The following is a 222,983-nucleotide window of genomic DNA, read 5'->3' as shown; positions in this document are numbered from 1 at the left end:
CAAAATTACCTGGCCGATATTCCAAGGTATCTGACAGTTTCATTAAATTCTAGTGAACATTATAATCTATGATTTTGGTTTTTTAGTGTAGTTTTTATAAATTGCTTCATTTTCTGCACTGATTTTTTTTTTATTGCTACATTATAAGTCACATTTTGTTACAGAGAAATAAGCAGCTGCCACTCTATTTTTTTTCCCTCTTCCTGGGGTTTTGTTTTAAAAGCATATTTAGTATCCAACCTTTCCAACAAGTCAAATATATAATTCTCCATTGGAAAACTAAATGTGATGGGTACAAATCATTTCAACCAGTGTCTCCAGCAGCCTGACAACTGGCATTGATGGTGGAAGTTCTTAAATAGCTTTTCCCTTGTTTGTATGAGCTTTCATTTATGGCAATAGTTTTGTCACCATAAAAAGGACCTCATTGGGGCCACCTATTGTGAGCCTATGCTATTTTGGAGGGCATGTCAGTAGAACAAAGTTCCACTCCCACTCTGATTAGACTCCTTCTGAAAGCGGCTAAAATGCAAATATAAAAAGGGATATTTTTTTATAAGCTTTGTATTGCTTATTTTCTAAAGCATTTGCCATTTTCCACAATGTAATGAAAATAAAAATTGGCTATGGAAACCACTGAGACCCTAAGGGCTTTCAAATTGCTAAGCTATTTAAAACTGTGTAAGAACAATTTAAGTATTTCTCTTTTTAAAAATCCTTACTAATACTCCAAATCATTCATTTTTATCTTAAAATTTATGAGTTCTTGGTAGAAATGTAAGAAGTTATTCTTATGGCTTCATGTTCTTCTACCAGTTCTTATATCTATTGTAATCATGACAATAATTCATATGCTTAAAAATAAATAACAAAGATGTTACAATTTATTAAGTAGTTGTACTCTAAGTGTGCCAAACACTTTATATAGAAAGAACCTTGCTCACATTTACAAATTTGTTCATTATTTCATGTACCCTAACTGGGATTTGAGTTCAGTTCTCCTGAGATGATTTTTAATTATAAATTTAATTATTGAATTTTATTCAATTATGAAAAAATATTACGACACATAAATTTCTTTCTACTGAATACTTAGGGTTTATCTGGTTGTTGTGTTATGTTTAGTGCTATAATTAAGATCTCAGTGAATATAGCACCTGAGGGCTCTTAGTTTTCAGGAGTATGTTCTATGGTCAAAGAGAACAAAATATAAGGAACTGCTATAGTTATTTTGAAAGGGTTGAACAAGTTTAAAAATAAAAGAGAAGGAATATAAAAATAAGAATTCAAAAAATGAAGAAATAAATGAAAAGGGGAAGAACATATGAGAAGAAAGGAGACCTATAATTCTTTGAGAAGAACTATACTGTAAGTGCCACCTGAATTACTGCTTCCCTCACGAACTCATCTTCTAAATCATAATGTCTATTTAGTGACCTTTTTCTTTTACTGAAATTTGAAGAAAATTTAGACCCAAATCATGTTAGATAGAAAAGAAATAATATGCATGTGATTTAGTACCTGTTATGGTTTGAAAATGAGGAGTTCCCCAAAAGCTTATATGTGAGATAATGAAAGCAGGTTTAGAGGAGAAATGAGTGGGAGAGTTATAACTGTATTAGTGAATTAATCCACTCAAATGGGTTATCTGGGTGGTAACTTTAGGAAGTTAGATTGTGGCTGGAGGAAGTAGTTCAAAAGGGATGTGTCTTTGTGGGTTTATGTTTTGTCCTGGTGAGTGAAGCCTCCACTCTGTTTCCTGATTGTTGTGAACCAAGTATTTTCCCTCTGCCATATCTTGATGGCCTTCATGTTCTGCCTCACCTCAGGCCCAGAGCTATGGGGTCAGCCAACAATGGAATGAACTCTGAAACCATGAGCCAAAATAGACTTTCCTCCTGTAACTTTTTTTTTTTTTTGGTTAGGTCTTTTGGTCACAACAATGAAAAGCTCACTGACACAGTACCCAAAATTTATTTTCAGTAATTTATACATCTTGGCTAGGGAGAATGGTATGAGTGCTTCAAATCACCAGAATCACATAGGAATAAAAGCAACAAAGCTAGTCATTCCCAGGTGGAAGTATAAGAACCAAGAATCAAAATATCTATGAATCAAAGCAGAGTCAGGATCAGGAATTTGGAGAAAGCAAAAACCATGTAAGAGAAGTAGAGAGGCAGGACAGCCCAGAATACCAAGCCCCAAGGCAATTTGAATATTGTCCTGCTTTTTGCACAAGTGCTACAAACTAAGTGGGATTTAAGCCATATTCTTCAAATCATGTCATTATAAAACACTCTTGCAAAAGTTCACTGACACAGTACCAAAAGCATGTTAGATAGATAAGACCAAAGAATAATCATAAAGAGTCGATGTGTTTGTGCACAGGTGTGTATGTGTCTGGAGAGAGAAATAGAAATGATAGAAAATATAAGACTGAAATATTTCTTTCTCTGATGTCAAATGGCACTATATTAGTGACTGTACTTGTTTGCCATTTTTGCTGCAGCACATTACCATGAAGACAGAGACTTGAAAAAAATACTAATTTATTATCTTATAGTTTGGGAGACCAGAAATCATTTATAGCACTCATTGCCTACTATCAAGGGAACAATAGGGCTGTTCCTGATGGAAGCCCTGAGGAAGTATTCATTGCCTCTCTTGGTCATACTATTCTGGTCTTTCTTCTGTAGTAAATTCTCCCTCTGACTGCAAATTAAAAAGAATATCTCTCTTCTTTTAAGGTTTCATGTGATGAGTTTGGGACTAATTGATCATACTGAAGATTCTACCTCAAAGTCCTTGACTTAAGTCATATATGAAAAGCACCTTCTGTCATGTAAGTTAACATATTCACAGGTGTCATGGATTAGGGCCATAGTGGAGGGCATATTATTCTGCCTAACTTACTGACCCCAAAAATCAAAAGGTAATAGGCCAGGTCATAAGTGCTCATCATGTGAAGGTAACATGAACCAGCTGTGATATCAAGTGCATTAAATATTTAAGAACTTCAACAGATATAGCAAATACTAAAAATTTGATATATTCCTAGAATGTAACTTAAATTCTAAGAATTCGATTTCTGACTCCATTTACCATTGGCTGTGTGATGTTATATAAGTATGTTATCTCTCTGTGCCTCTTTTTATCATCATTGTTGTTTTTTTTTCCCCCTGTACTGGGAATTGAACCCAGTAGGGGCTCAGGGACACTTAACCACTGAGTAATATGCATGTGATTTATTTAGTACCTGTTATGGTTTAAAAATGAGGCATTCCCCAAAAGCTTATATGTAAGATAGTGAAAGCAGGTTTAGAGGAGAAATGATTAGTAGATTAATCCACTCAAATGGGTTAGTTGGGTGGTAACTATAGGCAGTTAGATTGTGGCTGGAGGAAGTAGTTCACAAAGGATGTGTCTTTTGTGGGTTTATGTTTTGCCCTGGTGAGTGAAGCCTCTACTCTGTTTTCTGGTTGTTGTGAACCAAGCATTTTCCCTCTGCTGTATCCTGATGGCCTTGATGTTCTGCCTCACCTCAGCCTTTAAAAAAAAATATATTTTATTTAGAATCCCCAGCCTTTTAAAAAAAATTTTATTTAGAAAAGGGTCTCACTGAGTTGCTTAGGGCCTTGCTAATTTGGTGAAGCTGGCTTTGAATTTGTGATCCTCCTGGCTTAGCCTCCTTGAGCCACTGGGATTACAAGTGTGCACCCCGTGCCTCGCCTTTTATCTTCTTTAAGATATAAATAATAGCCATTTATTCAACATGTTCTAAAGAATAAAATCAAAGCCTTCAGAATAATGCATAAGTCTCATTGTTATTTTACAAGCTCTCATACAGCACATTAACTAAACATGTTAACTGTCTTAAAAAGGTGAGAGTTAAAGCTACCCATATCATTTTTTTCAAAATCATTTTGCATAACCCTTAATAGTTTTATACCTATTTAATAAAATGATATAATAATAAATATAGCATATTTCTTTAAGATACAGAAATATTTGGAACATAAAAATATTAATCATGCCAGTAAAAGCTCTCAGTATATAAACACACAAGTGACTATTAAGCCACCTGTACATGTGACACTACCCTTGACTAATGCATGTTTTAGGCAAACTTTCCTAAGCGAGAAAAATTCTCTTTAAGTAGGAAAATGATGGTTCTCATTTAATTGTTCAGTTATTCAAGAAACTGGTATTTTTAGGGCATATACTCTGTATTGGCACTGTTCAAAAATTGATAAAATTGTCCCTCTCAGTGAAGGCAGATTATTCTGTCAGAGACTAATCCTTAAGGAAACTATTGCTATACTAAAAGTACTATCATGGAGGAGATCCAAGATAGCAGAATAGAGGAGGTCCCGGTTCTGGCTGCTCTGTGGCATGAAACTAAGAAAGCAGACAGGCAGCTTCTCCACAAGGTCTCACCTAGATGAAATACAACATCTCAGAGAGCGTAAGAGGACCACTATATAGCAGATTTTCACAGAAATCACTAGCACTGCAACACCCCCACAGAAATCAGTGCCTCTGGGCTTGAGTAAGTCTCTGGACTCTGGACCCAAAGCTCACAGGTCTAATTCACCCATGGCTCACAAGTGGCTTAGCAGGACTACCTATTCGCACCTCTGCAGAACTCCAGACTGTGCTCTGCTCCCTCGCAGGTCACTCGGCCGCTATATATCCACAGCACAAGGCCATCGCCCAGGTCCTCCCAACTCACAAGACACGCCGGTGCTGGAAACAGATCAACTGCATCTTGGAAAAACCTTCCTCACTATTTTTGGTTGGTGTGGCTATCAGATCAGATCACCATTTGAGCAGGTACCTGATTTCCAATTCCCGCCCCCCCAGCGGTGGTAACTTGGCACCGTGACCATCCAACACAAAAACAGCTCTCAGTTGGACAGAAGTGCAGAGTGAACAGAGCGCTGCCCACCTAGAGTGAGCCTGGGGGTGAAAGGTCCTGCAGTTGGGACCTGATAAGTAAGAGAGGGGAGAGGACTAAAGTCTGGAGCATAACAGAGAGACAAGGATCTGGTAAATCTCCAAACAAGAGAGGGAGACAATACTGGGGACTCAAGTCAGATGAGTGGTCCTAAAAAAAAGACCTGTGAGGTGAAATTTTATGGCTGGGACTGGTGGGCGGCACTTCTCACTTCCAGACACTCTACACCAGGTCCAGTCTTCATACCCTGGTTACCTACACCATCCTGAGGCCAGAGACACCAGGTTAAAACAGACAACCCCACTTACTGGATGAGAAGAGAAAGAAACAGATCTCTAAGAGTATTTTCTTCTTCTTCTTCTTCCTCTTCTATCCCTCCATCTTCCGGCCCTCAACTATGTAAAACCAAGAACTTTGCATGAAATAGGACTCTGAGGACTGAGTCACCTGAGTAATATAATATAGAGGAATTACATAAGCCCCCCCCCCCTTTTTTCTCTTTTTCTCTTTTTTCTTTCTTTCTTTCCATTTTTTCTCTTTCTTTATCCTTCACCCTCCAAATTTTACTATTTTTACATCCTGTATATTTCTAAATAGATATCTGTGTTTGTTTTATGTACTCTACTGTCTTCCCACATCATTGTCTACCCTAAATTACTTCCTGTCTATTCCCCTGCTACTAATCCACTTCATTAGATTTCTCCTTCACATTTCCTAAGATAGATTAACTCTATACCCTCACATCTTTTCCCATCATTATATTTTAAATAATAATTGAATCCAACATTTCTGGACAATGAGACTAAACTGTAAATGTCTTCATAACAGCAATTTGTTCACAGGTGATGTATTATTGATATTGGGATCTGTTAACATTATCTTTCTCCACAAAGGGGAGATATTGGAACCATATAAGAGCACTACAAATCTATAGGATAAAAACAATAACACACCAGATCCACAGAGCTGGAAAGAAAGACACATGACCAACATGAAAAGACAAGGGAAGAAAATACCACAAACAAATCAAGACAACACATCATTAGAAGCATTGGCAGCTACAGTAGAAAAAATTACAGAGATTTCAGGATATATATGGTTAAAATATTCGGGAATCTCAAAGAAGACATAATATTACAGAGGCAGAGAAAGATCACTTTGACAATGAGCTACATAAACAAATCCAAGAAGCAAAAGATCACTTCAACAGGGAGATAGAGGTCCAAAAAAAAAAAGAAAAAAACAGAAATCCTTGCAATAATAAACCAAATTAAAAACACAAATGAAAGCATAGAGTAGACCACTTAAAAGACAGGATGTCATACAATGAAGATAAAATAAATCATCTTGAAAAGTATATAGACCACACAGTGAAAATGATAATAAATCACGAGCAGAACACTCAAGAAATAAGGGATAGCATAAAAAGACAAAACTTAAGAGTTATTGGGACAGAGGAAGGCATAGAGGTCCAAACCAAAGAAATGAGCAATTTATACAATGAAATAATATCAGAAAACTTTCAAACATGAAGAATGAATTGGAAATCCAAATTCAAGAAGCCCACAGGACGCCGAATGTGCAAAATCACAACAGATCCACAACAAGGCACATTATAATGAAAATACTCAACATACAGAATAAGGAGAGAACTTTAAAAGCCACAAGAGAAAGGAATAGGTTACATGTAGGGGAAATCAAATTAGGATAATGGCAGATTTTTCAACACAGACCTTAAAACTAGAGGATCCTGGAACAACATATATCAAGCTCTGAAAGATAATAGGTGCCAACCAAGAATCTTGTATCCAGCAAAACTGATCTTTAGAATTGAAGATGAAATAAAAACCTTCCACAATAAACAAAAGTTAAAAGAATTTATAGATAGAAAACCGGCATTACAAAACATCATTGCCAAAATATTTCATGAAGAGGAAATGAAAAACAACAATGAAAATCAGCAGAGGGAGGTAGTACACTAAAGGAAAAACTAATCAAAGAGGAAAACCAATTCAAGTTAAATAATAAAAATAAACAAACGTGGCTGGAAATATAAACCAGGTCTCAATAGTAACCCAAAATGTTAATGGCTTAAACTCACCAATCAAAAGACATAGGCTAGCAGATTGTATTAAAAAAAAAGACTCAACAATATGCTGCCTACAGGAGACTCATCTTATAGGAAAAGACATACACAGACTGAAGGTGAAAGGTTGAGAAAAATCATACGACTCACATGGACTGTGGAAGCAAGCAGGGGTTTCCATATTCACATCAAATAAAATAGACTTTAAGCCAAAGTTAATCAAAAGGGATAAAGATGGACATTATGTACTGCTCAAGGGAACCATACACCAACAAGATATAACAATCATAAATATATATGCCCCAAACGATGACATAGCTATGTTCATCAAACAAACTCTTCTCAAGTTCAAGAGTAAAATTCATCACAACACAATAATCTTGGGTGACTTTAACACACCTCTCTCACCACTGGATAGCACTTCCAAACAAAAGTTGAACAAAGAAGCTATAGAACTCAATAACACAATCAATAACTTAGACTTAACTGACATATATAGAATATTTCAACCTGCATCAAGCAAATACACTTTATTCTCCGCAGCACATGGATCCTTCTCTAAAATAGACCACATATTGTGTCACAAAGCAACTCTTAGCAAATACAAAAAAGTAGAGATACTACCATGCATTTTATCAGATCATAATGGATTGAAATTGGAAATCAATGACAAAATAAAAAATAAAAATTTCTCCATCACCTGGAGACTAAACAATATGCTACTGAATGAACAATGGGTCCCAGAAGACACCAAGGAGGAAATTAAAAAATTCTTGGAGGTAAATGAGGACATAGACACAACTAATCAAAATCTCTGAGACAATATGAAATAAGGACTAAGAGGAAAAATCATTGCATGGAGTTCATTCCTTAAAAGAAGAAAAAGTCAACAAATAAATGACCTCACAGTATATCTCAAAGCCCTAGAAAAAGAACAAATCAGCAGCAAAATCAGTAGAAGGCAAAAAATAATAAAAAAATAGAGCTGAAATCAATGAAATCAAAACAAAAGAAACAATTGAAAATAATTGACAAAACAGAAAGTTGGTTCTTTGAAAAAATAATAAAATAGACAGACCCTTAGCCATGCTAAAGAAGAGAATGAGAGAGATAACTCAAATTACAAGCATACATGATGAAAAAGGTAATATTACAACAGACACTACAGAAATACAGAAGATAATTAGAAATTATTTTGAAATCTTATAATTCCAATAAATAGAATACATTGAAGGCATCGACAAATTTCTTAAGTTATATGATTTGCCCAGATTGAGTCAGGAAGATACACAATTTAAACAAACCAATATCAAGTGAGCAAATAGAAGAAGCCATCCAAAGTTTACTAACCAAGAAAAGCCCAGGACTGGATGGAGACACAGGTGAGTTCTACAAGAACTTTAAATAAGAACTAATACCAATACTTTTCAATTTATTTCAGGAAACAGAAAAAGAGGCAGTAATTCCAAACTCATTCTATGAGGCCAATATCACCATGATTCCAAAACCAGGCAAAGACACATCAAAGAAAGAAAACTTCAAACCAATATCTCTAATGAACATAGATGCAAAAATTCTCAATAAAATTCTGGCAAATCAAATACAAAAACTTATCCAAAAGATTGTGCACCATGATCAAGTGGGATTAATCCCAGGGATGCAAGTTTGGTTCAGCATACAGAAATCAATAAATGTAATTCATCACATCAATAGACTTAAAGATAAGAATTATATTATCATCTCAATAGATGCAGAAAAAGCATTTGACAAAATACAGCACCCCTTTATGTTCAAAACACTAGGAAAACTAGGAATAACAGGAACATATCTCAACATTGTAAAGGCTATCTACACTAAGCGTCAGGCCAACATCATTCTAAATGGAGAAAAATTGAAGGCTTTTCCTCTAAAAACTGGAACAAGACAGGGATGCCCACTTCTATTCAACATAGTTCTTGAAATACTGGCTAGAGCAATTAGATGAAAGAAACTAAAGAAATGTGTATAGGAAAAGAAGAACTTAAATTAGCACTATTTGCTGATGATATGATTCTATGCCTAAAAGACCCAAAAGACCCAAAAAATTCCACCAGAAAACTTCTAGAACTAGTAAATGAATTGAACAAAGTAGCAGGATATAAAATCAACAACCATAAATCAAAGGCATTTCTGTATATCAGTGTCAAAGCCTCTGAGAAGGAAATGAGGAATACTACCCCATTCACAATAACCTTAAAAAAATAAGATACTTGGGAATCAACTTAATGAAAGAGGTGAAAGATCTAAACAATGAAAACTACAGAACCCTAAAGAGAGAAATCAAAGAAGACCTTAGAAGATGGAAAGATCTACCTTGCTATTTGATAGGAAGAATTAATATTATTAAAATGACCATACTACCAAAAGCACTATACAGATTTAATGCAATTCCAATCAAAATTCCAATGGTATTCCTCATAGAAATAGAAAAAGCAATCAAGAACTTCATCTGGAAAAATAAGAGAACCAGAATAGCTAAAGCAATCCTTAGCAGGAAGAGTGAATCAGGTGGCATTGCTATACCAGACCTTAAACTATATTATAGAGCAATAGTAACAAAAACATCATGGTATGGGCACCAAAACAGACTGGTAGACCAATGGTACAGAGTAGAGGACACAGAGACTAACCTACAAAAATTACAATTATCTTATATTAGACAAAGGTGCCAAAAACCAAAAAGGTGCACTGGAGAAAAGATAGAGTCTTCAACAAATGGTGCTGGGAAAACTGAAAATTCCATATGCAATGAAATGAAATTAAATCCCTCTCACCATGCACAAAACTTAACTCAAAATGGATCAAGGACCCAGGAGTTAAACCAGAGACTCTGTGTCTAATAGAAGAAATAGAAACTTCTAACTTCATCATGTGGGATTAGGCTCAACTTCCTTAATAAAAATCCTATAGTGCAAAAATTAAAACCAAGAATTAATAAATGGGATGGAATTAAACTAAACAAATGCTCAGCAAAAGAAACAATCTGTTAGGTGAACAGAGAGGCTACATCCTGGGAGCAAAGTTTTACCCCTCACACATCAGATAGAGCACTAATCTCTAGAATATATAAAGAACTCAAACAGCTAAGCACAAAAAAACAAAACAAACGAACAAAAAAAAACACGAAATGACCCAATCAACAAATGGGCAAGGACCTGATCAGACACTTCTCAGAAGAGGATATGCTTATCATCTGTAGCAACCAGAGAAATGCAAATGAAAACTACTCTAAGATTTCATCTCACTCCAGTCAGAATGGTAGCTATGATGAAGACATACAACAATAAGTGTTGGCGAGGATGTGGGGAAAAAAGTACACTCATATATTACTGGTGGTACTGCAAATTGATACAACAAATATGGAAAGGAATATGGAGATTCCTTGGAAATCTGGGAATGAAACCACCATTTGACCCAGCTATCCCTCTCCTCAGACTATACCCAAAGGACTTAAAAACAGCATACTACAGGGACACAGCCACATCAATGTTTGTAGCAGCACAATTCACAGTAGCTAAATGGTGGAGCCAACCTAGATGCCCTTCAGTGGATGAATGGATAAAAAAAAATGTGGCATATATACACAATGAAATTTTACTCAGCATTAAAAAAAGAATAAAATCATGGCATTTGCAGGTAAATGAATGGCGTTGGAGAAGATAATGCTAAATGAAGTTAGACAATCCCCAAAAAAAGGAATGCCAAATGTTTTCTTTGATATAAGGAGGCTGACTCATAGTGGGTAGAGAGGGGGCGCATGGGAGGTTTAGATGAATTCTAGATAGGCAAGAGGGGTGGGAGGGAATAGAAGGGGGCAGGGGATTAGCAAGGGCAGTGGCATGTGATGGACATCATTATCCAAAGTACATGTAAGAAGACTTGAATTGGGTGTCAACATACTTTATATATAAACAGATATGAAAAATTGTGGTATTATATGTGTAACAAGAATTGTAATGCAAAAAACAAAAACAAAGTACATGTATAAAGGCATGAATTGGCATGAACCTACTCTATATACAAAGATATGAAAAACTGTACTCTATATGTATAATAAGAACTGTAATGCATTCTGCTGTCATGTATTTAAAAAATAAAATCAATAAACTAAAAAACAAAAAATAAAAATAAAAGTACTATCATGAAGGAAGGAATAATATTCCAGATCTTAAAGTAGTACACAAATTTTACTATCAGGATAGATATAAAAATTTTTTTAAAAAAAGCTGATGACTGAACAAAACTCATACAAGTTCATAAGGTAGATGAGGTGATAAAATGGTCTAGACAGAATGATGGCATAAGCAAAAATAAATGTCAATGGCCTATGACCAATGGGCTGTCTGTCAGTTCAGCCCGTGACCTGTTTTTGTAAATAACAATTTTTTGGAATACACATTCATTACATTTCATGTAGTGTATGGCTCTTTGCACACTGTGTGGTAGAGTAGCTGCAACAGAAACCATATGGTTCACAAGTCTACAGTATTTATTATATAACTCTTGATTGAAAATGTTTGCTAACCCTGGTGAAAACCAAATCCCAGAAATCCAGATTAGCTGGATGGAGAGATCAATATAAGGATAAAATAATTAAGAGAGTTTCACCTTATTAATTGCAAGAATAGTTCATGAGCGTTCTTGACATTTGACCATTTTGCTTATTTACTTTAAAGATGTAAAGGTCTTTGGTATAGGTAAATATATAGGGAGAGATAAATATAGATAGTTATATATTATGTATGCAAACACATGGATTAGCAATTATTGATAAGTTTACAATATTGAAATATGTGCATAAGGTAAAAGGATTATAGATAGAACATCTTTACATTTTTCTGCCAGCAAATCTGCAAACTTCCTACATTCTTATTTTTCTTATTTTCCCTACAATATCATTAGCATACTTCTTACTATCAAGGATGCATATCTTCATAAACTTGAGGATTCCAATGCTTCTAACATCCAGGCCCTTTACTTCATTAGTTTTCCTCATTCTTTTCTAGGTCTTCAACTCTTCCCACTCTTCAGGATACTTTACACTTCCTTATTTAAACATACGCAACTTAAAAAGAAAATCACTCTCCAACAATACCACATTTGCAATTAGCTTTGCCCTATATTTTGTTAATAGCCAAACTCCTGACACAACTGTTTACATTTGTGAGCTGTATTCCCTTGTTTCCTACTTACCCTACACTAGTGTATATTCTGTTCTACCTTCCCACTGGAATACTTCTCACCCAGGTCACCATTGGAGTCTATGTTGATTAATCAGGTAACGCTTCTAGTAGTCATTTTACTTGCTCTTTGGGCACCATTGTGCATTCCTGATTTCTCTTTTCTTAATCACTCTTAATCTGGGAGATAACACACTCATGCTTTTTCTTCATCTCTGGCTTTATCTTCTCAGCATTCCTTAAGGTTCAACTCTTCTACCCCTGGATATTGAAAAATTTCTTAATTAGGGTTTCCTTAGAAACAGACTAAGGAATTGATATAGATGAACAATGTTTGTTAGGGAGTGTTTGCAAGAATAGCATCTCCAATGGAGTAAGAAAGCAGAGTATGGGAATTAGAGAGAATACAAATGCAATGCAGTCAAGGCTTCAACCAACCCTATAGGCTCAGCAGCTGGGATGGATTTGAATGCACACACATAAACACACACATACAAACAATTACACACACATATTAATTTATCACTTGGAGTCATCTTATACAAATATGAGGGATTGACTAAAAATGTTTGTTAGTCCTTTCTACCTAGTAAGATAACAGACTGAGACTAGGACACCAAAGACCTTGTTCACAGATGGGGGTTTCCTTACCCAGAGATAGCAAAGCCCTCTTTAAATTGCTTCACAACTGATTAAATCAGGCCCACCCAGCCCTAGTATGAACACTTCTTCAGAGACTGCTTCACATGCTTCCTAAGACAGCTGGCACTAGCTGTCTTCACTTGGGTTCTCAGAAGTCTTAGCTGATCCTAAAGCAAGCAAAAGCTGGGCTATTCTTTCAGAATCGACCCACATGAAGGCAAGGTCTTCAGAATTTATTCTATTTCTGTGTCTTATCATTTTATGTGAGCTGCCCCATGTGAAGATGCATAAACTTAGGTAAGGAGATGGACCCTGCTGTAAACCAACAGCAGCCAACACCAACATTTGGGAGAATAGTGCTTTGCTTCTGAAAGAGCAATCTGTACTCTGTAGCACTACTGCTCACAGACACTTCCATTCCATGTCTTTTGTGAATCTCTGGAATTATTGTGATATATAGTTTACATATATAGCCCAATCTTATTTTCAGAACTTTTGACTAATTTATCTTAATCATTTGCATTACTTAAATAGCCTACAGGAATTAAAACTTAGCACTTATAAAAGTTAACACTTAGGATCTCTAAAGATCAGTTCCTCCTCCAGCCTTCCACCTGCACCCAAGCCATTTCTTCTGCAAAAACTTGAAAGCCTCCTCTGATACATTATGTTTTGCTGCCTTTCATATGTAATCTCTCAGTGGTCCTTTTCTTCCACTCTCAATAGACAATAAGTCTATTGGCATGTCTCCACTTCATTCTCACCTGCTATCAGTGTCACAGTAATCTATTTTAATTCTAGTAAAAGCCATTATCATCCATTGTTGAAAGTACTGCAATAACCTCTTGACTGGATTCTAGCTTCCCCTCCTTCCTTCTTCTAATCCATATAGCCATAGAAGCAACAAAAACACACTTAAGACCCTTCAGAAATTTAACATTTCTCTCCACATTTCTCTGGTTAAATTACACATCCTAAACAAAGGCCTCCCTATTTCAGACCCTGTCTGCCTCTCCAGTGCTTTCTCATGCCCTTCTGCACCTCACACTGAATTTATTTCAGTCGGTTAAATGTATGATTCTTCCTCCCATCTGATGACCTCACCCTGACTTCCACCCTTGCTCTCAATTCAGTTTGGATCTCTCCTTAAATGCCATTTTCTCAAAACAACCTTCCTAATCTGAGATCTTTCCCTTATAATCTCTTTTCACACATTTTACTTTTCCTTTACAGTATTTACCACAACTTATCATTCTTATCTATTTTACTTGCATAATTGAATGCATTCTCTCCTACAAAACTATAATCTCCATGATGACAAGGTCTGTGTACTGCCCCCTGATGCCTAATGTCTGGTACCTAGAGAGAATGTGATACTTATTAAATACAAGAATGAAAGTGAAAATCAACAACAACAAAAAATAGCTTTCAGTGAACAGAGAAAAAATGAAAACAGAATAAACACACTTAACCCTTAAAAGACAATATGCCCCCCACCTCACCTTATCATGTCAAGGACCTCCATAAAAGTAAGGATCACTAAAAATTCTGGAGAAGACACAAGTTATATTTAACAAGGTGACACTCTTATTAAAGGAAAATCAGGAACCTAAGCTGGTGAAATCATGACACTAATAAAAGGGAACTGCTCAGAGGAAACTCCCCAGCAGGAAGTGAAGGTATGCTGATGAGATAAAACTTCCAGTGACTCTAGGAATCAATTTTCTAATATGAAGATGGCAAAGATCTCCATTAGAGTTTTCTCGGCATGATACATTGTGAAGACCATTCATGATAAACAATAGTGAAATAATTTATAAAAATAGCTTAGTTCAGAACCATTCTTTGTAAAAGTCAATAGATGACTCCTAAATTAGAATAAGAACACCTAGGATCTGTGGGACTAAACAAGTGACTAGACAGAAGATGCTTAGATTCCAGGAAAAAATATAGCAGATATTTATACTCTCAAAATATAAAAATATGCACATCCTCAAAAACATTTTTCCTCACTTATCTTTTGTGTCCTTCTCTCACTGGCCACTGCTTATTAGTAATTTTATGACATAAATGCTATTAAATCATGCACTCATGACCTAAATGTGACACAAAGCAAATAATGCACATAAGGAATGCAAGTACATAACTGATCATCTTGTTTTCTAAATGCATTTGAACTTGACTTATTAAAATGTCCATTTCCGAATGTATGACAGCTTTGGGAAAACAAGGGGCAAACACCATCTCAGAAAAGCAGATTCTTTACAAATACATTGCTTGAAAGACTGCATTGTGGTAGGAATTGACGGAAAAATTCAGTATCACTTGATGAAATAAGCTGGTTAAACCCTACAAAGAAGTTATCACTACTAAAAGCTCTAAGTTTCTGGTGTGGGGGTGTCGCGAGCCACCATGGGCTGTGTGTGTGTGTGAGCTATGCATATTTGAGTGTATGAGGGAACTTAGCTGATCACTAAATTACTCAGAGCCTTGCTAAGTTGCTGTGGCTGGTCTAGAACTTGTGATCCTCCTGTCTTATACTTCTATATCTCTGGGATTACAGGCATGTTCTGCTCTGACTGGGCTGTGTGACTTATGTGTGCCTTTTTTTGATTGCTCTGCCTTTGATCCCACACAGCACCTGAGACAGGTGTGGCTTTCCAAGATGTCAGTCAATCTGCTGACCACAAGAAATCACCAAGCAAGACTCCACCCTCCAAAATGTAATCCCTTGCCTTATTTGGGTGGAATATTCTATGAATGACTTCTTCCCAATAAATAGGGGGGTTTCAGGTTTGCTTGCTCTCTTGCCTGCCTCTTGCTTCTTGCCTCTTGCCTCCCTTGCTCTCCATGCCCTCCAGCATTGATTCTTGAGGCTGCAGAGTCATCCTGACCCCGAAAAAGGTATTTTCGGTGTTTGTGTGTGTGTGTGTTTGTGTGTGTGTGTTTTATTGCCAGCTCAATATACCTGGAGTGACCCTGATCCCATCACATATTGTGACAGACTGGCACATGCCTGTAATCCCAGAGATATAGGAGTCTGAGACAGGAGGATCACAAGTTATGGGTCAGCCACAACAACTTAGCAAGGCTGTAATTAATTTAGTGAAAACTTCTCTCAAAATTAAAAATAATAATAATAATAAAAAGGGCTGGGGATGTAGCTCAGTGTTGATGCACCTGAGTTCAATCCTTAGTACCCCAAAACAAAACAAAATTCTAAGTTGGACTCACGAATGACATATAGACTATAGAAAATAATGAATAAAAATTTAATGCAAGAAGCATACATTTAGAAACAGATAAAATAATATATTTGATTCTGTAGAAATCTTTTCACTTTCATGATGCAGGAATCATTCCAATTTTGTGTACTGTACTAGGCATATCTTAGGACCTAAGGGTGAGCACAATTTTGTATACAAAGCAGTTTTACTCATCTAGTCCACCACTAAAGCACACATTCTCCTGAAATTCACACCTAACACAGAAAAACAAAATAGAATGGTTCTTAGAGAAAATAATGGTCTACACATTACTGACGGGAAAGCCAATTTTCAGATGGCATCAGAATGCTAGTCTCCAGAATTTGCTTATTACAAGCATTTCAAACTCCACCAATTTAAATGTCAAACAAATGTGTGAGTTACCCTATTGTTATTAATCATTTGTATAGTTTACAGATATTCAAAACAGGCAGATGGTAATGCATTGGAAAAAACAGATACCTCTAAGCAGGAATTATAACATGGGTGTAAATATGTATAGTATACTCAATGTTTAGTAAAACTGGAATCATCAGTAACTGAATATAAAAACTAATTTTGATCTCATAATAAGCATATGTTTTACATCTTATTAATTTTCTGTTCAGAGTAATATAACTTCAGTGTTTTAAAATGTTTTAAAATTGTATAAATAGGTAGTTTGAATTTTAGTGGGCACAATTATAAGATTTTAGAATAATACTAAAACACAAACAAAAAATAAAACCAAAATCCCTAACTCAGCATGTTAAATTTAGTGATCCGGTATCTATAATTATCAATTAGTTATCCAACTGAAAGGAAAATTACAAAAGTATTGATAACTTAGAAATCAAACCATCCTCAAAGTGTTTCAAAAGAGCATTTCTTAAACGTTAATTGATTATTACATTATTGGCCTGATCATTTGGACTTTCACTGGACAAAAACAATACTATGCTGTTCTGAAAATCCTAGGGAAAATTCTTCATTGTTACTATCCAAAGTGGACAATTAGTTTATGATAGGAGAGTGTTTGGTATAATTGTTCAAATTTTATTTGCTTAGTTTTTAAGCAAATAAAGGTCATTTCCCAAAGCAATACAGATTTTCTATAAATGTACTATGATTTTATAGCAATAATATATATATATATATATACATATATATATATATATATGTATATATATATATATATATACATAAATATATTTTTTATTCTTTACAAGCATTGAATTTGATTTAGCATTTCCTTTCCAGTACTGCATAACCTCACACTTCTATTTAACTAGACAAGATTCAAATGCCACACTGCCCTGTGGAACACCTCACATTTTGATAGGTAGACTGCACTTCCTCCAATTGCAAACCTGCCACAGTGGAACACTGTAACAGCTTGAAAGTATTCTACACTCTATTGTCAAATTCCATTTTCACTCAAGCAATTTTTCTTATAATCCACCATAAAGATGAACACATGCAATTTAAATAATGTGAGGTTTGATGAAAACACAGATGTAACATCTCTTTGGTAAGAGGAAGAGAACAATAAATTTATTCCCACCTGAAAAGAGTAGTTATGATGCTGTAGTTTTTTTTTTCTTTTATAGAATTCTTTCTAGTTCTAAAACACAGGTTTTAATTCACTGGATGTCTTGAAAATACCTACATTTTCCTCAATCAAATCTTAAATAAGCAAATAACTCATATTACCCTCCAACAATTCCAAACTCAAGTTTTGTAAATCAATAAACTATCTCCAGAAACAAAATTAGCCAAAATTAGGCAAGAGGAATTCAGAAAGCATATCCTATGCTAGATGTAACAGGTGACTTTGTTTATAGGGATCTCAGAAGAACAAAGAGAGATAGTGGTGTGGGTTTGTTTGTGGCTACTTCTCAACTTGCCCAGAAAATCAAATCAAGTACTAAAGCTTCCAGTTACAATGGAAAAGCTTCTGTTTATATTTCCTTAGAATAGTGCTTTATTTTTATTGTTATCAAAAAACCTACTAAGGAAGACTTGCAAGGAAACCTCTCTCTTCCCTATCCTTTTTGTTCCTTCCCCCACATTCTTTGATATGGCATCCCTATAAATTAGACATTATTCTTGTTTTTAAATAAGTAATCTAATACATTCCAGGGATGGAGGCTCCAAGTCCTCTGAATCCTAACCCCAAATCCCATTCATTTCACACACTCTGGAGGTGATGAAATAAATGCTAACACTTGTCAGTCTCAAGATAGAACAGCCTCAGTCTATTATTCCCACCTCTTAAAATTATGTCTGCTATTCTTACCTTTCATTTTAAAACAAAGTCTAACAAAAAGACAAGAAAATAAAGATAATTTCCTTTTAATGGCATTTGGTATGCAGATAATCATCATCTTTAAATAAAGGTAATTAGCCCATGGAGAGCACCCAGATCTGTCCTTAAAGATGCCAGGCTGACTCAAAAGCTGATGCTTTCTTAAACCACAGCCCCTGGGTACCTGTGGAATGTGTGCAGCAATTCTAATATCACCATAGAGTACCACACAGATCCCATTCTGACATACATGCAGTAATTTGCATTCCTTTGGGTCTCTCCCAAGAAGAAATGGGGGGGGGGAGATTTAATAGTATCTCGCTAGCTAATGTGTAGGCCACAATATACTTATGACCAGATAAGCAAAGACCCCATTTTATGCATTGTGTAGACTTCTCACTCCTAAAATCAATTTATACTGAATTGATAACGAGGTTCAAATGAATGTGCTGATAAAGGTGAACTGATGCACTGTAATGATACAACAGAGATACTGTGGTTTTCCGTTTCTGCATGTATTAAGAACGTTTTCATTCCCTGGGTGGAAGAATAAGATCTGTGAAATATCACCATTCAATGACAGAATATTATGGTGTGTGTCACTCAGCAAAGCATGGCACCCTCCTCTTCTTTATTGCCAAGTACATGAGCATATTTATGTAATGCTGATTTTCATCAGGAATGCTAGGGTCTTCTCTAGGTCAAATAGCAGCTCACAGAACTCTGTTTTTAAAAGAAGTGAGATATAATTTTGATAAAAGACAAAATTTCTTTTAAATTATAGTGCCAATGAAAATGTGAAAAGCTCCCTAAAAAGAGACACTGGGTTCTTTAAAATTTTTTTCCCAAACCAAATTAATAACCAGTTTTAACACTCAACCTGAGCATCTTATAAGATAGGAGAACTACATCCTGATGTTTTAAATAAGTTTTATTTCTATAATTTGTTTTTTCTTTCTCCTTTGGTTCTATGAGAATGTTCGTATCCTCCCTAAGCAATTCTTAAATATATAGGGTAACACAGTACATTTACAATATTGGTATTTGCTCTAAAGCAACATTATTTAGTTTCTGCTTATTTTAAAAAATTTATATAACCTTTAGTCTCTTTTATTGAATTCTTCTTTGCTAGGTATTGGAAATCCTCTGAGTTTTTTTCTTAGAAAAATTTAGTCTAGCTAACTTTTGTAACTCTGTCCTTTAAAAAAATACAAAATGGAATAAAGAAGTTGGGGCAACAGAGCCAGTATTTAGACAGAGGGAAACAGTGGGCTCTCATTGTTTTTTGGTGGCTGAAATAAATGCTAATCTCATTAAGCTTGATTCCATGTATTTCCTGTTTACTGACTTACAAAAGGCTGATTCTTTCCTCCTGGACAAGAAGCAAGTTATGCTTCTGTAAATAGAGAACAACAGTCACTTGTTTTAATATCAATATTTTTCTGGGTAGTTAAAAAGCTGGTAAAGTTGTGACTTTCATTTATGAACCTTGATTTAAAACTACAGTATTAGCATTTCCTAGAAATTTTACAACTATGTATCCTTCTAATGCAAAGTTCTGGAGAATCTAGTATCTTTAACATAATTATCAGTTTTGAAAACTGATATCTGAAAATATGTTCTATTAGGCAAAACATATAAGGCTAACAAATTTAGAATCAGAACACAAATTGGAAAAAATGTGACTGTCTGTATCTGTATCTGGAATTACTGCTGAGTACCTTATTTTTCACCCAACACTGACTAGGAATTTTATAAGGAGACTCAAACTAAAGAGACTAGATATTGTATTAGATATATATTTTGGCAGGGGTGTGTGAAAAGAGCCTTTTAGTAGCAATAACTAGAAAAATTGAGCACTGGCTACAGCTCTGTTACAATGTCAATGATTTAAGACAAGTTATAATCTCTCTCTTAAGGCATCAGTTTCCTTAACTGCCTAGAAAGCAAAATAAGGATCCCACCAGTGTTTTGTATTTCTGTAATATATTGAATATAAAAAAATCCAAGCTATGACAAAATTAATAAACTGTTTAGTTGAAACAAAGATTTGCCCCATTGACTGACTTGAAAAAATCTCTGGTCAGCATGGCAACCATCCTTAAAGAGAAAAGCAAAAACTTTTCCTGAAAAGTTTAATATAATGCAGATTCTTCAGCATCAGCATTATCTATTGATGACAATAGCCTTTTTGTCTCTAACAAGGTTTTTTGACAATATTTTATAATTTCAATCCATTACCTTCTGTAGGTAATCCAAGTAAAAACTGATTAGGGAAGGGATGGTCGGAAATAACATGGCTATGTAGATTAAATCAATTCAATTCAACCCATGCCTGGTCTAAATTGTGTTTTTTTTTTTTTGTTGTTGTTGTTGTTTTTTAGATGTCTACTATCATAGTCACTCAACTGAAATTTTTAAGTCCCTAAATGAATAACTATCAAGCATTTCATTTTCACCTGAAGTCACTGGTTAAAAGTAAAACAAGCCCCAAATATATGTACATATGAATGAATGTATTCAAATCTGAGGTTTTTATGATTATTATTTACATGTAAAACTAAAGAATTCCCTTACACATATAAGGGGAGTCAGGAAGTTTAAGAAATGATAGAAGGTACCATCAGTCTATTTTTTTAGGAAAATACAAAGGGAATTTGTTTGCCCATAAATTCCTTAGTATGATCCTATACAAAATTGGATAGTTTCTTCCAAAAGACGAAAGGAAAAAAAAAATGTATAGAAAGAAAGGCCTATAATAATAATCTTTTTTTATCAGAAGTTCTTAAATATCTGTTCTTGCTACTAAACATTGTTTTTGTAGTCCCGAATGTTATATGCAATGTATTGTGTGGCACAATATTTATTTTGAATTAAGTTCTCAAAAATTAAGAATTACCAATCTTAACTTTAACTTCAGAAACTTTAGCCCCAGTGTGAGAAGTCATTTGTCCTAGTCACACCACTAGTCTGTGACACTGAGAATCCCAATTCCTGAGGCTAACAGGCTAATGTGCACTCAAATGCTAATTCCTGAGGAACAGATTGCTTCTGAAACATGGAAAACTTGTGAACAAATGTATAGCTTTATTGTTGCAAAGGCAAGGTGAGCTTATAGAAATTCCAAGGACACCATTTCAATTTTATTGTGTGTTGCCATTAAAATTAGTGATAGAAGACTTGTACCACAACAATCCCCTATAGAAAGAGTTCTTCAAAGCAAAATGAAGATATCATATGTGCTTTAAATTCATTCTTAAAAACAGAAACAAAATTTAACTGTTGAACATTAATATTTATTTAAACATCTACTAGAATTTAGAAGAGGCAAGGAGTTTCATTTAGCATAGCAAACCTGGTCTGAAATACCACGTTTCTTTTAAAAAATATTACTATATTACCAAAATTAAATGCCCTAATGAAAGCACAAAAATACATTATGATCAGTAAATTCAGTATTGCACATAAAGATTGCATAACTCATTTCTTTTTACTAATTCTTTCCATTACATGTTTTCATGAAAATTCTTTTTAATCTAGAAAGTTTTGCTAAGATGTACTACTTATTAATTATGCTTTCAGATGTAAATTTGCAGGAGCATTGCACATTTTTTAATCACTTTCTGACTCACCTTCTTTCTGCAGAAGGGAGAAGAAAAAAATCCAGGCAAATGAAGAACAGCATTGAATGGTTTAGCATGCTCGATTGCTATTGGTGAATCATAGCAAAAAAAAAAAAAAAAAAAAAAAAAGGCAACAGCATCTATTATATTGTGTTATTTGCAAGATTTTAATAAAGACCAGACAAGTGAATTGCTGATTTCAGAAATTTGTTCTATTTGATGATAATCCATAGATGTCTACTGAACAAAAATCACTAAATTGTATGAATGCCTGAATTCTTAGGGTAGTAAAGAGGATTTTTCCTCTAAGGCAAGAATATAACTGCCAGGCATTACAAACTGATGGAATCATATAGCATAGTCCCAACAGTAATTTTAATCCTAAGAATTTATGATATCACCCAGTGCAACAATACCACTCTTAATTCTAAACTGAAATTTCAATACCTAGTGAGGTACATCATAGAAAGTAAAACAGCAGGTCCCTGTTTAGGAATGTGACTACACTTTAACTGTCTCCATCATAAACCAACATGTATACACACCTGTAATCCAGATACTCTAGAGACTGAGGCAGGGGGATGGCAAGTTCAAGGCCAGCCTGAGCAATTTAGTGAGACCCTGTCTCAAAATAAAAATTAAAAAAGATCTGAGGATGTAGCTTAATGCCTCTGGGTTCAATCCTAGTACTGGGAGTGGATGTTGGGGTTAGCAATGTGTGACAAAAGAGATGAAAGTTATATTTCAGTGCCTGCTGCCAAATATAGTACTCTTTGATCTCGGAGTACAAATCAGACAAAGTACTTTGAGCTAAAACCTTAGACAAACTATATCTGGGGGAGAGGGGAGTGAAAAAAAAAATAGCAGGGGCTAAAACAGTGAAAAAGGAAAAAAGTTATTAGCATATATGTCCCTTTAAAATTATAGTAATGATATTTTCATTACTATGTAGTAGCAATAGATTAAGTAAATAGGAGATGAAAAGAACTTATTGAATCATTGTGTCTAATGATAGTAAAGAAGGACAGATTTCACTAGACAGAGGACAAGGAAGAGAGAAAAACATAAAAAATAGATGATATATCAACATCTGCAGAAGGTTCAGTTAGCATGCTGTGTACAGATACAAAGAGAGGTATTAGCATCAGTGGTGAAGAAGATTGGATACTGACACAAAGTACCCGAATCAACCAGAATCATGTGCTGCATTTTCAAACATCAAACATATTTGCCTGGAGCCTCTCCAAATTAAAGCTACTCTGTTATATGCAATGTAGGAAATGTAATATGAGTTTCAATGAATTTTAAATTTTTTTCAATCTTGTATTTGTTCAACCAAAAACAATTTAAAGAGGACCACAGCTAACAGCTTCAGAGTAAGTGAGTTCAGCTCCTCACCAGGGAGTTCCCAAATTTGCCATAAAGATTAACAGTGTGCATCTAATAGTGTTCTTGTAATTTGAACATTGAAAAGTGAATCACCACTTCAGATATTCTTCAGGTCTTTGGTTTCCAGATTAAACATGTAATGTGACCTGTCATGCTGCCACATTCTCTGCATTTTCATTTTAAATAATCATAAATAAGAAAAGCTTGCTACTCTTTGGCATAACACAACTGTTCGATTCAGTTGAGCTTCCAAGTCTTAGAAATTGCACTCATTTCTTCTTTAGAGTCCTGGTTCACCACATAGGGTTTCAGCTAAAAGATTCTTTATTGTATTCAAATCTTGTTCCATAGGCATTGTTCTGGTTACTTAATTTATGAAGAGTCTTGGAAATTGAACTGGGTCCACAACAGAAAACACCAACTGTTTTCCTGGGAAGAAAGTGAAATAAAGGAAAAATCAGGTGCAAAATCAGGGCAAACAGGACAAGAAGTATGCTTTATAAGTATGGATTTAAGGTATTAATAAAGTTAACTTGTTATTTTGTGTGGGAGAAATAAGTTTCCAATGACTTTCAAATGTAAATATGTACCAGAAAAATATTTTATTCACCTCATTTTTTTTTTCATACCAGGATTCAGGAAAAATTTTTAAATATAACTATGAGCACCAATTTCCTCTTGATCAGACATAGATGGAATAGTGTGCTTCAATTTGTTTATCACCTGCCACTAGTAAGGCAGGCCAAAACAATATTAAGAGAAAAAATTGATAGGTGTCAATCATTAAACACATTCGACCATGACAATTCTTCTTTCATTAGACACTTTATATAGGTTTATGAAAATTTCTACGTGGATTTGAATGAGTAGTAATGAATAAGGTAAGAGTGAGAAAAGGCATTAAAAATTTGAAAGGATAATTTTAAGTGACAAATTCATATCCACATGGAAATAAAATACATTAATCTGAACACATTTTCCTTTTTTTTTATTTATGCAATGTAAGAACTGTGACAAATATCAAGCAGGTTTTTTTACTCTGTAACATAAACTTTAATTAGTTAAATAACACATATGACTAACAAATAGACTAAATAGATCCCAAGAAATGAATAGTATTGTAAATTGTTCTTCCAAAGCTTATTAATTTGCATTGGCTTATTCCTAGGATATTAAAATAATTAACATCTTATATAATATCATGGACAAATATAGTTATCCTTAGTATCTTAGAATAATTAGTGCTAGGAAAAAAGGGAAATTATGTAAATAAATACTAAAACTTTATACTGAACACTGAAGAAAATATTATATAAAAACTTTTTAACCTTAAAACAATCAAATAATTATGAAAATAGAATTTTTACTTTCAGTCACAATGGGTAAAAGAAGAATACATTTATCCTTTTGCAGGAAGAAACTAGAAAAAGGATGGGATATGCTCTGTGGTAGAGCACTTGGTTAGCACATAGGAGGCCCTAGGTTCAATCCCTAGTACTGCAACAAAAATAAATAAATAAATAGATTGATAGATAGATAGATATAAAACAAACAAAATAAACCTAGAAAATGAACAAACAGAATATGTAAAGCAAGTATTTTCAGGCATCAGACAATAGGTAGCACAGAACTATGTTTCCTGAGGGCCTAGAGGAGGAAAAATAGCTAAGTTTAGCAATCCCCTCTTCTTATTGCCTAGGGGCAATCTATAGGCTGCAGCACAGACAAGGGAAACTCAAGCAGTTTCACTGAGCCAAAGAATGAAGTTCATGGAGGTCAAAACAGCTAGAAACTCACTACATTAGACAAAGGGGAATGAAGGGAAGGGAGAGGAGCTAGGACAAGGAAACACAGTGGAATGAATCTAACATAATTTTCCTATGTACATATATGAATACATATATATGAATTCACCACCATTGTGTATATCCACAAGAGTGGTGTCCTATTGAGAATAAGATATATTTCTTGCTTGTATAATTATATCAAAATGGATTCTACCATATGTATAACTAAAAAGAACCAATAGAATTTAAAACAAAAACAAAAAAACAAAACAAAAACAAAAAAAAAAAAAAAAAAAAAAAAAAAAAAAACCAGCCAGAATCTGTGCAGCTGCATGTGGAAGGAAAGAAAGATCCATAGAAAGAAGGTCCAGAGTGCTGTGGAGGACTATATTCAAGTCTTAGGCTGAATAATATCTACTCATATTTGAAAGGAGACTATGAAAATTCAGTTACAGAACTACCAAGAATCAATAGGCAAAACAATTCTCAGAGTTTACACAGGATTGTGAATAATTTGTTTAACCACAAGCCAGAATGCAAAGACCTATAATGCATGGACAATGGCCTGTATTCTCATAAAGGTGTCACCTTATTTGCAAGGGGCACTAGGAATGCTGGTAAAATTAGGATTAGATGAAAGGTTACTCCAGACTTGTGCTAATGAATCTTAAAAGCAAGTCTCAAACTGAACCCAAGTAACATAACTGCATGCTAGAATAAGTCCAATACAACTGAAAGAACTAAATCAAAATCAGCCATCTGATATTTAAACCTCAAAATTGAGTTCAACTCCTTGTGAAACGAACAACCCAGGAATTCTAAAACAAACAAAAAAATTATGAACTAGAGTTAGAAGGGTTACAGACTTATTTATTTTCTCTCTCTCTCAAATCCAGTTTTTGAAGACTAATGGCAGTACCTCAGAATGTCACTATATTTGCAGATAGGACCTTTAAGGAATTAAGTTAAAATAAGACTGTAGGACTGTAGATGTAGCTGAGTAGTTGAATACTTGCCTGACATGTACAAAGCCCTCGGTTTAATCCCAAGGACCACCAGGAAAAGAAAGAGAGAGAAAGAGAGAGAGAGAGAGAGAGAGAGAGAGAGAGAGAGAGAGAGAGAGAAAGAGAGAGAGAGAGAGAGAGAGAGAGAGAGATATGTCTAACCTATCTTGTATCCTTATAAACAGAGAAAATTTAAACACATACCATGGTTATGCATGCATAGAGAAAAGGTCATATAAAGAGGCAGCTAAAGGACAGTCATCTGTAAGGCAAGGAGGGAGTCCTTGGAGGAAGCCAACTATGTTGACACCTTGACCTTGAACTTCCAGCCCTCAGAACTCTAAAGAAAATGTCTGTTGTTAATGCAACCAATTAATGGTATCTTATTATGGTAATGCTAGAAAACTATTGCAAGGAAGAAGATCATTCACTAGGAACAGGCCCAGAATAACAGAAATTACAGAATTATCAGAATTATCATGTTGAAACCATGATGATATGAGCATTTCACAAGTTCAGAGAGAAATGTCAACATGATTAGAAGAAAAATGAAAAATATTTTGGAGATCTAAATAGAAAATCTAGAAATAATATGTAATTTACAATAAATAAAGTGGATGGGTTAACAGAATAATAGGAGTTACAGAAGAAAAGATGAGTAAATTTTGAAATACAGCATTAGAATCTATCCAAATTGAATTGTACAGAGAACAAAGACAAAACAAAACAAAATAAAACAAACAAAAAAACCTGTTCTAACATAATGTATAGGGCACCTCAACAGGAGAGAAGACAAGGGAGAAGATAAAAAAGTATTTAAAGAAACAACTACCAATTCTATTCTCAAATTAGATGAAAACAAGCCTATAAATCCAATGATCTCATGGATCCTTAAGGAGAATAAGGACAAAGAAAAACATAATAAGTCAACTTTAATAAAATGCTAAAAATCAGTGGCAAAGAGAAAAGCTTCAGAGTATCAAAAAGGAAGAAAAAGACATACTACAAATTATAAACAGAAGATGAAAAATGAGACTGACTGTGGGTTTCTTGTCACAAACTGTGCACATCAAAAGGCAATGAAGTGACAACTTCAAAGTGCTGAAAGACAAAGCAAAATGCCAACCATTTTATATCGAGCAAATTATGTACTAAACAAAAATGTCTTTCAATTACAGCAATATCAAAATGTGTGATGAAATAATGGTAGTACACAAAGAGGCAAAATATTATTTCAAGAGGATTGAGATAGCTAATGATGTATACTATACACTTAGGTCAATGTTTCTCTAATTACTTCATTAGAATCCCCTTTAGGCCTTCATAGAACATAGCTTCTCATCCCCAAAGCTTCCCATGCAGATCTTGTCAGGGGGCTCAAGAATTTGTTTTTCTCAGTTGATGGTGGATCAAGGAATGTAGTTTGGGGACCAATGGCCTAAATAAGTTAAAAAGGAAGAAATATAGAGGTGTTGCTAATATGTCAATACTGGACAGAACAATGAAATCATAAAAAAATATTAAATTCATCTAAAGGAAGATAGAAAAAGCAAGAAATAAAAAACAAACAAATGAGACAGTATAAAGTAATGGGAAACTGCTAGATTTAAACCCAACCATAGTTTATTAAATTAAATGCAAATAATCTAAGTCCTACTTATTAAAATATACCAATGTAGACAAATCCAAAACTGATAGATCTGCAAAGATAGATAGATCCAGAATCATATATAATTATTATTATTATTTCCATGGTCCTCTCACAGTAATGTATAGAAGAAGTAGACAGGAAAATTTTTAACTATATTAAAAATGTGAGTACCACCATTTCAATCAACAATTGAAACTACCTGATATTTTACAATGTTCCAACCAACAAGATGAAATACAAATTCTTTTCAAGGGCACATGAAATGTTCACCAAAATGGACCACATTCCAGGAAATAAAATGGGTCTCAATAAATTTTAAGGGACTAAAATCATAATTATTATATATTTAGATGAACTCCCAATTGAACTAGAAATCAAAAATTAAATGATATATGGCAAATCTCTACACATTTGGAAATTAAAGAAAAATTTTTAAATACCTATGGATAAAATATAAAAGTCCCAATAAAAATGACAAATATTTAGAACTGGATGAAAATTAAAAAAACAATTTATGAGAAGTATCCAAAGTGGTGTTTAGAGGAAAATTTGAAGTAGTACAGGAAAATTTATAGTTGTAAATACTTGTATTAGAAATGAAAAGCCTGAAACCAATTATATAAATTTCTAGCTTTCCCACTCTTTGGCATATATACAAAATATTTAAAATTAGTATACTACAGTGACATAGCCACATCAATGTTTATAGCAGCACAATTCACAATGGCCAGCTATGGAACAAACCTAGGTGCCCTTCCACAGATGAGTGGATAAAGACAATGTGATATATATACACAACAGAGTACTACTTAGCCATAAAGAAAGATGACATTTGTTTGTAAATGAATGAAACTGGAGATTATCCTAAGTGAAAAAAGGCAGACCCCAAAAGTCAAAGATTGAATGTTTTCTCTGTTATGTAGAAGCTAATCCAAATAAGTTGGGTGAACTTTAAATAAAATAGAAGAAAGATCAGTGGACTAGATTAAGGGGATTCAAGGAGAGAGAGGAAGGATGGGATAAGAAAAGAATATCGGAATGAATCTGACCTAACTTTCCTATATGAATATACCACAGTGAATCTTACCATTGTGGATCTAATTTTTAAAAAACTATAAAAAGAAACAATTAAAGTGTTAATAACTAATTTAATTCAAAGTGATCAGAAGGAAAATGAGTATGAAAATCAATGATTTATGCTTAATAAAACCTAGTGTGGTTTTCATTAAAATGAGAGGACAATAATTTGGGGTTTTTTGTATATTCTCTGTTAAGCTGCATGATGACAATAAAGTCCACTTTGTTTTGGTTTGGTTTGTTTGATACTAGGGATTGAACCCAGAGGCTGTTTATCACTGTTCTGTATCCCCAACCCTTTTATAGTTTTTAATATTGAGACAAGGTCTCCCTAAATTGTTTCATCTGACTTTGAACTTGTGATCATCCTGCCTTAGCCTCCCAAGTCAGATTACAGGTATACACCACCACTCTGGCCCATTATTTCCTTTGCCAGGGCAATTACAAGGTTATATTTACAAGTTTTCATTTTTCTTTATGTCTCCTTTTAAATACTTGATAATAAAGTCATTATTTTTAAAGCACCCTGGATATCATGGGTTCGTTGTTTCTTACATTTTCTTCTTCAATTATCTATATCCATTTTTTCCCATGAGTTGAGGAGTTCTTTAATGTTACTTTCACTAATTTAAAGAAACCCTACAATTTTTTCAATATCTATAATTAATCTTTACAATCCATTTGCATTAAATTGCTATAATCCAACAATTATCTAGAAAAATATCTACAAAACTTTGATAAGATGGGTGAGGAGAGACTCAAATTCTAAGCCAAGAACAGTATTTGAGCATGGATATTGAGTTATTAGCTTTGTAAATTTTCAGTATATTTGTGTATATTTTCCTTTTATATCAATATTTGCTTTTCCATAAAGATGTATAAATGTGCAATCTCTTACAATGAGAGCTAATTCACTCTAGAGAGCTTATTGACTCCTCATATTACAAATATAAAAGTTTTGAGTGACTTGATCCAAGGACACAGGAGTAAATGTGAGAGAACTTCTAGGTATGCTTAAATTATATTGTTTTGAAGAAACCATGAGGCCACAAACGAAGACATAGTCTTAAACATTTTGCCCAAAGTTAATTCTTTCTCCCTTTGCTTAATCCAACAGTTTAAAATATGATATACATTTTATTATAAATAATAGAAGGCCAACTTGGAGTTAGATACATAATACTTTCACAGGTTATTCAATACTAAGGAGTTTACAAAGAAATACTCAGAATATCTCTTTATGCTTTCAAAAATGAGGTAGTAATATTTTACCACATTAAGCATCTTACTGTAACATATGAACATATGTAGCAAACATGGGAGTTTCTTTCAACATGGCACCTGGCTATCCCACATTCCAATAAGACTGCCAACATTATTTGGGGTAAGCCAAATGTGCCCTTCTATTAAAAAAAAAAAAAAAAACTGACGGCATCCATGTACATGTCTGAACTCTGACTCATTAAACATAGCTTCTGATAAATCATTACATTTTTGTGTCCCAGTTGCATTTGTAAACTAATGATGAAATCAATATGATTTTAAAAGCTCCTTCACTTTCCATGGTCATCTAATGCCATCACACAATTCATTTTCTGAATTAAAAAAAAAAAAGCCCAAACAGAAAGGAACCCCTCTCTTATACACATGGAAGGTAAATTGATCAAGCATTTTGTTTTGGATAGTGCAATATCTAAAATGAGCAGACTTTTGAACCAGAAATCCTATCTCAAATATCCTAACCAACCTTTCTCTCATGAGAAAGTCTGTACAAAGATAATCACTTTAGCACTTTCTGTAACAATGAAGAACTAGAGGTAACATAAATTTCCATCATTAGGAGAGTAATGTTATATTGTCCATATCCTAAACTACTGTGAGGTAATGTTACATGGAAGTTATCCATGATCAATATGTGTGTGCCACTAAAAAGTAAGCTTAAGAGTTATATACTGTGTATTTATTCAATTTTTATTAAAAATAAGGTTTACATTTTAAAGTATATGCACATATATACATTTAAAATATATATGTACATTTAAATAAATATTTATATATGTATATAAATGTATATAAACATGTGTATATGTGTACTATGTATTTCTACACTCATATGCTTCTTAAAGCTCTTGTAAGAATACATTGCAAAGAATGACTCTTTATTACCTCTGGGTCCATAAGTGTTTCGTTTAAATCTGTATTCTACATAGTACACTGGACAAATGCTTACTGGTTTAATAATCACTTCCTACAAATTAAAAGTAATTGCCCAACATACAGTATTTTTAAAATTTAATTTTTATGCCTCTTATCCCTGTTAGTATGTTCTTTCAGCAATTTACATATATGAGATATATGAAATATAATCTTCTATTTATACAGAGCCTTTTGTCCAATTAATGAAGTCTTAAGAGATTGATCCATTCTTTTCTAAGTATGCTATGCAAAAATCCTCGAAAAAATAACCACTTTCAGGTGCCTGCCCCAGAGCCCAAACACAAAGCGAAGAGCTGTACAAAATGTCAACAGTAGATGGTGCACATTTACTCTTAAACAAGCCCTGCTGTTTCAAGAAAAATAATAAACCACCGAATAAAAATAAAGATTGCTTCAAAACATGAAAGGCATAACAAATAAGAATTCTTAAAAATTAACAAAAGAAACCAATAATCCCAACCTAATTTCCTGTAAATTATCCTCTCCTATCTTGGGCTTCAGCTGTAGAAATGAATAAAAGAAAATGTTGAAGTTTTCAACAATATACTATGAAAACTATAAAAGAATGTTTGTCAGAGGTTCATTAAAGAGGAACATGTTTATGGTTCACAGTAAGTGTTAGATGAGTACAAGATTATCACACCTCAGTGGGGAGATCCCAGGAAAGGAACATAGCAAAAATGAGGCCAACATATATTTTTCTGTATTCACCTTTACAAGGAGCATGAATATTGCAAAGCATCTCTGCTTTGTAAATAATACTTTTCGCTTCATCCCCAAAATTACTTCATCAAGGAAAGAGAAGTGCTACAGAAATGATGTCAAACATAGATACAACCTGAACCACATGGTTGACTTTAATTCTTTTAAAATTATTCTTCTTAGGCTGTATTTCATAATTTCTAAAACAAAATCTCTGAGGGTGGAATCGGATCATCTTGAGTCAGTTGTCCTTTCAATAAATAATATTCATCCACGAATTCATAAATTAAGGGGGCCTCTTTAATACTTCCCAATAAATTGGTCCATGCATTTATATCCAACTATCCTTTTGATGTTTGTTAAAATATATTTTAAAATTATGAGTTGTGCCTGGTCTTATGGTACATGCCTATAATCTCAGCTACTAGGGAGGCTGAGGAAGTAAGACCACAAGTTCCAGATGAGCCTGGGCAATTTTGCAAGACTCCATTTCAAATAAAACTTCTAAAAGGGACAGGGATGTAGCTCAAGGATAGAATGGTTGCCAAGCACAAGTGCAGCCCTAAGTTCAATTCCTAACAGCAGTAAAGGAAAAGAGGAGAAGAAAGATTATTATGAACTATTTGGCTACATTTATAAATTGTTATGTGTAATTTTAATAATGAAATAATGATAATGGATAATGAAATTTTAATGACATTTTAGTCTACTATGTATAATGTATGATGGTTTCATAAGATTATATTAATCCCCATCACCTAGTGACATCAGAGCTGTCATGTCATAGCACAATGAGTTACTTATGTTTTTGCGGTGATGCTGGTATACACTTGATGTATTGCCAGTTGTATTAAAGTGTGGTATATATAATTATACACAGTATATAATACTTGATAATAACAACTATGTTATTGGCTTATGTATTTACTGTATTATACTTTTTATTGTTATTTTGGAGTGTCTACTAAGAAAAAAGTACTATAATACAGTATTCTGGGGGCTGGGGATGTGGCTCAAGAGGTAGCGTGCTCACCTGGCATGCACAGGGCGCTGGGTTCTATCCTCAGCACCACATAAAAATAAAGATGTTGTGTCCACCAAAAACTAAAAAATAAATATTAAAAAAATTCTCTCTCTCTCTTTAAAAAAAAACAGTATGCTGCATTACAACAGTGGCAGCCTCATAAATCTGTTTATTGTGACTCTTGATCACATCATTTTGTGTGTGATTTAATCTGACATTGTTCTGTTCATCATGGCTCTGGGGCAAATAGATTTATTGTAAATAGATAGATAGACAGATAGATAGAAATACATAGAGATGTATACTATATGAATATATACCAATAGGCCAGGTATGCTTTAGAGTACACCATCTTGATTTATGTACACACACTCTGATGTGATGTGTGTGATGTTTGCACAATGATGAAATTGCCTAATGATACACTTCTCAGAAGATGTCTATGTTAAACAATGAAACATACTAATAATTATAATGATTACTCAAAGCAAAGTCAGAAGAAAAAATTAACACTGGATGGATCTTATTTTCACATGAGATTTTAAAAGTGACACTTTCAATATCCATGCATTATTGTTGCAGGAGTAGTTCAGCAGTAAATATGTGATTAATCCAAATGTAAAAATATGTTGAATTTCAGTACATTTCTGTGAGTTAATAGAATAGAAATACAAGTTCAAAGGGTAAAATTATATAAAAATTTCCAATTGCTAATAAAGGACTTGATTGCATATCACTATAATAATGAGGTTGTTATCAGGTATTTATTATATTTATATTCTAGTAAATATGTTTAAAGGGATTACTTTAATTGTAAAATATCAATATCTGCATTTTGTTAGAAACTATATTATTTGAAACTATTTAAATTTATAATGCAACTGTTTAAATGTAAGCTTCAAAAGGTGTGAGTTGGCATACAATTTTCAAAATCCTTTCCCTTAATGCTAAGATGGTTGATAGAATTTTAGTTTCCAAGAAGAAAAATTAGGCATGAAAATATTTCTAGTTTAGAGTCTTCATATTACTAGGAAAGCTTTTTTTTAATCATTCACTCTTATTATAAAGTACAAAAATTTAATTTTTAAGAACATTCATTGTGAGATTTTTTGGTGAAAGCCAACATGATTTTTAAAAACTTTCCCCATGCTTATCAGATATATGCTGTGGGTATAAATACTCATTTTAATATGGGTCTACACATATTTAAAAGTATGTAGAAGAGTCTAGTTCAAAAAATTCCTTTATTGACTGTTTCTAAGTCAAAATGTAATTATTTGACATTACTGATATAGAGTTATCCCTGTCTTGCTTCCTCCTCTGATTCTAACAGAGTATTTAAATTTTTATAATTTGTAAATTTATTGCTGAGTCATTTTTAAATACTTCATGTAACGGTTTTGGAATATTTTGATGTAATCACTAGCCACATGTCAAATTTTTTTGCGATATAGCACTTACCCCCTGTTACATTTTGCTATTTCATCAAATATAAGTTTCCACCGAGGACGTCCAATAAAAAGTCTTGAATTCAGTGCTTGATATTTGTCTCCAATTATCTTCTGCCAAAAAAGAAGCACTATATTTTAAATGATCTTCAGATGTGAGTAAATGACTCTGTTTTCTTACCTCAGCTCTGCTGGTACTCTCTATCTTCCTACAAAATTGCTGTGATATGAAGAATATAAGTATCATATGGAAACCTATTAAGCACAATCATTTCATAGTATAATTTCCTTCAAAATCCATTATCTCCATGAATGCCATTTTTACATGTGATTTATTTTCCTAGACTTCAGTTAGTTGCTTCGTTTAAAAAAAAAAAAACACAGATAAAATAAAGAATGCATTTTAATTGCTCACTCACTCTCAAAAAGGCTCAGCATCTAAACTTCAGTGAATGTCTGCACATTCATTATGAGTAAATTACTAGCAATTGTCATCATGCATTTGGGGAAATATTCCTAGCCAAAATAGCCTAAGATAGCAGAGCTACAAATCTTGGCTCTATCAACAAATGATAGTAATGGGCTAGTTTCTGTAATTAAAGAAATATTGGATTTGAATAGATAGTGAAGAGTCAGAGTGAAGTGATAAGCCAGGAGAAAGTGTCTGAGTTCCAGGCAGACAAACTAAGCACAAAGTATAAATTTGCTTTGTATCTTAAATAATTATGCCATGAGGAAAAAATGATGCTGACTTGTTTCATATGTATGATAAAATGAAATACTTTTACATAACAAGTACAGTAGAAATCTAATTAGAATAGTTTTGAGGTAACTGACAAGCCTTCATATTTTTATTCAAAATATTGTAAAAATGTATGATAGAAAATACTGTAGGGCTGGGGATGTGGCTCAAGCGGTAGCGCGCTCGCCTGGTGTGCGAGCGGCCCGGGTTCGATCCTCAGCACCACATACAAACAAAGATGTTGTGTCCGCCAAGAACTAAAAAATAAATATTAAGAAATTCTCTCTCTCTCTCTCTCTCTCTCTCTCTCTCTCTCTCTCCCCCTCCCACTCTCTCTTTAAAAAAAGAAAGAAAGAAAGAAAGAAAATACTGTAATAAAAATCTGGGAGAGCATTTCCAAGACTTATCACCCCATGTAGCTGTTCAATGTCATCTCTAAATAATAGTTTCTTTATTTGAAAAACAGGGAAATATCTACTTCTCAAACCTCTTAGGATTACAGAAGATAATATATGGAAAATTCTTAGCATGGTGTCCACATTGTAAATAAGCAATGCATGATAGCTATTTTAGTCTATTAATAGTTTTCCTTGGAATGAACTATGTCTAATTTGTATGAGCTCATAATAAATCTCCACACAAACTTCCCTTCTACGAATACAAAAACAAAAACAAAACCTCAAGCCTATTCATTTTTTGCCCAGTCTCCAGAGATAGTGAATATGAAGCAATTTTAAAGTGGGAAGAGATGGAATCAACAGGTCTGCTCTAGCCTGCTGTGAGTAGGGTGAGTGAAAGGCAAAAGGGCTGATTTCAAGGACAGGCCATGAGTTTCCTGGATGTATTTCAAATGAGGCCTTTCTCTAGGAAACTTCTGCTCAAGCCACCTGCAAAAGTTTTCATCCAGCACAGTTCTTACAGTAAATCTTCAACTATCAAGAGGCTTGTTTAATTAACAATAACATCCAACCACATACCTGTATTCCATCTGTTTGACTGAGGTACAGCTGGATGTTGACATAGTCAGGTCTGTTCTCTTGCCAAAACTGAGACATAAAAATGAATAGACTTATTAAACTTCCTCCCATACACCCAGATTTTATTCTATTATAATATATGTGAGTCTATGACTTAACATATAACTTGGTTATCACTGCAAATATTTATAAGAATGATAGGTAGATATGTACGTAGAAGGATAGGAGACAGATTCTTACATTCACAAACCCTCCTGCCCTACTGGTAATAAATAGGTTTGATGAAGGTAGTGGAAAGAAATAATTTTTTAGCTTTTCAGATACAGAAACTACTATGTTAAGTATAATATTCATAATCCCCTAAATACTTTTAAATTATTTCTTATTTTATCCATGAATTTACTCCTTAAGAATATAATTTTCATTGAAGAAAAGACAATAGTGATATGGGATATACATGTTAGGAAAAGCAAAACAAAATTTTTTTAAAAGACATTTTTTTCCTTCTTTTTTTTTTTTTTACTATTTAGCACTGGATTTCCATTTATAAAATATATATGAAGCAAAAAAATATACCTGCAAAAACAAGTAGTCTGGAAAAAATGAGAACCAGCAATTTCCCATTTCCCTCTTCCCACAGGCTCTGGACCACCATTCTACTTTAAGTCACTATGAATTAAACTACTATATGTACCTCCTCGTAAAAATGGAATTGAAAAATATTTGCCCTTTTGTGTCTAGCTAACTTCACTTAGTCTTCAAGGTCCATCCATTCTATAGCATTGTGGCAGGGTTTCCTTCCATTTTAATGCTAAATAATATTCCATTGTATGTATTCCCCATTTTCTTTGTCCATTCATTAGTCAATGGACACTTGGGTTGTTTTCATCTTTTAGCTATTGTGAATAATGCTTTATGAACATTCATGTACAAGTATAAGTTGAATTCCCTGCTTTCTACTCTTCTCAGTATATTTACAGAATCCATCCATATCTATCTATCTCTCTCTTTCTCTCTCTCTCTTTACACAAAGTTCAAAAGCCTTCTATTATCTATCTTTCCCCAGAAAAGCACATACACCATCTTTCCAATCACCTCTCCTACATTCTTGTTCTTGCTTCAAGCACAGACCTCCTTTCTTCCTCCATCACATCAAGCATGCTATTGCATCAGTGCTCTTACCTATGCAGTTACACTCCTATGCCTCAAATTTGCTCCTCCTCGTGCTACACAAGATACATGACTAGCGTGCTTGTTCCCTCCACTCAGGTCTCTATGCAAGAGCATTTTGTTTTGTTAGGTGGGCATTCTCATTCTTGAACGCATAATATAAGTGAAGATGAAAAAACATGCCCTCTAACGATTTTATATATACACACACACACACACACACACACACACACACACTGGTTTAGCGCACAGTTTTTTTAGTTAAGACTATAAACCCCACAAGATCAGAAACTTGGTTTTATTTTCTTATCTGACATATCTCCAGCTCCTAAAATAGTTCCTGACTCATGGTAAGTGATTAATAAATATTTTTTGAATGATAGCATGACTGACTAAATGAATGACTACATGCATAGAGGCATGAGCAATAAAGTCCACTGCTATACTCATTATAAAACAGAAGTAAATACACAACATTAGGAAATTGTTAAATAAATGAGATAATTCCACGCCATGAAATTTTTTACTGCAGTAAAAGAATGAGGTGATTCTGTGTTTTATTAATATTAAAAAAAATTTAAGACATACCAAGAACCAATAAAAAATCCAAAAAAAAACCCAATTTGAATAAAAATATAAAGTATATGAGAGAACACTCATAAAATAACTGATTATATACATTGGGTAAGGAAAGTTTAGTGAAAGATTTTACTTTATCTGAATTGCTTGAAATATTTGCAGCAAAGACTTTTATGTATATCACTTGTATAATTTGAATAAACATAGAAGAAACAATAGGTAATTAAAAATGTTATAAGTAGAATAGTGAAGAATTCTTACTTTTACCTCTTTTAAAAAGTTAGTATTTGAAATTTTTGAGGTTCTGGATAGCATATCAATAAGTTTTCTAATGGTCTTTGTACTCAAGATGAAGATGAGGAATAAAAGCTTTTGGAAACAATAATTGAATATGCAAGAGCATGCAAGAGCCTGCTGATGTTCCTCCCCATCAGTCTCCCCAGTCTCCCTCACCACCCCCAGCCATATGCAAACACATCTGTTAAACATCTTATGTTAATAATGGAAATGAATGTTTCTGTTAAAGTATGTCACAGTTACCTACACATACTCACAAACACACATATCTAAGATGAAGTGTACCTAATTGTTAACACATTTTATCTCTGATTTTGTTTAGGTTTAAGAGAATTTTTGCTTATCCTATAGCAAATATTTCTTGCTTTTGTAATATGAAACAAAAGAACCATTTTTAATGAAAAATTGAAAAACCAAAAAAAAAAAATGCTATTGTTACCTTGTTATACAACATACAGAGTAAATCTGCAAACCAACAGAAGGACTGGATATCTCTGCACACCCAAATAAAATACAGTCTTCTAAGCTTGTATGGTTTCCAGTCATCCCTTTAAAATAATACAACATGGTAGTTATTAGGATTACAAAACAAATTACACAATCCTTGCATTCTTGAAAATCTGCTTTTCACTATAGCAAGCAACCAATAGAAAAATCAGTCATTTAAATTCCATTATCTGATATATCACCATTACTCTCAAATGAATGCAATTCACAATGTACTGACTCAAAGTCATGGCATATATCATTAATCTGAGTGTTTATGCCATTGAATATCATATGCATATCACCTGTTTCCATTTGAGGTCATAAACTGAACTCTTGGATCATAATAATATTTTCCCCCAACTCTTAGAAAAACAACTCCTCTATTTTCAGTGAATACTATCACTGAACAGGAGTCCAAAGTTCACTTGGTCTTGCCCTGGATTCCTGGCAAAATGAGCCTAAAGTATTCCAGAAATTTGGTTGTTTATCCCATTCTTAATAATCATTAAAGAAAGAGATTTCACAACCACATACTATGTAATGTGTTCCAGCAACTCTTTATTCCAAGTCTGGTTTCCTATTTATAACTGTGAAGTAGCTTGGAGGTTAAGAAAATGTTCTTCCTTTTTCATAACGTGAAGTATCCAAATAACTTGCAATGTGTTGTCAGAAACAAATGGTTTCTGGCTTGGAATATGGTTATTTTTGTATGATCCTCCAAAAAATACTGAAATTACATCTAGAAATAAAATACCATTCAAACACATTGCTCTGGCTTATTATTTTTCATTGCTTCATAAAACATACTTTTAATGCAAATTGTATTTACTTGAAAAGTGAATAGGATAGATTTGAGCGTGACTTCCTGCTGTCACATTGTGTTTTCAGGTTAATTAGTTAACTTTTGCTTATAATCCTAGAAGTAAAATACTGGAAGATTATTTCCTAGTTAGGCAGTCTCACCTTTGAAATTTCTTTTCTTCAGTCTGTTGTCAATTTGCTAGGTAACAAACCAATGAATGATGTGTTTATGTGTCATCTTCTCGTAAAAGTTTTTCCTGACCATAATTCTACACTAGGTTCTGTCCTTCATTTCTATATTCTATTAAACTTTTTTCATAATTCTAACATTTTCTGAAATAGTTCTCTTTATGGTTTTCTCATTGGTTTATTTTTCACTTGTTCAACTTAAATGTAAGCTTTTTAAGTGCAGAGACTCCACTTCCATTCATTGCTGTGTACCCAGTACCTGGTAAGATCAATTGGGCACATGGGTATTCAAAAATATTTGTTAATTGAATGAATGAGTAGTGCCACTTACCAGTGATGAAGAATGTAGTGAATAACTTTTAAAAGTAAAAGGACAGAGGAATGAATACCTGTGATATTGACTTATTTTTACAAGGAATATGCTGGGAGCTACAGATCACATGTTGAAAACCACTGAATTATCCTTTCCTTAATTAGTAGAATTCCTTTAAATATGAGTGGAAAAAATCTGTATGGAAGTATTTCATACTAAAAAAAGAAAATGCCTAAAATATTGGAAATTCTCAATTTAAATTGATAAAATGGATCAAAATGACATACAGCAAGGTGTTGAGTATTGATGCAAATGGAGTTACTCCAATGCCTCCAGCCACACAGAGGCTAACTTCATAGTTCAGAGATTCCTCAAATGGACTTCCAAACGGACCATCAATGTACAGCCTGTGGAAAAGGCAGACAAAGTTTGGAAAATGAAAATAATTTTCCACGACATGTATCAAACAAGCATGCTGAGTCCAATATCTAGGCATTTCAATGACTCAGTGTTTATTTCATTATTTCTAATAGATTCTCATAGCTTAAAGGAGTAAAAACGGTTGTGTATGAGCTATTGATATTAAAACATATTTGTTTTTAAGCATACTTTTTCTTAGGTAAAATTGTTTTAAGTGTAAAGAAATGTAAATATGATCATGCAGTATCAGACAAGTTAAAGTTCTGGTAATATTATATTACTATATTTGACTAAATTAAAATATCAATTTACAATGTCTAAGTTCAATAGTATTTCCATTAATGGAGGCCCATAGGAGACCTTAAAACATTTACTATACAAATAGAAAAATCACATGAGGAAAGTAAAGAATCTAACACTGCTTCTGAACAATCACAAAGGAACTATACTTAGTCTTCTTGTGTTTGTGTATTCAAATGTGTGTATATGTATGTTCATGTGTATGTCTGCAAGAGAAAACCCCGTCTTGTCTGCAAAAGAAATTGCTAATTATTCATTTAATACTCATATTGTAGTAACAGAACATTAATTTTATTCAGGGAAGTAAAATCCCCAGCCGTAACACTACATTTCTCAGATTCCATTCATCTGTTTTGGCTGCGTGGTTGTATTTGGGCTAATGTGGTACACAACGGAGGTGCATGTGCAACAAATGGGAAATCCTCTTTTAAGAAGCTGTCTTAGCCGGAGCTTTCATCTCTTTATTCCTCCATCTGTCTTCCTCCCTGGTGTCTGGGATGTTGACTTTATCATCTAAATAGTAATCTTTGATGAATGCAGAATCACCATATTTTCTGTGGACTACCCAGTTCCAGACATCTTCATATAAAACTAAGATAAACACTTATTTGTACAAGACATTGCTATTTTATATCCTTGTTTCCTTTATAAAAACAACTTTCCAGAAATTAGTAACTTTTCAAAAAAGTAAATTTATATGCATTATGATCCAGTTGTAAATATGATGGGATTTGTTGCTACATATTTGTATATGCACACAATATACAATAGAAAGATATAATTTGGCCATTATCACTCCCTAGCACTTCTCCTCTCACTCCCTTTCTCCCACCCCGGCTCCCTTTCTTCTACTGATCTCCCTTTGATATTTTAGGAGACCCACCTTCACCTTTCTTATCCTTTTTCCTCTCTAGCTTCTTCATATAAGAGAAAATAAATGACCCTTGACCTTCTGAATTTGACTTATTTGGCTAATATGATGGTAACATGAGAACACTATTTTTGATTCAGAAATAAAAATGACACCATATCTGCCCTGCAGAAGTTTTCAATCTTCATCTGAAAACCACATTAAGTAGGATGAAGGACAAAAAAAAAATTACTTTAATGTGTTGATCTTCTAAGAGATGAAAACTTTTTTTTTGTTGTTGTTTTACTACCTAACCAACAAAAAATGAGAGGAATCATAAGAAAGGAAGAAAAAAAGAGAAAGAGAGAGAGAGAGAGAGAGAGAGAGAGAGAGAGAGAGAGAGAGAGAGAGAGAAGAAGAAAGAAAGAAAGAAAGAAAGAAAGAAAGAAAGAAAGAAAGAAAGAAAGAAAGAAAGAAAATAAATCTCTATTCTACTTGTCGACTTTCCAACCAAAACACCTTCCCCAGTCCCCACATAGCTATTCTCTGATTCTCTGGTATTTTGAAATAACTTTGGACAAGGAGATGAGAACTTGGAGTTCTGTCCATTTAATAGGAGTGGGATCACAAACAAATTACTTGTCCTTGTACAATGATTTCCCTCATCATAAAAGGGTCAAGGAGAAGTAATCACAAACACACACACACACACACAAAAAAAACCTGCTAAGAAACACAAGGGTCACACAAATATCAAATGTTTTTCATTAATGATACTAATGAGTGTCTACTGTATACCATTGAACCATCTGAGAGACCCCATATGAATACAAGAAATAGACTAAGTTCAGAGTGAGACAAGAACTATCGTGTGGAATTTGGTTTCAGTGATCTTAGAGAATCAGCTGTTCTTTATTTCAAATGCTTTTTAAATTCTTTTTAACCAATACCTTAAAACAAAAATTGTTAAGCACTATTCAGGTACCATGAGATGTTTTGAACATGTATATATTATACAACGTTTAAATCAGGATAAACATATCCATATCCTCAAACATTTATAATTTCTTTATAATGTTTTTACTATAATAACTATAGTCACCCTACAATGACAACTATAGTCACCTTACAATGCAATAGTATATCAAAAGTTCTATCTACCTGTAACTGAGTACTCATTGATCAACATTTCCTCATTCTTCTCTCTTTGTTACCCTCTCCAACCACTGGTAACCACCATTCTACATTTTTGCATAAGGTAAGAACATTTTTATTTTCTTGTAGCAAGGATGAGCATGAAATTACTAGTAGTTGACTACTTGGCAACACCTACTTTTTTAAGGAAGTCAGAAAGAGAAACAAAAATAACTTAAAAACCATTTTTACATATTTATCTTGACTAATATGCAAAGTATGTTACTTTTAATTTATGAGCAGTGACTTTATCCTAGTCTTTAAAAGAACTTATTACTATTCTCATGTATGTAACAAGATTATAGAAATTAAAGGCAGCTATTCAGTCTTGCAGAAATATGAGATGAGATCAACTTGAGATTTTAAATTTTTATTTTAGCCAATTAAGGAGTGCGGTTGTGGCTCAGAGGTAAAGAGCTTGCCTAGCACATGTGAGGCCCTCGGTTTAATCCTCAGAACCACATAAAAATAAATAAATAAAATAAAGTTATTGTGTCCAACTACAACTAAAAATAAATATTAAAACAAAACCAATTAAAATATTCCTCAAAGGATTATGGGTCTATGAAAATTCTAAGGAGATATTTTCTTCCCAAGTCCACCAAAACATAAACATTTTATAATTTTTTATAATGTTTTGTCCTTGAAAGTAGATATTTTCTAAATTGGTTCAATTGTATCATTGACCAAGACTGAATTGATTGACCATTTATATCAGAACTTCTCTCAAGTTAGAAATTCATCAGCTATGATAAATATAGTTAATTGAACTATATTAAAAAGATAAAAGTCTAATCAGTAGTTCTTAAAATCCTGTATTTCAATGCTTGTTACAGACTCCTCCCAAACACCCTAATAACATAGTAAATTAAAATAGAATTTATTTAGATATCTGAGGAGTAAGGTAGTCATAATTTTAAGGGAATATCCTTATTTTTAAAATTAGATAATAATTATACCAGTATTTCCCAAAAGGAATTCCAAAGAACAGCAATGCAAGGAAAAGCATGTCATTGTCAAATCAATTTGGAAAATGTGTTAAACAGATATTTTTGAAATTGTTTACTTTAAAACATCTGTTATATAAAACTCCCAATTTGGGAGTTGATAGTAATATATCCACTTAAGAAAAAAAAAGGGGGGGGGGGGTAGGTGTTTCCTACCCTTTCTTGCAAATGGTGGTGTCCATGAAACATAGTTGGTTAGATTGAAAGAAATCTGGTGTCAGGTTTCTGGGAAACTTCTTCGGAGCAAGGCCAACTCTTCTGTGTACCTTTTATGCCTCTGTTCCTCCTGCTTCTTCTGCTTGGAAGGAGGACATACTGACAGAAGCTGAAGGAGTTATCTTGCAGTCATTAACTGTAGATACCTCAGATATAATCTGCTGATACTGTACCAACACCAGCCACCACTTATCTTCATACTTTTTGTTACATGAGAAAAATAAAACCCCAATATTTTCAAGCTATGTTTCTATTTTATGTAAACAAATGCAAATATACCTAATAAGCCTTAACTATGGAGACTAGCTCTATCGAACATTTAAAAATATTAGATACTCTTACTAATAATAAACTGTTCTAATTTATCTACATCAACTTAACATAAATATATAATTGTTAGGAAAATATTTGCTTCTCTTGTATTTTTTTCTGATAAGCTTTTATTTCAGAGTTCTTTAATTAAAAAAAAAAACTGAGACCTACCTCAGAAACAAAAAATAAGGTATAAACATTAAAGATATTCTTCATTGAACATTTAATTTATTTTATCCAGACCTGTACTGCTTATTCTGCATACTTCCTCTCTCCTAATCCACAGAATAATTTTACAGGAAAATAAAATCTTTCCAAGTGAGTATGTCTAAAGTCTGAGGTTTGTATATCTAATGCCATCCCAGATGAGATTGCTGGTAGAGGTGAGGTGGTACAAAGGGTGATACATATATTTGTTTCTGAAATCATGATTTAACTCTGATAGTTTTCCACTTGTCCAGAGCTTAAAATGGTTTTGAAGTTATAAATCACTTTTGATTATGGACACTATTTCTCTCCAGGGACATCAAAATGGGAATTTTGAAATTTTTCTTTTACTATTATTATTTTTAAGTGCTGGAGATTGAACCCCAGGCTTCACACATGCTAGGCAGGTCCTCTATCACTAAGATATATCCTCAGCTCAAGAATTAAAACTTTTGACAAAGGAAGAACTTCAGGACACTTTCTCTCTCATCTGACAATCTGTGGCTCAAAAACACAACAAAACTTTCAAACAAACTAAAAATTCCCTAAAATTAAAATCAACTGAGTCTGAAAGACGTATAATAGCTGATTATTCAGGTAGGGGCAGAACCAGAAAAGTAAATGACTCTCACAGAACTCATGGAGAATTGCACATGCTGAACTTATTCACTAGAAAGTTCACCTCTCCAGCTTGCTCATACTTCTCCACCACCTAATCCAGCTATGGCGTCAGTATGGCCCATCTGGAACCAACTCATCTGAGTCAGTAAAGAATTACTCTGTCACTCAGCAATAATGTATCCTTGTTGCTTGCCATTAACCTCACACTAAGCTCTGAAGCAGAATCTTGACAACCTCATCAGTGCTTCAGATTTTGTAGAATTGTTCAACTGATGTGATCTTCCTCTCTTTCCAGTTTTGATTTGTGAACAGCAGCACAAGGGCTGTAACTCACTAGCTTCTGAGACTAGCTTCTTTCTGACATCTTATTTCCCTAGTCTTGCAAGTATCAATTGCACTGGGAAACCACCTATTTACATTCCACACACTGAGTCAGAATACTACCATTTTGGGTTCTTTCGCGAGCTAGTTATTGGACTATCACCTACTACAAAAAAAAAAAAAAAAAAAACTAAATTTAGGGATAAGAAAAGACAGTAATCTTTTAATAAAGGATGAAACTTAAAAAAAAAAACTCTATTATGCAGACCTTTATGAGTAACTGTGCTTGTGGATACTAGCCAAATAACCCCATCTCACAAGGGCAGGTACACACTAAAAAGGGCTCCTTTCTGACATTCTGTTAATTATGCCTCCTGACATCCTAAGACACCAATCTGATTGTCCATTTTAGTATTATGAGAGCATGCATCTTTTATTACTTTCTATATGAATAAAATTGCCAGCTAGTGAATATACTGGCCCCCTGTGGTGCCTTGGGTTCCTCTGTGGTTCTGTGATAAATCTATGAAAATGTAGATCTAATTACATTTCCCCTTTGCTTAAAATCCTTTCAAGGTTCTCCCTAATCTTTGCAACAAAATCTGAATTTACTTTAAATTGCAGCCTAGGACCTTCACGAACTGGCCTCTGTCTACATTTCTCTTTACGATTTCACCCCTTGAGTGTGTGTGCGTGTATGTATATGTACATATGTGTATAAACACACATATGCTATCATCAGGCAGTTAGAGGCAATCCCTCAATGGCCCATGCACTTCCCTGATCTCACATGCTCTTAGTTTTGTCTTTTAAAAATACCCTCATGATTTGGTCAATTTAACTCAAGGAGAAAATAAAATTTAATATAAATTAGGTGGAGAATTTCTGTTCTCTTCTAATAGATTATAGTGCATTTCTCTATCAGTAGGTCTAAATTATAGTAGTAATTTACCAACTGAACTTCTCTGTTTTTCCCCACTGGACTCTAAGTGCTTCAAAGCCACATATTATGCCCTAATCACTTTTGTGTCCTGAATAACTGTGACTAATTCTGGAAAATGGTAACTTATCAACAAATATTTGATGAGTGAATGAATGGAAGGATGGGTGCATGAATGAATGGGGTAGCACACAGAAGTAAATATGATCTGGGGGCAAGCAGATCTGGGTTTAAGAACCAGCTGTACTTTGGGTAAGGTATTTACTTACTTGAATCTCAGCCCTCTAATCTGTAAAACTGGGAAAATAACTCTACCTAACTCATAGTAGGGTGATAACAATTAAGTGAAATAATGCACATATCACAATTCCTGGCATGTACTATATTCAGTATGTATCATTGTTATTTCTTTATTATTATAAATGAGAGTAACTTAGCTAAGTAAAAGTGCGTTAAAGTTATGTATACTGGGAATGGAATGATAATAAATTATATTTCATGTTTTTATGTCAAAATGAATCTTATTGTCATATATAACTTTTAAAAGCCATTTAAAAAACTAAGTAAAAAAGATGATTATTTAACACAAATTACTGAAGAGACCATGAGGGTTTATAGAAGTGGGATTTAAAATTTTGTTAGGGAAGGAAAAGGAAGATAATTTGGAGAACAAATGAAATCTGGAAAGGTCATCAGCATCTGTCCAGTTTAAGGATATTACCCAACATTACCAGTTGAAGGCATTTGGAAGCGGCCAATTGAAAATGAGATTGGGCTGGGACACTATTTTTATTGTCCAAACAATCAAAGCTGTTTTTTGGCAACAAACTGAATCAAAGAACAGCTTTGAATTTTATAATAAATAATATTCCTCTCAAAACAGTTCTGATATTAGGCAGTTCAGAGAACGTGATCATTATAAGAACAAAGTAGGAATATTTTATTCCTGTATTTTCACAGTGGTATTTTTTTACATTCTTTGATTAAACCTTCCAGAACTATTGGGTCATGTTTTAATGGCTTACTTGCCAAAAGTGTTGCATGTCATTTGTGGATAAAATTACAGACAATATCCTTAACCACTTTACAGATCCATGCTGCATTTATAAGAATATTTTATAACCATCCTCTTTTCTAAATAGATTATAAATCTAAATCCACTAAGAATAAGCAGCAAAACTTGTTACTTTCTCATCTCTTTCTCCCAATCTATAAATCATCAACATGCATTTTGTATTAAGTACACATTCTTTTTTTTTTCTTCTACACATCTGTCTCCTTCTGACATTCATGCTCTTGAGAATTTTCACAGAGCAATTCCTATCTACCATTACATCCTGATGAGAGAGAGATGTCCCAGGCTTTGGAAATAGGTCATTGAGAGCTCATGTAAGTAAAAACATGATAAATGCACACTATTATATTTTAGTACAATGTTTCTCATAACCACTGCAGGTAGTACTTTTTAAATGGTCTTCCCTTAAACTTTCTCTCTCTCACTGTCTGTCTGTCTGTCTCTGGCTCTCTCTGTCTCTCTCTCTCTCTCTGTCTCTCTCTCTCTCTCTCTCTCTCTCTCTCTCTCTCACACACACACACACACACACACATTTCAGGAACTTCACTTTTGCTTTTCTTTAGCATTTTTCAACTAATAAAAGGTACACTTTTCAATATTTCATTATTTGTTATATTTCTCTTGATAACAAGATTCTAAGGATTATAGAGGTACTATGTTGACTACTTAGAAATCCTACTCCGAATCCAAATTACCACAGCCTACATTCACTAGTGAGCTGTGAGTCTATATTGAGGTTTTACTCTAAAAAATTAACTCTCTGACATTACATAGCATGTGGCAAACAACTGCCTAAACTATATATTAGTTGATTCTATTCTTTATAATAGAATCTTTATCTAATGAATCAGTAAAACAACCAGAAAAGTGAGGGGGAAATCTCAATGTAAATAGGGATATTATGTCATGAATGAAAGAAACAAATTCTAATTGTCTGACTAAATTTTTGATTTTCCAGAAAGTTTTTTGTCACATTTAAAAAATTCATTGACTTTCAGTTATCTGCAATAATGAAAAAAAAAAACAGAGTATATTTTAGAGAGAACATAATTGAAACAATAAGAGCATTTAAACCCACAGATAATCACTAATCAGGTCTAGATATACACAAATCTCTGGCCATGCATACTTATCCCTTTGGCCCTTACCACAACTCTCTCCTCTTTTACTCAACATCCCTTACATGCCTGGACTCTTTGCTCCCTCACTCTTCCCTGGACAATTCAATACACCCTTGCCAAAGCACAGAGAGACAGAATTCTAATATTTTTTGTCTTACTTATACCTCCTAAAATTCTACTATCAAACTAGACACTGAGTGGAAAGATGAAAACACTTAATGTTCTATAATTTAAGTAAACTGTATTTAATCCAGAATCATTCATATAAATATCATGCAGATTCAGAAACTTTTAATTGATATGCTTTCAGAAAAATGAAGTTCATAAAAATGGTAAGTGGTTAGCAAAACAGTGCCTCATGTTAACCTCTAGGGATAATTTAAAAATATCCAATACTAGTTCTTCCCCACATATTAACCAGAGAAGTCTGACAAAATTATCCTGAGATAGAACTTCCTTCAAATCAATGGATAACCTATTTTCCCAAGGTGTATAGAAACATGCAAATCTAGTTTATTCAATGTATAAAACTTTAGTGAATAATAAATGGCACTAGCAACTAAAATGGAGAATTTGCTACATGCCAAGCTTGGTTCTAAGTATTTTATATTTATTCATTGATTCTTCATAACACCCCTGAGTGTTAGATGTTTTCTTCAACACCATTCCATATAGTTATAACTGAAACACAAAGGCAGTACGTTGCCCTGGGACCAGCCAGATGCTACTGCAATCTATCATAGAGTCTATGCTCTTCCTTGCCATGAGATAGTGTGTATGATATCAGTTGATGACTTTTGTTCTTTTAATTTACATGTGCCAAAACAAATATCTGTCCCCAAAAGATATGCACTGAAGAAGCATTGCTACACAGTTATCTGATACTAATTAAAGCATAATTATTTGCTACGGACTGAAAATATGTGTCTCCTTAAAATTCATAGTCTGAAGCCCTAATGTGATGGTATATGAAAATGAAACATTTGGAAGATAAATAGGACATTAGAATGGAATTAATGTGTAAGGATACCCTGAAGACAGCCATCTGCAAACCAAGAAGAGCACCCCCTCTAGCCACCTGATCTGTCAACACTTTGAGCTTACACTTCTAGCCTCCAGAACTGTGAGAAATAAATTCCTGTTGTTTAAGATACTCAATCTATGGTGACTTGTTATAGAAGTTCCACCTGACTAAGACTTTATCAGCAAAGTAATCTAAGACAAGAAGGATACATGCAGGCCAGTACAGTTAAGGAAACGAAGACAAACAGCACCAAATAGATTATCATCAGAGAAACCATTGTGACTTCCTCTTCAAGCAAAGATGACAGGCAGTGAGCCTAGGAGGGAGAAGAGTAGGCATTACCACATCATCAGCTTCTGCAAACAGGAGCCATATGTAAAAATACTGATAGTCACATGTGATCACTTCAGGCACATTCATACTTCCGTCAATCTATACCTGAAGAACAATATATGCAAGGATATTCATGCATGTGCATGTCCCTGTGTACTATAAGGGAATTAGAGGTTTACAGCAAAAGATTAAGCTTGGATTAGTGTTTGAAAAGATGCATAAGCAAGACAATTAAGATCCTATATTTATTTTTGTTACTAGAATTGTGTTATCAAAGCTAAATAGTTGAGGAAACTTTCCCTCAGAAAATAAAGTTGAGTCAAGGAATGAGTCATGCACTATAGTGATTAGTTTGAGAGGGGATTTATATCGCAAACTGATTCTTTAATTTGGTGACCTCCTTTAATATTTCATATATAAGTGTCATCATTCTTTAGTTTGTTGCATACTAGCTAGTAAAGAGAAGCAGAAACTCACAGAAGGTGTTCCAAGATTCCACAGGAAGGATCAAGATTCCAGCATCCATCAGCCTCTAGGAAAGAGGATGTGTAATAAAAGGCCTGGCACTTCCTTATCTTTCAGGAGGATGAAGTCATATTCCTTCAACCAATAAGTACACTTGTAGCATATGAGAGATGAAAAGATCTGTCCCAGATAAGAAGGGTCGGAAGATTTCATTTGCCCCAGTAATAAAGATGGTCAAGAGAAATATGTAGGAATTATTAAAATCACATCTAACATAATTATTTTGAAAAACAATTGTTACAATATGAATGAATTCTCACATTTAAAGGACAGAAAATAGGAAAACAGATGTGGGATCACCCCCAAAATGTCTGTCCCATTGACACAGTATCAAGCAAAAAGGAAGCAAGACCAGATACTGATGCAGAGAGCTTAATGCCTACACTTGGCAGAAATTTCCCTGTCACAGCTGGGTTGCCCTTGGAAGCAGCTGTTTCTTCTCTAAACCACCTATGAGGGTCTTAAGACACTGAAGTGCAGAAGATGCCCTTGTAGGTTAAGTGAGATTACCCAGGATTTTTCAAAATACTGCAAAAATTTACATTTTGTCTTTGCCTGCCCAAATGTCTCCCAGTGGCCATTCCCTTCTCCATGCCCAGCAAACTCTGGTTCTTACTTGGGATAATTTCTAGACTGAATGAAGGGCACAATCTCAGAGTCTTGACTTGATGGAGGCAGTAGTAAATCTCGAAATCTTTCTGTCAAAAGAAAAATAAATATCAAGCTATGAAGAAATAAAAGTATCAAAAATAATTTCAAAATAAGATTACTTTCTATTGTTTTATTAAGATATTTTGATTGTATGTCTTTTATTTGAATTTTACCCATCATTTTATATACTAAAGGTTATGTTAATTTCTCTTCAATAACTATATATATATATATATATATATATATATATATATATATATATATAGTGATTAGATTAGTGCAGTCTATAGTGCACTATATATGTATATACACATCCAGTGATTAGAATAATGCAGTCCCTGCAAATACAAAAATAGAAAGTATTCATTAGTATAGACTAATAAAGTCTTATAATTGAAAGGTTAGAGAAAACACATATAGTCAATAAACACACAAAGAGATGCACAATCTCATTACTACTAACCTTGGCAATGTGAATTAAAATCACACACCATTAGGTAGCTTTCACATTACATGGCATTCCATTGTCAGAAATTAGTCTCATAAGACCAAGGGTTAGAATGGGGATTAAATAAGCTTTCAAACATTAATAGTAGGAGTGCAAATTGTAAATGTTTGCAAAACAATTCAGCATTATCTTTTAAGTTTAACTTTTCCATACATTTTGGCCCAATAGTTACATTCCAAGGTATATATACTGTACAAACTTTCACATATGTCTTTGGCAACAAGTAAGAAGACATTTATAACAGCACTGTTCAAGACAACAAAAATGGAAATGACTCAATTGCCCATTGAAACAGGAATGGACAATTTGTGCTATACTCATACAAAGGAATACAACTTGAAGTGAAACTGAATGTTTACAAATAAAAACATAGTGAATCATACTAATATAATAGCAAGTGCGAAAAATATCAAATATCATTTTTAGTTTTTTTTTTTTCTTTTGCTTAAAACCTCATTATTGGATTGACATTGGGGACAAGGACTGAGCTTTCAGTAACAAATTGGCAACCCAGAGGACACAGGAGCAGTCATACTCTAGTTCTTTTGGACGCTAGTGATTCTCCAAGGATCCCCATTTCCATGCTGAGAATGCAAGGTGGCTGGAGAACTTGTTGAGAGCCGACTGCTAGAGATTTAGGTGGATAAGTTTCTTTGGAGCAAATGCGGGGTTGGGGGGAGCCCCAAGGCTCCTGTGAGTAAAGAAATGGATTGAGAAATGTCCCAGCAACTGCTTAAGCTCCTTTTGCATCAGGGAACTCCCTTCTTCTCTTCCTGAATGATTCACACTGCTACATCTAGGTCCACTTTGAGAAAAAGGAAACAAAACAGTAAAGTCATGACCCCCTTGGCCACTTGATAATTCCCTTGGTGTGTATGCTGAGACTCTTAATTCCATACACTGGTGCCTCTTCATGGGAACACTGGATCCCTCTTTGTGGAGACACCTGTGATGTGCCAGTGTAGGAATCATGGTTAAGAGGGAATCAAGAACCTAGGAATTTTTATTCCCTTCTGGTCTGTTTTTGGTTGTTGTCTGTCTTTTGGCCTTAGGTTTAGTAACTACTCTCATTGTTTATTTATTTCATATATATATGAAATAAATATATATGTATATATTGACTATAAATATGCCTACTGTAAGAAAAAGGTCTGAAAGGAGCCTCTAGGTATAATTGACAGTGGGGATCTCACTGAAACTTGATAGCATTGTGATAATGATAAGAAAGACAGGCCAGGCTCAAAAATATCCAACCTTTTGAATGCAAACCTGAAGAAAAAGGATTATTCAATCTCTCCTGTGATGAACTTTGTTGTGTGAATTAAATGCACAGATAACTTTCATATGAATTGTTTCAGAATATTAATTTAAGAAATGGTTTGAAACTACAAAAGAGATAGAAGAAAGTTTTATGTATGGTAATATATTTTAGTGTAGAAAATTAGAAGATTAAAGAAACATGGTAAAGTTTTAAGTCCAAGATTAAAAAGAGGACAAAACTAAGGATGGAAAAAGTTTTAGAATGTCAAAGTATGTTGTAGAAGGTTTGTGGAAGGTAAATCTCAAAAAGTTTGTGTATATGATTAAATTGGGTATAATTAGCACAGTCAGTTATTTGAGTTTTAATTTACTAATATGAAGCTAAGTCTGAAACACTGATTTGTTCTTATCAAGACAATTTTCTTTCATCAGGTTTTATTACTTAGGAAAAGCAAATCTTAAAGGAATTATGCTTTGTATTTGTTCTTAAAAATATTTTTTAGATGTAGATGAACACAATAACTTTATTTATTTTTTTATGTGGTGCCAGGGATTGAACCCAGTGCCTCATGCATACTAGGCAAGCACTCTATCACTGAGCCACAACCCCGGCTGCTGTTTTAAAATCTTTTAAATTATTACTTTGTAAGTGGTTAAATAAACAGCTGTTATTTTAGGTTATTACAATATAGTTTACACCCTAAATATATGTGGCTAGAGATATGTATACATTTGAGAACACTTGTCTAAGTGTTATGTAAAAGTTTATAAATGAAACTTAATGTAGGTTTATCAGCAAAGTAACCAATAAATGCTCACTTTTATCCATTGTATCTGACATACAAGGGGCACACTGCCATTTGAAGACCTGTCTTATATTTGCTTGCTTTGACTAAGTCTATTTCTGACCATTAACACTGTTTCCTAAATGTCTAAGAGATTTAAGTAGATTCTTTTGATTTTTGATAGTATATCTAACCCATGCAACTTGAGATTATTGTTACTATACACTATGAATTCTAAATATTACTTTAAAAGTTAAACTTAGTTAATACAACTGTAGAATTGTACTTCTAACCATTGCTGACTTCTTTGTATATTAGATATATTCATGTTCTTCAAGTAAACAAGCCTTTTAAAATGTAAAGCTTAGGAGAGTGCATTACCAAGTTGGTGTCCTCCAAACTAAATTGTCTGTAGCAATAGTGTCCTTCAGATTTATACAGAAATAATAGGTTTGGTTGGTATTTATGTCTCTTAATGTTTTGTAACTAGATAAATGTAACCTGTTGTCAAGAAGTTATATATAAATTTTTTTTGTGCTACTCTTTACACTGAGATGGGAGTTTAAATGTTTGGGGGAAGGAATTAAGGAGAGTCTGATTTGTAAATGTTGACAATGTAGAACATGCAAACAGTTTGCCACCTTTCTCCACCAAAAGGAAAAACTCTTAACCTTTGATTCATTTTTCACATACAATGTATTAAGTTAATTGATATTCAGATATACTCAGGAAAATACATCAGAATGTTGTAGAATGATATTTTAAAAAAATGGGCAAAGGTCAGCTTTAGAAATAGAACACTTTAAGATTTGTCAAGAGGCCAGCCTCACTTGATCTAAGGCTCTGCCTCTCACCCTTCTCCATGTTAGATGGCTCCGAAGCATCAAGCTTATTTAAAGTTGTTAATTTTTGTTGTTTTAAAGATCACTATGATCTAATAATCAGGGGATATAACTTAAAACATAAGTAATGGTTTGGGCAAATTGTAAAAATTTTTAATAATTTAACCTTTAATTAATTTATTTTTTTTTTTATGTAGTGCTAAAGACAGAACCCAGTGCCTCACCTGTAGCAAGCAAGTGCTCTACCACTGAGCTACAACCCCAACCCTGTAAAAGAGTTTTAAAAGAAAGTAAAATGTATGTACTGATTCCCCCCCAAAAATGGAAGGAGTAACTCTAAAATTATAGATATTGAAGGTTTAACCTGTTACTCCACTTTATGACTGGGGAAACTGGTCTGCTGTATGTTTAAAACCCAAAACTTTGGAGACCAAAGTCAAGGAAGTAAAAGGGCCAAGAAAAAAGTAGCCAATATTTTGGTCCTTGCCCTTTAAGGTCAGCCAGAACCCAGAGGATGACAGAACCCCTCTAAGGGCCTTGCAACTCTGGTACAGATCAGGGGAATGGAGAGGAAGAGAGAACAGGAAGCCAACAAGTACACATTCTGAAAAGAGGAGGGTCATTGGAAAGAGTATTATCCTGATGCTTCAAAAGGAGACCACATCTAATGAGCAAAATCCTGACCCATCCTGCAGATGGCAGGCTAAAGGAGGCAAGAATATTCTCACAGGTTCCCAAGAATGATCTCTGAGAAATCTCACTCAGATGACCCTAAGAGTAGATAAGAACAAAGTCAGTTTTGACCAACTTGATCTTAAACACCTGGCAGGAGAATATGACCAAAACACAGTCCGTGACCATGTTTATGGACCTATGAACTGTCCTGATGCTAAAACTCCTTAACTTTCCATGTCCCATCTGAAAACAAGAACTTCAGGTCACTTACTCCATTCCACTCTCTTTTAGCAGGAAAGAGCTTGGAGATGTCTTCACTTATTTTTCCATAGAATGGGAATGTAGAAATTGACAACGGGAAACATAACAGTGGTCCACTTTATGACTTTGCTGATCTGTCACTACACTTTACTTTTTAAGTGGACATGTTTCTTCTCTTTTCCTCCTCTTCACTAATCTCAGGGAAAATAGGATTATATTTTTCCCCCACTCTAGGCATTTATCTGTCCTTGAGCACACACCCACAAGAGGAATGTAGTAATTCAGATATGGGGATGGCACCAGAAATTCTAAGAAATGACTATCTCCCAAATTAACAAGTGAATTACAACTACAGAATGAGAACACCTGGACTGTAGCCTTTGACTTACCTCTTTAAAAGCCCCCTATTTTCCCTGATGGGCAGATCACAGTCTCTGGGATAAGTGTCCCCTGTGTTTCTCCTTTACTAACAAAGCTATAAAGGTTACTTCTTTTTCCTTTTTCTCAAAAGAAATCTGTTTTATTGAGTTAAAACTGACTAAGAAATGTATTTAGGTATGCTATATATGAAACAAAGCAAATGATTAAAGACAGAAATGATGCACACAATCCAGGATAGTTTTTACCTTTTTTAAGGGGTAGAGCAATAAAATAGAAGAGAAGCAAAAAGGTAGGTATAAATAATTGTTAATGTTTCATAGGTATTAATTTTATATGAATGAATGAATGAGGGCTAAATGAGTCAAATAATGACAGTAGACTATGAATCAAGTTTGAAGAAAGAAAATTAAGTGCATATGAAGCTCATAATGAAGGAGGTAACGGGGAATGAAGAGAGGAAAGGAAAAACAAAGAGTTAAGGAGGGAGGAAGAATCCTCCGTGCTACCTTGGAAACACATTGCATACTTAATCTTCATTGCATAGATTAGTCTCTATTCTAACACTGATCCCATATTTTAGGACCAGGTATTCATTACCTCTAGAGTCATCTTTATGGGAAGGTTTCCTGGATGCCTCCATTACTCTTTCTGCCTGTCAAATTTGGAATCAGTGCTCCTGTTCTGCACCCCTGGTCTATGCTTAGTCTTCTAATTTCATCATTGTATAAATTTGTCTACATACTGCTCTCTTCTACTAGATGAGCATCGTACCAGAAAAGTATTTGATATGTATTCAAATGCTATTTGTTGAATAAAAATTTGTTGAAGGAAAATTTCCAACATCCATTAACAGAGAAAAATATCAAGGTAAATCGTCATGACTCTTAGAAGAGACCAACTGGTTGTGTGTCAAACAGAAAAATCAAGGGAACCTGTACTTTAGCCTTTACAGTCAAACCAAGGTGGACTGCAAAGCCAAAGCTCCTACTTGCAATAAATTTATCTCTATCTAAAAGTGAGCAACTTCCACCAAATACTAAAAATGTACACATAATGACAATTGCTGTTTTCCAGTTACTGAGTAGTTGTATGTTAACTATTTGTCAGCATAGTGGTTACAAGGTATTATTGAGAAACAGAGCATACATTCTATCTTCATATTTGTTCAAACTTTAAATCAGAGTATTTATCTGGCTTCCACTCTGATTTTTGTTTATGCCACTCTGATTGTTGTACAATACATCTGGGGAAGAAACAACAATATCCAAGAAACAGAGATGGTTTTACTCTGAAGTCTAGAGATTCAGAACAGAATCATTTCTCCTTTACTTATACTTACTTTTTAATTTGGGTTCATATTTTTTAAATTAATTATTATGGACTGACATGTTGATACTTTAATCTATAAACTAATATTCATTTCAATGAGGTGACTCATAAATTCTGATGATACATGGCCCTTGCTTTTTTCAGTCCATTTCTCAATTTTTGAGGTACTCACTAAATGAGTTGCTTATATTTACATTTTTTCCTTATTTAGTCCTTTTCTAAAATAGTTTTTGAAGAGTGAAGTTAAACCCCAAGAGCAAATAAGAACTTCACATATCAAATAGGAAACTATTCAGTGAAATGGGTATATTGAATGATATTCTTGGGAGCTAAAAGTATAAATTAAGATTTACTGAATAGATTCCCAAACTTATTAAAAAGCAAACAAATATCAGAATTATTGATTCATATAATCATACCACAAAAAATCATTTCCCCAGCAATAAGTCTGTCTCTTTTTACATAATATCTGCGGATAATTGCTTGAAAACCTGGAGAAAAAAAATCTCTGGATATATTATATTATTAAGATTAAAAACATGCACAACAAACATACTTTTTATAGATAGTAAAAAACAGCTATCTTTAAAAAATCACTTATAATAGCAACACAAGCTGTGAGAAAATCTAAAACTAATATTAGTACACTTGAAATCTCTTTTAATCTGAATATCATAATGTGAAAAACATGAAATGAATGAGAACTAAAGCCCCTGAATAGCTATGATTGTCAAAAGAAACCTTCACATATGTATAAGTAGAAATTTTACATAGTACCTTGAAATTACATCCTTTCTCAATTTTTTATTTTTGTGATTATACTCACAAGTTTCTAAATGTGAAAATTTAGTTTTATCTCAGGAAGTCATATTGATTGCTCATTTTTTTACTTTGAGAGAATAAATATTAATGAAAAAAATTACTCTTTGATAATTTTTTTATGGTTCATATATTAATTCTCCTTTGGTCTCTCAGATTTCTGTCTATCAAATATTTAATTACATTTCATTCTTCATCTGATTCCAGGGAAAAGACCACAAAAAAATTGACTTTTTCTTTGTTAAAAAACAAAAATTGTAAAATGGTACTTCTTCTGTTGCAGTTAGATGTCAAACTAGATGATCTGTTTCTTCAGCAGGCCTGAATTACTTCTTAAGTATCCAGTGCTAGAGTTCAGTCCTTTCACAGGGCTTCTTGGAACAATTTTATTAAATCTACTGAAAAGAACCAGAGGCTTTTCTGCAATGTGATACTGTGATGGGCTGACTAATGATGTGATGATATTTGAACATGATTTTTTACCAGTAGAGGACATATCTTAATCAACACAAGCTTTTGTAGACCTTTACCCACTCCTCCTTTCATTCAAGTAACAAAAAGATTTTGAGGCTGCCTGCCAGACCACACTACACAGTTACATTAATTTGCATTCTCTGGACAATTAATTGTGAGATAACATACTTAACTGTTTAAAAACAAAGATGAGAAATATAAAATACTCTTCTAATCCAAACTTTTTGATACACACACACACACACACACACACACACACCATGACCCAGTTTCATCTCCCCTTTTATGGAAGAATACCAATCCCTAATTATTACCAATATAAAGAATAAGCCAAATGAAATAATGATTTATATAACAACAACAAAGTGTATGCAAACATATTCTTGCTGTGAGAACAAAATTAAAACTTAGCTTGAAACAAAAAAAAAATATTTTAAATGGAAAAAAGAAAATAATCATTTAAACAGGAAAAAGTCACGCTATTAGTACTATTCCAGCACTGTGTTTCACACATAGTAATCCCAGTGACTCTAGAGGTTGAGAAAGGAAGATCACAAGTTTGAGGCCAGCTTTGGCAATTTAGGAAGACACTGTCTCAAAATGAAAAATAAAAGGGCTGGGGGTGAAATTCGGTGATAGTGCACTCCTGAGTTCAATAGCCAGAACACTAAATAATTCAATAAATACATATTTTTGTATCTAAGGACTTGATCATAGCTACCTTGTTATATTCATCTGTAACAAACGAAAGCTTTTTGCTGGAGGGATGCCTTCAGACAGGTTACGGCAACCCTGCCATTAGATAGGTAACCGGTTATGCCTTCCCTGCAGATGATTCTCCTTCCCTAACTGCTTCTGAATTTTCTATAATATAAAAATAAATATTTCAACTTTTAAATATTACACTATCATGGATGAGGAAAGAAACTCAAATATCTTAAAGATTGACGGTATCCCTCAAACAACTGAAAAGAAGTTCCTTACATTTTACTTAATAGGTAAGAGTTTTCTCCTCTTCCTCTTAATACATCACTCTTGATTTGTCCATTTTAATTTTTTCAAAATGCACTGAAATGAAGTTCACAAGCAAGTCCATTAAACAGGCCCATTAAATACTTAACATTAGTTTTTAAAAAATGGCTAGTGTAATGTAGTATGTAGTAACAAAAGTTACGTTGCAAGGAAAGAAACATTACCCCCTCCTAGAAAATTAAATTTTAAAATCATTCTATCACAATATTTATATTATTTTACTTTCATTTTGCAAAAAAAGCTGAGGATTACTTTATAAAGCAGGGCATATTATAAGTGAGTGTAGATGATAAAGGGACAAATTTTTACTTATAGTTTGCAGTACTTAAAAGCAACTATTATAGAAAAGATGCTTGATAAGAGATCTTAAGTATTATCTCACATGTGTACACACACACACACACACACACACACACACAGAGCCAGGCTTTTATTTACACGAAGTATTGTATATGTTCATTAGTTTGATTTTGGCAATCATTTCACAATGCATATGTAAGCCAAACATCATGTTGTATACCATAAGTATATACAGCTTCTATTTGCCAATTCTCCTTAAAGAGAAAAACAGGAATTTTGGAGGGAAACATTTTTTTGGGAAAAACTTGTCAGAAATCCTGAGCTGTTGGCCTCTGACCTCTATTTCTAATTCCTTTTCTCCAGTGATACTACGTCAGATGAGTTCAGGGATCTTTTGACCTTGAGTTCCTCAAAGAACATATGTTTGGGGAAATGAGGAGAATGTGGCGAAAATCTCTGAAAAGGAGAGAGGCCATGAGTCTTTTCCTAGGACAGTATTCATCTCAGACTTTTATTTTCTAAAATTAAATAATAAGAAAAAATAAGCTAGGGGTATTGTGTTTGAAATAGAAAAGTACTCCCCAAAGTCCCCAAAGAGAAGGACTAGTTGCTGAGCTGTGGAAAGTACAGGCAGCCTGCAGCCTGCAGCCCTGTCTTGGTCTGCCTCAGGTGCAAACATAATCACTTTCAGCAAACAGCTCACAGCCAGTGACTGATCAAGCCAGGGATAATTTAGCTTCTACACAGGCAACTTGATGAGTAATAGTCGCTCTACAGCCACCACCAGTTTAGCTGGGCTTCACCAAGCCTTTATGGTGGTTCAACTTCTTCATCATTAACCTTCCTCAGATAGATGTTGATTCATTAAAAAAAAAAAAAAAACATTTCACATTCATACACTCCTCAGTGTCAGTTTCTATCTAATATACAAAAGATGGAATTATTAGACTTTCCCTTTGTCCTGAAAGCTTCTACCATGTTCTTGGATATAATTGTGTGAGACATATGTATGTGATTAAGTGGAACAAAGGTCAACAGTAAAAGATTTCCCTTTTACCAGTCTTTTCCAGATGTTTCAGAAATGGCACCTCTGTTGCATGTGCAGGTGCTCATTATTAAAATAAAATATTCTCAGACACAGGTAACCCAGGACAAGTAACACTATCTGATTATGGTCTGATGGTAGGCAAAACAGACAATTGTGCTGCAGGCCACGTGGTCAACTAGCTAGTTGTGGCATGTCCAGGGCTGCAAACCATAGGATATACAAAGCCATCAAGTTATGTTGATGTGTAAAATGCATAGAAAATAGAAGTTTAACAGCCTTCCCTGGAATATAAAGAGTAGCTGGAACACTCATGTACATTTATTATAAGGTGACATAAATAATTTCAATACCAATATGCTAAAAACAAAGTTTAATAAACCTCAACATTGTTTCTTTCTCTTGTTTCAAGAAAGTTACTAATGAAGGTATAACCCAAACAAATTGTATGTCAATATTTGCCTTCCTGGAAGATTTCCCACTCTTGGTTTCATTAGCATGATTTCAATGAACATATAAAAATACACAAACATGTTGATGTTGTGTCAACATGTACCTCAAAAGTGATACATATTTTATGAAAACTGTCCAAAAATGGCTGTTGAATACACAGAGAGAGATGTGACAGGTGACAAATGGCATGAACAAAACCAGTAACTAGGATACAATGAATACATGAGGATCCAAACAGCCTCACCCCTGTTTTAATGTCCAGATGATTAGCCATTTATCCAAAATGATAAAACAATTCTGATTTTATAGTATTTAAAAAAACACAATTAATACATTGGAAAAATGAGTAGGAGTGAGGAAAGAGAACGTTTCAAATGTCCGTAAACATTAACATGCCCCATATTTCTCTTCCCACTGATTGTCTATCTCAGCATTCTTAATTAGAAGGCAGCCTCCTCACTCTTTTTTCTCCTGTATTTCTGAACATCTTTTCTCTCAAATATTTGTCCTTTTAAAAATAATAAAACTTCCTTCTAATGAAAACTTCTTTTACTTTTCTATTTTGTCATTTTTCTACCCACCCCCTTAAGTACAAAATCAGTACCCCCCATCACAGACAATAAAGACATTCTTCACTTGGGAAGATGAGTTAGGCAGAAGACATTAAGTTTCCCATGTTCTGGTGAGTGAAACAGGAGCTAAAGGTCACAATTTAACAACATTTATACAAATATAAAAGAATGAAGGTTGACTGTGGCAGTTAAAGAAGAATGACAAAGACAAAAGGTAAAGTTAAGAATATCAGTAAAATGAAAAAGAGTGTGGGATTCTTTTTCATCTAAGAGTACAAAATGTCAACAGTGAATAAAGAGAAAACATTTTATAATAAGAGAGAGAAAAAGGAGATTAAATAAATGAGAGAGTTATGACTGTGGTTGAATATGCTTATTCCAATAGTGCATTCTGGAATTGACCAAATGGTGGAGTAGATTCATAATGACTCTTGAGTTCAGCCACAATTCTATTAGTTTTCTTTAAGCCCCTATTTTTACCAGCCAACTATAGCAACATTTTGTTTTCTAAGGAAATAATGTAGCCCTAGAGACAATGTTCAGTTTTCATAAGACTGGGTACTTCTCTAATACGCAGCTGACCTGCTAAGTGGCTTGAGTGATTTTGGGAAAGGCTAAGAGAAGAGTCTACACTTTAATTTTTTACATATATAAGGGTTTTTATCAAGAAGAATTTTAGTAGAGGGACTCAGAATCTATGAACTGGTTCAAGTTTGGGAATTGGACAAAGTACTACAATTCTGGAGGTGATTCAGGCCATGACTCTTCTGAATTCTAGAGGTTTACTTCATTTATATAAAGTCAGACTTTACTAGGTTGTTTATTTATCTGTCTTCAGGACACCATGACCAGTTACTCAACACCAAAGACATCCACATATCAAACAATTCTGATTACTCTTCCAGTAATGTTACCTGTTATGATAACCATGCCCACCTTGATTCTGTAAATCGGTATTATGTCTAGGACCCCATCTCTTGGTGACCTCATTATCTCTACTGATATCAAGGAACCCACTTCAGTGACAACCTCTTTCACAATCATTCTCAGGATGAAAAGAGTTACCATCTTCTTTCAAAGATTCTGGAGTATGTATCACCAATGTATTTTCCAAAGCCTTTGTGAAAGACATCTTTGTAGGAATTTTAGTAAATTGATGAACAGTCACACATAGTAAGTTTTCTCCAACATTCCCTTCTCTCTAAGGTGTTGGGTAACTTCATCTTCTTTCTATCTATCTATCTATCTATCTATCTATCTATCTATCATCTATCTATCTATCAGAAGTCCAAAATCTGTAGCATGTATATCAGTCAACAATGAATATAATAGGGATTAGAGGATAATTAGGGAAAAAAGTCATTAACCTATTTTATTTTACCAATATCTTGAATTTGTAATCTTATATCTTTCTTGAAATTTTACTTTTTAGTACTTATCTAAATGTAGTAATTTTTAAAAAGTAGATATAGCATATAGATGTGCCCAATACATGTAATTAACGTTCAGGGTGGTCATTCACACTCTCACACTATAGCTTTTAGAGCATTGTGAACTCCTCTATATCACACCAATGTAGGCACACACACATGTATACATGCACATACATAGTGCACATGTAACTTGAAAGAAATGGTACAAATTAAATTTTCAGCAAAAGTTTGGAAGTATTATTTAAGTATATATGCTTAAATGTGCACATCTAAAATAATTTTTTCAGAAATGTTTGTTGATTGTGTACTAAAAGTCAGACAATAACTTAGGTATTCAGTGAGTGAGGCCAAGTGAAGGAGAAATATTTTATCAAAAATTACAGATACTATAAATAAATAAGAGCTAAATTAATACTCTGATAGTCTAAAAGACAAGAACATCCAACTTTGCTGAACATGCAAATAATAAAAAGCAAAGGACGTATCCAGGTATATCTGTAATTCTAACGATTTAGGAAGCTGAGGCAGGAGGACTACAAGTTCTAGGCAGGAGGACTACAAGTGAGCAACTTGGTGAAACTGCCTCAAAATATAAAATAAAAAGGACAGGGGATTTGATTCAGTGTTAAAGCATTCCTGGTTCAATCTCCAGTTCCCTACCCCACAAAAAGCAAAAGAAGAACAAACAGGGAGCCCTTCTGATCCAAGATGCTGGATGATGTGAATATTTTTGCCTTTTCTCCTTTATCATTAAAGATCAATAATCTCTATTGGAAGAGAATTTAGAATGAAGATAAAATTGATAATTTGGAAAGTAAAAAACTTTATCAACTATATTTTATTATATTCATTTTTCATTTTTCCACTCATTTAACAAACTTTTATAGAATAGCCATTCTTTGTCACATACTATAAATAAAACAAATTATCAAGGCAGCTTTGCTTTTCAAAAAGAAATGCAAAACAACAAAAGAATTGCAATGCCATTACAGCTACTTGAAAACAGATTTAAAAATGCAATTACAAAATTACTTAAAGAGGGAAACAAGAGCATTACTCTTAGGAATTCAAAAATTAGTGGTTTGTCAAAATTTGATGTTTCATTTTCTTAGGAAAAGAAATATGTGCATTAATCTTAGAAAAACAAATTGCTACAAACAATGAGAATAAAGGGTGGACAGAATGCATTCATACCAACTGGAAAGATATAGAGCATAAATTTCCATTTTCAGAAAAGTTTGTTTAAATCAAATGAATGTCCCTTATTACCATGGTAACCAAGTATTGGATAACAATAGTTGCTGTTTAAAATATTGCTTTCAAAGCAACAAAAGCATTCAAATTAATACTACTTTAGATAAAATAAGAAATCTAGTTACAGAGCAAAAATGTTTTCTTATTAAAGATATGGTCATGTTTCTGTGGACTGAATTCAGACAGAAGCAATTTAAAAAGGAAAAATAATCAGTGGAATTTTTTTTTATAAAACTTTCCTGAATATTAAGGCTAATGTAAAAGTATAAAGAAAAATTAAGTCTTATTCTGTCTTGTTCTTTTCTTAAAGAAAAAATAAACAAGTCCATGTATGCAATTTTTAGAAGACAAGAACAGTGAGCATAATATATGTACAAATCAGAGGTAATAAATGAATAGGAATACTAACAGGATGTAGAAAAATAAGTAACAAAAATCCTGTATTTGGCATATATCCTCTATTATATTTTGTGAGATTTCCTAACCTGTACCAAATGTCTATTATCTCTACCATTTTTGTGGCATTAAATTAGCCACAACCTAGAAAATACTTCTCTGTACAGCAATAAAGAGTTCAGAAACAGGGAAACAAATCCCTCCATTAAGTATGTTATAGGTGAGAAAACTTAAAACCAGACAACTACCTGCTAGTCCCGAGCTCATATGGATAGTAAGAAGCAAAGCGATTAAGTAAACAAAAACAAAAACAAAACAAAACTCACAGTTCAGTGTTTATTCCACTGCCTCATTCTCTTGAAAGAAAACACTCCCTTTTCTCTGCCCACTCCCTTTACTTTCTTCTTGCCTAAGGATTACATAATAAGAAAAAAGCACAGCAGGGTCAAATGCAATATGCATGCCTCAACACCTGGTATTTTAAAAAACTGTAAGGTCTTAAGGTAGAAAATGCAATATTACACAAAGGAAAATTATTTAATGGATCCTTATATTTTCAAAGGAAGCAGAGTGATAAAAGTCTACTTATCTGGCACTCATTATTCTGCTCTCCACTTGTTAAACATACTATTTTAAAAATCAAAAGCAACTTTTGAAAAGAACTACAAACAGACTTCTTGGCCTTCAAACTACATCAATGAATCAATGTCTATAACCTGCTTTCTTATAAAATATAAATTCTGTTTTATTACCATGAAGGCTAAGCCATAACAAAAATTGACAGGGGCTGAAAAACAGAGGTTCAGGGAATGAAAGGAAACAGGCATTTTTGGATAAACACATTATTGCTACTAAGCTTTCCACAACACAATACGCCTTTTAAGGAAAATGCTGTATTTTCATTTGTCACAGCAAATGAATTTCTTTAACAATGTTGGCATTCAACCAAAGAAACACCTCAAAGTGATCAAGGCTCAGCTTGATTCTAATTCAGTTCCCACTTTCTGCACAAACTCTGAATACCATATTCAAAAAGAAATATGCAATTTTATCCAAAATCCAAAAAATACAGGATTTCTTTTCTGGTTTTATGAAGTTCTAACCTAAAACTCTGGACAAACACAATTAATGGTATGCATATATATATTAATGGCATATATGGTATATATTAATATATATATATATATTTATGTGTATATATATTAATATATTATGCTTTGAAACTTATTAAACCCAACCATGCTATTAGTCTTCTCTGTTCTTAAATAGAATACATCCTGGACAAAAATCGGGCCTATGAAATGTGTGAATCAAGAAAAAGCAACAAGCAAATACATGAATCCTCTTCCATTGTTAGGTTGTTTTACTGGACAAAATGAGGTTTTCCTTGACCTCTCTGACTTCCTTTTGCATATGCTTTCCCACTGCCAGGATCTCTTGTTCTTAACCAATCCCTGCCCAAGATTTTGCCAGTCAAACCCAAATCCCCATTCCTTGAAAAAAACTTCATAAAACTATTTCAAACAGTAATGATCTTTATTTTCATTGAATACTTACTGAGTTCTACGGTAATAGGGAGACATTACAGGATAATAAGGTTAAGTACTGAAGCAGAGATTCTTCAACTGCTATAGAATATAAAACAAAGTCCAATGTCTTTGGCTTAGTGTACAAAGATCTTTCCATTCTTTTAAGAAAAAGAAAAGTAGTATTGTTTCCTAACAAATATCATGCCTATATCATTTCTTTGCCTACAGGATCTATCGGTTCCTGCATGTTGTCTACCTTTTCCTTTAAAAAATTCTTAGTATGATAATTCTAACATCACTGCTATATTTAGCACTTTGTTTTCTTTCTTCAAACTGTGCTGTTACCATTTATAAGCCTTGTAATTTTTGCTGAAAGTCATTCACTGAGTGGATTATTAGGATAGTAAATATGCTGTATTAAGTTTCATTAAATTAATCACTTTCAATGATTTCCACAAAGACTCATGCAAGGCTATAATCAGTGTTTCATGATTCAAATCATAGATGCTTTAAGGTATGACAGGTTAATTTTCTTCTTGACCCAGATTCATCTACATAAATACAGAAGTAATTGCATCTGTACTTACTACCCTTCTCCTAACTATCACTGGCCAGATCACTATAAATTCAGTCTTTGCAAAGTTATGGAGCAATTTAGAAACAGGAAGAATTTAGAAACAGGTCCTTTACTGTAGGGCCTAGTTACTGTGGGGCCTATTTTTTTTTTTTTTTGGTACACTTTTTCTGCTTATTTTAATAATTGACTCAGGAGTTCTCAGCAATCTATCCATTCCCCACTCTTTCCCTTTCATTGTATCAAGCTAGCAGTAATTCCTTCCCATTGCAATCATTGTGTCCTATTCATTGGCTACCATAGATGACCCCTTCTCAGAATTCAGGAAATAAACTCTTCTGCTTCCTTAACATTAAGAGAAATATTTACTTTGCTTTCCATTCTGTAGCCCACCGATAGAGTGACAAATATAAACTAGAAATTTGATCTAAGTTCCAATTTAAAATGCTCTGGTGTTTCACCACCTTCATTAGGAGAAAGATTAAACTTAATAGCAATTCCTACAAGCTGCTCATGCCCTCCTGTCTGGATGCACCCTCAGACTGGTCTTACAACAGCATAACATTTTCCTGACATTCTATAACGGTTCACTCATCTGAACAATTCAAGTTATTTCTCTCCCTGGAATAATCTACCACCACATTGTGCAAATCATTGAGTTTGGCACAGAAAGTCTCCAAAGTATCCCTCTCCAAACTTCTGCATCCTCTCTTTGGGTGATTACATATCATGCATTTCTGTGTACCTGACCCCACTTCCACTAGCTTGTGAGTTTTTTTGTTTGTTTGTTTGTTTGTACCAGGGATTGAACTCAGGGACACTCAACCACTGAATCACATCTCCAGCCCTATTTTTTTGTATTTTATTTAGAAACAGGAACTCGCTGAGTTGCTAAGTACTTCACTATTGCTGAGGCTGGCTTTGAACTCATGATCCTCCTGACTCAGCCTCCAGAGTTGCTGGGATTATAGGCATATGCCACTGTGCCCAGCTAGTTTGTGAGTTTTCATGAAGCAGAGAATTTATTTGTCTCCTTCCCTCCCTTCTCACTCTCCTTCCCTTCCCCCTACCTTCCTTCCCCTCCTTTACCTTAACAAATATTTGCATTTACTATGAGCAACTTGTAAATTGAGTACAATAATGAGCAAAAAGAGATACAGAGCCCTAACATGATAGTGCTTAGAGTCTACAATGGTTCACTCACTACACAAATGATCACATTTTGACTATATGATTACCAGTGGAGAGAACTGTTCTGAAAGAAACATGATGGTAGCTTATACAAAACAACAACCACCTCAGTTGAGGTATACAGAAGCTTTCTCAGAGCAATTGCCTCCTGAACTGTGATGCAGAGACTAAGTGCACATGTAGGTGGCAGTGTGCAATGATGATGGTAGGTAAATATTTGAATCAGGACATATACAGCAGGGGAAGAAAGAAAAAGAAATTAGAAAGAATCAAAGGCTAGTGTTGTTGTGAGCATAAAATAAGTTAATTGGATTGGAATGAAAAGTAGACAGGGTCAGAGCATGGAGTCCCTTCTAGGTCATAGCAAAGATTTTTGTCTTTCTCCTAGAAGCAATAGGAAGCTATTAAAGGATTTTAAGCAAGAGAAGTGATTTAATTTGATTCATGCTCTGAGGTTTCTATGGCTACAGTGCAGAGAATGGATTGGAGGTGACAACTACACTGAATTTAATCAGGAGTGGACCAGTGCTGATTAAACTCCAACTCTCCACCTGCTCAACTGCTAAACTAGAGCAGTAAATGTTACTAGGGAAAAAAATACAATTATTCTGACTGGTCTCACTTTGAATTTAGGAACACATACCACAGAAAACCACTTTGCACAATTCAGAGAGACCATCATGCTTCACTCATCAATATACTGGTTCAAATGATGCACTGCCTCTTTTTTTTTACTGAAAATTCTACCATACTTTGCCCCTGTCCTTTTTCTCAGTGATAACCCTATTACTTCAGGAAGAAGCAGAAGGAAACAAAATAGAAGTTTCATTTATCTCTGTCCAAATCCACCCGCCAATACCCATCTTCTGTAACCATATTCTCCGCTTCCCTTGTGTTATAAAAAATGGGTGCTCATGCCACCCTGGCCTAAGTCAATTCTTCCTCTTGTACATTGGGATCTAAACTGTATGGAATCTCTTAGCAGGTTCTTGTGGACTTGCTCCTATAACTGTACTTTTTCCAGCAAGGTAAACTTTTCTCACTTTACTTCATTCTCATTACTCATATCATTCCCAGGGAAATATAAATAGGTTATAATTATTACAATGTAATTATCATAATATAATGAACTACCCATATCATATCTGCCTTGTCCTGAATGTCCCTTCAGCTACTGAGCTATTTCTTCATTTCATTTATATTATAAACTCCTTAGAATTTGTTCACTGGTGTTCAGGCCCATGTTCCAAACTCAGGTCTAAGAACAGATAAGTAATGGATATATTATTTAAAAAAAAAAAAAGTACTACTTTATGATTGTCTTAGTCCATTGGTATTGCCATAACCAAAAAAACTATGACTGGGTAATTTATTAACAATGAAAATCTATTTTTCATAGTTCTGGAACTTGGGAAGCCAAAGAGTAAGGTACCTTGGTATCTGGTAGGACTGCCTTCTGCTTCTGAGATGAAGCCTGTTGCTGCATTGTCATATGGCAGGAGGTAGGAGGGCCAAGAGGGGATGAATTCTATGATGTCACGTGATGTAAGAGCAGAAAGGAGTAAACCTACTCCCTCAAACACTTATATAAAGACCTCAATATCCTTAATGATAGGTCTGCCCTCATGTCTTAACCGCATTCTAAACACCCCCAGTTTTAACACTATCTCATTGGTGATGAAGTTTCAAAATGTGAATTTTAGGGGACAGTGTCAGCATTAGTGGTTGTTAATTTCTGTAGAATAAATACTTTCACTGTGAATAATGGGAAGCTACCAAACATAATTTCACTGAATATGCTATTATGAAGAGAAGTCACCTCTCAAGGTCATCTGAGCTATCCCTAGCACACCCCTGGATTTATCTACACTTTTCATCTACCCTTGCCTTTTTATTATTATCATCTCTTGAAAACCTATTTCAGTGAGGTTTTTGTTCCCAACATTTCAGTAAAGCCAGCACGCATATTCCAAATTCAATCTTCATTTTATTCCACTTCCCAACAGCATTTGACATAATTAATCTTTTGTTTGTTTGTTTGCTTGCTTGCTTATTTTTAAGCATTGCCTGTGGTGTCTAGGACTCAAATATTACTTACTCTTCTTGCCTGGTGGCCAGTCCTTCTTAATAACCTACACTGACCTTGTGTATTGAATTGAAATATTTCAGGACTTGGTGTTCTGTAATATCTTTTCTCTAACTGTGCACATTTCTTAAATTAGTTATTTTTGAAGGGACAGTGCCACCTCTCATGAGACATTTTGAGAGCTGAGGAACCAATTTTTTTTCCTCACAATGATGTTGAAAAGTTACTAATATTAAGAGGGTGAGGGTCAGAGACACTAGATATCCAGTAGTGTTATAGAGAATACCACTTCCTGTACACTTTTCAAGTAACTTCCTGGATACTCATGCAAATAAAAATTTCATTTATAATTTTAAAAAATGCAAAGATTTGCATGATTTTAATATACAAATTAAATCTCTAGGACTACAACTACCCTGTAAACTGAAAAAGTATAGGTCTATTGTGTTCACAATTAAACCAAAAGATGGAAAATCTCTTTGTATATGCTTTGAATTGAATTCTATGTCCCCAAAATTCATATGGTAAAGGTCTAACCTACAATGTCATTATGCTTGAAGACAGGGCCTTCACAAAAGTGATTAAGGTTAAATAAAGTTACAAATAAATACAAGGCCCTGATAAAATAAGATTTGTGTTCCTATACAAACAGACAGGAGAAAGTTAGCTCATTCTTCTCTAATATCTTACAGCATGTGCTTACAGAGCACAGTGACAAGTGGCTGTGTGTAAACCAGGAAGACAGACCTCACCAGAAACAGATCATAGTAGTATCCTATTACTGGATTTCCAGTCTCCCAACTGTGAGAAAATAAATTTGTGTAGCTTAAGCCACTTAATCTATGGTATTTGATCATGGAAGTATGAGCAAGACAGAAAAGGAACCAATTCCTTGGTATTTGAATTGTACTTGAAGCTTGCAGTAAGATTGTCTTATTCATGATCTTTCTTTGCATATAGGTTTACATCTACTTCCAGCTTCCAAACTATTAATATACCAATAATCCCCAAATAGAGACCTCTAGCCAAGACCTCTCTATAACTTCCAGAAGCATATATATTTCACATTGCAGATATTTCAGATATTGCAGATATTGAACATTTGAAACAACCCTGCATTGAACAAGTCTATTGACACCATTTCTCTAACAGTATGTGCTCATTTCACATCTCTGTCACAATTGGTAATTCTTAACTACTTCAAAGTCCTTCAGTATATTCTGTTATCAGTGATCTTTCATGTTACTATTATAAGTATTTAGGGGTACCACAAACTGAACCCTACAACACAAAACTTAATAAATGTGTGTATACTATCTGCTCCATTGACCAGGCACACTCGTGTCTCCTTTCCTCTTCTTGGGCCTCCCCATTTCCTGAGACACGACAATATTCAAATTCAGGGCAATTAAAAACATTATAATTACTGGGTGCTGTGGAGCACACTTGTAATCCCAGTAGCTTGGGAAGCCAAGGCGGGAGAATCACAAATTCAAAGCCTGTCTCAGCAATTTAGTGACACTGGGTCTCAAAAATAAACAAACAAACAAATAAAAACATATAATAATAATAAAATTTAAAGGGCTTGGGATGTTGCTCAGTGGTTAATCACCCCTGGATTCAATCTTTGGTACCAAAAAATAAAATAAAAAATCTTATAATTGCCTCTAAGTAGTCAAGTGATATGAAGAGTCACACATCTTATTTTAAATCCAAAAGCTAGAAATAATTGAGCTTAGCATGTCAAAGCAAAGACAAACCAAAAGCTAGGCCTCTCACACCAAATAGTAGTAAGTTTTGAACAAAAATAAGAAGTTCTTGAAAAAAATAAAATAAAAGTGCTACTTCAGTGAACATTTGTATAATAAAAATAATTTAAATAGTCCTACTGCTGAAAAGTTTTAGGGATCTTAATTAAAGATCAAACCAGCCACAACATTCCCTAAATCAAAGCCTAAATCAGAGCAATGTCCTAACTCTCTTCCATTCTATGATGACTCTGAGAGGTGAGGAAGCCACAGAAGAAGTTCAAAGGAAGGAGAGATTGGCTCATGAATATAAGGGAAGGCTCTATCTCCATACAAGTGCTGATAGAGAAGGTGCAGCAAGAAGCTAGAATAGGGCTCGGGTTGTGGCTCAGTGGTGGAGCACTTGCCTAGCATGTGTGAGGCCCTGGGTTCGATTCTCAGCAGCACATAAAAATAAATAAAGGTCCACCAACAACTAATGAAATATTTTTAAAAAAGAAGAAGAAGAAGAAGCTAGAATATAGCTAATGTAATTGATGAGGATGGCGACACTAAACCACAGACTTCCAATGCAGATGATGAAACAGCCTTACACCGGAAGAAGATGCCATCTAGGAGTTTCTTAGCTAGAGAGGGGAAGTCAATTGTCTGGTTTCAAAGCTTCAAAGGACAGACTCACAGTCTTGTGAGGAGCTGATGCAGCTAATGACCTAAAGTTAAAACCAATATTCATTTACTATTCCAAAAATTCCTAGGTCCTTTCAGAGTTATAGTGTCTACTCAACCTATGCCCAGTAAATTGAACAACAAAGCCTGAATGACAGCACATTTGTTTACAACATGGTTTATTGAATATTTTAGGCCCTCAGTTGGGACAAAATGCTCAGAAAAATAAGATTCCTTTCAAAATATTACAGCTCATCGACAATGCACCAAATCACACAAAATTTCTGATGGAGATACACAAGATCAAAGTTATTTGCATACTTGCTAATACAACATCCATTCTGCAACCCACATATCAAAAAGTGACTTCAATTTTCAAGTCTTAATATTTAAGAAACACATTTTTTAAGGCTATAGCTGCCAAGACAGTGATTTTTCTGATAGATCTGAGCAAAGTCAATTCAAACCTTCTGGGAAGGATTCATCATTCTAGATGCCACTAAAACACTTGTGAGTCATGCTAAAGGGCAAAAATATCAACATTATCAGAAGTTTGGAAGAAATTGATTCCAAGTTCCATAGATGACTTCAAGGGCTCAAGACTTCAATAGAGGAAGTAACTACAGATGTGGTAGAAACAGCAACTAGACCAGTTATAAGTGTAGCCTAAAGACACGACTAAATTGCTGTAATCTCAAGGTAAAACCTCCACAGTTGAGGAGTTGTTTCTTATGGATGATCAAAGAAAATGATTTTGTGAGATGGAAACTACTCCTGGTGAAAATTCTGGGAATATTGTTGAAACGTGAACAAAGGATTTAGAATATTACATAAGGATTTGAGAGAATGGACTCCAGTTTTGAAAGAAGTTCAACTATGGGGGAAATAATCCCATCAGATAGCATCAAATAATACAGAGAATTATTTTGAGAAAGAATCAATGGATGTTGTAGCCTTGTCTCACTTTAAGAAATTCCCTCAGCCATCCCTTTAGAAGCATCATTCTGACAATTCAGCAGAAAACAATATCAAAGCAAGACCCTCCACTATTACTTGCTGAACACTCAGATGATCACTATTATTCTTAGGAATAAAGAATATTTAATTAAGGTATGTACATATTTAGACACAATACCACTGTACACATAATACACTAAGTATATTGTAAACATAACTTTGTGTGCACTAGGAAACAAAAAAAAAATTCACAAGACCTATCTTATTTGCTTTATTGCAGTGGTCTGGAACCAAACATGCAATATCTTCAAGGTATGCTTGTATATGCAAATTCCTAAAAACGTCCCTTCTTGGAAATCCAAATATAATATGTACAAAATTGAACTTTCAGTGTCCACTTGTGATCCCCAACATATAGTAGTACTCTCTATATCAACAAGTGGCAGCACTATACATCTAATCAAGCTGAAAATCTTGGAGTCTTCCTTGATTCCTAACCTCTCTTACATTTAAACTCCAATGCATCAACAAAATCTGTCATCGACAATACCTGTAAAATCCACCCATATCTCACTTTCCTTACCGCTAATCACTATTATCTTAAGCTAACTTATCATTTTATCTTACTTGTACTTCAGCAAAAGCTTTCCTCATCTCATCTTCCTATTTCTACTTTTGCCTACTTGTACCCTCTCTGCACGGCATCCAGAGTTACCCGTTCAAAACATGAGTCATATCCTGGCTCAAGTCCTCAACTAGGTTGCCGTTACATTAGAAAAAATAAATAAATAAATAAAAGAAGTCCTGAAAAAGTCCAATAATATACTAAGTGTTTTATTGATTACTAGAAGTCTTCATTGACCAGAATACATGTCTACTCAAAAAGGAACCTTGTCTGCTTTGGTCAGTGCTATATTCCTAGAGGCTAAATAGAGTCTAGAATATAATAAGTATTAAATGTATATTTCATTTTAGTCAAAAATAGCAAATAGCTTAAATATTATCTTTCACAAGTGACTAACCAGTGCAATTCTCTAGGCATACAACAACAACAACATAAAGTACATTTCCAGTTACTCCTTTGTGGCTATAGCTATTGATAGTATATATTTATTATTGTCTTAGACTAATATTTACATAAAGTATGTAAAAGCTTGAAATTTCATATACACAAATATGATTTGTATTATTCAAAGAAGTTAGTCTGCTCTAATTTATTTTAGATATTCTTTTTAACATGGCTTTCAAATGGATACAACATTCAATAGAAACACTATTATATTTTTGCTTTTTTGCATCAACCCAAAGCTCTTCACTATTATATTTAGCACAAGGTAAATGATACAGTTGACTTAAAATATGTTGTAACCATAAGGTAATAGCATTTGTAATTATCATGGTCACATTTTTACTTATAAGAAATACATCAAAAGTCTTTTAAATTATTTTAAACATATAATACATATTATGCTTTAATCTCTTTATGAAAAATCAGCTGAATGATGTCTGAAATATTCCTGGTTTACAAAATTGTAGAAATAAGTAAAAAGAAACAGCTATTGTCTCTTTTTTCTACCTGTTTTTTAACTAAGGCTGCATCTAAGAATATCTGTACTGTTGAGTAATTAATATGATGAGATCAAGTCAAATCCACAATGCTCTGTACCCCATCAAAAATAAACAATATGAAAAATTTTATCCCAGATTCCAAGAAGATCTGTCATACAACAAGTCCTCTATTGCATGTTTATGTACAATTCTTTTCTATCCATTAATTATTGAATATGTCAATGGCAAAATTTTAAATTAGTGTGAAGGTATAATACCTTTGCAGTTGAATTCCATGATCTGTGGAATAAGCTGCTATTTAGACCATTAAAATAACCAAGGTTATAGCATACCTCAGAAAATTTCACAGTAATCACATATAACAAAACTAAGACATTTTTTTAACAGTTAAAATGATGACCAAGTCAATAGGCAATCTAGGACCATATGTTTGCAAATGGAGAACATGATTGATTCTAGAATACCAACAAAAATATTATTTCAATCAAAAGAGAAAACTATTTGGGTAATCTACTCCACTCTCTCATCATTTCAAGAAAAAACCCTCAATGTGCTTGTGGGATTCTAACCAGTGCAATTCTCTAGGCATATCAGCAACAATAACAACATAAAGTACATTTCCAGTTACTCCTTTGTGGCTATAGCCTTGATTGTGTGTGTGTGTGTGTGTGTGTGTGTGTGTGTATACACACTAAAATATATATATTTTCCAAACTTAATGGGTATCTTGCACTCTTAGGGGGCCTCACACTAGAGGCCTAGCGAAAATAAAAATCTAGACAACAAATGTGAAATTTACATGCAACCTTGCTCTGTGTTATGCAGCTCTTCATGATTTCTTGGGAACACTGCAGTATGTGTAGTAAATTTATTTTGGAATAAACATTTATGGGACACTCATAAATCTGCTCTTTATATCCTGTACACTGCACATGCAGAAGGTATATCACCATAGAAAAGTTACAATTAAATATCTCTAAGTAAAACAAACCCACTGATGTTCAAACACCTTAGCACCTTTGATATTTCCTATAACTACTGGTCTTAATACTGAATTCTAATCAATTTTATAATAAAAACCAGTGATCCTGATCTCAGAGTAGTGTTCTCAATTTTCCCTCAATAATTGCAATCTCATTTTTTTTTTAAGGCAGCCAAGTCTTTTTTTGAACGAAAATGTCAGTGGTAGAATTATTTAGGTGTTCTCTGCATGAATGCTTGACATTTTTTTCTAAGCCAACAAGTATTTCAAGTCAACAGTAAAGAAGGTCTACTAATTGAAAAGCATCTGAGTACAACTTTACTCTTTGAATAGAACAATCTTGTTTTCCTTTCAATGGTACAGTACATTAAAATGAAGGTTAAAATTAACATCATTATGTGTTCCTAATAGAGATAATTAAAATAAGTGGTTTTGTAATCATTTATTTTAATAAGCTACTGATAAAAAATAACTTTGAGAAGAAACTTAGAAACAATAGCTAGTAATAAACCATCATGAAGCTTATACTTACCCTTAAATTAAATTAGGTCTTCATTGTTCTTCCAGATGTAGAATTCTATCAATTAGCATTTATCACTGAACTTTATTTCTACTGTACTATAATTCTTACCAGTAAAAAAATTTCCCTCATTCTTTATTTCCCAAGTAGGATCAAAACAATTGTGATTTTATCAACTGATTCTGCTTATACATAACAATATAACATAAGAATGAATACTTCATACTCCAGCATGTTGTTCTACCTATGGACTACCTTGGTCTCTTTTGAATACTACTATATGAACGTTAGCTATTTTAAGCCTGATTTTATGATGTCTAAGACATTAGAGCTCAAAGATCTTGTTAACTTATTTAGGTTTTTATCCATTGAATTTTATGATCCATATTTTCTGATCCTTTAAACTGTTGAATTTCAAGTCATTTAAAGTGCTTTAAAGATAGAGGAATGTATACACACTGCTATTATTTTTTAGCTATATTATATAATCTGCTTATAGCAACTACACTTTTTCTCGTGCCAAAATATTTCTTAATACCCAACATATTATCCTTCCCTGATATTCAAAAGAAACTAGTTCTTTTTTTCCAATGCTTACTTCTTAACTTGTGCTCACAAATCTGCTTCTATTTTCCATCTCTACCCTTCTAGGACTTCCTTCTACTCTGCCTTCAGAATCGACATTTGTTTCTAATTCATCCAAATAGAAGCTTATTAATACCATTTTCATCAGTGTTCTAAAGTCCTCAAAGTCTCCCTAGAATATCAAGGGTTATTCTAATATCTGATGGAGGGAGGAATTAGTACTTTTCACCAGGGTGACCCCAAATGGCTTTTCCATAGTTTTTGCCAAAAGAAAATCTTTGATTTTATTAGGTTGACTATTTTTTGTTGTTGTTGTTTCATGTGAGAGACTTTGCCTTTTGTTTGACTGACTGAAGGCTGATGGAGTCATTATTTCCAATTTTGGTTTAGTCTATACCTTCACTGACTTTTGACAATGCTGTAAATTTCACTTTATTACAAACATATTTTTTATGTACCTGATTTCCAAGATTCAATTCAAATTCTGTCTTCTCTATGAAGTTTCTATTGTACCCTATATAACACCAAATCTATATTTTTCTGATTACAAATATTTTATAGGGTAATTCTTTGCCTAGTGCTTAGCTATAGAACTACTCTAATTTATATTGATATTCATGTTTACACTTTCAATCTTTCCTTCAAAAAACAACTTAAAGCTACCTTGTCAGTCACTGTAGTGGGTCAAAGGAATATATATATGTATATCTTTTATTTAATCAAAACTCTTAATACAAAGTGACCACTGTTTCAAAGATGTTGTGATGTTAATGTATATATAGATTCACTACACAAAAGGTCATGTTAAGGATCAAAACAGCATACTACAGGGACACAGCCACATCAATGTTTATAGTAGTACAATTCACAATAGCTAAACTGTGGAACCAATCTAGATGCCCTTCAATAGATGAATGGATTAAAAAAAAGTGGCATATAAATAAATAAATGGATTAAATAAAAGTGGCATTGTGTAATGGAATATTACTCAGCAATAAAAGAGAATAAAATCATGGCATTTGCAGGTAAATAGATAGAGTTAGAGAAGATAATGCTAAGTGAAGTTAGCCATTCACAAAAATCCAAATGCCAAGTGTTTTCTATGATATAAGAAGGCTGATTCTTAGTGGGATAGGGAATGGAATCATAGGAGGAATAGACGAACTCTAGATAGGCAGAGGGGTGGGAGGGGAAGGGGGGGACATGGGGTTATTAATGATGGTGGAATGTGTTGGACATTATTATCCAAAGTACAAGTATGAAGACACAAATTGGTGTGAATATACTATGTATACAACCAGAGATAAGAAAAATTGTGCTCTATATGAGTAATAAGAATTATAATGCATTCCACTGTCATATATAAAAAATTCGGAAGACTTGTTTTATCTCAGATCAGATGTTGACTATTTTGAGAGTCAATCCTAGCGTGAATTCTAAAATTATGTTTTCTAAAACACATTTCAGCATTCTCACTATTTCCAGTATATCTGACTAGTAGGCAGAAAACTGATTTGCTGATAGTTACTGATATCCAAGGTATTCTAATTAAAAAAAAGGAACTCACAAAAACAAAACTTACATGTCAAAACTGTAGAAGCAAAGAAAGAAATCAGAACAATAGATTGAAACACAAACACTTCTCCTTGCATATTAGTAATTATACAACTTAAACACATGCAAATTATTGCTATGACCCATTATTATCAAAGCACATATATTAACCCTGTATGTTTTACATACCTGTCCAGTCTCCTACTATTTTAAGATGAACCCCAAATGTTGCTTTGGTTTCAGTAGGACACTGAAAAAAATAAATTCTGGAATTAATTCTGATGAATAATTATATATTACCTGACTATGATTTAATCACAACATTCATTTTCATTTATCAGTAAATAATGAGAGAACAGACTTAAATCTATATTGACCCTCATTTCATAAAGAAAAAGCAATGCTAACTCATCAATAAGACACTCTATATTTCTCAAAAACTTATAAATATTTACGTAAAACAATAAAATACATACAATCTGAAATTGTTAGTACATTGTATTTAACTACAAATTGTGCTAAATCATCTTCCAATTAAAATATATAAAAGAAGCCAGGCTTCCTCATAAACCAAGAAATGAATACTAATGATTTCTGTGTATTCTTCTCCAAATATTATTACATACTTCACATTGTGACAAATTAGAGAGAAAAAAAATTCTAAATGTGACATGAACTTGCCATGTCCATTTAAGTATGTTCACATTTAAAATAGTTCTATTTCCTTCCTTCCTTTCATTCTCAAAAGGACTCTCGAGGATACCTGTGGAAGAAAATTAGTTGTGGAACTGGAGGAAAGAAAAAGTGTCTGTGATCCCATACTTAAAAAATCTAGAAAGTATGCAGGTATTCAAAATGAGAAAAAAAAATCAGACCACAATAAATAAGGCAGTAAAGAACCCCCTTTTTTCTAGATTCTTAGCCTTTTATCCATAATTCCAAACCTTAAAAGTTTGAATGATGAATGTATTCATAATCCATTTGGTGGTACTATCACACCTCTGACCTCAACTGATGGAAGACTGAAAATAGGAGACTTATATTTCTTTTTTTAAAATTTATATATGACAGTGTAATGCATTACAATTCTTATTACACACATAAAGCACAATTTTTCATATCTCTGTATACAATATATATTCATACCAATTTTTGTCTTCATACCTGTACTTAGGATAATAATGACCATCACATTCCACCATCATTAATAACCCCATGCCTCCTCCCTTCCTCTCCAACCCCTCTGCCCTATCAAGCATTTGTCTATTCCTCCCATGATTCCAGTCCCTATCCCACTAAGAATCAGCCTCCTTATATCAAAGAAAACACTTGGCATTTGGATTTTTGCAAATGGCTAACTTCACTTAACATTATCTTCTCTAACTCCATCCATTTACCTGCAAATGCCATGATTTTATTCTCTTTTATTGCTGAGTAATATTCCATTGTGTAAATATGCCACATTTTTTAATCCATTCATCTATTGAAGGGCATCTAGATTGGTTCCACAGTTTAGCTATTGTGAATTGTGTTACTATAAACATTGATGTAGCTATGTCCCTGTAGTATGCTGTTTTTAAGTACTTTGGGTGTAGACTGATTATCAAAATGACCATACATCCAAAGCACTATACAGATTTAATGCACTTCCAATCAAAATCCCAATGACATTTGTCATAGAAATAGAAAAAGCAGTCATGAAATTCATCTGGAAAAATAAGAGATCCAGAATAGCTAAAGCAATCCTTAGCAGGAAGAGTGAAGCAGGTGGCATCACTATACCAGAACTTAAATTACACTACAGAGCAATGGTAACTAAAACAGCAATGATATTGACACCAAACAGACTGGTAGACCAATGGTACAGAATACAGGACACAGAGACTAACCCACAAAATTACAATTATCTTATATTAGACAAAGGTGGCAAAAACATACATTGGAGAAAAGATAGCATCTTCAACACATGGTGCTGGGAAAGCTGAATCCATATTCAACAAAATGAAATTGAACCCCTATCTCTCACCATTCACAAAACTTAACTCAACATGGATCAAGAACCTAGGAATTAAACCAGAGACTCTGCGTCTAATAGAAGAAAAAGTAGGCCCTGATCTCCATCATGTTGGAGGAGGCTCATATTTCTATATAATAATTCACACAGAATTATTATCCTAAAGAATTACCAATTTGTTTACAAATGTTGACTCACTTATTGAAAGTTTTAAGTAACATATAGAACATGTATACCATTTAAAGACCATGAATAATTATGAATTATGAAAAAACATTTAACTTAAGGGTTTTGTATTAAGAGCTTATCTGCCTGTGGTGACTCAGTGTTATTTAAGTGGCATTTACCAGACCTGGTGCTATTTTACTTCCAAAATCTCACAATAACCTTGCAGAGCTACCTTATATTAAAGAAGTAATTGAGACTGAAAAGGAATTAAATTTACAAGATCATACAACTAGACAAGATGGAATTTAGACTAGATCTATTAGACTACATGGTTTTTAACTGTGGCAAGCCATTGTCTTCATTAAAGTAAAGATAGGGAATAGAAGTGAGGATTACATAAAAAATCAAAAGAGAAGAAAAAAGATACTTGTTAAATAATGGTAGAATGTATGTAAAACAATATAAATCAAGGATAAATGGGAGGTATTGAAACAAAGATGAAAGAAAATGGCAGTGTTCTGATAGGCCTCATGATTATATAAAGAAAATTCAAGACCTCAGAGCCAACTGTGTTGACCAATTGATGTGGGTCATTTAAGATTGCTCTATGAAAAGGAGATTAGAAGAAAATAATACTTTGTAGATAGGTCAACAACTCATTAAAGAGTAAAAGAAGTTTGTAAATCAATGAAAACATTCAATAAAAATGTAGATATTAACCATCTGCTCAGAAAAAATTATAAATTAACTAAAAGCATATGACCTATATTGAAGGAGGGGAATTAATATAGCATGGAATTTCCAAACTACTACTTTAAAAATCAGGTTTTCTGATAGGATTATTACTGGTAACAGTAGTAAGAGACACAAGACAATTAAAATGTTTTAAATGATATTTGAAACATCATTAATACTAATTTAATTATAATTTGCACTTATAATTATGATTCTGTATTTAATTTATATTCTCTGTATTAGTAGCTCTGATAGTAACCAGTTTAGTCATTAGTAAATTTCCAAATAAAATTATATCTATAAATACTATCTACCATTTTTATTTCATACTATTTAAAGCTGACCAAAACCTTCCAGTAATAAAATTTGTAGCTTGCAGAAAGCAAGAATCTCAATAGAGTTCTGAACTGTCAATCTGATTACCCAAATGTCATTTGATATTTCCTTCATTGGAAACTAGATCTTAAGTTATGTAATGTGCCAGGTGCAGTGGCATACAACTATAATCCCAGCAGCTCAGGAGGCTGAAGTAGGAGGTTTGCGAGTTCAAAGCCAGCCTCGGCAACTTAGTGAGGCCCTAAAAAACTTAGCAAGACCTTGTCTCTATATAAAATATAAATAAGGGCAGGAGACGTGGCTTAGTGGTTAACCTGAGTTCAATCCCTGGTAGCAAAAAATAACAAAAGAAAGAAAAGAATGTAATGTAAGCCAAGAAGATATCAGAATGGAGGACAAAAAAGATTTATCATTGTATGTGATTTGGTGTACAGCTGGCTTTAACTTAATCTCATAGTGAATTCTAAAAGAAAATATACATTTCACCAAATAGTCACATCTGTTCCATGCCTTCACTGCAGACATTGCAAAAGGTAATTGCATATAATGTTTAACATCCCCTCAGGTCTCATAGGAGACTGCAAATCTTCCTCTCCAATGTGTTGGATGAATCTATATACATAGCTTCAGAGACTGGTCTAATTTTTAATGCATAAAAATGGTAGACTAGCCTTTGAAGCTAGTCTAATTTTTAATACATAGAACAAAATGTTTTTCTCTCAACTTCTTAGGAATTATGTCTCTGTATGTCACTGATCCTTCTCTCAACTAACTAGAATTTAAGAGACAGATCTTAATACATTTTTACTTAGGGATATCAACACATATTTGAAAGGGCCTTCTACAGAAAAACATAAAGAATGAATTTAGCATGTATGGTATGAAAATAATGAATGAAGATCTTTCTTAAAATTTCATTTTATTACCTGTGCACAAACAATATTCAGATTCACTAATGTCTAAACCATAGTGTCCTGATTCTCAAAATCTTTCTCACTGATATTGTAATAGTATGGAAAACTTCTCCAAGAGAAGAAATAATAGAAATGTTGATATATATTTTTTCTCCTAGAACATTAAAAAAGAAATATATGCTCATGACAATTTTCAGTTAAAAATTATGGGAAAATGTGTGGTTAAGTTCACATTAAGATAAAATGGATGATATTTACAAGTTTCTCTTTATTAAAAAAATATTTGAAGAGAATAGATAACAAGCTACTAGAAATATTAACTGCTGGGAAGTAAAATTGAAGACAGAGAAAATGAGAGCTCACATAATTATTTCATATACTTCTATTTTTAATTATAGACCATTGTTGTCTATAATTTTAAAATATTTTAAAATTTTAAGTTACATGTAGACATTAATACATTACTGAGTTTGGAAACTTCAGTTTCCTAGATGCAGAATATGGAGTGTGTAGGCCCCAATAGATTCATCAAATACATAGCACCTAAGCTTAAAGACAGAAGAAATGAAGAATGCCAAAATTGATCTGTAATGATAAACCTATAGGAACATATATTTTTATACCTTAGTTAAAATAATCTTTCCTGTCCAATTATTTGTTCAATATGGCATTGAGTTTTTAATATGCAGAAATGACTAGTGACTTCATAATAGTCTCACAAAAATATAAAAAGATATTGCATAACTCATATTTGGGAATTAATATAAAAATGATATTGCTGCACAAAGATTCCTTCAACATGGAAAAGTAATTTAACAGCTGCAATGCTTTCATTTGTACATCAAGAGCCTTGAAATAATAACTAAAACTGATTCAAAATAACAACATCTAAATTTTCATGTAACCAAATTTGTTAAATCAGATAAAACAATCACATAATATGGCATTCTTTAATAATTTTTGTCAGGTCTTCAATTTAACTTTTTTTCCAAGCTTTAGTTTCATTTTTCTGCTATCTCCTAGACATATCTACCTGAAATTCACTTTAAATTTAATAGAATTGCTGTTAGCTCTCAAATTATCTTCTTCTTCTTAATCTCCTATACCTGGAAATGGATCCTACATCCTTTTCAGAACAGAGGCTCAAATATCATAAAAATTATTACTTATTTTTATTGCTACCAGCATTCAATCAATTCTCAATTCCTTTCATATAATATCCCCAAAGAAAATGTCCACAGCAATCATCTATTGATCAATCCTTTTTGCCCTCTTTAGAAAAACACACATGTTCTTTTCTTTCTTCTGGCCAATAGCCAAACACATCTTGTCACAGAAAATGGGAAGCTGAAGCACCAAACCTTGATTCTTGTGGCCTAACAAAAGGAAATTTCAAGTCAGGTATGAAAAGCTAAGCAAGAGAACCTTATTATAAATGAAAGTCAAGTAAGGTTCAAGCAAAAAGTACTCTTGAAAAAGAGTGGGTCATCTCTGAGCAGAGAACGACAATGAAAAAAGTGCTATCTTCAAATTTATTGCTGTTGTATGATTGCCTTGAGAAATGGGATCTACCTTCTGCACTCTGAAAATCAGGTGTTCATCTAACTCCTTCTTCACAACTGGCAGTAGAGGTTTTGATCCTAATAAGTCCTCTGAGGAATTGTCATGGTGACCATTCTATTCAGGGGAGTTTCATCTACAAGTCAATCCTATGTTAATGTGGGTACTGGAGTCACTGGCAAACAGAACTTACCTTAGTGTGCCTGTGTTTCTAAAGAAATGTATATTCTGAAATACATTGAGAAGCCTATATTCATAAAACCTAACTTTACCATGACCCCAACAGATCCTATCAGGAATTAATCCCACTGACCTTTCTTTCTTGACGTATTTTTTTTTTAAATGTCTTGGTTGTAGATAGACACAATATCTTTATTTTATTTATTTATTTTTATGTAGTGCTGAGGATTGAACCCAGTGCCTCATGCTTGCAAACAAGCACTCTTACACTGAGCCACAACCTTAGCCCCTCTTGACATATTTCTTACCTGTTTATTTCTATCTGTTTATTCTCAAAGTTTATGCACATGCTATTTTCTATAAGTTATTCAGTTATTCATTTACTTCTAAAGTAATTTTTTTTTAAATCTGTGATCCTGGCTTAGTATTGGTTTGCATTCCACTGCTCATTACTACCACCTAACAATTTGTTCCAGATTTTTTTGCCTTTATATTCCATCCTTAACCTTCATCCATTTTAATCCTGGATGAACCATCTCTTACTATTGAATACATTTTCCTGTCCTTTTCATCTCCTTACTTAAAGCTTACTCATTTAGAATGACTTCATTTACATTTTTCATGTTGACCTTTGGCAACTCTTTCAGACTTATCTCAAATGTCACTATTTTATGAAAATTTACTGAATTTCCCTACTAGTAAAATTCTTCACTTTTTAGGCCCTCAGATTACTTATTTGATTTTTATAACAAATATTGTAGTCAATCTCTATTTTACATAATTTTTTCATATTCATAAATTATTATCATATGTTCCATAGCACCCTATACATAAAGGATGTCAAGAGAACAAATAAATATCAGTTGAATAAAATAAGTGTCAGTTGAATAAAATAGATAATCTTTGAAAAAAATTAAAGAGTTAACCTGAGAATAAGTAAGTACTTCACAGGTAGACAATTCCATAATTTATTCATATACTCTAGAAATATTTATTGAATGTCCAAAATGTTCATGAGACTGTGTTAGGAGCTCACATAATTTCACAAATGAGAAGTGTTCTAAAAGCATTAGAGGATATGTATATAATTTGTGTATTTATCTTCAAGTCCCTCAAGAAAAGAACACTAAAATAACCACTTGGAAGATATAAAAATACAAACAACAATGACAAAGATAATACAGGGAGTGATAAGAGAGATGCAAGAAATTTTTGAAAAGTGCAGTGTGGGGAAGATTGTGGTTTTGCTGAACAAAACATATGAAGCTGAAATCCCAATGCCTTCAAAAGGCAATCACTGTGAAGCAAGCCCATCTTTCCATCATAGCATTGGAAAAGCTCAGGCTCAACAGCAGTTAAGAGGAAGCTAGGGTTGGAACAGATAATTAAGAAAATAATTTGTGCTTATAGTTGTATATGGGGTGATTTGACCCCAGATTCAACTCACCGGGAGTACAAACCAAACAACTACTGTTCCACAAACTCAAAGGCAAGCAGAGGCAAAAGACAAATTTGTGGGAATTATGGGTACACTACAAGGCAGGGCTGGGTTACCAGTAAGTCACAGAATAAATGTTTAATGCAAACACACTGAATGCTACCTTTGAAAAACATGGTCCAAACCATGTTGTATACATTTCCATCAGAACTTGCTCTCTATTCCCTTATTTTAGTTAATGAAACTCCAGTTGTTCAAGTCAAAAACTTTAAAGACAACCTTAACTTCTCTTTCTTACATTTCATATCCAATCAGTGGAAGAAATCCTATAAAATCTAACTTTAAAATATATTCATAATCTGATCCCTCTTATCACCTCCACTGTCCCCATTCTGTTCAAAGCCATCATCATACCTTGGCTAGATGACCACAACAGCCTCCTAACTGACCCCCAGCTTCTGCTCTTGCAACTTTGATCTATCCTTACCACAATAGACAAAATTATCCAGTTAAAAGTAAACGGTATGGAGTCACTTCTCTACTCAGAATTTCCAGTGGCTCCTTTTTAAGTCGAAATAAAAGCCAGTGACCTGGCTGGTAGACATTTGCACATATGAACCTAAACTTTAGAGAAGAAATCTGAGCAGGAAATAAAAATTTGAGAGATTATATATAGATGCATCAATATGACTGAAAGAATTATCAGGAAAATGTTTATAGCTAGAAAAGAAGAGGGGTTCAAGGAAGAGGTGATAGAGTTTTCTGATATTTGAAACTTGTGGGAATGACAAGGAAAAACAATGAAAGAAAAGTTTAATGAAAGTAATCAGAAAGTCAGAAAATCCAGATGGGTGGATGCCTTGGAAACAAAATGAGAAAAGTAGTTCAATAAAGTGAATGATCAGCTGCACAGAAGGCTACTAATCAATCTAGCCCATTGAGCACTGGGAAATGATCAAAGGATTTAGCAGTAATATGATCATACTCATCTTGGAACTCTTTCATTGGAATGTTGCTGAGGACAAAATGGTCGTAGATTTAAGAGAGAATGAGAAGAAAAGAAATGAAGAGTTGAGAAATGGGGCAATAGTTATAAGACGTGAGTTAAGAAAGGAGCTTTTCTTTATTTTTTTCAGGTAAAAAGAGGGATCCAAAATTTCAACTGAATAAACTTGAGTTTAATATCAAACCATAGATTTACTCTTGACTACATTGACCTGTCTGAATTCACATATATGGAGACTATCATTAGGAACTGAGAGAACAGTTTCTTTTCCTCTGGAAAACATCCAAACAAGAGCATTTAGATGATACTTTATTTTCAAAGAACTCAGACATAATGTTATGTTCCCACTAATGACCTTCTGGGGCAATTTCCACCACTGTACCTAGTATCTCCTGGTGAGACAGTGTTGTTATGCTAATCAACCATAATCCAGCTGAGTTCCTAAATTTTCCCAGCAAAAGAGCTGTGAAATAAGTAAAGTAAAACAATTTTAAGTAATAAGTAGTTGGTAGTAAGACCAGAGATCAAGACGGCTGACGTGGAGTTTTTAGTTGTAGTTACTTCCACAAAACAAAATAAACAACAACACTATGATTTTGCAGATCCTTGAAAGATCCATGGCCATTCTTTCCTGGTTTTCATTGAAAATTGGAAAAATTATTCTAAAAGTGACCATTTGAAAGATTAAAAACACAAAGTAGAAAAATAATGGCAAATGTAGGCATTCTATGTAAAAATATAACAAACTAGCAGCAAGATGGAAAAACATGTAAAATACATGTGAAAACAACTTATCAAAGTTTAAAAACAATGAATCATTTGGCTTTGAATACACATGTCAGAAATGCACTGTCTTTCTTAATAAAAATAACAATGGAAGGATATATATATATACTTCAATTAATTACCATAATTAAAAAGACAGAGTCTATATTATTTCTATAATTGAGAACCCATAAAAAATACTAAGGAGCATAATTTCTACGTCAGATAAATATGAAGAGATGTTACATTTTGGAGCAAGCCCTTGTCTTCATGTTTTCTCAAGTTTGATTTTCTTAAAAATATTCTCTGACTTATAACTCTAAATCAGCTGAGATCATACTTTAATAAAATATGTGTTTTCATAGGAAATCTAAACCATCGTAATTACAGAGCATAGCTAAAAAACACTTGTAGAGATTCATTGCATAGTTGAAGAACAAAAATGTAAAATTCTATACAGATTTTATGTCAGTAAAGGTATAAAGACAGAGAAGAATCAGGAAAATTTGTTTCTAGTTCTGACTTCATCATCAATTTTGTGATTTGGATCACTTAAACAATATATGCTTTAGATTTCTCCAGTGCAAATAAACTTGGACTGCAGATTCTTTAATTTCAATTAAATACCATTTACATAAAATGATATTTATGTGTCTCAATTTTAAGTAAAAATAAAGTAGAATTATCACACAAAATGAATATTTTTAATACTATATATGTAATGTACACTGTGGTGCACAGCTTATGTTTCCTCCCCATGTCCTTCTGACTTCCTGGATCAAAATACCCATTCATCATTCTCTCAGCTGCTGGAAGTGCTGCCTGCTGAATGTTCACTTCTGGGACTCTACCCAGGAATTTCTATTTACAGGATAAAGCTACCTCACTCTATGTGTCTAAGTGCTTTGCACTGGAACCACCCCAAATTTAAGCATTAGGTAGTAGTTAGTAATGAGCAGTGAAATATTGGCAAGGTCACAGGTTTTAACTTACTTTTAGAGTGTTCTTTAAACAACTTCCAACACAGATTAGTAAATAACTTGTTGAAAAAAAATATCAGAACCACAGAACTTAAGAATAGGCAAATAGAAATAAAGGGATCTAATTGGGGAAATGTCTCCAAAAAGAAGAATCAATGGGACTAACTCTTGATAGGGTCCTCCAAGGTCAGGATAAACCTAGAAGTTATGGCCATAGATGTATTTGTGTATTTGAGAAGGGAGGTTTCTTTAGAAAAGCAGTCATACTACTGTAAATTCTGAATGGACACTGACCTCTGTCCCCATATTAACAAGGGATTGACTTATAGATGAAGCCACCCTGAATAGGATGGCCACCATAGCAGTTCCAGAGAGGACCAATTAGAGTAAAAAACTCCACCTCACCTGACGAAGGATTGACAAAGAATGCAGAGGTGTTCCCCAGTTCTTAAGGCAAACATGAAACAGCAATAAATTTGAAAGTGGCATTGTCTCCTTTATCCTCTCCTCAGAGACCACCCACTCTCTCTTGAGAGTGCTCTTTGCTTGAGTCTCACTTTCACTCTACTTTCACTTACAAAAGTTCTGCTGCATGGCTTTTTGTATCCCACTTTAAATTTTCTTCCATTGGAATAGAAGTACTGAGATTTGGAGCTTTAGCTCCCCACTTTCCTGTGACTCAAGAACTGGTCAATTAGAAGGAAAAACCATTTTGTCCCCTGATTTCTAGAGAGGACAACTCTGAACTATTATTTTCTCTGCAGAGCGCCTGTCAGACCTTCGGAGGTCTCTGCCCTTACCATACCAGCTAGTTCAAGTTCTGCATGTCTTCTTCATCCCTCAATCATATTAGGTTGTCCACAGCACACTCCCCAACAAACCTCTAATGTACTAATATCTGCCTCACGATCTGTTTCCCAGGAAACTCAACCTAAGACATTGTTCATCCTTAAGGCAAGAAACCACAGAGGAAAATCATCTGTCCTGCAAATGACTGATTCTAAATGAACCTGTAACCAGAACTTTGTCAATTATAGTATACTGCATGATGAGCTAACAAAATCAGTTCAATTCATGTCTTGATCCTTTATTCAAAATCTGAAACTACAACTGTAACAACATCCATTTATGAGAGTTTATTATACACCAAGCATCATACTTAGCACTCAGTTATACATTTTTAATTAATATCTATAGTAACTCCAAAGAAAAGTTGCTATTTTTAACCACATTTTTTGAAGCAGTAAATCAAATGTTAAGTAGGATAATTATCACATCAGAGGTCATAATACTAGTAATAGGAGATCCAAATCTCCATCCAAGTTGTAGGATTCCAGAAATCCATGGTCTAACCCTGCTCACTGCCTTCTGATTATCTTCCATCAATCTTATCAGCAAACATGTTCAGGGTTCAACCTTGAGAGATCACTGGTATACTAGAGGAGAACAGTTGCGACTTCCTGAGAAAATCCACTACATTATCAAGTCTCCCTTATCTAGAAAAGTAGATGTCATGAACAAGCATTCCTAATAAGACAGTGTCTAAGCTTACTATGACTAAAACAGTATATCTGTACCTTAATTTCTGTACTTCAAAGTTGTACTATTTTCAGTTTTAAAAGCTTAATCTCCATTTAAAAAAAATGAGATGAAACTCAAGACTACTGAAATTGTAACAGTTGTATATTTTATAGACTTGACTTTTCCTAATACTGGCACAGCATATGAAAATAATTACTACTTGGTTTTAAATTTCACTTCTCCACATACTAGAAGAGCTTAGTAGTATGGGAAATCTAAAACTACAATATATTTCTGAGGAAAATACCCTTTAATATTTTTAATAAACATCTCTCCTAAATGGTAAGTTTTGGGGGTTTTTGTTGTTGTTGTTTTTAACTCCAAAAGCATGAATCTCCAAAAGTAATAGAAATATGAATGTCCGGATAATTGAGAGGTAGAGAGTAGCAGGAGACAGAAAGTATGAATAATTAAAGGCAAATCTGTTTGCATCTCACCTCTACCACTCAACTAGCTGTGGGACTTTGTGCAGATAAGTGAATCTCACTACATCACATTGTTTCCTGTATCATATAGAGTTAACAATACATGTCTTAGAAATGTACCATGAATTTAAATAATATTTGCAAAGGCTATGAAAGAATCTTTTAGTCACCTAATTTGTAGGGATTATTATCCTTGACAAACAAGGAAATACACCCACTTTGTACTGGCAATCACCTATGAGAAGCTGCTTTATTTTACTTTAATGAAACCCTTCAGGGAATCATGCAATGAAAATGTTTGAAAGCATGTATTTTATGTGTAAGTGCCAAGTAGATAAGTAGAAGAAAATGATAGGTAAAGTCATTAAATTAACATAATAGATAAGGTAAATTTAGCTTAAAGAATGTTCACTCTATTCAAATTCATTTCTAGGCTGCAAAGAAAATGCCTAGTTTCCCATTTAGGAAAACAAAATTTCCCTTGGGGGATATATAATAAGATTGATCTAGCTAACAGCTGCCTCATTCCCCAAATCTGGGAAAACTATCTACCATTTCCTATACCTAATATACACTATATAGTATACATATGTTCTGATAATAATTTCCTTTGTCTTAAAACTTTCTTTGGAAGTCAATTATTCTAACAATTTAAATTTTAATAATTTAAAAATGATATATTTTTAAAAACAGTTATAAATTAGACTGAGTGATAATAAATGAATGTCTTGTGTGACTACAAAATCCAAACTTTCAGAGTCAAGATCCACTTCAACCTACATATTGTGAAACAAATCTAAGAAATATTGAAAGCACTTATCAGATTAGAAGTTCGGAGGAAATAATTCTCCATTGTTGTTAGCCCTGAGAAAGTGAGAGGGGAGATGAAAAATGACTTCCATCTCAGACCAGATGTACCCAGAAATTGTGTGGTTTTGTCTTTGGTGGTTCTTGCCCAACCACCTTCACCACAGTCATAGGCACATTTCTCTCTCCTGTTCTCCATTAAAAAGAAATATGCATCATGACCTCAATGATTATACTTAGAACTTGACTTGCAAGTTAACCCTGACTGACAACAAGTTTGGCAATGAGTATTTCTCCTTTCTCCTTAACCCTCTAACTTTTCCTTTTCTCTGGCTTCATTTTCCAATTAAGAGAGTAATAAAAAGAGGTAGAGAAGAGATAATATCTATAGAGGATTTCTCAAGTAAGATTCCAGACACTAATTAGATATCAGGTGTTTTTCACTTCAACATATAGTATTGGATTACTATGTGCCAGACAATGAGATACAAATTAATCTTTGAAAGGTCTCATTGATCTAATGCTCTAGGAAAAACTCAGGAAATAGCCAATAATTTAATGACACTGGTGTTCAAGAAAGTTCATAGGATACTCACAAGAGGAAGAGGTTAAAGGAAAAATAAAAACAATATAATAGGGAAGGTGAGAGCTTCTCAGTGGACATGATATTAAGACAAGATACAAAGCACAAATAAGAATTCCCAGGCTTTGGAGTATGAATAGGGGAAAGAAAAAGGGGGTAGTTCCCAGGATAAAGATATTAGTTTACACAGATACTCAAAAATAGGCAAGTGAGAAAATGTTAGCTAAATGATTGAATAAAATTTAGTGAGATTGTATTAAAGAATTTCTCAAAATTATTAACATATTAATAGGCACTCTGGGTTTCTAAAAGTAATAGATATTAAACAGCATTTTCTAAACTATTTAAGGCTTTAAAAATGCCTTTTCTTTCCTTCCTTCCTTTCTTTTTCCCCTCCTTCCCTTTCTCTTTCCTTATCCTACTCTACTTCCTCCTCCTTCTTCTTCATCTTCCTCTTCTTATCTCCATGTCTACCTCTATCACTTTCTTTCTTGGAGAATTTTCAGAGAACAATATTCTTTAAGAGATCTAAAGATGCAGACACCAACAACTATTGTTCTTTCTCCTCTTAATGACTACTCTGCTGAGAAATTCTGGTACAGTAGAAATAGAAGAAATAATAAAAACATTTTCTTAATTGAAAAAACATGAATAAGAATAAAAATCATAAAGATTATTGATTCCAGGCATCCAACATCTTTAATTCCAACATCCTTCTGACCCTGCATCTTCTAAACAAGCCTGTTTGGACACAGAGTCTCAGTGCCCAGGTACCACAAGGCTATCTTAAGAAACACCCAGGGTCACTGTCCCTTGTTGTTGAAGGCTCCCCACAGGGAGATTCAGGAGCCCTTTGCATCTAATGGAACTTCATTGAAGGAAGGAAAATTTCTACTGTCTCTTTCTACCAATCCAATCACTTATTTCCCAAGGTAGTCAGTAAACCAATGTTTGTTCTCCAAGAACAAGGTATGTTCCTATTTCCACAACTTGGGATTTCATAGAAAAAAAAATGATAATTTTAAACACTTGATCCTTGTTAGACTGTTACCCTAATTTGCTTTAGGTTCATATCCAAATGTTTTTATGGTTAATTCATGACAGTAACTATGAAAAAATAATTTTAAATTTGAAAAGTAATCAAATCCTCTCATAAATTTCTGCACCACATGACAGTATTCAGAAACTCATGGTAACCAAAATAATTTTCATGGAATTATAAAAAGCATTCTAGTTGAGAAAGCAAAACATATTTTTAGATAATGATGTTTAGAATCATTATATGCAGGCCAGCTGAAAACAGGATGCTGACCCAAGATTCAATTTCCAGAACAGAGATTAAAAATTCCCAATTTCTCCACTGCATCCTAGACTTTTCCCACAGTGGCTTTGAAGCAAGCACCTTGGGGCTCCTGAGCATTTTAAGCTGTGTTAGATACCTATTACTCTAGTATAATGGTTCTCAACAGAGTAGTTTCATTCCTCAGGGATATCTGGCTATATTTGAAGACATCATTCGTAGTCAAAATTAGGGGGTACTATTGACATATAATGGGCAGAAGTCAAGAATGTTACTAAATATGCTATACTGCATGGTATAACACACCATCAAAAAAGTATCTGACCTAAAATGTCTGCAATGCAAATGTTAAAAAATTTTAATCTAGTACAATATCCTTGCTATCTCTTGTGAGATAGCTTTTTATAATTTCCATATTGTTCTTATGGTAAATATTTATTTGTTATATGAATCAAAATTAATGTTCCTAAATTTTTTACCTATTAGTCTTAGTTCCAGAGCTCAGGACCCAAAAGGAGGAAAAATGAACTATGAATCCTTCATCTACACTATAAATTTTCATATTTCTGACTTCTTTCATATACCCAGAGTTTCTCATTTTCAGGTTGAAAAACCATATGCTCATTTTATATCTGCTTCTCAACCAAAGTACAATTTCACCTGCCCATCTTCAGCAAGCCAGGTTATGACTTGAACTTAGACTAAAGATAGTGGAGGGGATCTAGGCAGCAACCGTCGACTTCTCCACAGCCCAAAAACAAAGTGGTAAAAGAACAACTAGCTGACTAAAGAGGTGGGAGACAAAGTAAGCACTCTGAAACTCAGTTTTAGACAGCTTGAGACTTATGAGTACTAGGAATTTGGTTAACTGAGCAGAAAATAATGAAAGAATTCCTTGATCCTGAACTGTGACCCTGGCATGGTTGGAGGACAGGAAGATAACAGAGAGAAAGAGAGACAGGAAAAGCCTATAAATTTACTTTCCTAACAATGGTTGGGAAAGAAAATAGACCAAGTTAAAATGTGAAAGAAGCTGTATTTATGTGGGTGTGTCTCTATGTCTTCTGTTCTGTTGGTCTCCATGTCTCTTTTGGTGCCAATTCCATGCTGTTTTTGTTATAGCTCTGTAGTGTAATGTAAGGTCTGGTATTATGATGCCTCCTGAATCACTTTTCAAATGCTAGGGATTGCTTTGGCTATTTTAGGCCTCTTATTTTCCAAATGAATTTCACGATTGCTTTTTCTGTGAAAAACATCACTGGGATCTTTATAGGAATTGCATTAAATCTACATAGCACTTTTGGTAATATAGCCATTTTGATAATATTGATCTGCCTATCCAGAAACATGGGAGATCTTTCCATTTTCTGAGGTCTTTTTCAATTTCTTTCTTTACTATTTTGTAATTTTCATTATAAAGGTCTTTCACCCCTTTTGTTAGATTGATTCCAAAATTATTTTTTGAGGCTATTTTAAAGGGGACAATTTTCTTGAATAGGAGTGGTGAAAGTGGGCCTCTCTGTCTTCTTCCAGTTTTTAGAAAGAATGCTTTCAGTTTTTCTCCATTTAGAATAATCTTGGCCTTGGGTTTAGCATATATAGTTTTTATCATGTTGATGTAATATTCCTTGATTTTTTAGTGTTTTGAGCATGAACGGATGCTGAAGTTTGTCAAATGCTTTTTCTGCATTTATTGATATAATCATGTGATTCCTGTCTTTAAGTCTATTGATTTGGTAAATTACATTTTGGATTTCCATATGTTGGACCAACCTTGCATCCCTGGAATGAAGCCCACTCGGTCACGGTGCACTATCTTTCTAATATGTTTTTTGTATGTGATTTGCCAGTATTTTGAGAATATTTGAGTCAATGTTCATCAGGGATATTGGTCTGAACTCCTCTTTCCTTGATGTGTCTTTGCCTGGTTTTAGTTTCAGGGTGATACTACCTTAACAGAATGAGTTGAAAGGGTTCCTTCCTTTTCTATTTCAAGGAATAATTTGAGAATTATTGGTGCCAATTCTTTTTTGAAGGTCTTGTAGAAGTTGGCTGGGAATGCATCTAGTCCTGGGCTTTTCTTTGTTGGTAGGCTTCTGATGGCATCTTCAATTTCATTGCTTGAAATCGATCTGTTTAAATTTTCTATGTCCCCTTGGTTCAATCTAGATAAGTCATATGGCTCTAGAAATTTGTCAATGTCTTGAAGACATTCTATTTTATTGGAGTATAAATTTTCACAGTGGTTTCTGATTATCCGCCTGTATTTTAGTAATGTCCATGGTGATATTTCCTTTTTCATTACTAATTTTAGTAATTTGGGGTTTCCCTTTTTTTAATTAGCTTATCTAAGGGTTTATCAACTTTGTTTATTTTTTTCATAGAAACATCTTTTTGTTGATTTTTTAATTTTTTTGTTTCAATTTTATTAATTTTGTCTCTGATTTTTATTGTCTCCTGTATTCTATGACTTTTGGTGCTGGTTTGTTCTTCTTTTATCTTATCTTAGACAAGGCATCATAAACATACATTGGAGAAAAGATAGCCTCTTAACAAATGGTGGTGGGAAAACTGGAAATCCATATCTCACCCTGCACAAAACTCAACTCAAAGTGGGTCAAGGACTAGGTGTTAGACATCAAAGTCCCCGAACTTAACTAGAAGAAAAAGTGGGCCCAACTCTCCAACATGTGGCCCTAAGAACCAGCTGCCTCAATATGACTCCTAAAGTGCAAGAAGTAAAATCAAGAATCAATAAATGGGATGGTATCAAACTAAAAATCTTCTTCACAGCAAAGAAAGCAATCAAGAAACTGAACAGAGATCCTACAAAATGTGAGAATTTTTTTTTTTTTTTTTTTTTTTTTTTTTTTTTTTTTTTACCACCAGTACCTCAGATAAGGCATTAATTTCCAGGATATACAAATGTAAGGAAAACAAAAGGAGACACAGAGACAAGATGCAGAGACAGGGAAAGAATGGCAGAATGGCGGAGAGGGCCAGATGCAAGCTTTATTTATATCAATAGGTTACTTTAGGTAATTAGTAACATGACTACATTATTATTTACTATTACTTTAATACCAGGTGCTGAATATCTGAGATCAAAGTCCAGGCTGATAAGACACAGAGCATCTTCTCAAAAGACATTACCAGAGCAACTAGATACCGCACCTGTATTAGTTCTCTTACTAGCTTCAAGGAGAAACTGCTGAGCATTACAAGCATGAAAAACAGAGTGCCAGTTACCCCCTGGGAGTATGCTCACCAGAGGAATGCTTCCCTGTACATTTCCACAGTCTAGATAGGGCAAAAGGGAAAAGGGAAGGGAGGGGGCATAGGTGTAGGAAAGATGGTAGAATGCAATGGTCATCATCACCCTAAGGACATGTAAGAAGACACAAAGGATGTGACTCTACTTTGTGTACAACCAGAGATATGAAAATTTGTGCCCTATATGTGTAATATAAGTTGTAGTGCATTCTGTTGTCATATATAATAAGTCAAAATTTTTAAAAATGAAAAAAAAGAAATTGAAGATCACACAAATAAATGAAAAGTTAACCCCCCCCCCAAAAAAAAGAAAACCTACGTACAAAGAACTCAAAAACTTAACACCAGACAAATAAATAACCCAATCAATAAATGGGCAAAGAAACTGAACCAGCTCTTTGAAGAAGAAGAAATATGAATGATCAACACATATATAAAAAAAATGTCCAACATTTCTATCAATCAGAGAAATGCAAACTAAAACTATAGTGAGATTCCATCTCACTCCTGTTAGAACGGCAATTATCAAGAATACAAGTAACAATAAATGTTGGCGATGATGTGGGGAGAAGGGTACTCTCACATATTGTTGGTGAGACTGCAAATTGGTGCAACCACTCTGGAAAGCAGTGTGGAGATAACTTAGAAAACTTGAAATAAAAGCACCATTTGACCCAGATATCCCACTCCTTGGTCTATACCCAAAGGACTTAAAATCAGCATATTACATTGATGCAGCTATATCAATGTTTATAGCAGCTCAACTCACATTAGTCAAACTATGGAAACAACCTAGGTGTCCTTCAATGGATGAATGGATAAAGAAAATGTGGTATATATACACAATGAAATATTACTCAGCCATAAAAAAGAATGAAATTATGGTATTTGCCAATAAATGAATGAACCTGGAGAATATCAGACTAAGTGAAATAAGCCAATCCCAAAACACCAAAGACCAAATGTTCTAATTTGTGGATAATAACCCAAAACAAGGGAGGTTGGGGAGGGGAATAATAGAAATCCATTGGATTAGACAAAGGGAAATGAAGGGAATGGATGGGAGTAGGGAAAGATGAAAAGACAGTAGAAATTAACTGGACATAACTTTCCTAGCCTTGTATTTGAATACATGACCAGGGTGACTCTGCATTATGTACAACCACAAGAATGGAATCCTAAATAGAATAAGTTATATTCTATGTATGTATAATCTGCCAAAATATAACTAAATGTAATATAACTAAAACAAATCAAAGTCTTTAAAAAACTTGAAAAAAATCATGTTATTAAAAAATACATACCATTTCATCTGTTAATTTAAATAAAATTTTAAAATGCAAATTAAATGTAAAATAAATAAAATCTTTATAAATTAAATAGAAAATTAATATATGTCATGAACTAATATAGTTAGTCAAATGTACTAATAGTCTATGCTCAAGACACATTAAAGTAATAATTCTTATTTTTCTCTCTCATTATGTATCTGAGGACAAATAGAAAGTTAATTAAAAAAAAAAAAAATGGGACAGAAGCAGCAAAGGCGATAAAGGAGATCACACAATTCAGCCCAAATTGTGGACAGAACGCTATGCCAGGTAGGACAATCATCTTGTTAAGCCCACAGCTAGCCACTGTCCCTAGGAGGAATTAAAATCACTACAGGTTCTATTCACCTAAAGTAGTAAAAATGCTGGTTCTTGAGATGGTCTCTGAAATGGGCTGTCTCAGTAATTCATCTAGAAGGAAGCTGTGGAATCCCTGCTAGCTGGAGGTTACCAAAATCCCTACTCCCTCACCTTGGATGAAAGGACAAGATAGAGCTGACCCAAAACCAAATCATTCCTGCGGGATGCTAACTCAAACCCAGGGCTCTGCATAACCTCCTCAGTAGGTCAGGCCAAGATGACTCATCTGATACCCTAGCACAGTCACATTGACTGGTAAAAGCCAGGTGAGCTGCACCTAGTTGTGGAAGCTTCTATGCCTCCAACGCCCACAGAAAGCCTTCACCCACAGTTCCCACAGCTGCAGAAAGTCACCATGTGCTTAGACACCACCACTATAAAAAAAGCCCCAGTAGAGAGAAATGAGTTGCACAGTTGTCCACAATCACTGGCTGCAGGAGCTCATGTGTCAAGTGTCACTCTACCCCAGTCACTAGAATAGTACCTCAGTGATTTACATCAGCCAGGGTGGAGTCTTTTGTGCCACAAACCACCCAGAGAGAGCCTATATTCACAGGACCCATGATGCAAACAATGATGACGCTGTATGATGCTAAAAAGAAGCCCTGCACAGGGGAACAGGCATTCAGTGTCCCACAACAGCAACAGTCCTGAGCCCTGTACCACGTGCCCCCACACTCAATAAAAAGAGCAAGCAGATGCAGAAACCTCAAAGTATGCAGATTCAGGCCTCTGGGCTGATAAATAAGCACCTACTAAAGATAAAACCATAGCAACCAGGGAAGTAGTGTGTGTGCCCCAAGAGCCCAGATGGGAGTCCCAGAGTTGCTGGTTAACTCAGTTCTCATTCAGATGAAATTCAGACCAACAGAAGGCAATTCATGTGGATGAATCCCAAGTTAATAATGGAAAAAAATGGCAGTATACCCCCAAAAGGGGTTTTCATAGAAGCATCACACAGACACCACTACTGCCCACCACCCATAGTGCCTAGATACAAGTCCACCAACCTGTTACCTGTGCACTCCAGAAGGGCAGTGGCCCTACATTCCCACACCCCACACACTCCAAAATATACACGGGGGAGCCCACACTGGATTTGACACTGCTGAATACATGAAACTTTTCTTTAGGAGGCCACATAACACTGCATCCCTGAACAGAGAGTAACTTGGCTGATAAGGCACAAACAATTAGGAACTATCTCCTCTGACCCAGCAAAAAACTCATACATACCTAAACATACCAAAAATCAGAGGGTGTCTCCTAGAATTATATCAGAGTATAATCACTACCTTCATTTTCAGGGAAACTGAGAGTAAAGCTAAGGCATCTTCTAAACATCCTAAATCTTTTTTTTTTTTTTTTTTTTTTTGGTCCACTATCATCACAGTAAGGCCTTAAATACTGTCTGCCAGAGAATTCCAGCCCACCATCCCAGTCTTCTTTCCCTCTAAATATCCCATAGCAGCAGAACATAGACCTTTCTGGAAGAAGTGTGCCCAGTGGAGCTGCCTACAGAGCAGTCCTGATATGCTTCTCCCCTCCAAATCTTTATGTTGATCCAATCAACTTCTTAGCCTGCCAGCTGAGGGTTTATACAATCAGGTTCCAAATCACTGACAAAAATAATTGAAATAATCCTTCCAATGACTATTTCTTAAATTTTAGAATCCAATGACAGCTATAGACATGCCCCCCACCTTAATTCACCCAGCCACAATCTTTCAGAGTGCCTACTGTTCCCCACGCACAGTTCTCAACACTGTTGGAGAGATCGACAACGGAGGATAGACCAGGTCCTTCACTCATGTACTTTGCTTTCTCAAGGAGCAAAGGCAAATAGAAAATACATGAACAAATTATAAATCTAATCATTCCAATTAAGAATGAGCTTTAGAAAATAAATTTAAAGAGGATAACAGGTTAAAGAGTGATGTTAGATAAGGAGATGGAGAATAAAGATAACAACATGTGAGCTGAAATCTGAATGATAAAGAACCAGCTACAGAGGAGAATTTAAACTCTCTTCTAGCCATTTTAAAAAATAAATAGTTGAGATAATTAATATGCTAATTAGCCTAATTTGATCATAACATATTGTATATCCATATCAAAACATTATCCTAAAACCCACAAAATAGATGTTTTTTGTGCTGAGACTTGAAGACAAGTCTTACACATGCTCAGGATATTCTCTACAACACAACTACATCCCCAACCCAATATGTACAATTATTGTGTCAACTAAAAATAAAGTAAAAATAAATATCCACATCAACTATAAAATCTCCAAAGAAAAAAAGAAAGAACAAACTAGCACTGTGACTATCAGAGTATATAATGCCCTGCATGTAAATGAAAACTCATGACAACAAAACTGATAGTGTGGATACACTTACATGGCTATACTCAAATCCTTATAACATTCAAATCAGGAAGATTCAGTAAGAAATCTCCCCACCTAGACATTAAATATCATAAATAGTTGGAACATCAATTTTGATCCTAAAACATTACTTTTGTATTGAATCAATACACGCTCCCTCAATATTTGATATTATAGTCCTCAACCCAATAAATTGTATTTATTGTGTTTTAGAGCATTAACTAGAAAATTCTTTTCCTCATCTTTGCTTTCCTAATACTGCTTTATACTTGCTCGTCTTAGTCTCTTTTTTCCCTCTTGCATTATCCTTAATGTTAGTTGTTTCTCTAAAAATTAAAGTTAAATATAATGCAAATTATTTCATTTTGAGAATAAGGTGATAATTCTAAATTGCTTACATAATTTTTATAACAAAATTTAAATGTTAATCTCCTGCCTTTAATCTCATTTCTTTTTTGTACCTTGGTTCATATTACTTGTCTATTATATCTTTTTTCCTTTTCTCATTTTTTAATCTTCTCTTTTCAACATCTATATAGTGTAAGAGTAATTTCACTATATTCAATAATCCATTTCTAAATCTATTTAAGAACATTATTATGATTTTATACTTGGAATGGAGGAACAATGGAAAATATTTTCAATAAGTTTATTTTTATTTTTCCTGAGGTTTATTAATGCATGGCTTTGATCTGAAGTGATTGCAGTTAATAGGGTTTAGTATCTTCTCTCAAAATGGTGCTGAGATTTGGCATTGCAGAGGATACATTGAGCGGCAGTATCAATATTTGGATATTTACTTTGCCTGAGGGCTTTAATAGCAAAAAGCTCACAAAATAGTCTCTTGCATAAAAGTAGGAGATAATCATCTCAGCAGATGGGAATAACATTAAGAGAAAGCCTTTAAATCACTGGTATAGACAAGGCACGAATATACAAATTAAAGAAATGCACAACCTTTTCAATGAAATAATATCAGAAAAATTTCCAAACCCTAGAAATAAGATGGCAACCCAAATACAAGACCCACTTAGAGCCTAAATAGACAATATTTAATAAGATCTTCTCCAAGATACATTGTAATTAAGATGTATAATACCCAGAACAAGGATAAAATTTTTAAAGTTGGAAGAGAAAATGTTTAGAGGTAATATTTAGAGGTAAGCCAGTTAGATTTTCTATTGATTTCTATGCCAAGACCCCAACAACCAAGAGGTCTGTTGTTTCTTTTTTTTTTTAATTGAAAGGTCAAATATTATATAAATTATCTTATTTTGAGAATAAGGTCATAATTCTAAATTGCTTACATCAATTTTATAATAAAATTTAAATGCTAAGCACTATAAAATTTATTCTACATATTAGCTTTTAATATTATACAAACTATGCTGTTAGAAAAAAAATATATATATATATACATGTGTATATAGATATATATGTACATAGATATAGATATTTGAAGCCAAAACATCTTTTCAAAGCTGAAAGAACACTATTTAATTTTTATTGCAACAAGACACTAAAATGTGCCTAAAATTTTTCAAAAAAAAATTCTAAAGTATTTCACCATGTTAGTAATATAACTAAATAGAACTTATGCAGACCCCCAAAGTCAGCCATAGATAGACATAATAACAAATTAACCAAAAACAGAAAATAATAGTTCACAAAGTTAAAGTAAGCTTTTAAAACAATGTGAGGCTTAGTCATATGAAATTGTAAATATTAGATAATTTTAACTTACAAAAAAGAGATTCACATTGGTAAACTCAATATATTTTATATTGCTTTCAGAATTCCAACCACAGTAAATGCACTGAAATAAATCCTCCCTCTCAAAACAATTAAACAAAAACAGAACAATTCCACATTACCAAAGCATAGAATAGTGCACAATGTTATCAGCGTTCAGGTTCTTTATTGTTGTTGTTGTGATTATTATTATTATTATTGCAGCTTTATGATTATATAGTAGTTGGGCTCATACTGGTTAGGGGAATCATCCAACAAGAAAATAAAATGATTTTAAATATTCATGCCCCAAATGTCAGTGCATTTAAATACATGGAAACTGATTGGGTTCATGATCCTTCCTTTTTTCTTCCTCTGTATATTCCTGTCTTCCCACTACTCCCACCTTCTCCTTGAAATAATATATACCACGCCATGAAAAACGGGTACCAACAAAGTTTGCTATATCCAGCAAACCTAAACTTCAGAATTAAATATAAATTAAAACATTTCCATGATACACAAAAATTTCCACAATTTATAATACTAAGCTAGCACTACAAAACATACTCTAAAATACTCCATACAGAAGAAATGAAAAACAAATATCAGAAGCTGGGTATGGTGGCACACACCTGTAATCCCAGAGGCCCAGGAGGCTGAGGCAAGAGACTTTCAATTTCAAGGTCGGTCTCAGCAACCTAGTGGGAACCTCAGCAACTCAGCAAGACCCTTGCTCAATTTAAAAAAAAAAAAAAAATGAAAAGGACTGGGGATGTAGCTCTGTGGTAAAACACTCCTGCATTCAATAACTAGTACCAAATAAATAAATAAACATCAGAGCCAACATAAGAATGAATCTCACTAGAAGAATAGTCGAAGAATAATCAAGTCTGAATTAAATAAATCAAAATGTCAGGAAAAAATCATCTTTCTATAATAAAACTAAATGTAAAAGGTTTAAACTCCCCAACTAAAGCAGATTGGCAGAACATATGAAAACACAGACCAACCATAGGTTGCTTTATAAGAGAGTCATCTTATAGGGAGACATCTATAGGCTATTGGGAAAGGATGAAAAGCTATACTGTGTAAAGGGAGACTGAAAGTAAGCAAGGGTATCTATTTTCATAGCTGATAAAGATGCCTTCAACACAACATAAATCAGAATAGACACAGAAGGCCATGCCACACTGGTTAAGGGAACCATCCAACAACAAGATAAAATGATTTTAAATATTCATGCCCCAAATGTCAGTGCACTTAGTATAAAACAAATCTTACTCAAGATAAGAATCAAATAACCCCCAATACAATGATACTGGTGATTTTAACACACCTGCTTGACCAATAGATAGGTCACTCAAGTATAAACAAGGTAAGATTTCAGAAATAAAATGTAATATTAATCAAATGGACCTAACAGAACTCTATAAAATATTTGATTCATTAACAACCGAATTCACTTTCTTCTCTGCTGCAGATGGAACCTTCTCTAAAATAGACAATATTTTAGGACACAAAACAAGTCTTAGCAAATACAAAACAAAAAAAAAGAGATAATTTCTTGTATAATATTAGATCGTAATGCAATGAAATTAGAAATCAATAACAAGATTAAAAAATAGAAACCATTTTAACACCTGAGATTATGTATAAAATTTTGAGTGAGGATCATACCAGAAATCAGTAGAGAAATAAAAAATATTTAGAAACAAATGAGAATAGAGATACAATATATCAAAATCTTTGTGACAATCTGAAGGCAGTTCTAAGAGGAAAGTTTTAGATTTGAGTGTCTATATATTTTTTAAAGCAGAAATACCCAAAATAATCTAATATTAAAATTTAAAGACCCTAGAACTGAAAGAAAAAACTAATTTACAAAATTAGTAAAGGACAAGAAAAAAATATGATTTAAACTAAAATTAATTAAATTAATAACAAAGAAACAAGACAAAAAGAATTAATACAACAAAGAGGTGGTTCATTGAAAAGATAAAGAGTATTGATGAACATTTAGCCAATCTAACCAAAAGAGTCAATCCACATCAACAAAATTACAGATAAAAAAGTAGATATCACCACAGACACTTTGGAAATACAAAGAATTATTAGAAACTATTTTAAAATTTTAAACTATATGAACTGTAAAATCTACAAAATACTGACAAATTTCTTGACATATACAAACTACTCAAATTGAACCATGAGAATAGAGAAAACCTTAGCAGATCAACATCAAGCAATAGGTTTAAACGACAATAAAAAGCCTTCAAAGAAACACCGAAGATGAATGATTCTCAGCCAACTTGTACCAGACCTTTAAGAAGAACTAATGTTGAGTATTCTCAAATTTTCCCCTGGAACAAAAAGGGAGAGAACACTGCCAAATTTATTCTATAAAGCCAATATTACTCTGATAGGTTCTGAATGGATGCATTTCTTTGTAAAAATATAGTTTACTGAAACATTAAGAATATTACAAAAGCCTTGAATAATTTTTGAATGAAGTTAAAAACGCACATAAAAATCCATTGCACTCTAAAATTTTTAAAAATCAAGAAACAAGTGTCTTACCATTGTGAGAGTAAATGGATGGCTTTCCAACGCAGATACACTGGGACAGTGAAGAATAATATACTGAAAAAGCAACAAACAGATTAATTTTAAATTACTAAAAAAGAAATTCAACTATCCCAATGAAGCTATGTGTACTAATTTTTTAATATTTTTTATAATTAAAAAATTAAGGGTGTTTTTAAAGTTGTTGACCATTGACTCACCTGACCAGGTCTTGCTTTAAAATTTTCTTTGACCATTCGGATCTCCATGACATCTGATGGATGACTGATGACTGAGATGATGGTGACTGGCTTATTGCTCCGGATACACCTATAAAGTCTTTCTGCACAGTACAAGCACAAAGGTCCAGAAATCCAAAGCCAAGTCTAAAGGAGAATTTTCAAAAATATATTTCAAAACACTTGAATTGTAAGTATGTATATTCTGCCTGTATGCTTATTTTATACATTATGATAATAATATTTCAGCTTATATTTTAAATAATAAAATACAAATAAGAATGAGTCAAAAATAATAGATGCTCATTCTTTCAAAAAAAACAGAGTGCAAAATAAAATATTGTTGAGACCCAACCTTAAGCCCACACCCCAGGCATAACCATCATTCATTCTTTCTTACATCCATGTGTGTAAACAAAAATATAATGTATATATACAATTTGTCTCTGTAGAAGAAAATAAAAGCAAACTGAAACCTCAGATTTATATAAGGGTGGTTTTGGGGCGGGGGGAAGCACCAGTACAATGTGTAGTAAAAAGATAATGCATGCGGGGCTGTGGTCATTGCTCAGCAGTAGAATGCTCATGCTCACCTAGCACATGCGAAGCACTGGGTTCAGTCCTCAGCACCACATTTAAGTAAATAAATAAAATAAAGGTATTGTATCAAAATAAAACTAAAAAACAAAATATTTTAAAAAAGATAATGCCCTAGATATTTTATTGCATATTGTGTATATGTATAAAATGCACATATACACAATGCATACACATATTATATGCACATACATCTTTTAAAAATGAAACATTCCAGGCATGTTATTTACAATTTACTTTTAAATAATATGAGCAGATAATAATACTTATATAAAAGCTGTGACAATTTACAACTGGGAATTACCGCCCATGGGGCCAATGTTTCCTTTACAACAGCACACTATATCTCTCTCACCACTTTGAAGCCTCTAACTACATCTTACTTTAATGGTCATTTCTTAAATCTTATTTACATAGTTGATCCAGGACTCCCCCCTTCCATGAAGCTAGAGTGGGTCTCTTTTTTATAAGTTTAGCCCCACACTATGTGAAGAATAGACATGGAAGGGCAAGTTCTGCAAGGCAGCAACCTTGAAACTTTGAAACAATTACCCTTTAAGCACCAGGTTCTGCATAAGCAAAGTGGCAGTCCTCATACCTGCCCTGTCCAATACACAGCATTTGTGAAGCACAGAAAACTTATGGAAACAATAAATCTGATAGATATCTAGAGGATTATTACTAATGAAACCACAAAACTAGCACATTTATTCAAAAATCTTCTACAAATTCTAGTTTTTTACTTCTAATTCTTCTTTTTGTAAAGTAAAATTTGACATCAGTATTCCCTACCTTCATTCAGAACAGATAGAGCCAGGGTGGAATTTATATGTGGATAGTTCCCGCAGCTACAAGGAAAGATTAGGACCCTCACTAAACTCTTAGCTAAGTACTTGGAGAAGTTTTCCAAGACCAAGCATTTGGTCAAAGAACTAAGTTTGCATACTACCTGTACCATTTACTGTCTTAGAGGCTTTGATCAAGATATTTTATGCATTTTAAGTACAATTTCTTCATTAGAAAATTGAGGATAACAGTAATTGCTTCTAATAGTCATTTTAAATATTAAAAAATATATTAATACAGAACATTTCAGCACAGTGCCTAGAATATAAAGCATTCAATAAATCAATTATACCATTTGTCATTGATGATATTGTGTATAAATATTACAATATAATAACATACAATGAAATAATAATTAGTAGTATATAGTTGTCTTAATACTGTTTTTATTATTCAGCCAGGACTTCTCAGTATGCAAAGATCATAAAATTAATAAGCAGAAATTCTGTATAATTTCAAATATCATGTCTTCTGCCTTGGATTACCAGGTACTGTGATGTAATAATAGGTATTCTGAAACATCTTATGCATAAATGCACAGTGTCAAAATATGTTTAAATGTGATGTTGATCAATTGAATGGAGACATAGACTTTGCAGAAATCAAACATACAATTAATCTAACCTGGGGAAAATTAGCTTGGAACTTGGGTTCTTCCACACAAATCTTCACAAATGTTTTCCCGTTAAGCTCTTCTGGTTTTGAAAATCCTCCAGGAAATGGTTCATGAAAATGTTCTGAGACATATTCCAGTGAGGAAATATCCTGATAGTGTGTTTTGTTAAGATTGATGCAACCAGGAGGATGGGTATCCAAATTAATTTGATACTTCAACAGTCCTCTAAAATTAAATTAGAAACACATAGGGAGATTAAGAGAGAGAGAGAGAGAGAGAGAGAGAGAGAGAGAGAGAGAGAAATTGAAATGTATATATAAACAATGGGTTTTACTCAGCCTAAAGAAGAATGAAATTATGTCATTTGCAGGAAAACAGATAGAACTTGAGAACATTGTGTTAAATGCAACAGGCTAAATTCAGAAAGTCAAGGGTCATATATTTTCTTCATTATGTGTAATGGAGAAAAAGGGTAAGGTGGGGGTCTCATGAAAATAGACGAGAGACCAGAAGAGTAGAGAAAGAGTACCAGAGGGAGGAACAAGTGAAAAAGGAGAGGTACTTGCAAATGAAATTGACTAATTTATATTATTATATTGCATGCATGTATAAATATGTAACAATGAATCTCAGTAGGATGTATCATTATAATGAACCAATAACTTTTTAAAAACTGATACTTTTTTTTAAATCAAAAGTTAAGAGCATAAACAGTAAAACCATTAAATTGAATATATCATGGTGGGAAGGCAAAGGCCAAGGCAGTGCTGGCATCTGCCATCTGTCCAGTCTGACCCCGTTTTTTCCCTTTTGATCACAGTAAGTCCCCTTTCTCTAGTTATTTTTATTTCACTCGGTTCCTTAAAACTAGTCATCATAAAATCATAAGAAAGCATTCAGTGCATGTTAAAGGCATCTAATTACTGGGATGGATTATATGGCATTCATAGGAGACCACTCATACAGATAACAACTTTTAAAGGAATAGAGCAGACACAGCCTAGGTATTGAATGAATTAATAGAAATTAAATCTGAGCCAATATTTTTGTCATTAGTCATTCACAGCATTCTATTTATACAATAAAATTATGTACTATACTTGGACAACCCATTCATTTGATTCAGTTTCCATTACAACTAATGATTTATCCAAACATGTTGTTCCCACTGGTCATCCCAATGGTAAGTGGCTGACAAGTAACTCTGTCAAAAATTTAATTAATACTACTACCCATAAGTTGAAGAAACACTGATGTAATATACATAGCACTGTTCTAGGTGCTATAGTTCAACGAGGACTGAATTCTGCTTCCTAACCCTCCAGAAACTTAAAATCTACTTTGTAAGATATCTTCGAAGAAGATAAACTTAAGTCAAACCACAGATAATAATTATTATAGACTCTTAATAATAGTTTCATAAGGTATGGTAGACTCCAGGTCCAGGACAAAAAGAAATTTTATTCATATTTCATATAATTCTTGAAAAATATATGAACTTGAAATATTATTCTAATTTTACAAATTAAAAAATTATTTTAATTATTACCCTACTGTTACATAACTGTGTGTGTGTGTTTGTGATAAATAACAGAGCTAATATTTGAACCAAGCTCACTCAAATTCTATATTCTTCTCCTCTCATAATACAGCACTTTAGGTCACTGGATCCTCACAACCTACTACTGAAAAAGATAGGAAGAAGGAAGATTAATAATTATTAACAAAGGAGCATGTTTATAATTTTTTAATTAACAAAGAAGCATGTTGATTATTTTTTAAACATCTCTTTTCATTAAATAAACCTCAAAACAAAATAATCATACTAGGCGAGTATTTTTCCCCCATTAAAAACATGAAAAAACCCAAGGTTTTTATTCAGATAAATTAACTAGGTGATAGTAAAAGTATGGGTTTTAGAAATCAAGTTGCTCTCACTACATGAAAAGCATGTCAGTGGCTTAAGAAATGGATGTCAAAGATGTTCAAAATGAAAAACTCCTTTGAAATAAGGCTAGCTCTGTCTCTGTCCCCCCACCCCATGTGTGTGTATTTGTGTGTGTGTGTGTGTGTGTGTGTGTGTGTGTGAGAGAGAGAGAGTTTGCACACATGCATGTGCATGCATGCTGGAAAGGAGTAGCTTATACTTCAGGGTCTTAATTTCAGGCACAGGAATGCTGTCAATCTCTCCTCCCAAGTCCTAACAATATTCAAGTGACATAACCATACCATGTTCGAGGTCCTCAGAATGGTGGTATTGCTGCTATAAATTATACCTCTTAAGTCAATAAAATAAATACTGCTGCTGTTGTTGGCATATAATATCCTATAATTCCCTTTAATTTGAGAGTTTTATGTTATATTAAGCTATGTTCATGAAAAATAACACAGGCTATCTCTAAAAAAAATTATTAAAATTTTTCTTGTTTTATCTTAATTGGTATTTTTGTCATCACAAATGTGTGAAAAATAAAGACGAATAATGAAAAATAGCATTCATAAAAAAATCCAGTAGAGAATCTCAAGTTTATTGTGCTGTAATTTGCTGGTGAAGATACTGAAAGTTCCACTAGGGAGGGTCCTGGCAGGTTCTGAATTCAGCACTCAAAGGACAGATGCTGAGCATGCCAGACAGGTCTTGGTTGCTTCCAGGAGCATTTACATAAACTTATATCAAGTGTCTGTGGTAAGGTGGCTCCATCCTACTATGAGTGAACAGGTCTAGATCGGTTAGTAATCTGCCCAAAACAACACTGCTAGTGGCAGAGCTGAGACAGAAAACCCAGGCAGTCTGCTTCCAAAGTCTGAATCGTGCTCCTTCTGCTATACCAACCCTCCCCCCCTTGCAGAACATCCACTGTTTTTTATGAAAAAACCTGAAACTGAAGACTAATAAATGCATTGATCAAAATTTTACAGCTCTACATGCTTCCAGGTTTTAAAAAAGGAGGCAACATATTTGTACCAAACCAATAATTTTACGTGTCATTTTTCAAGTTCAACTGAATGCCATAACTTCATTTATTACTAGTTAAAAACAAAAAGTGTCCATTTCTTTGTCACCAGTATAAAATTTCTTAGAATTCTTAGAATATTTATCCTTAGAATAAAAATTCCATTAAAACCATATTATAATAGAAATTAAAACAATCTCTCTGAAGAATTTTAAATAGGAATATAAACCCAATATTAGGAATATTCAAATTGAGGGATAACATCAGATACTGTTTCTAAGGGGCCGCTCAAACTTTAGGGTCTTCACCCTGACAATATTTGTGAAAATTTGAGGTATTTATGTAGTTTTCACTACTGTTTTGAATCTCCAATACATTTATTTAATTCAGCAGATATAACATGCATGTCTTCTCAAATACAATAGAGCCCACTTAAGTAGCCTGAAGCTTATCTGTCACTCAATACTGACCCTGCATTTTGCCCTGTATCACCACCAAGATATACAACTGCCTTATATAGTGCCAAACTCTCCCATAGAATTTTCTGTGATGGTGAAAAGGAAAAATTCTGAAATGTCAGTAGTTACATGTGGCTTTTAAGTGATCAAAATGTTGAAAAACTGAAATTTTTAATAGTTCAATTAATTTAATGGAATATCTATAACACGGATCTAATGAATATAATCAAACATGAAAGCAACAAGAATACAAAAGCAAAGGATTAATGATATATGGACATATGTAGACATCCTAAGAATAGTAAAGATGAGTGATGAACTTGGATTATGAAATCCTGGAAAGAACTTACAGAGAAAGGTAATTGAAGGATGTACAGAGTCCAACAATTATAGGATAATGACATTCTAGTGTGAGGAAGCAGGCGACACAAAGTCACATGGTTTTTTCCCATTATTAATAGAAGAGACCATGTCTTATGCATTTATGCCTCAAATATTCATATTCTACCAAACCCCACCATCTCTTCAGCAAGTTTCTTGTATTTAATATATTTATTATGCCTTTCTTATGCATCGATTTTAAAAGTAAGCAATTACCTCATAATTTGTTTTAATAAGGCATGCACATTTAGGAATCAAAATAGGAAAAATTTTTATGTGTATTGTTGTAGCTTTCATGAATAAATAATAATTTAAAACAAAAAAAAAAAGAGAGAGAGAGAGAGAAAAGGGTAAAGATGCTAGTCAATGGTAAACACAAAACCTGGCCAGATAAAGACAGTGACATTGTGAGGGACTGAGGAGGGGAGGCAGGGAAAAAAGTGCTTCTTCTTATTTTATGTTCCAATGTATTATGATCCAAAAGAGAAATTCTGAAATACTTATGGAATGTCTGGTACTTTTCCATCATGAGAAATAAAGGATTTTATAATCCTTTATGTGTATCCATCAAAATACACGGCTGTGAATGCTATTGCTTTTGTGCTCACAGGGTCTGCTTTCAACATTCAACAGTGTTTCAAAAGGTAGAGTTTTGTTTTGGGGTTTTGTTCCTTTTTTCCCTTAAGGGGCATTAGAGTTATCCTATTTGGGGATTTTTGTTTGTATGTATTGTTTTTGTTGTTTGTTTTAATGCCTCACTGTCAAAAGGTCATAGAAAATAACATAGTAAATTGAATGAATACTGCATACAAATTATAGAACTACTTTATGGCAAAAGTTAAATATTAGAAAATACTGTGCTGCCAAAATGACAATCATGAAAATCATTCCTACCTTAACTTCATGTGAAGAATCTATAATGAATGCAGCATCATTTAGGTGACCTTTATGTGTTTGGTGATTTACACCCTTTTTAAAGAGAGAGCAAAATTACTGTCTCTTAGGAACATACTTTTTTCTTAGTATTCTATAACAAAAAAAATTTATAGTAAAAATATAACTTCCTGAGAATTATTTTTGCTGAGTTTAAACTACAAAACAACAATAACAAAAATATCAAAAAATTACATCATAAACTAGAACAAATTCTCTACTTTAAAATGTATCACAACTCTTCAGTTTATCTGGAAACCACCTGAATGTTTTCTTGTGAAAGTGAAGGGTTTGTCCTGTTTCACTGCTATTTATCTGGTACTTAACACAGTGCCTATAACCTGCAGCAACTAAATAGTCATTGAACAAACAGGTGACTAGGAATGTATAAACAACTTTTTGGTGTCATTGTTGTTGAAACACATGATTGAGTAGTCATCTGGTTTTAACAAAATTTCATTTTAAACTCATTTTCTACCTTCAAAAAAATGTCTAGATTTTAGTAAATGGTATTTAGTAAAATAAACCATGTAAGTTCAGGAAGATTACACAGTCAGTCAGTCTGCAACTTACATTATTCCTCTTCACTAGTTAGTATTGCTAAATCCAATCTTAAAGAAATCTCTGCCATGCCCCAAGCCAAACCTACCCTAAACAAACAGCTGTCATGATATTCAGATATTCAAAGCTTATTGTTAGGAGCATCCTAAGTTAGGGATGCAGTCTCAGCAGTCCTGAACATCGGAGTACCCACTCAACTTAATCTTTACCCCTTTCCCCACTTTGGCCCTGCAGGGTCCTTGCCTGTGACACCTGAGAGTCATGTAGCTCAACCACAGAAGGAACTTTGTCTGTCTCTTATTGGTGAGACTGTCCAAGCTTAAAAGAGAGGGCTGGCTCATGAATTTGTGATCTGTGCCACTCCACAAAACCTTGCTCTTAGGAAAACCAGGTCATTGCTTCAGTGCTCCAGTTATTTCCACTCCAAGTGAGTAATAATTTTTGATCAAGAAGCCCTGCATTTTTATTGTGCCATAGACTCTGCAAATTAAACAGCTGGTGCTGTCACGATCTCTATGCAGCTGACAAATCTAAATCCCAGAGTGTAAGAAATTAGAATCAAAAATTCTAATGCTGGGTACATCCTTTTACTGTTTCCTCAGTGAAAGAGAGAGATAATCTCATCCTCCCTAGTTCACAGATATGTTAAGAAAAGGGCTTTGACCTCTCATGAAGAAAAATATTAGTAAGCAACCATTATTTCTTAGTATTCCTTTACTGGCTTGCTTTACTAAAATGGCAATGGGGTATAAAAGAATTATTTCACATTTCACAAAAATACTAATGTGGGCTGGGGTTGTGGCTCAGTGGTAGGATGCTTGCATCACATACATGAGGTACTGGGTTTAATTCTCAGCACCACATATAAATATGAACAAAATAAAGGTCCATCAACAACTAAAAAGATTTTTTTTAAATACTAATGTAGTGACAATATTTCTTAAATTACATGAACTTTTGTTGTTTCTCCTTCCTTCTCACCATTCTAACCCTGTAAGTCCACCCAGAAATATCACTCTCAGGAGAAAAATTGAGATGAAAATTCTGTTAAAAAAAAATTACTTGATTTGAAGCTTGACACTTCCAACCCCCAAAGGGTGAAAAACAAAACCCATAGCTGGTAAGATTAAAAATTCATTAATACATGTAGTTTACAGTATAAATGACTTCATGTATACGAAAATGCTCTAAATATACTATTTCTATCTATCCACCTACACACATACACACACACACACATACACACACACACACACACACACACACATACACACACACACACATAAACCATGAAACTATAAAGCCTTATTATGGAAGAATATAGCACATGCCCTCAATCCTCAAAACCATCTGGTTTATAGGATAAAATATCAACAAATGTAAATAAACCATAAATCTTTACTCTGTAATTATTATACAAAAAAATCAACTTTTTAATAAAGTAAAAATCTTATGAATAGGAAATGAGAAGAGCCTACAGAATGGGAAAAAAATCTTTGCTAGCTACTCTTCTGGATTATGTCTAGAATACACAAAGAACTCAAAAACTTTATCATTACAAAACCAAATCAACCAATCAACAAATGGGCAAATGAACTAACAAACACTTCTCAAAAGAAAAAATACAAATGATAGAACTAACACATGAAAAAATTTTCAACACTTTCAGTAATTAGGGAAATGCAAAATGAAACAACTACTTGATGCCCTAAATTACAGATTTAACGTCATTCCAGTCAAAATGGCAGTCACCAATAGTAATAAATGCTGGAGAGGATGTGGGGAGAAAAGAACACTTTTACACGGTTGGGGAGATTGTAAATTAGTACAATCACTATGGGACTCACTATGAGATTTCTCAAAAGACTAAGCATGGAAGCACCATATGACATAGTTGTCTAATTCCTCAGTGTTTAACCTAAAGAATTAAAGTCAGCATAGTACAGTAATCCATGAATCCTATTTCTTTTCTTTTAGAATTTAGGGGGTTAGGTGGTTTTGTTCACTATATTTAAGGTCAAGACAGCAATATGTATGGAAGGGGAAGATCAAAGTAATCGACAAATTTTCAAGTTTACTTGGGACTCTATATTTACTGTGGAATTCCACTATCAAATTATCCCTCATATTGGGATACTAACTTCCTGGGTCACCTAACATTATAGGCAATACATTAATAGGTATGCATGATCCAAAAAGGCTAAAATATTTCTGAGCTGAACACTTTCAAAGCTAGATTTCAACCAGAGACCTATATTATCTTTACACATTTCATATCTCTTGCTTAAATTTATTCAAGGTTTAAAACATTGGATTGTAGCAGGGAATAAAAAACAAGAGGGTGGTTAAAGACATTTTTTTTTTTAATCCATGTATTTAGTGTGCTTTTCCTATATTGTGAATAATGTCTTTTTCCTTTGCCTTTCTTTTTTTTTTAATTGGTTGTTCAAAACATTACAAAGCTCTTGGCATATCATATTTCATACATTAGATTCAAGTGGGTTATGAACTCCCATTTTTACCCCAAATACAGATTGCAGAATCACACCGGTTACACATTCACATTTTTACATAATGCCATATTAGTGACTGTTGTATTCTGCTACCTTTCCTTTGCCTTTCTTGTTTTGTTTTGTGTGTGTGTGTGTGTGTGTGTGTGTATAAATTTTTTTTATTTTAGTTGTAGATGGACATAATACATTTGTTTATTTACTTTGTTAGGTGGTGCTGGAGATGGAACCCAATGCCTCATGTGTGCTAGGCAAGCACTCTATCACTGAGCCACAACCCAGCCCTCTTGTTTTGTTTTGATTTAATCTCTTTACAAGGACATACCGTAGAAGTACAAATCCTCACAAAAGTTCTCTTCTACAGCATTTTTATCAACTTTGGTCTATAGCCTAACTTATTTCTCTGTTATTTTCAGGTAATTTGAAAGAAATTTAAAAATTAAGGTATTCCATAAACATAATTTTATTCTTAATTTAATACAAAGTTATTACACTTATTATCATATGCCATAACATTTTGTAAAATATTTTTAAAGCAGTACCAAAAAAAGAAGGCATTTTATTCTAAATCTGCTTTCTGGGAGCACCAGATTTTACTTTTTCAAAACCTTTGAATCTATCTAACTTGAAGCAAAATTAAATTTATTACTTAAAATATTCAAAGATGCACATATATACTCATTTACTTAAAGAGATAAATCAAAAAGATGTCCTAGATTTTCACATTACATTAAAATATTTCATTCACAGGTGAAGACACTTTATAAATAAATAAATAAATAAATAAATAAATAAATAATTTGTGAAAAGGGTAAAGATGAATGCATAGATTCTGGGGCCAGATCTCCTATGTTCACTACTAGCATTCTTTAAGCACTAGCTGATTGGCCTGGGATAGTCATTTAATTTACCTTGTACATCTCATTTCTCCATCTGTAAAATGGAAATAACACCACTTACTATCCAGTGCTGTACATATTTAAAAACAAAAACAAAAAACTAGTCTGTGCTCATATAGTATATGCATAAAATGTTAAGTTCCTAATACATATTAAATGCTATCTAAACCTTGGGAAAATTATGAAGAGTTTCATTACTATCCTTTAAATGATAGCACAATTGTTAAGTTGGTCACTGTATATGTCATATTAATTTCTTCCAGTAGCATTTGTGGGAGAAGAAAACCACCCCTGTGTTTTTTATTCCTCCCTACAATCCAATGTTTTTAACCTTGAATAAATTTAAGCAAGAGATATGAAATGTGTAAAGATAATATAGGTCTCTGGTTAAAATCTAGCATTGGAAGTATTAAGCTCAGAAATATTTTAGCCTTTTAGGACCATGCACACCTATGGGATTCCAATGAAAACTGAGGAACCCTTCCTCATACAAAATGCATGTATTTACCTCAAAACTAAATATACATGTAAAGACATGTATATTCATAGTTTGTATGTGGGGTTCAGGAATTCAAGGATCCTCTGAATCCATTCAATAATTCCTAGGAATTATGAATCCAAGTTAAGAATCCTTTCTGAATAATAATAATAATAATAATAATAATAATGAATCCTTTCTGTATGGAAGAAGTGGAATTTTTAATACAATTTTTAACATAAATAACAGGCATCATACTGATAAGTCATTAAAAAAAAAATAGGCATCTAACCTGGGTACAGTGGCACACACATGTAATCCCAGGGGCTCCAAAGGCTGAGGCAGGGAGATCACAAGTTCAAAGTCAGCCTCAGTAACTTATCAAGGCCCTATGCAATTTAGCAAGACCCTACCTTAAAATAAAAAAAGACTGGAGATATGTCTCAGTGGTTAAGTGCCCCTGGTCAAAAAAAAAAAAAATGACATTTAGATCTAGGAAATATCAGAATAAAAGTCACCTATAAGAATGACAGAGTTCACAAAAGATTTAGACACTATCATAAATATCCAAATTCTCAACCCTCTACCTAAGATGGTTGTGGACATCTACTTACAATCTCGAAAGTGGGCCAAAGCTAAGCAATATCAGAATTATTACTTTTGGTTTCTAGTTCCTAAGTACCCATGCAGAGGCCCTGTTTGAGCAAAAGAATCCTTTTGTGATTCTGATGCAAGGTGGACATTAGAACGGTCCATAAACCTTTGAGGAACTTTCCCCAATGACTAGGAACAGGTAGAATGACCATATTGCCTGCTTTATCCACATTCCCTGTTTAATTATTAGTAGAATCCCCTTTTCATTCTCAAAAGTGCCTAGTCTGAGCATGTGCTGCACACTTTTAACCCTAGCAACTCAGGAGACTGGTGGGAGGATTGCAAGTTTGAGTTTAGCCTTAGTAATTTAATAAGACCCTTTTTAAAATAAAAAATGAACCAAAAAAAGAAAAGGCTGGGATGTGGCTTGGTGGTAGACTACCCCTGGACTTAATCCCCTATACTGAATAATTAGTTAATTAATTAATTCAATTTAAAAAATTCCTTGTTCAGAGAATAAATTACATAGTCACTGCTAATGTAGAGGCAATGAAAGGGAAACTGAAAAGGAATTAAAGTAAAAGTTTTCTCCCTCAGGGTTAGAGAAGGACTAGTTAATATACAATCTCTGGGACTGACTTTCTCTGGATGTTATCCAAGCTCCCATTTAATTTTCTAAGAGCAAGTGCCTCCCACCACCAAAAGATTACAAAGCCTGTCGTTCTTCCACATCACTGTGGGTGAAGAAGGGCCTCAGTGAAAATGGCTTCTAGAAGAGAATACACTGGACTCGCCACAAATTTTAACCCATATATATTAGGCATAAAGGCTTTTATCCTCTAAAAGAATATCCTTAATTTCCTCTTCCTGAGGGCATAATGGATGCAGAAAACTTCAAATCAACACAATAAACTTATCATTACAAATATTTGTCTAGCCCCAATTCATTTCTTGAGCCTAAACAGTGAAGCTGACACTGCCTTTGGTTCATTAAAGTCACAGTTGACAAAGGTCACCCACTGTGTTCCCCATGTTTTAAAGAGTGTTTATAGAAACAGAGAAAACTATTTCTTTAAATTCCCTAGAAAATATAATTTAAGTGGGCTGTAAATCATGCTCTATGATTAATCCTTGCCAACAAATAGTCCCCACTGGTAGATAACTGTTTAAAAGAAATTCAAGCTTCAATCATATGTTAAACAATAGTCAGAGGAGTCTTAGCTGGCAAAGAATATTATTTGCACTATAAATTTGCTCTCATTGGCATCCATTCCTTTGAGGAGGACCTTCCCTCTATCTTAATCAGAATCTATTCCTTTGAGGAGGAACTTCCCCTTTATCTTAACCAGAATTATCACACTATAAACTGTCTCTCATTTAAATACAAAATACAATCAGTGTCCAAACATTCCCATGTTAAAACCAGTAGGAGGGCTGACTCTGGAAAGATTGCAGAGGCTCAGGTGCCAAATCCCATTTACAATGCATCCTCCTCATGTCTTTCAAAAGGAGCAGGGTTAGGCTCTTAAACTCAGACTCTGTGACATTCTAATTTATTTTCCATATCCCTTCTATCAGTAAGTGAGAATAGAAGTATGTATCTCCTTTTGATGTTTTTCAAATGAAAAAGAGAAAGCAAAACAAAACAAAACAAAAACAACCACCCTCCAGTTCCCTCCACAGCTGGAAAGAGAGAATAGTTTTGACTAGTTTTTTTTTTTCCCCAACATATCTTTTGAATTAAAATATCTTTAATAAAACACAACAATAACAACTTCTTAGAAAATGTATTAAGATTAGAAAAAAAAATTCCCCTGGAGAAGGCTTCTTTTACAAGTTCCAGAATAAATATTTGTTGCTAAAATGAATTTTAGAGTCTTTGCAATATTATAAATATCATGGTCCTTTTAAGGAATATTCTTTTGATATGTTAAGCAGTTTTCACTGTTATATAGTTACCAAATTACTTAGCCTATAAGAAACTTGAGGCTCTTCAAAAGTGCTGTGACTCTGTGTAAGTTTCCAGAACGCTCAGTGAGAAGTGGAGGAGCAGTAGCTGCCCAAGTTTCACACTATTACATGCTCCTTCCAGCTTCAGCACACTGACTTCAGCCCACTCATTGGCTGTAGAAAAGGGTGAAAGAAACCACTTACTATGATGTTTTGGGGTCAAATCCAATGCCTCTCAGGCATAATTGAAAAAGGCTTAGAGGAAACTGGCTTTGAAGTATCATCATGACAAGAATACAAAAGAAGGAGAGAAATTTAAACAGATTTCTCAAGCTTGAAGTCCTCTCTGATATCAAGGAAAGGACATTATATGACACAGAAGAACAGGCAATTAAGAAGGGTGGAGCAGGTAGCAGTACCAGCTCTCCTATGGACATCTTTGATGTTTTTGGAGGAAGAAGAAGGATGCAGAGAGAAAGAAGAAAAAATGTTGTGCATAAGCTCTTGGTAATGTGAGAAGATGTACATAGTGGTGAAAAAAGAAAACTGGCTCTGCAAAAGAATGTACTTTGTGACAAATGTTAAGGCTGAAGTGATAAAGAAAGGAGCAGGAGATTGCTTCCCCACTTCCCAGGTACTGGAATGCAAATATGAGTTCATTAGATAGGACCCGGAATGGTTCAGCAAATTCAGTCTGTATATATGGAGTGCTGGGGCCAAGGGAAAGGGATCAGTCTTAAAGATAGAGGTAAACACTGTAATAGAAGGTAGTTGGAGAGAAGAAGATTCTAGAAGTTCATGTTGACAAAGGCATGAAAGATGGACAGAAGATAACATTCTATAGTGAAGGAGACTGAAAGCCAAAACTGGAGCCAGGAGATATTATCATTATGTCAGATCAGAAGGACTGTGTTCATTTTACTTAAGACTTTTTTTTTTTTTCTTTTTCATCTATGTGGATATACAGCTGGTTGAAGAAGCATTATGTGGCTTCTAAAAGCCAAATATCTACTCTAGATAATGGAACCATGGTAAACACCTCTCATCAGGCTAGAATGGCAAGCAGATCTCTTAATGGGGCCAGTGGAAAAAAACTTAGTACAGGCATTTTATATGCAGTAGTGAATGAGTGAAATATTATAATCATAATATGCTCACTATTTGCTACTGTTTGTTTTAATATTCAATTACAGTAGTGTTTTAAAAGTTAAATGAAGAATAAATGCAAATATAAAAATCACTGGCTTTGCCCTTTATGTATGATAACTTCAATACAAGAAGTTGCAAGAAGTTGTTTTTTTTTTTTTAATACCTGTAAAAACTACTTTTAAAAAAGTTCCCCTAGCATCTGATAGGCCATAACTTGTAGTTGATTTCAGCTGTGTACATGGACAAACAGACTGATTGTGGTGTTGATTTCAGTGTATGACCCTTCCTTGTTACGATGTTGAAATTAAAACTCTTAACTGGTGAGAAAAAGAGCATGAGTGAGAAAGAGAGTTGTGACCTTGAAATAGTTGAAAAATAAAATTATTCATTACTAAACAACAAAAAAAGAAAAGACATTTTTGGGCAGTTAATTGTGACATTTCTTCCCTGTATATCCATCAGTACTGGTAGTAGTATGATTTTTCTAATATTTATTTCATATGTCTATATTTTCCCTTTCATACTACCTTTCTTTGTTCAAACTTAAAAAAGATTATTTTATTTATCTCACTTAATAGATAAGAAAAAGAAAAGTAAAATTATCTGCCAAAGATTTTCAGTTATTAAGTGATGTAGTTTGTCACCCCCATGTTATTCTGATATCTTGCAAAGGAAAATTATTTTGAAATTCATTTGAGCACTGAAAAAAAATCTGAATTTAGTGTATATGAAGTGTAGCTTTTTAGAGTGGCAAACAATAGGCTTGCTTATAAATGATGAAAATAATCTAAAATAAAGGTAATAAGAATGAAAACTAGATTAAAATAAGGACACAGATGATTGTGAAAAATAGCCGGGTCCCGAATAACACTGATGGAGCATTTTCAGTGAGGAAAGTGAGGCTTCCCTCAGCCAATATCATCTCACACACACTAAGATTCTTGTCAGTGCTTAATTTGGTTTCCATTTGAAAAAAAAAAAAAAAAAAAAGATATAGAGAAGCTATGCAAAATGAAGGGCAGCATAATTTAATGTTAGGATTTGGGGTTTTGAAATTGGATGTCTGAGTTAAAATCCAAGATTTTCAACTTACTAGCTATGTCCTTCAGATAACGCTCTCTCTCACTGGCCTTGTTCTCTCATTGGGATAATGATAATAATAACAATAAATACAGGGTTGCTGGGAAAGTTTAATAAGATAAAGCATTAATAAGGTAAAAGATAAGCATTCCACAAATATTAACTGTTAATATATCCAAAGGAGAAATTTCAGAATATCAATGTAATTTATTTTGCTTTTTTTTTTTTTTTTTTGTGTGTGTGTGTGTGTGTGTCTGTGTGTGTGGTTCTAAGGATTGAACACAAGGGTACTTTACCACTGAGGTATATCCTCAGCCCTTTTTATTTATTTTTAGTCTTGAGACAGGTGTTGAGTCTGACCTTAAACTTGTAATCCTCCTGCCCCAGCCTCCTGAGAAGCTGGTATCACAAGTGTGTACCACCAGGCCTAGTGAGTATAATGATAAGATTTTAAATGTCATCATACAAGAAACAAAAGAACAGAATTTATACAAGGTGAGAGATTTGATTTTCATTGCCTCTGGAGTCATAGACTTTTAAGTCACTGGATAGAAATTATAGTAAAATAAATTCTGGTTAGAAAAACAAAAAACTTTGCGAGAATTAGAGCTTTGTAAAGTCAGAATGGATATCTTCAGAATTAGATGTTTACTTTGTGGGCAGATCAGAAGGAAGATAAAAAGAAGCAACATATTTGAGGTGACTAATACACCAAATAGCCTGATTTGATCCTTTCACAGGTAAACGTATATCAAAATATCATACATGCTTCATACATGTAAACATTATTTGTCACTTAAAAATAACATAAATAGAAGAAAATTCCTTGATATTAGGAAAACAAGCTTGTTCAAGATATCTTTTAAGATTCTGTGATTTAAAAAAAAAACTTATAAAATCATTTTTTGTTATTTTTTATATACAGACACTTTTTGCCTATGACCCTTGTTCTACAAAAGTGAAAGCTAAATATAAATATGCCTTCCTTTTACTTACAAAAAAAATAGAAAAGTAACTCTTAATATAATCCTCTTTAAACTTAAAAAGTCATTTTGAACTCCTGAACCTTTAAAAATTGACTATTTGAATTGCAAAGGAATACCTTTTTTCAGAGTTTTGATTCAGCAGAACATAAAGGCAAAAGAATGCATAATTAATTATACTGAAAATGATTATTTTTCTCATATCTGATAAAACTAAAGAGACAGAAAAAGAAAGAAGGAGAAAAGAGAAAGAGAAAAAGAAAGAGAAAGGAGGAGAGGAAGGAAGGAAAGAAGAAGAAGGAGAGAAGGAAGGAGGGAGGAAAGGAAGGAAAGAAATAGCTTACAATCCCAGATAACCTCAGATCACAACTTTGAGAAAGAAAATCTTAAAACTAAATTCTCAGACATATGAGCTCTCAAAAATAAGTGTCCATACACATACACACACACACACACACACACACACACACACACACGACCTTGTAGTAGAACTTAAAATAGTTTTCAAGTGAGTTTAAGTGAGAGTACTTGTGTTTTAATCCATAATTTATCGGGTAAGTGAACTTCAGCAAGTTACTGAATTTTTCTCAGTCTCAGTTTTCATACTTGTAAAAGTGTTTTAATAATATTATTCATTCTCATAAGATCTGGAACACTTAAATAGAAAGTCTATAATGCATTTGGAAATTATATTTAACATATAATAAGTATTACATAATTATATTTTAAATAATTATAGTCCTGAGTAGTATCTGCTTATCCATAATAAACTTTGTGTCCACAATCCTGGATGGGCAAACTAGTCACTTAAAGAATAAAACGGAAGGCAAATCCTCTCTACCAATGGTTTTCTTGGTATCTCAAGGCTCCATAGAATATGTTATCCCCACAAAGAGAAATTAATGGAAAAATCAAATCCACTAGCCCTCTCCCCCATGAGACAGGGATAGTTAGCTGGAAGTCACAATTAAATTGGTCAGCCACGTTTCCAGAAGAACTCTACATTCCAGAATCATGATACCAAACAAAGTTAACCAGGGCACATGAGATAAATCTATTTAATACTACTGTTTTAACCAGTGGTCTCCATAATCAGGTGGGAAATGGCAATATTTTGAATATGCACCCTGAAGTTAAACATATAATGTACCTAAAATTACCAATACGTCTGACAGATTACATTATAAAATGTTCTGAAAAAAGAACAAACAACAGGTTTGAACCTATCTCAAAACACTTTTTACCTGGAAAGGTTTTAGGCAAGAAAAATGGGAAATGCTATAGCTGTGTTTCTAGGTAACACTGTTTATTACTGGTAAAATACAAATGGAGTAGAAGGACACTGGATAAATTGTGAAAATCATTTGGGGACTGACAGACTTTAGCTCCTTGCCAGTAGTGCTTTTCTTGTGACTAAGGGTATCCATTGAGGGAACTTGGGCTGTTACAAAGTAACTGGTTCCAGTATAGTCTCAGCCTTATCCAAGGAAGGTAGTCCCTGACTTCCCATGCAGTCTCTTCATCTTAGAACTGAATTGCTACAGGGGGATTGAGGAGAAGGATGTGGAAAATTATTCCTGGGCAACTATAGGGATTGCCATTGAAGAAGCACTTGACATCACCATGTAGATAGACTATCCTTCCTGTCCTATATCTTTATACAAACCCAAGTACACTTGATGTCATTTAACAACTTATTATCTGATATGACTCTGAATGTCAAATCCAAACACACACACGTATAATAATCACACACATATATGTATACAAAAGTAGAGACAGGCCACTGCTGTGGCCCCCCATCTACCCACTGTCCCATCCTACTTCCATCTAGAGATAATAGCCAGGGCCAGAAAGACCATGACTCAGGACCTTCAGGCCTGATTATATGATAGGTGAGGTATTGATAGTCTGCAGGGATACTATAAGATTATAGGATAGAAACTGTAATACCTCAGATCCGCATTGCTAGAGAGGAAGACACATGAACAACATGAAAAAAAAAAAAAAAAAAAACAAGGGAATAAAATATCCCAAAGAAACTAAGATGCCACAATAATAGAATCCATTGACAGCACAGTAGATGAAATGTTAAGAGCAGGAGTTCAGAACATACATAATTAAAATGATCTGTGAAGTACAGAATAGTATAAGAGAGCAATTACAGGCAACAATTGATCACTCCTACAAAGAGATTAGAGAGCAAATACAGGCAACAATTGATCACTCCAACAAAAAGATAAGAGAGGGCCAGCATTGTAGCTCTGTGGTAGAGCACTTGCCTAGCATGTGTGAGACACTGGGTTCAATTCTTAGCACCACATATAAATAAATAAATAAATAAATAAATAAATAAATAAATAAATAATAAAGGTTCATCAACAACTTTAAAAAATAAATTTAGAAAAAAAAGAGATAAGAGATCAAATAGAGGTAACAAAAGGTTACTTCAAGAAAGTGATCAAGACTCTGGGAAAAAAAAAAAAAACAGCAATCCTTGAAATGAAGGAAACAATAAACCAAATAGAACATTCAATAGAAAGTATCACCAACAGACTAGATCACTTGGAAGACAGAGCCTCAGACAATGAAGACAAAATATATAACCTTGCAATAAAGTTGACCACACAATGAAGATGGTAATAAATAGAATGTCCAAGAATGATGGGATAAGATGAAAAGACTAAATATAAGAATTATTGTGATAAAGGTAGGCACAAACCAAAGGAATATACAACCTCTTAAATGAAATAATATCAAAAAGTTTCACAAAAATGAAGAATGAGTTGGAAAATCAAATACAAGAGGCTTACAGGACACCAAATGTATAAAACTACAACAAATCTATACTAAGGCACATTATAATGAAAATGCCTAGCATACAGATTAAGGATAGAATTTTAAAAGCTGCAAGCGAAAAGTTTTATATTACATGCATGAAGAAACTAGTTCAGATCTCAGCAAATTTCTCAACCCAGACCCTAAAAGCTAGTAGATCCTATAACAACATTTTCTGAAAGAACATGGATTCCAACCAAGAATCTACCAAAATTAAGCTTCAAATTTGATGATAAAGTAAAAAACTTCCATGATAAACAAAAGTTAAAAGAATTTATAATGAGAAAGGCTGCACTACAGAATAGTCTCAGCAAAATATTCTATGAGGAGGAAATGTAAAACAACAATGAAAATCTGCAAAGTGAGGAACTACACTGAAGGAAAAACCAATTAAAGGAGAAACCAAGTTAATAACCAAAAATAAACCAAAATGACCAGGAAAACAAACCATATTTCAATAATAACCCTAAATGTTAATGACCTAACCTCATCAATTAAAAGATACAGACTGGCAGATTGGGTTAAAAAAATAAAGACCTAACAATGTTCTGTCTTTAAGAGACTCATCTCATGGGAAAAGATATCCACAGACTGAGGATGAAAGGATAGGAAAAAACATATCACTCACATGGACCACATAAACAAGCAGAGGTTTTCATCTTCATATCAGATAAAGTTGACTTCAAACCAAAGATAGTCAGAAGGGATAAAGATGGTCATTTCATATGTATATAAACTATACTATTTTCTCCCTCTATTTCCATGGATTATTTTAAAGAACAACTAACTTTGAGAATACATCTTGGGTACATAATTTATAAAATACTTGGGACATATTTTTTGTGTAAAGCTTAGAATATGTGTTTAACCCTTTCATGGTGTTTTTCATTTGCATTTTGGACAGATTCTTGTCTTTGGCCATTTTAATTCTTTGGTTTTCATTGCAACTACTCTAGACCTTTTAAAACTAAAACCTAGTAACTCCAGTGTTATAAATTCTGCAATGGCAAGACGGTTTCTAAAAATGTAAGCACTAAAATATCTTCTTAAAGTACTTCACTTCTTATTTTCTTTTTTTTTTTTTAAGAGAGAGAGAGAGAGAGAGAGAAAGAGAGAATGAATTGTAATATTTATTTATTTTTTTTAGTTTTCGGCAGACACAACATCTTTGTTTGTATGTGGTGCTGAGGATCGAACAAGGGCCGCACGCATGCCAGGTGAGCGCGATACTGCTTGAGCCACATCCCCAGCCCACTTCTTATTTTCTTTTAGAAGATATTATGAAGTATCTATAGGGAGCTTTGAAAACTATTCATTGTGGGAGAAGCAACTCTGGTGTTCAATTTTGATACACTTTTATAATGATTTCAATAAAACATGCCATGATAGAAATAGAACAATGTCTCCCACTCTTGACGGCTATCCTTAATTCCAAATCAAATATTTTAGCCAATTCCCATGATAATTTCTATAGCAGTGACTTTCATTACCCCATTTTTAGGAACACATTATTTTGTTTTCTTAAAAAAAATATGTATTTAGACTTACCCTGAAACATGCAATATCAGCAGCATGTAGAAGACAAAGAAGAGGTTATGAGTATACCAGAAGATGTCATAGTTAGAAACCCTGAAAAAAATAAATCAGTTTCATTCTTACTTTATAGCCCATCCCATTAAAAAGAGAATGCATTGTTTCAAACATATATCTCACTTTAAAAAAAGCTAAATTTTGAGTTTCTGAGATGTATCTATTCATATAAAAATATTAATATATCATACAAAGAGCAATGACAAAAATTATAAGTAATAGTTTTATCATTTTGAATGTTCTTTGTATTTCAAAGACACATGGAAAGGATTAAAATAAGGTGTGTATTTTAAAGTTATGACATAAGGCTAAGAAGTAAGTAGACTGCTAATTTGTGCTTATTTTGTCCCTTTTAGTATTATTTTCAATTTCCAAGTGATTCCTAAAACAACAAAGGTCCCTATCCTAATACGTATTTTGACAATTGTTCCAAGATAATTAAATTGGAGAAAAACTTAAATGATGAAAATTTTGAATTCTTTTCTTGGACTGTGTAACTTAAGAAAGATAACTTAGTGTTCTTGCTCTGGGGGAAGACAAATAGTCTGAAAAGAAAGGCAAGGTAAGCAAAATCTTTTAAATGTTTGAGTGAAATACAAAAACTAACAGTCATTGTAGTCACATATCTAGGCTGAATATTCATATATTAAAATGTTGGAGGCAGAGTGCAGGTATTTGCAAAAGCTTCCTATATGACTCTGATCTCCTCTAGAACCTTTTAGAATTATTCCTCACTTAAGTAACAGCCAATTTTTGACATTTAATCCATCTATACTATTTGTTATCATAAACAATATCATTAACAATGTTGCAAAGTATGTTTTTTACACATATTTCTTTTAAAATCAAAATTGCTGAAAGTCCAATTACTAGATCAAAGGCCACATACTTGTCTTGATATACACTTCCCAATGCTCTTGAAAACTATATTTATAAATTTATAAATATATTTATAAACTCCAAGTCCTACCACAGAGTAGAAGTGCCTATTTCCACAAACCCAGGCCCAACTTCATAAGGTTTTATTACTTTTATAAATGGTATTGAGTATTTTTTCATATATATGTTATTTTTAACTCTTTGTGACTAATATCAGAAAACTATTTACTTTTTAAAAATGTACTGGTCCCTTGTGATTGTAATAATTTTTCTAGTATCATACTTAATTTTAAATTTTGATACACCATATTGGCAAGCAGAAATTTCAATTTCCATGTTTGTAAACAAATACTTCCTGCATGATTCCTTGCCTACTTTGAGGACTGATAAATATCTACTTAAAGTTTCTTTAAGTTTTTAATGGTATCATTTTTACAGTTAACTGTAATTTATCTAAAATTTCATCTACTTATACCTTACTTTCTTCATAAGCTTGCAATGGCATCTTTATTATTTAGTAGGTCTTATACATAAAAAGGTCCTACATCCGGTTATCTATTGACTCTGCCCCTTCATTCATTTCTGCAAGACCTCTTTTCCTGTAAGTTACTGAAGCTTAATTATTTTAATGTTTACTAAGGCATATCTCTCTTTATTCTTATTTTGCAACATGCATTTGAATATTCCCTCAGATAAATTATAGAACCATTTTATTAAATTCAAAAAACAAAGAAAATAACATGTCTGGTATTTTCACTGGAATTGTAACAAATCTAAATTATAGTTGAGGAAGAAGTATACCTCTATATAATACAGCCTTTATTCAAATCTCTACTTATTTCTCTCAGTGAACTTATTTATGTGGGGTTTTTTCCACTTATAGTTTCTTACTATATTAGTCAATTTTGACGCTGTGACCAAAAGACCAGATAGAACTAGTCAAGAGAGGAAAAGTTTATTTTGGCTCATGGTTTCAGAGGTTTAGTCCATGGTTGGCCCACTCTATAGCTTTGGGCCTAAAGTCAGGCAGAATATCATGGCACAAGGGCATAAAATAAGGAGAAAAGTAATCAGGATATGATAACCAAGAAGCACTGAGAGCTCCACTCACCAGAGAGAAAATATAAACCCCAGAGTTATACCTGCAGTGAACTCCTTCCTCCAGCCACACCCTACCTACATAAGAATATTACCCAGTTAATACAGTCAAGTGGTTTAATCCACCAATTAGGTCACAGCTCTATAATCTAATCATTTTACTTCGGAAAGTTCCTACATTGTCTCACATATGAATTTTGGGGGGTTACCACATATCCAACCATAACAATCACTAAGTTTATCCCTACATATTTTGTGTTTGTTTCAGTTGTGAATGTTAGAGTTTTATTTTATTCAATTTTCAAACTGGTTGGAGCTAGGATAGAAAAAAACATTTTAATATTTTTTGTATTTGATTACATATTTCAATTCATTTATTCAATATTAATTCTTAAACTTTTCATAATTCTTTCAAATTTTCTGACTAGGCAATTATATCTACTTTTCTGGAAATAGTGACAATATGTTGTTGCATTTTTTTTTTCTTGTGGTTTGGGATGTTTCATTTCTTACCATATGAAAATAATGATAAATTTTTAAAAATAAATCCAAAAAAAACATAAAATTAAAAATGTAATCTTGACTTTTTCCTGATTTTTCTTAAAAATTTAGGTACTTTTCATTGCTAATTATGCTCTAAATTCTGACTTTTATGTTTTTTTAATTACAAAGAAATCAGTTAATTTCTAATTTACTATGATTATCTTAATCCATAAATAAAGTTTTTAATGACTTTTTAATGGATTTTAAAATCCATTGAAATGAGAAAAAATTTTAATATTGCTTTTATTTGTGAATGGTATGTATTAGTATCCATATATCTGCACTGTTGTTCATAGCTACGTCAATTACCCTAATTTTCCTTCAAGTGTTCCAAAACTGAGCTGGGATTGTGGCTCAGTTGTAGAGCACTTGCCTAGAATGTGTGAGGCATTGACTTTGATTCTCAGCACTACATAAATAAATAAAGGTCCATTTACCTACTAATAAAATATATATTGAAAAAAAAAGAAGTCCAAAACTAAAAATGTTTTTAAAAATTTTTACTTTTCCTTCATAAAACAGTGTTTCTCCCACAAAACTGGCACCTTCATGTACTAATGATGTTAAGATTCTATTTTCCTGTGAGGAAAATTTTAATTATTATGAAAAGTTTTAGAAGTTTACCATGTGACACAGTATTCTACATGTAGAAATTTTCCCTCAGGATATCATTGTAAAAGAATGTAAAGACAGTGTTTGTTTCAGAATTAAATAGTGGAAAAATGAAATCAGCCCAAAATATCCATAAGTATAGAACTAGGAAAATGATATCTATATAGTGACATATTATGCCATTGTTAACAAAGAATGTTAAAAAATATTAGTGTGAAAGATATTCGGTTCACAAATTTAAATAAAGAGCAGATTGAACTTAATACTATGATATGATCTTATTTAGGGGAAGTACACAGATATATGCCAAAAGAGAAAGGTTAGGATCTTGAAGGAAATATAATAATTTTGGTGGAGACAGGAAGAGGAAAGAAATAAGTATTGACTTTACTTCTGAGTTTTGGGGGAGTGTGTATGAATATAAGTAGGTGTCTTTGGAAATATAAGCATTGGCTCATTTGAGTATATTATTGGGCAATTATTTTCAAAGTATATACATATATATGTGTAAATATATATATATATATATATATATATATATATATATATATATATTTGTGTATGTTTTCACATCTCAGCAAATAGAAAGATTGAAGACTTTTGAAAATTTTGTTTTTGCTTTCTTTAAACAAAGTTTAATCAGAAACATAAGACACTATAAATATTCTTAAACATAGAACATATCCATCTGAAATAATATAAAAGTGCTCCTCATAATGTATCTCTAAAATTGCTCAAAATCTTTTAATATGAAAACCAGTATGAATGCATGTATCTTCAATTATTTTAGCAGATATCAACCAACCATATTTCCACAGCTGTATTTGGAACACTATGTTATTTTACAGCAAAATAAACTGATATCAGGAAATTAGCTATAAAATAATTTTAAGTCATATATTCTTAGGAATACCCATCGTCCATATGTATGCAATTGAATTCAAGCCTGTGTACCACAGAAATAAACTGTCCTTCAGAAAGATGTTTCTGAAGAACTCAAATTTCCTTGATCATTAAAGAGGTTTTGCAGAACAGGAAATGATATTTACAATCACCTTTATTTCAGTCTTTGTTACCTGTTGTAGTCCATTAACTAGGACACTGCATTGGCTAAATGCTTTGGTTTATCAAGATATTTCCAATATATGAAAATGAAAATAACCAAAAGAAAGTATCAATACTATAAACTAGTAGATAACAAAACTGACCTGACACTTACCTTATTGCATATGTAGATGCCGTAATCATGAGGAACAGCACTACCACCATGCAGACCCCTGTCAGGCCAGGAACTATAAAAATGCACATAAGTAGGTTTTAACTTAAATCACATTGAGTAAAAAAGCACAAAAGATATTTCCTTAAAATCCAAAGTACTATGACGTTCTACAGGAAGCCAAACTGAAATTGTATATGTGCATGTATGTTCCTCTCTAACAAGCCTTTTCAAAATCAGCACAGTTCCAGATACTTAAGACAAGGCAGAATCTTTCCTTCCTCTATTAGAGTTCTTTTTTATTTCCCCAAATATTCAACTCAGAATTGTGAATATAAACCTATTTGTTCAGGCACATAAGACACCAAATGTCAATAATTAATGCAAGGGGACAGAGTTAACATTTAATACCCTGCTGTTTTTGGTTCTCTCCACCATAGTACTGAATATCTTGACTGTCTCCTCCCTCCAATATGGAGTTAGAAACTCCTCTGGCTTCAATTTCAAATAACTATGTTTGGACTCCACTTCCTGAAATAATTTTAAATAAAAAAATGTTTTTTATAAAACCTAAAGCTTTTTAAAAATAAAAAATATATAACAAAAATTGTAGATTTCAAGAAAAAAAGATACTGAGCTGGGCTGAGGTTATGGCTCAGTGGTACAGTGCTTGCCGAGCACTTGCCTAGCACATGTGAAGCACTGGGTTTGATTATCAGAACCACATAAAAATTAAAAAAAAAAAAATAAAGATATGTGTCTATCTACAACTAAAAACAAAAATTTAAAAAAACATTGTGCGGATACTTTGAGAATACTTTCAGAGGTAGTTCCTCTTAGTATGGAAAACATTAAAATCAGATGGCACACTTTTCACATGACATGATGTTGGTTTAAAAAAAAAGAATGAAATGTACAAACATGTCAAAATTAATAACAGGTAAATTGCTACAAACTTAGGATTAATTATATAGTTTGTCCAAATGAACAGTTGATATATCATTCCTAAAACAGCTGAAATCTTAGTATGTCCCTTTCTTACATTTTGTTATCAAATTAAATACCCTATATGTCTATGCCACATTTTTTAGTCTGAAAAATCATATAAGTAACAGTTAAGTCTTAAACATCTCCTCTGACAGACTCTTAAATCGTGCCAAAAAGAAAGCTACAGGAAGACTGTTGTCTGGAGAAGAATATACAATTCTCCCACTTCTCCCCTTGACTAGCACCACCTACAGAACAGAAGGTGATCACGGACCATATGCCATTAAAAAAGCAGTCAAGAGGATACAGTGGAAGGTCAACACAAGTATTCATCTTTATGACAGCAGCAGACTTAGAATTATTGTCAAATAACATTAATACTCTCAGTGCAGTGGAAACAATTGTCACTTGTAAAGGGGCACACGAAAAATAAGGGTAGTAATCTTTGGATTTTAACAGTTGCATTCTTTCTTCTAATTTTTCCCATGATACAAATTTAGAAAACTAATGGGACATGACCTTCCCTGCTATACCTAATGACCTAATAATCATATCTTTTCTACTTTTTCTAAGGTCTTCCCTTTCCCAGTCTTTCCCTGTCCTCCAGGTGAGTGCTTCCATTAGAGGGGTAAGAAAAAAACAAGATATCTAATTTAGTTCATGTTATAAAAAACTACTGGTTCAGGAAATATGCCATTTAAAAAGAATGATGCCTACAAAATGGTCCATCTATTGTACTCCCAAGTATTTACTCAAAAGAAAACACAAACATAGCCACATAAGAATGTATTCAACAATGCTCATAGCTATTTTATTTTTTAATAGGACACATAAATGACTCTGATCTCCAAAAACACATGAATGGATAAGCAATTTAGATATTATCTATATCTGGAAAGTTAATCAGCAATAAAAAGCTATGAAGTGTCAATACAGAAAAAGGAGAGAACTGGATGTAGTGATGCACAACTGTCATACCAGTTGTTAGGGAGGCTGAGGGAGGAGGATCACAAGTTCACAGCCAGCCTCAGCAACTTTGTGAAACCCTAAGAAACTTAGTGAGACCCTGAAAATTTAAAAAAAAAAAAAAAAAAAAAATTGAAAAAGGGATGAGGATGTGGCTCTGTGGTTAAGCACCCTTGAGTTTAATTCTTGATATTTAAAAAAAAAATTAAGCAAGGACAAAGGTGAATCATAGCATTATTAGAGTGGGTGAAAAAAAGCAGAATTGTTTGACCCCCCAAAAGTACAAGCCCTATAATTGCTTTTATAGAAAAATCACACTTGGGGCTGGGATTGTGGCTCAGCGTTAGAGCGCTTGCTTAGCACGGACGGGACCTGGGTTCGATTCTCAGCACCACATAAAAATTTTTGAAAAGGCATTATGTTGTGTCTTAAAAAAAAAAAAAAGAAAAGAAAAAAGATTCTCTCTCTCTAAAAAAAAAAAAAAATCACACTATTCTTTAGGGATAAAAAGTAGAACAGCTGCTAAAAGTGGTAGAATACAAAACACATTGTTAAGGGGCACAAAAGTCTTTTGGATAATAAAAATATTTATTATGATGATTTTGGTGATGATTTGATATAAAATATTTTGAAACCAATGAAATTACATACTTTGTGTGTGTGTGTGTGTGTGTGTGTGTGTGTGTGTGTGTGTATATATATATATATATATATATAATTTAATGAACTTCAGTTATAATTCAATAAATTGAAGGTGATGAAAGAGCTAGTTTCTCCTATTTCAAGTAATTTTAAAAAGACCTTATTTGATTAAATGAATAACTAAAGGTTAGAATCTTAAATGCATATACAGCATGAAAATCATGGTAGGAGGAGCCTCTACAACAATTTTATTGAGACTTTATTAATGTTCTACTATATCCACACATAGGGTCTCCTATGTGGCTTTGCATATGCTGATATTTGCATACGCTGATATAGATAGTATAAGCATACTATCTGTTATGGAATAGTTGGAATTGCTTCATTGGAAAGACACTTGAAAACACTGTCTATGTTTAGAATAGAGCCACAATTTCTAAAATTAATTTTCTACTCAAATATTAATTTTCTGAGATACTAGTTTCTATTACTCAAAAATCTTATAATCCTGCCTTGAAAAGACATAAGGCTGGGGCTGGGGATGTGGCTCATGCGGTAGCGCGCTTGCCTGGCGTGCGTGCGGCCCAGGTTCGATCCTCAGCACCACATACAAACAAAGATGTTGTGTCCGCCAAAAATTGAAAAATAAATATTAAAAATTCTCTCTCTCTCTCTCTCTCTCTCTCTCTCTCTCTCTCTCTCTCTCTCTTTAAAAAAAAAAAAAGAAAGAAAAGACATAAGGCACACAGTATATTAAAACTCTCTAAGAAGTACTATAGTCAAGAAACACATGTAAACTTACATATTTCCTCAAATTTGTTTGAACATAGAAATGAATTCCCTTTAGAGCAGAACATTCAGAAAACCAAAAGACTTATATAAAATTGTTGGCTTTCATCATTTGAAGATAAAGGAGAAGCTTAGACCACCTGGACAGTGGTATAAAGCTCTGATAGGCAAAACTCTAATCTCAATGAATCTCATTTGTAAACTAACAAGAATAAATTCAATGATTATAATGTTCCTTATGAAGTTGTCTATTTTATCTAAAGAATTTATTTTTCCTATCTCTCAAATGTATTAAAAGACTAGAGTCTTTTAATTTTTATAGCTGCAGATTTCAGACCAATGAAGAAGAAAATTTTACAAGGAAAAGAGAAACTCTTTCTATAATTACAGTGGTTTAAAAAGAAAGAAAGAAAGAAAGAAAAAACAGAAGAGGGAGATACTAACTTAAGAAGCCCCAAGTATAACCATTGGAAGTAAATAAGCAGAGGCTTGCCAACCCACTATCTGTAATAGAGATCTGTGCATCACAGAAAATAGTTAAATAAATATCTTATTTGTTCAGTAATGTTTGTAGACATAGTGTACTGTTAAGTGCTAGAGATAAATGAATCCTGCTCTAAAAGAAAACTCAGCTCGTTGGGGGAGACAGGAAGGTTAAGTAGGCAATTGCAACATGGGCATTAAGTGCTAAGAGAGAGGCAAGCATGGAGTGCTTTCCAGTTCCATCGAAGGGCACTCTAACTCAGACTTGCCTAGCAACTCAGCCAAGTCCCTTATATTAGCTCCTTATTGCTATACATTCCAAGAGTCAGGAAAAACAGGCTGAAAATCATTATATTAGTGTAACTGCACTGGGCAAAGTTACTTGTCTAAATGAGTTACACTTATTTTCTTTTGAACCCTTTGAATTATTTGAATTATGAAGCCAAACACTCACTTGTATTCAGGAAAATATAAGTTTCTATGTTTATTCCTATCGTTTGTTATCTATGCATATTAATTTCATTAACCAGTAACCTTTAAATGTATAATTGCGCTTTACTGTCATTTCTGGGTGAATTTGAGAGATAATTTATACCCATACCTTTACTATCTTTTATCAATTATTCTACTTCTTCTAACTTAATTGGAAACATGATTGTGCTTGTTTGTGCAGATTTTTCCTAATTAAATTAGATGTTGTGCATTTTACTCTTACCAAATAAGGTACTTCCAAATTTAGAAATATGTAGTATATAAACATTTTAAATGAATGTTTGGATAATAATTTAACCTAATTTTATTTTACAAATTTTTAATTGAAATACTTTTACCATTTCGCAGGTATTAAGTCAAAGTACTATACTTTGTCTCTTACACTTCCCAGGCTTTATTTTTCCTTTTTACAAAACCATCTTAATTTCTTAGTTGTCAATTGCACTGAAAAAATTTTAGACACAAAGATATATGACTGCAACATTGACCACACTATAATCCAAAACAATCTATCAGTGAATAAAAACGTATTCCTTACCACTACAAAAATCTAAAACATGCATGTATTCATTCGTCAGTAACTTAATTTTTCCTACACACTGCATCTAAGAACATTCAAAGACGGCTATGAAGTATTTTTGGTCAATAGTAAAACTACAAAATTGATTTAAGGCTGTTGCAGAAGAGGCATTTCTCATCCCCTTACCATCCTTAGGCTCCCATGTGCTCTGATGTGCCACTATTCAGTGGGCTCAGCCATATCTCCTAAAAAGTTTCAGACTCATGCTTTGGAAGCTCTCTGTTTATAGCTCCAGTTCCCAGTTCATTGCTGGGAAGCACCCAGGTACCATAAAGTATTTCTCTCATGAAATTATGTGAACTGGACCACCAAAATGGTGCCCACTTGTTAATTTGGGATGACGCAAATTATTTAAATTAACAGAAGTCCTACCAAAAACAGAAGGGAAAAAAAAATTTTCCTTGAGTTTTACATACCACAGAGGGAGCCCTGCCAACACACCTGAAGAGGCTCACTTTCAAGAGAAAAGACAAATTTGGAAGGCAATAAACTATTCTACATATTGGTAGAATCACAATCTGTCAACTGTGATTTTAAGAATGAGCAGATATTGACCAGGCAAAGAAAAAGAGTTGACTATCTCAGGCAAAAGGTAAATGATCGTAAACAGGTGTGCTCACGAGAATGACAAAATGTTTCATGAGGACAGAACATTAGCCTCCCAGGTACCAGGGAAGGCAAGTAAAATCATAATACTATGTCCCTCCCAAAGGCGGCCTAAGATAGTGCCAGAGAATTTGTTTTTAAGTATCTTATTTTATTCCAACACCATTTCTAGAAACTTCTAGCATTTTATGCAAAGTGGTGGGGGGGGGGGGTCACAGAGTTATACAGCAGTAAAAATTATATTAAATTTATCAATGTAATATCTTAGTCTTATAAGAAAATTTTTATCTTTGTAAACTAGACTTTGAAGCATTTTAAATGTCCCAAGGTTTCAATCAAACATTGCCCTGTAGAAAACAGTATTAATACAAAGATCTTTTTCATTTCCCTTAAATTATTTAATATGAACCAAAAAATAGTTGACTCATGCATAAGGTTTTGTTTTTCTGCTTTTTTCCTCTCCTATTTCTCATCCAAACCTTGAGGCTTAAATAAAATATGTTTTTGATGACCAAAATTGTAAGCAAAACTACTGTTACTAAAGAGAAAAATATGAAATATTTTACAAGCAGTAAATATAAATCCATAGGCAGAAAGAAAATACATTTTAAGAATTTAAACATATAATCATGACATAGGGAATAAAGCACCTGAGTTTTTGTTATCTTTCATCATGAAATTGGTTCAAAAAAGAAACAATACATTTGATAGGATAATGTGCCTCAGGCCCTATTCAAGTCTGATTCTTAATGAGTTATCACAGACAATCATTTATGATGAATCCTCTCAACTACTCAATCATCTTTGTTTCTGAAGTAATTTCTGACAGTCCCCATGATACAGTTTACTCTTTTCATGCTCATAAATATATATAAGGTTAAGAAATAGAAGAATTTTTGTAACATTTAACATTAACATCAGGAGAAAAATTTTGAGGTTTCAAATATTCTTTAACAAATTGACAGTCTCCACTGAGATTTCATGGGCAATATGCTTGAGATAGAAAAATAAATTACAAATGAAAAAGAACCAGAAAACTTCTAGAACTAATAAATGAATTCAGCAAAATAGCAGGATATAAAATCAAAACCCATAAATCAAAGGCATTTCTGTATATCGGTAACAAATCTTCTGAAAGAGAAAGAAGGAAAACTACCCCATTTACAAGAGCTTCAATAAAATAAAATACTGAGGAAAGACCTTAACAAAAGAAGTGAAAGATGTTTACAATGAAAACTACAAAAACTAAAGAAAAAAATTAAAGAAGACCTTAGAAGATGGAAAGATCTCACTTGTTCTGGATAGGAAGAATTAATATTGCCAAATTGACTATATTACCAACAGCATTATACAGATTTAATGCAATTTCAACCAAAACCCAATGACATTCCTCATAGAAATATAAGAAACAGTTATGAAATTCATCTGGAAAAATAAGAGACTCAGAATAGCTAAAGCAATACTTAGAAAGAAGAGTGAAGCAGGTGGCATCACTATACCAGAACTTAAACTATACTACAGAGCAATAGTAACAAAATCAACCTGGTATTAGCACCAAGATAGACTGGTAGTCCAATGGAACAGAATTGAGGATACAGAGACTAACTCGCATAATTACAGTTATCTTATATTAAACAAAGGCACCAAAAACATGCATTAGAGAAAAGATAACCTCTTCAACAAATGGTGCTGGGAAAACTGGAAATCCATAAGCAATATTATAAAATTAAATCCCTATCTCTCACCATGCACAAAACTCAATTCAATGTGGTTCAAAGACCTAGGAATTAAAACAAAGACACTGTATATTAGAAGAAAAAGTAGGCCCCAATCTTCATCATGTTGGATTATACACCTGCTTCCTTAATAAGACTCCTATAGCACAAGAATTAAAATCAAGAATCAATAAGTGGAATGGATTCATACTAAAAAACTTCTTCTGAGCAAAAGAAACAATCAGTGAAGTGAATAGAGAGCCTACATCTTGGGAGCAAATTTTTACCACTTGCACATGAGATAGAGCACTAATCCTTAGGGTATATAAGCTAAGCATCAAAAAAACAACAACAACAACAACAACAACAACAACAAAAAAAAAAAACCAAATAACCCAATCAATAAATGGGCAAAGGAACTAAACAGATACTTCTCAGAGGATGATACATAATCAATCAACAAATATATGAAAAAATGTTCAACATCTCTAGCAATTGTAGAAATGCAAACCAAAACTAAGATTTCATCTCACTTCAATCAGAATGGCAGCTATTAAGAATATAAACAACAATAAGTGTTGGAGAGGATGTGGGGAAAAAGGCACACTCATACATTGCTGATGGGACTGCAATTGATGCAGCCAGTCGGAAAAACAATTTGGAGATTCCTTGGAAAACTGGGAATTGAACCACCTTTGACCCAGCTATCCCACTCCTTGGTCTATACCCAAAGAAATTTAAAACAGCATACTACAGAGATACGGCTACATCAATATTTATTGCAGCACAATTCACAATAGCTAATCTGTGGAATCAACCTAGATGCCCTTCAGTAGATGAATGGATAAAGAAAATGTGGTATATATACAGAATGGAATATTACTCAGCATTAAAAGAGCATGAAATCATGGGATTTGCTGAGAAGTGGATGGAGTTGAAGAATATAATGCTAAGTGAAATAAGCCAATCCCAGAAAACCAAATGCCAAATGTTTTCTCTGATATGAGGAGGCTGATTCATAAAAGGGATTGGGAGGGCTGTGAGAAGATTAGACATACTCTAGATAAGGCAAAGTAGAAGAAGGCATCATGGGTGTAGAAAAATTGGTGGAATGAGATGGTCATCATTACTCTAAGTACATGTATGAAGGCACATATGGTGTAACTCTACATTATATATAACTAGAGATATGAAAAATCATGTTCTGTATGTGTAATATGAATTGAAATGCATTCTGCTGCATATATAACAAATTATTCTAATTTTAAAAAAAAGAAAATGGAGACACACTTCAAAACCATGACTGATGTTAATGATGGCTTGCTTCTGGCTCTCAGCTATAGGTTTTAATATCACAATATACTTCCTGCTAAATTACAGGATTATATGAACTATACTGATACTGGAATACTCTGTTTCTTTCCAATAACTTAAGAGCAAGAACCCTTACATGTGTGCCATCTTCCACAGCGCTTGTCACAACAGCCACACAAAGCAGGCCCTTAACAGGCACATGGGGTTGTAGTTTTCACTGGAAAAACATATGACTTGTGTTTGCTTGCTTTTACTCCTTGTTCATTCATACTCAACTTTGCCTTGTCCCTCTGTCCTCATTTATGCCTGACCTCTTAACATTTGTTCCAATATGCAAATTTTCCATATGTTGTACTTTAACGTTTTTCTAATTGCTGCACACTTTGACTGGGCTTATTTTCAGACATTTCTAAATCTAAGGATAGGCAACAAATAACAACTTACCAGTTGTGAAGAGTAGTTTTCTAGGATCCTAAGAAAAATAAAAAAGAAAATATTTGACTGAAAAATAAACACTGATATGAAATTCTCTAAGAAATTTGAAGGGTATAAGAACCATGTAGTGGGCATGTCAGATAGCAGTCTTCCAGTTTAAGTGAAAGAGACTCAGTTAAGTATTCTGACATTTTCATAATGCTAGAGGAGATTAGCACAAGGGAAAGAATACAATACAGAGAAGGGTTTTTTGGTTTTTTATCTGAGAAAGGCTGAGTACTGGATAAGTCAGAAGGCCTAGGATTTAATCTTAATGACTGCTTATAAGCTAGTGGTATTGGTCCTAAGCCCACCCTTTGACAATTTGGGGACTCAACATCTTCAACTATAATGTGGAAATATTAATATACACTCTACTGCAATTGCCAGACTGCACCTCAAAATGGTGGGAATCAACACCAATAAAATGTCAGAGGTTTACATACTTTAAACTCAGTGTAAAGATGAATAATTGAAAACTCACCATATTTCAAATACTGTGAAAATTGTGAGAACACTTGAAGAATTGGGATATGTTTCTAATACTTGAAAATATTGTTATTGTAGTATTTATTTTAAAATATATCTCTCATACAGTAATGGAGTACGGTTAACTCTCTTTCTACCTTCTGCAAAACTTAGGTCAATCTCCAGTAAATGTGTGGATTTGATTTTTCACCCTCATGATGCTTAATACTGCACAAGTTTTGTTTTTGTTTGTTTGTTTGTTTGTTTGTTTGTTTGTTTTGTTGCAATGTGAGGGATCAAGTTGAGAGCCTCATACATGCTAGGCAAGCAGTTGGCCAATGAGCTACTTACCAAGTGCCCTAAATAAGATTTTTAATTACTTTATTTATGTTCCACCTTGAATCTGGCTATATAGTAAGTAGGAAACCATTTATGTGGTGTAATTAAAGGGGCTTGGAAAAAGCATCACTTGCCTTGGAGTAGCTCCTCACCTCCTAATGTAGGACAAATGACTTATCTTTCTGGTTTTAGAAACATGACAAAGTGTGATCTAGAGAAACCCAAAATACAAATAGCTAGAAAAAAAAGTGAGCTGAGCAAAGTGACACTGAAATATAAATATATAAATATGGAAAGCCAAAAGATGGAAAAATTACTATTTCCAGAGAAAGAAGACAGAACTGGAGAGTGAGCAACAGCTTCACAGATAACAAGATGAGGCAGAGTATCAGGGTCATTGATATTTTTTGAAAATATCAATGCCAATGCTTAATCCAGACCAAATAAATAGTATTAATGTTTTTAAAAATACTAGAAACAAGTATTAGTAAAGTATGTTTTATAACAAAAACTTGAAATCAACCTAAATGCCCATGAATAAGAAAAAAAGCTAAAAAATATAACACATTCTTATAAGAGAATGATACAGATATATTCTGAAACAGTAGCCTTAATATGGATACTTATAGAAACAAGTAAATTGCAGAGGAATGGGTATCATCAAATATTACTCAAACATTTTAAAAGAAACACAAAATGATTAACTGTAACTAGCTTTGAAGGATAAACTTTCAGTTTTAATTTCATCTACTCAGATTTTTAGTATTTTATACCAAGTATATTGCTCAAAATAAATTAATTTTAATAACTAAAAACCTGAAAATTACTAAAATATGTAGGAAATGTTAAGAAAAAGTATATTCATATGATAAAATGATTATAAGTACTAAAGATATTTGAATTCTAAAAGAGAGGAAGCAAAGGCATGGGGGAAATAGCTGGGGAAGTAACTCAGCATTAAATGGTTTTCCTAAGCATCTACAAATACCTGGGTTCAAATCCCAGCCCCAGCATTAGAAAGAAAAAGAAAATGATAAAATAAGAGAAGTATATAGCAAGAGCAGTAAATGTAAACACAAGTGTAATGGAAAGAGGGCAAGATAGATGCAGAAAGGGAGAAGGAAGCTAGAAATTTAGGCTAAGTTTGAAATCATTACACGTGAAGGGTAGTTATTGGCATTTTAAGGAGCTAGATTTTTTTCTGTGATTCTCAGTACTAGGTATACTCTATAACCACTTGGTGAGCTTTTTGAAAATATCAATGCCAATGCTTAATCCAGACCAAATAAATAGTATTAATGTTTTTAAAAATACTAGAAACAAGACATTTACTGAAAGTTACTTGCTGTTTAGATTTAGTGATTTTTTTTCTCTATTTATTGTTACTTTCTCTTCTGTTTTGTTCTTGGAGGGAGGTCAAGCATATGATTATAGCAATATTGACCCTAAAAATTCAGGTGATATGTAGAAAAGAAAACAGAGACGATGGAGAACAAGTGTGTTGTCACTACCAGTCAGTACTAAAGGACAATGAGGCAGAACAGTTTTGGTGCAGTCTTGTCATTGTGAAGCAAAGGCAGCTTAAAGACAATGTGGAAGTACTGAGCAGCAGAGACCTAACCAGAGCTGTGCATACACTGTACATAAGGCTCTGGCCTACCACTTGTACATACAATTTTATTTCATGGGTGGTTTCACATTCTTAAAAAAGGAGCTAAATCAGATACTACCTGCTATAGAGTTTGGCTCAAGGTGGTCTATTTCAAGGAGTAAAATTAAAAAGGAAAAAGCCTAGCAGTGGTACATGCCTATAATACCAATTACTAAGGAGGCTAAGGCAGAAGGACCTCATGTTCAAGGCCAGCCTCGTGATATAGCAAGAGTACCTCAAAATTTTAAAAATAAATAAATAAATATAAAGGACTGAGGATGTAGTTCAGTGGTAGAGTCCCCCTGGGTTCAATCCCCAATACCACTGGGGGAGGGGTGGGAGCGGGGAAGGAATCATGAAATCTCACCTATATTTTTTAGGTTAAATTATTGATTACCCATGATTCACAAATAGCCTTCTTTTCTGCCTTTTTCCCAAAAACATAGTATGCGAGTTATTAAAGTATTTTTACCCTATAATGGCACTATCGAAACTCTCAAATAAATGATAGGAATTAGACAAAAGCTGCTGGGAGTCAGAAGGTAGACCTGAGTGGCAACCATCCGAACATTACAGAATTTAAAAAGTAGGCACTCTGCAAACTCCCATTTTCAGAAGGAGAGACTATGAAATAGTAATTACCTATATTTTCTATTGAAAGGGAATAAAACTCAACTTGACAACTCCGTTTTAAAAGCACTCAAAAGGAGAAGCAAGGTACAAATTTTCTGTGAAAATCACAGACCCTCATTAGTCATTTAATGACAAGTGAAAGGAAAATGGGAAGACAGAGACCACCCACCTCATCTTGGTATCTTGCTGCATTCAGTTCAATAAAATCTTCACTGTAGTTCACTGAGAAGTTGAGGGCATTCACCAGATGGGCAGCCACATGCACACCTACAGAACACACCAGGTGCATGTCAACGAGATTTTCAGACACACTCTGTGTGGCAAGAAGTCAGTTCCTCCCACAATGTAATATAGGAGCAAAGTTAAAGAGCTATATGAGCAATGGAATATTACATTGAAAAGTAAAGCTTTTAAAATATTTCAAAACTCTTGAATATTGAGACTTTATCTAATTTTCAAAAGTTAGAATGAAATAGCCATGGTAATTCAGATTTGAAAAAAAAGATACATACTCAACCGTTGACCCCACCACATACACATACATATTTTAAAAATGCAAGTCTAATAACATTGACATTTGCTGTTTTGCTTAAGGGGCTCCTGGGTATTTTAGGTTTTCTACATCCTTCATCTCTCCCATGGTTCCAAACCTCTCTATATCTTATACACCTCATTGTCATACAGTGTAAAATAGAGACCAACTGAAAGGCTTTTGGCCAACTGAAAATTTTCACAATCCATAGATAATGTCCTAATCCCAAAAACAGAATGTTGGGAACCACTTTGGAAACAAAAACTCTGGAAAATAATGATCACCATTTGATAAGTGACCTACCTATAATTGCACAATAAAGAGTGTTTAGCTGACTCAGAGCTCATACAAGAGATAAAGCATTAGGTAATTACCGTAGATTTCAAGACAAACTCATTTTAACATAACCAGGGGAGAAAAAAATTATCTTGAGGAGATAGATCAAGGAAGGAGCAAATCACCCATACTCTCCTCCATTCCCAACCTTTTCCTGTGGGTGAAATAAGGTATGAAATGGGTAAACAATATTATAATGTATTGGAAGGAACAACAGTTAACTAAAAATCCTGTGATCTTGACCACATTGCTTGTCTACCAGCTCCTCAGTTTACATTTCTCTATAAAATGATAGTGACAGAATTGAAAGACTTGAGATAAGTGCTCTGCAATTGCTTAATAAGCCATTATAGTTTCCAACAATGTATGGAATGTAGTCATTCAAAAGAAGACATAGTGGGGAAAGCAGAGAACTCTATGATTCCCGGCAAGTCAGAATAAAAATACAGAGAGACTAGGAGCAATAGATTACAAAAACTAATGAAAGTGAGAGGGGACTGAATGCTAAATAAACTCAAAGTTGACTTAAAGGACTTATAAGGTAGGTAATCAAATTAGAAGTGGGGAAAGGTCACATTAAAAGTAGACAAATGAATACTTATTAGAAAGTTAATCAGGAGAGTGTGGTTTCAGTAAAAGAACAGACAGAACAATTGAACAGAATAAAAAGGCCAGAAATAGACTGTGAATAAAGTCAACTGTTCTTTGACAAAGAAGCAAAGGCAATGGAATGGAGAGGAAAAAATAGAATTTTCAACAAATGGTTCTGGAACAGTTGAAAATTGACATTTAAAAAAAAAATGAGTCTAGACAAATACCTCACATATTTCATTAAAATTAACTCAAAATGGATCACAGAACTGAATGTAAAATTCCAAACTATAATACCCCAAAAGGCAACATGAAGAAATATGTAAATTACCTCGGGTTTGATGATGACTTTTTATTTATTATAATCAATCATTATCATTTTATAATCAATTATCATAATTTTAATTGTACTTGTTTATGGGGTACAGTGTGATAATTCATTACATGTATACAATGGGTGATGATTAAATCAAGGTAATTATCATGTCCATGTCCTTGAACATTTAAAATTTTTGGTTAACACATAATATTTGTACACATATAAGAAGTAGTACAGTGTGACATTTCAAAAGGGTATACAATATTTATTTCCATTAGCTAATAATGTTGAGGATTTTTTCAAACTTATTAATCATTCTTCTTTTGAGGAGTAGCTATTCATATAATTTACCCATTTTGAATTAGATTATTTGTTTTGGGTTGTTGAGTTTTAAAATTTTTTATATATTCTGAATATTAATCTTTAATTGGATAAATAGTTTCTAAAACTCTTTCTCATTCTGTAGATTGTTTCTTCACTCTGTTGACTATATCCTTTGCTCCTCAGAAACTTCTTAATTTAACATAATCCTGCTTGTCTGGTTTTTGCTTTGAATGCCTATAATTTGGGGGTCTTATAAAACAGAGGTATGCCTATTCCAATGTCTTGAAATGTTTCCTTGTTTTCTCTAGTGATTGCATAGTTTCAGGTGTTATATTTAGATCTTTGAACTATTTTGAGTTAATTTTGTATGTGTGTGAAAGATAGGGGTCAACTTTCAGTATTATACAGGTGAATATTTCGTTTTCCCAGCACCATTAATTGATGAGTCTTTCTTTTTCTCCAACACATGCTTTTAACACTTTTGTTGGAAATCTGTTGCCTGTATACGCATGGGGTTATTCCTGGGCTCTGTTCCATTAGTCTGTGTGTCTGTCTTTTGCCAATACTATGCTGTTTTGGTTACCATAGCTTTGTAGTGTATTTTGAAGCCAGATAGTGTGATGTCCTCTGCTTTGTTCTTTTTGCTCAAAATTGCTTTGGCAATTCTGAATTCTTTTGTGCTTCCATGTACTTTTTTAGGATCATATTTTCTATTTATATAAAGAAAGACTCGAGATATAAAGAATGTCATTGGTATTTTAGCGGGAATTGTATTGAAACTATAATTTGGTGATGACCTTTGGATATAGCACCAAAGGCATGATTCATGAAAAAAAAAAAAAAAAAAAGGATTGATAAGCTGGACTTCATTAAGGACAAGTCACCAGATGGGAGAAAATATTTGCAAAAGTCATATCTGATGAAGGATTTTTATCCAAAATAAACAAAAAACACTTAAAACTCAACAATAATAAAATATAAAATGTTATTACAAAAGAGTCAATAAAGAGGACATATAGATGACAAATAAGCATACCTGCCATGTATGATGCTCCACATCATATATCTTCAGGGAAACATAATTAAAACAACAAAATACCACTTTATAACTGTTAGCATGGCCAAAACCCATAACACTGACAACTCCAAATCCTGGTGCAGATGTGGAGAAATAGGAATTATCAAGGTAATTATCATGTCTCACTCACTGATAGTGGAAATTCAAAATGGTATAGTCACTTTTGAAGACAGTTTGTAATCCTGCCATACATACTCTTTCCATACATTAGAACATTTTCATATTTTCCCAAACAAGTTTAAAACTATGTTCACATGAAAACCCACACACAGATGTTTGCAGTAGATTTATTCATAATTTCTATAAGTTGAAAGCAACTGAAGATATCCTTTAGAAGGTGAAGGGATAAATTAATTGAGGTATATCCAGACCAGGGAATATTATTCAAAGCTAAAAAGACATGAGCAGCCAAGTCATAAAAACATGTGGAAGGAACTTAAATTCATATTACTAAATGAACAAAGCCAATCTGAAAAGGCTCTATTCTATATGATTCCAACTATATGACCTTCTGAAGAGGTAAATCTATAAAAACTACAAAAAGATCAGTGGTTGCCAGGGATTAGACAAAAGTGAATGATGAACTGTAGAGCTCAGCAGAAACACAGGACAGTGAAAAATACTCTGCATGATACTAGCAGTGGATATGTGTTAATATACACTTGTCCAGACCCACAGATTGCACAATACTAAGAATGAACTCTTGACAGTAGATTGAATCAGACATAACTTTCCTATGTTCATATATGAATACATGATCAGTGTAACTCCACATCATGTACAACCACAAAAATGGGAAGTTATACTCCATGTATGTATGATATGTCAAAATACATTCTACTGCCATGTATAACTAAAAAGAACAAATTAAAATTTGTTTTAAAAAGAGTGAGCCCTAACATTAGCTATGGACTTTGAGTAATAAATACGTGTACATGTAGACTCAATTGTAACAAACTGATTATACCATTCTGTTGGCAGATGTTGATAATGAGGGAGGCTATGTATGTAAAGGTGGTAGGCAAAGAGAGTATATGGAAAAATCTCTTCTCAGTTTTGTTATGAACTTACTTACATTTGCTCTAAAAAATGATTTTTAATTTTTTTTTACAAAAGAAATAAGCAAACTGTAACAAGCAAGTTTAAAAGAAGTAAAACAAAGATTGTAGTATAATTTGACTATGACAGGCATAAAACTTTATAAACAACTCAGTATTCTATAGCCTCATAAGTACTGAAATCTAGTTAAAAAACAACTCTCATTTTAAATTAACTACATATTAATTTATATGTTAAATACATATTTATGGCGCAAAAATACAATAGCGCCCTGGAAGAATTGTCATTCTGAATTCCCCTGGGGAGAAAACTGCCCTACATAACAAACATGTAAGAGATAATTGATATACACTTTCCTTAAAAGGCTTTTAAGTCAAAAGAAACCTCTGCTTCTCATTTTAGGCAGCTGGGAAGAAGCTGTGCTAAGAACTTTATGTGAATATTTTCATTTAACTCTCACTGCAAAATAGTGAGGTAGGCAGAATCATTCTTATTTTACAGATAAGAAAACTCAGGTTAGCCAGGTGTGGTGGCACATGCCTATAATTCCAGCAGCTGGGGAAGTTGAGGCAGGAGGATCACAAGCTCAAAGCCAACCTCAGCAATTTAGCAAGGTCCTAAGAAATTCAGCAAGACTCTGTCTCTAAATAAAATATGTAAAGTGGACTGGAGATGTAGCTCAGTGGTAAAGTGCCCCTGGGTTCAATCCCTAGTACCAAAAAACAAAAAGTAACATCCAAAGTAGACTACTAAGGGGTGGAAAAATGTGAACCCTCTAGGACACAAGGTCATCCAGTAGTCCTCTACAATATCTTGATCTCTGGGTTGTTCTCCAATCCACCCAGGATATTTGGGCATAATTAAAGTTTAGAACAAATCAAGTAATAAATATGCCTCAGGTTTCTAATCCTCCTCCATTCCTAATCTTTCATGCTCCTACCTCTGACCCATCCCACTCTTACCACAGCCTACGTCCTCACCTCGTCCTAGACTCCCAGTCTCCCTCTAGTCTAAGCTGCACCAGAGTTCTAAATCCATCCCTGAAATGCTTTCCCCATCTCTCACCTCCAGAAGTGGGGATTAACGATGGGAGAATGTTCTGGGATAAAACAGTGAATATGCCTGTTTCAAAAATGCTTGGTAATTTTTTAAAAGCTTGAAGTTTTAATAACTTCTTGGTAATAGCCATTGCAAAACATTCCTGAGTAAAAGTGGCCATACATTAATGTCCAGTTAAATGACTTTAGTATCAACACAGCTATGTCACATAAAATAATAGTCAGATAAAAATGCCAAGTATTATATGACACTGGGATAATCTCTGAAATTGTAAATTGAAATAACCCATCATGCTCTAAGAACTCCACATGCATGGTCTCATTTTACACTTAAAATTGTACAGTCAGTAGTGCAGTTGGTGCTATATTAACAATTTTACTTTTTTTTCTTTTAGTACTGTGATTGAACCCAGGGTTGCTTAACCACTGAGCCATATACCCAGCTTTCTTTCTCTTTTCTTTTTTTTTTAATTTTGAGACAGGGTCTCATTAAGTTGCTCAGGGCCTTTTAAAATTGCTGAGGCTAGCCTCCAACTTGCAATTCTTCTGTCCCAGCCTTCTAAGCCACTGGGATGATAGGCATGTGCCATCATGCCTAGCCATTTTACTTCTTTAAAAAGCCACAAATTGAGGATAAGAGAGGTGATCTAACACAGTAAGGCAAATGGCAGCTAGGGGTAGAACCTACAGAACCTCTCTTCAGGGCACATCACTACATCACTATGTTTATTTCTTTCTGTTCCAAAGATTTGAAATATACCACATGAATCCTCAATAAAAATTTATTTTACAATGACTTTTAAGAATGAAATGATTCTCATTTTACATATTTAACTTCAAATAGATCAAGATAAAATTCCATAAATTCTGACATCAGTTATTATACCCAAATACTAATATCAAGGACATATTTACCAAATATAGTTTTGGGGGAATCATATTCTGTAAATTAATATTTCACATTTTATTTTTCAAGCATTTAAACTCATATCATATCATTCCTTTTAGAGCCTGAAAACTTTTGGTCTGCTTCTTCCAATATTTATAAATGAAATTATCTACTTTCGGGAAACAATCCCCATCAGCCTGGGATGGGAGGTGGGGACTTTGGGTATCATAATGAAAAAGTCATAAGACATCCATTTTCTGTAGTTCCCCTGGACAACTCTCTTTAAACTCATGGAAGAGTATAAACTAATATATGTAAGAAAAGCTTATGTTGGTGACAGCAAATAATGTATAGAACAATAAAATGATACATTTAAACACTAGTAAAATGTATATTTCTAAAAAAAAAGTTTAATATCATCTGACTTTCTCACCTGAGAAAATACAGATAGTAATACCACAGGTTATATGAAATGTTCTGCTTTTATCCAACAATCTTCTTGTTCTCCTGCTTGGTACCTAAATAAAATTTAATATGGTAAATAAGGTGCAACAAATAAGTTGTACAACCCTTTTCACTTTAACACTACTCATAATATAAAAATTTTGGAAATATAGCAGATGCCTATGAATAAAAATTAATGGGATGAATTATGATACACTTAATGAAACATTCAAACAATTAAAAATAATGTGAAAAGATTATGTTATTGATTTCTTAAGAATGAAAGATACTTTTAGGGAATAAAATTATAAAATATAAACTACATTTTGATTCTATGTTGTTCAAAGTTAAGGGCATTGGATGTTAATGTCTCTAAACTGTCATCAGTAGTTGCTCATGCAGAGTAGGATCAGGAGGAAAGTTCTCTGACTATTTTACATATTTCTGTGATGTTTGAATTTCACAGTATATATGATTTCCTTTGCTAGCCAAAAAATAAGATTATTTTTAAATGAGGCAATCTCATCTAGGGTTTTAAATGCCTGCTTGATGTCATAGAAAAATAAATGTCAAGCATCTTTGAATATCTGTATTTCACACTGTGAAACAATTTTTAAAGACTTATTAAATACTGGGAGACTTCCGTAGGCAGTTTTATTTCCTGCCACTTATCTTTCCTTTTTTCATGCCAAGCCAATAGCCAGCCTTAGGGATCAAAAAACCTAGCATTTTACAATGGAAGGCAATCTAGGGAAGGAATTATTTCCACAAAAATTACTGCCTTAAAAATAAAGTTTCCAAATGTAATTACAAGATTGAGAAGTTTTACCAGAGTAAGTTGCACATATGAACTTCACAGATCAAAGCTACCTCAAGTTAAAAATTCATTTGAAATTACTATCTGTCTAGTAGTACCTTACTGTTTTAGTGATGAGTGAATTCACACATACCCACACACACACACATACATATGAATATGCACATATACACAATAATAATCAAAGACAAAGAATTTCACTTATATCCTTCATTTTACAACAGTAAATATTGTAACATAATCTTTTCACATTATTTGATCACACTAATTTGATCAAGATATGCTTTTTAAGCTCCAAATGGGTGTGTGTGTGTGTGTTAAGTAGAGATAAGGTGCCAACACTATCATGTGTTGCTCAAAGGCCACAGGACTCCTACTTGTTCACCTGGATGTAGCTAAGTGAAAATACAGGACTGTGATGAGGCAAGGTGTGGTACAGAGAGCTCAGAAGTGGGGTGGATTTTAGCTCCTCCTTCACTAGTCATGATCTTGGTCAAGTCACTTCTGCTTTCCAAGCCTCAGGTTCCTCACGTACAAAATGGAACTGATTAATCCTGATTGCAGATTCATTGTAAGGATTCACAATGGTGTGTATGAAGTGCTCAGCACAGTGCCTGAAAATACTATTTATAATTTTTCTCTGATCCTCTGCTCTACCTAGTGTTGTAGGAGAACTCATGGATGATCTTGAGAGTTAACACGGCCCTTACCATCATTTCTGAAGAAATCAATCTAAACAAAAGTCAGACCATGAAAATTAAGCAGAATTAAGACGTGACCATAACACTTGATTTTATGTTGAAATCCATAATGAGGATGTTCTTTTTTTCTTACCTTCTGGGATCCTCGAAGATAAGCCAGGAGTGTTCGGCACATGGGTAAAAGGATAAGGCTGCAGTTGAAGTTAAGAACAGATGCTGAAGCTCTGCTTAGACACAATCCTAGCTGAACAAACAAAGCAAGGGTCAAAACATAGTTAAGTACATAATCAAAAGAACCCTGACCTAGACCCACAAGTTGCAGGTATCTCCGTATTTCCCCTTTGAGGATCACAGTAAATGCCTGCTCCTTCTAGAGTCTTCAACAGCCCTCCTTTCACCAGAAAGCCTGTTAGCAAAATTGGTTTCTTTATGCTCGGAATGGCTGTAAAACTTAGTTCTCCTCTCATGTCAGCTAGTGTTGTTATCAAATGAGTACATTCTTCCAGTTCAATTTCTTGTTTTGTCCTCACTGTCTAGGTTTTGAGAGCTCTAGAGAGAGAAAATCTCAGCACTGTTTTCTGCAACTCTACATTCATGTGGCATTGGATCTTTTATTCACTGATATACCCTCAAGACTTTAAAGAGCTTTCATTTGTATACTCCCTCTGAAATTCTCTCAGCATAAGCCACTCCTTTACACTACATTACCTGCCTGCAAGCTCTTCACCTCACTAACTCTTCATCCCCAGGTTTCTAAGTAAGCTCTACTTACTCCAGACCTGAAAGCAGGAGAGTTGCCTCTATTATATACACTCACTGCTTTCTGTCCTTATTTTATTATAATGTCTGTTTAACACTCTTTCAATTTTCTCTTTTTAAGATTCATTTTATTTACTGTATATATATATGGGGTACGATGTGATCTTTTAACATGTAGATACATTGTGGAATGATAAAATCAGGCCAATAGATATGTATCACCTCAAATAAATACTTATCATATCCTTGTAGTAAGACCATTTAAAATCCACTTTTTGCTATTTTGAAACTTGCTACAAATTATTATTAGTCACCATTGTGCAATACATCGTCAGAACCTATTCCTCCTGTCTGAAACTTTGCGCCCTTCAATCAACATCTCCTCTTTCCTCACCTGCCACCACCCTGCCCGAAGCCTCTGGTAATCATTCTACTCTCTATCTCCAAGAATTCTACTTTTTTAGGCAAGTGCTCTGCCACTGAGCATAACCTCAGCCCTCTACGTTTTTAGATCCTAACAATAAGCAATATCATACAGCAGTTCTCTTTCTGTGTCTGGCTTCATTCACTATGCACAGGGTCCTCTAGGTTCATTCATGCTGTTTGAGATGTTCAATCTTAAATGAGATGGTACCTTAGAAAACTGCAATTCATATATTTGGGTATGTCTTGGAAGCAGGACATAAGTGTTTTTTGTGCACTATTTCCATTTGGTCAGTTAATTTATGATTACAAAATAATTTCTAATTACAAAAATAAATGAATATTTTAGAATATAATACAGTGGTGTTAGCAAATACACAGTTATCTACTATTACTGGCCATGCACAGTTACAGTTTGAACATATTTCATTTATTAACATATCAAACCTTCTCCTATAACTCTGAGAAATAATTAATAGCTTTTTAGGATTACTCTTATATAAAGGGGAATGTGACATTATGATTATAATGTTATAATAGTAATAAGAGTAACATTAAGACCTAACATAAAACAACAACAAAAAAAAAGATGGTGTGGAGCTAAAATTGAGACCCAGAGGTTCTAGCTAGAGTGTCTATGGCATGAATAACCACTTTAGACTTCCTCTTCAAGTTGGCTTTTTAAAAGACAATGTCCAGAAGGCACATAGTAGGCAATAGATATTTTGTTAAACAACTTGAATTTACATTTGAAGAAAGAAAATGTAGACAACCAGTCTAGATAAAATTTCTCTCCTTATATGCTTTTCCATCAACAAGATGATTATTATTCTTGTTTTTTTATCATTAGAAAAATTAGAGGTACAAATATTTGAGATTATTAGAGAAGCCACAGCAATATGTTCATTAAGATTGCCTACACACTGAGGTTTGGAGGGGATTCCTAGCATTCTTATTCTTCTTTACTTCCGTTTAGTATGTGGCATGTTACTTTAAACATTTTATGTTTTGACCTATTTCTCTAAGTAAAGGGTAAGCCCTTCAAGGACAGGAAAAATAGTTCTAAAATGCTTAAGATCACTTTACATTTTATTTCAGTTCTCATGTAATTAATTGATTTTGAATAGATTTTTAATGTAATCCTCAGATCAGTTCTGTAACATAGGCTGAGTACACAGTATTATTGCCATTTCAGAGATAAAGAGCTTTTATTAAATAAAAATAATTATACCCACAACCAAAAATTCTGAATTTAATGCTTTGGGGTAGTGCCTAGATACCAACATTTCTGAAAGCTTCCCAGATAATTCTAATATGAAACCTGGGTTAAAAATCATAGTCATAAACTAGTTAGCTAAATTGTATTGTTCATAAATTATAAGACAAAAACAATCATTAAATTATAATGAGTAAACAGAATTTTATATCTACAAATTTACTGACCTAACTGGATTTAAAATTAATTTTCATATTTAGAAACAAAATTATTCTGAATATGCTTAAATTAAAAAGTGACAACAAGAAGATCTCATGTGCAGAAAGCTGACGCAGTGAGGAAGAACTAACAAGAGGCTTTTCATTTCCTACCCTCTAACACAAAAACAGGCGCTGCACAGGTGCCTTTAATGGACCACAGGACATCTTTTCAAAATGTTACAAGATACAAACGATTATACTCATTTCACAACTGAATTACATAAGGATCTTAGAGGCTGAAACCTTCCCCAAGGTCATACAACTAGTAGAAGATAAACTCTGTACCTTACACTGGGGGATTATCTTCATCTTGGGTTAAAATCAAGACCAAAAAGACAATAACAACAAAAAAAAAAAAAAAAAAAAAAACAGGCCCAGAAGGTTATGCAAGGAAAACTACTATTAAAAATAGGGAAAGCCTATTCCTATAGCCCCTTTGGGCCATATACATTATGACTTTGTTGCCAGAGGAGTTCCTTAGTCAAGACAAGGTCTTGAATTTTACTCCCATCAAGTGCAATTGCTTCACTTCATTCCTTGGGTTTGAAATACCCCTGTAACCCTAGCTAGCACCACTTCCTGTTCCGTTGGTATATTCATAAAAATGTATCTGATTAGACTCAAACTTCTTTTAGCTCCACTGTATGGCCTTGATTCTTACATACTCTCTCACAAGGTACCTCTCAACTCTAGGATCTAGGAAGGCAGAAATTGGTTTATACTTTTCTACTCCTTATTCATACCATGTTGCAAGTTCCTCAAATGCAACATTCTGGTGTTTACAGCTTTGAATCTTTAACCCTAACACAATGGCTATACCCAATAATATGGATGTGCACTGAATTTTTAAACACATGTATCATGCTATGATAATCATCTCATTTGGTTACAACACTACACTTGGTTCATATATTTATAACCTTCAGACGATTTTATTCAGGAATCCTCTATGTCTAACAATTACTTTAAAATAGCTCACAATATCATGGGAAAACATTAGGAAGTGGTCACAGAAAGTCCCTACTATTATCAGGAAGATGAAGTTTCTCTACTTACATGAATGCAATGCCATAAATGTGTATAAAGGAGAAAATCTCTTTCACAAAAACTAGACATCTCAAAAAATTATTAGTTCTATTATTATTCCCCTCAGAATTTTTATAAAAATTTATCCATCAAAATGGGTACTAAGGCAGACATGGTGGCACGCACCTGTAATCCCAACGGTTGAGGATTTCAAGCTCAAAGCCAGCCTCAGCTACTTAGGGAAACCCTAAGCAACTTAGCAAGACCCTGTCTCAAAATTTTAAAAAATTAAAAATTGAAAAACTTGTGAATAGTTGCTTTATTTATCAAAAGGGACTTTATAGATGTGATTAAGCTTATGGTTCTTAACCATAGGGAGAGTACTTTAAATTACCCAGGTGGATTCAATTTAATCATGTGAGCATTTAAGAGCTGAGAACCTTCTGCACTGGAGGCAACAGAGAGTGAGCAAAAAGGGATGTCAGAGAAATTCTATAAATAGGATTCACTGGTTGATATGTAGGGGCCCCTGTGTAAAGATAATGAGAAGCCTTGACTGGCAACCAGCAAGAAAAAGAAGACCTCAGTCCTCTGTCTGCAAGGGACTGTATTTTGGTAACACCCCCAAATAATCTTAGAGGCAGGTATTTCCCAGAACCTCACCAAGAATCCAGTTGACATATTCATTTCAGCCTGTGAACTTTGGAGTAGAGAAATCAATTGTTAAGTTTCTGACCTACAGAACTACAAAATAATAAATTTGTATTGTTTTAAACTACCATATGTATGATGATTTGTAAGAACAGCAAAACAAAACTAAGACACCAAAATGGAGGTCAGCTTTCATCAAATACTTATCAGATATTTCAGGCTGCAAAACCAATGACGTATTTCAAAAGACGGTATAGAATATATTCTTTAATTTCATAGTAAATTGTTAGAAGTACAAATTTTAGATTCAAACAAGTTTTCTTTTTCCTTTTGAGATGTCTAACCATATCATTTGTTAGATGACTGGCTATAAACAAATTATAAACTTCTCTGAAGAATGGGATATAAAACTGATGTCAATACACAATTCAAAATATAGGTACCATACAGATCACTTTCTCTAAAAATGTAATTAACTTAAATATTAGGAACAAACAATGATTTAAAATCCATTATTTCAGCATTTTTTTAAAAACTAGCAGTTTTGAAGCCAATAAGCTCATACTCAAAAAGAATTATTGAACTAAGATTCTAACTTAAAAGATACAAAAATAACACTATTCACCCCCAAAAAATGAAAACAAAACAAAGATTAAAACAGAAAATTTAAAACCCTTATAAACAAATTAAGATAAATCATAGGAGTTGGCAGTGGCATGATATACAGTCAATACTAAAAAACTAAGATCATTGCTATATGATACCAGTAAATATCTTTACAAAATTATTTTTAATATTTCATTTTATATGAACAATAAAATTATAATTTTTCTTTAAATAAGTTTAACAGGGCTGGGGTTGTGGTTCAGCAGTAGAGCACTCACCTAGCACATGCGAGGCCATGGGTTTGATCCTCAGCACGACATATAAATAAATAAGTCAAATAAAGGTAAAAATAAAAAAAAAAAAATAAGTTTAACAAAAGAAGTATAAATTCTGTATGTAAAAAATAAACAAGGGGCTGGGGATGTGGCTCAAGAGGTAGCGTGCTAGCCTGGCATGCGTGGGGTGCTGGGTTCGATCCTCAGCACCATATACAAATAAAAAAATAAAGATGTTGTGTCCACCAAAAACTAAATAAATAAATAAATATTAAAAATTCTCTCTCAAAAAAAATAAAAATAAAATAAAGATGTTGTGTCCACTGAAAACTAAAAAATAAATATTAAAAAAATTCTCTCTTTCTCTCTCTCTCTTTAAAAAAATAAACAAAACTAAAAAAAAAAAAAAAAAAAGAAGGCCTAAGAATTTGTTGTGATATGCCATGGTTTTGATAGGACAATTTAACATTGTTAAGAAGCCAGTCTCTCAAAAATCAATTTATAAACTTAATACAGCTCCAATCAAAACTGTATCAGGGTATTTTTCTTCTGAAACTTCACAAGCTTATTTTAAAATGTATATGGAAAAGCAAAATTATTAAAACACTAAAAAAGAAGGAGGAAAAATTCAGTCTATAAAATGGGACTTATAAAATCATAGTAGTTTAATAGTTTAAGATTTTTTTTTGTTGATAGACAAATGACTAGTAGAACAAAACAAAGACCCATAAAAAGAAAAAAATATATTGAACTATGGTAGCTAATATGGACATAGGGCAGACACCATCTATTATACTGGAAAAAGAAATGTCTATTCAATTAAGGGGAAAATTGGTTTTGCATATGTAAAAAAAGAGATGACTTTTCTATTTCAAACCACCCCAAAACATTAGTTCCTGAATTGATTAAGGACTTAAATATCAAAAACAAAATTGAAACTTTTAATAAGCATATATGTAAATCTTTAGCACATTATCATAGATAAGAATTTCTCAAGACACACAAAGCTTAAAATCAAGCAAAAAAAAAAGCTAACACATTAAATACACATGTATTTAATTTATGTACGTACATAAATTAACACTACTTTTTCAAATGGCAGAGAAATGAAGAACCCAAACTTCAGAATAATAGTGAATTCTAGTAGAAAACGAGGAAGACAAGACACTTAGATGATAAAGAAGGATCAAATGCATAGTTGTATAGTACTCATAATGTTTTAATTCTAGGTGCAACCATGTGTTTTCATTATATCATATGTAGCGAAGATGATAAGCCTATTTAAATAAAAATCAGACTGGGTTGTGGTGCACACCTGTAATCTTAGCTATTCAGGAGGTCAGTGCAGGAGTATCACAATTCAAGGCCAGCTTCAGAAACTTAGTGGCATTCTGTCTCAAAATTTAAAATTAGAAAGGACTGGGATGTAGTTCGTTGGCCAAGCACCACTGAGTTTAATCCCCAGTGCTAACAAAAAGAAAAAAAAATCTAAAACCAAGATTATAACTGAAAAGATGCAAAACTGACACAGCCTCATCCAAATAAAATAAAAATATAACATCATAGAAAATCCAAACACTCTATAAACAAATTAATTTAAATCATAGGAGAGTATACTAGAGTAGTAGTCAATATTTTTAAGTGATGCATAGAAACATCAATGAGGTTCATGCCTAAATTAATAGACTATGTTAGGAACTGAGGACTAATAGTAATTAGATTCTGTCATTTAAAATAAGCCAATAAAAGAAATATATATATATATATATATATATATATATATATATATATCACTTAATATCACTTAAAGTGATATGTGTGTGTGTGTGTGTGTGTAAAATCACTTAATTCAATGTCTGTTACAATGCAAGAACTCAAAGAACACTGGGTATTAATAATAGGAACAGTGTATTCTGGGCTATCACTGAATTCTACATTTCAGATCAGCTGTACCTCATATACATTAAATATACCCATATTGCACCACATATTTTCAAAGAAACATAGCATTAGATATTGATACAACTCTTTGGGGAAAATCACTTTAAATCATACTCTTGCTAGATGGTCACTGCTGTTGTCTAGTACTATCTACATTCTTTATACAAATAGTATATCACAGGAAATAAGATGGGATACTATGTGTACATGTATACTGAAGCAGGCACAAGATGACTCTACAGATACTAAGAATATGAGTAAGGCATATACTTTTATTATCTTTCATTTATTTGTGCTCCTTAGAGTCCCAACTGAATACTTGGCAAAATATCAAGTCTTTTACACAGTGTTTATTGTCAACGAATGAAATATTGTTCCTGAAGAAGAGACAGGGTAATAATTAGTGTTTGTCAAGAAAGCAATAATTTTTCATTGAAAGATCCAAAAAACAATAAATTTAGGCTGTTCCTACATTATGAGTTAGAACAACTTAGAATACCATACAGTTTCTATTAGAAAGTCAATGAATAAAAATAATCCTCTCTGGACTATTTAATAAAGATGTTAAATATAATTTTCTCACCTCAATCAGCAAAGTTATAATCATTTAAGAATGATGGGATTCTTTGTTGTTTATCCATGCCTCCAAAGAAATAAAATAATTGATATTTCTTTTAATATAATATATGCAAATGATAAGAAAATTTTGGCTTAAGTAATTTTTAGATAATGATTTTACCTGCAATTTTAATATATCATGAAAATAAGTTTATTTAAAATAAATCAGCAAAAAAATCTATCAGAAAGTTGAAAACTTAAGAGGTCCAAATAAATTACAATTCACTTGAGGGTCAATGCTTCAAAGGAAATCTGTACACTTTTATTTTTCTAACTATTTGCTGAATGTGTAGAAGTGTTTAATTGTTGTATTTACATTAAATCAAAGAGTAATGTAATTCAAAGTGGCTTTAAGTGTCCCCTTGGAGTTTATTTTGACATTCTATCTTTTCCTTATGAAGCCAAGAAATTCAAATGGAAATTTTACCAAAGATCAATTTCTTCATGTGTTTGTTCCTGAATATTCTTATTATTTTAAACTTGGAATAAAAGTTATGTTTTACCAGATTCTCATCGAGTACAAATGTTCTTTCAGATTTGAAGGAGAGAGAGAAGAAAGGAGATGGAGCCATGTTCAATGACACAATTGTAAGAAAATATTTTATCTGATTTCTACATGGGCTCTATTCTAGTATCTAAGTACACTTTCTCCACTTAGTCACTATGAATCCATAAGCTCCATAAGCACCAACTACCTCAAATTTTCACTAAAACGAAACCACTGCCCCATGTTATCCACCCCACCCTAGCTGAACTATTTCTTTTACCCTCACCTGCTACTTGTTTTCAGATCTCATCAGTTAGCTGACACTAGATGGCAGTGTTATTTTCACATTTCAAGTCCTGGAGGAAGCCATCTGTGAATTATGTGAGGGTCTTCTCTCAGTATGGTAGCCAGGGTTAGGTTTAGGTTAGGCATTGTGAACTATCTGTGGCTCTCCATGGCAAGAGATTGACCAATGCATCTGTTCTTTATATCCACTCTGCTAGGAAGATTCCTCATAGTAGCTCTGGACCCTTTGGGAGCTAGACAGCCCACTTTTAATCTCTCTTGGAGAACATCCTATGAATGGCCTTTGATGTTTCCCAATATATATAAAGCAGACTCGGGCTCCATTTTGCCATAGTTTAGCAGTTCGATCTGTTGATAGGTTTGCCTGTTCTGCCTCTACTTTTGAAACTACTTTCTGTGTTCTGTGGTTTTTTTACCTTTCTATTTTTCCTAGGTGTTATTTCTCAACCGGTCCACTCCACTGAGGGGAACTCCATTTCCATCACCTGTATGAGACATGGTCGAGAATATCTCATTTGTCCATCCTTTATATGGAGTGCATGTTTTATCCCCAAAATTTACTTGTTGAGCCCCCAATCCTCAGTGTAAAAGACTTTGGGGATAGAGCCTCTGGGATATAATTAGCTTTAGTTTAGGTGACAGGGATAGTACCCCCATGTTAGGATTAGTGCCCTTTTGAGAAGAGGAACTAACTAGAGCTTGTTCTCTTTCCATCTCTCTCTCTTCCTATCATCATCTTGCTGTTAAGGTACAGCAGGAAGGTAGCCATCAGCAAACTAGGAAGGGGGCCTTCTCCAAATGTGGACCTATTGGCAGCTTGATCTTGGATTTCCTAGCCTCAAGAACTGTAAGAAACAAATGTTTGTTGATTAAGCCAACAACTCTATGACATTTTGTTGCAGAAGCTCAAATTAAAACAGTGCTATAAAATTTATAACAAGTCACACCATTTGAAAGAAATTATAAAAGAATATAACATTTAGAGAGTACAAATATATGGTTATTGTCCTAAAATCTCAAACATGTATCTTCTTATCTTAAATGCTATTCTTAAGATCCTTCTTAACAGCTATGAATCTTGAGCTAATTAACTGATACTTTAACAGTCTAAAATATAAGTAGTATAAAAAGTAACTTAGAGTCCTAGGGCCACTCTATCATATCCTTTCTCTAACCTATTTTCTATAGTTCTACAGTAAAAGTTATCTCTTCCACTTACATTATTTATTCAACATGTATTTATTGTGATGTGCACAGATTGCAGGATACCAGGAGTGAACTAAAAATAGAAAATGCCCTTTCCCTTAGTATTCCCATATTTTAGTAGGGAAAATAGATATTAATCAAATGGCTACATATGCAAATGTGAATTGTAGCAATGATAAATGCAGTGATGAATTTCTTGTACCAGGAAATGAGGTCCGAATGGGAAATCAGTAAGTCTTCCCTAATGAAGTGAAAAAAATAAACTGAGTCCTGGAGAGGGAGAGTTAAAGTAACCTAAGAATGAGAAGACCATGCACACGGGAGAAAACACTATGATAAGTGAAATGTAGCAAATGGGAACGTGTCCATAAAAAATTTAAAGCAGGCCAATATAGTGGGGGTATAGTGGAGGGGGAGGCTACAGGAAGCTGGAGAAGCAGGTGGGAGCCCTTGCTGGGTTTTGCAGGCTGTGTTAAGAATGTGTCTTTAGGCTAAAATCAAAGCACAGTACCTTACTGTGCTTGAGATGCTGTAACAACCACACACTGGGTGGTTTATAACAACTAACATTTATTTCCTACAATTTTGAAGGCTTGAAATTACAGATTCAAGGCAGATTAAGTCTAGTGAGGACCACCTCCTCATAGGTAATACTTTCTCACTCTTCATATGATGGCTAGCTAGCTCTCTGACGCCTCCTTAACAAGGGTGCTAGTCCTAACCATGGAAGGTTCTAACCTAGTTAGTTCCCTAATCACCAGCTCACCCCAAAGGCCCACTTTCTAATACTATTACCTTGGGGTTAGGTCTTCAATATATGAATTTGGAGAGCACAAACTTTCAGAGCAGAGCACAGTCACTATATTTAAACAGAAAATGGTACTGAAGAGATTATTATTTAATAATGATTACTCTCAATGAAGTGTGGAGAACAGATTGGAAGGGAGCAATTTTGGGCAATTATGTTACTTTATGCAGTTAATAATCACAGAAATGAAATTTTGTTAAATACAAGAATAACTTTTAAAGCTAATTATATTTGAATCTTACATACAGAAGATATTCAGTTTTGACCAAATATTTAACTTACTAGTACATTTATTTTATCAAATACTTTATTAAAAACATATTATTTTTAATTTGGAAAAGGGCCTCACCCACCTCTGTCTCCTACCCAGCATCTAAATCTCTTCTCTGATAGCCTCCAACCATAGGTAACCTCTGATTGAATTCTTCCAGAGACAGCTGGCTGTCCCACTCAAAAACTTCCATTGTATTTTCTGACACTGAGATAGAATTTCTGTCTCTGTAATTTTACCACAGAACTCCTCTGAATAATATTTTTTCTAAAACAGACATTTAAAAAAATGAACATAAAAGGGGTATGGTTTCCTAGCCCAGTCTAGTTTTCTTCGTGAATATAATTAGTTGCCACTACAGCTATTGTTGTAATTTTAAGAAGCTCTCATCATCTTGATGACACTTCCCAATGCACCTTATTAAGCACAGTCTTGACACAGATTGATCATACATAGTGGTACTGAAGAGCATCATCTCTCTAGGATGCCATTTGGCAATGCTAAGATTGTTATGTTATATAGCAATTATGTAACATAATGGCTCTTCCTGAATTTACAATGTATTTATTTCCTTTTTATGACTTGCTATCAAGAAATGATCCTTCTTTCCTATACTAGAAAGAAAACTTGTGGTGGGAGACAACAAGTATATAATTTATTGGCTTCAGTCCATTAAATTATATTGGATGTGATTCCTATTCCAACTTTTTCCCCTCTCAACGTCGTCTCAGCTAAATAAAAATTTTACATTCATGTTTTCCACATGTTCAAACAAGTTCTTGACAAAGCTATTAAAATGTAACAACTCCATGAAATAGTTGACTGTAGTGAGGACTGGCAAACTAACTTTCTGGTAAATTAATTTTCAAGCAAACATTTTGCTGTCACCTGGGAATTTGCTTAACAATTTAAGGGAATATAATATGACATGTGACATGCAAATACCTATAGAAACTATTCTATAGAGGGATTTGAAAACACCAGAAAGGTACTAATAATAGACTTAAATAATTGGTCATTTTTCTAGGTTCCTCTTGGGGAATCAACAATAAGCCATTTCCAGAAAAAAAAAAAAAAAAAAAAACAGAAAAGTAAAAATAACCCAACAGGTTTATAACATATTTTTGTATTGTGATTTGGTATTTGTGTTTGTCCAAAAATAAGCAAATTTGAGCTCTTTAAGGTCAATTTTACTGACTTCTCTCCCAAAGAGGTATTTTTTGATCAAATCAAGAACAGCCTATACAACACCTAATTTTTACACATTTTAGAGCCACAGAACTCTGTCACACAGGCTAACAAGCTATCAGACCATACTCCTGTGTGCCTTTACTTACACTAGCAGTTTATAAAGAAGCAAGGATAGGAACCCAGGTCCACCTGCCACAGTGTCATTGCCCTACCCACACATCAATCCAAGAAAAAAAGGTGAGTCAAGCGCCTCTTCTTTGCAAAACACAATACTTTTATTATTTTTTTTCTTTTTTACTTATAGATGAACACAATAACTTTATTTTGTTTGTTTATTTTTATATGGTGCTGAGGATGGAACCCAGTGCCTCACAAGTGTGAGGCAAGTGCTCTGCCACTGAGCTACAACCCCCAACCCCATAATACTTTCTTACTCTTACAGTTGCTTATATTTTCCCCCCAGAATATATATTTCCCTGTAATTTTATGCATATCTTCACAAGGGCTTCCCAAATCTGACTACAGATAGAAAATTTAAAACAAGCCTATCTTTGCTGCACTTTCTGAAATTCTGACTTCTTAGGTCTGAGGTACGGGTCAGGCTTGGTAGTCACTGTTTTAGAATAATTTTGATGGCAGACAAGTGTAAGTGTGAACTAAGCCCCTCCATTAGCTGTGTGGCCTTAGGTAATTCTCTTTCCCTATCTCAGTCTCATTTTCCTCACCTGCAAATTATAACAACAACAATAACAAATTCATACCAAAGGGTTGTATAAACATCAAGTGAGCAAATATAGAATTCAGTGCAGTGCCTAAATGTAGTTAGAAGTCAACAGATGTTATTATCATCATTGTATTTCCCAACCCTCTAAAAACCTGATCTAGTTTCAGAATGTAAATGCTGTCATGACATAGTTTGTTGCAGATCACTCTTGCCATGCTGTCCCTCCATCTTTAGCTCTGAAAGGTGGCATTGAAATTATATGTGTGAAAGCTGAACTTTCATTTGATTCATCTGCCTCTAAAGAATTCAAAGAAAGTTCTAGACTTTTAGTAATTATATGATGGATGAATGAATAAGCCTAAGAGATGATCCTTCAATATCCTTAGTTCAAAAAAAGAGAATATTTAACATGACTACCCAAGAAATCTGGCTCAGATCTAAGATCAGCACTCAAGACCTACTCTTTCCATCTTATTGCTCAAAGATAGCAAACATTTCCCTACTCTCCTCCACTCCTGCTGTCATTCTGGCAATCAAGATTTGCTCAGGAAATGAGCAGTACTCAGTTTGAAGAAAAATCCCATAGGCACCCTAGCTCACTGATGAGACTACATATGTCATCTAGTCCAACAATTTTTTTTTCTGTCCCATCTCATATTCCATGGGTTTAAACAAATCAAATTGATTTGATCATTCTATCAGGCCACTTGGCTATACTTTTATGTCATGTGGCTCAGTTCAGTTTGAGATTAACTGAACCCCATTTCCTGCCCTCACTTACACCTCAAATTTTCCCTCTTCTTCACTATGCTAACAGATGTGAGCATCTGTCTCAGTAATTTGTTTTCACCTTTTACCATATCTCTCATAGGGCACTTAACTCTTTATATTGTAATTGTTTACCTGTTTATCTCCTGTCTCCCCTAAAAAATTACCAAGTGGCAGTACAGACAAATGGCAAAGCCCAAACTGCCTATTTTTGAGGACTTTAAAGTGCATGATCACTAATAAGGAAATTTATATCCAAAAGTACTCTTGATAAAATATGCTCTGAGTAAAAAAAAGTCAAAGAAAATTAGTCATGAGACAAATATATGAACAGCAATAGACAACCACAAAAAGAAGATTACACAATTTTCCAAGGCAATGGTAGGAATTTTTAATATCTTTGGCATAATCAAAATTATATATGGCAGAAAATCAGAGCAATTTTTTCATATATCTATAAAGCCTGTCATTCTAATTTGAATGTTTGCTTTTCATCATTAATAAATTATAATAGGGCTATGAATTTGACTATTCCATGGGAGCAATTATATTTAAGAATAAAACATGAGTACTTGGGATGTAATTTAGTGGTATGGCATGTGCTTAACATTTGTTATGCCATAGTTCAATCCCCAGCATCACAACAATAAATAAATAAATAAATAAATAAATAAATAAATAAAAATACAAAATGACATTTTGGCAAAGAACTTACTTAAAAAGCCAATAATGTATTTTGATAAAGCTTCATATAGAAGCAATAGTGATAATCATGCCATAAGCAATCAGAAAATAATTAATGACAAAAGTAATCATTTCCTAGTGAAAAAAAAAATTAACTACTCTTGTAGTGCTCTTGGAGTAAAACCTAAAGTTGGTGACTTTCTGTTCTTTCCATAATAAACTGTTATTCATTACAAATGATTCTAACTGATGTCTGTCCAATGGCTGCCCTAGAGACTTTTAACGATGATGTAATTTTTGACTTGAGTTGACCTGTCTTCTCATCTATGAATTACTTCTTTAAAACAAACAAACAAAACCTCTCTATATCCTGATAAATTTAACAGTTATAAAGAAAAAGCTAGTGGAATTTTCCCCCATAAAACTAAGTGAACAACAAAAGTAGAGAGTCCATCCTGAATATATATCCAGATTTCCTAATACTTAGCTCAAAATTTCCTGTTTTATGCCTCCATTCTGCTATATTTTCTAAAAATGGCATTCCTTCCATTTTCAACAGGAATATGGCTTTTACTTACAAAAGTATATTGGAAGTCAGAAAGATATATAGTTATTACAGACAGAAAAGAAAACCATATCATAACACAATATTTCTGTCCCAGTTTTGTCTGTGTTGTCTTTCCTATGCCAAATGCTCAGATGGCAAGATATTCACTTCTAGACTATGTGTTTCTCTGGCAAAGTTAAAGTTCAACATCACCAGAATTAAGAATTGCATATGAACATGTCCATGAGCTTCTAAAGGCAATAATGTCTGGCAAACATGTCATTAGATGAAAAGCTATGCAATTTCTATCACAGCTAACACCTGGGTCCCTGGATTCCAATAATAAATATTACCTTTGCTTTCCCTCACAGAATTGTGGTAAAGAATAAAGATTTATCAAATGCAAATGGTCTGACCTCTTTGGTTGACAAATATTAGTGAAATGGAATTTTTTTTTATTTCAGCACTTAAATGCTGATTCATTTTGTTGTTGTTTGAAGAAAAATAAAACTGTATTTTATTAAAAATGGCAATCTAAGGAGAATCTGCAAACTGGGTAACTAAATACAAAAGTTTGCTGGATATAAGATTGATATTTAAAAACCAATAGCAATGCTGGGGCTATAGCTCAGTGGTAGATCACTTGGCTCACATGTGTGAGGAACTAGGTTCAATCCTCAGCACCACATAAAAATAAGTGAATAAATAAAGATATTGTGTCCATCTACAACTAAAAAAAGTCTTTTAAAATTAGCATTTTTATTCACCAGTCAAAAAATATAATTTTAAAAGAAGACAACCTTTATATGAGCATCAAAAACTATATTGGACTGAGAGATGAAGCTATTAAAATCATAAAATATTTTAAGGAAACATTATTATTGAATATGACATAAAGGAACACCCTTTATACAGGTTGGTATTTATGACCACACCTTAGCTTTTCCCCCTTTTTAAGACACAACAAACCTCAAGGCACAGTGGCACAGGCCTATAATCCCAGCATCTCAGGAGGCTGAGGGAAGAGGAACTCAAGTCCAAAGCCAACTTGGTGAGGCCCTAAACAATTTAGCAAGATCCTATGTCAAAATGAAAACTAAAAAAGGTCTAAGGATGTGGCTCAGTGGGAACCCATGGTTCAGCGTCCCTGGGTTCACTCCCTGGTACCAAAAGGATTACACACACACACACACACACACACACACACACAAAACAAAGCCTCAAGAGTTACAAAGCATTTGATTTTAATCACTTTTATACTTTCCTCCTTCGACAGAAATTATCTGTGCAGTGGAAAAGTCAGGGAGGAGTAAATTTATTTTACAGAGCATGGTTGACTTGAAATCTAACACAGGCCTCATTTCTCCCACATGGGTCCAGCACATCTGATGACAATTACTGAGTATTTAGTCACCTCTCAGCTATTCTTCATCAGAAATAGTCATTCCAAAACCTTGCTTCATTCTTTAAACCATTTTTAATTTAAAGTTAACTTAACATTTCTCCTAAAACTGGAAGCCCAAACAGATACACATACTGGTAGCCTAAGCATACAGAAAATTTTCAGAGAGTAAACAATGGACCTAGTAATGATATCCCATAATCTGGTCAGAATTTTTATCAGACTATTCATAATGACACATATTAAAACTTGTACTGAATGTTGTCTTAGCTTTTTAGCTGCTGTGACTAAAATATCTAACCAGAACAATTTTAGAGAAGGAAAAGTTTATTTGAGAGCTCACAGTTTCAGAGGTCCATAGAAGGCCAGCTCCATTCCTCAGGACTCAAGGTAAGGCAGAACATCATGGCAGAAGAGTGTGGCACAGAGAAGTGGCTCACAAGATAATCACAAAGCAGAGAGTGTTCTCTGCTTGCCAGATACAAATATATACCTCAAAGCCACGCCCAATGCCCCCCACCTCCTCCAGTCACACCCCACCTGCCTCCAATTAGCACTCAATTAATTCCATAAGGGGGTTAGTTCACCAATTGGGTTAAGACTCTCACAACCTGATCATTTCTGCTCTCAACCTTTTTGCATTGTCTCACACGTGAGATTTTAGGGGAAACCTCACATTCAGATTATAACAAATATGCAGATTCTTCTTTTATATGTGCTAACTGTATTCTTCTCAAACATATTGTCTATTTACTCTTTGTAAACTTGATCCTGTTTTTTATTAAGTCTTCCTAGTTGAATCTATAAAATTGCTTTTAAATTCCATCTCTGTTCTCAAAATACTTGCAATTTAGTTAATTTACCATGTCTGTATGTTTTTTTTTGTTTGTTTGTTTTTGGTTTTTTTGTGTGTGTGTGTATGATTCACCATGTCTTTTAATCAAGATTTTCAACTTTGAATCAGAAAATTCTCAGTCTTTTTGCAGGGGAAAATAAATTTAAGAGGAAGAACTCAGTGCCACAAAATGGCCTAAGAGTAGGTACTTGGTGAGGAAGGACTAAATGAGTAAATAGTTTGGTACAGATTATTTATTTAAACTTCTGATGCATATATGTTAAAGCATTAGAAAATACAGACCAACTCTTCACGAGTTTAATTGGTCAACTTAAATATGTAGACATAGACAGAGACAGAGACAGAGTCATAGATGAAACAGATGTAGTTATTACCTATCAGACACAGAAGGGAATTTCTAGTTTTTTCTATTATGTCATCAATATTTCATATACAAAAGCAAGTAGTTTTATTTTTGAAATTTAGTGTATTTTAGCAAAGAAATATCAAGAACTCAATGGATAAACAATAAAAAGTCATAATGAACTTTAATGAATTAATATACTTTGCAAATCTAATTAAATATCCAAAGGCTATCATTGCAAAAACAGAGGTTGTTCTGAGTAATAATATCTTTCACTGTATTGTCTTTGTCTCTGAAATACTTAAAGCCAAAAGCATGTTTTTAATTTATTCAGTGAAATATTAAAAATAACATGTTTAGCAATGAGTTTTTGATGACATGGATAAATCTAATGTAACAATTAAAGCTATATTTTAAAAGGAGAATACAAAACTGTTTATTCCAGATGATTACACTGCTACATCAAAAAAAGAAAAAACACACACCTGTAATTCCAGTGGCTCAGGAGGCTGAGGTAGAAGGATCGCCAGTCCAAAGCCAGCCTCAGCAACAGTGAGGCAGTATGTAACTCAATGAAACCCTGTCTGTAAATATAATACAAAATTGGGCTGGGGATGTGGCTCAGTGGTCAGGTGCCACTGAGTTCAATCCCTGGTGCCAAAAAGAAAAAGAAAAAACATTTATTTAGGAAATACATCAAAATATCAGCAATGATTATGTTTAAGTGTTGATATAAATGACTTTTGGATTTGTTTATTTTTGCAAATCTCCATTTTACATAATAAATATGAAAAAATTTTACATAATAAATATGAAAAAATTTTACATAATAAATATGAAAAATCCATAATAAAATTATTTTCTTAAGTAAATAAGATGGAAATTCTTAACAGTAAACATGGGAAATAATTTTATCTTTAAATATTGATAAAATAAAGCAAATTTCCATTTCTGTTTCTATGTATTTTCCATTTTTTTTCCATAATGGCATAGTTTATTTTCATAGTCAAAAATGCATGAATAGCTTTTTTAAATTATCTTGAAAATTTTTAATGGCTTAGGGTGGAATCTTTCAGATGACAAGCATTAAGCTGCCAAACTTTCCCTTTAGATTTTTGATAAATGAAAAGATACTAATTTAAAGCACAGGGTTCAACAGAATGGGACAGGGTAAAGGGAAAGCAGAAATTAGAATGAGTGATGTTATGGCCATTTAAGAAATAAAAAGGGTTCCAAGTATTGTAAGGAATAACTATTAGATAATGGGAATGGAGATGTATGAGAACAAATGTTACCTACTTTTGAACACTATTATTAATCAAGTGGGGGCTAAACATAGGAGATCATCTAGCCTGTTTCCCTTGTGATAGGTGTCATACCATATAACTTGTTGTTTGGTTGTCATATGTGTTGTTATGACATTTAGCAAATAATTTCTGAAAAGTATTCAGCATATATTAAAATATCAATAAGGAAAATCCTAACATTCTGCATACCCAAATCGAAACACTCTATTCACTAACTTCTTAATATTTAGATGATCTTTGATATTGATACCACTTATTTACTAACCTTCACAGTTTAGAAATTTAGGGAAAGTTATTGCTCTGATACTTATTTACATTTTTTTAAAATCTGTTTCACTTTCTGCACCTATGCTTTAATGTTCTCTATTTTTTTTCTTTCCTTCCTTCCTTCCTTTTCTTCAATATGGGTTCTGAACTCAGTTTCTTATGCATGCTAGATGAGTGCTCCACCACTGAGTTACATCCCCAGACCTTTATGTAACTTCATGAGTCTTATTAAATTGCCCAGGTTAAAATCAAACTTCAGATTTCTTGTTTTACATTAAATTAGAAGATGGTCTCTTTTTTTTTAATTTTTGGAAATTTTTAGACTTTAGCAAATCCATTTACAACTGGATTCAACATCAAAACCTTCTTAGCTCTAAATTTTTCTTGAAAGTAATGAATCTTTGTATTGTCATTGACTTATCTACTATAATTTGCTATTAGAATAGAATAGAATGTTTTTTGAGGACCTCATATTCACGTCTTCCTTATTTTAATCCTTCCCTCACCTCTCCCAGAAAAAGAACCCTATAATAAAGATCTTAGAATAAACTTTTCATAACTACTTGTGAGTTAAACTAAATTACCATTTGGGAAGTCTGAATGTTTCAATATTTAAATGTTCATGTAGTTAAACTTAATAACATAATCCTCAATTTAGAATTGAGAAAATGGACTGAAATTTTTAATAAATTATTTGAAGATACATGTGTTAAGAGGCAAAATAAACATGTCCGCTTAGATTAATTCATGTTCTTTCACAATATCACATCAAAATCACATCATTCCACTGATACTCCTGATTTTCATAGGTATTACTATATTTGAAATTTGAAGAGTCAGTCCATGCTCAGGAAAAGATGATATAAAAAACTCTTGGTTTTAGCAAAATCAGAACGTATGTCATAAAGAACTTTAGCAAATTAAATTTAATGTCTAAAATTCATGAGTTAAAATGTATTCCCGTCTTTAAGAATGACACACTCAAGATTTAAGACCCATATAAGATATTTTTCTTTAAGCAAACTAAAATTAAGAAAACCTTGTTTATCTATTCTGAACCTGCAAACTAAACTCTAGAAGACTTTCACTTGACTCATTTCTCAAATTCTCAGATTATTTTAAAAAGCACAGGATCAAACTAACTGAACAGCAAGTTTAGTGATAGTTTCTATACAATCCAAGCCAATCCCCACCCTATAGAAAAATACCATAGGAGGTTAACAAATAGAACACAGACAATTCTCAGCAGCAAATGTGATTTCTAAAGTAGGGGAAGAATATTCACGTTGAGCTCTACATTTTTGTGGTTTACTATGAGTCATTTTTTTTTCCGGTTGGAACCCATTAATATATATCACTGATGATATGTGTTTGATTTTTCTTGTAGATATTCTGAGCTATCAGAGGGGAGTCCTTTTGCCTTTTGTTTTTATAGTTTAACAGACATTGCAAATGTGGTTTGGGGGTTCATATGGCTAAACTCCAAGAGAATTGACAAAACTCAATTGCCCAAAGTTACTTGTAAAGTAATTTGATTGAGAAAAATCAGTGAGGTGTAAAAGTACCCATCACCCTCTCCCATGAGTTTTCTCCACTGGTACATCTTACTTTCCATTCCAGAACTTTCTCCTGGGGGCATTTTGACTCACTTTGAAGTCATGACATGGAATAACAAGGAGTTAACTCAGGATAAGATGCTGACTGGAAGACATGTAAATAAAAAAGCATACTGGGGAAAAGGAAGTTTACAGATTATTATTATTATTATATAAGATTGTTAAGGATCAGAGTAAAATAAAGGAAAGAAGAAAGATGACATTTTAAAACTGCTTTTATAAAATAGGCTTCATGCTAAGTACTTTCATCAATTAGAAAATTACTTGCAAATTCTGTTCTTTAGCTTACTTATGAATAGAACCTAACTTGTTGAATAGTGAAGATTTTGACATAGAATATATCATGTCAGACTCATGAGATGTTAATGATGATGCTCTATCATTTATTTTAATTTACTTATAAGACTCACAACAATATCATAAGGTAAACATTACTTCCCTTGTTTGACTTTTGAAAACTCTAAGCTTCAGTGAAGATTAATAAAATATATTAATACTTTTTTGAATGAAATGTGTTCTATCTCAAACTGAAATTCCAACCAACAATTGTGGCCAAGCCACCAAAACTTTGTGCCAATGACCAACAATAACACACAGCTTTATTCCCTCAAGAAGGATCAGAAAGGCAGCCAGAGGTCAACCAAAGAACTGAACCCAAAGTTTCAGCTGACCAGCAAGTATACAACATCATCATCAAACATATTTGTTAAGCACCCTTGTGAGCACCATGGTAATGGAGTAAAGAATACATCTCCCTGTTTCACCAGCCATTTACTATATGATCAGTAAATCCCTTCCATCTTCAAGTGTCTCTGAATTTCTTTTAATATGTTCACTTATAAACATAAACAATTTATGATATTGCTATTTAGAACTACTCATAGTAAAATACCATTAGTACCAAATACTACTATTTAATATTTATAGCAATGGCTATCATATTCTGAGTGCCTATATTCCAGGCATTTCACTTGAATTTTCTTAGGTAATCTGTAATAACCTAAGAGTAAGCTTTAAAATCTATTTCATCAAGTAGATCAGTTAAACTTAGGCTCAGATAATTAATTTGTTAATTTTATAAAGGGAAAACCGTCCTAAACCATGATTCAAACACATATCCATATAACTCCAAAACCCATGATCTATTCAATAAGAAATTCCAACTGATTTTCCTCTCCAGAATTACCTAGGCAATTTGAAAATAATTTATGTGACTAACATAATGTTTAGGACAATGGACATGAAGAAACACTGGCCAGAAATTAGGATACCTATCATCTCCATTCAGCTTTGCACTGAGTATATAAAGAAGGCATTTAATTACACTAAATCCATCTGTCAGATAAGGTAAATGGACTAGAACAATTCCTAAGGTCTCTGTAGCATATCACAGTTCTACAGACTCCTCTCCCTCCATGCTGAGTGCTCCCCAGGGAAGAGCAAACATGACTACTATGATTATAATTCCAATTACTATTGTTGGCCTCAGCAATGTGCAAAATAAAATAACTCCTCAATATTTACCATGTTCCTACTCTAAGAGTCATTTCCCTAAGTCATACGTTTGATGCCAAGAGTTAAGCAATCCAAGTGAAATATTGATGTTGTTCCTCATGGGGTGTTAATTTATTTGATTTCCTTCTTTGAGGACATGGCAGGGGTAAAACAGGTGTGTAAAACAATGTTCAAAAAAATTCAAGGGTAAGATTAAGACTTAAGTGCTACAAACGACTGATCTGGAATGTCATAATACCTTCATAAGGAGGCCTGAGAAGGGATTTTATGCAATGTCATTCTGGAATGTTACTGCTCAGCTGGGATTCTACAACTGAGGAAAAAAGAACTACATTAATCTCAAATTAATTTGTCAAAACTCATGCTTAACTTCCAGAGGAAAACTAAGAAACATGTTAATGTGTCAAAATGCATTCTACTGTCATGTATAATTAGAACAAATTAAAACATAAAAAACAAAAGTCATATATTGAAGTCCTGATGTACAATACTTCAGAATGTGACTGTATTTGGAGATAGTCTTTAAAGTGGCAATTAAGATTAAATGATATACTTGGAATGGGTCCTAATCCTACTTTAATTGTCCTTAAAAGAAGAGATTAGGAAACAGATGCACACAGAATGAAGGTCATGTGAAGACAAAGGAAGAAGAGAGCCATGTATAAGCCAAAGAGAGAGGTCTATGAAAGGAACAAACCCCACTGACAACTTGAGCCTTAACTTCTAGCCTCCAAAACTGTGCAGAAACAAATTTCTTTCGTTTAAGCCATCTAGTCTGTAGTATTTTGCTGTGGCAGTCCTGGCAAACTAATATAGTAGAAAGAAATTGAGATACATGTTCTTACTTGGATTTAAAAACAATCCATGTATTATATTCTTACCTTTATGTCTAATCAAGTACTTATTAGGATATACTAAAGCAACCTCACAAACATACAGACTACACATAGTCACATGCCGGACCATTGTGTTACGACACATAATAACTTGACAAAAGTAGAGAATTCCAGGTTTTAACACTGTTGAAGAACCTCACATGGTACAGCAGGATGATTGAGGGCATGTGTTCAGTGTCAAGCAGATGTGGGCTCAAACTGGACTCCTCCATTTAGCTGTACAAGCTGGGGAAAGTTATCTATCTGCTGAGAATCACTTTCTCAATTCTATAAAAAGTGATAATTTCTATCCTCAGAGTGGTTATAAGGATTTAATTAAATATAAGGATTAAAGGAGCTTATAAAAATAAAGAGCCATGAAGTGCATCAGGTACATAGTGTGTGATCAATAAATAGTAAAAGTTGTTATTTGAATCGTATAAAACTGCTAATATTTGATTGTTCTGTTCTATCAAAAGGCATTCTATATGATTCAACTCAATATTTATGTTGCATAGAGGCAAAAGAACACAATGATTCAGAATAAAAATTCTGTCAATGGATGCATGGATGAAGAAACTATGGTTTATATGCACACAATGAAATACTTTTCTATCTTTAAAAAGAAGGAAATCCTGCCACTTACACTGACATGGATGAAACTGGAAGGCATCATGATGTTAAGAAAAATAAGCCAGGCACAGAAAGACAAATACAACATCATCTCACCTAATATGTGGAACCTAACAAAGTTGAATTCTTAGAAGAAGAGAGCACAATGGTGGTTACCAGTGGTTGCAGAGGTAGGGTAAAGTGGGGGATAATAGTCAAAGAATGCAAAATTTGAATTAGGAGAAATAAATTCAAGAGATCTATTGTACATTATGGTGACTATAAAATAAAAATGTCACATTCTTGAAAATTGAAGATTTTAGGTGTTTTACTACCAAAAAAAAATTTAAAAAGTATGTGAAGTAATTAATGTATATGTTGATTAGCTCCATTCAGTCATTTTATAATATTTATATATGTCAAAACATCATGTTGAATACAGTAAATTTATACAATTTTTGTAAAATTAAAAAATAAAAGAATATAAACTCTAGATCCAGGGCCTTAGGCTAGATTCCTGCCTCTGTCACTCACTAGCAAGTTATAGAACCTCCCTCTCAAATTCAGTTTCTCAGTTGCAAAATAAAAAATCAAAATCATCTATTCCATACGTTAGATAAAAAGATTAAGGATTGCATGCACAAGGCCCTGGGTTCAGTCCCCAGCACCACACACACACACACACACACACACACACACACACACACACACAATTAAGTAAATTAATCAATGCAAAGCTCTTAGAATAATGCCTTATACTTAATCCTCACTGATGCAGTCTGCAATTAGCATTAATGTTATTCATATCAAAATGAAGGAAGTGATTTTAAAATGCCTGAAATTCATTTCAGCTGCCAATATATGCTGTTTGGAATGGTATTGATAAAAGAGAATTACACACTAGGCGGAAAACAAAGAGATCAAATATTGAGCCCCCAAATGCTGATAAATACAGTGAAATCAGAAATGATCTAAATAGGCTGGGTGTGTTAGCACACACCTGTAATCCCAGTAGCTCAGTGTAATCCCAGCAGCTCAGGAGGCTGAGCCAGGAGGTTCAAAGGCAGACTCTGCAAATTAGAGAGGCCCTAAGCAATTCAGCAAGACCCTGTCTCTAAATAAAAATATAAAAAAGGACCAGGGACATGACTAAGTGGTTAACTATCTCTTCAATCCCCAGTATCAAAAATAAATAAACAAATGAATAGATCAAAAACTAAGTAAAAATGTCTTGCAGTTCCTTCACAATTTATCTAAGGGAAATAAAAACTTCAAAAAAAAAAAAAACCTTTATTATGTTGAAAATATATTTTTATTGAGGGAAATTAATAATTTTCCTTAAATTCTTAACTTGCTGATCATTTTAAAATATCATTTCACATTAAAAAAAAGCTAGTGGTCCACTTTTCATGGGGTTTAGACAGAATCAATAGACCAAATAGTAAACAAATCACTAATTCAGTGAGTGATAGTGAGAAAATAACTTCAATCTTATTTTTCTATTTTGAAAAATAAAAATGAACTCTAAAGATACCAAAACTCCCAAGTCTAAAACTCTGTGGATTGCTATCAACTGTAAATTGATAAATATACTGTGATTTCATCAAAGTATTAAAACCCACCTCACCTGTCAATAAACAGAAAAACACCTGGCTCAATTAGCAAAGACTAAGAAAAAAAAATGAACAAAAATAACAGTTTAAAATATCCCCTGAATAGAAACCACAATGTGTGCCTGGCTAATTCTGGCTAGTGACTTTTATATTCTGTGCAATAAAAGGAAAGAGTTAATGATCAAGCCTTGTTCAGAAATTCACAAGAGGCATGTATTCCTTCCTTCTCAGCAGAATTAAAGCTGCCCAGACCAGCTGTGAAACCAACAGTGACTTAAAATCCTAGGTTCATTCGCCTAGAAATTCTAATCTTCAACCTTAAGCAGTTCACATGACATCAGACTTCTGTCTCTGTACAATGTTATGATACACTTCTAGGACTCATAAGAGGGTAAATTAGTTAATGTTTCTAAAGAATAACGATTGACCAAAGAAACATCATCCTGGTGTTTCACTAGAAAGTTAGAAAAAAACTAAATGCTCATAACTTTCTCTCAAATAACATAGACATCTCAAAAAAGGATTTCCAAAGGAAAAAAGTTTCATGTCCATACAGCAGGTAGGAAAAAAAAAAAAAAAAAAAAAACATGTGAGGAAAAAGCAAAGAATTTTTAATTCTCATCTTAAAACTATGAGAATAGGTTAAAATTGAATAGTCCATATACAAATGTTAGTTTGGAGAGAAAAAAAATGTAAAACCAAGAAACTAAGGCACACGTACCTGGTACCACAAAATTCATTCTTTTCCAAAGTTAAAATGTTTATATCAATTACATAATACTCTAGTTATAAAAATGTCAAAATATATTTCAAAAATGGGTAACATGAATATGAGTGCTTGATTTTTGAGTTAGAATGCCACCATATTTTTTAATGGAAAAATTAAATGTCTTAGGTTTGCTAACAAGACATTAGCATTTTCTATTAGAATAAAAAGTAACTGTATTTCCATTTCTTAAGATAAATAAATCAAAACTTATTTATCTTAAGCAATCCAAGGTGTCCTTTATTTAAAGAGCTGCAATGGAAGAGTGCATGAGGTCGGTTCAATTTTTTTGTTTGCTTGGGTATTTGTTTTGTTTTGGTTTCCCCTCAAGACTTTTCTTCTTATCCAATTTTAAGATTCCAAACTCACAGCATGTCATAATTAAACATCTCCTAGGAAGTACACAATCAGATTAGCATATTAACTCAGGCGTAAACCAGCCATGACCATGCTGCTCTCAGTCTGTAAAAGGCCAGTCTGGAAAAGATCATTAAAAAAGAAGAAAAAAACTACTAAAACATATTTATCTCTCCTTTATTTTATCTTCTAGCACTATAGGTCTTATTTTCCCTTTCAATTCTAAAGTAATTTTTAATCTTTAATTGTGGTATAAGAACAGTCATATAGAAATAGTAATGAACACTCTTGTTCTGAGAATTAAATATTTCCCCTTCATTCTTAAAAATTGCCAACACCAGAAAGTTCAGAAGACAAGGCAGAAGACAGAGATTTTTATAGTTCATGCCAATAATTAAAGTCCACAACCACCCTTCCAATATCAACTCTTATTTATAGAGGAGGAGAAAAAAAAAAAAACAACTAGCCATAACATAATGTATTTTTTTATTGGGCTACTTAGCTGGCTAGTTGTTTGCTTTGAAGCAAAATAGTAAGCATTGTGGCCAAGAGTAAGAATAAATCTCCCCACAGTTTGTACTTGAACTGCCAAAAATGGAAGCCACTGACCATACATGGCCATTCAGTATGTGAAATGTGTCTATCATTATAAAGGAACTAAATGTTTAGTTTAATTTTATTAATTAAAAAAAAAAATTGGGGGGGCGGGGAGGGTGGTTAAGGAGGATAGTTTCTCACTCTGTTTCCCATTCTGATCTTGGACTCCTGGGCTCAAGTGATTCTCCTGCCTCAGCTGGGACTACAGGCACATGCCACTGCATCTGATTCCAAAAAACTTAAATTTTAAAGTTGATACACATTTGTGTTATTAGATAAAATTCTGACTGTAAACTTTATGAAGCCTAAATGCAGGTAAGGTGGTTGAATTATAACTTTCCTGAGTATAAATTTCAAGTATTTAATAAGAAAGAATCATGTAAAGTATCTCATTAATTTCTTTAGTAATGACTACCTGTTAAAGCGATAATGTTTTAGATATGTTGGGTTTAATTTATTTTTAGAATTAATGACTCTGTCTTCTTCTTATTTTGTCTTGCATTGTATTTCTACTGGGCAGTATGGATAAAGAATACTATTAACCAGTGGTTTACATTCTTGAGATGGGCAAGAGAAATAGTTTAGAAAAATATGTATTATGAGGGAAAAGCAAAGAGGTAAGAAAGGACTTCATTCAAAGTCTACTTCTGACAGTAACCATCAGACCTTAGAACAAGTCACACAGCTTCCTAGGTCTGTATATCCTCAAATGTAAAGTGCACAGCATCGCTTCCAAGCTAAAACAAAATATTTGTAAAGTGTCTGGCATATCATATGTATAAATAAAGAGTTGAATAATAATTGTTTTCAATACAAATAAGAGATCTTTGCCAACACTTCTCAATGTCTGTATTTTCCTACAAACAAGATATGTTCTGTGGATCCTTGTAGCCCATAATACCATAGTAATGTTACTATTATAGGTACATTTTACAGGTGAATGGCAGCAAGCGTTATATTCAGTGCTATTATCAAATTTCTCAGCAAATGAATATACTGTTTCCATCTGTGTTTTAAAGTGGTACAATCAAATTGATTTCCATAAATAGTATCGTGAGAACCTAAAATTCACCTAAAAGTGATTAATAAAATCAGAATACTTATGTCCCCTTTAGTATTTCTACAATTCTATCATTTTAAGTCTGACTACTTGATAAGGTCTAATATGCACTGCTGTAAGACATTAATAATATTTAGTCATTAAAGCTGTAAAACACAGACATCAGCAATATTTACTTAAAAATAATTGTAACTCATTATTATTATGTATTATTATACTATATATATATATATATATATATATGTCTATGTATATGTATATATGTATGTGTGTGTGTATTGCATTTTGAAAAGCATCTGCAAATTCTTATTCTATGAAACTATATCACAACCATCACAATATTAGAAAAGTTATGCCTAGGACAAATAAAATTATTCCTCCATGAAGTTAAGACCAAAACTATAGGGGTTACTTTTTCACTAAAAAGAACCATATAGTTTTAAAATGACTACTTCAAAAAGTTTAGATACATTAATGAAAAAAAATTATAATTTCTGGGGAGACATTTAGAAGTCATAGATTATTTTTCCTTTCCATAAGAACTCTTGGTAAAATGCTAAATTCTTACTAGATGGTTTAAAAATCAGCTCAGTTTTTTGAAAACTAACTCACAATGACCTATCAGTCTTCCCATTGCCCTCCTTGCTCCTAGTCTTCCATTTGTTCATTTTATCACTCTCTTCCTTCATTCACTTGATCAGTGTTTATTGAACCCCTACTATATGCCAGCAGTTCTTGAACCTTCCTAACTTGTTGGTATCATTTAAACAAAAGCACCAAGTGGAGTGGAAGTAAAGAGATGCAGCATATTTTGAAATGTTTTAAAATTTTATTGGGCTGTCATAAAGAAAAATAAAATTACGGCACTTGCAGACCACCACGTCAAGCAAAATAAGTCAAACTCACAAGGTCAAGTGTCATGCTTTCTCTCATATGCAGAAACTAGAGAGGATAAAGAAGAAAAAAAAAAAAAAAGGTAGGAGTGGATCTCCTAAAAATCAAAAGGAGATCAGTCAAGGAAAGGGACCCAGGGGTGGAAGGTGGGGAGGGAAGAAGGAAGTGCTAAGGAATGATATTGGCAAATTATATTGTTATATAGGGTGCACATATGAATAGATAACAACAAATCCCATCAATATATACAACTATAATACACCAATAAAAATGTGGGAAACTTTTTTTAAAAATAAAATAGACATAATTTGAAATTAAATATTAAAATTTATTTGGCTGTGAGGGTGCACACATGCACACACATGCATGTATATATGTTGAATTTTATCAGACCTATCACTAACATGTATTTAAAGTTACACAGGATCCATGTTGACAAAAATTGGTTTACAAAAATTTTTGGTTTCCAACATATTTGGTTTCCTTTTAAATTATTGTTTTGGCTTATGCTGGGTCACAGAGTTCAAATCCAAAGTGCAGTTATGTCTTTTCAAGTTATTGCAATAACTCTCCAATTCTTAATATTTTATATTGCCACAAATACCCTCTTAATCCAGAACAAATTTTACTCTCAAGAGTTTTCTCCATGTTGCTCAACAAGTTATGTAATAAATTTCCCACTGGAAAACCTCCTGCTCATTAATTCACATCAAATAACAAATTTCCAGGAAACAACATAAGGAAAGGCTAGCAGAGCTTATGTTTTAGTACAGAAGATTTCTTGTTTATTGAATTATAATTATTTACTTGTTGGTTTTCCATTAGATTGCAAGCAACTTGAGGGATGGGGCTTTACTCTTCATGCATGCATTTGAAAAGCATAGGTTTCAGGATAGTTTCTACATTGTTGAATAAAAGAAAGAAAGAATTGTTCAGATTTTAGAATTTCTAATAAAATGAGTTTGTTTTTGAGACTCTCTTAACCCATTAGCTAAAAACCCAGGCATTAAGCTTTAAAAAGATAGTGTGGCAATAGATTATGAAAAATTGTACTTTGGTTACACAACAAAAATATCAATCATTAATTCAGGTGCAACTTATTGCAGACTTAACACTTGCCAATCATTGAGATGCTAGGATTAAAAAGTAAAGTCTGTACATGCAAAACATGAAAGGGAGAGCTGGTTTCACAGAATTCATTGAACTAATATTAAAATTGCAATGAAATTATGAAAAACAAAGTGATACATTTTCTCTTTTGAATGTGTTTTCTTCCTCAATGAGAAGGAATGACAAAATCTTAGGTTCAAGGGACCTAAGACCTTGCAATATATTTTATAATTTTTGCTTGTTGCTTAGAAAATAGAGTCTCCTTATACAAAGTAAGATGTCATCAGTGACACTGTCTTTTGTTAAAAGGTTAGGTAGGAAGAGGATAAGAAGGAATAATGAGATCAGAAACAGAAAAGGGAAAGGAAAAAATTTCAAAGTGAATAAATCAGAGCAAAGTTTTGCACAATATTATCCTCATATTAGACCAGTATTCTAGAGCCATGATCAACCACTAACTCAAAGCCAGCAGCTGATAACTACACAGAAAGAATACCCTCATTAGACACATACTTTGTGAAAACTGTCAGTAAAAGAAACAGTGCAGAAATCCTCTGGATAAGCTTATGGGCAGGATGAAAGCCTTGATAAGTGCAAACTAAAAGCCTGTCATCAGTTGGTTCTCCTAGTACAGAAAATCCTTCAGGGCATTTTGCAGCTTGCAAAAAGTAGCAACCCTTCTCAGGCTCTAATAGCCTCTGGCAGATTCATTCATTTCACTTTAGCAGATAATACCTTTGGTTCTTAAAAAGAGTCTATTCTAGACAAGTGTGAAAGATAAATCAAGAAATTTGACCACTTTAGAGATCAACAACTTTTTCAAAGTGTACGACAAAGGTTTCTTTGATAAATGTAAGAACTGACCAAGTTCTGCTGAATTAAAGCCACTGCACCCGGTCACACAAGTCCCACTTACACCCAGCATCTGGTGGAGGTAGTGATACTCTGGTCCTTGGTTGTACAGCAGGAAGGTTTTCCAGAAAAGCAGGACATTCAGAGACAGCCAAATGAGCTAAACCAATCAGACAAAGGAAGAGAAAAAACAAAATTTTTAAAAAGGCATCACTTGATGAATGAAACCACAAGTCCATTGTTTGGACACAGAGTTTTCAATGCAATCTCAATGAAAAATTGCAGAAGACTTTCTTAATTGGTCAGAAAGTTGAAAAGCGCTCATAAATAAATCTGGACCCAGGCCCTTCACCTGAGATAAGCTTTGGGTGGTAAACGGGTCGGCTAAATGATCTTTGAAATACAAAATAAGATTAAGAAATTAGTGACATCACCATGATCACCATGTCCTAAGTAAAACGCAAGCAACCTCAGGAAAAAAAACAATGGGGCAAACATGTTTAAAGGGTTAAGAGAAAGCTGTGTTCACTTAAAGTAATCGCTTCTCCCCTCCTTCACATCCGCTCATCAGTGTGTAGGAAAGTTCCCATGCATGGGGGTTGGGGGAGGGGTCCTTATCATCTCCAGGTTTTAACATTGTAAAGTTTTGTTAGTTGAAACTGTTCGAATCTAACTTCCACTTCCAACTTCCCACCCGCCCACGCTCAGAGAATGAATCAAACTAGCTGCGGGAGAGACCGAACGCGAGCGCCCGGCCCGCCATCCTACCAGGCAGAGGTGTTTAACCCCTTCGTTGGCCAGCCAGCTCCTCCAGGACACAGCCATGCCGCAGGCCCCACCGTGCTGCGCTCTTTGCCTGCGGCCCCGAAAAGGAGCAAGCGACTGCGGGGACAGCGGTTACTGCGGTGCGGCCCGCGGTGGGGCGGGAGAACCGAGGGTCAAAGACTGAGTGAAGTCCGGGCCCGGCGCCGAGCCAGCCCGGGCGGGGTGTGCGCCCGCTCCCACCCGCCCGGCCCGCTGCCCCGGCGGCCGCACCGTCTGCGCTCGCGCCAGCCCCTTTGTCTGCGCTCAGTCTGCTGTTGTGGCTGCTGCTATTCAGGATGTCCCGGGTGGAACTTGGAGGCGTCCCCCGCAGTTGCAGGCTCAGTCTGCCCAGTGCCGAAATACCAACCAAGAAGTGGAGCCTGATAGTCATGCTAAAAGTGGGGACACTCGCTACACCCTGGCGCCCGCGTGCACACACACACACACTCAGCCCCCACACACATACACAATCAGAATCACACACACACACAGTACACACACTCATACACACCCAGCACCACACTCACACACCACACACACACACACACACACATACCACGCACACCACACACACACTCACATATTCACACAATACCCCCCACACACCACACACGCCATACACTCCCCACACATGCCCCATACACATCACAAATGCGGCACACTCACCACAGGAACAAAACACACACACCTAGTTTTGGACTGGTTGTTTTCCCCCTCCAAAAAAGTTTAACTCAAAGAGGCTCAGTAAAGAAGTTTGAACTTGAAATAGTTTTCTGAGTTTCAACCTCCCCCTTCTCAGGCTACTTATCCTGCCTCAGAACAAAGGGCCCCTCCAACAAAGAAGCCTCCCACTACCTGTTCCTTCATTACACAGCCTCCCCTATCTTACTGGAAAACTTTCAAAACATTGCTGAATAAAAAGAATGGAGCCTGAGGGTAAACAGGTAAAACTGTCTTAATTCTCAGGGGCTTTATGGAAACTCAGATTCACTCTACTTAGGAATTAGGTGTTTTACTACCTAGTTTGGGGGTCTATTTAGTAGTAGGATCCTCTCAAACTTGTACCCGAGGCCCAGTGAAGAGTGAGAAAAATGTGAAGCCAACACAGGGTACCCATCCTATACTGCAGTGCATCCATATTAGGGAAGAGGGAGAAAAATCATTCATATAAAAGAATGACTGATGATGCACAATAAGTTCATTAAAACATAAACTTTCTCAAATTTAACTAACAAATGACAGAAAAAGTTCTCTACTAGTAACCTAATCTTGTGGCTTTCAGGTTCTTGTTTTTTTGTTTTTGTTTTTGTTTTTTCATTATAAAATTAATTTTATCACACTAGCCATGGGATATAATTGAAACTAAATTTCATAAAATCATACTGACCTTACTCCATGTAATATACTTAATTTAATGAGTAGATTAATGTTTACAACCTTCAGTTTGAAAAATTGGAGTAAATTCATATCAAGTTCAAGTTAAATTTCAGTTTCCTTTCTAATAATCTGATTATTTGAAACCTTCCTATTTCATACATGATCTAATCCTAAAAACTACTTCAAATATTAGCATTAGAGAATATATTATTTATCAACAATTTAATAATAATTTATAAGTAATTTAATGATATTTATAATTAAGACTGTGATCTTATGGACCATGTGATTCTTAAAGGATAAACAAAAGGAGCAAATTAGAAACCCAAGCCTGTCACTACTGGATAAAGTTCAAAATTAACACATACTAAAACTTTAATTTTAATAAATGGGGACAGGGCTATTGGTTGGCAAAATAGTTTCCTGCAATGCGTTGAGAAGATCAAGACAATTGAATAGTAGAAATTTCTAAAAGCTTAGCTACTTCCAGAAAAATAATGACAAAAAAAAAAAAAAAGACAAAAATGATAGAAGCAACACTAAATATGTACCTGCAAAGTATCAGGCACTGACCTTGGTAAGTAGTAATCAGAAATCTCCCTTACTTGTCATGATAGTTCTCTAGCTGTATGTTAGTCCCTCCACATTAAAGCTGAAGAAACTGAAGGTAAGAGATTAAGAAACTTTTGTTACATAGTGAAACAGGGCTGCTTAAGGCTTAAACAACCCACTACCATTCTATTGTGAAATCTAGAAAAATAACAGAAAGCTATATATAAATGTTGATTATTTTATTTGTGACTATTATTCTGCTACTTTGTAAAAGGAGTCCAGGATCAAACTGTGTATGCTGACAAGCAAGCTATCCCTGAGGGACAGAGCTGTTCTGTGTTATGCCGGAACACCCATTAGTGATGTTCTTTGCAATGTAATTTTCTCTAAGTCAGACTGTTAAATGAAAGTTACTATTTTTTCCTAACTAGGAAAGACTGCTCTCAAAAATAATAGGGAGAGAGTTATGTAGTTTTATCAGAATCTTTCAGATACCATAATGAAACTGATATTTGCCATGAAGACTTCACAAGAAAAATATAAATGACAGAAACTTTTGCTCTTGGCTGAAATAATGTTAAGCTTGCAGCACAACACTGATTATTCTATGCTGACTCTAGTAGTTGAAGACACTCTTGACCATCATTTATTACTTAATAAAGAATTTCTATAAATAGTGTCCTTCAGAATATGAAATGCTTGGGGGAACTTTGATAAAAGTTCAACCCTTGAGCTCTCTTACTGCATTTCGTTCTGTCTTCACTTGGAAGCATAACTTTTTTTTTCCCAACTCATTTCTCCTCCATACACACACACAGACTTATCCTTGAAGTGTGCATGTTTCGGTATATTATTCTATATACATGATCATTAATACATTTTCCAAATATTAATTTAATTATGTGTGTACATTTCTAATTTGCCTGATAAACTAGACTTCTTAAGGACAAGCATCCTGTCTTATTCAGGTTTTATCCCAGGACTTAACACAAAGTTTAACAATAGAAGGAATTTACATAATATTTACTGATTCATAGTTAAGTATATCATCCTTCTTTATGCACTTTTCTCAAACTTCAGTTTCTCGAATGTAATTTTCAAATAAAACACACACACAGAAATAAATAAATAAATAGATAAATAAATAAATAAATAGTCTGTTCTGCTTATAACAACTACCATAAAAGGATAACTGTGGAAAGAACCCCTTGTCATGGGTAGCATTTATCCCACAAGTCATTTGATACTCACTTGAGACAACTGGGCATTTGCATTAGTTTCCTGAAACTTTGATGAAAAATTACTACAGACTTCATGGTTTAAAACAACGGAAACTACCAGACAGAGTTAAATGCCTACAATCCCAGCTACTTGGGAGGCTGAGGCAGGAGAATCCCAAGTTTGAAACCAACTTGGGAATGTAGCTCAGTGAAAGAGTACCCATTGGTTCAGCCCCTAATATAAATCAATCAGTCAACCAATTAATAAGAAGTGAATTCTCTCACAGTGCTTATGGCCAGAAGTCTGAAATCAGTATTGAGTTGAAATCAGGATGTTGACAGTCCTCTTCCTGAAATGGCAAGGGAGATTTTGTTTCTGGACCTTTTCAGCTTCCGGTGGCTAATGGCATTCCTTGATTTGTGGCACATAACTCATGTCTACACCCTTGATCATATCACTTTCTACCTGTATCTATGTCAAAACACCCTTTGTCTCTCTCCTCTGAAGGTACACCTGTGATTGTTTATAGGCTCACCTGGAAAATTTCCTCATGTCAAGATCTTTAATTTAATTACATCTCCAAAAAATTCCTTTTTTCTTACAAAGTAACATTTATAGGTTCCTGGGATTAAGACCTGACATCTTGGAGTGGCTATTATTTAGCCTATTGATGCACCTAAATTAAATTAGTTTAAGTCATTTTTATTTTTTATGACTGGATATGCCAGCCTTAGAGTAGGACTTTTGAAGAAATTCTCCTTAAGGAATGAAAAATTGGGATTTCTAAATTGCATCTGTCAGGGAGCATGAAATTATATACCAGGAAGTGTGCCTGGCAGAATTCAGTAAGATTTTTTCTCCTTTGTAATTTGATTGAACTTATCATTTTTGTTATCCCATGTCTGATTATCAGGAGAAACTAGCATTAAAGTGCAAGATGAAAAAATGCCTGTTTGTCTTTCTTAGGAACAGAAAGGGGAAAGAAAACTGGGAATTCCAATCCCCATGTACTGCCTGATGGATAGAGAATCCTGGAGATGAGAGTGACAAGGATACGAAAGAAATAAAGGAAATGCACCATGTCCCTGAAGACCTTGGCAAGGAAGAAAGGCCCACCAGAGACTGGTAAGAATTGGTCCAAGGCCTTACCATTTACAAGTCTGAGGACAAGGTCCAGACAGTGACTCATTGTCATTTCTATACAAAAACAAGTGTAGACCATCATCTGATTCAGTCACTCAAGAATGTCCACTGTGCCCTCTCATGTCTAGGTCAGCTCCTTGAGAAATACTGAAGAAGTTGGAGAGGTTCTAATGTCCTCAAGGACCAGATATTTGTTGAAAAATAAGGCTTATAAAAATGAAGGTAGTGTAAGAACTACAGAATGAAGATGTTGAGTAAGTTTCTTGACTAAATATGAGTAAAAATGAACTTTTTTCAGAGTTTCTTACATAAAACAAATTTCTGGATTTCATAAAACAATAAAATTTCAATACTAAAAAGATTACTTCCCAACCTACATATATGTCAAAATATGGTTATGTATTTCAAATATATACAATATTTTATGTCTATGATGTCTCAATAGAACTGTTACAAATATATAAATAAATAGAAATCTACATGGACTAGGCGAAATTTTGCTTCAATTGGGGCAACTTTAAAATGTTACAACAACAACAAAAGTACTATCCACAAAAAAATAATTAAATGAAATATTAAGTACCTTCAGCTTCTATAGAAACTCACCATATTCTTTCTTTCATTTCACAGCAAACCTCTCACTATTTTTTATTGCTTGAATCACAAATTTCTTCTAATGGTTGGGCCATTCTTTCCTTCATTCTAATTTTATAAATAAGTTAAGTGAGGCACATGAAGAGTAACTAACTTACCCAAGGTAACCATGGTATGAATAATAAATTCCCTGGAGACAATATCTCTACTCCTTCCTCTCCACCATGTAGTTATGGTTGAATCAGGACTTCCAGATATTCTGGATTTTAATGATGTAGACTACAAATCATTGGTGATTGGTAACAACAAGTGTGGTTGGCAATTCTCCCCAACCATCCCAAGGGTGTAGAGATTTCCATATTATCAAGACTCTCTTGTCTGTTGTTATGATATCATTTGTCCTTTTGTTTGTATGGCATTTCCTGAACATAACCATTAACAGAAGAATTCCTGGATGTTTGTGGAATTTTATTGTTCTAAAAAATATAAACAGAAGTGTACCAGGAAGCCAAGAAATATCTTTAACACCCGATTCCATGGTTCTGGTTGCATCCTCAAACAGCTGTGAAATATTAAAATTAAACAACTTCATCTCCAGTGTCAGTTCACTTTTTGAACATACAAAAAAAACCTTAAGCCCAAACTATTAGAATGCATGTTAAATGGAAAAATTTTGAGAGTCACAAAAGCATGGATACCTGCATGGTTAGAAGAGAAAGATGACACACTGAGAGTGGTCTAGGAGAGCATTAAAACTTTCACTTAATAAGTTGTGAATGCCCGAAAGGCAAGTGTCATGTCTATTATTGTTCATTCTTACTTTCCCAGAGCCAATGAGTAGGTTTTTGGTGATTGTTTTGAGTTAAAGAAACAACCAGGAAAAGGATCAAAATTAGATAAATTCTCTCCCAATCATTGTTTCACATTGATATCTCCCCACCTGCATTGCTTCTTTAATTCTTTCTACTCTCCAAACATATCCTGTTTCCTCTCGTCTCAGTCCATGTATGCATGCTATTCTTGCTTCATGACACATTCAGTCTGATGATGTTTACTTAGTCTCTAAACCCAGAATAAGTATTCCTTCCTCTTAGAGGCCCACAGGAACCCTCCCAGCTCAATCAGGAGCCTCTCCTTTGTGAGCCTGCATCTGCTGTATGAGGCTCCATCTCTGGGATTATGCTGCATTTGTTGGTGAATTTTCTAGGTTGCTTCTTTGTCTAGCCTGAGATCTGAGAGTTCTTTGAGGACAAGAAAATTTTCTTTTTTTTCTACAGCTCAGAACATAGTGAATTCTCAAAAATATACTTCAAGAACAAATGAGTGACTAAATGTCTGGTTAAATAACAGTTTAGTTTATTTTCAAAACAAAAACTCAGCACTCATCAAATACAATTCTAATTGCCTAGAGTGTGGCAAAGGTTTTAGGTTAGAACTCATTGGAGAAACAGCCTCAGGAACAAGAAACAATAAAAAAAAAAAAAAAAAAGTAAATAGCTTGAATTATATAATGTTGAACTGAATCATCTTCTTTCTCATCAAATTCCTAGGGACATTAACCCTCAGCCAAATTTATTTTCTGCTGTCCAACAATTTGAGGTTGGAGATATCAAAATCTTTTTGATTTTTATTTCTTCAAAATCGACTCCTCTTAATCATCTTCTTTCTCAACAAAGATGATTTCCCTTTTTCTCCTTTCTCACAAGCTGGAAATATGCTTGAAGCATGAATGTAAAGACAGTACTCTGAAAGAGTAAAGAAACAAGATGTTAGAAGATATGTATGAACTTGTGAATGCATCATAGTCACTCAACTAGATAACTCACTTATTTGCTGTTATGGGAGAAGGAAGTAAGATTCTGCTTTATTCAAAATACTATATTTTAGGTTTCAGTGATTTAACATATATTCTATTATTACATAAATTGATTCCTTGAAGTGAGATACTTCCAGAATGAAAAAACAAACAAACAAACAAACAAACAGAAATGCATGACATTAGTTGAACACATTAGGTGATTGGTAGATAGGACAACACTACAAGCTAGAAAGCAACACCCCTTGATGGGCCAGTCCAAAACATAAGCCCATTTGGAAATATTAACAAGAACAAGATTTTTTTAATGTAAGATTTTTGGTGTATGTTGGCTGCTACTTGGAACTTCCAACAAAATAATACAGAATTCATGAAATAAAGTTAGGCAAGAAGCAGCTCATTTGCAAATATAAATGAAAGAAATAAAGTTCTACTAATGGAAAGTCTATCTACCTGTCACCTTCAATTTAATGAATTAAAGTTACATTAACTGGGAAACTTATAAGGAGAGAAAACTAATTGTTTCCATATCTCAAAAAAGCCTGATATCAGATTATCTCTCACAGTTAGCCCAAGGATAACAATCAGTAATTTGAGATGGCATAAAGGTAACTGATATTAAGAGGCAATGAACTAAAAATAAAATACAATAAAGAGAAATGGAGAGTCTATGGGTTCTATGAAGGATTTTTCTGAAAGATGGCTTTGAGCATGATTACTCCACATAGAACTAATCATAAGCAAATAGGCAAGAATTCTGCAAGATTTTGAAAGAATTTTATTAATGTAAAAACCACAAGCCTGACATATAAGGACCTGTAAAGTTGGACTTATAACAAAAAATATTTAATCCTCCAGAGTTTTAACAAAGAAAGAACACTCTGTCTTTCCTCTTCTGATGTTCACAGTTGAAAAGAACTTCTCAGATATAAGGTCAAGATGTAAGGGATAAGGGACAAAGAAAAATTTCCCTGAAAGCAGAACCAGAATTTGGTTAACCAAAAGAATTAACCCTGCCAATGAGATAAAGCATATTCACAATTCCTGCCTCCAAGAATTTAACACTTCCTATGGACCAAAAACTTCTATATGGTTAATATTTCTGATACAAGATAATGTATAATGATATAAGATAATTCTACAAGATAATGTAGTTGTCTTGTTTCTACTCTGGCTTTACTTATTGGAGCAAGGGTAGGAGTGTAACTTGTGTTTAGTTGTTGCCAAATCAACAGGAACCACTTCCATATTTGATAGTAAAGACTACATTTAATCTCTGTGCTCAATTTTCAGCTGCAGCTGAATGGGATTTTAGGTGGGTTTTATTGAAGATACGAGTGTCAAAGAGGGCAAAAAAAGAGGATGCATAGATACCTGCATGGTTAGAAGAGAAAGATGACACACTGAGAGTTGTTTTTGGTAATTTATTCTCTCCTAGTCCACCTATTAATAGACTACTCAGTGGTTCATCTGAGCGTAGAACTCTCAGCTAAATATCAAATTTCCCAGCTAATCTTGCAGATATGAGTGGGCATGTGGTCAAGTGTTGACCATCAAATATTAGTGGAAGTAATATACTAAACTTTCCAGTGGTATTGCTCAAAAAGGAAATTGCCTATATTTCATTTCTCTTCCCCCCTTCATAGTACTGGAACAAAACTGTGCTGTCTTTTACCAGGAGAAAAAGGATTATAAGAGATATTAAGCAAAGAGATAGAAGAAAGCAGCTTCTGGGATGACATCCTCAACAAAGGTCCCTGCCAGCCAAGAGTAAATGGGCTCCTCGATGAGGGAGAGAAAACTACCACCTCTGTGAATCCACTATTTTTTTTAAGTTTTTAATGTTACAGTAAATGTTGTAGTCAGCTCTTTCACTGCCATAACCAAAAGACCTAATGAGAATAATTTTAGAGGAAGGAAAATTTTTATTTGGGGCTCTCAATTTTAGAGGTCTCAGTCCACAGATGGCCTACTCCCTTCCTCCAGGCCCAAGGTGAGACGGAACATCATGGCAGAAGAGTGTGGTGGAGGAAAGTGGCTCAGAACATGGTACCAGGAAGCAGAGAGAGACTAAGCTCAGCTCACAAAATATTTACGCTCAAGGCATACCCCTAATGACCTGCCTCCTCCAGCCACATCCTGTCTTCCCATAGTAAATCCCCACTGGGGGATTAATACACTGATCAGATTAAAGCTCTCATAACTCAAGCATTTTGCCTGTAAACTTCCTTATATTGTCTCACACAAGAGCTTTTTGAGGGACACCTCACACCAAAATCATAACAATAACTTAGACTATATTCTAAATTTATAAATAGATTTTGAAAATCTTAATCGATAATAGAAGGAAAACAAACAAATATATTAGCTTTCTAAATGTTTCCATCACATCTTAAGGTATTGGTGTGTCAGGGGCTATATCTTAGTCTTTATATTTCTAACACTTATCCAATTGCCTGACAAGGTAACCTGTCTGTATTAATTAGTCATTAATTGTCATTCATGTCATGTCATTCATGAAATGACAATAACAAAATAATAATGGTTGTAGAATTCAAATATTTGAAAATGAACATTAATTCTGCTTTTTCTACCTGTTAGTTGTAGTTGTAGTGTCTCTGAGTCTTCTTATCAAGTTTTGCAATGGATTATTACTCAATATATCTATTCTATCTGAAAGAGAAATGCATCTAGTCATTATCTCTTTATTCTAGAAAATTATAATAATTTATTCTAATAGCAAATTTAAAATAACAGAAACAGCAGACTACTTTTTAAATGTGGAGATGTATTTTTGTCAGATAATTTTAAAAATTATTCATATTTTTTTAGAGTTCCATATCCAATTTTCCAATAGCAAATTCCATATTACAGAGAAGTACTCAAAAATATTATAAGATCACACAGCGATAAGTCCTCAAGTAAACTCTCCCAGTCAGACTTAATTTAAGTAAAAAATAAATCCAATTCTATTTGTGATAATTGTCTGAGTGGCAATATTCATTAATAAGGTTCTTAACAGAATATAAACAAAAGAGATTCATGGAGAGCATTGGAGTATTATAACTATACCACAAAATTCAACATAATGAAAAGAAAAAACTGCCATTAATTTTCCTGTTGATTATCAAATTACACTTCTTTCCTCCAGCTCATTAGTACTGGATATTGTATTGTTTTTCTTAATAATTGAAAAATCAGATTATGAAATTTAAAATGCCGTATAAGGAAGGCAATCTGATGTATTAGACAAAGCAGTGAACTGGGAGTGAGAAGACCTAGGTTTCAGTGAATTTTTGTTCTGCCAGAAAACTGTTTATTAACTTTGAAGAAACGATTTCATCTTTGTTTGTTTGTTAACTATTTATTTAGATACCAGGGATTGAATCCAGGGGCACTTAACCACTGAGCAACATCCCCAGACTGTTTGTTTGTTTGTTTCATTTTGTTTTGTTTTAAATATTTATTTTTTAGTTGTATTTGGACACAATATCTTTATTTATTTTTGTGTGGTGTTGGGGATTGAACCCAGGGCCTTGCCCATGATAGGCGAGCACTCTACTACTGAACCACAACCTTAGCCCCCCCACAGACTGTTTTTTATATTTTATTTTATTTTATTTGTATTTGTATTTTGTTTTAATTAGTTACACATGACAGTACAATGACCTTGACGTATCATACATTTGAATCACATGGGATACAATATCTCATTTTTCTGAGTATACAGGTTGCAGAATCACATTGGTCATGTATTCACATATATACACACAGTAATACTAATGTCTATTTCATTCTACTATCCTTCCTATCTCCCCATCCTCTCCCTTCCCCTCCCATCACTTCTCCATCACTCCTTTCTACCTAATCTAATCTAAGGTAGAACTATTCTTTTTTTTTTTTTCTCACATCTTCATACATGTATTTTGTATAACAATGAGGTTCTCCTTCCACCATTTTAAAAGGATCTCCTTTAGTTACTTGGGGCATCATTAAATTGCCAAGGCTGGCTTTGAACTCACAATCCTCTTGCCTCTGCTTCCTGAGAGGCTGGGATTACAGACATGCACCATTGTGCCCTGTGTGATTTCATCTTTCTAAGCCTTGAGTTATGAATACATTAGATTAGCAGGATGGGCTTGAAAATCATTAAGGTATTTTCTGGCTCTAGAGTTTTGTGATTGTATGAATTGCCTAAACCAACACACATAATTATCTAAAGTACATGTTATGAAAACATGAATTCATGTGAACATACTTTATATACAACCAAAGATATGAAAAATTGTGCTATATATGCATTATAAGATTGTAATGCATTCTTCTGTCATTTATTTTTTTAAAAATCAGTTTAAATTTTAAAAAATTAAAAATTAAAAATATATGGAAATGTTTTAACATCTTTAGAATTAAATATAAGGCTTGCTTAGTTGATATCCAATAAATAAATATGACAAAAAAGATCTCATCCAACATATTTTAATTGAGGAATATACTTTGTGTTAGTCATCATGTTAGATGAAACCTGACATTAATGGTTACTCTAGAGATGACCCCTAGCCTTCTAGAACTTACAGTGAAGTGAAAAGGCAGACACTACATTAATAGCTATAACCCTAAATAATCCTAATTATGAGAAATACTGCCATGGAGGTGGGCAATACTGTTAGTTATAAAGTAAACAAACCTATCTTGATCTAAGGTGCTAAGACATCATCTCTGATTAAACTGAGACCATGAAGGTCAATAGCCTGGCAAAGACTGATAGCAGAAGGGACACCCAAGTAAAGGAAACAGCATGAGCAAATTTCCTGTTGTAGAAGAAAGATCTTGGCCCAATGTGTTGGCTGAAAGCAAGCCAGCATTTAAATAACACACAGACTAAGTGAGAAAGTGGTTCAAAAGGAGACTAGAGAGGTAGACAGGTTCAGTTCATTTGGAACCTTGGATCCAGATACATTATGACTTTGGACTCTGCACAAAGATGTATGGGAAGAGATAGAAGCATTTAAATAGGGACATAATATTACCAGTTTTGCCTTTAAAACTTGATGCTATTCTTGATGAATATGTTGGAGATCGCAATTGTGGATAAGGAGATCAGATCAGAGGCTTCTGCAGCAAAGAGTTAAGATATGGTGGTAATTGCAACAGGGTTGTTATAGTTAACATGGAATAAGATAGTATTTTTCAAATATATATGGAAACTAGAATCTGCCAAAATTGTGAGGGGATTACTCTATTTACCTCCAAGGACAGCAGTCTTGAGGCTTTAAAGACAATGAAATTTTAGAAGAATCATAGTTTAATTCAAAGGTCAAAGTATCAAAACAATAGAAAGTCAAATTCAAATAGTTAAATGTTCTTTCTCTGAAGAAGTATGAAGTTTCGAGGATGATTTCAATTCATATGTCAGTATATTTATAAAGAGAATATTACATTTTGAACTAATGCAGATGTTTATTTCACAATATCTTTAAGGAATGGTCATACAGTCTTTGAGCCCCTCTGATTTCTGACAATTTGTTACATTTTGAAGTGGAACATTGGTTTGGGACAATTCTAGATGTTCTGAAGATCTTCCTGATATTGTGTCCAAATCCCTGGACTTTAATTGCTTCCTTGATTCTCCATCTTACCTCTGAACCCCAAAGGCATAGAGATTAATCCCTCTGACATGACAACAGTTCAAAAAAGTCATAAACATAGATTAACAGACCAGTAGAACTGGATAGACAGCAGAAATATATTCCCACGTACATGGAAACTGGTGACAAAGTTCCAAAGTCAATTTAGTGAAGAAAATCAGTCATTTTAAAAAACAGTTTTTAAACATTTAGATAATCATATGCAGAAAGAAAGGAAGGAGGAAAGGAAGAAAGAAAGGGATTAATTTCTATTCATAGCTTATATCACCCACAAATATGAACTCATAATGAAACAAAGACCTAAATGTAAAATAACGAAAAACTTTAAGAACTAAACATAGGGAAAGCTTTTAACTTTGTGCTAGGAAAAAAGTTCTTAAATATCATACCCAAAACATGATGTATAAAAGAAAAATATGATAAATTGGAATTCATTAAAATATAAAACATCAGTTCTTCAATAGATAATAAGAGAATTAAAATAGAAATCAGACTTGTAGAAATATTTTAACCCTTATAACTAATAAGGACTTGAATCCAAAGAATAGAGAACCTTCAAAACTTAATGATAAGGAAACAAATAGATTAGTAAAAATTCACCAATCCATCACCAAAAAAGACATATGTGGTAAATAATCATAGGAAAACAGCATTAGGACCATTAGTTATGACATTAAATTAAAACTTCGATGAGATATCACTCTTTATGCATAAGAATGGATAAATTTTTTAAAAACTTAAAATAGTATTGGAGAAACTAGTCTATCTACACTATGGAATGCTTTTTCACTAATAAAAAAGAATGTACTCATGATACTACCACATGCATGAATCTCAAAATAATGATTCTCAGTAAAACAAAAACTATACACAAAAGTATGTAGCATATTACTCAGTTTTTACAAGTGTCTAGAATATATATATATATAGATAGATAGATAGATAGATAGATACAGATATAGATAGATATAGATAGATAGATAGATCCTATATATTGAAAGAAAGTAAATCAATTTTTTTTGTGGATTGAGTAGGATGGAATAACAAAGGGTCAAGGAGGTATTACAAAGGATATATAGGAATTTTTATTTTATATAATAATAAGCATATATCATATAATAATATATCATAATGTAACACATATATACATAAACATGTAATTTATTGCCATATATACACACGAAGATTAAAGCTATGTGTTTGTATATAGTATATAAGTGACTTTGCTAAAAGCTATCCTCAAATCAACCCCATTCTGCAATTCAGTATCCAAAATGGATATGATCATTTCACTTTAGAATGTCTCATGTGGAATATTCTGCATTATCACAGCTATTTTCATTCAGTCTTATTTTCTGAAGTGTCAGCTTAGTATTTTACACATGGTAATATCAGCTAATTCAAAGTTGAGTTCAGGAGAGGTAAGCTTCTTGAGGAAATTATTCTCTTTACCTCCGAGGACAGCAGTGATAGGGCTTTGAAGACAAAATGAAATTTTAGAAAAATCACAGTTTAATTCAAAGATCAAAGCATCAAAACAAATAGGAAGTAAAATTCAAATAAATGTTCTTTCTCTGATAAACAAATTCAAACTTGTATCTGCTTTCATGGTTTATATAAAGATTTATTTTTATACTAAGCACTAATTCCTTTAGACTATGTATAAGCAGGGCATAAAATAGTCATGCTTTTAAAAATAGTATAATGTGCAAACCATTGGTATGCAAATTGACCTTCCCCTGGCCTCCAAGATACTATTAGATATAAAAACCTTAGAATCATGCTGTTTACAAACCACCTAATCTAAATCTATATTATATAAAAGAAAAAAAACACTCTCAGAAGTCACTGTCTACAAACTGGAATGTCTAGAATTGGAAATTCGACACTTGGAACGTCTGTACTATAGATGGCTTAGGTATCATAAATGAACCCTAGCTCTCTGACAAGTGATGCCTCTGGCTGATCTGTGGGCAGCCTGTCCAGGTCAGAAGGGTACGTGCGTGCGCGAGCGCATGCGCACACACATAGGTACTGAGGATTGAACCCAGAGCCTTGCATATGCTAGGCAGGCACTCTATCTTTGAGCTTAGCCCCAGTCCTTCAAGGGTACTTTTTGTTCAGTGCAGCTTTTGCCAATAACCTTAATGGGAATTTTAATCATCAACTCCTCGGAACTATTTTTCTTTCCTTAACATCTCTAAGATCATTCATACTGAGAAAATAAAGACAGTTAAAACTTAAACAACAAAAATTATAATGTTCATTATATGCCCAGAACAGTATCAGATTCTAACTACATAGAAATGTAAAATCATGTCAAAAATGACAGTAATAGATTATCATACTCTCTGGGGCATTTGTTTGGAAAATAATGTGAGGAGGAAGTAAAGGAGAAAGGGAGGGAGTGAAACAAGTAATAATATTACTTCAACCCCTTCCATCATGCAATGCCTGTTAGAGATGCTGAACTATGTAGTGTTCACAGCAACCTTTAAGGTAGCAACTATTATCCTCATTTTGAGGAGTGAAAAACTGAGGCTCTGCAAGTGTAAGCCCCTTACCAAATTCACAAAGCAGCAAAGCGACAAAGTTGTTACTCAGGCTCAGAGCTGTAAGGGGCTGTATAGCTGTACTGTACTAAATTACTAAACAGCCTCCTGGAGAGAAAGACCCACCAGAGATTTAGGAAGAAAAAAAAAGTTGGTGTTTTTGTATTACTCAGGAAACTCAACTAAGATTCCAATTCAGATCATGATGTCATTGAGATCTTTATGAAGATACAACTCCTATACTTTTTTAAAGTGATGAATGCCATTTTTTAATTCCTAAAAAAATAATAGAATCAGAAACAATAAGCAGAATGTATTTGTAAAGAATCAATCATTCTCAGCAAACCTAATTACTTTATTTCTTCCAACAGAATTGCATGTTAGAAGATAATGGAAGCACAAAAGAAACAATATGTCTTGATTATTAATGTAACAAATAGTGTCTCTTAGGCATTAGGACAATTAATTGAAAATAGTCTCCATCTGGAATAAAATTGACTTCATAGGAACAAACGGGCAATGACATACACTGTCAGGGGTCAGTCTGGGCTGCTTGTCTTACCCAGCTCTGAGGGCTATTTATAATGGTATTTGTAGGGGCAGCAATTACAAAGCAGACAAATCCTTCTCTCTAGTGTGGCTCTGCCTGTCTAAGAGACCCAACTCGCATTACAGGGAGATAAAATTGGGGGAGCCACCAAGATGTTACATGCTAGGGAAATCAGTTTCTTTTGCAAAGTACACCATGATTCAGAAAGTTGTGCACAAAACTTTTTTCATAATGACTTCTAGAATTTAAATTCTGAATTTAAGCTGAATTTTGCAACACAGCTGAAGAATATCTAATACAGGAGATAAGTCATTCTTGAAAGCATAGGAAAAAGAGTCACTGTCAGAAAGTGGACCATTTTAGATTTAGCAAAGTTCAGTAACCTGTGGAAGGACACACAGCCATGGCACAGGTGTGAATGGTGCAGACAGAGAATTAAAACACAATGTGTATCTGTCCCTGATTTTAACCCACTAAACTGTATTACTGCCATTCCACATAAAGATGAACTTTTCAACTCAAACTTCTTTGTCTTGGGGTGATTGGGAGTAGAAATAGACATAACCTCCCATAATGGAGACAGTACGAACCTACAGACAAGTAAGTAGACAGTTTCCTGCTTTCTTCCTTGGAACCTGTGGAGTATGAAAGAAATCAGGTCTTGGTATAATGAGGAAGCATGAAACGGCCAAGTGTACCCTGTAGCTGTTGGGTGTCCAGATCAGAAAGAGGTGGTCAAGTCTCCCAAAGTGATTAATCCTAGGGCTTCCCCTGGGAGCTGCCCTCCTCACTCAGATTTTTACATGGGTGTGAAAACTATTTATTAAGCTATTCATTAAAAATAAAATCTATTATTAAGAAGGAAGCAAATTGAGCTATTTATTAAGATCAAAGCAAAGAAAATGCCTCATAAATGAGGCAGAGCAAAGAGCTTATGTTTGCTGACAAGACATGACTTCTATTTGCCTAAACTGAAAACAGACACTATAGGCAAAAATATGATGTTTATAAAATATTCTTCCCTATCCCTGGAATATTTCTTTACTTTCCAAGGAGTCTGAGACTGAGACTACTGCAATCACAGATCAATGGTTCTCCCAGTTGCTGAGATGAGAGCGTGCCCCCAAATCATAGCACTTTTTGAAAAAGAAATTATATTTTTATTCATTAGCAAACATTTTTAAGAAAAGTTCAAGAAAATGAAAAATAGCTTTTTTTCTCTCCAAGAATTTAGAACTTTGGGTAATTTTTTTTTCTGATAAAAGGTAATTTTCCCATTTTAGCAGCAACATGCTTCTAGTTTGCATGCCTCACATGTATATTAGTTGAGAAATGTTGGCTTGGATCCAGAAGTTGGCAATTTGTGAAAACTTTATTCCAGGATTTAGACTTTGTTCTTTCCCAAAACTAACCTACAAGAAACTGCCTTCCTTTGGACTTCTAAGTTTATTCTATGCAATATCTAAGGACAGATGAAGTCTTTCCTTCTAGTTTAACAAATCTCTTTTGATTCTGCTTCAGAAGTACTACATAAACATTTTGTGACATATTTCATGTTGCATAATTGTTTCTAATATATAATTCTTTGTGTCATGTTATATGCATCTATGCTGCTATTGTTCCTTTGGAGTTCTCCGATCTTTTTAAAAATCGAACTAATTTTTAGTTAACAAATAGTATTTGTGTATATTTATGGTGTACAATGTTATGTTTTGCTCTATCCACACACTGTAGAAAGATTCAAACAATCTAAAAAGGACCAATAAAATTAAAAAATTTTAAAAAGATTCAAACAAGTTAATTAACATATTTTATTAACCACACTGTTTTGATTTTGATATGAGGCATCTTCTAAAAGCTCATATGAGAGACAATGCAAAAAAAAAAAAAATTCCTGTCTCCAACATGGATACAGCAGAGATACAAAAAGAGTTCTATGCTAACCTTTTATTGTTCATTACTTGGACCAAGCATTGTGAAGGATAAGGTGGATTGTGATGATTGGCCAGGCCTGGCTCTGTATCTTTGTGGTCAGGAAGCAAGAGAGATAGCTTCTCCAACATAAAATAATGATTCTGGGGCTGGGGATGTGGCTCAAGCAGTAGCGCGCTTGCCTGGCATGCGTGCGGCCCGGGTTGGATCCTCAGCACCACATACAGACAAAGATGTTGTGTCCGCCAAATACTAAAAAATAAATATTGAAATTCTCTCTCCCTCTCTCTCACTCTTTATAAAAAAAAATAATGATTCTGTTTATATGATGTGATATGTACTGTAGTTATTGTGCTCAATGAGTTAAAATTTGCAAAAATCCTTAAAGTATTTCTACCTGTAGGTATTGTATTTCTACATAATATATGTAGAAAATATATAATATCATGTCAGTGTTTGATAAACATTTGCTGAATTTAAAAGAAACAAACTAATAATTACCCTAAACATCTAACATTCAATACCATTTCAACATATAATCTTACCAAAACAAAAGATATAGAAACTATATTCAAAGATATATATCACTCATCCCACCAAAAAATACAAACAAGAATTCAAGAAGTAAAAGAACAGTTTAAATTCTATAAGTAAAATGTGATATGAAGATGCTGAAAATTTCCAAACACTAATAAGAAAATCATTGGAGTTTCAAGTGAGGACTTTTGAAAATGCTTAGGAAATTGATTCAAAGAGTTTTAAAATGGTTTTCCACAAAGTAGAATTCAACTTTTATTTTTAAAAAATATAATAATATCTACTATGGAGATTAGAATTAGTCCATAATATTTTATCTGAAATTCATTGCAGAGTGCTTGTCAGACAACTACAGTTATCTTATAGTTAGGAAAAGCAGTCGTCCAAAGAATAAAATGAGTTAGCCCTTTCTCTTGTGTTCTTGGTTCACTCCAAATTTCATGTCTTTATGTTAATTTCACTTCCAACAAACTGAACTAAGCTACATGTTTCTCAGAATAGATGGAAAAATATAGAAATCCTAAGTGGCAAATATATTGATAACTACAAGGAAGACTATAAGGCAAAACCAAAGAGCCCAACAATGAGAAAAAAGACACTAATGAGATTGTATAAAACATGGTTCTCTGCAGAGAAAGTGTCATGCAGATGAATTAAAGATGACTTCTAAGTCTCAATTCTTTGCTTGAATAGAAGATCATAAGCAGGCTTTGTCATTTAACTACTTATTGTTTGAGTGTTTGTCTCTATTTTTCCCCCTCCATGGAGGCTAAGTTTAAAGAATTTCTCATCCCACATTCCATGCTAGTTATATAACAGAAATGAAAACATACGTGCACACTAAAAAACTGCTTATGAATGTTTCCAGCAGCTTCACTGACAATATCATTGCATTGAAAAACAGGAAGTAGATACAAATTAGAGTGTGATCGCCTTTACATAAATATGCAGAAAATTCAAGGTCATCTATAATGATAAAAACCAAATTAGTAGTTCTCTGTGGCCAGAGATCAAGGGAGAATGGATTGTCCCAAGGCCAAGGAAGCTTTGATTGTTGGGTGATGAGGTAGGGTAGGGATTCTTATTTTCTGTTTTGTTTTGTTTTTTTAATATGAATATACACCTTTCACATTTTTTTGTAATTGCATGTTTTCAGTAGACTCCATTATTCTTCATAAATTCTAAACTTGATAATATCAATTAAAGTTTTTTAAATGTCTATTAACTTTAAATATATAATGAAGCACTATTTACTGTATAGTTACTAAAGTTATCAAGTTGATCCAAGTTAGTAATAGGAATGTCTGTGTTTTTTTTTGTTGTTGTTGTTTGTTTGTTTTTATCTTTGTTACAGAGGTTGAACATAGGGGCACTTAAACACTAAGTCATCACATCCCCAATTCTTTTTATTTTTTATTCTGAGACAACAATTGCTAATCACCAGGGAAATGCAAGTCAAAACTCCAAAAAAATATTACTCCACCCTGGTAAGAATGGCTATTGTCAAAAAATAAGAAATTAACTAATGCTGCTTAGGATGCAAGGAAAAATGAACCCTTGTGTACTATTGATGAGAATAAAAATTAACATAGCCACTACTGAATATAGGTCCACAAAAAATTAAAAATAAAACTACCATACACTAGCAACTCCACTCCCGGGTACATATCCAAAGAAATTTGAAGAAACATACCAAAGAGATACCAGAACTCCCACATTCACTGCAGCACTGTTCACAATAACCAAGAAATTGAAATAAACTTAAGTAATCATAAAATGTTGGATGGATAAAGAAAATGTAGTACTTACATACTTTGGAATGCTATGCAGCCATTAAAAAGAAAGAACCCCTATCATTCATAACATAGATGGAACTGGAGACCAGTGGAATAAGCCAGTCAGGAATACCAGTAACTGAATGGCCTTGCTCATATGTGGAATCTAAAAAAGTTCTTCTGATGATCCAAGATGGCAGGCTAGAGGGAGGCAGCATTCTGTGTCACTCCATGACCTAGGACTCAAGTAGTGAGAATACTGCTTCTCTGCGAGCGATATTCCTGCTCCTGCACAGGAATCACAGTCACTGTGTCCATCCAGGCCTTTAGGCCTTACCATCAGAGTAGGTGTCCCAAATACTCACCTATGCAATACTATTGGGTACTCGAGTAGGACCATCAGCACCCACGCAGAACTTTCGGCCACTCACCTGAGAGAAATTACTGACGCCACTCCCACACAGGACATCTGGCAGCGTTCTACATGCCAGAATTCTGGCTGCCACTCCCAAGTGGACCCCCATCTACCAACATGGAGATCCGCTGGTTGCTGCCATCTTGGGACTCTGCAGCAGCACAGATGTCCCCTACGCAGAGTAGCCTGCCTGCACCTGAGAACTTCACACAGGTTCTGAAGTCAGCCGACAGCCACACACTGCAAGCCACAGAGCTTGTCTCTGGACTCATTGCCCAAGCCCATAGCTTGGCTCTCCCACTCGACCCAATACTCCATAGCACCTCCATCTTGGGTCATCTTCATTACACTCTTCAGTAGGGGGCAACTCCCAGTTTGGGGACTCTGGCTATCCAGGTACACATTTTTAACTCCCCCTCTCCCCAGCAGCCACTACCCTGGCACAGTGACACCCTGATCACCTTCAGCATCCTGAAGGCGGAGATAACAGCTAACAAAGGACCCACCTACTGAATGAGAAGGGAAGCAGGAATGATACTGATCTCTAATCAATACAATTCCTGTTTCTTCCTTCAAGATTTTTTTTCCATCTCCCTCTCTATTCTCCTGCCTTCACATCCCCAATATATGTGAAATCATGTACTTTGCATGAATTAGGATTTTGAGGATTGGGACGTCTAAATAGTGTATTACAGTTGTGTTGTATATTCTTCCCCCCCGCCCCCAATTTCTACTATTTCAACATTTTTTAAATTTTTCTTAATATATATGTGTGTGTTTGTTTTATGTACTTTACTGTCTTCCCACTTACCTCTCTACCCAAAATTACTTCCTCTCCCTTCTCCTGCTACTAATTTTCTTTAGATTTTCTTTCTCACTTCATAAGATATAACAACTCTATATCCTCACCTCCTACCTCCTCAGCATATATCATCCTTTTCCTCACCCCCAGTTCTTTGTGCACATCAGAAACTGTAAACCCTTTACAAACCTACTGAGTATATTGTAGAAAGATAATTAAATTCACCATTTCTGTACATTGTGACCAAACTATAAATGTCTTAATAGTAAGCATTTGTTTTTAGGGTGTATATTGTTTATATTGGATCTGATAACATTGTCCTTCACCTCAAAGGAGATGTATTGGATCCCTACAGGGGCACTATACGCCTATCAGGTAAAAATGGTAACACCTCGGATCCACAGAGATAGAAGGGAAGACCCACAAGCAATATGAGAAGGCAAGGAAAGAAAGTGTCCCAAACAAATCAAGATGTCACATTATTAGAATCTATAATCAGCACAGCATAAGAAATTACAGAGAAAGAGTTCAGGATGTACACAATTAAAATATTTGGTGAATTAAAGGATGATATAAGAGCAAATATAGGCAGCAAAAGATCATTTTGACAAAGAGCTGCATAAACAAATACAGGAAGCAAAAGATTACCACAATAGAGAGATAGAGTTTCTAAAAAAAAAAAAAAAACAGATATCCTTGAAATGAAAGAACAATAAATCAAATTAAAAGACAGTACTTCAGACAATTAAGACAAAATATATAATCTTGAAAATAACATAGACCACACAGTGAAAATGGTAAGAAACCATGAGCAGAACATTCAAGAAATATGGGATAGCAAAAAAAAAAAAAAAAAAAAAAAAAGACCAATTTAAGAGTTATTGCAATAGAGAAAGAAATAGTGTTCCAAACCACAACGAAATAATATTAGAAAATTTTCCAGACATAAAGAATAAATTGGAAAACCAAATTCAAGAGGCTTATAGGATGCCAAATATAAAAAAATCACAACAGATCCACATCAAGGAACATTATAATGAAAATGCGTAACATACAGAATAAAGAGAGAATATTAAAAGCCACAAGAGAAAGGAATCAGATTACATATAGGGGAAAACCAAATAGATTATGTGCAGATTTTTTAACCCAGACCCTGATTGTTAGAAGATCCTAGAAAAACATATATCAAGATCTAAAAGAAAATGGATGCCAACCAATAATCTTATATCCAGAAAAATTAAGCTTTAGATTTGATAATGAAATAAAAGACCTTCCATGATAAACAAGAGTTAAAAAAATTTACACCATGAAAACCTACACTATAGAACATCCTCAGCAAAATATTCTATAAAGAGGAATTAAAAAAACAACAATGAAAATCAGCAAAGGGAGATATTACTTAAAGGAAAAACTAATTGAAGGAGAAACCAAGTCAAGTTAAATACCAAAAATAAACAAAAATGACTGGGAATACAAATTACGTCTCAATAATAACCCTGAATGTTAATGCCCTATACTCCCCAATCAAAAGACATGACTGGCAGATTGAATTTTAAAAAGACCCATCAATATGCTGCCTCCAAGAGATTCATCCCGTGGGAAAAGACATCCACAGACCAAAGATGAAAGGTTGGGAAAAATTATACCACTCACATGGACTGTGGAAGAGAGCAGGGGTTTCCATCCTCATATCAAATAGAGTAGACTTAAATCCAAAGTTAACCAAAAGGGATAAAGAAGGATATTTCAAACTGCTTAAGGGAAACATTCATCAATAAGACATAACAATAATAAATTTATATGCCCCCAAAATGAAGCATCTATATTCATCAAACAAACTCTTTTCAAGTTCAAGAGTCAAATAGACCACAGCACAATAATTGTGTGTGATTTTAATATACCTCTTTTTACCACTAGATAGATCATCCAAACAAAAGCTGAAAAAAGAAATTATACAATTCAATAATACAATCAATAACTTAGACTTAACTGATATACATAGAATATTTCATCCTTCAATGAACAAATACAATTCCTTCTCAGAAGCAGCACATGGGTCCTTCTCTAAAATAGACCATATAGAGAGATGAACATGGCGGCGGGCGCAGAGAGATCAAGTCTCTGACCTCTTCAGCTGTGTGGGCATAGGGACTCGTAAACCGTCTAAATGCTGTTTGCTCAGGATCACTAGGCAATGCTGAGCTGATGTGATTCTGGGGCAAACAGTCTGGGCCTCTGAGAACACACACTGAGCCCGGATCGGCTGAATTCAAGCTCCCGTTCGCCTGCGTCTCGAAGGCAAACCGCTGTGACTCAGCACTAAACGATCCCACTGAAACAACTGGTTGGCCCTTTTGAACTGCGGAGGTTAATACCAACCGAGCCTTCATAGGCAGTGGCCACAGGATTGAAACGGGGCTTGGGAGAACCAATCAGGACCCACCTGTTGCATTGGTCACCCGGCAAAGGGAACGAACTGTCGCCATTTGCATGGGATACCACCATGGCAGAGAACTGACATCACCAGAATGAGGCGGAGGAAATAACTTCCTTGAAACCAGCTGCAACAGGTGTGTAACCCCCTAGCCTTCCCTCTCCACACAGCAGGGAAACCTTAAGGGCCCCTCCCAGCTCTACCGTGATCGAGATAGCCAGACCTAGGGAATCAGGGGTTGTGCGAGACCCACGGCGTGGAATTCCCGGCTACCGCTCCCACCAGTGCTGACAACTGAGGTGTCTTGCACCAGCTACCGGGGGCATGGCTACAGGAGGGCAAGCAAAATTTGCTGAGGGTTCTCAGCCCCAAGCTCTACAAACTTAGGGTCTGAGGGAGGCAAACAGGGAGAGTGTGCCCAGTCGTTCATGAAAATAGGGCTCCTGGGAGCAGCAGACCTGGCGTGTAGCCAGTATTGTGGTGAGCATCACCTGTGAGCGGGGCCTGGCTTGAGGAAAAGTGGGGAAGTGACTAGACAAAAGAGAAGGCCCTAGGCACTCAGGATTGGAGACCTGCCCAGTCTGGGAGGAGGAGCTGCTGCACAGTGATTGGTTCCCTCTATTGAGAGGAGAAACTTGGCCGGGTGGGCACAGCGCCACCTACTGGAGGAGAAGTTAATCAAACTCTAAGACTGCATTTATTAATTTTTTTTTTAATTTGTTTTTTTTTTTTATTTTCATTTTTTTGTTTTTTTTAAATTTTTTAATTATTTTTTTAATTTTAATTTTAATTTTTTTATTATTTTTTTAAATTTTTTTTTCTTTTCTATTTTTTTCTTTTGTCTTTTCATTTATTTTCAATTTCCTTATTTCCCCTCCCTTGAATTCTACCTGCTTACTCTCATTCTCTTTAGTGACTTCTTCCCTTCCCTTCTAATACCTTTCCTCTCAAGCATCAAATAAATTTGTAGGAGTAAACAGTAACTCAGCAGTCAAATAGAACAAGAAGTAACATGAGCAGCATGAAAAAGCAAGGAAGGAAAGGAGTACAAACATTGCAGGACAGCCTAAATATTAAGGAGGACCTAGAGGCATCAGAAGAATGGTCAAATAAAGAACTCAAGGAATACCTTAGACAGATGGAATGGAACCTTAAAGAGGATATGAGACAGCAAATTAAAACAGTGAAAGAACACATTGAAAATGAATTACATAAACAGATAAAAGAAGAAATTAAGCATCTTTATCAGGAGATAGAGATTATAAAAAAAATCAAACAAAAATTCTAGAAATGAAGGAAACTATGAATCAAATTAAAAACTGAAATGAGAGTATCACTAACAGAGTGGAGCAAGTAGAAGCCAGAACGTCAGATAATGAAGGACAAAATATATCATCTTGAAAAGAGTCTAGCCAACTCAGAAAGGCTGGTAAAAAATCACGAGAAAAACATCCAAGAGATATGGGATAACATAAAAAAACCAAACTTATGAGTCATCGGAATAGAGGAAGGTATAGAGGTTCAAACCAAGGGAATGAGCAACCTTCTGAATTAAATAATTATAGAAAACTTTCCAGAAATAAAAAAGGAAACGGATATACAAATTGTAGATGCATACAGGACACCGAGCATACAAAATCACAGTAGACCTATGCCAAGACACATTGTTATGAAGATATCCAATATACAGAACAAAGAGAAAATATTAAAAGCTACAAGAGAAAAAAGGCGGATTACATTCAGGGGTAAACCAATAAGGTTAACAATGGATTTTTCATCACAGACGCTGAAAGCAAGAAGATCCTGGAACAACATATTTCAAACTCTGAAAGACAATGCATGCCAACCAAGAATTTTGTATCCAGCAAAATTAAGCTTCAGGTACAACAACGAAATAAAAATCTTTCATGATAAACAACAGTTAAAAGAATTTGCAGGCAGAAAACCAGCATTGCAAAACATCTTGAGCAAAACACTACACGATGAAGAAATGAAAAACAATAACCAAAACCATCAGTGGGAAGTGCCTCAGTAAAGACAGAGGGCAGGGGAAAAGCTAATCATGGAGAAACAAACTAAATTTAAAAAAAAAAGATAAATAATCAAACATGGCTGGAAGTACAAACCATATATCAATAGTAACTCTAAACGTTAATGGCTTAAACTCTCCAATAAAGCAACATAGGCTGGTAACATAGATTAAAAAAACAAATCCAACAATATGCTGCCTCCAGGAGACACATCTGATTGGAAAAGATATACACAGGCTGAAGATGAAAGGTTGGGAAAAAATATACCACGCACATGGTCCTCGTAAGCAAGCAGGGGTGGCAATCCTCATATTGAATAAAATTGACTTCAAGACTAAGTAAATCAAAACGGATAAGAAAGGACATTATATACTGTTAAAAGGAATCATTGACCAACAAGACATAAAAATTGTCAATATTTATGCAACAAATAATGGTGCGATGTTCATAAAACAAATTCTCCTCAAGTTCAAGAATCAAATAGACCACAACACAATAATTATGGGTGACTTCAACACACCTCTCTCACCATTGGACAGATCCTCCAAACAAAAGTTGAATAAAGAAACTATAGAACTCAATATCACAATCAATAACCTAGACTTAACTGACATATATAGAATATATCAACCATCACCAACTGGATATACTTTTTTCTCAGCAGCACATGGATCCTTCTCAAAAATAGACCATATATTATGCCATAGGGCAACCCTCAGTAAATATAAAGGGGTGGAGATAATACCATGCATTTTATCTGATCATAATGGAATGAAACTGGAAATCAATGATAAAAGAAGGAAGGAAAAATCCTACATCACATGGAAAATGAACAATATGTTACTGAATGATCAATTGGTTACAGAAGACATAAAGGAGGAAATCAAAAAATTCTTAGAGATAAATGAAAATACAGACCCAACATATCGGAATCTATGGGACACAATGAAAGCAGTTTTAAGAGGGAAATTCATCGCCTGGAGGTCATTCCTCAAAAAAAGAAAAAAACAACAAATAAATGAGCTCACACTTCATCTCAAAGCCCTAGAAAAGGAAGAGCAAAACAACAGCAAATGTAGTGGAAGGCAAGAAATAATTAAAATTAGAGCGGAAATCAGCAAAATGGAAACAAAAGGAAGTATTGAAAAAATTAAAAACTAAAAGTTGTTTCTTCAAAAAAATAAATAAGATCGACAGACCCTTACTCATGCTAACGAAGAGAAGAAGAGAGAGAACTCAAATTACTAACATACGGGATGAAAAAAGGCAACATCACAACAGATACTACAGAAATACAGAAGATAATTAGAAATTATTTTGAAAAACATTATTCCAATAAAATAGAAGATAGTGAAGACATTGATAAATTTCTTAAGTCATATGATTTGCCCAGACTGAGTCAGGAGGATACACACAATTTGAACAGACCAATATCAATGGATGAAATAGAAGAAGCAATCAAAAGACTACCAACCAAGAAAAGCCCAGGGGGCTGGGGATGTGGCTCAAGTGGTAGCGCTAGCCCAGCATGCGTGAGGCACTGGGTTTAATTCTCGGCACCATGTAAAAATAAAATAAAGATATTGTGTCCACCTAAAACTGAAAAATACATATTTTTTTTTTTTTTTAAAAAAGAAAAGCCCAGGACCGGATGGGTATACAGCGGAGTTTTACAAAACCTTTAAAGAAGAATTAATACCAATACTTTTCAAGTTATTTCAGGAAAGAGAAAAAGAGGGAGGTCTTCCAAATTCATTCTATGAGGCCAACATCACCCTGATTCCGAAACCAGACAAAGACACCTCAAAGAAAGAAAACTATAGACCAATATCTCTAATGAACCTAGATGCAAAAATCCTCAATAAAATTCTGGCGAATCGAATACAAAAACACATCAAAAAAATTGTGCACCATGATCAAGTAGGATTCATACCTGGGATCCAAGGATGGTTCAATATATGGAAATCAATAAAGGTTATTCACCACATCAATAGACTTAAAGATAAGAACCGTATGATCATCTCGATAGACACAGAAAAAGCATTCGAGAAAGTAGAGCATCCCTTTATGTTCAAAACTCTAGAAAAACTAGGGATAACAGGAACTTTCCTCGACATTGTAAAAGCTATCTATGCTAAGCCTCAGGCTAGCATCATTCTGAATGGAGAAAAATTGAAGGCATTCCCTCTAAAATCTAGAACAAGACAGGGGTGCCCTCTATCACCACTTTTATTCAATATACTTCTCGAAACACTGGCCAGAGCAATTTGACAGACGAAAGGAATTAAACGCATAAAAATAGGAAAAAAAAAACTTAAATTATCACTATTTTCAGGTGACATGATTCTATAACCAGAAGACCCAAAAGGGTCTACAAAAAAACTATTAGAACTAATAAATGAATTCAGCAAAGTGGCAGGATATAAAATCAACATGCATAAATCAAAGGCATTTCTGTATATCAGCAACAAAACTTCTGAAACGGAAATGAGGAAAAACACCCCATTCACAATATCCTCAAAAAAAAAAAAAAATACTTGGGAATCAACCTTACAAAAGAGGTGAAAGATTTATACAATGAAAACCTCAGAACCCTAAAGAGAGAAGTAGAAGAAGATCTTAGAAGATGGAAAAATATACCCTGTTCATGGATAGGCAGAACTAACATCATCAAAATGGCGATATTACCAAAAGTTCTCTATAGGTTTAATGCAATGCCAATCAAAATCCCAATGGCATTTCTTGTAGAAATAGATAAAGCAATCATGAAATTCATATGGAAAAATAAAAGACCCAGAATAGCAAAAGCAACTCTAAGCAGGAAGTGTGAATCAGGCAATATAACGATACCAGATTTCAAAGTGTATTACAGAGCAATAGTAACAAAGACAGCATGGTACTGGTACCAAAACAGGCGGGTGGACCAATGGTACAGAATAGAGGACACAGAGACTAATCCACAAAGTTACAACTATCTTATATTTGATAAAGGGGCTAAAAGCATGCAATGGAGGAAGGATAGCATCTTCAACAAAGGGTGTTGGGAAAACTGGAAATCCATATGCAACAAAATGAAACTGAATCCCCTCCTCTCGCCATGCACAAAAGTTAACTCAAAATGGATCAAAGAGCTTGATATCAAATCAGAGACTCTGCATCTGATAGAACAAAAAGTTGGCTCTGATCTACATATTGTGGGGTCGGGCTCCAAATTCCTCAATAGGACACCCATAGCACAAGAGTTAATAAGAAGAATCAACAAATGGGACTTACTTAAACTAAAAAGTTTTTTCTCAGCAAGAGAAACAATAAGAGAGGTAAATAGGGATCCTACATCATGGGAACAAATTTTTACTCCTCACACTTCAGATAGAGCCCTAATATCCAGAGTATACAAACAACTCAAAAAATTAAACAATAAGATAACAAATAACCCAATCAACAAATGGGCCAAGGACCTGAACAGACACTTCTCAGAGGAGGACATACAATCAATCAACAAGTACCTGAAAAAATGCTCACCATCTCTAGCAGTCAGAGAAATGCAAATCAAAACCACCCTAAGATACCATCTCACTCCAGTACGATTGGCAGCCATTATGAATTCAAACAACAACAAGTGCTGGGGAGGATGTGGGGAAAAGGGTACTCTTATACATTGCTGGTGGGACTGCAAATTGGTGCGGCCAATTTGGAAAGCAGTATGGAGATTCCTGGGAAAGCTGGGAATGGAACTACCATTTGACCCAGCTATTGCCCTTCTTGGACTATTCCCTGAAGACCTTAAAAGAGTGTACTACAGGGATACTGCTACATCGATGTTCATAGCAGCACAATTCACAATAGCTAGACTGTGGAACCAACCCAGATGCCCTTCAATAGAAGAATGGATAAAAAACATGTGGTATTTATATACCATGGAGTATTACGCAGCACTAAAAAATGACAAAATCATGGAATTTGCAGGGAAATGGATGGCACTAGAGCAGATTATGCTAAGTGAAGCTAGCCAATCCCTAAAAAACAAATGCCAAATGTCTTCTTTGATATAATGAGAGCAACTAAGAACAGAGCAGAGAGGAAGAGCAGGAGGAAAAGATTAATATTAAACAGAGACAAGAGGTGGGAAGGAAAGGGAGAGAAAAAGGAAATTGCATGGAAATGGAAGGAGACTCTCATTGTTATACAAAATTACATATAAAACGTTGTGAGGGGAATGGGAAAAAAAAACAAGGATAGAAATGAATTACAGTAGATGGGGTAGAGAGAGAAGATGGGAGGGGAGGGGAGGAGGGATAGTAGAGGATAGGAAGGGTAGCAGAATACAACACTTACTAATTTGGCATTATGTAAAAATGTGGATGTGTAACCGATGTGATTCTGCAATCTGTATTTGGGGTAAAAATGGGAGTTCATAACCCACTTGATTCTAATATATGAAATATGATATGTCAAGAGCTTTTTAATGTTTTGAACAAACAATAAAAATAAATAAATAAATAAATACAATAATAAAATAATAGACCATATATTATGCTGCAAAGCAACTCTTAGCAAATGTGAAAAAGTAGAGATACTACCCTGCATTCTATCAGATTATAAAGGAGTGAAATTATAAATCAATGATAAAATAAGAAATAAAATCCACTTCAGCACCTGGAGACTAAATATTATGCTACTGAATGAACAAGGGGTTGCAAAAGACTTCAAGGAGGAGATTAAAAAAAATCTTAGAGGGGAAATATATCAAAATCTCTGGAACACTATAAAGGCAGTACTAAGAGGAAAGTTCCTTGCATGGAATTCATACCTTAAAAGAAGAAAAAGTCAACAAATAAATGACTGAACATTATATCTCAAAGCTCTAGAAAAAAAGAAGAACAAATCAACACCAAAAGTAGTAGAAAACAGGAAATAATTAAAATCAGAGCTGAAATCAGTGAAATTGAAGCAAAAGAAACAATTGAAAAAATTGGTGGAACAAAATGTTGGTTCTTTGAAAAAATAAATAAAATTGACAGACCAATTTTGTTTATTTAGCCATGCTAATGAAAAGAAGGAGAGAGAAAACTCAAATTAGTAACATATATGATGAGAAAGGAAATACCACAGCAGACACTTCAGAAATACAGAAGATAATTAGAAATTATTTTGAAAACTTGTACTCCAATAAAATAGAAAATATTGAAGACATTAACAAATTTCTAAAGTCATATGATTTGCCCAAATTGGATCAGGAAGATATACACAATTTAAACAGAACAATTTCAAGCGATGAAATAGAAGACACCATCAGAAGCCTACCAACAAAGAAATGCCCAGAACCAGATGGATACACAACCAAGTTCTACAACACCTTTAAAGAAGAACTAATACCAATACTTTTCAATTTATTTCAAAAAATAGAAAAAGTGGGAGCATTTCCAAACTCATTCTATGAGGCCAATATCACCCTGATTCCAAAACCAGGCAAAGACACAACAAGGAAAGAAAACTTCAGACCAATATCTCTAATGAATACAGACGCAAAAATTCTCAATAAAATTCTGGCAAATCGAATACAGCAACATGTCAAAAAGATCATGCACCATGATCAAGTGGGGTTCATCCCAGGGAGGCAAGGTTGATTCAACACACAGAAAACAACAAATGTAATTCATCACTACAATAGACTTAATGATAAAAACCACATGATCATCTCAATAGATGCAGTAAAAGCACTTGACAAAATATAGCGCCACTTCATGTTCAAAACACTAGAAAAACTAGAAATAACAGGAACGTATCTCAGCATTGTGAAAGCTATCTATGCTAAGCCCCAGGCCAACATCGTTCTAAATAGAGAAAAACTGAAAGCATTCCCTCTAAAAACTACAACAAGACAGGGATGCCCTCTTTGACCACTTCTATTTAACATAGTTCTTGAAACACTGACCAGAGAAATTAGATGAAAGTAATTAAAGGGATATAGATAGGAAAAGAAGAACTCAAATTAGCACTATTTGCTGATGATATGATTCTATACCTAGAAGACCCAAAAAATTCCACCGGAAAACTTCTATAACTAGTAAATAGATCCAGCAAAGTAGCAGGATACAAAATCAATACCCATAAATCAAAGGTATTTTTGTATAGCAGTGACAAATCCTCTGGAAGGGAAATGAGGAAAATTACCACCCACAATTACAATAGCCTCAAAAATAAAATAAAATATTTGGGAATTAATCTAACAAAAGATGTGAAAGACCTCTACAACAAAAACTACAGATCCCTAAAGAAAGAAATGAAAGAAGACCTTAAAAGAGAAAGGTTTCCCTTGTTCTTGGATAGGCAGAATAATATTGTCAAAATGAGCATATTACCAAAAGCATTATACTGATTTACTGCAATTCCAATCAAAATCCCAATGACATTCTTCATAGAAATAGCAAAAAAAAAAAAAAATGGAAAAATAAGATACACAGAATAGCTAAACTAATCCTTAGCAAGAAGTGTAAAGCAGATGGCATCACAATAAGACCTCAAACTATACTACAGATCAATAGTAACAAAGACGGCATGGTATTGGCACCCAAACAGACTGGTAGATCAATGGTACAGAATAGAGGACACAGAGACTAACCCTCATAATCACAGTTATCTTATATTAAACAAAGGTGCCAAAAACACAAATTGGAGAAAAGATAGCCTCTTCAAATCATGCTGGGAAAACTGGAAATCCATATGCAATAAAATGAAATTAAACCCCTTTCTCTCACCATGCACAAAACTAAACTCAAAGTGGATCAAGAACCTAGGAATTAAACCAGAGACCCTACCTCTAACAGAAGAAAAAGTAGGCCCAAATCTCCATCATATTGGATTAGGCCCCAACTTTCTTAATATCCTATAGCACAAGAATTAAAATCAAGAATTAATAAATGGGATGAATTCATACTAAAAAGCTTCTTCTCAGCAAAAGAAACTATCAGTGAGGTAAACTAGAGAGCCTATAGCTTGGGAGCAAATTTTTACCAATTGCACTTCAGATAGAGCACTAATCTCTAGGGTATATAAAGAACTTAAAAAGCTAAACACACACACACACACACACACACACACACACACACACAATAGCCCAAACAATAAATGAGCCAAGGAACTGAACACTTCTCAGAAGGTGATAAACAATCAATCAACATATATATATATATATATATATATATATATATATATATATATAAAATGTTCATCATCTCTAGCAATTAGAGAAATACAAATCAAAACTACTCTAAGATTTCATTTCACTCAAGTCAGAATGACAGCTAGTAAGAACACAAACAACAAAAAGTTTTGGAGAGGATGTGGGGAAAGAGGTACACTCACACACTACTGGTGGAACTACAAATTGATGCAGCCAATCTGGAAAGCAGAATGGATATTCCTTGGAAAACTGATAATGGAACCACTTTTTGACCCAGTTATCCCACTCCTTGGTCTATACTCAAAGGACTTAAAAACAGCATACTACAGTGACACAGCCACATCAATGTTTATAGCATCACAATTCACAATGGCTAGAATGTGGAATCAACTTAGATGCCCTTCAGTAGATGAATGGATAAAGAAAATGTGGTATATATTCACAGTGGAATTTTACTCAGCAATAAAGGAGAGTAAAAAATAACATATAAATAGATGGAGTTGAAGAATATAATGCTAAGTGAAGTTAGTCAATCCCAAAAAAACAAATGTCGAATGTTTTCTGTGATATAAGGAGGCTGATTCATAGTGGGGTTGGGAGGGGGAGCATGGGAGGATTAAATGAACTCTAGATATGGCAAAGTGTAGGGAGGGGAAGGGAGGGGCATGGGGGTAGGACATCATTACCCCAAATATATGTATAAAGACATGAATGGTGTGAATATACTTTGTATACAACCAGAGATGTGAAAAATTGTGTTCTGTATGTGTAATGTGAATTATAATGCATTGTGCTGTCATATATAACAAATTAGAATAAAATTTAAAAGAAATAATTAATTAAAAAATTGATCTGAACAAAGTTAAGAGGAGAATGGTGGCCACCACAGGCTGGGGAAAGTGGAGGGGAGTAAGGAATGGGAAAAGGCTAATTAATGTGTTCGTTGGCTTTCTGTTACTGTTACAAATACCTGAAATAATAAGAGAGATGTTTATTTGAGCTCATGGTTTTAGAGGTTTCAGTCCACAGTTAGTCCTGCTTGCGTTGGTGCCTGTGGTGAAACAGCACATCCTGTTGAATAGCACATAGTAGAGTAGGGCTGCTTCAATCACCGGGAAGACTGGAAGTAAAGAGACAGGATGGGGCTGGGGTCCTAATGTCCTGGTAAAGGCATACCTCCAGGACCAGAAAAACTCCCACTGAGCTCCACCTTTTAAAGGCTACATCTCCAAATGGTGCCAAGGACAAGAACTATGCCTTTAACACAGGAGCCTATGATTTGACTCTTCCAAATCATAGCAAATGGCACTAAGCCGCAGTTAGGAATAGGATGTTCTGGTGTGCTACTGCACAGAGAGGGGACTGGAGATAGCAACTGGACACTGTAGATCTCAAAAAACTAGAAGGAAGGATTTCCAATGTTCTCTCCATATAATAAATAAATATTTGAGGGGAAAGATATGCTTAAACTGATTGCATAATGTATACAAGTAACAAAACATCATATGGTACTCCATTAATATGCACAATATTTTAATTTCTATTGAAAAAAAATGAACTTAATTTAAAAAGAAAAGTGTGTTCTATAAGTTATTTTTATTTTGTAGAAATGTTATTGATTTTGTAGATAATCACTTCAGATGCAAATTATTTTTCTTTTTATTTACTGTACTTCACATTTCTAGTTCCTTTCTTTATCCACTAAGATAGCCAATAAATTGTTGAACTATGCCTTTAACACAGGAGCCTTTGGGTGAAGTTTTGAGAAGGGGCATCCCACCTTGTCCTTGATCTTAGGAAGAACACATTCAGTGTTTTACCGTTATGTAGGATGAAAGTGCTGGGATTTTTCTAGACGCCCTTTATCTTGGTAAAAATGTTCTTTGTTGATCATAATTGTGTAAAGAGATTTTTAAACATGAATACAGATTGGATTTTTGTCAACTATTCTTTCTTTATCTGTTGAAATGATCATATTTTGGGGGTGGGAGTGGGGGTGAGAAGCCATTTTATTTTCCAACCCAGCAAGCCCTGTTTCTAACTTTCAATTTTCTATGTGGAAATTATTTTGCCATAATTCATCAGTACACGAAGTATAAATCCTATATACAATTCTCTGAGGACAGGAATTTTGACAATTTTTACATGCCAACATAGCAGTGCTGAATATAGCAGTGTTCAACAGAGCAGTAATAATGTATGTACTTCTAGTACACTGTATCAGTTTCTTCCTGAACTTTTCATCCTCTGCTAATGGTGTACTAGCCTTTTTTTTTTCAAACTTTGATAATACTTTTTTCAATGCTTTTATAGTGACAAGCATGCTGACCACTCACAATTTAGCTCATGATTCTATATGTTCTTTACATAGCTTGTGATTTTATATGTTAACTTATTAGATTTTTGAATCTATCTTAAGTCAGCTAGTGGCTCCATATATTTTCTAACTTGCAATAACAAAGACTCTAATTGACTGGAAATGATCATATTTTTCTTTGTTATTCTGTTGATTTGGTGAATTATGTTAACAGATTTTAAGTGTTAAATCAACCTTGAATTTCTAAGATAACATTTGAGCATGATATATTGGACTTTTATAAATTGTTTGATTTAATTTGATAATATTTTATTAAAGATTCACATGTTTTAACAACTCACATGTACCAGTAATGTCTACTAAGAACCATTTGAGTCTTCTATTATCCTCAAGTGAGATGTAGTGTCATGTTTCTTTTTTTACTTCTAAAACAACACAGTGTTGAAGATTCACTTGTTTTGGATTTAGTGGCAAAAACTTCTGATACTTTTGTAGTTTATTTCATTTACAGTTACATTATTATTATTATTCATGATGTAGAAGCATTCCTCTATTCAGTGTATCCATGAACCCAACTTCATGACCTAAAGACAGGACCAAAGGGCCCATTGTGATGTGCGTAAAGTATGAATGACAATATTGTGACTGAAAATGTAAGTTTTGAATGATAGAGACCTGAGTTGGACTGCATTTTGTTATATTCTATTTATGATATTAAACATGTTTAACATCTCTCAAATCTGATATAATAAATATCTAGTATGATCTTTATCAGTATGAATTCAATTGTGCTGGCTATTATTTATGATAGGAGAAATATCATTATTATTAAATTATTACCACAATTTCCTGTTTTTTTCCTTTGTACGAAATGTGGCATCTGACAAACATTTTCTGTGAACAGATGGGAAATAAGGGTACATACAGAGGAAATCAATTTTCAGAAAGTGTATAAATTCTAAGAGTAGGAGTTTGGTTTTTGTTTTGTTTTAAAGAAAGCCATGCATATGGCTGTCAGCAGTGTGAACTTAAGGAGCAATAATGACACACAACTGGCTTATAGGTTTCACCTTGCTGCTATCTAATCCTCAGTGCCTGCAGGAGAACCTCAGCAAAGACTTACATTCATTCCTCTTTAGGGGGTTTTGGAGAAAAATCCGTGGTTATTTTTAATTTCTTTGTGAGGGGACTTTTTTAAGGCAGTAAGGGGACAGTACAAATGTTTTCAATTTTTAACCGTTATCTCATTAACCTAATCTGTGGGTACAAGAGTATGTGAAAATGGAAATGCCTTGCAAGAAGCAGCCACCCAAATGAGCAGTTACCCTGGGAGACACAGAAGCAGCTGACACACTTGGGAATATACCCTCCACTGCCCGTATGCCCAAGACTGTTAAAAAGCCACAATTAGGCTTATATACATTATTTCACTTTAATTCTAAGGTGTAGCCTGATACATTTATAAATTCAAGATTCTTGAAAAAAAATTTTCAAAAGAGCAGAATAACAACCATTAATCAGATTTTAAAAAGATAAACTGTGGTCAGGTGGGAGATGCAAATTCAAAAAAATTGTGTCCAGACAGTTGAATGCTTTTGGTTTCTTCAGTAACACACCACAAAGTTTTTACTAATAAATATATCCAATACTGGAAAATAAATCAGTTGCTTATCAAATGAACACAATGTACAAAGATTGGACTTAAGAAGATAATAATATTTGTGGATAATGGCATAATTTCTTTTATTTTGTTGAACTTTCAAGTTATTTTGATTATACACAGTAGTTTTGAAAATGGAGTTTGTTTTGCACATAGAATACACAAAATAAATTAAGATGTAAGAGAACTAATAATGCCAAATATCAAAGTCTTAGCACCATCTATGTGTAGCTGTATTATATACTCTGTTTTCTAGCATCATAGACATTGTTAAGACTAAGGTTTATAATATCAATACAGTTTTTCAAATGAAAATTATAAATCTGAGTTTCTTTTAAACCAACTTTAAATGATCTGTGAAGGTTTATGTGGCTTGATGGGACAATATACAAATCTAAATCTGTTGCTCCAAATCTCATATCTATTTCAGCTGCACACTGTAGATATTTTTCATGCAGTGGACATCTTTTAGAATATCTGCCTAGTTCATAAAGATCCCTTAATTACCTTTGCCTCACTGCCTCCTCCACAATCATTCCATTGTGAGTTGATCTTCACTGGTTCTTCCAGAAGCCTTTTTATTTCCAAGAAAAAAATTATATATATATATATTTTTTTTTTTTCTGTTTTTTTAACCAGAAGTAGACTGCTGGTTTTTTACTTGATCAGAGTGATCTCATTGTAGTCTCTAATCTGAATTAAATAACAAATACATAAAGTCAGGAGTATTGTGTATGGCTTTATAGATTGGGAAGCAGAGAAAGCAAAAGTGTGGAGGAAGAAAAGAAGCATGTGCATAGAAAAATGAAGGCATTTGAAACAGACTTCTGTCTAAGTTCTCGGTAGTTCCTATTTTCAGAACCCACTTCCAGTCCTGTCTGTAGTCCAACTCTTCCCAAGGGACTCCATAACATTCCCTTATTCCAGTATAATTTGCTGTCCTGTTATGCAGAAGTTAGCTCCATCTGGCTTCTTTACTTGTAATCCAAGAGTACTAACGCCAGATATTCCAGACTTGATTTTCATCAGGAGGATAAACAGGAAAAATTTCACTGATCTCAAAGACCAAGTTGATCTCATGGGCATATGTCTTTTATTACAAAGACTAGATAGATCTTAAACTCTGAATTACTCTGTATGAGACATTTATTTGAATTAGGGCTGGCCCTCACGCACACTGAGGACTGAAGTTCTTTCTAGGTTACAGTGATTTAAAGTCACTTGTACTATCAGTTCAAGTAAGTCAACCTTAAAACACACAGAAGTTTTGTGTCAAAGAGACCTGAATTTGAATCCTAGATGTCAGTTGCCTAGGCATCCTTGATAAAGTCACTTAGTGTTACTAAGTATTTTTTTTTCCTAAATGGAGATACTATTAGGTATCTCAAATAATGATTGTATGGATTAGAGACAAATAGTAGCTAATACAATATCTGACACACTTGATAAATGGCATTTTTAATTAGACATAATTCAGACCTTATTATCTTGTTGCTAATGACAGGCTTTTTCATGTAATTGAATTCCTTAAATTAGTTTTCTATATTATAGCCTTCCATCTTTATTTTATGATTTTCATCCTTTCTTCCTCTTTCCTTCCTTACTTCTTCCTGCCTAAAAAACTTCTGACCCCCTTGAAAATAAGCTGATATAGTTGCTGCCTTTAAGATTTCAGAACATTTTAACCCTTTGCCATGCAAGACACAGGAAAAAGTCATCTGTCTGCAAGCTAGGAAGAGGGTGCTCATGAGAAATCAAATTGACCAGCATCTTGATCTAGGACTTACCAGACTTCAAAACTTTATTAAAGTTCCAGAATGAAAGATCAAAATTGCAAGATCAGATATGTGATTATTAAGATCAAATTAACATTATGACTTCTCACCTTAAAATTTTTAGCAAGGTATCCCTTTCATTGGACCCCTCCCCCTTTGGGAGTTCTTTTTTCTTTCTATTTCTCTAATAAGTTCTCTTACTTTGCTCTCAAAAAATTTTTAAGCAAGAATTCTCATTTACAGTCTTTTTACAAAATGACAAAACATAAAATTGAAAGTAAAGAACATTTTAAGGCTGTTACTCAAAGAGAATTGGTACAAGTGAAGGATGAAATCCAACAACTAGAAAATGAGATGGCTTCAATCCAGAAAAAGGAAAATGGCATATTTAAAGCTACTCCAGAATTGGATGGTTTGAAATGTCAAATAAACTGGGACCAGCAAACATTGGAAGCCTAGATAGAAGAACCAGTTCCTAAAGATAGTGATGCCCTCACTCTTCAGAAACATTCACAGCAAGATGATAATAAAATTAGTGCACTGACCCTGCAATTAGAAAGACTGACTTTGAAATGTAATCAGGGAACAAAGATTCTTTAAAATGAACTTACAGAAACTCTTAAGTGCACAGTTACAACAGGATAAAGCAGCACAGGATTTTTGTAAGCTTCACAGTGAAAGATAAGAACTTATTCAGCAATTGGAGAACCCAATATAACAGATGCAAATGATGGATCAAGAGATAAGTAACTGCCTTGGCATTAACAAAGGTAAACCATAAAATGAGAGAAAAAGAAATTTTGGTTAAGAAAAGATGAAGTTACTAGAAAGTGAGTTTGGGAATAACACAGATTATGAGAAGAGAATTTCTGCTGCTGGGTATAAAGTTTAAAATGTAGAATGGAATATTAACACCATGAAGCTAGTAGAAGTCTGCTACAGAATGAGGTGGATTCAAGCCACTCTGAGTAGAACTTTCAGTGATTTAGATAGTCACCTAAGGATGACTATTTCCAAAGTAAAGACAGACATTCATGAGAAACAACAGAAGCTCAGTTGAACAAACTGAAAATGTGTTATATAAAAAAGTTCAAGAGCTACAGACTGAGACAGTGAAAGAAAAGTTCTCATTTCAGAAACTGAAGAAATTTACTCCTTTCTAAAACTTCTCAACCATCAGATAGATAGACAGGATTTTGAAATCTTGAAAGAGCAAGAAATTATGTACAGTCAGAATTTTTACATTCAGCAAGTATAATGGAAAATGTCATAGTTAAAGGAAGAGATTAATTGAGAAGAAAAACAAGTCCTTGAAACCAAAAGTGTTGAGCTTAAGAAGTTGGTAGAAGAGAAAAAGTCTACACTTGGTCTTTGGAAGACACAAATCAAGAAGCTTCACAACCAGCACTGTGTGGACATGCTAAGTTCTGTTGCCAGTTCACACAAAACCTGAGTCTTCTGGATAAAGCAGCACAGGCTGAAGTGGCCTCTG

The 222,983-nt window shown here is 33.8% G+C and overlaps 1 protein-coding gene and 2 pseudogenes across 2 annotated transcripts; 2 read left to right on the top strand and 1 right to left on the bottom strand.

Moving 5' to 3' along the window:
• Window positions 1-23,438: 23,438 nt before the first annotated feature.
• On the bottom strand, window positions 23,439-183,199 carry Nox4 (NADPH oxidase 4). Of its 2 annotated transcripts, XM_076843892.2 has the most exons (18): window positions 183,143-183,199; window positions 182,439-182,534; window positions 151,699-151,809; window positions 150,037-150,121; window positions 143,587-143,684; window positions 140,297-140,324; window positions 131,282-131,354; window positions 126,889-126,969; window positions 107,581-107,797; window positions 105,496-105,660; window positions 105,290-105,352; window positions 79,023-79,083; window positions 51,019-51,100; window positions 40,224-40,343; window positions 38,584-38,692; window positions 36,099-36,167; window positions 34,393-34,493; window positions 23,439-23,898 (listed from the first exon to the last, which is right to left on the bottom strand). In XM_076843892.2, exons 1-18 carry the CDS (start codon window positions 183,197-183,199, stop codon window positions 23,778-23,780), a joined length of 1,737 nt encoding a protein of 578 aa, XP_076700007.2. In that variant the 3' UTR covers window positions 23,439-23,777. The 2 variants fall into 2 exon arrangements, with proteins under 2 accessions (XP_076700007.2, XP_076700008.2); XM_076843893.2 differs by lacking the exon at window positions 40,224-40,343.
• LOC143392102 (dnaJ homolog subfamily A member 1 pseudogene) lies at window positions 108,729-120,423 on the top strand (annotated as a pseudogene).
• Window positions 183,200-203,407: 20,208 nt separating the features above from the next.
• On the top strand, window positions 203,408-222,944 carry LOC143388009 (coiled-coil domain-containing protein 39-like; annotated as a pseudogene).
• Window positions 222,945-222,983: the final 39 nt, after the last annotated feature.

This window comes from Callospermophilus lateralis, chromosome 2 (assembly GCF_048772815.1).
Source record: "Callospermophilus lateralis isolate mCalLat2 chromosome 2, mCalLat2.hap1, whole genome shotgun sequence".
NCBI classification, from domain to species: domain Eukaryota; kingdom Metazoa; phylum Chordata; class Mammalia; order Rodentia; family Sciuridae; genus Callospermophilus; species Callospermophilus lateralis.
Note: the sequence above shows the minus strand (reverse complement) of the source record. Positions and strands in the feature narration are given on the sequence as shown.

Coding starts and splice junctions, on each gene's coding strand:
- Nox4 (XM_076843892.2), bottom strand. CDS start 183,199: ATGGCTGTGTCCTGGAGGAGCTGGCTGGCCAACGAAGGGGTTAAACAC. Junction 143,685..150,036: donor TACTATCTGTATTTTCTCAG/GTGAGAAAGTCA, acceptor TGTGTTCTGTAG/GTGTGCATGTGGCTGCCCAT. Junction 38,693..40,223: donor TCAATACTCAACACCTTGCT/GTATGTCATTTT, acceptor ATTATTTTAAAG/GGATGACTGGAAACCATACA.